This window comes from Necator americanus, chromosome V (genome assembly GCF_031761385.1).
Source record: "Necator americanus strain Aroian chromosome V, whole genome shotgun sequence".
Taxonomy (NCBI): Eukaryota; Metazoa; Nematoda; class Chromadorea; order Rhabditida; family Ancylostomatidae; genus Necator; species Necator americanus.
Window position 1 is genome coordinate 30,731,264 of NC_087375.1, and position 285,310 is coordinate 31,016,573.

Below are 285,310 nucleotides of genomic sequence, written 5' to 3' on the forward strand. Positions count from 1 at the left end.
CTCGAATATTTTGCTCACACTTTCACGTTTCTCCACTGAAAACTAAACTTTGTCTGCAAAAAGTGATCGAATTAGGATAATTATTTGTTTTCATTTCATTCTAATTTTTGACATGGCGTTCCTCTTTGATCTCACCATTTTCATCCCTATATTTCCTGACATTGATCCGGACGAATTAAGGACTCTCGCCCATGCTTATGCCCTTCATTTTTTGCTGTGACTCTTGACTCTTGAGCAACGGTTGGTCACATCCTCTCGCTAAAAACTTTGTTCAGTAAAACTTCCTGAATTTCTGAAGCGCTTCTCCTTTCTCTTGTAAGCCATCTGAGGATTACTCGAGTCTATTTGATGTCCTAAGAAATCAGTAAAAATGTGCCAGAAACCTTAAAATGTCTTATTTTTGTTCTTATAACCCCACAACTTTTATACTTTGTCCCAAAGTTTATTGCTCTCAATTTGAAGAAACACTCATCAAATATTTCTTTTTGATACGCAGTTCGTCCATTTTTTTAAAAAAAATAACGACCTGAACATTTCTTCTGTGACGATAAGATGATGAAGAAAACCATAACGAATCAACCGGTTCTAAGGAAATTCCGTTGCATCGGAGGTTTAGCAAAGCAGATCAGTCGCGATGGTTGCACCTATGAACACCAACGAGTAAGGATTTAATACTTGGAAAGTATATCGGAAGAACTTGCGCGAATGATTTACTTTCGTTCAACACGAACTGTTACCAGTTGAGAATAAATATGTTTTTAGGACAATTTTGAGTTACTTTTTGTTTTTAACACGGTAATTCAGCTCATTTCTAAATGCGGAGATGGATTTTGGTTTGAATATGCTCCGACAATCACCTATCACAGAACAGCTGGTCGTCTCCCCAATTTCTATCTTACTCGCTCTTGCTATGGTACAGGCTGGTGCAAGAGGGAAGACAAAGACAGAAATCAACCAAGTTATTTCAAATGGTACGCGGCCATCTAACGTTATTTTCCATTTCTTCTAAAATTTGCACCTAAAAACGAAGAAGGAACAAATGTGATTACTAAAAAATATCGAGCACACCTACACAGCAAATTATTGAATTGAATGAATAATTTACATCTCCGATAGAACTGTTGCGACCCAATATTGGTGGGTCTCGAACTAACTCTTTTCTTGGGATATTTGTTTTACAGAACTGCGTTATCTTTGTTGAAGGTTGTGGTATCAGGTCCATACGCAAAGGAACAACATTTGTTGAAGATTGATAAGAACCCTTTTACCCTCCTTATCGTTATCACACCCGGTGACTTGATATTTTTGAAAAACTTTAAGTATTAGACTGAGTGTGTGGAGTTTGGTCCCTCCAACTTATTTTTATAAATTTCACTTCAATTTCACAGAGGGTAAGATAAAAGATGATGTCACGGAGGATACTATGAAAGGTGACCTATGATTTCTTTCTCTTCAGCAAGCTGTTCTTTATTGAGAAACAGTTCGCTGATGCCATCACTAGAAATTACGTGCCAGCTGAAGCTTGAGGTTTGCAGGTGGTATTTCCACAACCCTCACGTCATTCTGAAGAGCCGCTTTTCGCGGACAGTTCGGTACCGCTCTGATCATCAGATATGTAGAGTAAGCAGAACGGAGTCTTTTTAGGACCAACCACTACGTTGAATCTGCGAGGTGATTGTTGAGCAACACAGTTCCGAGCTGGGTTCCATTGGATATTGACACTTTTTGGGCTGGATTTACAGATTATGTTTTTTTCCCCTAACTGCACGATTGTACGATAACGGTCAACCATACAAAACTGACAGAACTTTTACATCAACCTATTAGCTATTTTCTTAATCTACCCCATTCATCAAAGTGAGAAATAAATTGCTTTGAAGTTAGAGTTTTCTTTCTTAATTTTACCTTAATTTGCAACTTTATCTTCCCTTATAACTTGAGTAGTGCAGTAAAATTCAGGTTTACAATCAGTTCAGGAGCAACAGATGATATGATCGTCAACTACTACTCAAACCTCTCCAAAAACGTTCTGACTTCCAAGCATGAAGTGCAAACAAGGATCGCAAATGCGTTTTTCCTGAAGCAAGTTGCAGCAGCAATTTCTGATTTCTGAACTTCTGTGAAATCTCACTCAATTTCCCCTTTGACATCCCATCTTGTGGAGTTTGGTTCCTCCAATTTATTCTAATGAATTTCACTTTAACGGCTTTCTTTTCAGCAAGCAGTTCTCTATTGAGAAACATTTCGTTGATACCATCACTAGAAATTACGAAGCAAAAGTAGAAGCCCTAGACTTTGGCAGCGCAGAACTAACGGCCCAGGTAAAGGTGTTGAACTAATGAAGATGCAAATAAAACTTTCATTGACAGAAAATTAACAATTTTGTAAGTGACGTGACGGAGGGTAAGATAAAAGATGTTATCACAGAGGATACTGTAAAAGGTGATCTTTAACTGCTACTTAATTCAATTATCTTTGTTCAACAGTACAATGGAAATTTTCAGACACCTTTTCTCTCATGATTAACGCTATTTATTTCACTGCTAAATGGTGGAACGCGTTCGACAGGAGCTCATCCAGAAATGGCACTTTTCACAGCTCCGCAAACAAGCAAAAGCAAGTCGGTATCCCTTTCTCGTGGCTCTCTGTCGTTACTGCCAAAACATTATGAGTTCAGATAGAATATATGAACGAGAAGGAAGTGAATCGGTACTACGTAGAGGATGAAGATATGCAAGCGCTCTCATTACCTTATCTGGACACATCCTACGCTTTCAATATTCTTCTTCCCAGAAAACGGTAAGTAAATAAAAGTATGTAGGTGAATATATATGAAAGAAATAGATGTCTTGAATTATTGCTTTTCCTTAAGGTTTGCTTTAGACGAACTCAGAATGAAACTAAACGGCGCTGCCATAAGAAGGGTCCTCTCGCAGCTAAAGTCGACGTACATATCAGTGGGCAAATTAAGGTTCTTAGGATTATTCATACCGTTTTTTTTTTGATGCCAGAATTCACCTTCAGATCTCTATCCCAAGAATGAAGATTGAAACTACTTTGAAACTAAAGGAAGCGTTAATGGCAATAGGAGTCACAGAAATGTTTTCTGACAGTGCTGATTTACCAGGAATCACAAGGTCATCGCCATTGAAGGTTTCGAGTGCTGTGCACAAAACTCTCATTGAGGTTAGTCACGTGTAATATAGTCAAACAGAATTTAAATCTAAGGAAAGTGAAAACAACGACGCAAACACCTTGATCATGGAATAAGGAATTGTTACAGGTTGATGAGGAAGGAACTACAGCAGCTACAGCTACATTCTCCGAAATGATCCTTGTTTCAGGTAGACTCGATTGGCCGAAAGAATTCAAAGCAGATCACCCATTTATTTTTATTTTAACTAAGAATAATAGTCCTCTATTCATGGGGCAGTTTGTTTGAAAAGGCTTTGAGAACGTATTACGAATAACTTGACGCTAGCACTTGCGGCCCTGCAATAAAGATTGTGTAAAGGAGAATTCTTTAAAACAGTTAAGGTCTACGTACTTTGGTATAACACTAGCACACCGTAATTCCTCTAGTTTGAGCCATTGTAGCAAGTGAAATAACGGAAGACGAAAATAATAAAATAGGGGCTTTCAAGATATAGATAGATGTTCTCGATCAAAAAGAGAAGTGATTTGGTCCCTAGTAACTGATATTCAGGACACACTCTGTTCAGGCAGTAATTGGATATAGAGCTCGCAGTATTTTCTGTTACACCATCAAGAGGGCATTTTCCAACAGTTTATATTGGCGAGAAGAAAATTCGCTGAGTAATATTCCTTTCTTTTATTTTTCTAGAATTCTTCGAAAACCTGGAACTGAACGACTCCATAATAGGATGGTGTACGGTTCTAAAACTATTACTATGAACGGCATATAAGCGCGTGCCTATCAGTGTAGAGCAACCATGACTACAGTTAACCAAATCCATCTCAAACCGATCATCCACTCTCAGTCATAGAACAACATAGTTCAAAAAACAACAGTCAACAATACTTCAAATGCATTCAAGGGGACTATCACCTTCCAAGTCATTGTTGACGTCGGCTCTTCTGCTTAAGAGGAATAATTTTCTAAGAATAACGTCGCTCTGTTCGCTCAATTGGATTTAACATCAACTATTCGCGGTGATTTGAAAGGAACGACAAGTCCCACTGCCCGTGTATTGTCGACTACACTAGGATACGGGCAGAAAAGCATCGTCAACAGCCCATACAATCCGACCCAGCAAGGATATCACCACTGCAGTCGAGGTCTTGTGTGTCAATCATAAGCGACATCGCCATAGGCTGCGCTGCGAAGAACCATCTCAAAAAGAGCTAAAGTGTCAAATTTAATCATCACTAGAAAATATTTTGCTTTTTTTGTTGGCATTCTCACTGAACACTCCGCTTTGGATACCTACTCCTCTGCCGGATTTGTGGTGAACACCGCTGTGTACGCCACACAGCTTTGCAAGTTGCAGACGCTATTCGCCAAAAACGCCCGAAGTGCAACTACTTTATGATGATGCCCATTCCAATCTCCATGGCCTGGCTCGTATCGAATACAACTTGTTGCTCTGGAGCATCACCTTCGCGAAAACAAATTCAAATTGCGAATACTCAAAAACGAGGTCCCAACTTCACGGCCCGCAACAGCTAGAGTTCTGGGCAGCCGGGATCGAAAAAAAAAGTTCTTGGGTCTTTGGGCACATGCTGTGAACAATGCAGAAGACAACATCATTGGTTGATATCTCATTGTATTCATCTCAGTTATTGAAGGATACGTTCCGCCAATTCTTTTTTTTAACATTTAAAATCCTTTCGCCAGAATTAGCGAGGGCGAGGCAATCACTGCAACTGTCGCATTGACAGAGGCCGTGATAACCAGTGGAGTGACCGGGCATAAAGCTATGTGGCCTATCATCATTTTATATTTGTTCCTTCAAAAAGATAAAAATCCATCATTTTTGGGACAATTCATGCAGAAGCACAAAATTCCACCATTAACGGAACCAAAGGTATACAACAAATTCTTCGTGGTTACCTGTTTTGCTAAATTGGAGCAGTTTTTGAGTTTAACGGAAGCCTGGAGCGTTCAATAACAAAATCGACCGTCAGGAAGTAATGATGCAAGAAATAGACCGTGCTTCTTTGGTCAATTCTTTTTCTAGAATCACCATACTAGTGAAGAAAAAACATTAAAAAGATTTAGAAATTATCTTGGAGAAATTGAGGGTGTCAAATGCATAAGTTACTCGTGAATTCAATTTAAGGCAAATTTCGTTCCCAGCTGACAGTTCAGCGCATTTTAAACGATAAATCAAGCTTAGTTTAATACTACCCAGTAATTTTAAGTGAAGCATCTCTAATTTTAACAGTTGGAGAGAGGAAAAGGTGAAGAAGAGCTTCAAATAAAAAGAAACTTTGAATGTGATTGCTATAGGTGAAGAAAATGGAACTTTTGAGAAAAATAATCTTCACATTTTATGCCATTGAAGCACCTATTTGGAAGAAACGGTTTGCAACTCAAATATTTTTGACGTTTTATTTTCGAATTAATTTGAATTAATTAATTCGACTTAATGCTACGCAGATCGTCTGCCTTTGATACGCCATACCTGTGAACGCTAAAAGGCAGCACAGAAGTGGTCACAAGTGGTTCTACGTGTAGAAAGATCGCCTAACCCAGTCAATAATCGAGAAATCAAATTAAGAGTAGTACTAAGGAGAAAGTAATATATTCTAGCCATTTCCACCCTCACTCTACTTCCATTCCCCCCCCTCCTCTGGTGAAGTAGGTCATGTAGCACTTAGAAAATCTTCGAAAAATAAAATTAGAATGGACGAATAGCAGTTATCCAGCATTTGCGCGCGATTTGGATGTGATTTTAGCAATGAACGCTGACCCCAGTTGCGGGACTCGTGCGGATCTTGGTATCTTGGAATAAACATTAATAATAATTGGACCCAAAAAAAATTTAGAAGCATAGTCAGCTGGGTGTTTCGTAGAGGATGGTTTGCTTCGTGAAACTGCTAAACTACAGTACAACTCTCTAAAAAACTTTTGTGATTCATAGTTCTGGTACGTGGTAGTCTGCTACGTTACGAAATTTCAGCAGATGAGGTAAGCGCTAGCCGATGTGTTGCTTCAAGTGCTGTTTTCCCTTATTCTATGCAACAGTAACAAGCCACTTCAAGACCATATCGTTAGATTGGACGAAAAGCGGATTGTGTACGATAATCGGAAATGCGATAAGATAAGTGGTTAAGCTGTGATGAGGGCCCCAAAGATTTTCCAAAACCGAAATTGCCCAAAAACAGTCATTGTTACTGTTTGGTTTGTTGCTGCCAGTCAGCCAGGCAGCAGCTTTATAAAACTCGATGACACCATTACGTCTGAGACGAATACTCAACAAATTGAAAGGATCCAACGAAATTGCAACACATATAGCCGGCACTGCTCAACAGAAATGATCCAGTCTTCCTTCACGACCACGTGCGAGCAGGCGTCGCACAATCAACGCTCAAAAAATTAGGCAAATTGAGTTGCGAAGTATTGCCTCATCCTCCATATTCATTTGACCTGTCTCTGACTACAGATTCCCGGACTTGGACAGCTTTTTGCGAGGATTACACTTCCACAAATAGCAGAATGCAAAATAATCCTTCCAAAAGTTTATCAATTTCAGAATTACAGTTCCTTACTATACCGGAATAGATAGATTTTTTTTGGCGAAAACGTGTTGATTGCATATTTTGATTGAGCCTGTTTAATGTGATGGTTCAAAGTTGTTGGTCCGAAAAAGCCAAAACATTTGCACGAACCTATTATGCTTTATTTTGAAGCATGCGCTAAAGCGATACAAAGTGCTATCGCCAATGACAACCTTCGGCAGGCTGCGCCGTTGCGTAGCAGTTCGTTCAGAAGACAAAAAACGCACTTTTGATGCGAAAATCGATACCGCCTCATACGCACACTACTGAAACGATGTTGAACTGCTCTTCCACACGAAATACTCAACTTTTCCTTTTCCTTTTCACATTCTCATCTCATTTAGAAACTTAACTCTACTATTCCATGCAAAAGCGAATCAAATATCAGAGAATTTCCGACAGCGGCAGTTCTTTTTTTGGGAAGTACGCATGCATTTCCATTTTCAAGAAAACGATGAGAAGATTACTTTTTTGTAATAAAGAACTGAAAAACGTGAACCTACGCATTAATTAATGGATCAACGTATTATAATTAGTGGAGTATTCAGCCATTCGGAACCAGAAATCTGAAAATGTTTCCATGGTTTCAACGCTATGTTTTCGATTTCACTCTGCCACCGTGGTCCCCCACAGCACTGTGCTATCGCAATAAGTGTTGAATCGCTAAAAAAAGATTAAAAAAAAGTGTGTTATCACCGCGAAAGGACATGTTGACTCACTGTTTGCCGTTGCCATTCGTTCGTTTTCAGTTGAGGCATCAATGCCGTGCATTTTGAAAGAGAAATATTCTTGCTATTCCACCTCGAGTCACTTCCCTAAATATATTTCAAAACTCTATTTGGCTTTCGAAAGAAGGACTGTTTAAAATGCCAGATATGACTGAATAATTGATTCATAGTGAATTAGAATTACTGGACAGTTTTGATTGTTTCCATGTATTGTTTTTCGAATGCAGCGGTCTTCATACTGATGATGAACACCTCAATTGAATCATTATTGTGGAACACGGAGTTTCTAAGGCTGTCTGAGAGATCACCGTATTTCTATACAGTACCAGCATTCACAAAACGAAAGCGTCAACTCACAAAACCCTCAAAAACAAAAGAATTGTAAAACGATGGTTATGCATATTTGTGACCGACCATAGTTGTGTATTTTCAAAAAAAAAAACTCGTGGGTTAACTATTTCAAAGATACGATAGTGGTAATAGTCTAAAGGTTGAAACAAACACATCAAAACTGCAAAAATTTATGGCCACATTATCACAAACACTTCATTGCTAATCTAAATTTCCTCTATATCTTCAAAATTGGGAAATTCCAAATCCATTCCATATCTTGAAGTCAGATCGAGTATTCTATAGGGACAAATAAATATTATCTATGTTCTACTCATCATTCTCTAGAGTGGACATTCACGTTTTAGTTTATTTACAAATTCCATGCAACATTTCTCTCATCTAAACAAAAGTCTGCTCTGTCTGATAATAGAACTTCTTTTCGTTCAATCTTAGAATAAAAAAGGTAGAATTTCCCAACCACAAGTCATATAAGAAGATATAGATATATAAGAAGAGTCATATAAGAAACCAGCTATGCTATGTCAAAGAGGCAAAATAAATATCGACGAGTTTTTTGTCACTGATATTTCCAATCTCAATCTTCCCACGTTGTTTTGAACAAATCGCTGGTTAAACTTGTGTACCATTAGCTAGCTCTGAGGAGAACTCCGATTTTCCTTGCTCTTATGTACTGCTTTCCCATTCTTTGACATAAACTTAGGCAAAATGTAGGTACAGATCTACCTCTATCGTAGGGGACCAGATCTCGCGAGAATCCACGTAATTGTCGCATTCTAGGTTGAAGGCATCATCCTACGAATATAACGTGGTATGAACCTCCGAGAGCCAAAGAAATATGGAAGCGTAGATTGTGTGGGATCTCGCTCATCTCTCCCTGGACCACTGTAAACAGACTGTTTCGGAATGCGGTTCCTTACAATGTCCTCTATTGCAACGCTCCACCCTTGCGTCCCGCCTCCTCCTGCGATTCGTCCAAAATGCATTCGAACGCCCCGATAAGCAATTCATTTCATTTCACGAATCGCTGGCAGGAACAAGGCCCAAGGGTGGCGCGTTGCAATAGAGGACATTGTAAGGAACCGCATTCCGAAGCTGTCTGTTTGCAGTGATGTAGGGAAAGATGAGCGAGATCCCACCCGTTTTTGCTATCTTCGCTCCCCTATAGTCTTTGGCCATCGGAAATCTACAACACGCCAGATTCATGGAGTGATGGTTTCCGTTCACTTAAATAATACTTATCAATCTTTCTCGGAAGCAGTACGCAAGTTTCTGCCCTAATCGATAGACGTACCTGTGTATGTATGACTCATTTACGACTTTCTGCATCATTCCCTCATTTTAGCTGATTTTCTCGGCAATCGTCAGTTCCTCAAAATGTCTGATACAACTGAAAGGTATGTGAGGCTTATTGATTCAATATATTTTCCTTTTTTTCTTACAAAAGGTCTAGAAATAGTTTGAACCCGTTATGTTGTTCGAGGCTTGAAAAACTAACAAATAAGTTAATGGCCGGCAGCATCTGCTTGAGTGTTCACTCTCCTTGAACATTTCACAATTTCAATCCGATGGAGCATTCCTAAATTTCTCAAAATAAGCTTCCCTGTGATGCAAGATCTTTGACAGATCGGTAAACGGCGAACAACCCCCCCAAAAAAAAAAAACCAATTTTATTTTTAAACCCCTTAAAAAAAAAATACCCCCTCCCCCCAATTTATCTTTTTTTTTTCCCCTTTTCCCTTCCCTTTATTTTTTTAAAATTTTTTCCCCCCCCCATTTTTTTTTTTAAAAAAAAAAAAAAAAAAAAAAAAAATTATTTTTTTTTTTTTTTAAAAAAATTAAAATTTTTAAAAAAAAAAAAAAAAAAAAAAAAAAAAAAAAAAAAAAAAATAAAAAAAAAAAAGTTTTTTCAAATTTCATCACTTATACCTGTGTAAAACGTTTTTTTAATTAAGCTTCAACTCGAACTTTTTCCCCCCCTAAATTTATTTTAAAATTAAGTTGATGCAATGTTGATCCTTTGACAGATCGGTAAACGGCTTGCTATTCAGTGATGCAGGAAGATGTTATAGCAGATATTTCTTTGCGGAACTGAGTTTGCTGGTTAATTACGCATACACCGTTAGAAAGTGCTTGTAGTTGTTGTTACATACATAATAGATAGAATTAGTAGAAATAGTATAAGAATTAGTAGAAATAGTGTACAACTATAGAGTAACAGTACGTATATGTACATTTATGGAACACGTTCCATATTTAAACCAAACTGCAAGCTAAGTTGAGCACACTACTTTCCTAACGAATGTACATTTAGGATGCTCCTGACTGCACAGACGGATTTCGGACTCGGCATGCTTCGACACGCCTCAGCCGATGAGCCCGTCGTTGTATCGCCTCTTTCAGTGACTTTCGCACTCGCCATGGTCCAGGCTGGTGCAAAGGGAAATACCAGAGAACAGATCATTGAAATAATATCACGATGTGCATCACAAATAATTTCAGAGAAAAAAATCTGCAGAAATTTATCTGTTCAGCTGCGTCCGATGAACAAACCCTTGACTATTATTCAGAACTATCGGAATCCGTTCTAAAAGCCACTGATGGAGTGCAATGTAGGATAGCAAATGGATTCTACTTAGAGTACGTTGCATTTCTTTTCTCCTAATATTCTAAATTCAGTGCTGAAAAAGCCTGGTGATTTCCGCACCCTCTTCATTTTTAAAGATCAGCAAAAGTCGGAAAGTTACTGTCTTATTCCTGGTCCGTTTTTCAAACCAGTATTTATACAAGAACTGTTTGGCAACTTGAGTGGAAAAGTGAGTCAATTGTCACAATTATCCAACTGTTAAGAACCTGTATTTTTTCATAACGTACAAATAGCCGATATCCTCATCAGTATCATTTGATCCTCAACCAACGGGAATTCCTTTCCAGAATTCCAGAAGGTTTTAATACTAAATAATGTACCATTAGAGGGAAAGGCCAAACATGGCTTAAAAGGTGAGGGAGAAATCAATTCCGAGTATAATTTGTTTAATTCTGCCCATTACTCGACTTTGCCTAGTTCTACGCCGCCTCAAACGACTACCGAATTCATAATTAGATGATGTTATCCTTGGAAAGTTGACCAACCCATAGAAATTTCCCGAATTCATCAAAAGACTCTCGAGTACTGCTCTTGAACGTAACAGATCAATTTTATAGATTCAATGGCTAGTTTCTGAATCTTCACCCTCGACGAAAATTCTTTTTTCACAGCAACAAATTTGAAATCGAGAAGGACTACGAGGATACGGTCGCTAAGAAGTACTCGGCGAAAGTGGAACGTCACGATTTTAGCAAAGCAGATGAGACTGCGAAGGTAATTTTTGGAGATTTTTTCATTCATTCGTATGCCACCTCTGCCTCGCCACCTCTGCCCAGCGAATATCTGATCATTTTTCCTGGTTTTTTAATTCACTTTGCGACGGTGTGAACATACTCTACTCTCGTCGGCGTTCGGCAATCTATCGATTGATGACAATGATTCTTTCTGACTCGATGTGAAAACGAAACGAAATTTACGCTAGACAAGCTATGTACGTAGCATTCTTTTGACTTTAATTAATTAATTCTGTTAATTTCGAGGGAAAGTGAGAAGTGCGGTAATGATTCATGCAAAGATAACGACAGCCTTCGCAAAAGACAGCCAAACCAAGATAGGGATAGAGCCATGTGAACGAGCTCAGAGCTGTTTATTCAAATGAGCTGTTTATACATCACGGAACACATATAGATGAACATGTCACGTGAACGTCTCCTGATGCACCAGCTGATGCTACAAATCTCGTACAATTAATCAAGAGGGTATGTATTTCTCAACGAAGGTTGACAAAATCAAGCATTTTTTGTGTGAACACAGTTGACCACGCTGAAACTCGTCCAAAACCATAAAACTCCGTCGCGCGACTCTATCACGAGCGATACTGCATACAATAGAAGAAATTTCAATGCATTAGTGATAAGTTATAAGTAAAGTCGCTGGCGTATCAATCCACTTGGGATGCGCCAACGCGTTTTACTGGAATTCGTAATCGTTGAGGTTTTGGAACGCGTGCTGGCCTATACAATGACTTGCGGGGGCCAGCCGATGATCAAGTCAGTGTTTTTATCCTCCCAGACAAGTCTGGTGCCAATTTATCGACCCCGCAAGGATGAAAGGCTTGGTGAGCACTAGGGCGGATTCGAACCCTCGACCGTGTGGCTACAATGGACCTCTAACCGACTGCGCCACACCCGAGATTAATTATATATATATATATATATATATATATATATATATATCACCTTGACTCCCGTTGATCTTCAAACTGGTCGAGCAAGCGCCAGTAATTCTTCCATTTGTCCCGATCGCGTGCCAGAGTAGCCCAGTGGTTCCTCCCTTCGCGTGGGTCACGAAGAGCATCATAATTTCCTTTAAAGGACTTCGTGAAGAAATCTTACCATCGGGTCGGTTTAGTACGCTTAATACCCACTTGCTCACGGTTCTGGTGCAATGGTTGTCGTTAAAGCGCATCACGTCTCTGGCCCACCTTATTTTACTTTCCTTGGCAAACGCGGAGGCGTCTCTAATCTTCGCCGACGTAGGAGAGAACTCGAATCCCGTTCCTCACTTGCGTGAAACGGGATACTCCTAACATCACTCTCTCAAATGCGCGTTCAATGACGCTCACCGCGTTTTCTTCCTGCTTGCGAAATGCTTAAGTTTCCGAAGCATAGGTCAAAGCAGGTAGTACGGTGGTGCTGACGAGGTGAGCCGGGTGTTCCTGGTCTTCTTCACTACTTCCTTGATGCTTTTATACGCTCTCCAAGCCGCTCGTCTCCTCCTGCCCAGCTCGGGGTTCAGGTCGTTCATCATGTTTAATTCTCGACTCAGATAAACGTAGCTAGTGCATTCGGATACGTTGATGAACTTCGTCTTTTGTAGATTCAGCTGAAGATCGATGCATCCACATGTTTCGTCGAAATCGGTCAGCATTCGTTCCGCTTGGCTGATGCTCAGTGCTATCAGTACGATGTCATCAGCAAAGCGCAAATGGTGTAGCCGCCAATCACCAACTTTCACTCCCATGTCGTCCCATTCCAACTTTCGCATAGCGTTCTCGAGGGTGGCTGTGAATATCTTGGGTGAGACTGTATCACCCTATCGGACCCCTCTTCACGTCAATGATTATACTCTTGTAGAATGGCGAAATTCCGGTCGTGAAGTTACCGCATAACTCTCGACGTGCCTTTATGTACTCAGTAGGGACGCCTTGCTTGTCCAAGGCTTCCACGACCGCTTCCGTCTCAACTGAGTCGAAGGCCTTCTCCAATTCGATGAAGGTGAGACAGAGCGGCGTCTTGTACTCTCGTCAGTGTGAGTGTGGTCAATCGTGCTGAATCCTTTCCGAAGCCCTGTTTGGTTGCATGGCTGTTCTTCATCCAAGACTTTTTCAATCCTATTAAGGATCACTCTTGTAAAGAGCTTGTACATAACTGACAGTAAGCAGATTGGGCGATAGTTGTCGATGTCATGTGGATCTCCCTTTTTATACAACAAAACGGTCTTGCTGTTTTTCCACTGTTTAGGAACCTTGCATTCCGAAAGGTAACGTGTAAAGAGCCTCCCCAGGGTGTTGATGAGTACTGGCGGAAGGTTCTTCAGGTGTTCTGGTCTTATTCTGTCGGGACCGGGTGCAGTACGATTTCTTACGGACGTGATAACATGTCGTATTTCGGACGGGAGAACCTCTGGAATGACTTGTCCGTCTTCCCTCAGATGGGCAAGTGGACATGGTTGCCGAAGAGATCAGAGTAGAAGTCGTAGATGATTTTCTCCATCCCTCTTCTCGATGCAATAGTTGTTCCCTTCCGGAGAGCAATCATCCTTATCTTGCGAGTGGCGAAGTCTCTACGGGCATAGCGGATACTTTTCTCCGCCTCTTCTCTCTTTAAGGTCTTTCTTTATCGCTTCTCTGCAAAGCCTTGTGAGCTCGGACGTGAGTTCTTGGTTCCCTGCGGCTCGTGCTGCTCCACGCTGGCGTATCAGCTCAAGAGTTTCAAGAGACAGGCGTCTCTTGGTGGTTTTGAAACTCCCAGCCTTCTTCGCGCACTCGCGAAGGTGTTCAACGAGCTGGTCATATTCCTCGTCGATGTTGTCCATTGCGGAATCTTCCCAAAAGCCGGCTAGCGTAGCGAAGAGATCCTAGTCGATGATAGCTCTGGGATTCCTCTCCCTGAACTTGGCGGGTTTCTCTGCTCTTCTTGTGAAAGACAATCTTCCTGGGAGGAGGCGATGGTCCGATAGAACTTTGGTACAACAGCGACGTCCATCAGGCAGAGCCTTTTATTAACGATGATGTGGTTTATTTCATTATGGTGCCCTCCAGCGGGTGACTCCGACGTCCAGCGCGGAGAGGAGGGCTTCTGGAATTGCGAGTTCCCATGGATGTTTAAATTGAGGCAGCTCAGAATGAGCTCGGAAAGAGAAGAAAAGATAGGAGAGGAAAGAGACGTCTCCAAATGCTCAGAGAATATCCATCGATAATGATGATATCGATAATGATAATGTGAAATGTACTGGAAACTGCAAATCCATAAGACAAAATGGCAGAGAAGGCCGGAGTTCAGCGAATAGACGCAAAAAAAAACATTTAACCGCCGCACAACAACTGAATTAGACACATGGATGGTCTTAGTCGTCGTGATGAACTCGGAGAGCCTCTCCCCCTGGTCGTTCCATAGTAGGTCGTGGGTCCCGATGTAAAGTTCCTCCAGTATTCTTCTTGGGCCAACTTTGGCGTTGAAATCGTCAATTATGACCTTGTAGAAGGCATGATCTTCTCGGTAGAACTTCTCCAGGTCCATATTAAAAGCTTCGACTTCTTCTCAATCGTAGCTTGATGTTGGAGCGTAAGCGACGAAGATAGTCAAAGCTGGTGTTGGGCCACATCTTCTCATCCGCAGACGTCCGATTCGGGTCGTAAGTTGTTCGAAAGAGTCGATGTTCTTTGCCATACTCGTGTTGACGAAGACGTCAACTCCACCAACACCTCTACTGTCGCATGTTCCTAAGAACAGTTCTTCTCCAGTTTCATATACGGCGTTGAGAGTGTGACGTCCGTCAGTCCGATGAAGTCGTACTTGATCTTCTTGGCTTGCATCATCAGATCTTCGATGGCCGCTTCCGATCCAAGCGCACGTGCGTTATAAGTACAGATCGCCATCCTAGTCCTTTCCGTTTCGGTAGCCAATATGACTCCTGCAACCCCGTCCTGCCTGCCGCTACCGTACCAGGCTTTCCTTCGGAATCAGGAGACTCTTTTCGATTACTGTGACATACAAAAAAATCTCAAAACTCATGGGCAGATTGCAAGCCTCTAGTCCCATGAGTTTCTGGAAGAACTTCCGTTTTACCGGAGTGGACATATGGAATTAACTTGTTGGAGGCGACTCCAAACCGCCTCCTTTGCACCTCCCAGTCACTTGATTGCAGGGTTTTGGCCGAACCGACGTGCGGGATACAAGGATGTCATGAGTAAGTCCTGGCTCAGCAGAAACAGGGAGTCCATACTCTCGATCCACCCTCGTCTCTAGGGAAGCAGAAGGTCGCTTTTGGTCCTCGATTTGCCCCTATCCGCCACCCGCGGATAGGGGCAAAACGGAGACCAAAACCAACGTAGCCTCACGACTAACCGGCTAGTGAGGGAGGGTGGATATATATATATCATGATATATAATAACGGGCTTATTCTGTCACGTGTGTGTCAGTCACGAAATTCAAAAAGGGGGGTGCGATGGGTCCACCGGCGTCGGGTTGGTGCGCCGGCGCCAGATATCTATAGAAGCGGGTGCGACAGGTCCACCGGTCCCAGGTACCCATAGAAGGGGGTACGACGGGTCTTTCGGGGGAAGGGATTATTATAAGGGGGGGGGGGGGGAGAAAAAAGGGGGTACGACGGGTCCACCGGCGTCGGGTTGGTGCGCCGGCACCAGATATCTATAGAAGCGGGTGCGACAGGTCCACCGGTCCCAGATACCCATAGAAGGGGGTACGACGGGTCCACCGGTATCGTATTGGTGCGCCGGCGCCAGACACCTCTAGAAGGTAGTGCGTCGAAATGGTGCGTGATAACTTTGTGTGCAAGACGCAAAAGATAGATTGCTGCAGCCGTTTCATATCCGTGGCGACTGGGCGCTTTGCTTTTCACCTTTACGACCCCTCCGAGTGTCTATTTGCTTCTTCGTTCGCCTCAAGTTGGTAGCATGCCGTTCTCAGAAAGTTTAAACCTGCATGCAAACGGCTGCTTAAATAGAAGCAAGATGTTTATGTGAACTGACGTAGAACGTTATCTTTGTCAGTAGGATGATGTCTTTCACGTCATTTCATGGCAAAATATCGTTCTTTGATATCTGTTTATAGAAAACAGAGGAAAACCCATATTTCGCGTGATACTTCTAAATTTTGTCTATAATATATTGATAAAGAGTGTTTGAAGCTGAACTTCGAATGTTCTCCAAATGTAGAACTGACGCGTTGAGAAAGAAGACTATGAAATCTTCCGCTTTAGTCATAGAAAAAGAAGAAAGATTGTTGGAGATACACAAGCCCAATTTTACAGAAAATGCCACTACTGTTAATTTTCTTTGATTAGTGAAAGGGAGCGAAGCGAACACCACAGAAGGTCTGAAGTCCGGCTTTAGCCGGACGTTGGGACTGGTATATATATATATATATATATATATATATATATATTATTTATATATATATATATATATATATGATGTGCAGCAGAAGGTTACAGTATGTTTTCTTTTCCAGATTATCGACGAGTTTGTGAGCACAACAACGGAGGGCAAAATCCACGATATTGTGAACGCAGATACTGTTAGAGGTAGTACAAGTTATTTTTTACAGGAGATTTCACTGAGACTTCAAATTCCTTGTGTTGTCAGATGCTTTTTCATTAATCGTCAATGCTATCTACTTCACTGCCGAGTGGGTTCATAAATTTGATGGTAGTGGTAACACAAAACAAATGTTCTTCAGTGCAGAAGACAAGCAGAGGGAGGTCAGGCGCTTAGGCGCACAAGAATTTTGCTTTCTCTTGAAGAAAGAAAGTATTTTAGATGGAATTCATGAACGATTTTGAAGAACACAGATACTACGCTGAGGATGAAGACATTCAACTGTTGTCGTTGCAGTACAAAGACACTGCATATGCGTTCAATATTTTCCTGCCAAAAAAGAGGTAGTTGCGAGGCATGAATTTTCAGTGGGAATACACTTTGGAAAGGCGTGGCGAGATTTACGGCTGTGGAAGAACCACGGAACAAAATTTTTTCTCTATAATAGTTCTAGACTAACTGTTTCTTAGAAAGGTCTAGACAGCTGAAACTGTGTTTCGTAGCTGCGGCTTAAGCTAACATATTTTCACTGACGTTAAAATCTCTTGCTTTGTAGCCAGTGGAGGAGGCTTATTTTAAGTCCGGAAAGGATCAAAATCCTGCAAATGTAAGGTGTTTCCGGCCTTGAAATTCTTATAACTTAGAAGCCCGGAGCGGCGTGGCGAAAATAGTGGTTGGAATTGAGGTGGGATCATCGCGAACTGGAGCAACGAACGTTGGTGGAAAGGTCCCCACTCGATCCTAGCCGCGGCGCTCCGTCGCACCGCTTCGAACGCCACCGCTCACAGAACTTCGCCGTGCCTCATATTTTTACTCTGCTAGATATACCGTGAACAATCAAAATAAGATGTCGGACCTGTTACGCGCATCACAACCTAATCGATGAACACTCTTTCCATGCAACAGGTATCCAACTCTGCGTGGAAAAGCCTGAAAATTGTACATAAGCATTTCCAAATCCCCCAGCGTTCCTTCCAAAATTTAATTTTATCCTAGTGGTTTTTCAGATTTGGACTTGGCGAACTGCTAAAGACTATTGACGGAGCAAAAATTCAGGAGATGTTATCCAAATTGGAGAATACCTATATCTCGGTACACTCGTGGTGGTACAGCAGGAGATATTAGAGGGGAAAGCTATAGATGATTCGTTTAGTTGACCATCCCAAAAATGAAGATAGAAACCGATTTTAAACTGAAAGAAGCGCTAATGCAGATGGGCGTCACCGAGATGTTCAGCGACAAGGCTGACTTGAGCGGTATCACCACGTCAACACCTCTGAAGATCTCCGAGGCAGCACATAAGGCTATGATTGAGGTAAATTTCAACTATGCTATTCAAGGGCTCGTAAAGGTACGGTTCCAGCAGTGTCTAGCTTCTTTGCCCTTTCACTGTAGGCTTTCTCTTTATTTAATTCATACAACTTAACTGTTGCTGAGTGGAACTATATATCCATTTGGCTCTCGTAAATGTAAAGTGCATATAGATTGTTGTTCTGCTCGTAGATACAACTACACAATATACGACTTAATGACTAATCTCAAGACGTTAGCCCAAGCTCAATAAGAATATTTTTTTCTTGACAGAACTGTGGAAATAAAGGTTGGTGGTAGTTTGATTCAACCGGAAATTGTCCTTAATGTACTTAGAATAACGTCATTGGACCTCCTAAAAGGGAATGAGCGACTTCGCAGTCCGAATTAAAAGTTCAGTCTGCGTAGTCCTAATTTAAAGTCCAGGCTTCTCAAGAAGAATGTATGTACCGTCAGTTTGAAGACCTTGAAAAAAAAGTCCCAACTAACAAGATGTAAGGCAAAGCATATGTGAGCGGAACATTTTTTAACACTACGTGCCGATAGATCAGCCCGAGCTGACAACATTAAATAAATGTAGAAAATGTGCGCTCAAACGTGTAAGTAAGAAAGGAGTACTCCAGCCTAACCTCACCGTATCTAGAAGTTTATACTGTGCGAGAGAGACTATTCCAGGTTGACGAAGATGGAACTACTGCAGCTGCGACTACAATCTTTAAGGTCTGCCCTATGTCTTTGACGCTTGAACAACCAAAACAATTCATAGCAGACCATCCATTTATTTTCGTTCTTACCAAAAACAATAATCCGCTATTTATGGGACAGCTTGTTTGAGGAATCTCATGCTCATTCACTCGTTACTTCAGCCATTAAATGAATAAAAGTGTTTTAATATTTATCAATCCTATGTGGAAGTTGTTGATGTTTTACATTCATTACAACATAGCTGTTTTTTATCTGTATAATAAACGATTGGGAAGAGAAGTCGTCTTCTAATTGTTCAATCTCATGCGGTCAAAACGAAGGGAACGACAGAACACATAGCTCAGAAACTTCCAGTCGAAAAATTTTGTAAAAATATTCAATTTGAAAGCAAAAAAGGCAGTATGATATTTGTATATTATTGTCGATTATTAGACTGCGAGTCATCTGACCCATTCATTTTGAAATTAAATTATGGGTTTAGAGCATCCTGATATACAATAATATACAAATATCATACTGTCTTTTTGCGTTGAGAAAGCCTTCGACAGCGTAGAAACGAATGTTACTACCCACAGAGCCCTTAAGAGGTGCCTTCTCAAATTTAACCAGCGCACACAACACCTAGGCGGTCTTCGCAGCTCCGACTTAAGAGGAATGTCCCGTCTTCGCGACCCAGCGGAATATGTATCGAAAGCAAAACATAGATGGGCCGGTCACATCATGAGAAGAATCGACGATAGATGGACTAAAAGAACGCTAGAGTGGATCCCAAGAGTTGCTAAACGATCCCCGAGGAAGACCGCCATGAGATGGCGACGCGTTCACTACACGGATGGACCAGCTGAGAGCTCAGCTGGATACGGCTCAAGGATCTCGTCAACGTAACTCACGAAAGTTGAGAACATCTCGGATGACTATGGCGAAGGAACGAAACGATCGGTTGGAAATGAGATGCTGAGGCTCGCCTCCAGTCTCCGAACCGACGGTGCCATCTAAGTATCTATGCACTAAAATTTGCTAATTCAAAATGAATGGTCAATTTACACTTAGTGGAACAGAGCAAAACGTTGTAGTTTCTGCGATTTTTTCAAAAATGCAAAGTTATTTCGAGAGTTCTGGCACCAATATCTCTAGTGGTCTTCAAGCCAGCTAGGTCGTAAATCTGAGCAATATATGTCATCAGGCTACCAGTCCTTATTTACCACTAAATCTTTGCACGATTTGGAGATCCTGGTCACATGAAGAGAAAAGCGTCTTTGCCAACCAGCAAAAAATGAACAAAATCATGACAAAAATATTGCGGTAAAATTGCAGGGAAACAGCGGGTGTTTCCCAACATCCAATAGCAGCAGCTTAACCACTTTCCACCCTACATCTTCATAGTTTCGCTGAGGCATTGAATCTCGTTTCATATGACTGTGTTCACAGAAACTAAGAGAGCATATTAGATTTTTGGACTCAGACTCAGATCACAGATGACCGCCACAATTTGCAACGTTATTCCAGATGTGAGCCCCTCTTTCTCCTCAACAGTTAGTACAGAATGATTTATTAAATTCAAAGGACGTGAATTTCATCGTCGTAGTGATGAATCTTCTACCCCAGATCATGTAAACCGTTAACTACTATTTGAGCAACTGCTTGCATGCGTGTTTCCAATTTCTGAACGAAGGATGCGACCAACTGATGAGGCAAACGTAGAGGGCAACAGACAAACGGGATAGTACACAGCTTTTAACGTCTGTGAAACGGTTCACAGCGTCACATTTACTTCCTCATTAGCACGATGGTGTGCACACTCGGCGCAGCAATTCGACGCGGTAGGACCCGTCCCAATGTATTTCAGTGACTTATAGCGCCGCCACACTTATCTGACTCTACACACTTATACAAACACAGACATGAGAGAATAATCCTATTATTATACAGCATGGTTGTAAAGCAGTCCTTTGACGCACAAAATTGCACAAAATCAACCGTTGAAACGTAGTAGGAGCGAAGAATCATTATGAACACATCCTGAGGTGACCCTGTGTATATTCTTGATTTCTTCCAGGACAAAGCAAAACGACTGGTGCAGTTCCGGAACCCAAGTTGTGATAGATACAGGAGCAGGATTTCTGCCATGAATTTTCCAAGCTATCTACACCCTTAACTTTGGCTGTCATCGCACAGGTCGATTTGGGTGACGTGAGTGATTGTATTTAGAGCAGTTCTCAAATGTGAGAGCACAGCCCTACGGTAGAGTCGCTTATAATTCTTTGTAATTAGTAGTTGTGAAAGGAGGTGCTCTGCTAATTTACCGTAAACCATCTCAATCACTTCTGTAGGAGTATGACGGTGAAGGTCAAATCTCCAATGGGTTTAGAGTTTTCGGGTACTGACGAAGGGGACAATGCCAAGATTTTAGCTGTTAGTAAAAATCAGCAGTACTCCTGGGCACAGCCGAAGCAATTCAATCGGCTGCAGCGTATTTAGCATGCCAAGATTCAACGACAACCGAAAATCGGAACTAATGAAAGTAAAGTAAAGTAAAGTAAATTATTTCCGAAATCATTTTTCAGTTCTTCAGGTTCCTTTTGACCCTTCCCCTACGTGCACCTCGGAAACCGCTGCTGTTTAGTAGATTATCACCTCGATTAAGCGCTAAAAAAACGGCTGAAGATCCTCCATTCCTTTCATTGGACAACGCATTTTGTTATAAATAAAAGCAAAATCAGCAAAAAAGACACAGTCCACTTTTTTGCAGAGAGAGAAAGTATAAGGTTTTGAAAACACTTCTTATTTGTATGTGCATTTTCAACATTGATAAAAGAACGCTCACAACGTGTTAGCAATGTGGAAGTCATAAAACCACGCACCGTTTCTATTAATGCAACGTTTTTATTCCGTTAGCATGGAAACTTGGTTCTTTCTATGCTAATGCTAATGCTTCTGTCTCTAAACGTGTTACATAGGCATTTGGCTCGGTTAATAGATGGGAGAGCGAACATTTCAACAATGTATTAATAAGGTTGTGATCTCAAGCTGACCATTTATTTGTCTTTTTCCTAACCTTCCTTAACTGCAACATATACAACCCCATTTTGTAGAAGACAATTCCAATAACCAATTGGGAAGTCGCAGCGGTTTTCTGTTTTTCAATCTTTCTTCATACAGATGTTTTCACAAGAAATATATTATTTTGCTGACAACTCACAATTCGACGTTCCTGACCGTTGTTGATCGGCAGCTTTGTTGATCGTTGTTGATCGGATGCATACAGTGCATAGGCGTCTTTTCCGTAAACAACCGCAGCATTTAAGGTTCCTGCTCATCGGAATTGTAGAAATCGAAAATAGGATGAAATAGAAGCAACTGAGAATAAAAAAATAAATAAAAACTAAAAGATCTGTGTTGATTACCAGAACTATACAGATTTTTCATGCAGTGCTCTAATTTTTAACCCTGTAGCTGACCTCCAGTCAGAGTAGCTGCGTTGCTCATCAAAATTTATTATCCTTTGTTATTCTCTCCTCTCTCTTCTCGCCGAAAAATATGGCTAAGTTCCTGAAAGGTGCAGCTGAAAGGTCCTTCCTGAAAGCTGCAGCCAAGCGGATAATTTCTGAGATTTGGAAGCAAGTGCGAAAGTGATCCCTCAACCAAAACAAAACAGCTACGACCATTGTTCCCTAAGTATAAGGATGAGTGCGTGGCATGAGGCTCTGTTTCGTCTGCAATTTTAAATCACGCCATGAAATATGACTAATGTAAGGACATGTGGGGTTCAGGAAGTTTAATTGATTCCCTAGAAATGAAATGCAACGCAAGCAGGTAAGAAAGTGCATCCTCTCTGGTAGATTCGTTATTTGTATTTTTTTTAAAGAAAAAACTGCTCTTTGTGGCTCTGCGCGTGGAAATGTGTGTTATGAACAAAATATTTCACTTCTTATCGAAACATCTTGGAGAAGAAACATCGAGAAACCAAATGAAGCCAAATAGCTTTTGGAATTGCCATCTACAGAATAGGGCAGTATGTGTCGGCAGTTTGAGATTGTTGGGAAGAAAGAAATAGGTGAAAAGCGCTGCCGATCATCGTGAAATGTGCAGCGGAAAATGAGGAGAGCCCAATAGATTATTTTTAGGCTAGGAAGGAGGTCCCTTGGATGCTGCGAAAAAAGAGCAGAGCATCTTCTTTCACAACGTTATAAAATGTGATTTTTGTAGAGATATGTAGGATAAGGCAACCTTTGACTGATCCTCTGAAATGAAAGGTGCAGCGGAATATCCTGAAAGGTGCAGCTGAAAGGTGCAGCCAAGCAGGTAATTTCTGATATATGGAAGCAAGTGTGTTATATCCTGTGAAAGTGATCGCTCAACCAAAACAAAACAGTTACGACCATTGTTCCCTAAGTATAAGGATGAGAGCGTGGCATGAGGCTCTGTTTCCTCTGCAATTTTTAATCACGCCATGAAATATGACTAATGTAAGGACATGTGGAGTTCTGGAAGTTTTACTCGATTCCCTAGAAATGAAATGCAACGCAAGCAGGTAAGGAGGTCCATCCCAGTGCATCTCTGGTAGATTCGTTATTTCTAATTTTTTAGCTTCCTCTATGCGGCTTCTAGCGTGTAAATGCGTATTGTAACAAGAAAACACATTTCTTGTCGAGACATCTCGGAGTAGAATCATTCAAAAGCTGAAAACTGAGGCTTTTTGAACTGTCTTCTACAATATGGGGCAGAGTATGTAGCTGTTGGAGATAGTTAGGAAAAAGAGAAATAGATAAAACTACCATAAACCACTACCATGCTACCATAAGCTAACAACGGTCAGCATTGGTCTCCACTTTATTTATACAGCACTCTGAACGTCCGGCTAAAGCCGGACCTCAGACTTTCTGTGGTGTTCGCTCCGCTCGCCATCACTTACTTACTTAGATACTCAGATGGCCTGTCTTCACTGGACGTGCGAACCCCAGCACCTCTTCCACTCGTTTCGTTCCCTCGCCATTGTCATCCAGGATGTTCTCAAGTTTCGCGAGTGACGTTGACGAGATCCTTGAGCCGTTTCCAGCTGAGCTCTCAGCTGCTCCATCTGTGTAGCAAACACGTCACCCCAACTCGTTGGCAGTCTCCTTCGAGGGCGTTTAGCATCTCTTAGGATCCACACTAGCGTTCTTTTAGTCCATCTATCGTCGATTCTTCTCATGATGTGACCGGCCCTACTATGTTTTGTTTTCGATACATATTCCGCTGGATCGCGAAGACGGGACATTCCTCTAAAGTCGGAGCTACGAAGACCGGCTAGGTGTTGTTTGCGCCGGTTAAACTTCAGGAGACATCTCTCAAGGGCTCTTTGGGTGGTTAGTAGCTTCCTAGACGTGGCCGCGGTGTCTGCCCACGTCTCTGCTGCGTAACAGAGCGCCGGAAGGACTGTCGAGTCGAACAGATGGGCACGAAGATCTTGGTCCGTCAGTTGGTCCGTAGCTTCCCTGACGGCTGCGAATGCTGCCCATGCTGCTCTCATTCTTCTATTTAGTTCTTCCTTCATGTCGTTTTCCATGTTCATAGAACGTCCGAGGTATACGTATGACGGAGTTTCCACGATTTGGGAGCCTTCAAGTTGTACTCCTCCGTCCTCGCAGTAAGCGTTCTTCTTTCTGTTTATTCCTAGTCCTATTCTCTTCCCTGCTTCGTTCAATTCGTTGAGCATCGTTTCTGCTTCATTGGTACTGCTCGAAAAGAGAACGATGTCGTCCGCGAAACGAAGGTTCGAAAGAAATCTTCCATCAACACGTATGCCCCTTTCTTCCCAGGATAGTGATTTCATTATCCATTGCAATGCAGCTGTGAACATCTTCGGCGGTATAGTATCGCCGTGTCGTATCCCCTTTCCAATGGGTATGGTGAGAGGGCGGTGAAAAAGCTGTATCCTAGTCGTGCATCGATCGTAGCAATTGACTAATGTCCTCACATACGACGCGTCCACACCTTGGTCGACCAGCGCTGCCAGTATTGCATTCGTTTCTACGCTGTCAAAGGTTTTCTCATAGTCGACGAAGGTTAGAGCAAGGAGCAGGCGGTATTCCCGGCAAACCTCTCTGACCTTCGACACGGTCTGGATGTGGTATGTTCTTGAAAGGTGCCGCGGAATATCCTGAAAGGTGCAGCTGAAAGGTCCTTCCTGAAAGGTGCAGGTGAGAGGTGGAGCCAAGCAGATAATTTCTGAAATTTGGAAGCAAGTGCGTTATATGCTGCGAAAGTGATCGCTCAACCAAAACAAAACAGTTACGACCATTGTTCCCTAAGAATAATGATGAGCGCGCAGCATGCGGCTCTGTTTCCTCTGCAGTTTTTAATCACGCCATGAAATATGACTAATGTAAGGACATATGGAGTTGTGGAAGTTTTTATCGATTCCCTAGAAATGAAATGCAACGCAAGCAGGTAAGAAAGTCCATCCCAGTGTATCTCTGGTAGATTCGTTATTTCTAATTTTTTAGCTTGCTCTTCTAGCGCGTAAATGCGTATTGTAACAAGAAAACACATTTCTTATCCAAAAGCTGAAAACTGGGGCTTTTTGAACTGTCTCCTACAAGATGGGGCAGACTGTGTAGCTGGTGGAGATAGTTAAGAAAAAGAGAAATAGATAAAACTACCATAAACCACTACCATACTACCATAAACTAACAACGGTCAGCATTGGTCTCCACTTTATTTATACACCTGTCTGAACGTCCGGCTAAAGCCGGACCTCAGACTTTCTGTGGTGTTCGCTCCGCTCGCCATTACTGATTAATGAAAATAAATTAATGAGAGTGATATTTTCAAAAAAAAATTGTGATTAAGGAGTAAAATTAGAATTATGATTTTCTAACAACGTTTTCTCCTTTCTTAAAGGAAATTTAATCTAAAGATTTATAGTTTTCTTTATAAACGCGTCACTTGTACATTTGGAGAAAATACAAACTTCAACTTTAAGCACTCTTTCGATATCAATATAATATAAACACGACCTGGAATCATTACTCAAAGTAAAGGTTTCCCTCTTGTTTCCCCCAACAGTTATCACAGAATAATGCTTCACGTAAAATGAAGTGAATGACATCATCGCACTAATAAAGACAGCGTTGTAAACAGTTGGCTACTATATAAGCAGCAGTTAGCAATCGCGTTTCCACTTTCTGAAGAACGGAGGAGTCATAGAGGTGAGAAGCAACGCGGGAAGTGGATACGACTATGAAATATCCCTTTTACCTCTTGCGACATGCACAGGAAGCCACTGTGCGATACTTCTGCACCACGACACCGAAATTCGACGCTGTGCAACCCGTCGTGCCCCGTTTTATGGATATTTGGCACTGGCGCACCAATCCGACGCCGATGGACCCGTCGCACCCCATATTCCCCATATTGGCCCAAAAAAGGTCATCATTACTGTTTAGTTTGTTGCTGCCAGTCAGTCAGGCAGCAGCTTCATAAAACTCGATGACACCATTACGTCTGAGACGAATACCCAACAAATTGAGAGGATCCAACGAAATTGCAACACATACAGCACCACTGATCAACAGAAATGATCCAGTCTTCCTTCGCGACCACGTGCGAGCAGGCGTCGCACAATCAACGCTTCAAAAATTAGCGAAATTGAGTTGCGAAGTATTGCCTCATCCTCCATATTCATTTGACCTGTCTCTGACTACCGATTCTCGGACTTGGACAGCTTTTCGCATTTATTACACTTCCACAAATACCAGTATGCTAAAAAATCCTTCCAAAAGTTCATCAACTTCAGAATAACAGTTCCTTACTATACCGGAATAGACAGATTTTTTTGGCGAATACTTGTTGATTGCATATTTTGTTTGAGCCTATTTAAAGATGGTTCAAAGTTGTTGGTCCGAAAAAATTAAAACATTTCCACTAATTCATTATGCTCTGTTTTGAACCATGCTCTAAAGCGATACAAAGTGCTATCGCCAACCTTCGGCAGGCTGCGCCGTTGCGCAGCAGTACGTTCAGGAGAGAAAAACACACTTTGATGCGAAAATCATTTCCGCCTCATACGCACACTACTGAAACGATGTTGAACTGCTCTTTTACACGAAATACTCAACTTTTCCTATTCTCATCGCGTTTAGCAACTTATCTCTACTATTCCATGCAAAACGAATCAAATATCAGAGAAGTTCCGACAGCAAGAGTTCTTTTTTTGGAAAGTACACATGCATTTCCGTTTTCAAGAAAAAGATGAGGAACCCACATTTTTATATTATGGGAACCTACGTATTGAAGGATAAAGGATAAAGTTTCTGGCATTAATCAATCCGCTTGGGTTGCGCCCCCACGTTCACTTCAATTCAGAATCGTTTGAGGTTAACGAACGTGTATCTGCCCTATACAATGATTTGCGGAGGCTAGACGATGTGTCAAGTCAGTGTTTTTATCCTCCAACACAAGTCTGGTACCAATTTATCAACCTCGGAGGGATGAAAGGCTTGGTGAGCACTAGGGCGGATTTGAACCTCCGATCGATGGTGCAAGAAGCGGAACCTCTAACCGCTACACTACGCCCCTAACCCACGTATTAGTTAATGAATTTACGTGTCATAATTAGTGGACTATTCAGCCACTTGGAACCAGATCTGAAAATGTTTCCATGGTTTCAACGCTATGTTTTCCATTTCAATCTGTTACCGTAGTCCCTCACGGCACTTTGCTTTCGCAATAACTGTTGAATCGCCAAGAAAAAGATGAATAAGTGTGTTATCACCGTAAAAGGCCATATTGGCTCACTGTTCGCCGTTGCCATTCCGTTCGTTTTCAGCTGAGGCATCAGTGCCGTGCATTTTGAAGGAGAAATACTTTTGCTATTCCTCCTCGATTCATCTCTCTAAATATGTTTCTTTTTTTTGTTTTAATCCATCACTCGCATCCGTTTATCCCTCATTCACCCATTCATCCACCCGCTCATTTTTTTATCCGTTTATTCATCTTCTTGGCCTTCATACTAATGGTGAACACCTCGAGTCCCATAACTGAACTACCATTGTGGAACACGGGGTTTTTTGGGCTCTCTGAGAGATCACCATATTTCAGTGCAGTGCCAGCCCTCACAAAACGTAAACATCAACTCACAAAAGGAATCACGTCGTTTAGGATGCTGGCCAATTTTTAAGAAACCAGCTATGTCAAAAAAAAGCCAAAATAAATATAGACTTTGTCGCTGGTATTTCCAACTTCACGCCCTCAATTCGACTTCAATCTGCCCACGTTGTTTTGAATAAATCAGTTGTTAATTTTGTCTACCATTGGCTAGCTCCGAGGAGAACTCCGATTTTTTTGGTCCATGGTACTCCCTCTCCATACCATTACATAAACTTGAGCGCAATAGGTCTACATCTACCGTAGAGGACCAGTTCTCGCGAGAATCCTGCTTACTGCCGGATTCTAGTTTAGGATGATAGCTCTCAATATCCTAAACACTTACCACTCTCTCCCGGAAACCCTCACTACAGAAGTTCCTTCTCTAGTCGATATATGACTGACTCTTATGACTCTCTTACGACTTTCTGCATCATTCCTTCATTTTAGCTGATTTTCTCGGCACTCGACAATTCCTCAAAATGTCTGATGCAAACAAGAGGTATGTGAGGCTCATTAATGCAATATCCTTTCCTTTTTTTTCTTGCAAAAGGTCTAGAAATAGTTTGAACCCGTTGTTAGTTGTTAGTCAGTTTGAAAAACTACCAAATAAGTTTGCGGCCGGCGGCGTCTGCTTGAGTGTTCAGATCGATGAACGGCGATCTGTAGTCCCTAATCAATATATCTCAGTTGTAGTTTGAATCCCATTCAAACAAACTTACACTTTCTCACAATTTTTCATCTTTTCTCTTCGTATTTTCCGATTCACATAGGTCTTGCAAATTTTAATCACCTCTGGGACTTCTGTTTTGAAAAAAGCAAACAAGGAGTATTTTATCCTTTACTTTCCTTTGTAACATTCTTGAGATTCTTTATTGAAAAAAGTATGGGAAGAAAAGAACGATATATCACATTCATATTCCATATTATATACTGATATGTTTCTTTTTTTCCAAATTCCATCACTGCTTATTTACCTTGCACTAAAAACCACGCTTCTTTTTCTAATTTTTGCATCTTCAACGTACGAACTTTTTTCCGACACAACTATTTATTTACTTAACACTTAGTGGTTTACGCAGTGTTGATGACCTTTTACGAACAGTAAATCCACTTACGTTTTGCTATTCAGTGATGCAAGAAGGTGTCATAGCAGATATTTCTTTGCGCTTTTGGATCCCATCCCCAGTTATTACTCACTATTATTCGAGATTATTGTTTGATTTCTGCTCTGAAAAGAAAACTGTGGCAGTGAATGCAGTGCAAATTATCACGCTATACAATAACGCGCTTAGTGTTCGTGTGTATGTATGTATGTATGTATGTATGTACGTATGTATGTACGTACGTATGTATGTACGTATGTACGTACTTACGTACGTACGTACGTATGTATATATGTGTGTGCGTGTGCGTGTGTGTGTCACGAAAATACTCCATAATGATGCAAAACTCCACACCGGTGAGGTGCCGAACCATCGCCATGCACCTGATAGGCGAGCACTCTACCTTTTCACTATTGTCTAAATATAAGTAGCTATGTATGTTGGCCTTGATAAGGCGCGTTAGTTTCTCTCATATGTTAGTGAGAGTAAATTAACTCTTATGTGAATATATAAATTAAACCAGATAAACCTCCAGATTTGCAAACTGTCATGCTATATAATAATATAATAACGGGCTTATTCAGTAACGTGTGTGCGTCTCTGTATGCGTGTCTCAGTCAAGAAATTCCGGAAAGAGAGGGAGAGGGATACAATGGCGTCGGTTTGGTGCGCAGGACCCTCAAAGCGATAAAATTGGGTGAGACGGGGACAATGGCGACGAATTCGTGCTCCGCAGGCAGATAGCTGTAAAATGGGATGGGACAGGTCCAAAGAGGTTGAAATTACGCGCGGGAGCCCCAACGCAGTAGAATGGGTTTCTGTGGTTCTTCGCATTTCCCAGCATGTCTCCTGATCTGCTAACATTCTTCAAAAAGGGAAAAAGCACGTGCGAACGGCTGCTTAACTACAATACATAGTAGCCAACGTTTACGCGATCTGACGTAGAACGTTATTTTTATCACTACGATAGTGATATTCATAATGAATAAATAATGAAAATAATGAATGATAATGAATAATCACTACGATGGTGATTATTCATTTCATGTTAGCACTTCGTCCTTTGCTGATTGCTGAGAACGGAGGAAACTCATACTTTGAATAATGTTTCCAAAATGTGGAGATTTGAGAGAAACATTGATGTTAAATCAAGCTCTATTGTTCTCAAAATATAGAATCGACGCGTTCAAGGAAAAACTATGAAATCTTTCATCTATGCTTTTCTAATTTCCCAAAAGTATGTCGCTACTGTTATTTCTTACTGATCGGTGAAGGCGAGTGTAGCGAACACCAAAATAAGCCTGAAGTCCGGCATTAGCCGTACGTTTAGGCGAGTGATGAGATAATTTTGACGTTTCTTTTCCAGTCCAGAGAAAATCTCGATTAGAACTTTTACCCTTTTCTTATTCGCGATTTATCTGTCTGCATATGCACTTACCACAAACTTTTACTACCCCGTTTACTTTACTTCACGTTCTTGACCTTTTTTTCTTTCTTTCTTTCTGTTTTTAGCACAGATGTTTGATTCCGGATTCCCAAGTGATAAAATTAAAGAAAATACGAAGGTTTTAACTTGCAAAGTAAAAGTGAAAGGTAACGTCCAGAATTTCAAACTGAGTAGACAAAAAGTTCCCACCATTTCATGTTCGGCTATCGAGGGTGATAAATTTCCTTGGAATGATACGTTAATCAAATCAATTATGTCATAATATGGAACAGTTTTCAACGATACGAATTTTTCCAAAAATGATTGAGAAGATTGGAACATGTGAAGAATGTGGCCTGCTCCTTCAACTGTAAGACTGTTTGAATGAGTTTTCCACGAATGGGACTGTATTAATGGAACTGAATTTGCTGGTTTGTTACACATATACCGTTAGAAGAAAGTGCTTGCAGCTATTGCACACATACATAATAGATAGAATTAGTATAGTTATAGAATAATAGTACGTACATGTGCATTTATGGAACACGTTCCATATTTAAACCAAACTGCAAGCTAAGTTGAGCACACTACTTTCCTAACGAATGTACATTTAGGATGCTCCTGACTGCACAGACGGATTTCGGGCTCGGCATGCTTCGACACGCCTCAGCCGATGAGCCCGTCGTTGTATCGCCTCTTTCAGTGACTTTCGCACTCGCCATGGTCCAGGCTGGTGCAAAGGGAAATACCAGAGAACAGATCAATGATATAATATCACGATGTGCATCACAAATAATTTCAGAGAAAAAAATCTGCAGAAATTTATCTGTTCAGCTGCGTCCGATGAACAAACCCTTGACTATTATTCAGAACTATCGGAATCCGTTCTGAAAGCCACTGATGGAGTGCAATGTAAGATAGCAAATGGGCTCTACTTAGAGTACGTTGCATTTCTTTCCTCCTAGTATTCTAAATTCAGTTCTGAAAAAGCCTGGTGATTTCCGCACACACTTCATTTTTAAAGATCAGCAAAGCATCGGAAAGTTACTGTCTTATTCCTGGTCCGTTTTTCAAACGAGTATTTATAGAAGAACTGTTTGGTAACTTAAGTATAAAAGTGAGCCGATTCTCACAATTGTCCAGGCGAGCTAAAAGCTCGTATTTTCTAATAATGTACAGATAACCGAGGTCCTCATTAATACCATTTCATCCTGATCCAACCAACGGGAATTATTTCCCAGAATTCACCGTTTTCAATACTACCATAACAAGGAACGGCCAAACTACAACTAACAACAAATGGGGATAAGATAGGGGAGAAATCAGTTTGAGTATAATTTGTTTAATTCTGCCCATTACTCGACTTTGCCTAGTTCTACGCCACCTCAAACGACTACCCAATTCATAATTAGATGATGTTTTCCTTAGAAAGTTGACCATCCAACAGAAATTTCCCGAATTCATCAAAAGACTCTCGTGTACTGCTCTGGAACGTGACTAACCAATTTTACAGATTGAGTGGCTAGCTTCTGAATCTTCTCCCTCAACGAACATTCTTTTTTCACAGCAAAAAATTCGAAATCGAGAAGGACTACGAGGATACGGTCACTAAGAAGTACTCGGCGAAAGTGGAACGTCACGATTTTAGCAAAGCAGATGAGACTGCGAAGGTAATTTTGGAGGATTTCTTCATTTTCTCTATTGCCCAGCGATCCCGAAATATCTAATCACTTTTCTTAATTTTCTTAAATTCAATTTCCGACGGTGTGAACAAACTCTACTCCCGTCAGCAACCTATAGATTGATGACATTGATTCTTTCTGACTCGATGCGAAAACGAAATTTGACAGTTGACAGTATGTCGCTGATATATGATGACGTATGCACAGAAGGATTTTTTTCAAACATTAGTCAACATTTATCCGTTGCACTGCACCTCAAGTAAGCGTAATTACGTTAGAAGCGAAATTTGCGCTAGACAAACTATGTACATAGCATTCTTTTGACTTTAATTAATTAAATATTTTGATTAGTTTTGAAAAGGAAGTGAGAAGTACGGTAATAAATCATTCAAAGATAACGACAGTCATTGCAAATGACAGGCGAACCATTATCGGCATGGAGCCATGTGAACGAGCTCAGAGTTCTTTGCAGTTTATACATCACGGCGCACCTGTAGATGAACATGTCACATGAACGTCTCCTGAAGCAGCAGCTGATGCTACAAATCTCGTACAATTAATCACGCGGGCATGTCTTCATGAACGAACGTTGACAAAATCGAGCATTTTTTGTGTGAACACACTTGACCAGCGCATGAAAAACGCTGAAAGTCGTCCAAATCCATAAAAACTCTATCGCGATGGACACTGTTTCCAATGGAAGAAACTTTCAAAGGTCTAGACAACGCGGTAAAGATCTCAAACGAAACTTCACTGGATTAATGAGATATATGTGATGTGAATCGCAAAGTAACGGTCAATTTTTTTTCCAGATTATCGACGAGTTTGTGAGCACAACAACGGCGGGCAAAATCCACGACATTGTGAACGCAGATACTGTTACAGGTGGTTCAAGTTATTTTCTACAGCAGATTTCACTGATACTTCGAATTCCTTGTATTGTCAGGTGCTTTTTCATTAATCGTCAATGCTATCTACTTCACTGCCGAGTGGGTTCATAAATTTCCTGGTAGGGGACCAAAACAAATGTTCTTCAGTGCAGAAGACAAACAGAGGGAGGTCAGGCGCTTAGGCGCACAAGAATTTTGCTTTCTCTCGAAGAAAAAGTATTTTAGATGGAATTCATGTACCATTCCAAGGTATACAGATACTATGCTGAGGATGAAGACATTCAACTGTTGTCGTTGCAGTACAAAGACACTACATATGCGTTCAATATTTTCCTGCCAAAAAAGAGGTATACATACAGTTGCGGAGGCACGGACTTTCGATAGCTGTACACTTTGGAAAGGCGTGGCGAGATTTACGGCTGTGGAAGAACCACGGAACAAAATTTTTTCTCTATAATAGTTCTAGACTAACTGTTTCTTAGAAAGGTCTAGACAGCTGAAACTGTGTTTCGTAGCTGCGGCTTAAGCTAACATATTTTCACTGACGTTAAAATCTCTTGTTTTGTAGCCAGTGGAAGAGGCTTATTTTAAGTCCGGAAAGGATCAAAATCCTGCAAATGTGAGGTGTTTGCGGCCTTGAAATTCTTAACTTGGAAACTTAGAGGCTCGGAGCGGCGCGGCAGAAATAGTGGTTGGAATTGAGGTGGGAAAATCGCGAACTGCAGCAAAGAACGTTGGTGGAGGGTTCCCCTCTCGATCCTAGCCGCTGCGCTCCGTCGCACCGCTTCGAACGCAACCGCTCACAGAGCTTCACTGTGCCTCATATTCTTAGTCTACTATATGTACCGTGAACAATCAAAATAAGATGGCGGCTCTGTTACGCGCCCCACCACTTAATCGATGAACACTCTTTCCATGCAACAGGTATCCAACTCTGCGTGGAAAAGCCTGAAAATTGTACATAAGCATTTCCAAATTCCCTAGTGTTCCCTCCAAAATTTAATTTTATCCTAGTTATTTTTTTCAGATTTGGACTTGACAAACTGCTAAAGACTATTGACGGAGCAAAAATTCAGGAGATGTTATCCAAATTGGAGAATACCTATATCTCGGTACACTCGTGGTGGTACAGCAGGAGATATTAGAGGGGAAAGCTATAGATGATTCGTTTAGTTGACCATCCCAAAAATGAAGATAGAAACCGATTTTAAACTGAAAGAAGCGCTAATGCAGATGGGCGTCACCGAGATGTTCAGCGACAAGGCTGACTTGAGCGGTATCACCACGTCAACACCTCTGAAGATCTCCGAGGCAGCACATAAGGCTATGATTGAGGTAAATTTCAACTATGCTATTCAAGGGCTCGTAAAGGTACGGTTCCAGCAGTGTCTAGCTTCTTTGCCCTTTCACTGTAGGCTTTCTCTTTATTTAATTCATACAACTTAACTGTTGCTGAGTGGAACTATATATCCATTTGGCTCTCGTTATTCATATTTCTTTAAATGTAAAGTGCATATAGATTGTTGTTCTGCTCGTAAATACAACCACACAATATATGACCTAATGACTAGTCTTAAGACGTTAGCCCAAATTCATTAAGAATAATTTTTCTCGACGGAAGTGTGGAGGTAAAGGTTGGTGGTAGTTTGATTCAACCGGAAATTGTCCTTAGTGTACTTAGGCTAACGTCATTAGACCAATTAAAAGGGAATGAGCTACTTCGCAATCCAAATCGAAAGTCCACTCTTCGTAGTCCTAATTAAATGTCCAGGCTTCTAAAGAAGAATGTATGTATCGTCAGTTTGAAGACCTTGAAAAAGAAAGTCCCAACTAACAAGATGTAAGGCAAAGCATATGTGAGCTGAACGTTTTTAACACTATGTGCCGACTAGAGAGGAGAACACAGACGAGAGAGACTATTCCAGGTTGACGAAGGTGGAACTACTGCAGCTGCGACTACAATCTCTGTGAAGGGCCGTATGTGTGGGAATCTTAATGAACCAAAACAATTCGGAGCAGACCATCCATTTATTTTCGTTCTTACCAAAAACAATAATCCGCTATTTATGGGACAGTTTGTTTGAGGAATCACATATTCATTCACTCGTTACTTCAGTCATTAAATAAATAAAATTGTGTTTTAATATTTATCAGTCCTATGTGGAATTTGTCGATGTTTTACCTTCATTACAACATAGCTGTTTTTTATATCTGTATAATAAACGATTGGGAAGGGAAAACGTCTTCTAATTGATCAATCTCATGCGGTCACCACGAAACGAACGACAGAACACGTAGTTCAGAATCTTCCGTCGAAAAATATTGCAAAATATTCAATATGAACTGAAAAAAGGCAGTATAATATTTATATATTATTGTATATCAGAATGCTCTAAACACATAATTTAATTTCAAAATGAATGGTCAATTTACACTTAGTGGAACAGAGAAAAAGTTGTCGTTTCTGCGATTTTTTCAAAAATCCAAAATTATTTCGAGTGTTCTGGCGCCAATACCTGTAGTGGTCTTCAGATCAGCTAATGAGGTCGTAAATCTGAGCAGAAATATGTCATCAGGCTACCATTCCTCATTTTCCACTGAATCTTTGCACGATATGGAGATCCTTATGGTCACTTGAAGAGAAAAACGTCTCTGCTAATCAGCAAAAAATGAACAATCATGACAAAAATATTGCGATAAAACTGCAGGGAAACAGTGGGTAACACCTAACATTCAGTTGCAGCAGATTAACCACTTTCCGGAGGATTTCTATTGACTTCGTTTCTTTCCGGAGGATTTCTATTGACTCTTCATTGACTCTCGTTTCATATGACTGTGTTCACAGAAACTAAGTCAGAGAGCATCTTAGATTTTTTGACTCAGACTCAGATCTCAGATGACCGCCACAATTTGGCAACGTTATTCCAGATGTGAGCCCCTCCTTCTCCTCAACAGTTAGTACAGAATGATGACTTAAAGTCAAAGGGCGTCAACTTCGTCATCGTAGCGGTAAATTTTCTGTCCCAGATTATGTAAACCGTTAACTGCTATTTGAGCAACTGCTTGCATGCGTGTTTCCAATTTCTTAATGAAGGATGCGACCAACTGATGAGGCAACGTAGAGGGCAACAGACAAACGGGGTAGTACACAGCTTTAACGGCTGTGAAACGGTTCACAGCGCCACATTTACTTCCTCATTAGCACGATGGTGTGCACACTCGGCGCAGCAACTCGACTCGGTAGGACCCATCCCAACGTATTTCAGTGCTTTATAGCGTCGCCACACCTATCTGACTCTATTGGATCCGTCTCACTGCATTCTGGGATTTGGTTCTACGCACACTTATACAAACACAGACATGAGAGAATAACCCTATTATTATACAGCATGGTTGTAAAGCAGTGCTTTGAAGTACGAAATTGCATATAATCTTCTTCTTCTTCTTCTTCTTCTTCCTAGCGTTTGTCCCGCGTTGTTGCAGGGTCCGCTTTTCTGCTTCTTGTCTTCCATATGGTTCTATCCATTGCATCAGCCGTACACAAACGTGCATCTATCATATCCAGCTTCACACGGTCTAACCAGCGAATCTTTGGCCTCCCGCGCGGCCTCACTCCTGAAACGTCGAGCTTCAGAGCGGTTTTGGCAACAGAATCTTCCTCCCGCCGCAATACGTGACCAAACCATCTCAGTCGCGCCTCCTTCATCTTCTCAGTTATCGGGACGACACCGAAGATGGAGCGCACAGTGTCGCTGGATACTTTCTCTTTTAGCGTCACACCTATCGTCCACCTCAACATCCGCATCTCCATAGCGTGCAGCACTCTTTCCAAGGCTTTCGTTGTCGGCCAGCACTCGCATCCGTAAAGGGCAACAGGACGCACAACCGTCCTGTAGATCTTCGACTTCAGTCGAACAGGGACTTTCTTCTCGCACAGTACCCCTGTTGCCATTTTCCATTTCATCCATGCAGCATTAACACGTGCTCGACCTTCTTGATCAATGTCGCCTGTGGAAGTCACTTTGGATCCAAGGTACTTGAAGCAGTTCACCTTGTTTAATTCGGTGCCATCAACACGAATTGAACCATCCTCTATCCTTGGTCCGCACTCCATGTACTCAGTTTTTGATGTGTTGAGGCGCAATCCATATTGCTGATCCTTCCAAGACTGCACTTGTTTCTGAAGATCATCTCGAGACTCCGACGCGAGCATGACATCGTCGGCAAAGAGTAGAGTCCACGGATGCTGCTTCTGGATTTCCTTCGTTATCGTGTCCATGCACAGTATGAACAGCAGAGGTGAGAGGGATGAACCCTGATGAACCCCTACTCGTACAGGGAATGGCCTGCTTGTTCTAACAGCACATCGTACAACGCTGGTAGGCTTCGCATAAAGCAGCTTCGTCCACCTCACATATTCTTCTGGTACTCTATGCGACCTCATGGACATCCATAACAGCTCATGTGGGACACGGTCGAAAGCTTTCTCGAGATCGAGAAAAGCAAGATGCACACTGCGGTTCTTCTCTCGATGTTTCTCCAGGAGGATTCGGACAGCATGGATAGCACCTATAGTGCTGCAGTCCTTCACAAAACCGCACTGGTTGAGTGAAACGCTAACAATTTTCCTCAGACGAGCTTCCAGGACACGCTCAAAAATCTTCATCGTATGGCAGAGCAGTCGTATAGGCCTGTACGAGGTGCAGTCAGCAATGTCTCCTTTCCCTTTCCAGACAGGCACGGTCACGGAAGTTTGCCAAACTTCTGGAGTCCGTCCTTCTGCAACGATCTTGTTAAATAGAATTGCGAGCCACATGGACCCTCGATCTCCTAGCAGCTTCCAGATATCAACAGGTATGTCATCAGGACCGGTTGCCTTGTTCGACTTCATTTTTGCGAGGGCAGCACTGACTTCGACGGCAGTAATTGGTAGAACAGGACCCTCGACGCTGGGAACGGTTGGGATGGGAGGATGACAGAACTCTTCGTTACACAAGTGATTGTAGTACTCTCGCCACCTCTCCAGGATCTGACCAGAGCGGCGCAGAACGGCTCCATCAGCTCCCTTAACGATCTTGGTGTGCTCCATATCCAACGTTGAGCGATGACGTGCTCTGACTAGACGATACACTGCCCGCTCGCCTTCTCTGGTATCAAGCATGTCGTACACAGCCTTGTAGCGGTCCGACTTCGCCTTGGAGACTGCCTTCTTAGCCTCCTCTTCGCCGCTAGGTAAGCACCCCGATCTTCAGGCTGACGCGTCCTCCACCAGAGCTTATACTTGGACTTCTTCTCACGAATTGCCGCCTGAACTTCCTCGTTCCAAAACCACGTAGCCTTTTGTACCTTTGGCTTACCTAGAGTCGTCTTTCCCAGAGTGTTTTCCGCGGTCAAGCGTATAACGCTGGAAGTAGACAACCACATTTCCTCCACACTACGAGTAGGGTGGGGAAGTGTAGATGGAGCCACGGACGCGAAAACTACCTCCTTTCGATCCTTCAGATTCCACCATTTGATGCGCTGTGTTTCAGTCCTTGGATGTCTCTTCCTTGGACGGGAGATTTTCAAGTCCATAACGAGCAGATGGTGTTGGGCAGCGACATGATCTGTAGGGATGACTTTTGAATCCTGCAGAAGTCGGCGTAACATCCAGAAATCTATTTGTGTTTCACGACCGCCGCTGGTGTACGTGATCAAATGCGATTTTTTTTTCCGATACTGCGTGTTAGCAACGATCAAGTCACTTGCAACAGCATACTCCAGGATTCGCAACCCGTCGTCGTTACGAGCTCCATAGCCGTATCCACCATGACAACTCTCGAATCCGTCTTTCCGGGAACCGACATGTCCGTTGAAGTCTCCTCCGATTAATAGTACTTCTTCGCTTTCCAGGGATTGGACGTACTGCTCCAGATCTTCCCAAAAGCACGCCTTCTCTTCTTCACTACAGCCCATCTGTGGCGCATAAGCAGAGACGACTCGCAATTCCACTTCTCCTGTATCTACTTTTACAGCCATCAAGCGGTCCGATAGTCGATCCACCGCTGTGACGCTATTTCTAAACGACTCGTTCAATATGATACCAACGCCGTTGCGATTTGATGTGCCGTGGTAGATCAGCTTGTAGCCATCGCCTAATTCCCTTGCCTTGGAGCCTTTCCAGCGAGTCTCCTGTACACAACATATGTCAATACGGCGTTTTCTGAGACTGTCTGCCAGTTCACGACTTCTTCCAGTAAGCGTCCCAACGTTAAGTGTTGCCAAGCGCACTGGATGTTGCTGGCGATGGCGGACTAACTTCTTTGGCCGGCTTCGTCCTCTAGCCGGTAGCCCTCGCATATTTGCCACATTGCCCGGGCGAGGGCGATGCGCGTCGCTTCTGGGGTACGCCCTAGCTTCTGAAGAACACATAGTAGACATTAGCAGTATGACGCGACGGGGGTGTTGTCTTCGGTCGGCTTGTCGCACTAGCAAGCTAGCAGCCTGGCACCGGAATCGTCGTACTACCTCCTCACTTAGCTAGCCTGTAGCCTTGGCCCAAGGACCGGGCTACTAGCCGGACACCTTTGTGGCATGGTTGAACCACGAAATTGCATATAATCATCCATTGAAATGTAGTACCGGAGCGAAGAATCATTATGAACACATCCTGAGGTGACCCTATATATATATATATAGTAGATTCCTTCCAGGACGATGGCAAAACGATTGGTGCAGTTCCGGAACCCAAGTTGTGATAGATACAGGAGCAGGATTTCTGCCATGAATTTTCCAGGCTACCCACACCCTTAACATTGGCTGTCATCGCACAGGACGATTTGGGTGACGCGAGTGGTTGTGTTTAGAGCAGTTCTCAAACATGAGCACAGCGGCCCGGTAGAGTCGCTTATAATTCTTTGTAATCAATAGTTGTGAAAGGAGATGCTCTGCTAATTTACCGTAAACCATCTCAATGACTTCTGTAGGAGTATGACGGTGAAGGTCAAATCTCCAATGGGTTTAGAATTTTCGGGTACTGACGAAGGGGACAATGCCAAAATTTTAGCTGTTAGTGAAAATCAGCAGTACTCCTGGGCACAGCCGAAGCAATTCAATCGGCTGTAGCTTATTTAGCACGCCAAGATTCAACGACAACCGAAAATGGGAACTAATAAAAGCAAAGTAAAGTAAATTATTTCTGGAATCATTTTTCAGTTCTTCAGGTTCCTTTTGATCCTTCCCCTACGTGCACCTCGGAAACCGCTGCTGTTTAGTAGATTATCACCTCGATTAAACGCTGAAAGACGGCTGAAAATCCTTCATTCCTTCCATTGGACAACGCATTTTGTTATAAATAAAAGCAAAATCAGCAAAAAAGACGCAGTCCACTTTTTTGCAGAGAGAGAAAGTATAAGGTTTTGAAAACACTTCTTATTTGTATGTGCATTTTCAACATTGATAAAAGAACGCTCACAACGTGTTAGCAATGTGGAAGTCATAAAACCACGCACCGTTTCTATTAATGCAACGTTTTTATTCCGTTAGCATGGAAACTTGGTTCTTTCTATGCTAATGCTAATGCTTCTGTCTCTAAACGTATTACATAGGCATTTGGCTCGGTTAATAGATGGGAGAGCGAACATTTTAACAATGTATAAGTAAGGTGGTGATCTCAGGCTGACCATCCATTTGTCTTTTTCCTAACCTTCCTCAACTGCAACATATACTACCCCATTTTGTAGAAGACAATTCCAATAGCCAATGGGGAAGTAGCAGCGGTTTTCAGTTTTTGAATGTTTCTTCATACAGATTTTTTTCACAAGAAATGAATTATTTTGCTGACAACACACAATTCCACACTCTTGACCGTTATTGATCGGCAGCGCTTTTCATCTACTTCCTTTTTCCCAACTATCTCAAACTGCTACACAAACTGGTCTATTCTGCAGATGGCAAATCCAAAAGCTATCGGCCTTCATTTGGTTTTTCGATCTTTCTTCTCAAAGATGTTTCGACTAGAAGTGTATTATTTTGTTCATAACACACATTTCCACGCGTAAAGCCTCAAAGAAAAGTTTTTAAAAAAATTACAAAATTAACGAATCTACCAGAGATACAAGATGTTCTTTCTTACCTGCTTCTGTTGCCAGCAATTCTAGGGAATCAATTAAAACTTCCAGAACTCCACATATCCTTACATTAGTCATAATTCATAGCGTGATTTAAAATTGCAGAGGAAACAGAGCCGCACGCCACGCCTTCATCATCATACATAGGCAACAATGCTCGTAGCTGTTTTGTTTTTGTTGAGGGATCACTATCGCAGCATACGACGCTTTTGCTTAGAAATCTCAGAAATTATCTTCTTGGCTGCACCTTTCAGCTCCACATCTCAGGACATTCCGCTGCACCTTTCAGGAACTTAGCCATATTTTTCGGCCAGGAGAGAATAACAAAGGATAATAAATTTTGATGAGAAACGCAGCTACTCTGACTGGAGGTCAGCTACAGGGTTAAAAATGAGACCACTGCATGAAAAATCTGTATAGTTCTGGTAATCAACACAGATCTTTTAGTTTTTATTTATATTTTTATTCTCAGTTGCTTCTATTTCATCCTATTTTCGATTTCTACAACTCCAGTGAGCAGGAACCTTAAATGCTGCGGTTGTCTATGGAAAAGGCGCCTATGTACTGTATTCGTTTCACCCACAATCGTTCGAAGAATTGTTTCTTGCAACGGGTGTAAGACGTTGTTATTTTCCTCATCGTCGAAACGTCCCATCTTATCAAACAATTCGTCACATTTTCATTCCTGCCTTTGAAAACTAATCTTTGTCTGCCAAGTTTATTCGGATTAGGTTCACTACTTCTTTTCATTTCAATGCAATTTTGGTACGAGAGCAGTGGTTTCTTTTTCACCGCATCATCATCATTTCTTCATTTTTTGAGAGCAAATCTTAACATCTTAGCATTCTCGGCTATGCTCTTAGACTAGCAAATCCCTAGAACCCCGTTTGTACATGGCGTAATGCTATTTGAAATTCTATGCTTATCACACATGCTATCACGCTCCTTTTATGTGAAGAGATCACAAAAATAATGCCAACATTAACAGAGAGAAGTAGTTTTCTGAGAACTATAATCTCCTATGGATTTCCATGAGCCTATTACACAGTTTTTTTCGGTATGACGTCCCACAACCTTCATATATTCACATTTCCAAATTAGAGTTTTTTTTTGCTATCAGTTTGGAACATTTTGGAAACGTTGATTAATATTCTTTCGCGGTATGCGTTTGACCATTTTATTTATAACAATTGGAACCCTCATGGTGGGTTAGCAAAGAGGGTAAGAGGTCTGCTGTGGCAGCACGGTTGATGGTTCGAAAGCGCCGTGGCGTCCACCAAGCCTTTCATTCTTCCCCGGGTCGACCACATTGACGCCAAAATTGTCTGGGAGGGTAAAAAAGCGGACTTGGTCATTGGCTGGGCCCTTCAAGTCATTTTATAGGCACATCCCACATGGACTGATATGCTAGAAGCTTTATCCTTTGTCCCTTTAACTGGACCTTTCTTCTGTGATATACCTGTTCATATAATCTGTTGATCACCTTGATCACCTTGACTCCCGTTGATCTTCGAACTGGTCGAGCGGGCGCCAGTAATTCTTCCATTTGTCCCGGTCGCGTGCCAGAGTAGCCCAGCGGTTCCTCCTTTCGCGTGGGACAGAAGAGCATCATACTTTTCTTTAAAGGACTTAGTGAAGAAATCTGACCATCGGGTCGGCGGTCTTCCTGTAGTGCGCTTAATATCGCGGGGAACCCAGTCGCTCACGGCTCTGGTCCAACGGTTTTCGTTAAAGCGCATCACGTGTCCAGCCCACCTTATTTTCCTTCCCTTGGCAAACGCGGCGGCGTCTCTAATCTTCGATCGCTGACGTAGGAGAGAACTTCGAATCCCGTCCCTCACTTTCGTGAAACGGGATACTCCTAGCATCACTCTCTCAATTGCGCGTTCAATGACGCTCACCGCGTTTTCTTCCTGCTTGCAAAATGCCCAGGTTTCCGAAGCATAGGTCAAAGCAGGAAGTACGATGGTGTTGAAGAGGTGAGCACGGAGCCGGGTGTTCCTGGTCTTCTTCACTACATCCTCGATGCTCTTGTACGCTCCCCAAGCCGCTCGTCTCCTCCTGCCCAGCTCGGGGTCAGGTCGTTCATCATGTTCAGTTCCCGACCCAGATAAACGTAGCTGGTGCATTCGGATATGTTCGTTCCGTTGAGCGTGAATGGGGCATCCGAGACCCATCCGTTCCGCATGAACATCGTCTTTTGTAGATTCAGCTGAAGACCGATGTATCCACATGTTTCGTCGAATTCGGTCAGCATTCGTTCCGCTTGGCTGATGCTAGGTGTTATCAGTACGATGTTATCAGCAAAGCGCAAATGGTGTAGCTGCCGACCGTCGCCTTTCACTCCCATGTCGTCCCATTCCAACTTTCGCATTGCGTTCTCGAGGGTGGCTGTGAATATTTTGGGTGAGATTGTGTCACCCTGTCGAACCCCGCTCTTCACGTCAATGATGATGTTCTTGTAGAATGGCGAAATTCCGGTCGTGAAGTTACTGCACAACCCTCGAAGTACTCTTATGTACTGAGTAGGGACGCCTTGGTTGTCCAAGGCTTCCACGACCGCTTCCGTCTCAACTGAGTCGAAGGCCTTCTTTAAGTCGATGAAGGTAAGACAGAGCGGCATCTTGTACTCTCGTGATACCTCGATGAGTTTCGAAACAGTGTGAATGTGGTCAATCGTACTGAATCCTTTACGAAACCCTGCTTGCTCGCACGGCTGTTCTTCATCCAGGACTTTTTCAATCCTATTAAGGATCACTCTTGTAAAGAGCTTGTACATGACTGACAGTAAGGATATATAGATTGGGCGATAGTTGTCGATGTCATGTGGATCTCCCTTTTTATACAACAACACGGTCTTGCTGGTCTTCCACTGTTTAGGAACCTTGCATTCCGACAGATAACGTGTAAAGAGCCTCGCCAGGGTGTTGATGAGTACTGGCGAAAGGCTCTTCAGGTGTTCTGGTCTTATTCTGTCGGGACCGGGTGCCGTACGATTTCTTACCGACATGATAGCATGTCGTATTTCGGACGGGAGAACCTCTGGAATGACTTGTCCGTCTTCCCTCAGATGGGCAAGTGGACATGGTTGCCGAAGAGATCAGAGTAGAAGTCGTAGATGATTTTCTCCATCCCTCTTCTCGATGCAATGGTTGTGCCCTTCGGGCTCCAGAGAGCAGTCATCCTCGTCTTGCTACTGGCGAAGTCTCTACGGGCATAGCGGATACTTTTCTCCGCCTCTTCTCTCTTTAAGGTCTTCCTTTATCGCCTCTCTGCAAAGTCTTGCGAGCACGGACGTGAGTTCTTGGTTCCCTGCGGCTCGTGCTGCTCCACGCTGGCGTATCAGCTCAAGAGTTTCAAGAGACAGGCGTCTCTTGGTGGTTTTAGAACTCTCAGCCTTCGTCGCGCAGTCGTGAAGGTGTTCGGTCCGGTCATATTCCTCGTCGATGTTGTCCATTGCGGAATCTTCCCAAAAGCTGGCTAACTAGCGAAGAGATCCCAGTTAATGATAGTCCTGGGATTTCTCCCTCTGAACTTGGCGTCTTTCTCGGCTCTCCTTTTGAAGGAAAATCTTCCTCGGAGGAGGCGATGGTCCGATCCCGTATAGAACTTTGGTACAACAGCGACGTCCGTCAGGCAGAACCTTTTATTGACGATGATGTGGTCTATTTCATTACGGTACCCTCCACCGGGTGATTCACACGTCCAGCGTAGAGAGGAGGGCTTCTGGAATTGCGAGTTCCCATGGATGGTCTTAGTCGTCATGATAAACTCGGAGAGCTTCTCCCCTGGTCGTTCTATTGTAGGTCGTGGGTCCCGATGTAAAGTTCCTCCAGCATTCTTCTTGGGCCAACTTTAGCGTTGAAATCGCCAATTATGACCTTGTAGAAGGCATGATCTTCTCTATAGAACTTCTCCAGGTTCATATAGAAAGCTTCGACTTCTTCTTCATCGTAGTTTGATGTTGGAGCGTAAGCGACAAAGATAGTCAAAGCTGGCGCTGGACCACATTTTCTCATCCGCAGACGTCCGATTCGGGTCGTAAGTTGTTCGAAAGAGTCGATGTTCTTTGCCATACTCGCGTTGACGAGGACGCCAACTCCACCAACACCTCTATTGTCGCATGCTCCTAAGAACAGTTCTTCTCCAGTTTCATATGCGGCGTTGAGAGGGTGACGTCGTCTCGTCTCGGTCAGTCCAATGACGTCGTACTTGATCTTCTTAGCTTGCATCATCAGATCTTCGATGGCCGCTTCCGATGCAAGCGTACGTATGTTATAAGTAAAGATCGCCATCCTAGTCCTTTTCCATTTCGGTAGCTACAATGACTCCTGCAACCCCGTCCTACCTGGCGCTACTGTACCAGGCTTTCCTCCGGAATCAGGAGACTCTTTTCTATTACTCTGTTTTGCTTAAAATTTTGAAACCCATGGGCAGGTTGCAGGCCTCTAGTCTCATGAGTTTTTGGGAGAACTTCCGTTCTCCCGGAGTGGACATGTGGAGCTTATTTGTTGGAGGCGACCCCAAACCGCCTCCCTTGCACCTCCCAGTCGCTTGATTGCAGGCTTTTGGCCGGACCGACGTGCGGTATGCAAGGACGTCATGAGTCAGTCCTGGCTCAGCAGAAACAGGGAGTCCATCCCCTGAATCCACCTGCGTCTCTGGACAGGCACAAGGTCGCTTTTGATCCGCGATTAGTCCTCTATCCGCCACCCGGGGACGCGCCACGTAGCCTCGCGACTAACCGGCTGTGATCCCTCTAGTAAGGGAGATCCGTGGAATCTGTTGATATAACTAACAATTAATACTTAAGCAATCAACCACATAATTGTGGTAATAATTCACTCATACAAATGCTGGTTGGTATAGAAACTCTATGGAAGGAAATTTTAACATCTTATACGCTCTAAGTCATCTACTGGCTTCGCACCAATTCCGCTGTTTGTTTTAGGAACTGTGCTGTTTGAAATTACAGACCAGTTTTAAGGATATTCCACAGTCATCTAGCAGATATCGTGTAGCAGAGCAGTCAGGATGGTTGCTCCTATAAGCACTAACGAGTAAGGATTTTATGTTTGGACATTTTCACAATCGCGTATGTCTTACCTTCCTTTACGTAACAAACATTACGAGTTGAGAACAAAGATGTTTGTTTTAGGAGAAATTTTGAGTTATTTTTTTTCGGAATTTTGAGTTACTCTTAGCTCTTAACGCGATTATTCAGCGCATTTCTAAATGCGGAAATGGATTTTGGTTTGAATATGCTCCGACAATCGCCTACAACTGAGCAACTGGTCGTCTCACCGATTTCTATCATATTCGCTCTCGCTATGGTACAGGCTGGTGCAAGAGGGAAGACGAAGACGCAAATCAACCAAGTTATTTCAAATGGTGCGCGGCCATGAATCCATCGTTATTTTTCATTTCTTCCAAAGTTTGCACCTAAAAACAAAAAAATGAACAAATGTGATCTCTAAGAAATATCGAGCGCACCTACAGCAAATTGGTAAATCAAACGAATAATTTACTTCTCCCATAAAACTGTTACGACCCGCTGGTGCTCGGTCCCACACTAACTTGCTTTTGGGATCTTTGTTTCATGGAATGATTTTCTTTTCTATTCTGAAACATTGTGGTGATACATGTCAGACTTCTGCTTCCAGAAAAAAGCGACATGAGCAGATATGAAACTATATTGAAAATGTTTTAAATATGTTAATCTCGTTCAGCGAAGTGGTATTCGCTTATTCTCGTCAAATATAGCGGACTCGTCGGTCCGCTCAAGTACAGCTTCGGCTAGAAGGTGATAACAACTGTCTTCCACTGTTGGTGACGGTATCCAATAGCTTGCTTCTCACCGAAAACTTTGCGTACCAATGTTCGTGGTCGTGTGCATCAGAAAATATGAAAATGAATAATCGATAAGTAAATAAATAATATGAATTAGGAAGATATAGATGTACACCCAATTAAGGTGCAACGGATGAAGAGATCATCAACTACTACTCTAGCCTTTCTAAAGACATTCCCATTTCCAACGAAGAAGTGGAGACAAGGATGGCGAACGCGCTTTTTCTCAAGTAAGTCATTCCAGCATCCTTATGCCCAGAGTCCTTATACAATCTCATCTATCCCACACATCCAAGTTCGCAATATTTTATTCCTCCAACTTATTTTAATGATTTGATAAGCGGGTGCGGCGCAGTTGGTAATATCCCCAACTGCAACTCCACGATCAATCGATGGTTCGAAACCGCCTTTGTGTCAACTTAGAATTTCTTACCTCCTTGGCACCATATACGTCTGGAAGGATAAAAACACTAACCTGACACGCTCAAGAACAGCTCCGCAAGTCATTTAATAGGCTAACATGCGTTCAATAAACATCAAAGATTCCTAATTGCAGTCAAGCGCCTTTGTGCATCCCAAACGGATTGATACGCTGCGGGTTTAGACTTGTTTTGACCGCTTTCTTTTCAGCAAGGAGTTCTCTATCGAGAAGCAGTACGCTGATGCCATCAGTGGAAATTACTCAGCAAAAGTAGAAGCCCTAGACTTTCGGAACGCAAAACAAACGGCCCAGGTGAAGGTGTTGGCCTAACGAAATTGCATATAACACTATTATTAACAGAAAATTGACAAATTTGTGAGCGACGCGACGATGGACAGAATAAAAGATATTGTCACGGAGAGTACCGTAGAAGGTGATCTCCAACCTTCACCTAACTCGGCTACCATTATTCAGCAGCACAATTGAAATTTTAAGGCGCCGACTCTCTCATAATTAACGCCATTTATTTTCACGGAAAATGGCAGCACGCGTTCGACAAGCGCTATTCCAGAAATGACACTTTTCACAGCTCCACAGTCAAGCAGAAGGAAGTGAGTATACTTTTCTTTGGGCTCTTTATTGTTACTCCCAAAACACTATGAATTCAGATAGAATATATGAATGGTAACAGAGTGGTTCAGTACTACGCAGAGGATGAAGATATGCAAGTCTTGTCATTACCTTATTTCGACACATCCTATGCTTTCAATATTCTTCTTCCCAAGAAAAGGTGAATAATAACTGAAAGAAAGAGACGCTTCGAGTTATTTTTCATCCTTCAGATTTGGCCTTGAGGAGCTCAGAAAGAAACTGGACGGCAATACCGTAAAAAAGGCGTTCTCACAGCTTAAGTCGACGAATTTACTGCAGGTGAAATTTGTGTGTTCTAGTATTTTCCATTGTTACCTTTTTGAACCGTTATTCATTTTTAGATCTCTATCCCAAAAATGAAGATTGAGACCGATTACAAACTAAAAGAAGCGCTGATGGCGATAGGGGTTACCGAAATGTTTTCTAACGGTGCTGATTTGACAGGAATCACAAGGTCACCTCCATTGAAGGTTTCTAGTGCTGCACACAAAGCTCTAATTGAGGTTTGCCTTACACAAGTAATTTTTTTCAGTCAAGCACAAACGAACGAAATTGTGAAAAGTAAAGAGTAAGAAAAGAACAAGAACGAAAGGGTTTAGGAAATAATGTTAGACAAAGGAACCACCTCAAGGTACACAATCTGTTATGTAATAGTGACTCAACAATGTTGCGAAAATCAAAAATTATTTGTTGTCACTTTGTCGCTAAACTGTTTTGCCATGAGGGAACAAATTATTACAGGTTGACGAGAAAGGAACTACAGCAGCTGCAAGCACATTCGTCAGATTCGTCCGAAAGCGCCAAAGAATATTTCGGAAAAAATTCAAAGCAGATCACCCTTTCATTTTCATGTTAACTAAAAATCATAATCCTCTATTCATCGGACAGTTTGTTTGAGAAGGGCTGGCTTACCTATTACGCATTATTTAATACCTGTATTTTTCGATCACCCAATGAAGGTTCTAGAGCAAAAGATTTCTTCTGAGTCAATTTGAGCCTGTTCGTTTCGGGTTAACACTGACGTAGCGTAATTAATAACAATAAAATACTTAATAAAAGATATTAGAGACAAACTCTAATACGGTATTCAGATATAGAAAACAGTATTTGGATAAGAAATCCCACCGTGGCTAACTACAGTGTCAAAGGGAGTTTCTTCGAAGATTTAGTATGGGTTGGGGAAAAGCTCGTGATAAAAACTCCCTCACTTTTAACATTGTTAAGGAGCTCTGTTTAGCAATACCTCACTAGAATATGATGAAAAGTTTTCAAAGCTTCGAGAAGTATACGAGCGCGCATAATTCAGTTAATCTAAGGCAAGTATAATTTCAAATAACGAAAGAAGTCTGAGAACCATCATCTACTTTTTCTGGTTTTTACAAGGCACTATTAAAGGAGGACGCCTTCCTTTGTTGATACAATTGTTTGTGGTCAATAAAAACCGTATAAAAGAACTTCGGTCTGTATTTATCACCGCTTTGAAGAGGGAAGCGCGTTGAAAACGAGCCGAATACCACTACTGGAATAGTCTACGACACATGAGCGCTACCAGAAAACTATTGTTAATTACTTTCCACCGCAAATTCGTAACTCTGCTAGTGGAACATTGCGACGAACCAAACCAAATGACCCCAGGGGCCACCTATACCAAAACCGAACCGCCTTGTTGGCGAGATGTCAAGGAAATGGAATATTCAAATTTCGTTCTGTCGAATCCGCAGTGGACGATGACGCTGCACAGCTCGAGATGTTCCTCGTGACTAATGGTGAAAAGCGTCCAAATTTTCTAATTTCCGCCATGAAATAGAAACAGTGTTAATCTTTACGCAACGGTGACGTTCTGTATTTTCTGCTGCTTCATACAGCCAGACTAGAAGATTGCTGAACTCGGATCCTCCACAAGGCTCTCTCCAACTACCACATTTTGCCCCAGAGGCATCACGTTCGCGAAAAGAAATTCGACAATCAGTCGGAAAATGAAACTGAGGTCGCCCATTTCTTCAGCTCGGGACCGATTACGTTGAAATCAGATTGAATCAGAATGCACTAAACATGTCATTTAATTGCAAAAGGAATGGTCAATTTTCACTTAGTGAAACAGAGCAAAACGTTGTAGTTTCTGCGATTTTTTCACAAATGCAAAGTTATTTCGAGTATTCTGGCGCCAATACCTCTAGTGCTCTTCAAGCCAGCTAATAAAGTCGTAAATTTTAGCAATATATGTCGTCAGGCTACCACTCCTTATTTACCGCTGGATCTTTGCATGATATGGAGTTCCTGGTCACTTGAAGAGAAAATCGTCTCTGCTAACCAGCAAAAAATGAACAAAATCATGACAAAAATATTGCGGTAAAATTGCAGGGAAACAGCGGGTGTTCTTTATCATCCAACAGATTAACTGCTTTCTGGAAGATTTCTACCCTACATCTTCATAGTTTCGCTGAGGCATTGAATCTCGTTTCATATGACTGTGTTCACAGAAACTAAGTCAGAGAGCATCTTAGATTTTTGGACTCAGACTCAGATCTCAGATGACCGCCACAATTTGGCAACGTTATTCCAGATGTGAGCCCCTCCTTCTCCTCAACTGTTAGTACAGAATGATGACTTAAGCTTAAGGGGGGACGTGAATTTCATCGTCGCAGTGATGAATCTTCTACCACAGGTCATGTAAACCGTTAACTACTATTTGAGCAACTGCTTGCATGCGTGTTTCAAATTTCTTAATGAAGGATGCGACCAACTGATGAGGCAAACGTGGACACACAGTCATACAAACACACACATGAGAGAATAATCCTATTATTATACAACATGATTGTAAAGCAGTGCTTTGAAGAACAAAATTGCATAAAATCATCCATTGAAATGTAGTACCGGAGCGAAGAATCATTATGAGGATATTCTGAGGTGTCCCTTTGTATATTCTTGATTCCCTCCAGGACAAGGCAAAACGATTGGTGCAGTTCCGGAACCCACGTTCTGATAGATACAGGAGCAGGATTTCTGCCATGTAAAATGTAAAAAAATAGTTGTGAAAAGAGGTGCTCTGCTAATTTACCGGTAAAACATCTCAATGACTTCTGTAGGAGTATGACGGTGAAGGTCAAATCTCCAATGGGTTTAGAGTTTTTGGGCACTGACAAAGGGGATGATGCCAAGAATTTAGCTGTTAGTAAAAATAAACAGTAATCCTGGGCACAGCCAAAGCAATTCAATCGGCAGCGTATTTAGCATGCCAAGATTCAAGGACAACCGAAAATGGGAACTAATAAAAGAAAAATAAAGTAAAGTATTTCCGGAGTCATTTTTCGATTCTTCAAGTTTCTTTTGACCCTCTCCCTACGCGCACCTTAGAAACCGCTGCTGTTTAGTAGATTATCACCTCGATTAAACGCTGAAAGACGGCTGAAAATCCTCCATTCCTTCCATTGGACAACGTATTTTTTTATAAATGAAAGCAAAAATCAACAAAAAAAGCCGCAGTCTCACTTTTTTGCAGGGAGAGAGAGTATAAAGTTTTGATAACACTTCTTATTTGTATGTGCATTTTCAACAGTGATAAAAGAACGCTCACAACGTGTTAGCAATGTGGAAGTCATAAAACCACGCACCGTTTCTATTAATGCAACGTTTTTATTCCGTTAGCATAGAAACTTGGTTCTTTCTATGCTAATGCTAATGCTTCTGTCTCTAAACGTGTTACATAGGCATTTGGCTCGGTTAACAGATGGGAGAGCGAACATTTTAACAATGTATAAATAAGGTGGTGATCTCAGGCTGACCATCCATTTGTCTTTTCCCTAACCTTCCTCAACTGCAACATATACTACCCCGTTTTGTAGAAGACAATTCCAATATCCAATTGGGAAGTCGCAGCGGTTTTCTGTTTTTGAATGTTTCTTCATACAGATTTTTTCACATGAAATGAATTATTTTGCTGACAACATACAATTCCACGCTTCTGACCGTTGTTGATCGGCAGCGCTTTCCATCTATTTCTTTTTTCACAACTATCACAAACTGCTACACATGCTGTCCTATTCTGTAGATGACAATTCCAAAAGCTATTTGGCTTCACCTGGTTTCTCGATGTTTCTCCTCAAAGATTTTTCGACAAGAAGTGAAATATTTTGTTCATAACACCCATTTCCACGCGTAAAGCTGCAAATTGCAGTTTTTAAAAAAAAATTACAAATAACGAATCGACCATAGAGGAAGCACTTTCTTACCTTCTTGCGTTGCATTTCATTTCTTGGGAATCGATTAAAACTTCCAGAACTCCACATATCCTTGCATTAGTCATATTTCATGGCGTGATTTAAAATTGCAGAGGAAACAGAGCCGCATGCCACGCACTCATCATCATACATAGGCAACAATGCTCGTAGCTGTTTTGCTTTGGTTGAGCGATCACTATCGCAGCATATAACGTTTTTGCTTAGAAATGTCAGAAATGATCTGCATGACTTTTTCATTTTCCGCTGCATCTTTCAGGAATCCATATTTTTCGGCCAGGAGAGAATAACAATGGATAATAAATTTTGATGAGAAACGCAGCTACTCTGACTAGAGGTCAGCTACAGTGTTAAAAATTAGATCACTGCATGAAAAATCTGTATAGTTCTGGTAATCAACACAGATCTTTTACTTTTTATTTATATTTTTATTCTCAATTGCTTCTATTTCACCCTATTTTCGATTTCTACAACTCCAGTGAGCAGGAACCTTAAATGCTGCGGTTGTCTACGGAAAAGACGCCTATGTACTGTATTCGTTTCACCCACAATCGTTCGAAGAATTGTTTCTTGCAACGGGTGTAAGACGTTGTTATTTTCCTCATCGTCGAAACGTCCCATCTTATCAAACAATTCGTCACATTTTCATTCCTGCCTTTGAAAACTAATCTTTGTCTGCCAAGTTTATTCGGATTAGGTTCACTACTTCTTTTCATTTCAATGCAATTTTGGTACGAGAGCAGTGGTTTCTTTTTCACCGCATCATCATCATTTCTTCATTTTTTGAGAGCAAATCTTAACATCTTAGCATTCTCGGCTATGCTCATAGACTAGCAAATCCCTAGAACCCCGTTTGTACTTGGCGCAATGCTATTTGAAATTCTATGCTTATCACACATGCTATCACGCCCTTTTTATGTGAAGAGATCACAAAAATAATGCCAACATTAACAGAGAGAAGTAGTTTTCTGAGAACTATAATCTCTTGTTGATTTCCATGAGCCTATTACAAAGTTTTTTTTTGGTGTGACGTCCCAACCTTCATACATTCAAATTTTCAAATTAAAGTTTTTTTGCTATCAGTTTGGAACATTTTGGAAACGTTGACTAAATATTCTTTCGCGGTATGCGTTTGACCATTTTATTTATAACAATTGGAACCCTCATGGTGGGTTAGCAAAGAGGGTAAGAGGTCTGCTGTGACCGCACGGTTGATGGTTCGAAACTGCCGTGGCGTCCACCAAGCCTTCCATCCTCCCCGGATCGACCACATTGACGCCAAAATTGTCTGGGAGGGTAAAAAAGCGGACTTGGTCATTGGCTGGGCCCTTCAAGTCATTTTATGGGCACATCCCACATGGACTGATATGCTAGAAGCTTTATCCCTTTAACTGGACCTTTCTTCTGTGATATGCTTGTTCATATAATCTGTTGATATAACTAACAATTAACAATTAAGGAATCAATTGTATAATTGTGGTCATAATTCTCCCATGAAAATGTTGGTTGGTATAGAAACTGTATGGACGGTTATTTTAACATCTGTTACGCTCTAATTCATCTGCTGGCTCCGCACCAATTCCGCTGTTCGTTTTGGGAACTGTGCTGTTTTGAAATAACAGACCAGTTTTAAGGATATTCCACTGTCATCTAGCAGATATCGTGCAGCAGAGCAGTCAGGATGGTTGCTCCTATAAGCACTAACGAGTAAGGATTTCACGTTTGGACATTTTCACAATCGCGTATGTCTTACCTTCCTTTACGTAACAAACATTACGAGTTGAGAACAAAGATGTTTGTTTTAGGAGAAATTTTGAGTTGTTTTTCGGAATTTTGAGTTACTCTTAGCTCTTAACGCGATTATTCAGCGCATTTCTAAATGCGGAAATGGATTTTGGTTTGAATATGCTCCGACAGTCACCCACAACTGAGCAACTGGTCGTTTCACCGATTTCTATCATATTCGCTCTCGCTATGGTACAGGCTGGAGCAAGAGGGAAGACGAAGACGCAAATCAACCAAGTTATTTCAAATGGTGCGTGGCCATGAATCTATCGTTATTTTTCATTTCTTCCAAAGTTTGCACCTAAAAACAAAGAATGAACAAATGTGATCTCTAAGAAATATCGAGCGCACCAACAGCAAATCAAACGAATAATTTACTTCTCCCATAAAACTGTTACGACCCGCTGGTGCTCGGTCCGACACTAACTTGCTTTTGGGATCATTGTTTCATGGAATGATTTTCTTTTCTATTCTGAAACATTGTGGCGATACATGTCAGACTTCTGCTTCCAGAAAAAACAGTTGAAACTATATGGAAATTTTTTAAATATGTTAATCTCGTTCAGCGAAGTGGTATTCGCTTATTCTCGTCAAATATAGCGGACTCGTCGGTCCGCTCAAGTACAGCTTCGTCTAGAAGGTGATAACAACTGTCTTCCACTGTTGGTGACGGTATCCATTAGCTTGCTTCTCACCGAAAACTTTGCGTACCAATGTTCGTGGTCGTGTGTATCAGAAAATATGAAAATGAATAATCGATAAGTAAATAAATAATATGAATTAGGAAGATATAGATGTACACCCAATTAAGGTGCAACGGATGAAGAGATTATCAACTACTACTCTAGCCTTTCCAAAGACATTCCCATTTCCAACGAAGAAGTGGAGACAAGGATGGCGAACGCGTTTTTTCTCAAGTAAGTCATTCCAGCATCCTTATGCCCAGAGTCCTTATACAATCTCATCTATCCCACACATCCAAGTTCGCAATATTTTATTTCTCCAACTTATTTCAATGATTTGATAAGCGGGTGCGGCGCAGTTGGTAATATCCCCAACTGCAACTCCACGATCAATCGATGGTTCGAAACCGCCTTTGTGTCAACTTAGAATTTCTTACCTCCTTGGCACCATATACGTCTGGAAGGATAAAAACACTAACCTGACACGCTCAAGAACAGCTCCGCAAGTCATTTAATAGGCTAACATGCGTTCAATAAACATCAAAGATTCCTAATTGCAGTCAAGCGCCTTTGTGCATCCCAAACGGATTGATACGCTGCGGGTTTAGACTTATTTTGCCCGCTTTCTTTTCAGCAAGGAGTTCTCTATCGAGAAGCAGTACGCTGATGCCATCAGTGGAAATTACTCAGCAAAAGTAGAAGCCCTAGACTTTCGGAACGCAAAACAAACGGCCCAGGTGAAGGTGTTGGCCTAATGAAATTGCATATAACACTATTATTAACAGAAAATTGACAAATTTGTGAGCGACGCGACGATGGACAGAATAAAAGATATTGTCACGGAGAGTACCGTAGAAGGTGATCTCCAACCTTCACCTAACTCGGCTACCATTATTCAGCAGCACAATTGAAATTTTAAGGCGCCGACTCTCTTATAATTAATGCCATTTACTTCCACGGTAAATGGCAACGCGCGTTCGACAAGGAATATTCCAAAAATGGCACTTTTCACAGCTCCACAGTCAAGCAGAAGGAAGTGAGTATACTTTTCTTTGGGCTCTTTATTGTTACTCCCAAAACACTATGAATTCAGATAGAATATATGAATGGTAACAGAGTGGTTCAGTACTACGCAGAGGATGAAGATATGCAAGTCTTGTCATTACCTTATTTCGACACATCCTATGCTTTCAATATTCTTCTTCCCAAGAAAAGGTGAATAATAACTGAAAGAAAGAGACGCTTCAAGTTATTTTTCATCCTTCAGATTTGGTCTTGAGGAGCTAAGAAGGAAACTGAACGGCACTTCCATTAAAAGGGTGTTCTCGCAGCTTAAGTTGACGAAGTTAGAAAAGGTGATATTAATATATTCTAGTATTATCCATTGCTATAATTTTAAAGCCGCTATTCATCTTTAGATCTCTATCCCAAAAATGAAGATTGAGACCGATTACAAACTAAAAGAAGCGTTGATGGCGATAGGGGTTACCGAAATGTTCTCTCACAGTGCTGAGTTGACTGGAATCACAAGGTCAGCGCCACTGAAAGTGTCGAGGGCTGCGCACAAAGCTCTAATTGAGGTTTGCTATTACTTAATTAACATTTTCAGTCAAACACTAACAAATGAACTTATGAAAAGTAAAAAGGACGAAAGACTTTAGCAGCTAATGATAGAACAAACGAACCATCTTAAGATCTTGTATAATTTTTTGTACACTAGTGGTTCAACAGTGTAGCAACAACCAAATATAATTTGCTATCATTTTGTCGCAACTAAACAATTTAGTCATGAAACAACGAATTACTACAGGTTGACGAGGAGGGAACTACCGCAGCTGCAGCCACATCCTTCCGGTTCATCCTTATCTCCAAAACAAAATTTCCGAAGAAATTCGAAGCAGATCACCCATTTATTTTCATTCTAACTAAGAATCATAATCCTCTGTTCTTGGGACAATTTGTTTGAGAAGAGCTTGTGAAACTATTATGCATAACGTAATGCCTGTACTTCTGGTCACGCAATAAAGTTTTTGGAGCAGAAGGCTTCCTCTGGGTCAATTTGACCCTGTTTATTTTGGATTAACACAAATATGCCGTAATTAGTAAGCGAAAAAAACTAAATAATTGATATTAAAGACAAACCTTAGGTCAAGTATGTCAACAAGACGTAACTCTTCTTGTGGCTGTCCTCCGACAAATCACCTCACAGGCGCCCGAAGGTGGTCTACACCAAAAACGATCCGCCTTGTTGGTGATATTTCCAGATAATGGCCCACCTCGAATTCCATTCACTCGATTTCACAGTGGACGATATGGTAAACAGCCCCAGAACTTTGTGGAGGCTACCCGCAAAAAACTCCAAAAACGCCACATTACTTGTCTAATTTACGCCATGAATTAGATTTAATGGCAACAGTCGCCCTACGGAGACGTTGTGTATTTTCTACTGCTTAGCAACAAGACAAAAAGATTGCCGAAATCGAATGGAAAGCGCTACTTATGCTGGTTATTCCCCTCCCATATAGCTCTGTCTGACTAACATATGTCGCCTTGAAGCACCAGTTTCGCGAATACAAATTCAGCGGCAAGTTGAAACTTGACACTGACAACTTTCTTAGCTCGCCACCTATTGTGGTGAAATCAGATCAGAATTATGTACACATTTAACAGTAACGTAATATTTTCACATATTACTTAATATTTGAGGTACAGCAAAAGCCATGACTGACCTCCTCATGAATGGTGGTACGCAGTAAAAAGGGAATAATTGAGCCAAATGGGAACTGGAGCAAAAAAGAATTTGAGCCAAATGGGAACAAATATCGTCACAAATAGAGTAAGCACAATCTCAGATACCTACTTTCAAATTGTAAACGAAAGCAAGATCGGACCTAACTCAAGTTGCGGGCAGGTTCGCTGAGATATTCTCCAGATCATTACACTAACTATAGTTAAAAGAGCCTGGCTCGATATTAAATTATGTCGACGTAGTCTACATTGTAATTTGTTCGGATCCATAACATTCGACATGACTAATTCCATAGTGAATGGTTCCTTCAGAAGATTTATTCTACCATTAGAGCAATTAGATTTACTACATGTATTAGAGCAGGAATCTTACTAGCTGTGAATTTTTGGAGAAAACCTTATCTGTTCCTAATTAGAGCACAATCCTTGCAATATTTGATGACAGGCAAGAGCTGCTGCAAAATCAGAATTGAACATCGCGTCGGTCAGATTTGAGCTTGACTCATTTTCCAATAATTTTCCACACTTTTACTGAATGAGTGGACTTATCAGCTTCGATTTAAGCATTTCTGTACATATTTCCTTATGATTAACTGACACGTCAATCTTCTTGTAAACTTTCAAAAAGTTTTCACTTCGTGCCAGCCAAATCTCAGCTATAAAAGGTGTGCAATACAGCGCAAGCCATGGCTAACTCTCTTAAGAGGTCCTTGAGAACTTCCTCCTATTAAAGAGCAGCTTCATATCCTAGGCAGATTGCACATTGTCCTAAAACTCTTACGTAATTCACAGTAGAACAGACGTGGAACTGAACCCGCGCCATTTCCAAATACCAAAAGAACCTCTCTCCTCCCTTGGTCTCCTATCGCCCTTTCTCGCTTTTGGTCCCTCCCTTTACCAGTGCACTTTAAGGGCTGTAACAAGAAGTTTCATACCTCAAACAAGTTCTAAAATGGCAGTCTATCATTACTCACAAAATCAAAGCAGGTAATTCTAAACACTGGATAAGAGTACAGATGCTGCTAGAATATTTCCTACACAGTTACATTTCAGTATGTTTTGGGATGTGGAGACCGATTTCGGATTGAAAATGCTTCGTCAATCGTCGACCCACGAGTCATGTGTCGTTTCTCCCATCTCTGTGATTTTAGCTCTAGCGACGATTCAAATCGGTGCCAAAGGACTCACAAAAACGCAGATCAGCAAAGCGATATCAAAAGGTAATAATAAGAGAAGCGAAAAGTAGAATTTTTTCCCGAATCCTTCATTCCACGGCAAACATTAAGGAGCATCGGACAAGGACATCTTCCTTTTTTACTCAAATCTGTCCGAGCAGGTCATGTACTCCAGAAGCGAGGCAAAAATGAGAATTGCAAACGGACTCTTCATAGATGGGTAATTTTGAAAACTATATTTACTACTCGTTATCCATTCTGGACTAGATTACACCGAGTCTATTTAGGGTGCATTTTCAGTCCAAACCCCTCTAGATATGTACTTTGTACTACTCTCACGCGAGACCACACGAATTTTCTGAAAACATGTACATTAACCACCATAGCCATCGGCATTGCTCGGAACGAACTTATTGCAGCAAGAAGTTCGTCGTGAGGAAGTCATACGACAGGGTCGCCATCGAGAAGTTCTCTGCAAGAGTAAGAGCGCTGCAGTTCTCAAGACGAGAGGAAACGACAAGGGTTTTTACTTCATCCTTACGCGTAATATGTTCTTCTGACATTGAACTGTTAACCAAACCTGTTGCAGAAAATTGAAACATTTTTAAGCCGCAGAACAGCCGGTAGAATTAAGCATATGCATAGTTCTATAAAAGGTGAGAGCGTTTTCGCACTACACAGAATTTTGTTGGATTTTTCGTAAATTTTGTTTCTCACAGACGCACTATCGGTCGTACTCAGTGCCGCCTACTTTACATCTCAGTGGGAACATTCATTCGTTAAAGCAACAAATTCGTTTGGAACGTTCTACCACGAAGAGTCGGTCAAGAGAAAGGTATGAAGAGAAAGGCAGTAAAAGACGTTTTTCATGGTCCTCTTCGAAAAAATCAAGATCCTAAGGTCGACGAGTTGAGAAGGTTTTGGATTTTGTGTGTTAAGTCCTCTTCAGTTTCTGTTTTTTTTTCCCAGAACAATAGACGTAAAGCTAAATTCGTTATTCACTTTTTGTCCATATATAAAAGAGCACTTGGTTAGGTTAAGAGTACTTTCTTGAAACTAGAAAAATAGAGCTAGACTTTAAGATAAAATATGAGTTGGAACCTAAACTTTGAAACTATACCTGGAGATTTTAGCGCCGAAATACAAAACCACATATCTGCCGTTCCCTTCTCACTGTTTTTCTCAGTTTAAAAGTTCCCGTTCAATCCCTGATTAGAAAAATTTCTACTGCTGTCGCATATTACAACCTTCGTTAGTTCCACAGAGTTCTAGTTCTCGGCTACAAAACGTTCACAAGTTTGTTTATTCTCCGAATCTCTTTCTGTTTATTACTTGGGAATGCGTTAAAGGTTGAATACATGAATGTTTTGAACGAGAAACGCTACTACGCGGAAACCGAAGACATGCAAGTGCTATCACTTCGCTACAAGGACACCAGCTATGCGCTCAATATCTTCCTCTCAAAGGATAGGTAAGCGATCAGTGGGAAGAAGAAGGAGAGCCCTTCTATATTCGTTTATAGATTCGGTTTCGATGCACTACGCACGAAACTGAGCGGATCACTCATCCAGCACTCGCTCTCACAGCTTAAGGCAACATACATGAAGGTAGCAGTTTTTTTTTAAGTGTGGTGCTATTTATGCTGAGTCCATTGATTCAGATATCAATTCCAAAGATAAAAATCGAATCAGAGTTCAAACTGAAATCTGTTCTCAAATCAATGGGTATCAGTGAACTGTTCTCTGATCACTGCGATCTGACCGGAATCACAAAGACGTCACAGTTGAAAATTTCATCCGCGGAGCACAGGGCAGTGCTCGAGGTGCGTTTCCTTAAGTTCCCAGCTTACCATACTGAAACAGACTAGTGTTGTACTGGAATTTGCTGCACTAAGAAATGTATTTTGCTCATTTGCACGTCACATGTAATGTAGTATTTTCCTTTATCTCACCGTTACCTTAAAAGTTACTGAAACGATTCCTTTATAGGTCACTGAGGATGGAACCAGTGAAGAAGGTGTCCAAACCTACTTCAAACCTACGCTCCCGCCAACAATCACGGTCCAGCCTATATCATTCATCGCCGATCATCCGTTCATATTTGTTCTTACCAAGGATCGAAATCCTCTTTTCATAGGACAATATGTGTGAGGACCAACCCCTGTCACTTAGACCTAGAAAGCGAAATAAATGCAGTCGAACTATCATTTTCATGGTCAGCAACTTACTATTCTTCATGGTTGGAGCAATGATATTATGGTCTCTCCATGAAAGAAACAACAAAGTTCACAGAATCTGACACGACGACAAACAATGATGGGGAAATAATAGAAATCCGGAGACTGAAGTTGACCAACTAAAAAATAAATTTGCGGAAACATTGAAAGAAACAAAGCCATCAGCAGGAACAATAACTGAAGAGTTTGGCAACTGTTTTACGACCATGAAAATATTTCTACTAATAGAAAACACCTGTGAAATCACTGATTTTGCACAGAAAGTGAGGAAAACAACGCAAAACGCAAACTTTTGAAATTATTTTTTCTCTAAATTGGTGTGAGTCATACAGGTTATTCTTCACTGGAGATTATTCCTCCTAAAACATGGTTTTTTTTTATTTTCTCAGTTCAGCGATGGAGAACCACATTAACTTTTATTCAGAAAGTCAGGTATTGGATGATTTCACCCGAACAGGCCTACCTACGATTGTGGCCCCTGAGGCTTGACCTACACCTCGTCAATCCATTTTCATCCATAACAGAAATATAGTGTTGTGGTAAAAGGATGTAAAGACGGTTTTTTCCGCGTTTCTTAATTGTATCACTCGGCACAGGACCTGTTATGTTGGCGTCAAAAAGATCTCAAGTTTGTTAGAACTGCATAAGAGGCTCCGTTCCAAGTATCGCGGTGGAGAAAGAGGCTGCGATGGTGGTGGACTCTAACGCATCTCTGCAGTCCGACAGCAAACAGCTAAGGTTAAGCTGTTTGATGGCCACCCAAGAGGTCTGAAAGATGTGCATCCTTTAGTGCTAAGTGACGACTACAAGTACATGCCTGACTACCCCTTTTAGGTCTATTTTATTGCAATGAAAACTTAGATTAGGGAACAATGAAGTGCCGTAGAGGCCGAATGGAACAAGAAATTCTTCATTCCATTGTATTCATGCTTCAGTTTCATGGCTACAATACGGGAACATAAAGATTTAACAAAATTCATCCATTCCATTCATTTTATAATATGTCTAATTAAGTCAAGTTCATCGAAAGCTTAGAAACTATTGTGCGCTTTGAAAGAATTTGAACAATAACTTCACCTCGTTCTTTTTCCAACTTTATGTGCAAGATCAAACACTTCATAATACCAAGAAAAAATTCACCAATGATGTTTTGCAGACATTTTCCATCTAACTTTTAAGATTTTGCGTACACTTCAATCATATACAATGAATCCGTTTTCGAACAAAAATATAAGTTGAGTCCGTCGACATTAGAAAGGTTCGCAGAATGCCACTGACATCCACTGGATATGTTTTTGAAAAAATACCCTATAAAATTCGAAACTGTCTCCATTGCTATGAAAGTCGAAGTGAGTAAATAAGTAATAAATATCACTCAAAGATCGGGTTTTCGTCACCATACATCATGCTGGATGCCGTCAGAAAATTACGACAGATAAGAAAATGAAATAGTCTGTAAAAATCTGCGAAAGTGCAATTCACACCTGTCCAGTTCTGGTAGCAGAATGTAACCATCATGCACGGCAGCAATTGAAATTTCTTGACTTTCAAATCATTCATCGGCTCGCTAACGCTTAAGGCTACTGTAATACTATTGTAACAGCTTTTGCTCAAACAGTTACACAGCTACTTACGTACCACCACACGTTATAGTTACAAGTGAACTGGAAACCTGAAATGGGGACAGCTCCGAAATGGACTTAGGAGAAGATCACATATGAAGAGTGCGTACAATTTACCCTCTCAAAACATAGAAAGGATGAAAACTACAAATCAGAAATTGAACTAAAGACAGGTTGCCTACGAGAAATTACGCATCACGAAGAGACTGATGAAATTTTGAGGCGATTATGGAAACAACAGATAGTTTCACATTGTAAATTAATATTTGGCTCAATGAAGAGATACATAAGCCTCAAAATTGGTGTTGTAATCTAATTGACAACAGCGCAAAAATCAGCGTTTTGTTTAAAAAAAAACGATAATTGAAGGTGGAGAAGGATAGGTGTATGCACATACTTTTCCAGAACAGTGAGATGATGACAACTATAAACCCTTTTTTTTCCCCAAGCGTCATTGTGTTCAACGGGTAGGAATTCGAGAAACATTGTGGCAGAAAAATTTTTGAACAGTGATTATGACAAGTACCTAAACTATTCCAAACATAAGACAGGTATGAAATTGAATCAATTTTCTCCAAGAAATTTTTTGCTGTGATAGATTTTATGCACTTTTGATTTTTTTTTTTTGCATTTCTGCATTACTAATAAATTACACATGAGACTTCTTTTAAGCTAATCCCTTACAGTTCGTTTCACTCCGTGCCAGCTTCGCTTTTCCTTTATAAGGGCCACAATTCACCATTGAAAGCAGGGAAGCCAAACTGAAGTTCCTACACTCGCTTCATCTCATGCATGTTCCAAATGGATTGCCTGACGCGTCTTCTGAGAGCTGCTTGAGAAGAACGCACAGTAGTGATCTTTTCTTTTCAATAAAATATTCACCCCCTAAACTCATTTACATCATCTCTATTAGGTAAGCAGAAGACTCCATTTTGGGTCTTCGTCTAGATTTTCATCTTCTTCTCGTCAATATCTAATATCTTCTCGACGGAGACCGATCATTCCAAAGATCCAACATATTTTTGTAAAACAGTTGCTGCAAAAATATTCCTTCCATGCATTCTCATCACTCTGCGAATTACGACACAAGTTGTGATAAAACTCTTGACTAAACGTTGATGAAAAAATGTATAGTCTCCAGCGACATTGTAGGAATAGGTTTGTAAGTGGCTGAACACCTCAAACAGGCACTCGAAATGACCTCTTTGCAGTACTCAAAGAACCAGAGCAGGTTGGTGGAAATTTACGTCGGATGGCACTGAAGATGGTCTATTCTAGCAGCATAATGCTAATAATTGTTCAGTATGTTTCTACGAGCGGAAACTGACTTCGGTCTGACGATGCTCCGTCAGTCATCGATCAGTGAGTCAGTGGTCATCTCCCCGGTATCCGTGATTCTCGCCTTGGCAACGATTCAAATCGGTGCAAAAGGTGTGACAAAGACTCAAATCAGCAACGCGATTTCTCAAGGTAAGGAACACGAAAAACGCGAAGGACCGAGCGAACGGAGTGTCGTCTGATCTTCGTGAAGCCTTCCTCTCGTCTCGATCTCTGAACGCAGAAAAAAAAATATTCAGGAGCGAGCGATGTAGACATCTTCAAGTATTACTCTCGTCTTTCGGAAAACGTGCAACATTCAAGACATGGAGCGAAAATGAGAATCGCAAACGGACTCTTCGTGGATGGGTAACAAAACCATCTATTGTTCGATAGTTTCAAAGCCTTCTCGGTAATTGTCCGTGGAAGAATTGGATTTATTCTAGCAAGAAGTTCGTTGTAAGAAAGAAGTACGAAAAGGTTATAATCGAGAAATTCGCTTCAAAAGTGAGATCACTGCGCTTCTGGAAGAGGGAGGAAACAAACCAGGTTTCTGCCTCATCGTTGTTACTCTGCCGCTGACTCCGCAGGTAATTTTCCCCTTTCAGAGAATTGACGCTTTTGTGAGCCGTGGAACAGCTGGTCGGATAAAACATATTAACACTTCAAGCTCTATTAAAGGTTAGTTCATATAAACGTCTGCGAAAACACGTGAGCTTCGTGATCTCCATATTGAATTGGAAGTACTATTTAGATGCGCTCTCTCTCATGATTAGTGCTGCCTATTTCACTTCCAAATGGGAACATTCGTTTGCGAAGGGGTCGAATACATTTGGAGAGTTCTATTATGGAGAGAACATCAAGAGAAGGGCAAGTTTATGGATTCAACCACCTCCCGCTTCGTTTAGAAACAGGAAAACGGAGAGTTCTCTACTAGGAGTGTTACAGGTGGAGTACATGCACATTTTCAATGAGAAACGTTACTACACTGAAAACGAAAACATGCAGTTGTTGTCCCTCCGTTACAAGGACACAAGCTACGCGCTCAATATCTTCCTTCCAAAGAAGAGGTGAAAAATAGATAGTGAGTGAGTGAAGGGAACCCATAATTATCTGCATCCAGAAACGGCTTCGATGCACTGAGATCACAGCTGAGCGGATCCCTTATCCAAAGATCGTTCTCCCAGCTCCAATCAACCTATATGACGGTAGGCCACCCAGTTTCATGTGCGGTGCTCTTGTGGAAGTTCGCGCAGTAGCGTTGTCATTCAGATTTCTTTGCCAAAAATAAAGATCGAGACGGAATTCAAGCTGAAATCTGCGCTGAGAGCACTTGGTATCAGTGAGCTGTTCTCCGACAAATGTGATCTTAGTGGAATCACAAAGACATCACAGCTGAAGATTTCCTCCACTGCCCACAAAGCAATTATTGAGGTTAGCTTTATGTTGGCTTGCTAAGTGCTTTGGCAAATAAGGTCTTTACAACCACACTTGCACTACTAATTCTATCATTTTGAGATCTATTCGCTTTACTATATTTGTTTTCTTCAAAAACATGTCATCCTACAGTCTAAAAAGTCCCTCCAGGTTGCCGAAGATGGGACAGGTGAAGGAGAGTCGAATAGCAACTACTTGCCTGCTGTTGCACCGACGGAAGCACATCGGGCTATAGAATTCATCGCCGATCATCCTTTCATCTTCGTCCTAAGCAAAGATTTGAACCCCCTTTTTATAGGACAGTATGTGTAGAAACGTCGCATGATCAAGCAGTTCTTGTTGTCACAACCGTCTGTGGTTAAGTGCTAAAATAAATGTAGTTCAACATCGAACTTTGTTGCCTCGAAATGCTAACTTGAGGGGTACCAGGCAAGTTTGATTAATGGAAGTTCTCTAAAATTAGAGGTTTTTGTATTTGTTGTATTTGTTAGTCTACAGAAAACTTCCAGACACATTATGGGTTTTTTTCAAAACAAGAACACTCCTCTCATATCATTGCTGCTAACGGAAAAAGATTCCTCTTGTTCTCTTTGCAGTAGACGGCAGTATTCTGCTGGTTATGCTTCTATGAAGCCTATAATGGTTACGAAATAAGAGCGATGAAAGTTAGGAGAACGTGGCCCAAATCTAACCAGTGGATCTGGAATTCTTCCCCGAATCTGCTTTGGATCCTATTAGGCGGAATTTCGAATCTGTTTTCTACAAGAGCCTGGATACCATAGCTACCACATTTTTCACTTCTCAGACTTTGCATTTGGTGATTATTAGTGATACTCTAAACTTCCGGCTAATATCGGCCTTCAAACTTTGTGCGGTACTTGCTTCGCTCACCTTCACTGTTCGACGAAAATTGGAAGTTTTGACAATTTCTGGGGAATTCTACCCCAGGATTAAACTTGACTTTTTTCCAAAATCGCTTTTCTCACTCTTTTCTTTCACAAAATGTTAACCTCGGTGAAAGACTTCGTAGATTTCTTGCTAAACGTGTTGATACGATATTCGGAAAATAATCAAACTTATATAATTTTGTACCTTCATCGGTTCGATGCCGCTGCAGTCTGAACATATTATTCGACGTATTAGTTTCTATTTTCTTTAACATTTCCCATTTAATAATGAGTGAACATGAAATAAGATTAGCATTATCGACATACTGATAAAAATAAAGATTTTAGGTCAGATCACGTGAACTGTAAGTAACTACTGAAGCGGCTGTCTGAATGTGTGTATCTGATTTCTGAGGAAACGATGTAGTCAATAACATGAGTGGAAAGGACTTGGAGGGTGAAACACGACCCATGCAACCGTCACGGTGTGCACCAGAAATTGCGCTTCTTCTTATTTTTTGCGCTTGTTCGCATTACAAGAAAACATAAATACAGTTCACAATGCCGAGATTTCAAGAAGAAAGGACTCGGAGATTAGTTGAAAAGTTCGACTTTCAATGAACCTCGGCATAGTTAAATGTAGTATCGAGTTTGATAAGCTGTACACGAGGCTGATAAATAAATTTATTGGCTAACGTTTCGGCTATATCGCCTTCTTCAGAACCTGAAAAGTGTGGGGATTCAATCTACAATTTAAACGACCAACCTCTCCACAACTAAACTGATAAACTCCACGCCTACTTTCAATCACCAATTTAGCGACTACATTGAATGCTCACCTTGAATCGGAGACGCCTAGCATGGACCGCTGACTGGTCGATCACGAGGGCGAATGGTTCGAGTGTCGCATTCGGATCAGAAGAACCATTCGAGATATGGCGCGAGTTCCCTCGTTATCGTCAGACATTCGCCCTTTCGGTTCATTTTAGGATTTTTGGCTTGGATCCAAAGTGCCTCCAGCGATTTTCGAGCCAACGTTTTAGATTCGTGCGTTAAGATTTGGGCCCTACTTTCAAAATCGGCTCCGTCGTGTTTTTGTGTTCTATGGCAAGAGTAGGTTACGAGAATGGGCACCCAAAGGTGTCCATTCTCGTAACCTACTCTTGCCGTTCACGCGCTCTTTGATGCGAACATACAGCGGTCGTGCCGTTTCACCGACATACTCGTCGCCGCAGTTCGTGCACGAAATCAGGTAGATTATCCCAGATCTCAAGCAGTCTCCTGGTCTTCCTGTGGGACAAATAATACAGTACGGTGTTGTACAGATGGCATCGTACAAACGATTCCGAACTAGCTGACGTTTCAAATTGTTCGGTGGTATTTCAACGACCGGAACGGAACTGTCCAAGTCTGCTCTCCTCAGACACCGCCTAATGACAGCGCTCATTTCATCGGAGATGTAAGGAAAGCAGAGAGGTATCTTATCTGTGGTGGGGTTTTCCAATTGCCGTGCTCGTTCACCTCGGTATCGTCTCGTTTTAGACGTTCCGATTTCATAACCATTCGAGACATCAATTTCGTGAGCTAAAGTTAACGATTCCTTTCTCTTTTCAGGTCCACTACAAACGGTTCTTGCCGTGCAGAACATGTTGTTAAGCACAACGTACTCCATATAAAATGAATGAGCAGAAAGAAAATGAACCAAGATGTTTTTATTACTGGGCTTACGATAACATTTCGTTTGGTACGTACCGTTTGAGATGCCAACCTGGATGTTCAAAAAAGGAAGCCAGTTGCCCTGTGGTTTCTCCCTAGCAAGTTTCATGTGTTCGGACTGTCGGTTCAACAAGTCAAAACATTTGTCCATCTCCGCTTGGGTGGCGCAGATGACAAAACAATCGTCAATGTACCGAGAGTAGAACAACGGACGTAGTTCCAGAACAGGTGCTTCAATTTTTGCCACAAATGAAATAGCTAAGGTGGGAGCCAATCTCTACCCCATAGCTAAACCTCTAAGCTGTTCAAAGTAATTTCCGGACCATCTAAAGATATTGCAGTCGAGGCACGCCTTGAGAAGAACCATCAATCGGGAGATTGACAATCTGTGTAAATTGATGGTTCCTATGTTTTCTTTCAGCAGTTCGAACATAGCCTGTATCGCAGAGTCATCAAATAGATTCGTATACAGTGCTTCGACGTCGAATGACCCCATGACACAGTCTCTTGTCACGTGTGCTGCGCGTAGGTGGTCTAGGAACATACGGGTATTTGTCAAATGGGCAGGTATATGGCTCAATACTTGCGCGAATATTGTGTTTAGGAACCACCCTATCCTATCCGTAGGTCCTCCTACACTACTAATTATAGGTCTCACTTTGAATGTAGCAGGGTCAGTGGAAGCCAGATCGCTGCTGGACTGGAGTTTGTGCGTCTTGATAAGGAGATAGAGTACTGGACAGGTCGGCAGGTCAATCTTAAGGCGAGCAATGAAGGAAGGAGGAAATTCAGCTGATTTTGCTACCCTTACCCATTGCTCGTCTAAAAAACGGGATTTTTTCATGAGCTCACTGACGGAGGATAAACGTTATAGTGAGGTATCTTGCAAGTGTCTTTCTGTTATTGCAATATCCAGCTGGTGTGGAATGGCCACAAACTTCCCACCTTTATCCCTTGTGGATAACCTCAATGCTAGACTTAGTTCTGTTCTCACGAAATCGAGCTACCGTTTTATATATATATATATATATATATATATCGTTTGCAAAGAGCCGGAATTTCGCATCTACAGCTGGGTTAGCGTCTTGTTGTTTGAAGAACACACACGGGAAAAGTATCGCGAGACTCCCTCTGAGTGATCTTTGGTCTCTTTCCCTGTTGTTAAAATTTGCTTTCCTGTGGAGCCTATCTCGAACTTCGTGTAGGGCACAAGTGATCTTAAAAACTACAGTTGAAATGGGCTGCGATGGAGAAAAGCTAGAACCCAATTCCAAAACCGACCGCGCATTCTCAGAAAATGCGAATCCTCCTAACACGATCCCTCGAGAAACATTTGATAGCAGACCTTCGTTACATACAGTGTCGCGTTCACTCCTGCCAGGAAGGGTCATAACATTTGGTGGTTGTGCAATGTCGCTTTGTGATCTACTCAAAAGGCAATCGAATTTTCTCTGTAGAGTTATCTTGAGGTTAGATCGAATAGAATTGCAAATCAAAATCGACCCATCCACTACTCTCTTCCAGAGGCGATCTTCCAAGTATGTATGATATATGATTTTCCAAGTATTTTCCAAGTCCAAGTATGATATATGATCTTCCAAGTACACTGCGTAGTAGTTGTTGTTGAATTACTCGTATCGCTGAATTGTTGGGCAGAAACGACTACACAATCTGTGCGGGCTTCCAGAGAACAACCATAAAGTACGAGCTACATTCAAAGTGAGACCTATAATTAGTAGTGTAGGAGGACCTACGGATAGGATAGGGTGGTTCCTAAACACAATATTCGCGCAAGTATTGAGCCATATACCTGCCCATTTGACAAATACCCGTATGTTCCTAGACCACCTACGCGCAGCACACGTGACAAGAGACTGTGTCATGGGGTCATTCGACGTCGAAGCACTGTATACGAATCTATTTAATACTCTGCGATACAGGCTATGTTCGAACTGCTGAAAGAAAACATAGGAACCATCAATTTACACAGATTGTCAATCTCCCGATTGATGGTTCTTCTCAAGGCGTGCCTCGACTGCAATATCTTTAGATGGTCCGGAAATTACTTTGAACAGCTTAGAGGTTTAGCTATGGGGTAGAGATTGGCTCCCACCTTAGCTATTTCATTTGTGGCAAAAATTGAAGCACCTGTTCTAGAACTACGTCCGTTGTTCTACTCTCGGTACATTGACGATTGTTTTGTCATCTGCGCCACCCAAACGGAGATGGACAAATGTTTTGACTTGTTGAACCGACAGTCCGAACACATGAAACTTGCTAGGGAGAAACCACAGGGCAACTGGCTTCCTTTTTTGAACATCCAGGTTGGCATCTCAAACGGTACGTACCAAACGAAATGTTATCGTAAGCCCAGTAATAAAAACATCTTGGTTCATTTTCTTTCTGCTCATTCATTTCATATGAAGAAAGTTGTGCTTAACAACATGTTCCGCACGTCAAGAACCGTTTGTAGTAGACCTGAGAAGAGAGAGGAATCGTTAACTTTAGCTCACGAAATTGATGTTTCGAATGGTTATGAAATCGGAACGTCTAAAACGATACGATACCGAGGTGAACGAGCACGGCAATTGGAAAACCCCACCACAGATAAGATACATCTCTGCTTTCCTTACATCTCCGATGAAATAAGCGCTGCCATTAGGCGGTGTCTGAGGAGAGCAGACTTGGACAGTTCCGTTTCGGCCGTTGAAATACCACCGAATAATTTGAAACGTCAGCTAGTTCGGAATCGTTTGTACGATACCATCTGTACAACACCGAACTGTATTATTTGTCCCACAGGTAGACCAGGAGACTGCTTAAGATCTGGGATAATCTACCTGATTTCGTGCACGAATTGCGGCGACGAGTATGTCGGTGAAACGGCACGACCGCTGTATGTTCGCATCAAAGAGCACGTGAACGGCAAGAGTAGGTTACGAGAATGGACACCTTTAGGTGCCCATAGAACACAAAAACACGATGGAGCCGATTTTGAAAGTAGGGCCCAAATTTTAACGCACGAATCTAAAACGTTGGCTCAAAAATCGCTGGAGGCATTTCGGATCCAAGCCAAAAATCCTAAAATGAACCGAAAGGGCGAATGTCTGACGATAACGAGGGAACTCGCGCCATATCTCGAATGGTTCTTCCGATCCGAATGCGACACTCGAACCATTCGCCCTCATGATCGACCAGTCAGCGGTCCATGCTAGGCGTCTCCGATTTAAGGTGAGCATTCAGTGTAGTCGCTAAATTGGTGATTGAAAGTAGGCATGGAGTTTATCAGTTTAGTTGTGGAGAGGTTGGTCGTTTAAATTGTAGATTGAATCCCCACCCTTTTCAGGCTCTGAAGAAGGCGATATAGCCGAAACGTTAGCCAATAAATTTATTTATCAACCTCGTGTACAGCTTATCAAACTCGATACTATATTTAACTATACCGAGGTTCATTGAAAGTCGAACTTTTCAACTAATCTCCGAGTCCTTTCTTCTTGAAATCTAGGCATTGTGAACTGTATTTATGTTTTCTTGTAATGCGAACAAGCGCAAAAAATAAGAAGAAGCGCAATTTCTGGTGCACACCGTGACAGTTGCATGGGTCGCGTTTCACCCTCCAAGTCCTTTCCACTCATGTTATTGACTACATCGTTTCCTCAGAAATCAGATACACACATTCAGACAGCCGCTTCAGTAGTTACTTACAGTTCACGTGATCTGACCTAAAATCTTTATTTTTATCAGTATGTCGATAATGCTAATCTTATTTCATGTTCACTCATTATTAAATGGGAAATGTTAAAGAAAATAGAAACTAATACGTCGAATAATATCTTCAGACTGCAGCGGCATCGAACCGATGAAGGTACAAAATTATATAAGTTTGATTATTTTCCGAATATCGTATTAACACGTTTAGCAAGAAATCTACGAAGTCTTTCACCGAGGTTAACATTTTGTGAAAGAAAAGAGTGAGAAAAGCGATTTTGGAAAAAAAGTCAAGTTTAATCCTGGGGTAGAATTCCCCAGAAATTGTCAAAACTTCCAATTTTCGTCGAACAGTGAAGGTGAGCGAAGCAAGTACCGCACAAAGCTTGAAGGCCGATATTAGCCGGAAGTTTAGAGTATCACTAATAATCACCAAATGCAAAGTCTGAGAAGTGAAAAATGTGGTAGCTATGGTATCCAGGCTCTTGTAGAAAACAGATTCGAAATTCCGCCTAATAGGATCCAAAGCAGATTCGGGGAAGAATTCCAGATCCACTGGTTAGATTTGGGCCACGTTCTCCTAACTTTCATCGCTCTTATTTCGTAACCATTATAGGCTTCATAGAAGCATAACCAGCAGAATACTGCCGTCTACTGCAAAGAGAACAAGAGGAATCTTTTTCCGTTAGCAGCAATGATATGAGAGGAGTGTTCTTGTTTTGAAAAAAACCCATAATGTGTCTGGAAGTTTTCTGTAGACTAACAAATACAAAAACCTCTAATTTTAGAGAACTTCCATTAATCAAACTTGCCTGGTACCCCTCAAGTTAGCATTTCGAGGCAACAAAGTTCGATGTTGAACTACATTTATGTTAGCACTTAACCACAGACGGTTGTGACAACAAGAACTGCTTGATCATGCGACGTTTCTACACATACTGTCCTATGAAAAGAGGGTTCAAATCTTTGCTTAGGACGAAGATGAAAGGATGATCGGCGATGAATTCTATAGCCCGATGTGCTTCCGTCGGTGCAACAGCAGGCAAGTAGTTGCTATTCGACTCTCCTTCACCTGTCCCATCTTCGGCAACCTGGAGGGACTTTTTAGACTGTAGGATGACATGTTTTTGAAGAAAACAAATATAGTAAAGCGAATAGATCTCAAAATGATAGAATTAGTAGTGCAAGTGTGGTTGTAAAGACCTTATTTGCCAAAGCACTTAGCAAGCCAACATAAAGCTAACCTCAATAATTGCTTTGTGGGCAGTGGAGGAAATCTTCAGCTGTGATGTCTTTGTGATTCCACTAAGATCACATTTGTCGGAGAACAGCTCACTTATACCAAGTGCTCTCAGCGCAGATTTCAGCTTGAATTCCGTCTCGATCTTTATTTTTGGCAAAGAAATCTGAATGACAACGCTACTGCGCGAACTTCCACAAGAGCACCGCACATGAAACTGGGTGGCCTACCGTCATATAGGTTGATTGGAGCTGGGAGAACGATCTTTGGATAAGGGATCCGCTCAGCTGTGATCTCAGTGCATCGAAGCCATTTCTGGATGCAGATAATTATGGGTTCCCTTCACTCACTCACTATCTATTTTTCACCTCTTCTTTGGAAGGAAGATATTGAGCGCGTAGCTTGTGTCCTTGTAACGGAGGGACAACAACTGCATGTTTTCGTTTTCAGTGTAGTAACGTTTCTCATTGAAAATGTGCATGTACTCCACCTGTAACACTCCTAGTAGAGAACTCTCCGTTTTCCTGTTTCTAAACGAAGCGGGAGGTGGTTGAATCCATAAACTTGCCCTTCTCTTGATGTTCTCTCCATAATAGAACTCTCCAAATGTATTCGACCCCTTCGCAAACGAATGTTCCCATTTGGAAGTGAAATAGGCAGCACTAATCATGAGAGAGAGCGCATCTAAATAGTACTTCCAATTCAATATGGAGATCACGAAGCTCACGTGTTTTCGCAGACGTTTATATGAACTAACCTTTAATAGAGCTTGAAGTGTTAATATGTTTTATCCGACCAGCTGTTCCACGGCTCACAAAAGCGTCAATTCTCTGAAAGGGGAAAATTACCTGCGGAGTCAGCGGCAGAGTAACAACGATGAGGCAGAAACCTGGTTTGTTTCCTCCCTCTTCCAGAAGCGCAGTGATCTCACTTTTGAAGCGAATTTCTCGATTATAACCTTTTCGTACTTCTTTCTTACAACGAACTTCTTGCTAGGATAAATTCAACTCTTCCACTTACAATTACCGAGAAGGCTTTGAAACAATCGAACAATAGATGGTTTTGTTACCCATCCACGAAGAGTCCGTTTGCGATTCTCATTTTCGCTCCATGTCTTGAATGTTGCACGTTTTCCGAAAGACTAGAGTAATACTTGAAGATGTCTACATCGCTCGCTCCTGAATACTTTTTTCTGCGTTCAGAGATCGAGACGAGAGGAAGGCTTCACGAAGATCAGATGACACTCCGTTCGCTCGGTCCTTCGCGTTTTTCGTGTTCCTTACCTTGAGAAATCGCGTTGCTGATTTGAGTCTTTGTCACACCTTTTGCACCGATTTGAATCATTGCCAAGGCGAGAATCACGGATACCGGGGAGATGACCACTGACTCACTGATCGATGACTGACGGAGCATCGTCAGACCGAAGTCAGTTTCCGCTCGTAGAAACATGCTGAACAATTATTAGCATTATGCTGGAATATACCATCTTCAGTGCCATCCGACGTAAATTTCCACCAACCTGCTCTGGTTCTTTGAGTACTGCAAAGAGGTCATTTCGAGTGCCTGTTTGAGGTGTTCGGCCACTTACAAACCTATCCCTACAATGTCGCTGAAGACTATACATTTTTTCATCAAAGTTTAGTCAAGATTTTTATCACAACTTGTGTCGTAATTCGCAGAGTGATGAGAATGCATGGAAGGAATATTTTTGCAGCAACTGTTTTACAAAAATATGTTGGATCTTTGGAATGATCGGTCTCCGTCGAGAAGATATTAGATATTGACGAGAAGAAGATGAAAATCTAGACGAAGACCCAAAATGGAGTCTTCTGCTTACCTAATAGAGATGATGTAAATGAGTTTAGGGGGTGAATATTTTATTGAAAAGAAAAGATCACTACTGTGCGTTCTTCTCAAGCAGCTCTCAGAAGACGCGTCAGGCAATCCATTTGGAACATGCATGAGATAAAACGAGTGTAGGAACTTCAGTTTGGCTTCCTTGCTTTCAATGGTGAATTGTGGCCCTTATAAAGGAAAAGCGAAGCTGGCACGGAGTGAAACGAACTGTAAGGGATTAGCTTAAAAGAAGTCTCATGTGTAATTTATTAGTAATGCAGAAATGCAAAAAAAAAAAAATCAAGAGTGCATAAAATCTATCACAGCAAGAATTTCTTAGAGAAAATTGATTCAATTTTATCTTATGTTTGGAATAGTTTAGGTACTTGTCATAATCACTGTTCAAAAATTTTTCTGCCACAATGTTTCACGAACTCCTACCCGTTGAACACAATGACGCTTGGGAAAACAGGGTTTATAGTTGTCATCATCTCACTGTTCTGGAAAAGTATGTGCATACACCTATCCTTCTCCACCTTCAATTATCGTTTTTTTTTAAATAAAACGCTGATTTTTGCGCTGTTGTCAATTAGATTATAACACCAATTTTGAGGCTTATGTATCTCTTCATTGAGCCAAATATTAATTTACAATGTGAAACTATCTGTTGTTTCCATAATCGCCTCAAAATTTCATCAGTCTCTTCGTGATGCGTAATTTCTCGTAGGCAACCTGTCTTTAGTTCAATTTCTGATTTGTAGTTTTCATCCTTTCTATGTTTTGAGAGGGTGAATTGTACGCACTCTTCATATGTGATCTTCTCCTAAGTCCATTTCGGAGCTGTCCCCATTTCAGGTTTTCAGTTCACTTGTAACTATAACGTGTGGTGGTACGTAAGTAGCTGTGTAACTGTTTGAGCAAAAGCTGTTACAATAGTATTACAGTAGCCTTAAGCGTTAGCGAGCCTATGGATAATTTGAAAGTCAAGAAATTTCAATTACTGCCGTGCATGATGGTTACATCCTGCTACCAGAACTGGACAGGTGTGAAATGCACTTTCGCAGATTTTTACAGGCTATTCATTCATTTCATTTCCTTATCTGTCGTAATTTTCTGACGGCATCCATTTTCTGATGGATGTATGGTGACGAAAACCCGGTCTTTGAGTCATATTTATTACTTATTTACTCACTTCGACTTTCATAGCAATGGAGACAGTTTCGAATTTTATAGGGTATTTTTTCAAAAACATATCCAGTGGATGTCAGTGGCATTCTGCGAACCTTTCTAATGTCGACAGGCTCAACTTGTATTTTTTTCGAAAACGGATTCATTGTATATGATTGAAGTGTACGCAAAATCTTAAAAGTTAGATGAGAAATGTTCGCAAAACATCATTGGTGATTTTTTTCTTGGTATTATGAAGTGTTTGATATTGCACATAAAGTTGGAAAAAGAGCGAGGTGAAGTTATTGTTCAAATTCTTTCAAAGCGCACAATAGTGTCTAACCTTTCAATAAACTTGACTAAATTAGACATATTATAAAATGAATGGAATAGATGAATTTCGTTAAATCTTTATGTTCCCTATTATGAATACAATGGAATGAAGAATTTCTTGTTTCACTTGGCCACTACGGCACTTCATTGTTCTATAATCTATGTTTTCGTTGCAATAAAGTAGACTTAAAAGGGGGTAGTCAGGTGTGTACTTGTAGTCGTCACTTAGCACCAGAGGATGCACACCTTTCAGACCTCTTGGGTCGCAATTGAAAGCTTAACCTTAGCTGTTTGCTGTCGGACTGCAGAGATGAGTAAGAGTCCACCACGATCGCAGTCTCCTTCTACACCGCGATACTTAAACTGACGATTACTGAAAGCGGGAAAAGAACCGCCTTTTCATCCTTTTACCACAACGCTATATTTCTGTCATGGATGAGTGGATTGACCAGATGTTTTGTTCCGGTTTTTCAGCTTTATCAGTTCATTCCTCGCACTGTACATTCTTTCGCAACTGTGTATGGTGTAGGTCAGCCTCTGAAATCGTCAAATACTTGACTCTCTGAGTCAAAGTTAATGCGGTTCTCCATCGCTAAACTGAGAATATTTAAAAAAACCATGTTTCAGGAAGAATAACCTTCAATGCTATATATGACTCGCGCCAATTTAGAGGAAAAATAATTTCAAAAATTTGCGCTTCGTTTTGTTCTCCTCACTTTCTGTGCAAATTCAGTGATTTTACAGGTGTTTTCTATTAGTTAAAATATTTTCATGGTCGCAATACAGTTGCCAAATTCTTTAGTTATTGTTCCTGCTGATGGCTTTGTTTCTTTCAATGTTTCCGCGGATTTATTTTTTAGTTGGTCAACTTCAGTCTCCGGATTTCTATTATTTCCCCATCTTTGTTAGTCGTCATGTCAGTTTCTGTGAACTTTGTTGTTTCTTTCATGGAGAGACCATAAGATCATTGCTCCAACCATGAAGAATAGAATGTTGCGGCCATGAAAATGATAGTTCAACTGCATTTATTTCGCTTTCTAGGTCTAAGTGACAGGGATTGGTCCTCACACATATTGTCCTATGAAAAGAGGATTTCGATCCTTGGTAAGAACAAATATGAACGGATGATCGGCGATGAATGACATAGGCTGGACCGTGATTGTTGGCGGGAGCGTAGGTATGAAGTAGGTTTGGACACCTTCTTCACTGGTTCCATCCTCAGTGACCTATAAAGGAATCGTTCCAGGAACTTCTAAGGTAACGGTGAGGTAAAGGAAAATACTACATTACATGTGACGTGCAAATGAGCAAAATACATTTCTTAGTGCAGCAAATTCCAGTACAACACTAGTCTGTTTCAGTATGGTAAGCTGGGAATTTAAGGAAACGCACCTCGAGCACTGCCCTGTGCTCCGCGGATGAAATTTTCAACTGTGACGTCTTTGTGATTCCGGTCAGATCGCAGTGATCAGAGAACAGTTCACTGATACCCATTGATTTGAGAACAGATTTCAGTTTGAACTCTGATTCGATTTTTATCTTTGGAATTGATATCTGAATCAATGGACTCAGCATAAATTGCACCGAACTTAAAAAAACTGCTACCTTCATGTATGTTGTCTTAAGCTGTGAGAGCGAGTGCTGGATGAGTGATCCGCTCAGTTTCGTGCGTAATGCATCGAAACCGAATCTATAAACGAATATAGAAGGGCTCTCCTTCTTCTTCCCACTAATCGCTTACCTATTCTTTGAGAGGAAGATATTGAGCGCATAGCTGGTGTCCTTGTAGCGAAGTGATAGCACTTGCATGTCTTCGGTTTCCGCGTAGTAGCGTTTCTCGTTCAAAACATTCATGTATTCAACCTTTAACGCATTCCCAAGTAATAAACAGAGAAAGATCAAGAGAATAAACAAAGTTGTGAACGTTTTGTAGCCGAGAACTAGAACTCTGTGGAACTAACGTAGGTTATAATATGCGATCACACTAGAAGTTTTTCTAATCAGGGATTGGACGGGAACTTTTAAACTGAGAAAAACAGTGAGAAGGGAACGGCAGATATGTGGTTTTGTATTTCGGCGCTAAAATCTCCAGGTATAGTTTCAAAGTTTAGGTTCCAACTCATATTTTATCTTAAAGTCCAGCTCTATTTTTCTAGTTTCAAGAAAGTGCTCTTAACCTAACCAAGTGCTCTTTTATACATGGACAAAAAGTGAATAACGAATTTAGCTTTACGTCTATTGTTCTGGAAAAAAATCAGAAACTGAAGAGGTCTTAACACACAAAATCCAAAACCTTCTCAACTCATCGACCTTAGGATCTTGATTTTTTTCGAAGAGGACCATGAAAAACGTCTTTTACTGCCTTTCTCTTCATACCTTTCTCTTGACCGACTCTTCGTGGTAGAACGTTCCAAACGAATTTGTTGCTTTAAGGAATGAATGTTCCCACTGAGATGTAAAGTAGGCTGCGCTGAGTACGACCGATAGTGCGTCTGTGAGAAACAAAATTTACGAAAAGTCCAACAAAATTCTGTGTAGTGCGAAAACGCTCTCACCTTTTATAGAACTATGCATATGCTTAATTCTACCGGCTGTTCTGCGGCTTAAAAATGTTTCAATTTTCTGCAACAGGTTTGGTTAACAGTTCAATGTCAGAAGAACATATTACGCGTAAGGATGAAGTAAAAACCCTGGTCGTTTCCTCTCGTCTTGAGAACTGCAGCGCTCTTACTCTTGCAGAGAACTTCTCGATGGCGACCTTGTCGTATGACTTCCTCACGACGAACTTCTTGCTACAATAAGTTCGTTCTGGTTAACACCGATAGCTACGATGGTTAATGTACATATTTTCAAAAAATTCGTGTGGTCTCGCGTGAGAGTAGTACAAAGTACATATCTAGCGGGGTTTGGACTGAAAATGCACCCCGAATAGACTCGGTGTAATCCAGTCCAGAATGGATAACGAGTAGTAAATATAGTTTTCAAATTTACCCATCTATGAAGAGTCCGTTTGCAATTCTCATTTTTGCCTCGCTTCTGGAGTACATGACCTGCTCGGACAGATTTGAGTAAAAAAGGAAGATGTCCTTGTCCGATGCTCCTTAATGTTTGCCGTGGAATGAAGGATTCGGGAAAAAATTCTACTTTTCGCTTCTCTTATTATTACCTTTTGATATCGCTTTGCTGATCTGCGTTTTTGTGAGTCCTTTGGCACCGATTTGAATCGTCGCTAGAGCTAAAATCACAGAGATGGGAGAAACGACACATGACTCGTGGGTCGACGATTGACGAAGCATTTTCAATCCGAAATCGGTCTCCACATCCCAAAACATACTGAAATGTAACTGTGTAGGAAATATTCTAGCAGCATCTGTACTCTTATCCAGTGTTTAGAATTACCTGCTTTGATTTTGTGAGTAATGATAGACTGCCATTTTAGAACTTGTTTGAGGTATGAAACTTCTTGTTACAGCCCTTAAAGTGCACTAGTAAAAGGAGGAACCGAAAGCGAGAGAGGGTGATAGGAGACCAAGGGAGGAGTGAGGTTCTTTTGGTATTTGGAATTGGCGCGGGTTCAGTTCCATGTCTGTTCTACTGTGAATTACGTAAGAGTTTTAGGACAATGTGCAATCTGCCTAGGATATGAAGCTGCTCTTTATTAAGAGGAAGATCTCAAGGACCTCTTAAGAGAGTTAGCCATGGCTTGCGCTGTATTGCACACCTTTTATAGCTGAGATTTGGCTGGCACGAAGTGAAAACTTTTTGAAAGTTTACAAGAAGATTGACGTGTCAGTTAATCATAAGGAAATATGTACAGAAATGCTTAAATCGAAGCTGATAAGTCCACTCATTCAGTAAAAGTGTGGAAAATTATTGGAAAATGAGTCAAGCTCAAATCTGACCGACGCGATGTTCAATTCTGATTTTGCAGCAGCTCTTGCCTGTCATCAAATATTGCAAGGATTGTGCTCTAATTAGGAACAGATAAGGTTTTCTCCAAAAATTCACAGCTAGTAAGATTCCTGCTCTAATACATGTAGTAAATCTAATTGCTCTAATGGTAGAATAAATCTTCTGAAGGAACCATTCACTATGGAATTAGTCATGTCGAATGTTATGGATCCGAACAAATTACAATGTAGACTACGTCGACATAAATTAATGTCGTGCCATGCTCTTTTAAATATAGTTAGTGTAATGATCTGGAGAATATCTCAGCGAACCTGCCCGCAACTTGAGTTGAGTTTGATCTTGTTTTCGTTTACAATTTGAAAGTAGTTATCTGAGATTGTGCTTACTCTATTTGCGACGATATTTGTTCACATTTGGCTCAAATTCTCCTTTGGTCCATTTCCCGTTTGGCTCAATTATTCCCTTTTTATTGCGTACCACCATTTATGAGAAGGTCAGTCATGGCTTTTTACTGTACCTCAAATATTAAGTAATATGTGAAAACTGTTAAACATGTTACATTACTGTTAAATGTATAATTTTGATCTGATTTCACCACAATAGTTGGAGAACGAAGAAAGTTTGCGACCTCAGTTTCAAGTTTCAACTTGCCACTGAATTTGTTTTTGCGAATTTGGTGCTTCAAGGCGACATATGTTAGTCAGACAGAATTATCTGGGAGGGAAATAAGCAGCATAGCGCTTTCCATTCGATTTCGGCAATCTTTTTGTCTTGTTGCTAAGGCAGTAAAAAATACAGGACGTCTTCGTAGGGCGAATGTTGCCATTAAATCTAATTCATGGCGTAAATTAGACAAGTAATGTGGCGTTTTTGGCGTTTTTCGCGGGTAGCCTCCACAAAGTTCTGAGGCTGTTTACCATCGTCCACTGTGAAATCGAGTGAATGGAATTCGAGGTGGGCCATTATCTGGAAATATCACCAACAAGGCGGATCGTTTTTGGTGTAGACCACCTTCGGGCGCCTGTGAGGTGATTTGTCGGAGGACAGCCACAAGAAGAGTTACGTCTTGTTGACATACTTGACCTAAGGTTTGTCTTTAATATCAATTATTTAGTTTTTTTCGTTACTAATTACGGTGTTAATCCAAAATAAACAGGGTCAAATTGACCCAGAGGAAGCCTTCTGCTCCAAAAACTTTATTGCGTGACCAGAAGTACAGGCATTACGTTATGCATAATAGTTTCACAAGCTCTTCTCAAACAAATTGTCCCAAGAACAGAGGATTATGATTCTTAGTTAGAATGAAAATAAATGGGTGATTTGCTTCGATTTTTTTCGGAGATAAGGATGAACCGGAAGGATGTGGCTGCAGCTGCGGTTGTTCCCCCATTGTCAACCTGTAGTAATTTGTTGTTTCATGGCTAAATTGTTTAGTAGCGACAGAGTGACGGCAAATTATTTTTGATTTTTGCTACATTGTTGAATCAATAGTATATAAAAAAATTAAATGCTTTAACATGGTTTCTTTGTCTAACTTTACTTCCTCAACTCCTTCGTCCTTGTTATTACTCATAAAGTCATTTGTTTTTGCTTGACTGACATTGTTAAGTATATAATAACATACTCTCAATGGGACCTTCTAATTGATTTTCTTGAGTTGTAATCAAGATGGCGCTGACCTTGTGATTCCAGTCAACTCAGCACTGTGAGAGAACATTTCGGTAACCCCTATCGCCATCAACGCTTCTTTTAGTTTGTAATCGGTCTCAATCTTCATTTTTGGGATAGAGATCTAAAGATGAATAGCGGCTTTAAAATTATAGCAATGGATAATACTAGAATATATTAATATCACCTTTTCTAACTTCGTCAACTTAAGCTGCGAGAACACCCTTTTAATGGAAGTGCCGTTCAGTTTCCTTCTTAGCTCCTCAAGACCAAATCTGAAGGATGAAAAATAAAACTCGAGAGTCTTCTTTCTTTCAGTTATTATTCACCTTTTCTTGGGAAGAAGAATATTGAAAGCATAGGATGTGTCGAAATAAGGTAATGACAAGACTTGCATATCTTCATCCTCTGCGTAGTACTGAACCACTCTGTTACCATTCATATATTCTATCTGAATTCATAGTGTTTTGGGAGTAACAATAAAGAGCCCAAAGAAAAGTAAACTCACTTGCTTCTGCTTGACTGTGGAGCTGTGAAAAGTGCCATTTTTGGAATATTCCTTGTCGAACGCGCGTTGCCATTTACCGTGGAAGTAAATGGCATTAATTATAAGAGAATCGGCGCCTTAAAATTTCAATTGTGCTGCTGAATAATGGTAGCCGAGTTAGGTGAAGGTTGGAGATCACCTTCTACGGTACTCTCCGTGACAATATCTTTTATTCTGTCCATCGTCGCGTCGCTCACAAATTTGTCAATTTTCTGTTAATAATAGTGTTATATGCAATTTCATTAGGCCAACACCTTCACCTGGGCCGTTTGTTTTGCGTTCCGAAAGTCTAGGGGCTTCTACTTTTGCTGAGTAATTTCCACTGATGGCATCAGCGTACTGCTTCTCGATAGAGAACTCCTTGCTGAAAAGAAAGCGGGCAAAATAAGTCTAAACCCGCAGCGTATCAATCCGTTTGGGATGCACAAAGGCGCTTGACTGCAATTAGGAATCTTTGATGTTTATTGAACGCATGTTAGCCTATTAAATGACTTGCGGAGCTGTTCTTGAGCGTGTCAGGTTAGTGTTTTTATCCTTCCAGACGTATATGGTGCCAAGGAGGTAAGAAATTCTAAGTTGACACAAATGCGGTTTCGAACCATCGATTGATCGTGGAGTTGCAGTTGGGGATATTACCAACTGCGCCGCACCCGCTTATCAAATCATTGAAATAAGTTGGAGAAATAAAATATTGCGAACTTGGATGTGCGGGATAGATGAGATTGTATGAGGACTCTGGGCATAAGGATGCTGGAATGACTTACTTGAGAAAAAACGCGTTCGCCATCCTTGTCTCCACTTCTTCGTTGGAAATGGGAATGTCTTTGGAAAGGCTAGAGTAGTAGTTGATGATCTCTTCATCCGTTGCACCTTAATTGGGTGTACATCTATATCTTCCTAATTCATATTATTTATTTACTTATCGATTATTCATTTTCATATTTTCTGATACACACGACCACGAACATTGGTACGCAAAGTTTTCGGTGAGAAGCAAGCTAATGGATACCGTCACCAACAGTGGAAGACAGTTGTTATCACCTTCTAGACGAAGCTGTACTTGAGCGGACCGACGAGTCCGCTATATTTGACGAGAATAAGCGAATACCACTTCGCTGAACGAGATTAACATATTTAATGTGGGACCGAGCACCAGCGGGTCGTAACAGTTTCATGGGAGAAGTAAATTATTCGTTTGGTTTACCAATTTGCTGTAGGTGCGCTCGATATTTCTCAGAGATCACATTTGTTCATTCTTTGTTTTTAGGTGCAAACTTTGGAAGAAATGGAAAATAACGATAGATTCATGGCCGCGTACCACTGGAAATAACTTGGTTGATTTGCGTCCTTGTCTTCCCTCGTGCACCAGCCTGAACCATAGCAAGAGCGAATATGATAGAAATCGGTGAGATGACCAGCTGCTCAGTGATAGGTGATTGTCGGAGCATATTCAAACCGAAATCCGTTTCCGCATTTAGAAATGCGCTGAATAATCGCGTTGAAAAACAAAGGGCAACTCAAAATTCTCTTAAAAGGAACACTTTTATTCTCAACTCGTAACGTTTGTTACGTGAAGGAAGGTAAGTCTTTCGCGGAAATCTTTCTAGCATAGCTTCCAAACATGAAATCCTTACTCGTTAGTGCTTATAGGAGCAACCATCGTGACTGATCTGCTACACGATATCTGCTCGATGACTGTGGAATCTCTTTGTAACTGGTCAGGTATTTCAGAACAGCACAGACCTCAATACAAACAGCTGAGTTGGTGCGGAGCCAGCAGATGAATTAGAGCGTATAAGATGTTAAAATGTCCTTCCATACAGTTTCTTTACCAATCAACATTTATATGAGTGAAGTATTACCATAATTATGTAATTAATTAACTGTTAATTATTAATTATATCAACAGATTATATGAAAAGGCATATCACAGAAGAAAGGTCCGGTTAAAAGAACAAAGGATAAAGTTTTTAGCATATCAATCCACCTGGGATGTGCCTATAAAATGACTTGAAGGGCCCAGCCAATGACCAAGTCTACTTTTTTACCTTTCCAGACAATATTGGTGCCAAAGTGGTCGATCCGGGAAGGATGAAAGGATTGGTGGACGCTACGGCGGTTTCGAACCGTGCGGCCACAGTGTACCTCTTGCTCTCTTCGCTAACCCACCATCAGGGTTCCAATTATTATGAATGATTTAAATACATGCCGCGAAAGTATATTTGGTCAAGGCTCTTCAAAATTAAGAGCAAGAAAATTTACCATTCGAAAACGTGAAAATATGTAGGTCGTAGGAAGTAATGCCGAAAAAGCTAGGTAGTAAGCTCATGGTAAAAAGATTGTCGTTTTTGCACTATCTCCTCTTTTAATTTCGGAAAACTGCGTCTCTTTCTTGGTGTTCGCATTATTTTTGTGATCTCTTATAAGTAAAGAATTTCATATGGAATAATTCCAAGTGCAAACGGGGATGTAGGGATTTGCTAGTCTATAAACATACCCTTGAATGTTCAGATGGTACGACTCATTCTCAAAAATTAAAGAAATGAGAATGATGCGGTGAATAAGGAACCATTGCTCTCGTACCAAAATTGGATTGAAATGAAAACAAGTACTGAACCTAATCCGAATAAACCTTGTAGACAAAGTTTATTTCAGTGGAAGGAATGAAAATGTGAGCGAAATGTTTGATAAGATTGGACTTTTCGACGACTTTATGAGAAAAATAAAAACATCTTACACCCCTTGCAAGGAAGATGTTAAACAATTCTTCGAACGATTGTGGGTGAAACAAATGCAGAACATAGGGGTCTTTTTTCCGGAAACAACCGCGGCATTTATGGTACTTGCACATCGGGATCGACGAAATCGAAAATAGAATGAAATAGAACAAATTAGGAATAAAAATAGAAATGAAAAGTAGAAGATCTGTGTTGTTTACCAGAACTATACAGATTTGCATATAGTGCACTAATTTTTAACCCCGTAACTGACCTCTAGTTAGAGCAGTTGCGTTTCTCACCAAAATTTATCTTTCGTTATTCTCTCTTGGCCAGAAAATATGGCTAAATTCCTAAATATTAAATGCTAAATACTTTCGACTATTGTTCTCTAAGTATAACGATGAGTGCGCGGCATGCGACTCTGTTTAAATCACGCTATGAAGTGTGACAAATGTAAGGAAATGTAGAGCATCCGCAACTTTTTATCGATTCCCTAAAGTTGATTGCAACACAAGGAGGTAAGAAAGTGCATCTAGTATCTCTAGCAGATTCGTTATTTCTACTTTTTTAAATTGTTCTCTGCGGCTTATTGAGTGGAAATGTGTGTTGTCTGAAAACATGTGTGAGAAGAAACATTCAAAAACTGCTGTAATTTCTCAAATGGCTTTCAGAATTGTCTTCTACAAGATGGGGCAGTGTGTGTAGCAGTAGGAGATAGTTAGGAAAAATAGAAATAGATAAAAACCACCGCGGATCAACAATGGTCAGTATTGGTCTTCACTTTAATTATACACTGTTAAAATGTTCGCTCCCTCATCTATTCACGGAGCCAAATGCCTATGTAGTACTTTTAGAGACAGAAACATACGCAATAGATTGCACTAGCTTTCCTTACCAAAGAATAAAAACGTTCTATTAATAGAAAGGATCCGTGGTTTTATGATTATTACATTGCTAATACGTTATGAGCGTTCTTTTCTCAATGTTGAGAATGCGCATACAAATAAGAAGTATTTTCAAAACCTAATTCTCTTTCTCCGCAAAAAAAGTGAGACCTTTACTTTTTTCGCTGATTTTTGCTTCTATTTGTAGCAAAAATGGGTTGTCCAGCGAAAGGAATGAAGCACCTTCCGCCTCCATCCTTTAGCGTTTATTGGAGGTGATAATGCCACTGAATAGCAGTGGTTTTCGAGGTGCGCGCAGGGAGAGGATCGAAAGAAACTTGAAGAACTGGAAAAATGGCTCCGAGAATTCTTTAAAAACTGAATTTGTTAGGCATTTGTGTTTCACAGAAATTTATCGACAAAGAGTAAACCTTCAAGTTAAAGCCTGGCATTTGCTCTAAAACTGAGAAATCTGACCTCGAAAACGGATCACATCCGACTCGACTAGTTTTTCTGGATTGAAAAAAAACTTATTTGGTCTCTAAACAAGGAAAGTACTGCAAAGCAATCAACAGCAAGCTCCCTATCATTTCTCTTCCCATTCTTCAATTTATTTCCGACGCCTTTTTTATTAGTGTCCATGTTCGGTTGTCATTGAATCTTGGAATGTTAAATACGCAGCATCCATTAACTTGCTTGAGCTGTACCCAGGGTTACTGTTGATCATTATTGATATAAAAACCTCGACAATATCTCCCTCGCCAGTGTCTGCAAAACTCAAAACCATAAGCGATTTAACCTTCAGTTTCATCCTCCAGCGAAATGCATTGATATGCTTCACATACTCAACTACCAACATATCGGCTAGTGCTTATCTCATGTAATAAGAATGGAACAGTAGCAGAGCACCTCCTATCACAACTACTAATCACAATGATTTATAAGGGACCTATTTGCGCACCCCGTAGAAAAAACCATCAGAAGGATAGTTCGTTTGTGATCTTAATGCAGTCATCCTTTCTGTTGACTTTAGGACGTTATGTATTTACCAGTCTGAACGTCCGGCCAAATCTGGACTTCAAGCTTTCTGTGGTGTTTGTTTCGCGAAAAAATTTAACGAAAAATACTAAAATGAAGTAATGAAATGAAATAGAATAGTACTGGCATTTTCTGTGAAATTAGAAATGTGTTGTTCTAAAAACGGCTTCTTTTTCCCATAAAATTAGGCAAGAATTTTCATAGTTTTCTTTCCTAATGTGTCAGTTTTAAATTTAGAGAACATTCAAACTTTAGCTTCATGCACTCTTCCGACAACAATGTAATCATCATAATAAAGATATATATAGATACATAATAAAGATAAGATATATATACATATATATAGATACATAATAAAGTGCTCACTCCATTTGTGTTTGACGTAATTACAAAACGAGGGTGAGACGAGTTGGATTGGTGCGCCGCCCGTCCTAAAACTAGTAGTACTAAGCCCGTTACTATATTAGATCAATCATAATCATGGTCCGAAACGCCACTAGTGTTTTTCGTGCCATCATTTCGGACTCTTGGTATAAGATGCTAACTTCAACTTCTTTCCTAGTCCGAATAACAGTTCAAAATTAATAGCTGTGATATGAAGAGTTCTGCTAAGTGAATGTTTTCGTCACATAAGATAACCAGTGACCGATATGTTTGGCACTTAGCAAGCAAACCAATAATCTCCGAGTCCTTCCTTCTTGAAATCTCGGCATTGTAAACTGTATGTATGTTTTCTTGTAATGCCAACGAGCGCAAGAAATAAGAAGCTCTGGTGCACTCCGTGAGAGCTGCATGCGTCGCGTTTCACCATGCAAGTCTTTTCCACTCATGTGATTGATTACATCGTTTCCTCAGAAATTAGAAACACACATTAAAACAGTCGCTTAAGTAGCTGCCTACAGTTCACGTGGTCTGACCTAACATCTCTATTTTTATCAGCATGTCAATCTCACTTGATGTTCACTCATCATTCTTTGGGAAATGTTTTAAAAAAAATAGAAACTAATACGTCGAATAATATCTTCAGACTGCAGCGGCACCGAACCGATGGAGGTACAAAATCATATATGTTTGATAATTCTCCGAATATCGTACTAATACGTTTAGCAAAAAATCTACGAAGTCTTTCATTGAGGTTAATATTTTTTGGAAGAAAAGAGCGGGAAAAGCGATTTTGGAAAAAAGTCAAGCTTAATTCTGCTGCAGAATTTCCCAGAAAGACTCAGAACTTTAAATTTCGTCGAATAGGGAAGGTGAGCGAAGCAAGCACCACAGAACGTTTGAGGGGCGGGATTAGCCGGACGTTCAGAGTGATACTAAATAACCACCAGATACAAACTCCGGGAAGTTTTATCAAATAGTAAAGTACCGTTCTGTGGGCTATAAACTCAAAATTCGAGAAAGCTCGGCATTGAAAACTGATTCGAATATTCTTGTAACACAAACTGCCAAATAAAATCTTAAGCAGATTATGGGAAGAATTTCAGAGCCGGTGGTCAGAAACGTCCCCCTATCTTTAATTACTCTTGTTTCATGATCTCTATAGGCTACATAGAGGATTTATCAGCAGAATAATTCCCTCTATTGCAAAGTGTACAAGAGCAGTTAACAGAAGAACTAGTTTATCAGTATGTCGACCTTGGGAAATGTTTTAAAACAAAAAATAGAAACTAATACGTCGAATAATATCTTCAGACTGCATCGGACCTCTAATTTTAGAGAACTTCCATTAATCAAACTTGTCTGGTACCCCTCAAGTTAGCATTTCGAGGCAACAAAGTTCGATTTTGAACTACCTTTATTTTAGCACTTAACCACAGACGGTTGTGACAACAAGAACTGCTTGATCATGCGACGTTTCTACACATACTGTCCTATAAAAAGGGGGTTCAAATCTTTGCTTAGGACGAAGATGAAAGGATGATCGGCGATGAATTCTATAGCCCGATGTGGTCCCGTCGGTGCGACAGCAGGCAAGTAGTTGCTATTCGACTCTCCTTCACCTGTTCCATCTTCGGCAACCTGGAGGGACTTTTTAGACTGTAGGAATTTAATGTTTTTGAAGAAAACAAATATAGTAAAGCGAATAGATCTCAAAATGATAGAAATAGTAGTGCAAGTGTGGTTGTAGAGACCTTATTTGCCAAAGCACTTGGCAAGCCAACATAAAGCTAACCTCAATAATTGCTTTGTGGGCAGTGGACGAAATCTTCAGCTGCGATGTCTTTGTGATTCCACTAAGATCACATTTGTCGGAGAACAGCTCACTTATACCAAGTGCTCTCAGCGCAGATTTCAGCTTGAATTCCGTCTCGATCTTTATTTTTGGCAAAGAAATCTGAATGACAACGCTACTGCGCGAACTTCCACAAGAGCACCGCATATGAAACTGGGTGGCCTACCGTCATATAGGTTGATTGGAGCTGGGAGAACGATCTTTGGATAAGGGATCCGCTCAGTTGTGATCTCAGTGCATCGAAGCCGTTTCTGGATGCAGATAATTGTGGGTTCCCTTCACTCACTCACTATCTATTTTTCACCTCTTCTTTGGAAGGAAGATATTGAGCGCGTAGCTTGTGTCCTTGTAACGGAGGGACAACAACTGCATGTTTTCGTTTTCAGTGTAGTAACGTTTCTCATTGAAAATGTGCATGTACTCCACCTGTAACACTCCTAGTAGAGAACTCTCCGTTTTCCTGTTTCTAAACGAAGCGGAGGGTGGTTGAATCCATAAACTTGCCCTTCTCTTGATGTTCTCTCCACAATAGAACTCTCCAAATGTATTTGACCCCTTCGCAAACGAATGTTCCCATTTGGAAGTGAAATAGGCAGCACTAATCATGAGAGAGAGCGCATCTAAATAGTACTCCCAATTCAATATGGAGATCACGAAGCTCACGTGTTTTCGCTAACTTTTCGCGAACTAACCTTTAATAGAGCTTGAAGTGTTAATATGTTTTATCCGACCAGCCGTTCCATGGCTCACAAAAGCGTCAATTCTCTGAAAGGGGAAAATTACCTGCGGAGTCAGCGGCAGAGTAACAACGATGAGGCAGAAACCTGGTTTGTTTCCTCCTTCTTCCAGAAGCGCAGTGACCTCACTTTTGAAGCGAATTTTTCGATTATAACCTTTTCGTACTTCTTTCTTACAACGAACTTCTTGCTAGAATAAATCCAATTCTTCCACGGACAATTACCGAGAAGGCTTTGAAACAATCGAACAATAGATGTTTTTGTTACCCATCCACGAAGAGTCCGTTTGCGATTCTCATTTTCGCTCCATGTCTTGAATGTAGCACGTTTTCCGAAAGACTAGAGTAATACTTGAAGATGTCTACATCGCTCGCTCCTGAATACTTTTTTCTGCGTTCAGAGATCGAGACGAGAGGAAGGCTTCACGAAGATCAGATGACACTCCGTTCGCTCGGTCCTTCGCGTTTTTCGTGTTCCTTACCTTGAGAAATCGCGTTGCTGATTTGAGTCTTTGTCACACCTTTTGCACCGATTTGAATCGTTGCCAAGGCGAGAATCACGGATACCGGGGAGATGACCACTGACTCACTGATCGATGACTGACGGAGCATCGTCAGACCGAAGTCAGTTTCCGCTCGTAGAAACATGCTGAACAATTATTAGCATTATGCTGGAATAGACCATCTTCAGTGCCATCCGACGTAACTTTCCACTAACCTGCTCTGGTTCTTTGAGTACTGCAAAGAGGTCATTTCGAGTGCTTGAAAAACCACAGTTCAGCCACTTACAACCCTATCCCTACAATGTGGCTAAAAGGTACGATTTTATAACAACTTTTGTAGTAATTCGCAGACTGATATGAGTGCGTGGAAGGAATATTTTTGCAGGAACTATTTTTGGAAAATATGTTGGATCTTTGGAATGATAGGACTGATTTGAGAAGATGAAGATCGACAGTCGAGGATGACAGTCTAAAAGAGGTCCAAAAGGGAATCTTCTGCTTACTTAATATAGAAAATAGAGAAATTTTGGAGTGAATATTTTACTGAAAAGAAAAGATCACTACTGTGCGTTCTTCTCAAGCAGCTCTTGGTAGCTGCGTCAGGCAATCCATTTGGAGCATAAATAAGATAATGTGGAAGTGTAGAAATTTCGTTTTGGCTTCCCTGCTTTCAATGGTGAACTGTGGCCCTTATAAAGGAAACGCGAAGCTGGCACGAAGTGAAACGACTATAAAGGATTAGCTTAAAAGAAGTCTCATGTGTAAGTTATTAGTAATACAGAAATGCAAAAAAAAAGTCAAGAGTGGAGGAAATGTATCCCAGGATTTTTTTTGGGGAAAGTTGGTTCAATTTTCTATTTTTTCTATGAATAAGATGATTTTGGTACCTGATATTTTCCACTGGGCAAAATTTCCTCCCCTCAATTTTTGGTTTTCCTAATTCCTATCCTATTCAACAGAGTGACGCTTGGGAAAACACCTTCATTTTTTAGAAAATTGTGAGCATGCACCCATTCTTCTCCACCTCCTATCACCGTTGCTTTTAATCAAAACGCTGATTTTTGCGCTGTTGTCAATTAGATTACAACACCAATTTTGAGGCTTATGTATCTCTTCATTGAGCCAAATATTAATTTACAATGTGAAACTATCTGTTGTCTCCATAATCGCCTCAAAATTTCCTCAGTCTCTTCGTGATGCGTAATTTCTCGTAGGCAACCTATCTTTAGTTCAATTTCTGATTTGTAGTTTTCATCCTTTTTATCTTTTGAGAGGGTAAATTGGACGCACTCTTCATATGTGATCTTCTCATAAGTCCATTTCGAAACTGTCCCCATTTCAGGTTTCCAGTTCACTTGTAAATATAGCGTGTGGTGGTACATAAGTAGCTGTGTAACTGTTTGAGCAAAAGCCGTTGCAATAGTATTACAGTAGTCAGTAGTAGGAAATTCTGAGCATGAAGTATTCTGTAAAATTCTGAGCATTCCCACCCATTTCTAAGTAAGCCAGTCATGAGTTTTCTCTGTACTTCAAACATCGAGTAATATGTGGAAATCTTAGATATTATTGCTGAATGTCTCCTTCTGATGTGGTTTCAACATAATCGGCTGCGAGCCAAAAAAGTTTGCGACCTCAGTTTCAAGACCGACTGGTCGCTGAATTTATTTTCGCGTGGATGATACTTCAGGGCTACATGTGGACCCAGGTTGGGAGAATAAGCAGCAGATGGGACAGCGCTTCACATCCGAGCTTAGCAATCTTCTAACGTGGTGTCGTCGCCTGTACCACATTAAAAAGTGCATTGTTGTGAAGTGGACAGTCATTGTCGCGCACTGAGCGTTCCCGGCGAAACAAAAAGAAAAATTTAAAAAGAGTAGATTCTGTTTAGGGACTTTTTCTCATCACTCCTCGAGAAAGTTCCTTTTGATGCTGCAGCTAAGTAGGGTGAGCTTTTGAATTCACATACTGTATTTATACAGTTGGTCTCTAATGCCAGTTATTAAGTATTTTATTGGTATTAATTACGTTACGTTTGTGTTAAACCAAAATAAACAGGCTCAAATTGAGTCAGAAGACCGAAAATACAGGTATTAAGTAACGGTAATAGGTTCAGAAGCATTTCTCAAACAAACTGTCCCATGAATAGAGGATAATGAATCTTAGTTAGAATGAAAATAAATGGGTGGTTTGCATAGAAATTGTTCGGATATAATCTTAATGACGCAAGGAAGAATCCCAAGGATGTGGTTGCAGCTGCGGTAGTTTCCTCCTAGTCAACCTAGAGTAATTCGTTGTTTCATGGCTAAATTGTTTAGTTGCGACAAAGTGACAACAAGTAATTTTTGATTTTTACTACACTGTTGAATCAATAATATATAAAAAAATTAAACATCGTAAGATGGTTTCTTTGTCTAACATTACCTTCTTTCGTCCCTGTCACTTTTCATAAGTTCATTTGTTTGTGTTTGACTGAGAGTGTTAAGTACGTAATGACAATTCTCAATGAGAGCTTTGTGCGCAGCACTCGAAATCTTTAATGGAGGTGACTTTGTGATTCCTGTCAAGTCAGAGGTGTCAGAAAACATTTCGGGAACACTTATTGCTATCTGGACTTCTTTTAGTTTGTAATCGGTCTCAATCTTCATTTTTGGGATAGAGATCTGAAAATGAATAACGGCTCCAAAAACGTAACAATGGATAATCCTAGAACACACTAAAATTTACCGCTCTTGATTTCGTCGACTGCGAGAACACCCTTTTTATGGTAGTGCCGTTCACTTTCTTTCTGAGTTCCTCTATATCTCTCTTGTATATCTTCATCCTCTCCATAGTGCCGACTCACTTTGTTAACATTCATATATTCTATCCAAATTCATCGTGTTCTAGCAGTAACGATGAGGAGTGCTGAGAAATGATACCCACTTCCTTTTGACTGTGGGGCTGTGAAACGTGCCATTTCTGGAATAGCCCCTGTCGAACGCGTGCTACCATTTACCCGTGGAAATAAATGGCGTTAATTATGAGAGAAGAAGCACCTTAAAATTTCCATTGTGCCGCTGAATAATAGAATTATAGTCATTGTAATAGAAATTTAATGGAATATAATAATAATAGAGTAATAATAGTAATATAATAATAGTAATATAATAATAGAATATTTCTAATCTCATTAAGTCAACGCCTTTACCTGGGCCGTTTGTTTTGCGTTGCCAAAGTCTAAGGTTTCTATTTTTGCTCAGTAATTTCCAGTGATGGCATCAGCGTACTGCTTCTCTATAAAGAACTCCTCGCTGAAAAAAAAGCTGTTAAAATATGTTTAAACCCTGCAGCGTATTAATCGGCATGGAATGCGCCAATGCGCTTGGTTGCAGCTAGGAATCGTTGATGTTTTCTGGACGCAAGTTGACCTTTACAATGGCTTGTGGAGCCGACCTATCAGGTTAGTGTTTTTACACTTTTTTACAAATGTGGTGCCAGTTTATCAACTCCGGAGGGATGAAATTCTTAGTTGACTCTAGGGCGGTTCGAACCATCGATAAAGCAGCTACAGTCGGGCCTACAGTCGTCTGCGCTGCATCCGCTTATAAAACCATTAAAATGAGTAGGAGAAATAGAATATTGCGTACTCGGACGTGCAGGGTAGATGAGATTGCACAAAACTCTGAGTCTTAAAATCCTTGAAAGACTTACTTTAGAAAAAACGCGTTTGTTCTCATTATCTCCACTTCTTCAAAGGAGGTAGGATTGTTTTTGAAAAGGCTTGAGAAGTAATTGACGATCCCGCTATCCGTTGCGCCTTAATTGGTTGTGCACCAATATCTTCCTAAATTCATATTTCCTGATGCATTCGACTCCCAAAAACCTAACAAATTCTCTTTTTAAAGAATTCTCGGAGGCATTTCTCCAGTACTTCAGGTTTCTTTCGACCATCTCCATACCCAAATCAGCTCTGTGGCATTATCATCTCGACTATATCCCGATTGAAAAACAAGGGCCGAAAATGTTCCTTTTCTTTTCTTCGACAGTGCACTTTTATGATTAGTTACAGCGAAATTCAGCAAAAAAAGACTGGCTTTTTGTCTGTGTGCGTATTTTGATCATTGAGAAAAGAACGCTCACAACGTGTTAGCAATGTGGAAGTCATAAAAGCATAGTCATAAATCCTTTCTATTAATAGAACGTTTTTATTCCTTTGGCATGGAAGCTCAGCACTTTCTCTCGCAAATGCTTCTGTCTCTAAACGTATTACATAGGCATTTGGCTCCGTTAATGGATGAGAGAGCGAATATTTCAACAGAGTATAAATAAGGTGTTGATCGGCAGTGCTTTTCATCTATTTATCTTCTTCATAACCTTCTTGCAACATATACTATCCTATTTTGTAAAAGACAATTCCGGTAGCCATTTGGGAAATTACAGCGGTTTTCAGTTTTTGAATGTTTCTTCATGCAGATATTTTCACAAGAAACATATTATTTTGCTGACAACACACATTTCCACACTGGAAGCCTCATAGAGCAGTTCTAAAATATTAGAAATAACGAATCTACGAGAGATACGAGAGGTGCACTTCCTTACCTCCTTGTGCCACACACTCATCATAATACATAGAGAACGTTTTCAAATTTTCTAATTCGTTTTCTTGCTCTTAGTTTAAAAGAACCTTGACCAAATATTCTTTTGCGGTATGTATTTAATCATTTCATTCATAATAATTAGAACCCCGATGGTGGGTGTAGCGAAAAGGGTAAGAGATCCGCCGTGGCCGCACGGTTGATGGTTCGAAATAGTCGTAGCGCCCACCAAGCCTTCCCGGCTCAAAAAATTGGCATCAGAATTGTTTGAGAGGATAGAGGACACGGACGTGGTCATTGGCTGGGCCCCTCTAGTTATTTTATAGGCGCATCCCAAGTGGACACGCAGGAAACTTCATTCTTAACCCTCTTAACTGGACCTTTCTTCTGTGATATGCCTGTTCGTACAACTAACGATTAATAGTTAACGAATCTATATTGTAATTATGATAGTAATTCGTTCATATATATGTTGTTAGGTACAGACATTCAATGGATGGACATGTCAACATCTTGTACGCTCTAACTCATCTACTGGCTCCGCCCCAGTTCCGCTGTTCGTTTTGAGAACTGTGTTGGTTTGAAATAAGTGACCAATTTTAAGGAGATTCCACTGTCATCGAGCAGATATCGTGAAGCAGATCAGGTCACGATGGTTGCACCTATAACCGCCAATGAGTAAGGTTTCCATATTTGGAAAAGGTAGTAGAAGGAGCTGTGCGTATGAGTAACTTTTCTTCACGTACCACAAAGTGGTACGAGTTGAGAATAAAGATGTTTGTTTTACGACAATTTTGAGTTACACTTTGTTTTTTTTTCAGCGCATTTCTAAATGCGGAAATGGATCTTGGTTTGAATATGCTCCGACAATCACCTACAACTGAGCAACTGGTCGTTTCACCAATTTCCATCATTTTCGCTCTTGCTATGGTTCAGGCTGGTGCACGAGGGAAGACAAGGACGCAAATCAACCAAGTTATTTCCAGTGGTACGCGGCCATCATAATTCAACAACAAATTTCATAACGGAAGAAATGGAAAATTATGATAACGTAACCATATCATAATTTTCCATTTCTTCCGAATCGAGTACCTAGAAATGAAAAAGAAACAAATATTGTTACTGAGAAATTTTAGCGTCCATACATAGCAAATAGGTAAATCAAGCGAATAAGTTAGATCTGAAATAGAACTGCTGCGACCAACCATTGGTGGATCTCGCACCAACTCTTCTTTCGGGACCTCTGTTTCATAGAATGATTTTCTTTTCTACTCTAATAGCTTTCCAAAGGTTTCAAATAGTGTTAATTTTGTAGAAGTGGAATTGGGTTATCCTTGTTGAATGTAGCGGACGTTTTCATCCGCTCACGAACAGCTTTCGTTAGAAAAAGATAACTATTTTCATTGTTGGTGACGGGAACCTGTATGTAGTTTGCTACTTATCGAAAACTTTGGGTATCAATGTACATGGTCGAGTGCATTAGGAAATATGAATTCAGGAAGATATAGATGTAAAGCCAATTAAGGCGCAACGGATGACGGAATCATCAACTACTACTCAAGCCTTTCCAAAGACATTTCCATCTCCAACGAAAAAGTGGAGACAAGGATAGCGAACGCGTTTTTCCTAAAGTAAGTCCGTCAAGGATCTTAAGGCCGAAAGTCTTTGTGCAATCCCATCTACCCTACATGTCCAAGTTCGCAATATTTTATTTCTCCTACTTATTTTAATGGTTTGATAAGCGGGCGCAGAGCAGACGGCAGTGGGCCCGACTGTAACTGCACTACCGATCAATGGTTCGAAACTGCTTTAGAGTGAACTAAGAAGTTCATCCCTCTGGCGTTGATAAACTGGCACCACATTTGTCTAGAAGGATAAAAACACTAACCTGATAGATCAGCTGGCCCCCGCAAGTAATTGAATGGCCAACTTGCGTTCACAAAACATCAACGATTCCTAATTGCAGTCAAGCGCATTGGTAAATCACAAGCGGATTGATACACCAGAATATAGACTTCTTTTCACACTTTTCTGTTCAGCAAGGAGTTCTCTATCGAAAAACAGTACGCTGACACCATCACTGGGAATTACTCAGCAAAAGTAGAAGCCTTAGACTTCGACAACGCAAAGCAAACGGCCCAGGTAAAAGTGTTGACCTAATGAGATTACAAGTAACACTATGATTAACAGAAAATTGACGAATTTGTAAATGACGCGACGGTGGGCAGGATAAAAGATATTGTCGAGGAGAGTACAGTAAGAGGTGATCTTTAACCTTTACTTAACTCAGTTACTATCATTCAGCAGCACAACGGAAAGTTTAAGGCGCCAATTCTCTCATAATTAACGCCATTTATTTCCACGGTAAATGGCAGCACGAGTTCGACAAGTTTGATTCCAGAAATTACCCATTTCACAGCTCCGCAGTGAAACAAAGGAAAGTGGGTATCATTTATCAGGACTCCTCATCGGTACTGCCTCGGTAATCTAATGAATCCAGATAAAATTTATGAATGAGGAAGGAAAGAAACGGTACTACGCTGAGGATGAAGACATGCAAGTCCTGTCTTTACCTTATCAAGATGCATCATACGCTTTCAATATTCTTCTTCCAAAGAAAAAGTAAGTAATAGATGAGAGATGTAGATGCTGTGATGTATTTTGTTGATAGTCGAATTTAAGCAACAGCCAAGATTGTTAACAAAATTTATTACGGCTAACGTTTCGGCGTTGTCGCTTCGTCAGAGCCTTAGTAGCCGCGTTGCCGTGATGTTAGCGGATATCCGCGTGGTGCTATCGCTCCGCGAGCCCCGCGGATAACATCATCCGCTAACAACAATCTTGGCTGTTGCTTAAATTCGACTATCAACAAGTTGCAATCTCTATGCCAAGATTCAAGGAAAGTCGAACTTTCGCACTGCTGTGATGTATTGTTTATCCTTCAGATTTGGTTTAGAGGAACTCAGAAAGAAACTGAACGGCACTACCATAAAAAGGGTGCTTTCGCAGCTTGAGTCAACGATGTTAGGGGAGGTAAAATTAATGTTTTTTTTGTCAATGAACACTAATGAGAATCAACTGTGGCAACGTTTTTGGAGCCGCTATTCATTTTCAGATCTCTATCCCAAAAATGAAAATTGAGACCGATTACAAACTAAAAGAAGCCCTGATGGCAATAGGTGTTACCGAAATGTTTTCTGACGCTGCTGATTTGACAGGAATCACGAGGTCACGGCCACTGAAAGTTTCGAGTGCTGCACACAGAGCACTCATTGAGGTGAGGTTGGCTACCACCTAAGTGAAGTAGTCAGACAATTACAAACAAATCAAGTTATGAAAAGTAACAAGAGTAGGAGTTTAGCTAAAACTAAACTTAAAGAGAGACATCTTATTTATTTAATTATATTTTAGTGATCAGCAATGTAGCAAAAATCAAAAACAATTTTCTGTCATTTTGTCGTTAAACAATTTTGTCATAAGGCGACGAATTATTACAGGTTGACGAGGGGGGAACTACCGCTGCTGCAGCCACATCCGTCAGATTTATACTAACGTCCGGCAGCATATATCCGACAAATTTCATTGCAGATCACCCGTTTATTTTCATTCTAACTAAGAATCATAACCCTTTATTCATGGGACAGTTTGTTTGAGGAGAGTTTGTGAATCTATTACACATAACTTAATGCCTGTATTTACAGTTATGCAGTAAAGATTCTGAAGCAGAAGACTTCCAAGTCCATTTGAACATTTTCAATTCGGTTGTTGAATACGAGGCTTCCATTGACTTGCTTCGGTTGCACCCAGGGCTACTGTTGACGCTTATGAGCATCTAAACCTTCGGCCATATACCCTACGTCCGTGCCTGGAAAACTCAAAACCATAAGCGATTTAACCTTCAGTTTCATCCTCCAGCGAAATGCATTGATATGCTTCACATACTCAACTATCAACATATCGGCTAGTGCTTATCCCATGTAATAAGAATGGAACAGTAGCAAAACACCTATCACAACCACTAACCACAAGGATTCATAGCGGACCTATTTGCCCAATCCGTAGATCAAAACCATAAGAAGGAGAGTTCGTTTGTGATCCAAACGCAGTCATTCTTTCTGTTTACTTTTGGACATTATGTATTTACCAGTCTGAATGTCCTGCCAAAGCCTTACTTCAAGCTTTCTGTGGTGTTCGTTTCGCGAAAAAGTTTCATGAAAAATACTAAAATGAAACAATGGAATGAAATAGAATAGTACTGGCATTTTCTGTGAAATTAGAATTGTGTTTTTCTAAAAACGGTTTCTTTTTCCTATAAAATTAGGCAAGAATTTTCATAGTTTTCTCTCCTAATGTGTCAGTTTAAAATTTAGAGAACATTCAAACTTTAGCTTCATGCACTCTTCCGATAACAATGTAATCACCATCATGATACATAATAAAAAATATAGTAGTAGTAATAAAAATAGTAGAATAGTACTTAGATACTATGATGGGCCGTCATCACTGGACGTGTGGGCCCCAGCACCTCTTCCACTCGTTTCGTTCCCTCGCCATTCTCCAGGATGTTCTCAAGTTTCGTGAGTGACGTTGACGAGATCCTTGAGCCGTTTCCAGCTGAGCTCTCAGCTGCTCCATCTGTGTAGCAAACACGTCACCCCATCTCGTTGGCAGTCTCCTTCGAGGGCGTTTAGCATCTCTTAGGATCCACACTAGCGTTCTTTTAGTCCATCTATCGTCGATTCTTCTCATGATGTGACCGGCCTATCTATGTTTTGCTTTCGATACATATTCCGCTGGGTCGCGAAGAGGGGACATTCCTCTTAAATCGGAGCTGCGAAGATCGGCTAGGTATTGTGTGCGCCGGTTAAACTTCAGAAACTTCGGTAAAATCTTTAATCTCTCAAGGGCTCTGTGGGTAGTAAGTAGCTTTCTAGACGTGGCAGAGGTGTCTGCCCACGTCTCCGCTGCGTAACAAAGCGCTGGAAGAACTGTCGAGTCGAACAGATGGGCACGAGGATCTTGGTCCGTCAGTTGGTCCGTAGCTTCCCTGACGGCTGCGAATGCTGCCCTCATTCTTCTATTCAATTCTTCCTTCAAGTCGTTTTCCATATTCATAGAATATCCGAGGTATACGTATGACGAAGTTTCCACGATTTTGAAGCCTTCAAGTTGTACACCTCCGTCCTCGCAGTAGGCGTTCTTCATGAACTGTGTCTTCTTTCTGTTTATTGAATTAAGCATATCGGACTGTAGTTCCGAAGGTCCTCTCGGTCACCGCTCTCATGGATAACAACGGTTTGCGAGGTGTTCCACTGGTCTGGAATCCTTTCTTTCTGAATGTAGGATGTCATGTGCGCTGCTAAGTTTACATGAATTGGATGGCCAACAGCCCGAAGGAGGTCTGCTGATATAAAATCAGGTCCGGGGGCTGTGCCAGGTTTCGTGCTCTTGATAGCGACTCATACTTCCGAAGGGAGAATCCGTGGAAACTTCACCAGTGGGGATAATCAGGCTTGACACAGGAGTTGATGAACGGAAAAGGTTCGAGTAGAACCTCTCCGTAATGATTTCCATCTCACGACGAGAAGCCGTGCGAGTCCTCTGCAAGGCTGCTAACGGAATATTATATTCGCGGGGATCCCTGCGGCACTTCTTTAGACTCGTTCTTCTTTGTTCTGCTTTCAGAATCTTTTTCTGCCTGTATTTCAAGAGATCCTACTGCAACGCTTTTCTGCAGCTAATGTTTGCTACTAACCGCTCAATGTGCGATGCACTCGGATCAAGCCCAACAATTCCTTGGTGGTCTTCGAAATTCGATCCAAGTTTGTTGTGCGCGGCTTCGAGGCACGCTCAGCACAGGCTCGTAGTCCTCTGAGCAGGATCTCGTAGTCCACGTTTGGGTTCTCCTCGATGTGCCAGTCACCTTGGTACAAGGAGTCCTCGTGAACGTAATCGTCGTAGACGACTTCTTTTCTCCTTCGTTGCCGATAGCAGATTTCCTTTTCCATCGTGTGGCTAAATCGTATTTTCGCACGAAGGAGACGGTGATCGGAACCACTACAAAAGGATACTACTGAGACGTCAAGTCAAGACCACCTCCGGTTAGTGAGTATATGGTCGATCAATGCGCGAGTCGCGCCGTTGGGCGATTCCCATGTCCACCGACGATAATCTTTTTCCATGAAAAGAGAGTTCCCATGAAAGAGGCGAGCGGCGGGTAACATCCCGGTGAGACGATTGCCATTTTCATTCCGGTCCCCAAGTCCAAATCTTCCAATCCTGTATTCATTTTCTGTGACCTTTCCTAGTTTTGCGTTGAAGTCTCCGACAACGAATTTGTAGAAGGACATCTCGTTGCGGATTACTTCCTCCAGCTCCTCGTAAAACTCGCCCAATTCGGATTCATCAGTTGCTGACGTTGGTGAGTAGCAGTTGATGATATTGATGGGTTTTTGGCGCAGAGGGGGAGGCGAAGAATGGCCAGACGAGGTGACAGGATCTTGTGAGAATCGATAAGATGGACGACAGGTGGGTGCACAACAAAACCAACACCGCCTACATTTCGCGACGGAACCTTCTCTCCACGAATGATGAGTGTACCGTCATTCATCTGTCGTACGTCGCTGTTTCTGCACTTGGTCTTCTGCAGAGCAATCACGTGAAATTTGATACGCTCTGCAGCTGGGAGAAGGGCATGCAGGTCAGCGTCTGTGGACACTGTTCTCGCTTTGTAGGTACACAATCTGAGACAGTCTCCATGGCGAGTCGTGCGAGTGTCACCTTGGTCCAGAATCAATGACGTCCTGAGCAACCTGAGATCTGATCGCCTTTCACCGGTCGCCATACCGTCCGACGTCTGAGACGGCAGGGCCCAGTGTGCAGGATACTCATGCAGTATGCATGATGGAGTGCAAAAGGACTTTTCCCCAAACTAATCAGCCATGCCACGGCGAGCTTAGCTTTCACCGCAGGTCACCAACCTATATGGATCACCTTGCGACATTTTGCCAAGACGGTGGTGAATCTTAGCAGCGATTTACTCTTATCTAGGCTTCCGATTCCTAGAAGTCGGGATGTCAGATGTGTCGAATTCCTTCTCAGCTTGTGAGACCCTGCCGTAGGACCAACCTACGCTGTGCATCGCAGTTCGACGTCCAGAGTCACCTCCACGCCACTATCAGGCGGTAAACCGTTGTAGAGGAAATAGAATAGTACCGGCAATTTCTGTGGAATTAGAATGGTGAATTAGAATTAGAACTTTCATAGTTTTCTTTCCTAATGTGTCAGTTTTACATTCAGGAATCATTCAAATTTTAGCTCCATGCACTCTTCCGATACCAATTTAATCATCATCATGATATATAATAAAGTGCTTACTCCATTTGTGTTTGACGTAATTACAAGAAGAGAGTGAGTTCTACAGCGTCAAATTGTGCCGCCCGTCCTAAAACTGATACTGCTAAGCCCGTTACTATATAACATGAATCATGATCATGATCCGAAACGCCACTAGTGTTCTTCGTGCTATCGTTTCGGACTCTTAGTATAAGATACTAACTTCAACTTCTTTCCTAGTCCGAATATCGGACTAAAAATAATAGCTTCGGTACGAAGAAATTCCGCAATGGACAACATCGACGAGGAACGAGGGTTCGTTGAACACCTTCACGACTGCGCGAAGAAGAATGAGAGTTTTAAAACCACCAAGAGACGCCTGTCTCTTGAAACTCTTGAGCTGATACGTCAGCGTGGACCAGCACGAGCCGCAGGGAACCAAGCTGCAGAGGCGGGGAAAAGCATCCGCTATGACCGTAGAGATTTCGCCAGTCACATGACGAGGTTGACTGCTCTCCGGAACCCAAAAGGGACAGCCATTGCATGGAGAAGGAGGATGGAGAAAATCATCTACGACTTCTACTCTGATCTCTTCGACAGCCATGTCCACTTGCCTCCTCACCATCTGAGGGAAGACGGACAAGTCATTCCAGAGGTTCTACCGTCCGAAATACGACATGCTATCATAAAAGGATAAAGGATAAGGTTTCTGGCGCTAATCAATCCGCTTGGGATGCGCCCCCGCGTTCACTTCAATTCAGAATCGTTTGAGGTTTACGAACGTGTATCTAGCCTATACAATGACTTGCGGTGGCTAGCCGATGTGTCAAGTCAGAGTTTTTATCCTCCCAGACAAGTCTGGTACCAATTTATCGACCCCGGAGGGATGAAAGGCTTGGTAGGACTCTTTACACGGTATCTGTCGGAATGCAAAGTACCTAAACAGGGGAAGAGCAGCAAGACCGTGTTGTTGTATAAAAAGGAGATCCACATGACATCGGCAACTATCAGCAATCTGCTCACTGTCCATCATCTACAAGCGCGTTACAAGAGTGATCCTTAATAGGATTGAAAAAGATTGTATGAAGGACAGCCATGCGAGCAAGAAGGGTTTCGAAAAGAATTCAGCACGATGGACCACATTCACACTGTTTCGAAACTCATCGAGGTATCACGAGAGTACAACATGCCGCTCTGTCTCACCTTCATCGACTTGAAGAAGGTCTTTTACTCAGTCGAGACGGAAGTGGTCGCGGAAGCCTTGGACAACCAAGGCGTCCCTACTCAGTACATAAAGGTACTTCGAGGGTTGTGCAGTAACTTCACGACCGGAATTTCGCCATTCTACAAGAACATCATCGTTGACGTGAAGAGGGGGTCCGACAGTGTGACACAACTCCACCCAAAATATTCACAGCCACCCTCGAGAACGCAATGCGAAAGTTGGAATGGGACGACATGGGAGTAAACGTTGATGGTCGGCAGCTACACCATTTGTGCTTTGCTGATGACATCGTTCCGATATCACCTAGCATCAGCCAAGAGGAACGAATGCTGACCGAATTCGACGAAACATGTGGATGCATCAGTCTTCAGCTGAATCTACAAAAGATGTTGTTCATGCGGAACGGATGGATCTCGGATGCCCCATTCACGCTCAACGGAACGAACATATCCGAATGCACCAGCTACGTTTATCTGGGTCGGGAACTGAACATGATGAACGACCTGACCCTCGAGCTGGGCAGGAGGAGACGAGCAGCTTGGGGAGCGTACAAGAGCATCGAGGATGTAGTGAAGAAGACCAGGAACACCCGGCTCCGTGCTCACCTCTTCAACACCACCGTACTTCCTGCTTTGACCTATGCTTCGGAAACCTGGGCATTTCGCAAGCAGGAAGAAGAAGTGGTGAGCGTCATTGAACGTGCAATTGAGAGAGTGACGCAAGGAGTATCCCGTTTCACGCAAGTGAGGGACGGGATTCGAAGTTCTCTCCTACGTCAGCGATCGAAGATTAGAGACGCCGCCGCGTTTGCCAAGGAAAGTAAAATAAGGTGGGCTGGACACGTAATGCGCTTTAACGACAACTGTTGGACCAGAGTCGTGAGCGACTGGCTCCCCTGCGATATTAAGCGCACTACAGGAAGACCGCCGACCCGATGGTCAGATTTCTTCACGAAGTCCTTCAAAGAAAAATGTGATGCTCTTTGTGTCCCACGCGAAGGGAGGAAGCACTGGGCTACTCTGGCACGCGATCGGGACAAATGGAAGAATTACTGGCGCCCGCTCGACCAGTTCGAAGATCAACGGGAATCAAGCTGATCAAGGTGACGAAGAGTTCTGCTAAGTAAATGTTTTCGTCACACAAGATAACCAGTGACCGATATGCTTGTCATTGAGCATGCAAACCAATAATCTACGAGTCCTTTCTTCTTGAAATCTCGGCATTGTGAACTGTATTTATGTTTTCCTGTAATGCGAACGAGCGCAAGAAATAAGAAGCGCAATTTCTGGTGCACGCCGTGGCAGTTGCATGCGTCGCGTTTCACCCTCGAAGTCTTTTCCACTCATGGGATTGGTTACATCGTTTCCTTGGAAATTAGAAATACAAATTAAGACAGCCGCTTAAGTATCTGCTTACATTTCACGTAATCTGACCTAACATCTTTACATTTATCAGTATGTCGATGATTTGATGTTCACTCACTCATCATTCCATGGGAAATTTCAGAAAAAAGGAATTAATACGTCGAATAATACCTTCAGACTGCAGCGGCACCGAACCGATGGAGGTACAAAATCATATATGTTTGATAATTCTCCGAATATCGTACTAATACGTTTAGCAAAAAATCTACGAAGTCTTTCATCGAGGTTAATATTTTTTGGAAAAAAGCGAGAAAAGCGATTGTGGAAAAAAAGTCAAGCTTAATTCTGGGGCAGAATTTCCCAGAATATCTCAGTACTGTAAATTTCGTCGGATAGTGAGGGTGAGCGAAGCAAGCACCACAGAAGGTTTGAGGGCCGGGATTAGCCGGACGTTCAGAGTGATACTCAGAGTTCAGATACAAACTCTGGGAAGTATCAAATGTAGTAGCTATGGTATCCATACAGAATCCAGGCTCTTGTAGAGAACAGATTCCAGATTTGCGCACAAAACGTCTAATAGAATCAATAGCAGCTTTGGGGGAGAATTCCAGATCCACTGATTAGCCACGTTCCCCTACCTTTCATCACTCTTATTTCGTAACTTCTATAGGCTACATAGAAGCTTAGCCAGCAGAATACTGCATTCTTCTAAAAGTGAACAAGAGAAAACTTTTCCCTGTAGCAGCAATACTAGGATAGGAGTTTTTTTGTTTGACATCTGCTCAAATCCATAATGTGTCTGGAACTCCCCTATGAACAGTCAAAAAAAAACTCTAGTTTGAGAGACCTTCCATTAATCAAACTTGTCTGGTGTCCCTCAAGTTAACACTTCGAAGGCAACAAAGTTCGATGTCGAACTACATTTATTTTAGCACTTAACCACAGACGGTTGTGACAACAAGATCAGCTCAGCTTGATCATGCGACATTTCTACACATACTGCCCTATAAAAAGGGGGTTCAAATCTTTGCTTAGGACGAAGATGAAAGGATGATCGGCGATGAATTCTATAGCCCGATGTGGTCCCGTCGGTGCGACAGCAGGCAAGTAGTTGCTGTTCGACTCTCCTTCACCTGTTCCATCTTCGGCAACCTGGAGGGACATTTTAGACTGTAGGAATTTAATGTTTTCGAAGAAAACAAATAGAGTAAAGCGAATAAATCTCAAAATGATAGAAATATTAGTGCAAGTGTGGTTGTAAAGACCCTATTTGCACTTAGCAAGCCAACATAAAGCTAACCTCAATAATTGCTTTGTGGGCAGTGGAGGAAATCTTCAGCTGTGATGTCTTTGTGATTCCACTAAGATCACATTTGTCGGAGAACAGCTCACTTATACCAAGTGCTCTCAGCGCAGATTTCAGCTTGAATTCCGTCTCGATCTTTATTTTTGGCAATGAAATCTGAATGACAACGCTACTGCGCGAACTTCCACAAGAGCACCGCATATGAAACTGGGTGGCCTACCGTCATGTAGGTTGATTGAAGCTGGGAGAACGATCTTTGGATAAGGGATCCGCTCAGTTGTGATCTCAGTGCATCGAAGCCGTTTCTGGATGCAGATAATTGTGGGTTCCCTTCACTCACTCACTATCTATTTTTCACCTCTTCTTTGGAAGGAAGATATTGAGCGCGTAGCTTGTGTCCTTGTAACGGAGGGACAACAACTGCATGTTTTCGTTTTCTGTGTAGTAACGTTTCTCATTGAAAATGTGCATGTACTCTACCTGTAACACTCACAGTAGAGACCTCTCCGTTTTCCTTTTTCTAAACGAAGCGGGAGGTGGTTGAATCCATAAACTTGCCCTTCTCTTGATGTTCTCTCCACAATAGAACTCTCCAAATGTATTCGACCCCTTCGCAAACGAATGTTCCCATTTGGAAGTGAAATAGGCAGCACTAATCATGAGAGAGAGCGCATCTAAATAGTACTCCCATTTCAACATGGAGATCACGAAGCTCACGTGTTTTCGCAGACGTTTATATGAACTAACTTTTAATAGAGCTTGAAGTGTTAATATGTTTTATCCGACCAGCCGTTCCATGGCTCACAAAAGCGTCAATTCTCTGAAAGGGGAAAATTACCTGCGGAGTCAGCGGCAGAGTAACAACGATGAGGTTGAAACCTGGTTTGTTTCCTCCTTCTTCCAGAAGTGCAGTGGCCTCACTTTTGAAGCGAATTTTTCGATTATAACCTTTTCGTACTTCTTTCTTACAACGAACTTCTTGCTAGAATAAATCCAATTCTTCCACGGACAATTAACGAGAAGGCTTTGAAACAATCGAACAATAGATGTTTTTGTTACCCATCCACGAAGAGTCCGTTTGCGATTCTCATTTTCGCTCCATGTCTTGAATGTAGCACGTTTTCCGAAAGACTAGAGTAATACTTGAAGATGTCTACATCGCTCGCTCCTGAATACTTTTTTCTGCGTTCAGAGATCGAGACGAGAGGAAGGCTTCACGAAGATCAGATGACACTCCGTTCGCTCGGTCCTTCGCGTTTTTCGTGTTCCTTACCTTGAGAAATCGCGTTGCTGATTTGAGTCTTTGTCACACCTTTTGCACCGATTTGAATCGTTGCCAAGGCGAGAATCACGGATACCGGGGAGATGACCACTGACTCACTGATCGATGACTGACGGAGCATCGTCAGACCGAAGTCAGTTTCCGCTCGTAGAAACATGCTGAACAATTATTAGCATTATGCTGGAATAGACCATCTTCAGTGCCATCCGACGTAAATTTCCACCAACCTGCTCTGGTTCTTTGAGTACTGCAAAGAGGTCATTTCGAGTGCCTGTTTGAGGTGTTCAGCCACTGACCAAACCTACCTCTACAATGTCGCTAAAGACTATACATTTATTCATCAAGGTTTGGTCAAGATTTTTATCACAACTTGTGTCGTAATTCGCAGAGTGATGAGAATGCGTGGAAGGAATATTTTTGCAGCAACTGTTTTACAAAAATATGTTGGATCTTTGGAATGATAGGTCTTCGTTGAGAAGATGAAGATTGACAAGAAGAAGATGAAAATATAGAAGAGGACCAAAAGGGAGTCTTCTGTTTACCTAATATAGAATATATAGATGAATTTGGGAGTGAATATTTTATTGAAAAGGAAAGATCACTACTTTGCGCTCTCTTCAAGTACCTCTTAGGAGACGCGCCAGGCAATCTAAGTGGGGCATAAATAAGATAATGTGGAAGTGTAGGAACTTTGTTTTGGCTTCCCTGCTTTCAATGGTGAACTGTGGCCCTTATAAAGGAAAAGCGAAGCTGGCACGAAGTGAAACGACTATAAGGGATTAGCTTAAAAGAAGTCTCATGTGTGAGTTATTAGTAATACAGAAGTGGAAAAAGCCGAAAGTGCGGGGACTGTGTTCAACAGAGAATTTTTTGGAAAAGAAATCTACCGCTTCGTGCCTCTCTTTTATATTTGTCTAATGGATGGCACGGTTCAGGTGCTAGAGGAAATATCTGGGCCATAGATTAACATATTTTCGATGCTACAGCCGGAAAAGCGTTGATTTTTAGAAATGTGAAGGTAAGCGAAGCTAATCATGCTTTTTTTAGTCTAGTCATGGAAGTTCTAGAATATGCTCCCTTATAGGATGGTGACTCGTTCCAGATGAGGGAAACGCTACAAACATTCCGATCGATTTTCCAGACTGTGAAGAAGGCAGCTGTTTTCGTTCCCGTTGGGCTGCGAGCCGACATTCCAACTATTCTAAAAAAAAACTATTCTAACTACTATAATATTCCAACTATAAAAATGAAGCCATAACAACTCCGCAGCAAAAATAAGATAGGTCAGCATCGTGCGACTTGCATAAGGTAATAATAGAGGGACTACCCAGTTCTGTAGTCCATTGGCTGTAATCTTGTCACGTAGTCATCATAGTCGTAATCACATTAAATGTTACATATATCTGTTAGCCCTGATAGTACCGCTACGCGACCCCTCCGCTAGTCCCTTTGCTGTACTGATCAGCTGTTCAAGGTAAAATTGCAAGGAAATGTCTAAGATCTACCAGGTTTTTCAATTTTTATAGAATTTAGATACGCATAGAGAGAGAAAAAGCAATTCGCAATAAGCGCGCCGCTCTTTCCCTTCCGATCGTAACCCATGTTGAACTCTATCAGCGAAGAATCGAGTCTATGCTACCGTGAAGATAAAACCAGAAAACCTGGTAGCACTCTGGCAGTCCCACTTTCTGGCTCGGTATGTATAGATACAAGAAGGTAGGTCACTGACAAGATTGAAAAAAAAACAAGTAAGAGGTTGATTTTGAGTTGCATCACAATGCACTGTGGCCAAACCGTCTTAGAAAGTTCGATTCACGCCGAGGACGCACAGGTTCAATTTTGGAGCTTTGTACTGGTATGGTGGTATTCATATCATGAATACATAAAACTACAAAGCTCCAAAACTACTGTGGACTATATTGTGCAAAAGTGGTAAACTCCTTTGCTTTTTTCACGTTGAACATCAAAATTCAACCTCCACATATTCACACCATTAGGCCTTCTTTCATAACAACTCAATAACTTAGTTATTGCGAATTTTAAATCTCAAGGTTCTGAAAAAGTGATCGGATATTACCAACGTTATCACGAGACAGTTACCAACCAAAGGGTACACAAAACAACAATCAGATCGTTGTGAATTGCTACTTCAACAGCAGTTCTTCAAGTTACAGTCCCTTAGCGAAATAAGTCGTGCCTCAAAACTAAAGTACGAGTACGTACCTGGTAAATATATAGCCTACAAAATGCTCAAACAGATGAGCCTAGTAGCAACATTTAATTTTATTCATCTCATTTTGTGTCGCAACTTCACTTTAAGAACTAAGCAAATTTATAGGGTCAAGGCGAGTGACAGATACTACTGCAAGGAATTCTAAAGGTGTTTTGTTGGCTTTCACACTTTCTTCTTTGAAGCTGATAGCAATAAATTATAACAATTGTAATGTAAAATTAGAAAGAGTAGAAGATTTGAAAAAAAGGACGAAATTGTCGATGAAAATTCCCAGACAAAAAAATTAAATCAACCAATCAAACTTCTCTTCTGTTGCTCGTTTTTTTTCTTTCCATAGAACAGGTAGATCACATTCATTAGAGCACAGGATGTTTGTGGTGACAAAGATGGGAATAATAATAGATAATGAGATTTCTATAATGATTACGTTCTTATCGAATGCCTTTCTGAAAACTGTGCTACATAAACATTTTGCCAAATTCTTGCTGATCCAAAAGGTCTAAGTTGCTTTGCAAATTACAACAAATTGAACAATTCCGTTTTATTACTTTTTTTCTGGAATAGGCTGTCTTCCGGAAATCTAAGAGCTGCAGAGTCTGCGTCTGTACCTACCCCTATGATCTTTCGTCTGCGAGTGGAAGATGAGTTTATTCAGTTTATTCACTTTATTCACTAAAATTATTTACGTAGGGGCCTAATGCAATATATTTCTGAGCACAAGACTGAAAATAAGTTCAACACACCACATACGACACGACATTTGGCAGAGCAGCCTACGATTACACGAAATTGCGATCGAACTATGAGTATGAGGTTGTTGGAAGACTTCTGTGGACAGTTCTCTTTTCTTGCATTTTTCTCTTGTATTGTTTCCAAGAGTCCAACGCCCTAGTTCCGGAAGTGTTGCCCAACAGCGCGTGACACTTCTTGTGTTTCAATTCTTTAAATAGACTCTAATTTACCGTTGATATCCATTTTTTTGCGTTTTCATTGTTCTCCTAGAAATTTCAACAACTAACCACATCTTTTTTGATAGTTACAGTGCTCACTAGGAAAATTCAACCACAGAAACATGACAGAGTCGAAAGCGATGGTCATTACAGTCTATTATTTTTGGAATAGTTTTGCACAAAATCATTTTCACATCCCCCGTCACCGTATTTGAGAACTTTTATAGGCAAGATTTTACTTTTCATGTTTAGGAATACTGTAATATCGACGGTCTAATATGTCACTACAAACCGTTACTGCAGCAGCAGTCAGAGCCCGCGAAAACTCGTAGGGGTAGCAACCTAAGAACAGTAGTATTATAGTTGTTTCTTTTTTGTGTGGACAGAAATATTACAACCCAGGTAACTGTATCGTAAAACAGAACAAATCAGCAGTGATGGACACATCATGTAAACAAACACACATATTGCGGTAAGTCCATTCTCTGTTACTTGCCCACCACTGCGTGGTTGTCTGTAGTGCAAAGCAGAACTTAGAGCAAACGGATGTGTATACCGAAAAGGTAAGCACAACATTCTGAATGTGTTCAGCCAATTTAGCGCGACACGTCTGCCCCAGTTCAAGTTTCTCACAGGTTGGTACACTTTATTTAATCCCATTACCTCGATCACACCCCTTTGGAGGTTTTTGTCACTGACCTCACGAGTTACGGCGCAAATTATTAATCGAATACCACTGATATCACCATATCACAATGAGTAGGGATCTATCCCCTCGATAACCCCACCAGTGCATGCTTTCCATCACATCTTCTTATGATTTTGCATTCCCATCAGGGTCCTCGTACCTACCGTGAGTATGTACAGGCCATCCAACAGGAGGCGTATTCTAATTTCTACATACACGACGTTACGAATAGAAGTGAGCTCACAACAAAGATGACAGTTTCGGAAGAATTAGGTATTTCTTCTCCTTCTAAATCTGTGTGCTCGGTTCCATCTCGTGATATTCTACTATGTGATGTGAAAACCAGTAGGCTAGTTAAGCTTAACAAACCATATAGATATCAATATTGTACACTGCGTACTGCACGACCATGCCTCAAGGTGGTCCCGAAGATGAACTGGAGATAAGGAGTGCGAGAGGGACATCCTTGATGAATTGTAACCTCTTTGCTATCGTATTTGTTTAGAAGAAGAAGTGACCGCGTCGGTGTTCGTTTCAATCGGTCCAGACGCGGGGAGCCAGAACAAGAATTGGATACGTTCAACAAATCTCCGGGACAAAAGTCATCAACGGCAGCAATGTTGTTGGAGAATTTGTTGCGACAACAAATGCAAGGTAATTGCATTTCATTAATGAATATCAAAGAAAGAAAAAAATACGCATGAATGAAGATGATCACGAAAATCCCATTCATTTTAAGTGACTTACATACAAATAGCCTGAACATCTATCCTAATGGGACTAGATTTAGAGAATTCTCGATGAGCTTTGCTCGTACTAAGCATAATATGTAAAAATATGAGGAATTTTTGAGCACCCTTCGGAATGTTTTTTTTGAGAATCAATACAGTTACTTTTAGTTATCTTTGCTTTAGAAACGTCGCATTGGTGAATATCGAGTTTTTCTTTTGAGACTACAACTGGTAGAAATAAGGGGCTCAAATCAGATAAAACAGTATTCCAGTAGCTCTGGTGCACGTGTCTGCTATTTCAGAAAAAAAAGTTTTCAAAAAAATAGCTGACGCATACAAAAGGAATTGAAATACCCTCTAAGCTTTATTCTTTATGCCTAAATCAAAGCATGAAGTCTTAAAGACGTAAACATCTAAGCCACATTTTTTTCTCTACTCTTCGAAATAGTCTCTTCCTAATTTCCTCCTGCTCAACTATGAAACCAGGCTGTACATGACCTCGCCAATAGATATGAATAGATAGAGTATTCGAATGTATTTTTTTCCATGGAAGTCGGATTTGTCTTAGTCGCCTCAGCGGCGCATAGAAATCGTCTCTTCAATTCTAGGGGAGAAGGATCTGTTCAAGCCAAAACCTGCCATTTTTCTACACACATGACTGTCTATTTTCGCAGAATCAAAACTCATCAGGATATAGCAGGATTTATCATCAAATCAAACATGTTGGAGCTGTCGTAATGAATCATAATTGCGCTGATCCTTCCATCTAATGTCTTTTTGATCCTGCTGGATTTCATCCCGGATTGGTTTCACAGCCATAACCACTAATGTGATATGAAATACGAATAGATAGAGTATTCATATTAATTTGCGTGGAATCCAATTTTTGCCCTATAGCCTGACTTCCAATTGAAGGAAGCATCGCGTTGATAACTCTTCTAAAGGCTGCATACCACGAATCTGAGGTGGTACGGATTTCAGGTGGAATATTCGTATACGGGATCGTAGGTTATTGAGAGAAAGGTGATTCCGTACATTTCTTCCTAACTGCCGTAGAAAACGACCCGGAAGATACGGCTTCGAGCGTTCCGGCGCACTATTTTCCACAAAGAGTTTGATTGGAGCGCGCCAGCCTTGTGCACACGCCGCATCTTTCGGACCGTTGTTTACGGCAATTAGGACGAAATGGACGGAATCACTCCCCTCTCCATAATCTACGATCCCGTATACGAATACTCCACCTGAAATCCGTACCACCTCATATTCGTGGGGTGATGCCTTTGAGGAGGATGTGTCTACGCGTTTACTTTCACTTCAGAATGGCTTGAGGTAAATAAATGCCTACACAATCCCACCCCCTCCCTCCCCACCTCCAAAACGACTTGTGAGAACTAGCCGATGTATCAAGTCAGTATGTTTTTTTATCCTTCCAGACAAGTTTGATGCCAATTTATCTGTACCAGAGGCATAAAAGGCCTCCATGGCACAGGTGCTTGTTTGAACCATCAATCGGACAGTTACACCCGAATTTCCTACCGACTGCGCTACACCCGCCCCAACTTTCAGTTAATTAGGGAAATTTCAACAGGAATTATGTAAAAGTTCTCGGCTTTATGTTGATGAGCGTTGGAGCAGAGTTTTTTCAAGTCTTCAGACATTATTTTTCGAATAAAGAAAGGTGAACTTTCTCAATAGGAGTAAAGGAATCACAAACGTTGAACGTGAAAACTTCTAAGACACCTTCATCCTCCATACGACTTCAAAGAGTCAAACGGATGTCAATGGCTGACGAAAGATCACAGACGAAGTGATGTCTGGCTTTTCCCATCTTTCTTCTCTCTGCAACGGCCTTTGTATCGCGCGTCGGTCATATCGGCTCTGGAAAATGGAAACTTACAAAAGAAAACAATTAAATAACGAGCTGCTACTTTAAAGGATGTAAAAATTCCAGAAAATCGCAACAAAGACTAGAAACAAGCTGATCTTTACGAGTCCTGTGATAAATATCATCGCTTTCAACCACTGCTATTATTATTATTATTATTATTATTATTATTATTATTATTATTATTATTATCATTATTATTATTATTATTATTATTATTATTATTATTATTATTTTATTATTATTATTTTATTATTATTATTATTATTATTATTATTATTATTATTATTATTATTATTATTATTATTATTTTTTTTATTATTATTATTATTTTTTATTTTTTATTATTATTATTATTATTATTATTATTATTATTATTATTATTATTATTATTATTATTATTATTATTATTATTATTATTATTATTATTATTATTATTATTATTATTATTATTATTATTATTATTATTATTATTATTATTATTATTATTATTATTAACAAAGCTGCAAATCCCAAAGCTTAAGCCTACACTGTCTTTGTTCTTAGAAGCAGAGAAACAACCAGAACAACAAAACGGTGCGGTCTTCAAAGAAGGAAGGGCATCTAGCTTCAAGAGCACGAAGGACAAGCAAAAAGTACTTGAAATGGTAGGAGGTTTCAAATGCATGACAATGTCAACGAAATCTCAAGAAATAGGATTAACTTCAGGTTAGCATATGGGTAAATCGTGTGCTAAACACTGGTGCACCAAAGTTAATAGAAGAATTTCGTGAACTTTCAAAATGGAAACCGGAAGGGATGACTACAAAAGCTTTCTCAGAAAATAGACCACTAAACAGGTGACTTTAACAAACAAATGCAGTCAGCAGAAAACTTTCAAAAAGTACCGTACCACAGATATGTCGACGTTCCTTGTCACGACTCCCGGCGCGTGATATTAAAATGGCCAGGCATCGACAACGATTACATTCATGCAAACTATGTCGCTACACCAAGCAGAGATCACCACTTTATATGCACTCAGGTTTGCCCCGTCGACTTCTGCGATCAAAGACGTGAAAAATTGTGAAAACACATAACGACTCAACTCCCCTATAAAATAGTAAAAATGGGCGCAAGGAAAAAAATGATCTTTTGAGACGCTAAGGAAACCTGAAGTAGATAATTGTTAGTTAAAAGTTGTCTAGTATGAACTTCTCTTGACTAACACTATCCAAAAACCTAATCACACCGCAATTAAAAGTAAGAATGCAAGAGAACATGTGGATGTAGATGTAGGTTTCGATCAAAATCTCAGCATTAACTCAGCTGGTATCCAAAGCATCGTAATACAAAACTAGCATTCAGGTTCTCTCGATGTTCAGTCGTATCTCGTAGCAACCGCCTACAAGAGTAAACCTCGTTGTATACATTAACGTCCCTGTACTGATTGACTTGTATTGGGCTTCGGTAGTTGACAGTCTCGTTCTATGTGCCACGCGGGATACAACTTAGCAACTTTATTTGGCACTCCCTCAAACTTGGGTAATCAAACCATGCAATAGTAACAATAATAATGGCAAGTAATACATGAAAGCAAAGAAGAGCGAGCAAAGGATAAACAACATGAAGAGCAAGAAAAATGGCACAACGAACTTTCTGCGACTATTTATACGGTACATTGAGGGCGGAGTAGACTGTTATGATGTCCTGCACATGCTAACACAAAGAAACTCGATTGGCCTGTAAACATCTTTGTCCAAATGAATCATTTTTTGCAGCTGCGAGCCTAAAAACTACAAATTCGGCCGCCAGACCGCGTTAACTCAAGTTAGATCATGAATCATCGATAGACAGAGATTACTATAAGACACGAAAGGCAACAATTGAGCTAATTAGGCATTATCACGTTCGTGATAGTCCCCAGCTCATTTCAGTTAGCTTTTATTTCCCAGCTCCTCCTCTTTAAGCAGAAATCGCTTCCCGATGTGTTCAAATTCGAGAGGGAACCTCGGACGCAACTCATAGTTATCAACTTCAGAAATTTCATATAACAGTCTTCTATGTGGGTTTGAAATTACAAAAAATGTGAGGTAGATGTGAGGGAAAATAATTTTGAAAGACGGCTATGCGACAACCAGAGTGAGAAACACCCATTACGTATAATAGAAAACGACATGGAACATCATCCCAAACTGCAGCGATGGATGGTGCTAGTAGCAGAGGTCCCACCACGATCCTAACCGCTACGTTTCACCGCGCCGCTTACGCAGCAGCGCCGTGCTTCGTGTCGTTTTGACCTAACTATGGTATAATTGAACATAAAAGATTTCCCAGAAGGAATTTTTCCAAAGACTTCTCGTGCACCTGACCCAAAACCAATTGAGAAGGCGAAAACTATAGACTAGAATGAAAAAGGTAGGATTTCAGGGGAAAAGGAAATTCTTGACTCAACAGTACGTCGCAAATGAGGCATGATAGCAGTTATTGGAAAATCTGACAGTGGTAGTGCTCGCGGAAAAACAAGACGAGAGAGGACGCAATGTTCGCATCTTTATATCCCAGTCCCAGTCGCATCTTTATATCCCCAATGTCCTCATCTTTATATCCCAGAAATTTGTTATCTATTCGTTTATATTTAGTTGAGTCAAGGAAATTATGAAGTCTAGTAAAGCGCTAAGTGCCTAAGCTAAGATTGTTCAAAGTGAGGTTGCCTTTAACCGATGCCAAAACGTTCCGACATTAGCAACAGCACATGTTAGCTTGATCGTGGAGATATGACAGTCATCTTTAATTTTTGACCGCATTGTAAATAAAGAGTCCATAAAAGGAACGGAAAAGAAGACAAGCCTAGGAATGAACGCTGCGACTTAATTTTCCACTCAAAAAGTTGCAACCTTCTCGGGACCGTTCCCTAGTATTATTCTATGCAAATTATGGGTCATGTTATTTTAATTATGTATATATATTTCAATGTTTGACAACAAACATGGTTAACAGGGACCACTTGACAACACAATGCAAGCTTTCTGGGCGATGGTGATTCAAGAGAAAAGCGACTATATCTTAATGCTCTGTAACACAGTGGAATGTGTAAGGCTTAGCTCGATATAAATTTGCGTGTTTTTTTTTCTCGGGAAATACTCGCACATGTTATTTAGGACAAGAGAAAATGCGAACAGTACTGGCCTTATGAGGTTGGAGAGGTGATGGTGTTCGGAGAGGATAACGTAGGAAAAATAACTGCAACCTCCATGAAGGTGAGTTTCTCCGACATTGAAGAATCGTATATAAGTGTAGATATAAATAAGATATTATAAGGGTACTAGGATTGTATTATAAGGTGTAATTGATGTAGAAGTGAGCCATCCATTCATTCAGGCTCATCCCATGTCCGAAGAGGACAATTTTATTCGTGTGAGTAAGATCAAGTTGAGTTACAAGGAAAGTGGTAATGATATGTCAAGAACTGTTTATCACTATCACTGGGAAAACTGGCCTGATCGGGGTGTTCCTCCGACAAAACTTACCCCAATTGTGAGTCTTTTTCGACATATAACTTCTATATGTGAACTTAATAAGAATGTTATTCAAAAACACATCAATAGAAATGAGACATACAACCTAATAATCGAAATTTACAAGAAAACCTTCTTGTTTTGAATAGCTCAATTTCCTCTGAGTTTTCTCACAACTTTTTGCTCTTTAAAGGCATCACCGCACGAATTTGGGGTGGTGCGGGTTTCAGGTAGGTTATGCCCATACGGAGTCGTAGATTATGGACAGGAGGGTGATTCCGTTCATTTCTTCCTAGTTGTTGTAAAAAACGGCCCGGAGGATACGGCTCCAAGCGTTTCGACGCGCCATTTTCCACAACAAGTTCGATTGGAGCGCGCCAGCCTTGTGCACCCACCGCATCTTCCGGGCCGTTTTTTACGGCAATTAGCAAGAAATGGACGGAATCACCTTCCTCTCCATAATCTACGACTCCGCATAGGAACTCTCCACTTGAAATCCGTACCACCCCATATTCGTGGGATGATGCCTTTGAGACAGCGTGTCACGAAAGTACGAAAGACGTAGTACGAAAACACCTAAAAGAGTTTGACGTAGTACGAAAACAACTAAAAGAACGTAGAGTGCAAGCTATAGATTAGGGGAACGAGTGTGGCTCCGCTCATCCTCCCTAATCGTCGTAAAAAGAAACGGCGTTCATCTTTAAGAAATCAGCAGCAACGCGCTGCTACCCTTGCGCACACGGCGCATCCAAGTGCGCAGCGGTCAAAAGCCAGTGAGTCCTCCTCGGGTGCCTATTCAAAGGAGACCAATGAATAGATTCGCGAGGGGACCAGAACGTCTACATAGAAGAGCGTCCGAACGTTCCTCGTAGGAACTGAAGAGGTTCTCACGCCGTTTTTATGACGACTAGGGAGAGATGAGCGGAACCACCCCTAATTCCGCAATCCGCGAACTCATCTCTAGCTTCTCCTGCGGAATCCCTCCACGGTTAACACGCTGTTTTTCAGAAGTACCGGTGGGAACTGAGCGGAGCCACGCTCCTTTTCGTGATCTGAAACCCGAACTCTGCGTTTTTTCCTGAGATTTCCTTGCCGTTCCAATTTTATGATGCGCTGCCTTTAATGGAACACTATTTTTTTAATGTGATAAGTTTCAATCCAAATATTATAAGTCACTGGATTTGTGAGCACCTGCAAAAAGAATGTTGCACACTTCATTATTCTAAAACAAGAACAAAAAAGTGTTTCCAAGGAAATTTTCCATTCTTGACTGACATGCCTCAAAGTTTATCCCTGAAAGCCACAAAGTTGTGTGAAAAGATTTTTAGATAGTCTGTCGAATATTTCCACCAATACTTGTTTGTAAATGCAAAGAATAAATAATTGAAAAACGGAAGTTAAGATAGGCCTTTTTAAAAAAGGATAAAAGGCGATAAAGTCACTGGCGTATCAATCCACTTGGGATGCGATGGTGCGCCAACGCGTTTTACTGGAATTCGTAATCGTTGAGGTTTTTGGAACGCGTGTTGGCCTATACAATGACTTGCGGGGGCCAGCCGATGATCAAGCCAGCGTTTTTATCCTCCCAGACAAGTCTGGTACCAGTTTATCGACCCCGGAGGGATGAAAGGCAGAAGGAAAGATGAAACTAGGGCGGTTTCGAACCCTCGACCGTGTGGCTACAACGGACCTCTAACCGACTGCGCCACACCCGCCCTTTTAAAAAAGTACGATTAAAATTCAAAAAACAAGAATAAATAATAATTTTAAAAAATAAAAAAAGCATCGAATACGGAAAAAAACAAAACTTTTTCAAGAACCTACTTGCTGAAGTACGCGGATCTCAAACTCCAATTATCGTTCATTGCTCGGCAGGCATTGGAAGAACAGGGACAATTGTAGCTATCTCATATGTACAGGAAAAAATGCAGAACGGAGTAAATTATTACATATTTCTATCATTAAGGAACTCTTTAGAGAGCTTTCAGGAAGATTGTCTCGCAATGTGTGAATTATTAAAGGAAATACGAACTCAACGAGCGTGCTCAATTCAAAATGCATATGTAAGTTCAGATAGTCAATTCTACTTTGTAGGTACATCAGAGGCACTCCGAGTAGAAAAGAAAAGAAGTAGAAAGTCACGCGAGAAGCTATATAAGTTTGTTACAATTCTATTACACAAAACAACCTCGAGATTCGAGAACGGAGCGACTGATTTAATACACTAGTCTGTCACCGTGCACACAATTCACATGAGGAGTTAACGTATCTTCTCCTCGAGAATGGCTGATGAAAAAATGAGGCCTGAAGGAGGATCGGAGTTTGTAACCAGAACATAAAGACTCATGTACAAAAAGAAAGTAATGGTATTTATAAAGAAAAAAAGAATATTATATTATTTATAAAGAAAAAAGAATATTTATAAAGAAAGTGTTTTTTCCATTCTCTCATGAACAGCACGAGATTGCTATAAGAAACATATCGAAACCATGAAAAAGCCTAAGATGAGGACTCTAACTCGATGCTGTCCGACTGTGTATTCTGGCCAAATCTCAAACGGAAATATTCGCGTGAGGAGCAGTGAAGGAAACTTTGCCGTGATCCTTGCATTTCAATAAACGAGACGAAGATTTGCCTCTGTGAACCTATCACAGCGGCAACTACAACCCTAAACTTCGTATAAAGATAGACCCAATGCCAAAGCAGGAACCAAATATATGGCGAGAACGCTCAACGTTTCAAGTCCGTAGCTCTCGTTTTCGTTAGTTCACTCACAGTAAATCCCGCATCTTTTCTGACTAACCACACTTCCAGCCGAATATTACGCCTTTGCGGAACAGGCATCACTGCTCTCCGATGAAGAAATTTCAGACCAATAAATTCTTAGAAGAAAGGCCATATACGATTGAGTGCCCCTCGGTTACATCGGTCTCTTAGTGCTCGGATATTCCGCCACTCATAGCATCTCACTCTGAAATTGCTCAAAAAATTTCGCGTGGATCACATTCGGCGCTTATTTGAAACAAAAAAACTGGCAAAATTAGAAGAAGAGTGATTTTAATTCATCCATCATTCCCGGAGCTTCTTTCCACGCAATTTTTCCTTCAGAAAATGCAATCGCCCGGTGTTGAAAAAATTCGTTTCTCTCTGAGAGACCAGAAGATTTCAGTTAGTCTTCTGAGGACCAAGAAAATAATTTAAACTGGAGCCAGTTAATAATCTCTATAAAGAAATAGAAGCATATTTTTAGGAACAATATTTCCAGTTGCTTGAAATGCAACGAAAAAAGTCTTTCTGTTTTTTTAAACAAAGTTATCGAGCAAACCTTGTATGTTTTCCAACTAAAAACCCTTACGACACCAATACGCGAACAGATGACATTGACCGTAGAATATCAAGCAGTTCACGTGACCAAGCACATGTTGCGGAGGCGCAAAATTGCAGGCCTGCACTTCTTTGCTGTCTTCGCAAGGTTTCTCCGCTCCTTTTTTCCGTGACCATCGTTTGCGAGGAAAAGAAGTGCAATCAAAGAACAGTAGACGGTCACTCTCATGATTCAGCACGGAAGATCCGTCACTTACCGTAACTCTTTCGTATTGGAACTACTTCTAGCTTATTTCAAATCCGTAAAATTTCCATTCAAGAAAGAAACCGCCAGCAGATCGCTGATTCTCAATAGTTAACAGGATCACGTTGGGTTCGTCGAAAGTTCCATAATTACACTTAAATCTACTTATTTTCAGCAGTACCTCTACGTACATCGCGTACTTCTCGCTTACTTCCTGGAAAAGTACAAAAAACGCTTTCAACATTGCTTGGATAATGGTGGCGAAGAAAAATACCAGCAATGGTGTGCGGATTACAAGAGGATTACCGGCTGCGACTGATTCATAATGTTAAACATTAGGACTAAAAAGTTACCTTCTGTAAACATATTAAAATAAAAACAAACAAATTTAAGTCATGTGATTCTAAATAATCTGCTACAAATTTACACTGCTAAGCCAAAAAAAAACTGAAATGTGGAAATAAGATTTGTGGATGAATGCAGGAAAGGTGGGGAAATAGGTGGTAGTCCATTTAGGTTTGTTCTTTGTTAGAACGAGTTTTCCGAGTCGGTGTTTTTTTCCACATGATCGTATATATTTACGGGCCAACATTCAAACATTTATTTTGTTTAGTCACATTAGCTCCGTTTCTTTCTCCTTACATTCTATTCTATTCTTCTCCATTCTGGCATGGTCATAAGTTTCTTCCTTGTAGAATATCGTTACAGTTAGACTGAACTTCATCGCTGGACAACGCCTGCCAATTATAAACTTCTAAATTATGTACAACTCTTCTGAAGTTCTTTCCTGAACGTCTTAGAAATGAACAGTCAGCAGATAGAGTGAAGATGTAGATTGAATACGCAAAATTGCTGCAATATTACGCAGCCACACGTTGTTCGCTCACCTTTGCACTGGCGCCATTTTTACAGAGCGTTCAAAATTGACCTTCATCGCTTATCACTTTGGATGTTTACCTGGAATTCACGTTCTGTTGGAAAACAAGTAAGATATCAGTTCGGCGGACTTTTCTCAAGTTCTTGTGACCGACTTTTTCTGACTTTTCTTCACCTACATATATATAGGAGCTCCTTTTCCTTGATCTCATCACAAGTTGCTCGGTAGTTCTAAAATCCTCACTACCGCCTAAACAAAACTTCAATTGGCGACAGGAGTCACACCAAATCCACATGATCCGGAAAAAATTAACAACAAGCAAAACAAAAACCTTCAATTAGTTCCTATTTGCAACAAATCCAAGCTTTTACACGTTTTTCAGTGGTTTTTTCCCTCATTTTTCACTGCGATGCCTTGTTTTGGAGAAGAGGAGTTGTAGAATACCTCTCCAGACACTTGCGAGCTTCCTTAGAGCCCGCTGTTATGAAAGCTTGCGTAGAAAAAGTTAGAAGAGCGCTCTTTAGGTAAGAGTTTATAGAAGAGTGTAGTTTTCTGGCTGCATCAAGATCGATCGGAGGTTCTATTTCGCCTAGTGCTCACAAAGCATTTCATCCCTCCGGGGTCAATAAATTGGTACCAGACTTGTCTGAGAGGATAAAAACACTGACTTGATACATTTGGTCTGGCCCCTGCAAGTCATTGCACAGGCCAATTACACGTTCGTAAACCTCAAACGATCCCGAATTGAAGTTAACATGGTGGCGCATCCCAAGCGGATTGATTAACGCCAGACACTTTATCTTTTTATCGTTTATGTTAAGCACATTATGCTGCTGCGTGATCACTTCCTTTGAGTCGTATTCCCCTGCGGTTCTGGACAACTATGATTTACCAAAGACACCATTTTATTGCCGACAATTTATGTACATTTGAAGAATTATGCGCAATAAATATATGTGCGCTTAAAATAAGCTGTATTTCGTGGGAAAAAAACCAAAAATGGAGCAACTAATGAAATCGCAATCAAAGCAGAAGGATTTGTGTGCTGAACCTAAGCATTCACAGATGTACACTCATGAGTACTCGAGTGAAGTCAGCAGACTCCTTTCCATTCATCAATTACGTATTTTATCTGATTTAATGTCGTTTGTTGTAATACGGCAACATCGGTTGTCAGTTCGTACGTCTCACAACCTGTAGATTTTTCTTATAGATAAAGGTTTTGACAAAATGGCTACGCTCTACACTCGCTGCATGTCTGCTATAACACCGATCTTTGATAGATAACGCTTCGATGGCAAATTTCAGCTGTCATCAGCAACGCCCTAAATTCTCGTTTACAAATGAGTGCGTGAAAAAATTGCTATTCATACAATTCACTGCTGTACTACATAATACTGAGCAGCAAGAGAAACTGTTATTTCCAGAAAACTCACTGATTAACCAAATGATACGTTCTTTTCCATTGCATGCATTACTTTCCCGTAAAAAGACACAGAAAAGTCATTTTGAAAGTTCGGTACATCCTTGTCCTCCTCTTTTCCTCGCATTGTCTTTCATTAATTGTCCCACTTTAATGGTCTGTCAGTCATTAAAGTAGCCAGTAATTTCTCACCTATTTCTTTTTTCATCGTTCTCCTGTTTCTCTTTTCTATCTTCTGCAAATTCATTCCAGAACGTAGACGTTCAGGAATGTACATTCGATTAGATATCCTTTGGAAAGTAATATCGCCCCTAGTGATTTTTCACTTATCTAAAATTACATGGTGTGATCAAGGTCGATAAGGTGTGGATGGAACTGAAGAGAGAACGGAAAATGTTTCAAAAACTTCTATAAAAAATATTAATTGGTATTTGACTCACTTCTACTCTTCGACTTTTTCATGATTATCCAAAAAATCGGTTCTTCTGAACATTGGATTCTTTCAGTTCCACTAATCGATTTTTTTTTAAATCCCGTTCTTTTATCGCCACACCCTTGTTTGCTTCGCCCCCACTGAGCGAATTGTGACATTAACATTGCTGAGTTCATAAAATATTAATAACATATACATCGTTCCTCAGAATCACATTCATTTTAAGCAATACAATTCATTTCTGTATTATTAGATTCGACAACACTGGTCTTCTTTTTCTTGATCTTTTAAAAGCTCACACTAGAACATGTATGTTCCTCAACTCAAATTAGTACCGCATTACATGTTCATTTCCAAAAAAAAAATCTGTATTCATGCATTCCGTATTTTAAAAAAATGGTTCATTATGGAATTTGCAAGAGAAAGTCCAGTTTTAGGTGTATACGCACGCATGTCATCCTGCTCTGATGAGGCCGAGCAGCAAAATCTATGCGAGGAATTCGCTGAAGAGAAGCAGGTATCTTTATCCTCTTTTATTCGTGCGTGTGGCAATCGAATCTGCATGTCCGTTTGGGAAAAAAAATTAGGTGTCACAAAATAATCCCACGGTAAATGTCAAATCTTGATCAACCCTATGAGTTGAAAATCGTGGCTAGTTTCAGAAGTGTTTCTATACGCCCGCTAAACAGACACTGCAACTGCTTTCTCTCCTAGTTCTGCTCGAGAATCATCATTCAGGCTGCGAGAACTCGTATTACCAGGTCTTTTCCGATGTGCTTGTGATGTTGAAGGGAATTCGGAGAAAAAAGATTTCCTACAACACCACTCATCATTTACCAGTCACGAGTTCATTTCCTGATCACGTACAAGCTAAGATGGTGCTCAAAGCTATAGTAGCAGTAAAAGGAGTTCTATATGCAAGGCTAGGAGTTGCTAACATTGCTTCTTTATTGTCCTACTAGCCAGTAATTGCGACAGAACCTTCACCCGTCGAGTAAAAAACGCAGCCCTTCTGCCAGAGCCAACAACAAACAAGTGAAAGAAACGTTTCGCTAGTTTATAGTGCAATTTTGAAAGCTTAAAAAAAAGATGAGCTGCAGAGTTTCAACTTGTCAGCTAATGCGACACTTAAAAGCTGTGTATCGCAAAATTGATGTAGTACGGAAACCTCAGGGAAATCGTGAAGTGTAACGCGGCTTCACTCCTTCACTTCTCCTAACCGTCGTTAAGAAACGGCGTGGGAACTGCGTTTCTTCCTAAGAGATACGTCAGAACCAATTCTACATGATCCGCTTTCTTCAGCAGTGTATACTTTGGATTTACTTGAATAGATGCCGATGATAAGGTAACATCGATTTCTTGCATCGATCATCGACGGCTCCGGAACGCGGTGCGTGTTCAAAGACGACGCGTTGCAACTGATTTCGTAGGAAAGACCGCCGACTTCTATGCCCACAGTTAGGGAAAGCTGAACGAAGCCACACTGGTTTCCCTTATCTACCCAAACTCTACGGTTTTCCTGGCTTTCCGTGCTACGTCAACTCCGTGATACGCTGCCTTTAAGTTAGCAAAGGGAAAAATGCTTAATTACCGGTGGGGCACTAGTACTGTGAAAATGGTGCACGCACTTTATTCTTTACACATAAATTCGAAAAGAAAAGTACCTTCTGGATATCTTAACTCACAAGACGAGAAAATCGCGGCGAGTTTCCATAATCCGCTTCCGCCCCTCTTACAAATGGATCTAGCACTTCAGTACAAGAAGCCCTCCTGGTCAATACTGGTTATAATGTATATTTTCAAAGCTAGGTGAAGTGACTTTTGACTGTTAGAGCTAATAAGTTGAATAACATGCAGATAACAAAGTTTTCAAAAATACTGAATACATTTTCCTGCCTATATGCGTAATACATACAACAACTATTTCCAAGGATAAATAAAGCAATTCCCTATATCTCGCCACATTTCTACAAATCAACTGCAGAATTCGCGTTGATAGCACCGTGAGGATCTAAACATTGATGTTTTAGCAGTGATTCCAGGTGAGGAACCTCGATGATTTCATCACGTTGGGATGGTACTGCACTATAGTCCTGTTCGTTGCCGAATTCATGACTCTAACATCGCTCTCTAGCATGGTATATATGGTTTATGCAGGTAACGTTATCGAGAATCAACTACAAATACTTGTCTTGCTGATTATTATCCTATGCAGAACTACATGCTTACACGTAGACACTTATATTACGCCAGGCGATAGCGATGCAGATACTACGACTTCAAAGTGGGGGTGATTCGGACAAAAATGCTGACGAATATATTCAGACCACATGTTTTTATAAGTTTATATAGTGACTTACGCACTGGTATGGTTTCTGAGGAAATATTATATATGTATTTATATTTTCCAATTGTTTAGTTCCCTTGCCATTATTACCCGCATCCGCAAAAAGAAGGTTCGAAAGAAATCTTTTATCATCACGTGTGCCTTTTCCTTCCCAAGCAAGCATCTTCATTATCTATTGTAATGCATCCGTGGACAGCTTTTGCAATATAGTATCATCTTTCCGCACCCCCTTTCCATGTGTATGGTGACGGAGCGGTGGAAAAACGGTGGGCTGTATCGTGGGGATAAATCGATTGTAGCACATGGGTAATGTCCTGTCACATACGACGTCCACACCTTAACCCGCGATAAAAGTATTACATTCGTTTCTATGCTGTAGAAGGCTTTGTCATAGTCGGCGAAGGTCAGAACAGGGGCAGGCAGGATTCCCAGGAAGCCCCTATGACCTTCGATCAGATCTGCATGGGGTCCAATTAGCTGGATCCCTAACGGAATCAAGCTTATTTTTGAGCTTGATCTTCATCTATATTCATCCTAGATCATCTTGATAGACCCTCAGCAAACATATCGAACGATAGTTTCGAGGGTTTTCTCGAACCGTTTTTATGGACAAAAACGGTTCTCGAGGCCTCCAATTTGTCTGGGACCCTTCTTTATGAGAACAGGATGTCATGTGTGCCGCTAGAATTACCTGAAGCGGATGGCTATAATTCCGAGGAAAGTCTGCTGATATAAAATCAGGTCCGGGGGCTGTGCCAGGTTTCATGCTCTTGATAACAACTCGCACTTTCGAAGGTAGAATCCGTGGTGGACGTTCACCAATGGGAATGATCGGGCATGTCACAGGGATTGATGAACGGAAGAGGTTCGAACAGAACCTCTCCGTAATGACTTCCATCTCACGACGAGAAGAGGTGCGAGCCCCGCTTCCGCTCACCAAAGCTGTTAGCGGAATAATATATTTGCGAAGGTCCCTGCGGCACTTTTTGGACATGACCTTCTCTGTGCAGCTTCCAGAATCTTATTCTGCCTCTATTTCTACTCTCCTGCAAGGCCTTTGTGCAGCTTGTGCTTGCTGCTAATCGTTCAATGTGCGATGCATTCAGATCAAGCCTCAAAGTCCTTCTTTCCATCAATTCCTTTATGGTCTTCAAAATCCGATCCAAGAATGTCGTGGGCGGCTTCGCGACACGTTCAGCGCAAGCTCGCAGTCCTCTGAGCAGCATGTTGTAGTCCACGTTTAGTCTTCCTCAATATGCTAGTCACTTTGGGATAAATAGCCCTCGAGTACGCAATCACCGTATATAACTTCTTTCCTCCTTCGGCGTCGATAGCAGATATTCTCTCCATCGTGTAGCAAAGACGTATTTTCAGGATCAGGAAGCCACTCTGATCCATATAGATTCGCCTGAAAAGTCAGAATGTCGGGTGTGTCGAACTCCTTCTCAGCTTGAGAGACCCTACCTGAGGACGTACCTCCGCTCTGCATTGCAGTTCGACGCAGAGCCGAGGTACGTCCTCGGAACGGTTTACGGCCTTATATCGGCGTGGAAGCGACAGAGTCAACTAAGTGAGACGTTATGAACTGTTTTAAAGTCGTCACAACTGCATGTATTGCCTTTCACCCCACGTATTCTTCCGCATTTCTATTTCTTTGCACGTTTCCTTGAGATTGGTAACATCCTTTCTTCAGGAATTGGAAACACGGATACAAAAGGCTGATTAAGTAGTAGTTCACGTGACCTGACCTATTCTTTATCGGTACGACGACGAGTGCCGGTACTTTTAATTTTTATGAAAAGAAGGCGAGCGAAAGGATTACCACAAGCGGTACAAAATCTGACTTTAGCCGGACGTTCAGACTTGTCATGTTGTGAAACGAAATAGTAATTTGTCCACTTTTTTTCTGCTCTCTAACGCAAACTGCCACCTTCACCCAAAGCTACTGCACTTCAAACTATGGTAATTCAACCGGGGCGCTTAGTTCTGTGTTGCAGGGATAGAGTCGGAGCGGGTCCCCCCAGCAACCGCTCGTCGCGCCAAAACAGCTCAAAGTTCAGTAATTAGAGCAAAGCGTTTTGCTCGGGGTGATGGAGTTACTTGAAACATGTATGATGTGCGATGAACTCTGAGCATTCTAATAATTTTCTATTGACAGCCTAAAGCACCCATACTACGCGCGTGTAATCGTAAAAAAGTTACCATGTCTTTTTAAAGGCATCACCCCACGAATCTGAGGTGGTGCAGATTTCAGGTGGAGTATTCGTATACGGGATGGGAGACTACGGAGAGGGAGGTGATTCCGTCCATTTCTTGCTAATTGCCGTAAAAAACGGCCCTGAAGATGCGGCGCCGCACAAGACTGGCGCACTCCAATCGAACCCCTTGTACAAAATGGTGCGCCAAAACGAATGAAGCCGTATCTTCCGGGCCGTTTTTTACGGCAATTAGGAGGAAATGGATGGAATCACCCCCTCTCCGTAGTCTCCCATCCTGTATACGAATACTCCACCTGAAATCTGCACCACCTCAGATTCGTGGGGTGATGCCTTTAAGGTAAGTTTAGGAACACACAAAGTACAAATTTTTCAACTCACACTAATCAATTTTTTTGCATATACCAAGACACTCTCGTACTTTCTGAGATAATCTAACGACATCTAAGATAATCTAAGGGAAGACTTTTCCTGACTTGATGTTTAAGTTCCCTAAAATCCCATCGATAAGTCGTCCTGACAAAGTGACAAGCAATTAAACTTTGATCATAAACTCGAATTTGTCTAACTTAGTTGTTTTTCAAATGTTCTCTTTTCTTGAAATCTAGACATACTTTTGTCTATATTCTCTAATAGTGTGCCTGCGATGTTTTTAGATGGCAGCCTCTAATTGCCTAACATTTCGGATTTCTCGCCGTCTTCAGAGGCCTTAATAGAGGTTGAGTGAAACAATCCTACGTTTATTCTGTCAAGTATCACACCACACTGGTGCAATGTTTTGATAATCGTTCAAAGTATTGAAAACGGAAACCGTATACGTTGAAATAGTCTTACGTAGTGTTCCACCAGATGTGCGGTGGCGGTGCACGCCCTTGTTACTTGTTCAATGTACCAGCGAATGAGTATTGCTGCCTGTGGATCACTAGCGACGATATAGATGATTTGATCTACACACGCAGTATCAGCCAGTTATATGCCACAGAGCGGGGAGCAAGTGGCATAAACTTATTCGTTATCGACAAACATTAATTCTTATTTTTTACTGAAGGGTTTCTTTCAAAGATCCAAAACGCCTCCAACGCCTTCCTTGCCGATATTTCTGTTCTGTGAGCCAGTATAACGCATTTCACATCATAATCGTCTCCATTGTGAGTCTCATGTTTATGCCCTCCAAAGGTGTTGAACTCGAATTCTTACCCCATTTTCCTGTTATATGTTCACTAATTCTCACTCCAAGGTCCCTACCGATCTCCCCAATGTAAGTTGCATTGCACATCAAACACTCAATTCTATATATCCCAATTTGGCGCAGTCGCCCGTTCTTCTGTAAGGGCAGATAACAGATCGTTCACAGATGCAGTATCTATCATACAATTTGTTCCAAACATGCTAACTGCTTGAACACCGCTGCGTTGAACAGCGGCGGTGACACTATCAGAAATGGTGATGTGAAATACGTTATACTGGCTCACGAAACAGAAATATTGGCAAGGATAACGCTGGAGGCGTTATGGATTCTTAAAAGGATTATGGAGATGTAGTTGACTTGATAGGAATTAGTTTCTCAGCTTCCTTCTCTTTTCTTGAGTAGGTCGAATTTTTCGTAGTTAACTTCAATGTTGCCGAATGCGATATCTTGCCCACCTGGACGGAAGTATTGTGCTTCTCTGATAATTTTATAGTCCTTTTCAGGAAGCTACATTTATCTGCACTGTCTTTGTGTAAACGTAGCGGTTTTCGATTGGTATAAAATGCAAACATGCCCATCCTCACTGATTTCATCGGCAACACTTTAAAAGAAACCTACAATGAATAAAAGAAATGAATGTTTGTCGATAAAGGAAGAATTTCTGCCACTTGTACCGCTCCGTGACTTATTACTGCCTGATATTGCGTGTGTAGATCAAATCAGTATATCGTCACAAGTGATTCACAGACAGCAACATTCATTCGTTGGTACACTGAACAAGTAACAAGTGCGTGCAACCAGCCGCCGCACATCCAGTGGAACACTTCGTAATACTATTTCAACGTATATACGGCAAGAAACCCGGAGCATCAAGCAGATAAAGGGTTCCATCTAAAAAATTCGCGGGCACAGTATTAGAAAATTAGTTGTTTTTGTTAGAATTTTTTGTTGGACATTAAAAAAAACTCGTTAGAAAACCAGCGTCAAGAAAAAAGGCGAGGGTATCAAAAAAAAAACCATGCGTGCAACGGAAAAATGAGAAAGGACATATCTATGGCATTTCTAGGGCGTTTCCAAAACACACTTCCTTTCTCATTTTAGCATCCGTGTTTGAAAAAAGTGTCACGTGTTCGAGAGCCCATCGAAGCCGACAGCTCGCGCTGGGGCTAAAATGTTATCAGTGGATGACTTTGTTTCCACTAGCGCTGATCATATTACTGTATATGATAGTGGTATATCACAGTACCAACAATAATCATGACATAACATTTGGAAAGGGCTTTTGAAAACAACACATTCGCGGAACACGGTGAACTTGACAGAATCGACTCCACATAATTTAACAACCGGATTATTCAGATCTATTTATATCCACAAAATGCGAAGTTTGTGGATGATCGATATGTCAACTTCTATTAGTCAAATAATGATTTTTTTCCAAGAAACTACATGGCTAAACGAAGAGCGAAAAAAAAGAGCAAAATTTTAGCCACGATTATTCTTAAAAATTCAATTCACCAATTCTTAAAAACTCAATCAATTCTTAAAAATTTCATTTTCGTCACTTTCACTTAAATATCTCGAAAGCAAAATAGCATGATCTAGCGAGATGTGGTTTTCAGGTGTCACCCCAACAGTTACTGGATGCGGCTCGGTGGTTTTTAATTCTACGGCTGAGGCATGCGAAACCTTGTCTGAACTTCGAAAAGCGTCCGGTTGCATTCCAAGCATCGATTACCAGTTCAAATCGGTTAATGTTGAGGTACGTAGAGGTCTCCTTTGCCTCACTGAATAGTCCACTAACCTTAGACAGTATGATCAATCCAAATGGATCACTGAAATTAATATTTAAATATTTCCTTAAAGTTATTCTTTGAATTTTTAAATAATTCCCTACAAACATCTTCCACTTTGGCACCCCTACAAATCTATACTCGCATCACAGTTTCACTGCAATTAAACGACCAAAATACACAACTTACATAGTGAAAATCAACGAAAAAACCCGATGATATACTCCAGCTAGTTCCAAATAAAACTGCTTATAGTTCGATCTTCTCTGTGAAGACAGCCATCTTGTTAAAAACAGTATATCCATTCAAATGTTCGGAGTACTTATTGGAGCTATGATATCTGGTCAGCTCAGCGATCGATACGGAAGGAAAACGGTGAGATTCGCTGTATCAAAATTCCCTCCACTTTTTTATACTCATTTTAGAAAACCGGCACAAGAAAATGTAGGGCACTACTAACACTAACCTGAAATAATGAACTTTACGAACATCCACTACCACTAAAGGTGTCTACGACGGTGGATGTTCTTGATGTTCATTACTGTAGTTAGTTTATTTCTTTTTTCCTCTAGCTGACTGCTGCAGTAAAGGATAAGGCATAAAAGGCACTGATCAATCCTTATCAAGATATGCCATCGATGAGAGGCTTAGTCAGCACGAAAGCGAATTTGAAAGATCGATCGTGCAGAGACAGGCGACCCTCTTCCCGACTGCGTTGCAGCCGATCCACGGCTACAATAAGACTGCAAAATAGAGCATACCTTCAGACTAAAAACTTCACTTTATGCTAATTCCCAACAAGAAGATTCGTACGGAGTTTCCGCGGTTCCTCTTACTCCTACAACCAGCTAACCTGGATACTAGAATGGCTGATGCTTTAGGGGAGGAGAGTTACCAAATACGGCTGCCTTGGGGTTTACGCGGCCACGCCTATTTTCCGTCCTACGCTCCGTTCCCAAAACAACAACGCGATACCAATATTTCCAGAAGTCAAAAGATTTAGATGAAGGGAAAGTCTTGTACGTCGCATTCAGCCCATATGTTGTCAAGCCTGCCAGGCACTAAAAAAGAACACAGAAAAGTACTAAGTGGTCGGAGAGTATAAAGAAGAGCGCGTATTCAAAATACAAGAATACATTGTTCTGACTATTTTGACTCCCGTTGTTCTTCGAACTGGTCGAGCGGGCGGCTGTAATTTTTATATTCCTCCTGATCGCGTGCCTGAGTAGCTCGCTGGTTCCTCCTTCCGTGCGAGACACGAAGATAATCGAAATTTTCTTTAAAGGACTTAATGAAGAAGTCTGACCGTCGGGTCGGCGGTCTTACGGTAGTGCGCCTAATATCGCTGGAACCAAGTCGCTCACGGCTCTTATCCAACGGTTATCGTTCACGACAATGGTCCACCTTACCTTACTTTCCCAATCAAACGCGGCTTCTCTGATTCTCGACCGCTGACGTAGGACAGGACCTTGGATACCATCCCTCACTCGCGTGAAGTAGGCCACTCCTAGCATCACTCTCTCGATTGCGCATTTCACGACGCTTTTTTTTCTGCTTGCGAAGTAGACAAGTTTCTGAAGCATAGGTCAAAACAGGGAGTACGGTGGTGTTAAAGAGTGAGCACCGAGCCGAGTGTCCCTAGACTTCTTCAATATAGCCTCGATGCTCTTGTACGTTCCCCAAGCCGCTCGCTTCCTTCTGTCTTCGGGGATCAGGTCGTTCTTCATGTTTACTTCCCGACCCAGATGAACGTAGTTGGTGCATTCGGATGTGTTCATTCCATTGAGCTTGAATATGGCATCCGACACCCATCAATTACGCATGAACATCGTATTTTGCAGATTCAAGCTGCAAGCTTCAAGTAGAGCCGAAGACCGATACATCCGCATGTTTCGTCGAATTTAGTCAGCTTCTTGGCTTCATTCTTCTTCATTCGTTCTTCTTGCCTGATGCTAGATGTTATCAGTACGATGTCATCAGCGAAGCGTAAAAGGTGTAGCTCCCGACCGTCAACCATCACTACCATGTCGTCCCATTCAAGCTAACGCATTGCGTTCTCGAGGGTGACCGTGAATATATTTAACTATACGGTCTGGCTGATCTTCCACTCTTTAAAAACCTTCGATTCCGACAGATACGTGCGGTGCCTCACCGATTCTTGCTGACACGATATATCATACGGAAAAACCTCTTAAATGTCCATCTTCCCACAGCTGGTGAGGAGGAAAATGGACGTGGGTGTCGAAGAGATCAGAGTAGAAGTCGAAGATGATTTCCTGTATTCCCTTCTCGATGGAATGGTTGTTCCCTTTGGGTTCCGTAAAGCAATCATCTTCGTCTTGCGATTCTCGACGGGGATAACGAATGTTCTTTCTCATCTCTGCAGTTTAAGCCAACACTTTTTCTCTTCTCTATTCTTTTCGTAAGTTGGTGTTGGAGCGTAAGCAACGAAGATAGTCAAGTGTGGTGTCAAATGAGACATCTTCTCAGCCGCAGACGTCAGATTCGGGTCGTAAATTGTTCAAAAGAGTCGATGTTCTTTGCTGTACTCGTGTTGAAGAGGACGCCAACTCCACTACTGTCGAACGTCGCATACACCTAAGATCACTTCTTCTTCACTTTCATTTACTGCGATGAAAGGATGGCGTCGTCTCGTCTCGGTTACTCCGCTTGCGTCGTACTTAATTTTCTTGGCTTGCATCATCAGGTCCTCGATGGCCGCTTCCGATGCAAGCGTACGGACATTGGGTACAGTTTATGGGTACAGTTCGTCATCCTAGTCCTTCTCCGTTTTGGCAACCTAGATGACTCCTTCAACCCGTCCTTCTTGGCGCCCCCGTACCAGGGTCCTCGATTAGCCCTCTATCCGCCACTGGGGACGCGCCATGTAGCCTCGCGACTAGCTGGTTGTGATCACTCTATCGAGGGAAATCCGCAGGATAACAATACATATCAGTGTATAACCAGTCCCTTCAAATGTTGAAAACATTCTAGGTACTTCTTGTCTCTCTTCTTGGAGTCAGCATCTTTTCTGTGGGCACAGCATTGGCGCTCACCTTTTTCCAGTTCACAGTGCTACGCGCTGTCGTCGGATTATTCACAGGTGGACTAAGCTCGTGAGTTCTACTAATATCTCATTTTTATGAAGACAGAAAAATCAGTTCAAGCCAAGAAGTGGTTCACAAGTAAACTATATTTGGATATCTACTGTAAACTAATATGATCCCATTCATCACTGGTTCTATGATAAGTTAAACCTGGTAACGCCCACTGATTTACCTAGTCTCAGGATTCAAGACTCATTATTTCACTGGCGCAGGCTTCGAGCCTCATCACAAGAAAAATCTGTAACGAGCATAGCCATTGCACACATCCTGTAGAAATTGCGCAAAAACACACATCTATATCCACACATAATTTCGTTGCGGAACCTAGCAGAAAGACTAAAACTGACTGCGAGTTATTGTTTTCGGATAAAAAGGAAAAGAATATTTGAGTTTAACGAATATGAAAATCACAAGAGATAAGATACAGAGATGAAAAATGTGCTGAATATGTCAAGTTCCAGAACTTCTGTATCCTTATCTCTTAATTTTATTGCTGAGATTCTATTGCTATGCCGAGTAATCGTTACTCCGTCAATAATTCCTAGTTTTTTTTCAAATTTTTTCTCCAATATTTTGGGTCCGTAAACGATTTGGGTCGAATATTTGGAGCTCGTTCGTTTTCCACAGCTTCACTCTGATGCAGTCAAAAATTCCTCCTCATTAAAACCCTCACTTTCTATATTTTTGGCCAATACTGTTGCCTTTCAGCGTTCAAGGCGTGTTCCTTATCGAAAACATCCCGAAAAATCATCGAATGTGGATCAATACCATAGTAACGTGGTCGCCAAACTTCATCATCTATCCTATCATCGTTTATTTCTGCTATGACTGGCGTAAATTGGCGTTGTTTAGTGCATTCATAGCGGTGGTTTCTATTGTTTCCCTGTGGTGGGTAAGCACATCCTCTGTCTGATATCATGACCAAAGCGCCGTCTCTATGGTTAGCTTACAGTTGCCTGCACGAAAGTCCACGATGGTTAATACATCATGGCAGAATCGAGCGTGCTCGGTTTGTTATGGCGCACATACGAAAGCTCAATGGAAATAGATGTGAAAAGGAAGCTGAAGAGATCGAGGCGATGCTAAGGCACGAACAGAACGTGAGATATTTCATCTTAGTCTACGGTGAGATTTCTGTATAAGTTATGGGAAAAGTCGATTAAATGTATACTAACCTGAGAGCAAAGGAACTGGCAGAACTATATCAGAATCCGTATTAGGCAAAGCAACAGTCAAATCAAATATTCTTTTTTCTTTTCTATTTGTGCGTATAACCACACAACGTTGCGTGCTGGTGATGTGATGTTTTATCGCTTAGGACAATGGACTTGATTCTAGGAAATTTGTGCATAACTTTATGTCTGACTTACCAGACTTCATTGTTAGCATTAACAGTACTAGTTGAGTACTGCAGTAGACTGAAGGTCTTGAATTTACAATTTACGCTCGGTTGTTTGGAAACGGAAAACAAATAATATTCGTCCATTGAGAAATATTCAATATATACAGTCGGTTCAAAACGACATGAAGCACGCTCGAAGTTGAGCGGTTGAGAGTGGAATCGGGATGGGAACATCGCGAACTGCAGAGATTGGTGGTGCTATCAAGGATTCCACCATAATCCTAAACACTGTGCTTTAAAGCGTGGCTTCGAGTGTAGCCAATTACGTGACTGCGTTCCATGTCGTTTTGGTCCTACTACGCAACAACAAGCACAGCTGCAACAACAACAACGTAGGAACTCACATTGCACAGTTTAATTAAGCCAAGAACTTTTCTCCATCTGCGAACGCCACTTTAGCAACTGCACCGCGATCTAGCCAGCGATCGACCATGGTTGCCAACTCATGCTATAAATCGGCGGGCATATTAATCATTCGGAGACACAAAATAGCGAAAATGGTACATACATAAAATACAAAATGGTACTAGAGTTATAGCGAAAATGGTACATAATCTCGCTGTTCAACATGGTACGGCCGAAATCGGTCCGTCGTGGTTTGAAATAACCTAAAAACGCAGAAGCAGCGTAGTGACTTCGTTAGAGAAGGATACTGTTCAAAATTGTTGGAACTGAAGAAATAAGGAAAACAGAAGCTGTCTCCTATCTAACTATTTGAAAAATGTGTCAAAGTGTCTCCACCAGCTATCTACAGTCAACGGAACGGCGTCAGTCGGCGGAATTCTTTAGGCTACCTGTTAATTTTTCTTTTGATGAATATCGACCAAGAGATACAAGGCAGCAGATCTCAGTCGATATTCATCAAGTGACGCGTCCAGGCTAGGCCTTCCGTGTCTGCCAAGTATGCTGGGAGCCTTACTCGAACAGCAGTGATTTGGGCAGGGTGTGGAGAAATTGAGTGTTTCATACAGAGGTGGGCGTGCTGCGGCAGATGCGTTACGCTCACTAATCCAAACGATTTCCTTTTCCACTGTATGGTCTTTAAGTAGTTCCTCGGAGTACTGTGCGTTAATGTCCTTTGTTCCTACAGATTTTAATTGTTGACACCCACCCTGAATTTGTGTTTTTTGAAACGCTATCAGCGAATGATGTGCGTTCGGCAGTTTTGCGCGAACCTCGTTAAAACATGCGCAAAACGCACATAGTGTCGGGTCAAAACGAAATGAAGCTCGATGCAGTTACGTAAGAAGTTACGCTCTAAGCAGCACAATGAAGCTAGAGGTTAGGATAGAAGTGGAACCATCGCCATCGCGAACTGTAACGATGAGTGGCGCTGGAAGGAGCTTTCATCGATCCTAACCGCTACGATCCACCTCACCCCTTCGAGCGCACGCGCTTACCTCACTGCACCGAGCTTTATGTTGTTTCAACTCGACCATACAGATTGAACTACCATGTTACCCAAATGAATTATGTCAGTCTACGTCTCAAAAACGTTGTTTTTTTACTTCTTCGAAGCAGATTTTTTTGCAGATCTTCGACGCCAAACAGAAGAAACGCAAACATTACCATTTCTACCACTTGGTGTGCACTTGGAAATATCTTGTCTGGACCTTAACCCTGTGTTCCGGAATGTGAGTGTACAACTCTTAACTCTTGTTATTAAAGATCAATTGTACATCCACCTAATCCTTTAAATTGATCTTAACGAAGCACTTTAATTATTCGGATTTTGTTGATTTTGCTTGCATGCAAACAGGAAAAGTGTAAGGCAATATTATGGATTCACCTAGCTAAATCTTGTTTTCACAACAAAAAATGTACTAAAGATATGCCAACACTGTCCACGTTTCTAACGGATCTCATATTGTCCGCATTTTCAGAGTGACTACCTCTCTTGTCAACTATGGTCTCCTCTTCAACATGGATAAACTCTCAGGATCGCTGTACTGGAACAACGCGATCTTAGGTGTCAGTGATTGACGCCAACTCTTTCTTACACATTTTGTAGTAATAGAGGAGGTGATTTCAGGTAATACGTTGGGGAGTTAATATCCTTGTTGGTATAAGCGACTATTTCTGCAAATTTATGGGTCGCAAGCTCTTGAACTTCGTAGGAGTAGTTTCCATTATCGGAGCAGTGGCCGTCGTCTGTGCGTTGTACGTTCAAGGTAGGACAACGTGCTTCATTAATTTACGTCCACTTATTTGGCAAGTATTTTAGATCTACAGACCGAGAAAGCATGGGTGATCCGCTACTGTACCATTGGCGTGACTTCGATGACAAGCCAGGTATAGTAGGGTCAAAACGACAAGAACCACTGTGCAGTTGCGTAAGCGGCTCCGCTCGAAGCAGGGCGATGGACAGAGCGGTTGGCACCGAGGCGGGATCTCCGCGAACTGCAGCAAAGAATGGTGCTAGCAGGGGTCCCCCCACGATCCTAACCGCCGCGCTCCACCGCACCGCTTCGAGTGTAGCTGTGGTTCCGCTCCCTGGATCACTGTAAACAGACGGACTTCGTAATGCGGTTCCTTACGATGTCCTCTGGTGCATGGCGCCACGCTTGCGCCCCACCCCCCGATACATCGAAAATCCATTCGGACGCCCCGACAGGCAATTCATTTCATTCAACGAATCGCAAGCGGGAGCGGGGCGCAAAGTTGGCGTGTTGCAATAGAGGACGCCGTAAGGAGCCGCATTCCGAAGCCGCCTGTTTACAGTGATGCAGGGAGAGATGAGCGGATATGATGAGGGAGAGATATAAGTATACTTCAACGAAAATCCATACCACGCCAGATTCGTGGGGTGATGCCTTTAAGCGAGGGGTGGCCACACAGACGTCTACAGTAGGTCCCTCGGATGCACAAAGGAACGGAGCAGAATAAATCTTGACCAGTCTAAATACTAATGCTATGGTTGTGGTCTCGAGTTTACGGGCAAGTGCCTGCATGATAAATCTAGAGCGTATGCCACCTTATTTTACCACTTTATGGTTTAACAACACGTATTCTGTCCAATGATAATCCCGACCAGTTCGAACAAAATGAATATTTTCTCGCTGATGCTACCCATCGATTGCACGGTCATCTCTGCCCAAATTCATCAAAATTCGCAGCGGCCACTACGTTGTTTAGCAAACTTTCAAACTCCACTTGTGATTTAGAATATCGACTCTTAAATCAAAATCTTTCAGTTATATATGGCCAAGTTCATGATCACCAATGAGCTTTTTCCTACAGCTATCAGAAATATCGCCGCGTCGGCTTTGTCTGTTTCAAGCAGAGTGGGCACAATCTTCGCACCGCAGCTGTTTTACCTGGTTTGTGATCTCGGTTCCTTACGCCAACTCATTCAATAATTACCTCCACAAAATCGCGAAACACGCTAAACCCTATGTCCTAATTTATCCATGACTTTCAGGGCGATGTCCTACCAGTGCTGCCATACGTGGTATTGCTGGTATTATCATCCATCGATTGTATTTGCTTCCAAGTTTTCCTCCCAGAAACCAAAGGAGCGAACTTAGAAAACCACCTCCCGCCGAAGGAACAACGAATGTTTTATAGAAAACCGAGTATCTTAGAAGAATAAACGCTATCGACAACGAAATATCCACAGAAAAAGGAATACATGTTTATTGCATAACTTGAATGGAATCAGTCACACCCAGTAGCTTCTTTATACTGTTCCCTCCATTTCGCATATTTTGCTTCTCCATCACCTGCCAGAATATGGGCGAAACGGTTTCGATATTTTTCCAGAAAATATGCTAACAGCACTCGATGCGCATAGATGTACTGCTGGAATGGAAAAAAGTTCTAAACTAAAAGACTTGCGGATGGAATGCTGTTGAAACGCACATATTCATTCTGGATTGAGAATGGTCGTTGAGAGCGAAGTTCTTTAGTGAGTACGTCCATATCCGCACATTCTTGCTTAACGTATTAGCAGATAGCATAGTTCGTAAAGTCAAAAACTAAGAGCTTGTATATGAAGACATAATTTGCAAGTAACTTCCACTTAAGTTTTTTTAAGAAGTAAACAAGGAGAATGTGGGCTCATTTTCATAAAAGGAGCTTTTTCGAATAAATTCGAAATTAGAATAGAAAGGAATACCAGGGTTGAGACTTGACTTGCACTACTAGAAATGAGCTTGAGAGGAAATTAAGACAGACATCAACAGGAAGTCTGTTTTAATTCACACGGAATATTACTGTGAATGTTAGAACGTAGTTTATGGACATCAGTGGCGACCGAATAATTTTCTTCAGATAGCTCGATTACCAGAAGAGGGTGATGCAAAGGAGGGGCAATCAACAGTGATATACAAAATTAAATGCACCAAGTCACGAAGTTGACGGTGGTGGGATCTCTCCACGAATAGATAGGGGTAAGGGTGTAGTTCACGATTATAAGTATGAGCAAAATCAATCCCGCCTAGTAATTTTAGACTAACGCATGAGAAGCAGCCTTGGTTGCACCGGCACTTCCAACGATGCAACTTGTCACGCGATAGAACGCGAACAATTCTGTGATTCAACTAAGTCAACTAAGTTAGTCAAATAAGCCGCAGAAGCCCACAACCTGCACAATCGAAGATTCGTTGCGTTGCCATAGTTCTGTTACCTGTAATAAGTTGCGTCGTTGGGGGCACCAGTGCAACCAAGACTGTTTCATATGCCTTTTACCTACTACTACAAGGAATTGAGCGCGTTCAGCTCATAGCCCCGAGCTACACTTCTACGGATACTTATTCGTGGTGAAATCCGAAAATGAAACTAAACTACCACAACAAGTATCTGAAAGTAACTGAGAGAAATTAATTGAACGGGGATTCTAGACAGAGGGGACGTAATGAAGCGAAAACGATGTTCTTCTCACAATACCTTGTAATTAAAGTACCATGATTGCATTCGACAAATAAACAAAAACATGAAAACTAACTCCATAGTTCATCCTTTCCTGAACATATGCGATTGCAACAATTGTTCCAGTCCTGCCAATGCCAGCCGAGCAATGAACCACTATCGGTTTTGTCGTTCCTCGTATTTCACTTAGCATGTTCTGTAAATACATAAAACCATCGTTTATTCCATCGCTTTTTTTTAGAAAACAAATTCAAGAAATCAATCAGGTACCGTAGCTGTGAACTTCGTTGGTGGAACGCCTCGATCAGGCCAATTTTCCCATTGGAAATGTCTAATCACTGTGCTTTTTGGTTTGTCGTTCTCAAAATAGTCCAGTTTCAAGATGCAAACTCGCACAAAGTTGTCAACAGCAGACATCGGCCGGACCTAAGTGGAGAAACAAAACCGAAAATCCCGAAACACTTCTCATTTCATAATTCAAGAAAGAATCTGAATTTATCAATTGCGGTTCACAAGTGTAGTTACAGTTGGACTCACATCCAGGTTGGTGACCATAATCAACCCAGGGCCTTCTCCAAAGGTCATAGTTTCTCCCTTTTCACGCGGCCAGTACTGTGAGCATTTGAATTTACCCTGAATACTACTGATACTTATTTGAAGGAGTTGCTTAACTTTCAAAATATGCTAAGCAAATTGCAATCATAGTATCGTAGCAAGCACTATAAAGTATTGTAAGCTACGTTCAGGTGATATTATCTCATCTAAAGTAGTTAACTATAAAACTAACACATTCGATCGTATTGCAAAGCATGATCACAATCTCCGATTTCTCCTGAATAACCATCGCCCAGAATGCTAGCTGCGTGTTGTCCAATGGGCCCTTAATGGGTTGAATGGGAATCAAAACAACCAAATGCAAGGATAAATATCTCTGCCAAATGCGCCGGTTTCCATTGAGAACAGCTACAACATAATTCAAATAGCAGTACAGAAACCTAAAATTGGCATGTAGGCACACAACTGTAATAACATTTACCTGCGAACATACAAAGCGATTATTTGTAGTTGGATGGGCTACGTAGTTTGCGTGGATATAGTCGTTTGGAAGACCAGGCCACTTCACTGTAACACGACCCTGGTCCTGACATGGCACATCAAGGTACCTGAAGAGACTAATTTGAGAACGCAGAAATATCAGTAAGCGAGGGGAACCAAATGTCTAGTTTTTTCTTTCGAGAAAAAAAATACTGCACGACATAGTAGGGTCACAACGACATGAAACACGTACGCAATTGCGTACGCGGCTTCTTTCGAGGCGCTTCGGTGGAGCGTAGTGGCTAGGAGCGTGGTGAAATCCTTGCTGGCACCACCCATCGCTGCAGTTTGCGACAGTCCCAATTTGGTTCCTGCTGCTGCCTTCACCGCGCTATTTCGAGCGCGTACGCAAATGCGCCGCAACTACACTCGTGTTTCATGTCGTATTGACCCGACTATAGTATAGACCAAGACGATTGCTGCACCTGGAACATGTCTCTGAATTTTTGAAGAGAGTGAGAGTTGAAAGGGAAATAGATTTCATTTGCAGACTATTATTTACTTTATTCATTTACTTTGGTATTACTTGTTTTGTTATTTCTTGAGGAGAAAGTGGCACCTAATACGCAAGGTTAGACCACGGACATAACTGGGGCTAAATGGGAGACAAACAACTTTGCCGTGTGCTGATCTATAGTCGGGTCAAAACGACATGAATCACGAGTGTACTTGCGGTGCATTTGTGTACGAGCTCGAAACGGCGCGGTGGACGCAGCAGTCGGAACCGAGATGGGACCTTCGCAAACTGCAGCGATTGGTGGTGCCAAAAAGGGTTCCACCACGCTCCTAGCCGCTACACTCCACCGATGCGCCTCGAGGAAAGCCGCGTACGCAATTGTGTACGTGCTTCATGTCGTTTTGACCCTACTATACACTCGTTCTAGAACAATCCTCCCATGTCTTCTGTAAATTACGACCCCAAGTCATACTCACATTAAAAAGTCGAACATACGGAAATCTTTATACAACTGTGACCATAATTGCTGGTAGATGATAGATACGTATGAAAAAAGCGAAGTCTCATACCGGTTCTTGTCTCGATTGGCTAAAAAGGCATCGACAGTCATGTTCTGTGGATTCCATTTAGCTAAATTGTATCTGAACTCTTGCATAAGTCCTGGCACTCCAATATCCAAAGCTCGATTCACCCAGTGTTGAACCTAAAATTAAGCTTTTTAATGTAGGTCTGGTTAAAGGCATCACCTCACGAATGTGGGGTGGTACGAGTTTCAGCCGGATAATACCTATACGGGGTCGTAAATTGTGGGGAAGATAGAGATTCCGTTCATTTCTCCCTGTATCAGTGTAAACGGACTACTCTGGAACGCTGTTTCTTACGACGGCTACTATTGCAATGTGCAACCATTGCACCCCGCCTGCAATTCGTCCGAATGGGTTTTCGACGAATCGCAAGCGGGAGGGCGCAAGGGTAGAGCGCTGCAATAGAGGACGTCGTAAGAAACAGCGTTCCGGGGTCGGCCGTTTACACTGATGCAGGTAGAGATGAACGGAATCACCCTCTTCCCCACAATTTACGAACCCCGTGTAGGCATTACCCGGCTGGAACCCCTACCACCCCAGATTAGTGGGGTGATGCCTTTAACATATTGCGGAAGGTGTTTGTCAGTACGCCCAGATGCGTGTCATCTGGAACAGCGATGCCTAACTATACACCGGTCAAAACCACTTAGCGCATGGTGCAGTTGCGTAAGCGGCTGCGATCGAAGCGGAGGCCTAGAACCAGTAGATTCGTTCTCCAGAGCTGAGATAGCGGAAGTCAGATCTCAGTGGCAACGGCAACGGCTCCACTTCCCAACAATTGCTGATATTGAAATGAAACCATAGAACACGTAACATTCGAAAAACGCGACAACATCATTACATTACGGAACTGCAATGCATATTTGCTTCTTTTCGTTAGATAAATAGGAAATCTAACTTTTCCTTGCAAACCTTATCACTTCTAAAGTTCAAACAGCAACGAAGCAGTATAGTGTAGCAGTCAAGACGAATTGAAGCGTAAGTAAATAGTAAGCAGCCTCCACGACAATCTCCCCTCAGGGGAAACGACTGGCAACGGCAATCTTTAGTTGCGCTGCGCTACAGTTAATAACTTCAGCAGAGCATTGCGCTGCGTTTGCCTCATGCCAACACATCGTTCATCGGCCCTCATGGTCTAACGAGGTCCGAAACATGCCTCGCAGGAGCACGCTATATCTGGGGTTGCTTCTGTACGGAGTATCGATCGAACACGTATAGACATAAATCAATCGATAGCACGCGGAATCCCAGAAATAGAAAATAATAGTGCTTTATTTGTGTAAAACAAACAAATCGAAATATTTACAAACTATTACAGTATCCTACGTGCATTAGATACTCTGTATAAATACAAATATATATCTATGTCTTCTACATAGTTTTTCAACCACAAATCTACGTTTTCCAGCGACCAGGTTCTCGTTTTGCACTGTTTAACTTTTATTTGGAACGTTTACAGCTTCATTTTTAGCATTTTCATCTTCTACGTCTTTTCCATTATCTACGTTGCTACGTTGTTGTCTTTTCCTTCCTTGAACCTTTCTGGAAGTCAACTCTATTGCAGTTTTTGCAATACAATCACGGTACCGCGTAATGTCGGTCAAAACGACATGAATCTTGACTGTAATTGCGGTGCATTTGCGTACGCGCTCGAAACGGCGCGGTGGAGGCAGCAGTTGGAGCCGAGGTAACGTCGCAAACTCCGCCCATGGATGGTGCCAGCAAGGGTTTCACCACGTTCCTAGCCACTACGCTCCACCGAAGCGCCTCGAGGGAGGCCGCGTACGGAATTGCGTACGTGCTTCACGTCGTTTTGACCCTACTATAACTAGCTGCTTACTCATCTGTGGAGTCGGATAGCAGCGACATAGGGCTCCGCCCTGATTGCAACCGCTAGCTCCAGCTCGCCGTTTACGGAGCTGCACCACACTTCAGATCTTTTTGATCCGACTATATTTATGGGATTCCATTCCAACAAAAACCATTGAGCTTCTTTGAAGCAACATCGAGTCTAAGTTACAGGAACTGGTGAAAGCATGGTGGCGCCACAGGCACAGCAGCAAACAGCGCACAAGTTACGCTACTATGCAGCAGTCTGCATACGATTTCCCCAACATTTTCATTTCAGCTCATCTTTATGAGTGTCACTTCAATATATGTCACCTTCCTAAGATGTTCAGTACTTATATGCACAACTATATTCTCCGGTTGAAGCATTCTGAAGTGTATAATCAGCGGTTATGATGAATGGACAGTGGAACCGTCGCTACCCACACTCGGACATTAGAGACGAATGGAGCTAACAGAGGTTGCACACCGTTCGCAGCTGTTCAGCTGCACCAGAGTTGAGTTCATCTTGACTCGACTAGACGTTTAAAATTAGGCATCAAAGAGGTCTAAGTCAACGGGAAACTTGCCTTCTCCATAGCAGGTTGTGATGATGGGGAAACTTTGAAGCTACCGCTAAACTTCTTGTTGTTCCCACTTACGCTATCCACCTCTTTTCCTCTATCTTCATCTTCTGCAACATTTCGAGATTTGGAAGACGCCTTAATTACGCTTATGTTGTTCATGATCACTGCGATGCCCAGGCGGAAGAGCGTGAGTTAGCGCAGACTCGTCGCGATCGCCCTGGTCAACATGAGAACCGTAAGTGGTTATGTTTGGCCGAACAATCCAGTAGCAGCGAAACAGATCTTTGGTAAAATGTAGTTGGGGATGGGGCACTCTGTGGTGTCCTTATTTCTGGAAGTGAAAGACTAAATAATTCGAGCCGTAAGACATGAGCACTAGTCCTAGAGGATCTATGAGATGTAAGCTAAAGTTACTCAGAGAAAAAAGATAGAGCGTCAAGAAATAAGAGAGCCAGTGAGTGCCCTCACCAACCCCAACTACATTTTCCTCCAGATTTAGTCTCTACTAGAGTCATAGTTACCGTAAAGCAGTCGAACAATGCAAAACCAGTTGTAAACTCTGCAGTTATTCCCTAAATCCGTTTAATACCACTAAAATGCACTCAAGAACTATTTGGAAACACTCCAAATTAGAGGCACTCGCCCTGATCGCACCCATGCACCCAATGAGAGGTGAACTAAGAAGCGCTCAGACGACTCGAAAGAATTTCGTATATGACACCTCACCAACTGTCTCCCACCATGTTTCCTGCGCATATTTTTTGCGAAGGCCAGTGCTGCTAACGCCGGAAACCGATTTATGCATATGACGTATTATGAGTGCTTCTCCAGGTCATCCCTCTGTGGACTGCCGAAAACAATGTGAATATAAGAACAAAACTGGTAAGGTGGGATCTCTGCTGGCCCTACTCGGACCGCAAAGATGAGTGGAGACAGCGAGATCCTCCCTTCGATCCCAACCAAAAGCTTCACTGCATCGCTTACGCAACTGCACCGAGCTTCCATTCGTTTTGACTCACTTAGACTAAGACTTCGGCGCAAGAAGATGCAATGCGCAGTGCTTCGATTGTATCCTGTGCCGATGATGTGTTAAAGGCGGCATACCACGAATTTGAGGTGGTGCGAATTTCAGGTGGAGTATTTGTACACGGGGAAGTAGATTATGGAGAGGGGTGTGATTTCGTCCATTTCTTCCTAATTGCCGTAAAAAACGGTCCGAAAGATGCGCGCGTGCACAAGGCTGGCGCGCTCCAATCGAACTCCTTGTGGAAAATAGTACACCGGAGCGCTCGAAGCCGTATCCTCCGGGCCGTTTTCTACGGCAATTAGGAAGAAATCGACGGAATCACCCTTCTCTCGATAATCTACGACCCCGTATTCGAAAACTCCACCGGAAATCCGTTCCATTCCAGATTCGTGGGGTGATGCCTTTAACTAATACTACCCAAAACTGGCTTTCTCTCGTCGAACGTTCGCGTTCGCTTCACTCTTCACGTTCACAATCCATTCGAAATCTTGTCTAAGTCAGCTCTTATCAAACTAATTCCAGGTTTGGATTTGCTGAAAGGACCCACCTGTAATCACCTTACCGAGCTATGCCACATAATTTTCTCTCGTCGTTCATTTACAATCTCTTCATTTCACCCGCCCCGAAGCTCGTCAGCAAAGGTGAAAAGTAAGCGATTAAAAGGTTGAAGACTATTTCTCATCCATTTACGCTCAATAAGAAGTCTGCAAGTAGCTGAGACGCCTCTGCTGGTAATCGCTTACAGCATTGCAGCACTGGACAGAATTTGAAAAAAAAAACTGTATCTTTGGTAGTTGCATCCCTTTCCCGATAAGAATTAGTGCACAAAACTGCAGTGAATGGACACTCCACTATGAAAAATCTGTGTTTCTGAACGATTTTCACCTCTACTTCCTCCACAGTTCGATATGCTCGTTGATGACTTACTTTTATTTGACGATTTATGATCCTTGTCACTTTTTCCACTCCTAAAACATTACACGGATCTCATGAGTTTTTTTTTTCAAAAAATCTGGAACACTATTTCATCTTCATAGTGCCCGAATAGACATAAGAGAGGATTACCACTGAAAACATGCTGAAAAAGGGTCCGCCTGTATGAGTCTGATTGCGGTGGCCCTGCTTCAGCTAAATGCAGTAAGAAGTTTGACTATACGTTTTGGCATAAGCGAACTAGATAACTCGCACGGTTAAATGGTACGAGTTATCGATATATTGCAAGCAAAGTGCTGTCGCACAGCACACGGCCAATGACCAACCCAAACACAGTGGGGTCAAAATGACATGAAACACGATGCAGTTGCGTAAGCGGTTGCACTCGAAGCGGTGCGGTGGAGCGTAGCGGTTGGGTTCGAGTGAGGACTCCCACGACCATTCATTTCTGTAGTTCGCGATAGTCCCACCTAGATTCCAACCACTATCTCCACCGCGCCGCTTCGACCGCAACCGCTTGCGCAGCTGCACCATACTTCATGTCGTTTCGACCCGACCATAGGTCAAATATCTAGAGGAGGGTGGGATCTTTGGTAACAACTGTCCGTTTCTTTACACTGAACTGTCGATCTGAAGGTATTATGACCAGCCGCTTGGCGTAGATAGGCAGTTCATGCGAGACGCCAAATCTTGCTCTCTATGGAGCAGTGAAGAATTCTGGATGTATTCTGTGCGAGCTCTTGTTGTAGATCGAAAAGGTTCGGTAGAACTGCGTGCAAGCGCGGTACACCTCGGCGAAGATGCGGGCAACCGCTTCAGACGGTAGTACTACCACGTTGACTAAGTAGGTAATGCTGAAGAAAAGATGTAAAAGAAGATTCCCAACTTACTTCTTTGGTATACACATGGTAAGATTGAAGAAAAAAACTTGTTGAAAAGGCGACCAACCGCCTTCCAGCTGCAAGCTAACAAATATCGGCCACACTCACTGCCCCATTCTCTACTGGAAAGTTATCGAGTTGATTTTTGATAAGTAAACAGTAGACGGTGAAAACACTAGAATCATGATATGACAGAGAAAAAACGCTTTGTGAATTCAGCAACGACGAAATATTTGCACTAGTTGTTTCCAGTAAATGTGGTCACATTTGGAAAACACGATAACAGGCTATCGCTTGGAAGGTCAGACATTGCTTTTTCTTTCATTTTTGAAAGTTTTTCGCATATCATTGATTATATCGATTGCTCTAATCACGCTTACTTGGAAAGGACAAAAAGTGGCTCTGCACAGATTTTTTCCTTTCAAAAGTCCAAATCGAGACGATACAAGCACCCCAGAACATAAAGTTCCATTCTAAACATAAAGAAAGAGTTTGATGAGGAAGCACAGACTCAAAACTTCATTCTTCTGATGTTGAACTAGAAATGAGTCCAGCTATAGTAGGGTCAAAACGACAAGGAGCACGGTGCAATTGCGTACGCTGGTCCTATCGAGGCGGTGCAGTGAAGCGTAGCGGTTAGGAGGTTTCTGGAACAATTGCTGGTGTCTTCCATCGTTGCGGTTTGCAATGGTTCCACCTAGCTTCCACCTGCTGCTTCCACCGAGCCGTTTCGAGGGCGTACGCAAATCCACCGTGCTTCATGTCGTTTTGACCCGACTATGTTTAGCTCATTCAGATTGATTCAACGCTTATAAACCATTTACTTCCAAGCGGGCAATGATCGACTCGAATGAACGGCTTTCAGATGTATGCATGCAGAATTTTCCGGGCTCAATTTGGAAGAATTCTGCTTTGACGTAGTTCACTTAGATCTAATCTAGATAGAAAACAACATCGTGAAAAATATATCAGTACTACTAAATACTGAACAGTAATACTTCAGTGAGTAGAAAGAAAGAGCTGAAATATGCGATTAAACATAACGCATCACGTCTAGAAAGACTCGGCAAGAATCTGATATTGCAGATTGTATCAATTCTCAATCTTCTCTGCCACCTATGAATTGGAGGTCAAAATGTTGTTAGATGATCACAACGCTACTGGTAACTCCCTTTTCCTTAACTTTTACGGCAGGATCATAACAGTAATAGCGCCTTAATTACTTGTTCAGAGTAATAACGTTTAAAGATCTCACAACAATTGATGAACGTAAAAATTCTATGTCTGGATTTACGCCATACCGTATTCCGGTCATCAACTTCCGAATAACCGTCGTCCAAGTGTCAATAACAGATCTGTGTCCACAGCTAGAGTTATTAATTTCGAATGATTTCGAATTAATTCCGTGTTCTTAACTATTTTCGACTGTTCTCGAAGCATCGAGTATTTGTTTGTTCTAGGAAATATAGAGAAGTGAAATATAGAATGTCAAAATGAACTGAAGTTCGTTGTAGTTGCATGAACGGCTGCACTCCAAGCATCGCGGTGGGACCCTTACTCGTTCCTGCAGCTTGATTGGAGCCAGTGTGGACCCCACCTCGCCCGCACCCGCATTCCCACTCTGCACTCTTCGTTTCTTTTCGACTCGCCCATCCAATACCATCCCATACCCATGATAAGCGTGTAAGGAAGTTTTTGAGAGTTTCAGCACGATAATCCGTTATCCGTTAGTTGTTTGAATACGGATATGTATTTAAGGACATTTCCTACGTTTCTGTTTCTTAGTTTCTATCTGGATACCGCTAGTAATTGTTGGTAATGACGTTTTAAGAGACACCCGTCGTTATGCTGTTTCTTTTCCTTAGTTCCGTTACTCAACCGAAACAAAAAAAAGCGAAAAGATATGGGTGTAGGGATTGAAGTTCCTAAGTACACTGTAGTATTTTGTATCAAAGTATTATGGTCGGGTCAAAACGACATGAAGCTCGTTATCGTTACGCAAGCGGTCGCGCACGAGACGGCGCGATTGGGCCAGTGGCTGGGATCGATGTGGGATCATCGCGACTTGCAGCAATGGATTGTGCTAACAGGAGTCCTAAGAGTTTTCTGTGTGAATGTATGAACTCAATGCACATGGTGTAAAATTGCCCTGCAACCAGCGATGGTTTTCATCGTTCCGCAATCCATAGATTACTACCAGACTTATCTGGGAGGGTAAAAACACTGACTTGACATATCATCTGGTTACCGCAAGTCACTTCAAAGCTGTACAAGCGCTAATAAACTTCAAACGCCTGTGAATTGAAGTTGAAAGTGTGGGCTCAATCCTTTGGGGATGAACGCTGTGCTCTTTATCAATTACGCTTTATCCATTCTAATGGTCACTAAGTGGACTCTGTTTTGGCCTATTTTTATAGGGACAGTTGGAAATCTGTCAAGTCGTTTTACTTTCTCTTTTCTCACAATACCAGCTACTAAACAATTTGTACTATGTTGTTTCACTTGTTGTTAATATTACCAATCTACCAATCTATAATGTGTTGCCACATACAAACAACCAACCCAACCAAAGTATAGTCGGGTCAAAACGACATGAATCCTTAGTGTGGTTGCGGTGCATTTGCGTACGCGCACGAAACGGCGGGGTGGAGGAAGCTTCTGGAACCGAGTTTGGACCGTCGCAAACTGCAGCGATAGGTGGTGCCAGCAAAGGTTTCACCGCCCTCCTAACCGCTACCATCCACCCGTCTCGAAAGAAGCCGCGTAGGATATTGCGTACATGCTTCATGTCGTTTTGACTCTACTATATGTGAGCTGAACTAAGCACAACTCTGACTAACACATGACTTTGTACCGTATTATTTCACAAATAACATCCAACTATTGTCATAATTGCACATAGAAACAAACAGTATTGCATTTCGCTGAAATGAAAGGTCTAAAACTGGCAAATGTGACCCAACAACGTTTCAACTCGTAATATTCAATAATAATTATAAGATTTCTGAAGATATTTATTATGAAAGGAACATGATTGACATTTGAAGAAAAAGGAGAATGAATATCGAACGTTAAGGAACAAAGTGAACACAGAGCGAAAAAATATCACAAAATAAGGCAGAAATTCGTAAAGCGACGTTTCGTGGGCAGGATAATGAAGTTTTAAGAAGGTTAGCATGAGATGCTCCAGTCTATGGATACCACAATAATTTCATAGGAACAAGAAAACAGAATTTATAAGCACACAAAGTAGACACGTATGTCAATTCAGGATAAACAACATGATAAAGTCCTCTTCTTCGGTTACACTGATGAACACGACTTGCAACAGAAATCTCTGTATCGCTTCTTCGCGCATAAACCATTTCGCACTATCAAGGTGCATGTCTTTCTTGTTCCACCGTCTTTCGTACAGTCAACTTCATCACGTTTAACTGCTATAGTAGCAGGCTTTATATATCAGACTAAATATAGAAACTATGTCATATTGAACACTTACGGATGACAGCAACTGCCACAGCATTACTCAGTACTCCATTTGTTCCTGCTGCGCACTGATAGTCGCCACTGTCTGCTACCACCGCACGGGCAATGTTTACTCTCGCAAACTGATCGTGCTCCTGAGAAATTTGAGGAGGAAAGAGGACATTTTCGATAATGAGACATCGGATAAGAAACTCTGGGGTTAATAACGTACCTGCACTCTTTTTGTAAAATGTAGCAAATGGCCATCTTTTCGCCAAACAATCGGCTGCAAACCTTGAGAGTCACAAGTGAGCTCAATCTGAATGAATCTCATTCAGCTTGAAATGTAATAGAAAATTAAAATTCAATTAGGAAATGTTTGAAAACTACACTATGAGGCGCTAAAAGAAAAAAATAAATGGACATGTTCGCTTTCTGCTCGATGTAATAAGGATTTCATCTTACTTCCTCTACCATTTGCGGTTATATCTATGTAGTCAACATTTTTATGGATCAACCTACTTCTGTTGAACGCCCTCCTAACTCTCAGGTATTCCAAGAGGGAATTGTTCCCCGTTTATTTGATTTTAGAGCGTTAGTGCAACACTTTCAACAACGTTTTCCATCCGTATCTGTGTAACACTTTAATAGATCCAGAAACACTTCCCTAGTTTTCATGCAATGAACAAAAATATTTGATGAATAACGAGTCTTGGCCAGCAAAGTCCAGAACATTTTTCTAAGAATTCTAAAGGGGACCATTCCAAGGAGAGGATTGCAAGAATCTATCTTCACGAACTTCTGACCAAATGAGAAATATAAAAGAGTATTCAGAGACACTGGTGGAGCTGTTTCCCTCATTTCTGTTCTGGAATCAGCAAAAAACTATAGTGAATTCACCGAAATGAGGCGTATAAGTTCAATCTTGACAGTTTTATCCGTTTCATTCATTATGCTGGCCCAATTCAAGCCACCAGAAGAGAGAACAGCAGTGAATGACCTTTTCTCCAACTTTGTAGGGTTTGTCCGAGTTAGCCTTCAGCTGTACAGCAACTTTGTCCGTCCTTCCGTCCCCTTCTACAATCACGTCGAAATCCTCGCCGTCTTGTCTATCGATGCACTTCCTCTCACAACGTTCTTTTGTAGAGAACCTTCAAGAAGTTTTTTTTTTCCTGATGGTATGTGATCTTCTAGCTACACTTAACAAACAACTAGGAAACAGAACGAAGCTTATAATTCAGCTGTCTAGAGCAACTAACCTGTTTTCGTTACCGCGACATCCAGAATATGTGAATTGTTTGCACGTTTCATCAGAGGAATCAAAATACCACATCGATATCGCATCACGGCATGGACCAGACGATCGTGGCATCTTACTTCAATCGTGATTTTAAACAGAAGCACAGCATTTACTGCGACATAATAACAGACCAAACATCTGTATTCTCTTCCCATGCAGACTCTTCGCGACAAAGTGATTCGCAGTCTTCTCTCGAAGAAAATCTGGAATCGAAAGCGTCTTCACTCTGCTGTATAAGTTAAGCTTAACTCGCGCAATCACCTGTTTCCGTTTCCACCGCAACCTGTCCAGTACATTATAGTACAGCTGTCCTTAGCCTTATCGTAGTACCATTTGCTGACAGACGCATCGCAATGACCGATTTCTGGAGGCAGAGAACAGACGGCGGTAGATCTCCATGAACCACAAGCTCTTTCGCAATCCTCCTCAAAAAGCGAGGATTACTAATAACATGTCTCCAATGAGTGCCACAGAATCACGCTTTACTGCTGTTTTTGCTGCTGATTAAGTGATCCAGTATATATAGTTGGGTCAAAACGACATGAAGCACGGACCGTTGCGTAAGCGGCCGCGCTCGAAGGCGGTGCGGTGGAGACAGCGGTTGGAATCGAGGTGGGACCATGGCGAACTGCAGAGGTGGTTGGCGGCAGCGAGGATCCTTACACGATCCCAACCGCTACGCTCCACCGCTCCGCTTCAAGCGCAGCCGCTTGCGCAAATGTCCGTATTTCATTTCGTTCTGACCTATAAGTCAGGTTCAAGCAAGAAACCTCTTGAAGATCCTTCACATGGCGCAAAAAGGAGGTAGTGAAGAAAGTGCGTAACATCGAAGATTATGCGAAAGCTGATCAGATCAAAATCTAACTAAACAAGTGCAGCTAATCTTCACTACTTTTTAAACTGTGGCTGCTGCTACTCTGTTGGGCTTGTTGCAAGTATTGTGATCGTTGTGAAACTGCCCACGATTCTGCGGAAAATTCGGAGTCATTCTTTCAACTGAAAAAACCTGTTCTTCATTTTCAACTCAAGAGTTACGGGTGCAAGAATGCTGAAATTTGTGGAAACGAAAGAGAATGTGTAAAGGAAGGCAAAGTTTTAAAGACCACTCGTTAATTTGACGGATATGAGACGTGTGAATGTGTGACATTAAAGGCAGCGTAGCGCGGAATCGAAGTTTTGGGAATTCTAAGCGAATAGATAAGGTAAGGAGTGTAATTTCCGAGTACGAGAGCTATCTTAATTCCTTCTGATTTTCCGGTAAAACAGTGTGGGAAATGGCCTTGTCGCACCGGATGGTCCTACGAGTCATTTATTAACGTGCCACGTCTACAAGAGCAGGCATAAGCACCGCGTCCGAAGCGAACGGAGGGCTGGAGGACCCGGCGCGACAAAACCGTTTCCGTACTTCTGTAAAGGGGGAGGATGAGCGAAAGCGCTCATACTCGTCAACTACACCCGCAACCTTATCTATTCGTAGAGAGATCCCGAACAGCTTCAATTTCATGGCTTGCTGCCTTTAAAAAAAGCCAGAGCGTAGAGTATAAGATACCTCGCTGGTGAAGTGATTGGCATTCATGTCGCATCCACCATACATGAACGAAGTGCATGATTTCTTCTCAGGATCGAATCTTAAAACAGTTACAATGCAAGTGAACACATCGGATCAGATACTTTTTAAATCCGACTTTTGCAGCACATTAGAGTTCAAGTTCTTGAAAGAGATATCTTTCTTTTTTCATGCTTTTGATAATGCAAACAAAATACACCACAACACTCGGGAAAAATCTGGAAAAAATTTCGCGAAAAATGTAGTTGGGGTGGGGCACTCATTGGCGCTCTTATTTCTCGGCGCTCTAACTCACTTTTTTCTTTTAGTAACATTAGCTTACATGTTTTAGATCCTCTAAGACTAATGCTTAGCCCGTAGAGCCGCGACTGATTTGATTATTTACATTCGAGAAATAAGGGCGCCACCGAGTGCTCCCCCAACTACATTTTCCCCTCGTTTCTTCATACAAATGCATCCATACCTCCACCGAAGAATGTCATCATAACACGACCCATGCTCCTCCGGTAAACCGCATAACTCCGGCAGCGTGAAAGGAGAGAGAGGCCCATGTTGTATCGCCAAAACCTAGTAGCAGAATTATTATAATTATATTTATTCTAATCCAAATGTATTCCTCTCATCGGTTTTATCTTACGCCGCCCGAAGTTTAAAGCGAAAGCATACTTGCGGGACGTAAGCGAACAGCTTACCCATTCTCAACGCAGCGTACTCGTCCTCACTCACTAACTGGGTGTACAACCGGGTAAAAACGACCTATGACATGGAGCAATTGCGCAAGCGGTGGCGCTCGAAATGGCACTGTGATGCCTTAAAGGCATCACTCCACGAATCGGAGGTGGTACGGATTTCAGGTGGAGTATTCGTACACGGGATGGGATACTATGGAGAGGGGGGCGATTCCGTCCATTTCTTCCTAATTGCCGTAAAAAACGGCCCAGAAGATACCGCTTCAGGCGTTCTGGCGCACTATTTTCCAAAAGGAGTTGGACTGGAGCGCGCCAGCCTTGTGCGGCGCCGTATCGTCCGGGCCGTTTTTTACGGCAATTAGGAAGAAATGGACGGAATCACCCCCCTCTCCGTAGTCTCCCATCCCGTATACGAATACTCCACCTGAAATCTGCACCACCTCAGATTCGTGGGGTGATGCCTTTAACTCATTTCTGTAAATCGATCAGAAGCGGCGAAGATCCTATTCCGAGAACAGCCGCATACCCTACTGCTCCAGTATTCTGGCCCTTTTGACTCGACAGTATTCGTTGAACTAAGGGATTTACTTTCTTCTCGTCGTAGTCTATTCCACGCAGAACCTCATCATTTAGATCATCTTCGTGAACATCTGGTTGTTTCTCTTCAGTCACTTCTTGCAATTGTTCGTTCCGATTGGCATTATCGTCGGCTTCAAGGGGTGATTCATCGGCGTAGAAAGAGCGGCTGAGCTCTCGTCTTCCCTAAAATGTAGCTGCGATGCTCGTTTGAATGTATATTCCTTTACGTGAAAATTGTTACATGGGCCTTTCTAGCTGATGAGCTGTGAAAAGTTTTTCGACTAACTTTCGACTAACCTGTTGTCTACGAGCACATCTCGTGGCGCACTCATCAGCGGTTTCGAATCTGTTAGCGTTTCCACCACATCCTCCGTAGACGAACTCTTTGCATATACCTTTGTGGTAGTCGTAATAGTACGATGGTATGTAAGCCCTTAAAGACTTGTCAAGAGAATTATCATCAAGGGAATTCCTAAACAGACGCAGACGTAATCTTTCCTCCCAGGACTGAAATACTACAATTTATATTGGGATACAAGTTACTTTTATTATATCAGTTCCTGATCTAAATTTGTGTCAGCTACTTTTTTTGTTAAGAGCTGTAATTGCGAAAGAAGTTTTAAAGACAGTGTTTCGCGAAATTGAGGTCTTTGTGGGTAAATATATGTAGAGTTCAGGGTGTAGAATACGAGTATGAGCGTAGTCTCGCTCAACTTCTCCTAATTGTCCTGAAAATAGGCGTGTGAAACGACGTTTGTCCCTACGAGATACGTGGAAACACTCCTCCGTTGCGCAAGCGCCGCATCTACAAATGAGTGATGTCAAATCAGTGAACCTATTCAAGTGAAATATTGAAGACTCTTGAGGAAACTGACACGTTTCCACGTATGTAGGAACAAACGCCGTTTTTCAGAACGATTAGGGAGGATTGCTCTCGTTTTCTGTTCGCACCGACGGCGTAAAGCGTGTTGAGTCAGCGCGTTTTCGATGAAAGTGTGCACTGTCTCCGCAGGCGCGTAGCTCCTTGATCTTTTTTCCATTGGGTTTCGTGATTTCTCTTAAATTCTTTTTTTTCTTTCAGGTTAGATTTCTCCTGCATTTTTTTTTTTTGTGAAACTACTACTTGTGTACTTCCTGTAATAATACTTGTGTACTTCACTGGGCAGTCATGTGCACGGCAGCCACGTGATATCAGGCGGGAAATCACTCTTTAAAGAGCTCGCTCACAATCAGGAGTCAGTCACAGTGTCCCCGAGCGTGTTTGCCGGAAATGGGGACGGTTATAGGCGAACCATCAGTAATTGAGAGGTCGTCGACAGATCTAAGACAGGTCTCCCCTTGGATCTTGGATCAGCTGCTTAGGCTTGGAGCCTTCTTTCCTTCCTTCTTTCTTGCCTTCTCAGCTGCTTAGGCTTGGATCTCAGCGGGAGGACCCAAGCCTAAGCAGCTGAGAAGGCATGCGTGGCACCACAGCGACTGCTGCGGGAGCAGCTGCACACAACGCAGAACCGCAGAACCGTTCGGAGTGGTAGCTCTGAATCAGACAAGGCGCCCGAGGGAATAGCCAAGTGAGCGAGGTTGCGCATGATTGCCCACTTATGTTTTTAACCCTCTCATCATATTTGTGTATTAATGTTAAAAGCTAGCCGGCTACCTTGTGTATAGTGAAGAGAATGAAGGGACAAAATGTTCCTCTATCACTAATTACAGGTAGGGATGAAACGCTAACCCTCTACACTGGGTCTCTACCCTACTTCTCGTGCAGTTCTGCATATTAGCGTTTACTAACATGGAAATTGGTATTTCACTAATACGCCTTACAAACATACAAACAACATACAATACAAATAGCTAATTATGTTCAAATATTCGGAGAAATAGAGGAGATATTCAGTCCCTGGAAACTAAACTCTTATAGGCACCGTAACAGCAGAACAAGCGATGAACCTAGTAGAAGAGCGTCTTGCATAGAAGAAATAAGTAAAATAGAAAGAGAAAAAGGGAGTTGGGGATGACACCCAGAAAAGTGGTCGTAATGGCTATCTAAGCAGGTCTGACTAACTAAACAGGATTGGTTGAACTCTTCGAATTCTTTCTTGAGCTTCGATGCTCCGGTAACACAGTAATTAAAGTGAAATTACCAAGAGTCAGTAAGTTAGTAGCAGCGTTTTTACCCTTATGCAAATGAATGAAGGGAACTATTTCGCAATAAACTTCTACTCAATAGGAAGTCAGAACAAACTTTGGACGATTTTTTAGCTCTTAAGTTTCCAGACGGACACTTAGGAAGCCATCACAACGAATTTCGACAAAAAAAAATAATTTTTCTATTGTGGTAATTATGTTAAGTAATTAGTAATAACTACTAAATCAACTCTGTTTAGAGATTCATACCTCAAAAAAAAACTTGCTTACATAGCCACTTCGACTACTTGTTGGGAGCCCCTCTCCAACTCCATCAACTCCTTTTCCCGCAAGAAAAGAATTAAAAACTGCGAGAAACATGAAGAAAAGAGCTCAGAGGAATGTGTGTGTAGAAAAGAGCAAGCGCAGGCCTTTACCAAGAACGTCACTCCGACGCAACGCACGCACGACGATGCAGTCGGCGTTCTTCGCCGGCTATGCGCATTGAGAGCAAAAACAAAGAAAATATTTATTTAATCAGGGTAGACTTTGCAGTTTTTTTTTCGTGCACTAAGACATGGTTCAGGACAGGAGCTTTGGAATGTACTAAACTCCTTTAAAATGTTTTCTGTTGCTTTTTTGATGCTAGCTTTCTTCCATGAACCATTCAATGTACATTTTACCATTGCTAGCATATGTTCCTACTCAAAATCTAATATTGAAAAAACTGTTCTACCAGCCAAGTATCGTAACAGTTCTTCCTACAATTAGACTCACCTACACTCTCCTGCGTCCATTGGGAGAAGGCACAGGTCAACATTAGTTCTTGGAAGCCGATCTTCATCCGGGAATGGATCATCTCGCATTGGCGTTTGTGGGGCATGCGGATTCTTTGCTGTTTCTTCTCTTTTTCCTTAACGCGCTCTATTTTTTTCCAATTCCTTGGTTCATTTCTTTGATATTATTATACTGCGATATAAGAGCAATAGGTGTCCGATCTCCAATATCCTTTAATCAGTTAATCCCAATTATTAGACCAGTATGGATTTGCATGCAGTGTGCGATGTAAGCGGTTGCGCTCGACGCAGTGCGTTGAGAGCAACGATTAGGATCATGGTGGAGCCCTCGCTAGCACAGTCCGTAGCTGCGGTTCACGGCGGTCCCACCTCGATTCCAATCGCTGTTTCCACTGCACCGCATCGAGAGCACCCGCTTATGCAACTGCACCGTGCTTCATGTCGTGTTGACCCGACAACATAAGGGGTTGTCTTTGACTGGACGAATGCGATGTGCTTTCGACTGAGACACAGCAGCAGGTGGAACGAGTGTGTGTAGAACAGAAGAAATGCGTGAGTTTCAGCGAAAGCATAGCAGCCGCCCTATTAAGAATTGGTACCGTCGACCACAGCTGATTACGCCACTTTATTTTCTTCAAACACCTGTCAACCACAAATGCAACAAGCACATATCGATGTTCGCCGCAGGTTAGGACCTCGCCACTGGTAAAAGGTGTTTGGGCACTCAACACTGCTGTACTCAAACTGTACCGTAAAGCACACAAAAATCGTTTCCAACTGTCAAATGCGGATTGCGGAGGAGCTATATCTCACGCCATTTTCAATTCTCTGTTTTCGTTAAAAGTAGTACATAGCATGACTTAGCTATTCACTTCACGTAAGTCTGTTTGAAGAGTTTGGTAAACATAGAGCATTCGTAGCTCCAGCTCTATCTTCTTTTTTCTCTTAGCAGCTTTACCCTATAGCCTGGTTAAAAGGACATGAAGCACTGTGCATTTGCGTATGCGCCCGATACGACGCGGTGGAGGCAGCAGTTAGAAAAAGGGACCATCGGAAACTTCAGCGATGGATGGTGCCAGCAGAGGTTCCAGTACGCTCCACCGCACCGCATCGAGAGAGGCCGCGCACGCAATTGCACCGTGCTTAGTGTCGTTTTGATCCTACTAAACATGCCATAACTCCTCAAAGACTGATGTTAAGGTTTTAAGGCCCCGACTGACTCAACTATTTGCTTCCAGTTATGAGCTATATTGGGAAGCCGTTTAACAGTTGAGGACGGTTTTTTGCTCCACAAGCAATTTTTGCACTTTGAGTGCAGTTCGATTACAGCGATGTTTGCTCCTTGTCGCACTTTGTTATCGCAAGATTTCATTTTTGTTCTCTTCAAATTAGTGAGATTTCAATCACTAGCAAGAATTTGCGAAGAAAGCAACCAATCGATGTCATCATCGTTTTGCCCTGCCTTCATCTCACCCTTTCTTGACTTACTTCACTTAATCGGCGGTTGATTTCATCACCTGACGCAATTACCCGCATCTTCGCCGAGGTGTGCCGACCTTGAACATAACTATGCCCAATCTTCCCGATCTTCTGCGAGAACTTACAGGGAATCAATCCATTCGTCGCTATTCAATATCCTGCGAAACGTTACGTCTCGCTTGAATTGCCTATCCACGCCAAGTGTCCTCAAGTCCTCTTTCAAAACCTCAGTCCAGAACTTCCGCTTTCGGCCAGGTGGCCTCTTCCAGCTTGAACACGACAAACGCCTCAAAACACGATGAACAAAGCGGTCTGCTGGTTTCCTTAATACATGACCAAAGAAGCGAAGACGATTTTCTCTACCCAATTTCGATGGTGGTGCAGGATGTTGATATCCTTCACGTGTCATCCGCAGGTACATCACATCGACTTCCGCGTAAAGCTCTTCACTGTGGCATACTCTGAGCAAAAAGTAGCCAAACAGACGTCTAAGCAGCTTCCTTCCTGTACAATCAAGTCTTTCCATTACCGTATGGGTGCTGCCCAAGTCTCCGATTCGTACATCATGATGGGGCAAATTGCGGTATAGTTAGACTCGCAGCCTGACTTCGTTGGTGATGGGGGTCGACCACAGGCATTTCGTTAAGGAGTTAAATGCAGAAGTGGCCTTAGCGCATCTTTGCTGAACATCTCTCTCGTAGCTGCCATTGTTCTTCAGTGTACAGCCTAGGTAACAGAACTCATCGACGAGTTCTATCGGTTGTCCGTCCACCCTGATTCCCGTTCGTGGTCTCGAAGAGATCCACATCTGCTTGCATTTACTTCTTTCCGCGAACATAACAACATCGTCGGCGTACTCGAGGTCAGTCAAGGGGCACCCAGATGGTGCTAAGACAATGTCGGCAGGACATTGGTCGACTGTTCTTCGCATAATGTCGTCGACTGCGAAATTGAACAGGAAAGGTCCTGCCACTGCCCCTTGTTTTACTCCAGTTACCACTTCAAACAGTGTTGTACATCCGGCTGGTGTTCGAACTGCAGCAGTTGTTCGTTGATTCATGTCATCAAGCAAGCGAACGAACTTTCCTGGTACTCCATCGGCGCTCAGCGCGTTGAGAAGACGGCCTCGGTGAGGAGAGTCGAACGCGGCTTCAAAGTCCAGAAACGCTAGTTGCATTGGCTTCGAATACCGCTGCCAGATTTCGATCACTCTCCTGACGATGAACACCTGGTCAATCGTAGATCGGTCAGGACGAAAGCCAGCTTGCTCGTCGCGCGTTGTTTCTTCGCGATGTTTAATGAGTCGCTCCAGGATAGTGCGCTCCAATACCTTGTACATAACACGCAGCAAAGAGATTCCTCGATAATTCATGGGGTCCGTGACGGATAACTTCTTGTGGAGGGGAATTATGATAGCGTGTCTCCATGAATCAGGTATCCTTTCGTCTATCCATATTGAACGGATGATCTTTGTCATCTCACGAATCCCAGACGAAGGAAGATATTTTAGCATTTCTGCGCTAATCCCGTCGTCTCCGCCAGATTTTCCATTCTTCATTTTTTGAATACAGACCAAGACCTCCGGCTGTGTCTTTGGTTCCTCCTTAACCGCAAATGTCGGCCTATGAAAGTGCCGGAGTTCAGGAGCTGACGGCACTTGCTGGTTCAGCAAGTTCTTGAAGTGATCCTTCCAAATTGGAAAGGCTACTTCACCGGCGGTCTTTCCACTAGCAGTGTCGAGGACAGGAAAACGTCTTTTCATTCTGCCGCTATACTGCTTTAATAGAGCATAGGCTTTTCGCGGGTTCTTGTCCTCCCACGCCTTTTCAATCTCCTTCGCTCTCGATCTCCACTCGTTATCGCGGTCTTGTTGTAGTTGTACGCAACTTCCTTCTAAGACGCTTTTCCTGGTTCAAATCGCCAGTGCTGCGGGCGACACATACAGAATTGTATGTGGATCTTGTCTCCGCAGATGCAAAGCCAAATTTCTTCCACGGCATTTGGACCAGGAGTATTTCTTTTGCAGCGTCCTGGATGCAGTTTGTGAAGGTATCCGCATCGCAAAGCTTCTTCCTGGTTCGTACTCCAACATGAATAGACACACTTTGGCGGAAATTCGTTCTGCATTCTTCGTCTATGAGACCTGCCATGTCGATTTTCGATTGAGGAGGTACTCTTCGGCTCCTCTTGTGGAACCGTATCTTAAGGCTAAGAACTGTACGGTGGTCAGAGTCGAAAGGTCCCAAACAGCTCAGAATTTTCGGGCATCTGACTGAGGAATGTTCCTGGTCAGAACGTAGTGGAGCTGAAGTTTGAAAGTCCTCGTCTTTCGCTTGCGCTGCTCTTTAGACATTAAAAGGATTGAACCCTGTGAGCTGATGGCGTCGATGAGTTCTTTCAAACGCTGAAGCGATGATGAGGCCCGCCTGTTCGCACAAGTCAACAAGACGGTCACCGTTGTCCTCCGTACGCTCTGCAAGATAATACCATTTACCTAGCATATCGGATTGTTGTTCGAGTCCCATCTTCGCATTTGCGTCGATTCCGACAATGACCACCTACCGATGCAGATGGCGAGCCAATCTCTCATGCGTGTTTCATGTAGTCATAGCAGGGCCACCACGAGCAGGTATCAATCAGACTTGTATACGCCCCCGCTTTCTTACTCATCGTAAATTCCAATCGGACTGCATAGCTGGTCCCAACTCGTTCGGGGCAGCTCGCTTCACCGCCCCGCTTTGAGCGCAGCAACTTGCGCAACTACACCGGAGTTCAGCTCGTTTTCACTCCGAAAGTTAATCTCACTACAGTATAAACACTTCCGGTCTTCGATTTTTTCGTCGTTTGCTATGATTGCTTTCGTTCTTTGTTCTATTTACATTGAATTCGTGATAGTTCAGCATAAAGCAGCTCTAAGCTCTAAACATCAAGCGACATCGATGCAACAAGCAGGGAAGACGTGCACAGGTAAATACATGAAGCGTTTCTAATTGCGTATCTTACATCTCGTCCTAACGCGAAATATACTTTATTCTGACTGTTCAACGACTCTATTACGTATATAGGGCAGTACGTGGCCAGAATGAAGAATTGAGGGAAATAAAACGAGCAAACAAAGTGGATAGTAGCAACAAGGAACCGATGCATTATATTATGTATCGGTACACGGAAATCTCTTCGACGATAAGGCGAAGCGCTAGAAAATCGACGTACAGAAGCAAAAACGGTAATACTTAACTGGCAAGAAGTGCTAGATGTCCGGGATAACAAGAATTTGTGACGCAAGAAGTAAATGAAAGAGAACTGTAACATTACATATAACTATGGACTGGTGGGAAGGCAGGGCTGAATTTGTACGAATGCACAAGAACAATAAACAACACAAAGGAAAAAGACATTATTATGACAGACAGAGTGCTCAACAACGTCACTCAGCGAAGTAATAGAGGATAGGAAAGGGCAGCGGTGAGTGAGTTTTTGGGCTTGGCGTGATGTGCTTGCGTGCACGTATGCATGTGTATGGTCTACTTACGTTGACAACGTGATTGGCACTCTTCCTGCGTCGAGAAACGATTGGTGTTCCCCAGACATCCACCATAGACGAATTTCTCACATTGTTGTGAAATAGTGTTGAAATAAAAATATTCGTGTTTACCCGAGCATGGCCCTTGCACTTTCGGCAATGAGCAGGCATCTAGAACCAGAACAATCAGTAGGATCAAGAGATCGAATAGGGGAAAGCATGGTTTTATTCAATTGAACGTTGATAGAAAAGTAAGATCTTCACGTGGTTGCAACCCACCTCTATGGTTTGCGCACGCTGCTTTACAGCTTTGCTCATTGTCGAACCTATTTAAGGTCCCTTCGCAACCTCCGTAATGGAATCGATTGCACGTACCATCAGCCTTAAAATATGTTCGTGTTGCTCATCTCACGGTAAAATTTTGACTCTAATATTTACCTTATTATAATACCACTTAGTTACGAAGTTGGTGCATGGACCGGTGTCCTTAATCTCGTCGCAAATGGAAGTTGTCTCCTGGCCGGAATCTGAAGAAGAATGTTTCGGAGAAGGTGCTTTGAGATACATCCCTTAGGAAATATTCCTTTCATAACTGTGACTTACCTCCGTTGGTAGAAACGTCAGATCGACGAACACACGTCGATTCGCAATCTTCTCTCGAGGCAAATCGATTAGCATTACCCGAACATCCGGAATATTTAAATTCAACACATGATCCGGTGGCCATTTCATAGTACCAACTGTCAAACGATCCTTGGCACTTTCCGACATCAAGCGGTAGGTGACACACCTGTCGTGACTTCACTGAAATAGACATTGTACGATCTCATATATAGATTCTTTCTATGAAGGGAATATATAAACATACTCTGGGGATGCGGTTGGTTTCCGTAAGGTTGTTGCTGCGGAACCACCGGCGGCGGTGGTCGTACCAGTTCTGGTTGGCGCAGTTGTTCCGGATGTTGTGGCTGTTGTTGATGTTGTTGTTGCTGTTGTTGTTGCTGTTGTTGTTGCTGTTGTTGTGGCTGATGTTGTGGTTGATGTTCATGTCCTGAAATTGGAGGACGTGGATTACACGTAGTCTGTGGGTGCAATCTTCTAGCAAAAAAGCTTAGTTGAAAGTCCAACTTCCTTCTATGAAGAGACAATCCTTGTTTCTTGATGTTCTAACAGAAAACAAATAATAGTCACATTTTCACGAACTCAAGGTCAAAACCCACACCATTAAGGCAGAGGCCGTGCCGTGTCGTTAAAGAACAGACACTCTTTCACCAGTTGCGGTGAAAATCTGTACAAACCTTGATGCATAGGATTCATTTGATGTCCACCATGTGAAGCAACAGCAGTTGGATTCAGGAATCCACATCTTTGCATGCATTCCTCTTCCGTCCGGAATCTGTTAAGGTTTCCGCCGCAACCACCGTAGATGAACGTCTGACAGGTTCCTGAGTAAATCGATATGTCTCCTGTGTATTAAACAAAGAAAATGCCTCACTCGTGTTACCTTTATATGCATCATAGTAGTATTGATCTGAATAATCCTGACAGGGTCCCGAGTCCTGCGTGGATCTACATACCTCCTCAATAGTCGCTGAAATAATATTATTTAGCGGTTCGAACCGCTAAAACCAGTTAAGATTTCTGAGACGATGAGGTATGGCTACTATTTGAAATACTTGGTTAATACCGATTATCTAATAGCAATAATAATCCCTGGTTGGTGGGAACAAAGGTTTGAATCTACTCATATGTATGAGTAAATTGGCCCGCTTGCTCTAAACGGACTTTTCCATGTATGTAATGATCGACTAACGCTAACGACCTTTACGGCTCAGAAACGTGTGAACTGCAACTGGAGAAGTAAAGAGAAATTAAAACAAAACTTACGCATTGGCTGTCGTCGTCGTTCTTCAACTCTTGGTGTAGGTACCTCGTCAACGACTGGATGCGCAACAACCTACAGAAATTCTAGTCTCCTATTTCAATTCCTCGGTGGAGCGTTATAAAATCGTACCTCATGGCCGATTTCAGGCACTTCCACTGGTTGTACGAAAGGTTGAGGTGGTGATGGAGGAGGTGATGTGGTTGGAACCTCGAATGGTCCAACATCTTTGCAGAAAGTCTGAAATTTTCTATAGTTTATGTAAACTTATTCATTCCATGTAAAAACTATTCCACTATGTCTGGAACTGGTCCATACACTGAAATGGAACTCACGCTGCACTCCTCCCATGAGCCGAAATTGTTGGCATTGCCGTGACATCCTCTCCACCAGAACGCAGCACACTGCTTGGTGTTATAGTCATACCAGTATTTAGCCTGCGGTACATCACATCTCAACGGTCCTTCGACCTTCGGCAAGTAGCAACGTCCTGAAAGCATACATAGGAATGGTTCATGGATAATCACTTCATCATCCAATGTAGCACTGGTCATATATACTAATCTTCGTGATCTTACCAATGCCTGGGGGTTCAACGCAAATTGTCTCGCATTGTTCCTTAGTGGCAAATCGGTTGTCGTTACCGTCACAACCTCCGTACCAGAATTGTGAGCAACGTCCCTCAGTAGTGTCGTAATACCACACCTACAAGTTCTCATTGGATTGGTCAAAGCTAAAATAGCAGAAAACAACAATAAAACAAACAAGTTTGTATCCGGACGAGCACACTGTTCCCTGATCCTGTGGAAGGGCACATGAGGAGATCTTTGAAGGTGCAACAGTGCCTCCAAGAAGGAATGGCGCAAGCGTGGTGGATGGGCATCCTGCGTAATCTGGACCAATGGCTTTGTTTTCACCATCTGGGCAGCAGCCATACCTATAAATGTATACCTGGCCGCAAATAGAAAAGAACTAAAATAAGCCATTTAATAATATCTTGCTGAGGTTACTGGGTGAAAGGTTTAAACATGAGCGTACTAAGCTAGAACTTTAGGGAGGAGCTCATCAAACAACTAGCCGTTCCAAAAACGATACAAATACTTTTAAACAATGGGAAGACGTAAATTCTGATCAGTGATTTGCATGGTGCACTAAAGACCAGATATTGAAAGGTGACTGTTCGGAGCAAGAACAACTGTGAAATGAACAGGTCTTTCTTCTAGACCCCACTCAAAAACCCAGAAATTAACCTTTGTGTGTTACGGTCATAACACACTACCAAGTACGAGATCTCTTTCTCATATACTAAAAAAAGAAAATCTATTTATTTCATACCTTACTATATCGGTATTTGCAAAGATAAAAAAATCACTAACTTAGCATATCTGCAATCGTCGCAGCCGTCATTTCTGGGTCCAAGAGCCGTAGTTTCTCCATCTGGGCAACATCCATAGCGAGTGTACTGGCAAGGACAGCCTTCTTTGTGAGACCCTCTAGCTGGCGTTTTGCCATCTGGACAGCATCCGAATTGACCTAAAAATAAAGATAGTGACAACCTTCAACTATGTGCAGTCAAACAACGAAAAAATTACTTTGCGCGCAGCTATCTGGACATCCGTAGAAGCCGGCACCTTTAGCAGATGTCTTTCCATCAGGACAGCACCCATACTGTGCATAAACGCAGCCGCATCCTTCATTATGATGACCTTTCGCGATGCCTTTACCGTCTGGGCAGCAACCATATCTAAACAAGTAAATTAAAAGCATCATTGTGCATGAAATCTAATTTGAACTCACTTAGTAGTCAAACAATTCTCTCCACAGCCAGTGCCATTAGGCCCAAGTGCGGCTGTCTCGCCATCGGAGCAGCAACCGAACGAGGACAGCTCACAAGGGAAGGAAGATCTGAAAAACGACACGATGCACATAAATTCTCCATCGGTGGCAGTTCGGAAGAAGACTTCTGGCTTTTTGGAGTTACAATGAACTTGGGTTACTATAGGAATTCGGAACAGTCGTAAATTTCGAGAATTTGCAATATTTGTCCGAAACCTCTTCTGAACCTTTTCGGAGGTTCCGGAGAACCTGTTCGAAATCTTCACGGGGTTGGTTTGGAACGTTCGCGAGCTAGTTTGCTCACTAGTGGAACTGTTTCGGAACCAACTGTTTCGGAACCGATACAAGGTCACGACACAGTTTCGCGAAAGTTGTGATTTGTGTGGGAAGTTTCTTCCAGGAAAATGGAATGAACTCCGTGAAAATACATGGATGCGTCGAAGGACTGACCTCTCGCATCCGGCATAATGTGGTCCAAAAGCGATAGTCTTGCGATCCTTACAACACCCATAAAGAGATCCAGCACAAGTGGGTTCACCACAACCTTCAAGGTTTGGTCCACGTGCCAACGTGACATCATCATGGCAGCAACCGTATTCTGTTTCGTTACAGACTCCTAGAAAGGGAAAGATTTTTGAGGTTCAAATAATAGACCAGTTTTTTGTTTCGAGAAACACACCAAGAACAAATACAGGGCAACCGGCGTTGTTCGGTCCTTCCGCGGGCGTAAACCAGTCCGGACAGCATCCAAATTCAGATTTCGAACAATGCATAGTGACATTAGTGTCGGTTCCATTACCTTAATATTCAAACACTTTTAAAACTTGAAAAATGTGCCTGTTTCATGGCTGTTAATATGAAAGAAAAAGAGAATTCTTAGGAAAGACCGTTCTACAACAGAAACAATTTTTAAGACTATTTTTACGCACTAAAGCAACTGTGGAATTCAAAAACGACCTAATTTATGTGTTAAGGAAATTGTATGCCACCTAAATTTTCAAGAATTACCGAAGAGGTCCTCAACGTCTGTAGCTGTAGAGTTAGCAACGGCACAGTCGACAGTGGCCATCTCACCCTCTTCATTGGTGACTTGGCATTCCGTAGGCTTCTACAAATTACAACCTTTCTTAACATGTTCTTTCTAGATTCCAACAACTGTTCCTCTCATTCAAAACATTTTAGCTCAACTCACAGCGTCATGATCGCCAGATCCTTCCTGCTCCTTGCCTTCATCGAGATTCAACGGTGACTCGACAAACTCTTCGCAACCCATGCTGTTTTTGCCAGTGGCCTCCGTATAGTTGTCAGCGCAGCAACCAAATTCGCTTAAGGTGCAGTTTGAGCATCCCTAAATTGAAGATGAGGATGAAAGTCTTGGAACTGTAAACCAGGAAAGAATACAAACCTGGTTGAACTCTCCTGTCGCAAAAGTTGTGTTGTCCGGGCAGCAACCAAACTCGGAGTCGAAACAAGCTGAATTAAAACTGGGAGTTAAGTGGAATACTTGCAGCACTCAGTCGTACAATCCCAGTTAAGGAGGTTGCTGCTCTTAATCTTCCCAAAGATGTGAAATGTATGCAGAATTAAGAGCGAAAATGATACTTTCTCAATGCTAAAGCCTTTAAGAAAAACTTTCTCTCTTAAGCTGTTTAAAAAGTAGTTTGTAAAGATAAGGTGAGGTAAAAAGTCGAGGAAAATTGCTGAGAAAAACTCGCGCAGTCGGCTGGAACATTTAGCAATTTCGCGATGTTCTAACAGAATCGCAGCTGTAGAGTAGTACCGTAATCTTTCGTTAACAAATAAGAAGGGCATATTTCAGAGTGACGGACCTAAGCTCGTAAAATTCAACTAAACTAGAATTTACCTTCGCTCTAGGTAAAGTATACGTTTAATTGTAAGTTATTAGTCAACAAAAACTAGTTAACAATTGTTGTTCAATTTTGCGTTCGGAATTTACTAATCGGAACGAAATCAAGATAAAATAAGAAATGGCTTATTTAACATTCATCTAATGCTTTTAAAAAACTTCAAAATTCAGCATGAAACCTACTTGGACAAGGATCAAGATTGCATTCCTGAGTGAGAACTGGCATCGTGGCCTCATCACACCATTCCGGCACAGGTTTCTTGTCGTAGTTTAAACAAACGGCTACTCTTTCTTGAGTTCCTCCACCACATCTGAATATGTCTCACGTTACTCATATCTTTCAACCTTTTTCAAACTAAATAGTGGGTTCTTTCGTAGCAAAAACATTTATTGGCCTAAATAGCGCTGCTTTTTAGATAAATTCGACAACCCATTAGTCACTGACAATCAGTTGCGCTGTTCAATGATGAACGACTCTGAGCATAGAGTCGGCGGGTGAATAGTTGTTCAATGAGCGACTTCCACATTTACGGAAAAATAAAAATTGAGATCACTTTAGATGGAAGTAGAAAATCTGCAAATGGAAACGCACTCAGCACTGCAGGGAGACCATGGGCTGTTGTACCACGTTCCAGTACATTTCTCCTCGTTGGTGCAATTTGTCCTGTCTTCCGGCTTCTCACCACTGCACAGAGCTTCGTCAACTATCTTCAATTCCAGAATATATCCTACACATCACCAGAGAAAATTGAAAGACTATGAACTTTCACCGTAATATCGCCTTCTTCATGGATAGCACAAATCACTCGTCTGGTTTTGTGTCCATGTCCGCATTCCGTTGAACATTTAGACCATTGGCTGGCAGTCCATTCGTAGATGCACGGCTGTTGGGTGGCGCAAGCTCTGAATGAGGCAATTTCTGTAGAAATGCACAAGGGGAACGTCTGTACATAGTCAGAAAAAAAATAAGTGTTCACATAATTGCATCAGAAAATGCATGTAATATGCAGATACAAGTACATTAGAGATTTGTCCAAATGGGATTAGAAATTAACGGCTGGAAGTATTATGCTGATCCATGACTGCTTCAAAGGGGCGCATGGAAATTTTTAGAAAAAAAAGTGAATGAACGAAATCCACTGTTTGTAACACTGTCGTTACTGTCATTATTGCTTAACAGCAAACAAAAGAATATAATGAAAAGTATGTTAAACTTAGTCGATACGTTCCTGTCAACCCCGCATCCATGAAACAGTGGGAAGGTGAAGGTGGATTTTGCCCCCAACGCTTCGAACTCAAGCGAGGGACGTTACAACAACCACGCTTTCGTTTCAAGTTGGCAGAATATGATAATTTTGCACATTGTAAAGAGAAAGATGGTACAACAAATATGCGCTGGCTTACGTCTACCCACTATGATATCGCGTAGGACGTATAACATACAAAATACGGAGACGTATTTGAAATCAGCTCACCTCGTGTCGGATGGAATTTCTTTCTCTTCCTCAGTCAAACATTTCTCCAATGGATAAGCTCTACCCATGTTGTCTTTGCATGTAACTTCACGGGTTTCCTCAGTGTCATTACATTTTGAACACTAAAACATCTTATTTCATTACGAATTCTCTCTAGGGAATCTAAAGAAAATCTCTTAGTCTTTTCTAACCAATTTCCAGTCAGTAGTGAAGAATTTGAGACCTTCACACGGTCCAAGATTGCAGCTGCGTTGCGATTCTACTGTTTTTTCGGAATCACATGCCTGAAAGGATGAAAAATGGGCATTTGTTGTGATGGTGAATAATGTCATTACATATTTGGATAAACCGATAGGCTAGTCTCATATTCTACATAACCTACTTCTGCTGGAAGTAGCTTTCCTTCTTCTCCCTCTTTTTCTGATCTGCAAGTCACCGATCGATACTGGAAAGCATCTCCACACTTCTCTGAACAGGCTGACCAAGGGCCGGCTTGCCATTCAGGGCACGAAAATCTGAAAAGGATAATATGGGTGAATACCACCTTTCTTGGACAGTGCGAACCCGAATACAGGTTATTAGATGGATTAGCGACGAATGGATTGATTCGGTGCAAGCTCTTACTGAAGATAGAGAAGGTGGATCAGAGTTATTCTCAAGGACGACACGCCTCGGGGAAGATTCAGGAATTTGCGTAAGGCGATAGTATAGTCCGCCGATTAAGTCAAAAAAGTCAAGTCAAGAAATGAGGTGATGAACTAAATTTTGAAGCGCTGCCGTTACCGTAGAGATATTTACTGGAGCATGACCAAAGGCTCCTGGTTATTGCAGTACGCACAAAGAACGGAACAGCTTACTCTCTACTTCATAGTTGCGTTTAAAGGAATCACCCCACGAATCTGACGTGATACGGATTACCGATGGTCAAAGACTATACGGGATGGTAGACAGCAAAAACGGGTGGGATCCCGTTCATTTCTTCCTGATCTCCGTTAAAAATCGGCTAGGAAGATGCGGCTTCGAGCGTTCCAGAGCGCTATCTTCTACAACGAGTTCTATTGGGGCGCGCCAGCTCTGTGCACCCGCCACATTTTCCGGGCTGTTTTTTTACGGCAGTTAGGAGAAATGGGCGGAATCACCCTCCTCCCCACAATCTACGACCCCGTATAGGCATTACACACCTGAAACTCGTACCACCCCAGATTCGTGAGGTGATGCCGTTAATGAAGAGGAAGCGTCTCAAGCATTGAACATAGAGATCTTTTTTCAATTCCTTTAGGTCTGAGATTCTAGTCGTCTAAAGCTTCAAGTCATCTTTCAATCCAATCGAATATAACCCCAGAAAAAAATACACGGAACTGAATCTCTCAAAATTGCATGAAAAATGCTGAATCTAATCAGCTACGACGTCTTTATCATCGCCAGTCACTGTTGAGTTTCTGCAGCTGACTGTGGGCGAATCCGAGGCAATTACAAACTTTTAAAATTATTTCTCATGCGATCCCTCGCATTCGATCTCAGTGCGCAAATCATCTACCGACAAGTAGGGGGCACTACTAGCATGATTGCGCAGCCAGCTGTCAGTGGAGGAAAGTTAAGAAAGATCTCTCAAATTTATTTTGAAAAAGGAATGAGTATGGCACAAATCTTCCTTGAGCAGTTATCCACGCTTTTATTCCATCATTGCTATCCGTGTGGAGAGTTCTGCTTGTCTTTACACATTCAACGTCTGCGTGTGTTACACAAAAACTCAACCAAAGGTGCGCGGTCAAAGCGCATAGTTCTGTCACTACATGTCAAAATGAAGAAGCATCGCTGAGGAAAAAGAGCAACGCGTCATGAAAAACTGAGGAATGCATCGAGCAAAATAGACCGCTGATGCTCAGAAGTTCAACTTTGGATAGTATCTTCTAGTAAAACCACTACAGAAACGATTTGATACCTTGGAAGGGTCACTTTCCACCAGTATAATTGAGAAACTGCAACCTACCTGTTACATACTTGCCGTACCGATGGTCGCTCGGAGGTGCAATTCCCGTCCTCAACGGTGACACGACGACCATTTGCGAAAATCTACAGTTTGAACATTTGTTTTCATAAAAACAAAACAAACTAGTTCAATGATTATCCATATACTTCTTGTATGACCTCATTAGTACTACATCTCAAATTATGTGCTATTATTATATTTAATTATACAAAATATCTCAAATTTGTCACGCGTCCAATGAAATCATAGAGAGTGAAGTAAGAACCTCCAATATTTGATTGAAACTCGAAAGACAAGCAGACCTGGTGACAGTAAACCACGCGATACTGTTCTCCTTCATCACCGCAAGTTTGTGAGCATGGCTCCCAATCGCCTTCGAACCATTCGGAATCACAGTCGACAGTCTCGCACGGTTTCTCATGCTAAATTGATGTCATTTTCGACGAACTTCTGCTACTCTAATACTTGTCTTTCGTACCTCAGGCTTAGTATAATTGGCGTTATCGCAAAGAGCATCATTTACTCGTCGCTGTGATTTCGTGTCGATACAGTACGGGGTACGAGTCATCACACCTAAATAATAACTGTTGATTATTTGAAAAAAGTGTTGATTGGTTCGGACAAACCTTTTCCACAAGTCACTGAGCACGATGACCACTCTCCAGGTTTGTACATATAGTCGACATCCTCCATGAGAGGTATCGAAAATTCGTACTTGATCGCCGCATCGCGGTTTCCTTTGCGGAATAACACTGATACGGTAACATCCTGAAAGCAGAAACATGGCAACACTATAGTTGTGCTTCTAAATGGGTCTTCAGAATTCAAACTGTTTTGTGGTGCTTCCCGAGTAAGATGAACAGTAATTTAAGGTAGTATGTAGTTTACAGCTACAAATCGCCAATCTTCATCACTCTTTTCACCACATTAGAGGCGTAACTATGTATTTCTAACTTGGCTTTTTAAAAAAGTTACTTTTTTTCTTCGAAGAGTTCTCCTAAAAGTCGAATAAAAGGAATATCCTCGTTCTGTTCTATCTCAGGGGATAAATGATACCGTCACAGACAGTTTCCTTAAATGGTACTGGTTTCACTGAAGAGGTTTCACGGATTTTGTATCTCACATGCATGTTCTAAGTTGAGTACACTTAGTGGAGTTCTGGCTGTCACGGTGCTCTGTGAGTTTTGTGAAAATATCGGTCTCACAACGAGCCATAAGAAGTCAATTTAAAGCCATCACCCCACGAATTTGATGTGGTAGGGATTTCCGATGGACAAACTCTATACGGGTTCGTAGATTGCGGGATCAGGGGTGGTTTCGCTCATCTCTTCCTAATTGTAATTAAAAAAAAACGGCGTAAAAGATTCCGTTTTTCACATTCGATTCTAGTTGCAACGGTTCACTCATGTAGACGAGCAGCATCCAGCTGCGTAGCGATCGAAAGCCAATGAGTTCTCCTGGACTGCCTATTCAAGTGAAACGAATGACTATCTTGCTAAGGGAACTAGGACGTATACATCTATGGAGCGTTCTAACGTTCCTCGGAAGAACTAAAGCGGTTTCCACGCCTTTTTTAGGACGAATAGGAAGAGGTGAGCGGAATTATCCGTGATCACGCATTTTACAACTCCATGCTTAGCTTTTGCCGTGAATTTCCTCACCACATCACTTCGTTCGTTAATTGCTGCCTTTAAACTTTTGTTGAAATAGAATACTGTACCTCCTTCAACGGTCCCTTCGCTGTGATACGTTCAGGCTTTGAATCATCATATTCAAAGTGCACTCCGTTCAACTCCACATCTTTTTCCACCTGGATCATCGAATTTCCATTCAGGAAAAAGTGCTCCGACGAGTTTTTCAACGCTACAAAATATGATGAAATGTTGAAAAAAAATTGATTGTCCTAGATCTAGAAATCTCTCCAGAGCCTACCCAGATTATTGGAACTCGGCCGAGCTTCTTCGATTTTGATTGCTGTGGCACCAGCAGGTAGCCGCATGACGTCATGATATCCAGGTGAAAGGTTTCGCTCGTCAAATGTGCCTTCTATTGTTTTGCATTTCGAGCCGTCACCATCACAAACACCGCATTTGTCGACTTTCAGAGCTAAAAAGCGGAAATGTCGTTAAAACGCATAATGTAGAAAAGAAACATCGAAGTCAAGAAGAAATTTTTAAAGATGCAGATGTAGTGTTACACCGAGGATACTTGCAAGTTCCTATTAACTTAAAAATGATTTGTTTTGTTCACTGATCCTTCACTCCAACCAATAAAGCAGTAACGAATGCGTACATGCTCAATTTAAGGGGTAACGGACTACTATCTATTCAAAAGCATTCAAAAAAAGATTTCCATAAATTTCTAGAAGACGATAGTTAGGTGTAAAAACTCAAATTATTCGTTTAACTAGCTCTATTTCAATTCCTCCAACACAATTGTCTGTGAAATAAAGTAGAAAATCTCTAGCTTTAAAAAATAAATACACAACTTCAAAGCAGCAGCAAATTGATAGTTTCCCTACTGGGCTCTTTTCTTAATTACGTGTCAAAAAAAAACCGTACCAGATCCGAGTTTCCCGTCGCATCCAACTGGAAGACAAACACCATCCACGCAAATATCTTCACCCTTGGCGTCGCACTTGGTGCCATCGACGACTTTCTCGTCCCACTTATAGTAGAAATTGCCGCCTTCGGGTTTGCACAGCAGTTCACATCTGTAAATTCAATGTTTCTACAGTATCCCTGCAGATTACTGTACTCTTAGTCTTCCTAATGTAAGCTATTGACGAAAGCTGACAGTCACGTCCATCGCTATTTGGCCAGATGTGGCACCAGAAGTGTACCAGGGGTGGCTTCGTTACGTCACAGTGAGGTGGTTGTTACATACTTGTAAGAGGATAGTGTAAGTCTCGATTACTGTTGAGTACAAACTCCAAACCCACTTATTCTTTCCTTTGTATGGTTGCCATTTGTGATAGCTGCCATCCAGGGCGTCGTCATTGTGAGCGGCGCACTGCTCGGCTCGAAAATCTGTACCTTCGGCGCATGGATCGAGATTACAGGAGACGTAGCGGACCGACGGACCGGTGCAGTCTCCGCTAAAAATTCAAAAATAAAAAAAAGGAAAAATGGAACCAGAACAGAGCAAATTCCCGTAAAAGTATACATGTCTATGACTCATTTAGCGCTGCTATTGTTATGGCTGGGTTCTTCAATGTCAATCATCAACATGTGTGTGCATCTAAACATGTTGTTGAAGGACTTCAATGCTGACGGGGTTGACTGTAAACAAAGGCAAAAGTCGTTTATGTCGTCGCGTCTGCGAATGCACAAAGGTTAGCACAGATGTTGAGTTGAACTCGTGAACTTTGTCATTGCCAGCACAGTAGTTTGCTCAAAGCACCGAAAGAAAAAGAGTGGCCTTTGTCATGTAAAATACCACCGCTCGCATTTAATTCCAGGTAAATAAGGTTTTCTAGTGATATATGGTGAATAATTATTTAATTTTTTTCAGCTTCCTGAAAATTGAAAAAGAAAATCGAAAAAGCAATTTTTCAGCTTCCTGAAAATTGAAGCACTAAATTATACCGTGTTATTCAAAAAATTTACTTACAAGTAGTTTTTATACTTATATAAACTGTATAAAAGTAAAAGAGTGTAGTATGGTAAAAAGGATAGTATATACAGTTCACAAAATTTATTCACATACTTATAGATATTACAACCAACTTCTTAAAAACCTCTTGATTTGATTTTGATTGAAGAATGAATTCTTAAGAGTCATTCCATTTTTACTACGAAGATTTTGTAGCTTGTCCAGTTAAATTTTTTAAAATTTTAATCCTTAAAATCCAAGGAGAGAAACCGTATCCAATAGTTTTCATATGGAAAAATGGAAATTTAAGTTGAAATACACAGCAAACAGGCAAAGTTTAAAGAAGGACGATGACACCAATGAAAACTGTTGTAAAATCTTCTTTTCGCTGAAAAAATGGTTACAGCTAATTATTCAAATTTCTTCAAACTTCTTTTTCTAGCTTTATTCACTTCTGATGTATTCAGTACATAGTTCGCATATTTTACAAACATGAAAGAAAATGAACGACTAAATACAAATCTTTAATATAAAATCTAATACGTAGGAAATCTTCGGGAACTCCCAGTAATTATGAATGTTTTTAAATATGGTAAATATTTTTACAGTGTGAATACTTGCGCGAAACTTTCAAGCTGTACGTAAAGGAGAATTCTCGGGAATTCAAAGCAATAAGTTCCTCTTCAGCAAATACTTTAAATTTAGATTTCTGCGGACTACCGTTGTGATTCCATTGCTTTCCTGAGTATATGCTGTTCAGCTAAAAACTATTAGCAAGTGAAGATGTCCTAATATCCAAAGATGGGCTAGAAAGATGTCCTTGTACACATTACTCAGGTTTACCTCGACAAAGCTGGTAATAACAATTCAGATAGGTTCATGAAACAGTATCGGTGCATAACCAAACCGGAAAACTACCGTTCTGCCTCTTTTATCGTTGGGAGCTCTCCTGCACGAAAAATCGTATCAAGCAGAATGAACTGACAAAATGGACTCGCAGAGGATATTTAGATCACATCGGAAGGATAGGGTCCAACTCAGAGCAATGTTAATGATGAATACAATCACTTTTTAAGCTTTTCATTTGCTCTACGCTGCGATTTCTCTCTTCTCCTTTCCTTCTTTCTCCGTTCTTTTTCCAACGTCACCTTCCTATACGCAACTGAGGAATCCTCCTCTTTTCTTTTTTTTTCAAATTTTTCACGCCCATGCGAAGTAGGGTGTGTTTTCTGTGGGGAGCTCCAATTTCTGAAATCAATCCCCGAAGCATGAAAGTAATCGTCGTGGTCTGCTGCGGTTCTTTGCGTCCCACCTGCCATGCTTGTAGTCCTAGTTTTAAACGTTCTTTCTTCCAGCAGTACAACAGCAGCGGAAACATCTCCTTCGACGATAAACAACGAGAAGCAGGGATGAGTCAGCACAGTTGGCAACAATCATGAATCAATCAAGAACTTCAAAACAACTAAGCCAGATGCGGTATCTGTCAAACTCCCTGAATCGCATGGAGAAAAAACCACTATCCAGCAGGGGAATCTAATCAATAAATCAGAATGAAATGTTCTTAACACTGTTCATTGTGTGTAGAAGCACACGGTATGCAAGTTTCTTATAGGCAAAAAGAATGAAGTAACTCACGAGCACTGTCGCTTTTCGATTTGCACTCCACCGCCGCATGTTCGCGAACATTCCTCAGGTGTCCACTGTCCCCACGGTCCCGATTCTGTTTGTCCGGTTTTGTCAAGACTCACGGATGACTCGCCATCAACATATACCTTAATACAATTTTGTTCACTTCGTTGTTCTCATAAAATACTTATACTTTCACAAATATGGATATTCTTCTCAGGAAATTTGGAAGAATCACAAGAGGACAATTTTACGAAATATTCGAGCACGGGTGCTCACGATTTTTGCGTAACTTCCAGAAAACTTCCAAAACTAGGAAATTTTTACTCAAAGTATATATAGATTCGTTTACAACTTGTTGTTATTTGAATTTCTTCTAGAATACTTATATACGTAGAGTTAATTGTTCATGGCTGACTCATCTGTTTGCATTTAATGATTAGACCTAAACGTTACAAACAAGTTAAGCGGAAACACTGATAACAAACGATTCGTCAGAACTCTAGTATAGGAGATAATTAGATGAATTTATGACACTTAGTAATATGTGGTGTCAAGCACTTTGATAGTTGAACATGGAAAAAATCGGAATAATTCGAAAATCATTAAGAAGCGTGGAGAAAGATGACTTTTCGATGAAGAGCATTTGAAATTTACGCCAAAGTCGCATGTAATTCCTAATTTTTCAAGCGCTGCTCGACAAACCCAGCTATACTCGAATTTTTGAACACGATTACGTTCTAAATATTTTTTTCCTATAACTGTCATTCTTGGTAGTCAGCCAAGGAGCAATTTACCAAAAGCAGCGCCCTTAATCATCGCTCTATGCCTCTTCTTACTAGATCCTTGCACCGATACCACTATCTCTTTACTCTTGAAGTTCTCTTGAAGTTCCGCTGTTTGTTAAGACCTATTATCTGTTATAAGAAAATAAAAAAATCCAAACGAACTATACAGCAAAACATCGCTTATAAAAACTTTGAAATCAAATATTTGAGTTAGCTTCGTGATATCTGATTAAACAAAATTGTGTAGACTCATTGCAAGTTCTTTCCCTGGAAAAAGTGATTGCCTCTCAAGGCGAAAATTTCTACGATTTTAACACCTCCTAAATTGTTAAAACGTACCTGATAGGCTTGTCGCTTAGCTCTTGCAGAGGCTGGGCTGGTTTCAGGAGGAGACAGAGGATGCAGGTATGGTGTAGAAGGCTGCAAATTCAAAACGTAGAGAACACGTCGTATCAACTCTTAGTCGAATCCTCACCTGACTAGAGAAGAACGACAACGAAAACGCTTCTAAGGCGTGGAAAAGCGCCACTGATACCAGTAGCGCCTTCATAGTGTAGACCCTGCAAATGACACCGATAGGTCAGGGGATAGACGAAACTTGGCCAGATGCCAACGCCTCAGTCGCTCAATTGCGTAAACGAACGCGGATACTATAAACAAAAACGAATACGTACACGCCCGACGGGACTCCCTAGCCAGGACTACATATGGAAAAAAGGGACAGCAGACGATCTGCAAACTGAAACGCAACATGAATTGGCCCTATTGGCCGAAAACAGCAGCAATGATAAGTGTAATTTGAGGCGATTTATCCGATTTCCGCAAACGATTGCAGGCAATCGCGGGCGACTGCTCGTATCAGGACGGAGGCCAAGAAAGTTTGTAGCAGAAAAAATCGACTGAGTGTGAGTGAAAAAATAGGTTGCTGTAAAGTTTTCTTTCTATCGATTGAAGTTGTACTGGAGAAAGGAAAAGTAGGAAGGAAAAGTTCAAGGAGAGAGGAAACTCTACCTTTACGGGAACTGCAGAAACCAGAGAAAACTTTGCTCAACGCTCTCTCTTCGAAAATGAAAAAAGTACACTCGATTTCCTCAATCAAAAGAGTTGAATCTAGAAAGATATAGTAATAAAAGAGCTGTTCCTTTGGTCTGCAACAAATAAGTTTTTGGTATTTAATCAATTCTCCTAATAAAATAACTATATAATGCCTTAATTTTTTAATGGATTTTTTTCTCGTGAATAAAGCAGTTTTGAACATTTCCAAACAAAACTAACCAAACAATTTTTTTCCCAACGTGATCTCCTTGACAGTATGACGAAAACAACGCCCAATTAATTAAGACATTTCTTTGTCGCTAATGTAAACAGATCCTGAGCGTAGGTCATATTACATACACATCTAAGCTAGTCGGAAGAAGGTCCCAAATTCGTCTTCATTTCAAATTTCTCGCATTAAAAGTTGAGAAAATAGTTATTACGAGGAAATAAATAAAACATGTGCCTACCTACTTTCCTAGTCTGTTTTATGCCGAAATTTGCGAGTAGAAGGCATACGCGCGAGGAAAATCAGCAGAAAAATCTATTTCACTTTCAAAATTGTGAAAGATTATCTAATGCCTTAATTTTTTAATGGATTTTTTTTCGTGAATAAAGAGTTTCGGATTCTTTATGCGATTGTTGGGAATACCAGAAATGTTAGAAGTTGAATCACATTATCACAGAGGTGTTGATGAATGAAGCCGACGAGTTTCCTAGTACAAAAATCCTGCCCTTCTTAACAAAGGTTAAAAAAAAAGATTGTTGGTGAAATTAAGAGATTGCCATCGATTCTATGTTTATATGATGTGATATTAAAAGAATGCTCTAGCTCATTTCTCACTTTTTCTCATAGCGCCTGGGAAAGGGGAGAACTACAAGAAGCTTGCTAGACTTAGCGTTTCTCCAACTCTTTCAGTAAAAACAGAGAAGAATTCATTTCAAATTTTACACTTACTGTTTTAAACATTTCACAAACGTAGGATAATAGAGTAATAAACAGTTTTGTCAGGAACAATATTGGGGAATACTAGCTGATGTACTTTGAAGAGAATCAGAGATTCTATGAAGGTCCTTTGATAATCTGCAGGAAATTTGTAATTCGTTAACCGCGCTAAACAGCAGAAAGACCAAAAAATATTCTAATGCTCCCAACATCTTGATTTGAAAAAATAAACAAATAAAAGTGAAAAGTTACTAGTAAGGAATAAAACCGATACCTATTTGATGCATTTCTTTGCATCCACCCCACAAGCCTCTGCAAGGACTCTGAGCAAATTTTTTTTACAGAGGGTCAGAATTTCCTTTCCAGGAAATGGCCAAGATTTTTCTTCGGCATTTGTCGGCAAAGTAGAAAAAAACAATGAGAATATGTGGAGAAAGAAACCAGAAATCGAGTGAAGTAGTGAAATTTCTACAACATACAGCACTGGGATAGTAGTTATGATAAACATGAAGGTACTGGAGCGAGAAAAGATATCCGGAATGACTCAACAGGAAACCTCGATTTAGGCTGGAAAGTGAAACAACGCACGTTGTTGCCTGGAAAATTTCACAAGGACTCACATAAAACCGCGAAGGTCAATACGATAAGGTGACATCTTGATAGCGGTGCTGTCCCAGTACAGCGCCATGTCACGTTCGAACGTTCACTGATAGTCCGCGGTCACTGTACGCTTCAAAAAGCACTCATGAAACGTCACTGCAGACGATAAACGAACACCTTCAGTTGCATTCGAAGGCTTGCTTCTCGCTGATGAGGTGTTATTATCTGTTTCTGTTACAAGGGGTACAACAGAAACAGATAATAACATAGTAAATAAAAAAAAGTATTGAGCAACCGGATCAGTTTTGTTCTTCGAGCACAAGAAGAAATCAAGGAGAGGGCGGCCGCATGTTTCCGTATTCAAGAAACGATTTCGGGCGAGTGGACCGAGTTCATAGATGCGATAGTCGGACCCGGTGCTCCGACTCCCTTCACTTTTGGACGGTGGACGAAAAAACGCCCTTTAGTTTAGGATGGTTGGCGAAGGGACTCCATTTGGTTTTGGACGGTTCTCAAAAGGAACCTTTCACTTTTAGATGGTTGGCGAAGGCATCCTCACCACCACGAGCTGCACGCCACGAGTTGGACCCCTTCACCTGAGGAAGGTTCGGCTCCTCCCTATCGCATCTACGACCGGGTTATTGACAAAAATGGTTCTCACTAGGAAGAAACCCACAAGAAAATGTGGTTCCATCACTAAGCAAGATCGGTCATCACACATCGAAAAGATTAGTAGATGGCGGAACCTCCAGGAAAAAAAAAACGATTCAATAGTCGTATAAGGGCTCTGACAATAAAGTGCAAAAAAATTCAAATTAAACTAATCCTTTTTCTTAAGTAAAGAGAAATGGGCATCGTTAGGATTAAAATTTCTGAAGACGCGTTTTGCGAACAAATATTGTACTTTTTGCACTCAAGGAACATTGCTGGAAAATAAACCAAACTCAGGACTGTTTACCTTATCACAGACTATTGATCAATGCAGGGTTACGAGCTCAAGAATTCGTCACTTTTTGTGGATATCGATAAGAAAAAATAAAAGAGTAAAGAAAAGGTGAATTGAAAGAAATCCAATTTCCCACCTTCTGTGTAGTGCGTGACAGTTGGTCAGGAACAAGTAAGAGATATATCTCAACCACACCCTACGTTAAGGACACTATGCTATGGATGACATAAGTAAAAGAGGAGCAGAGAAGCTATTTTCTGATCCTATGCTGCTGCGGAAACAGAGCTTCAACACCAAATTTAAGAGAAGACAGAAATTTTCTGGAATATTTTTTTACAGGCCACTACGTGCAAATAACTTCAACTTCATGATGGGGAACCTTTTCTAATTTTTACAAACATCCAAATATTTCTAGAGATGCTTGCGAAAAAAAAAAATCCACACCTATGAAAGGCGAGATCGAAAGCGAGTTAGAGTGTGCTAGCTAATATCACTCTGTGAGGAGGTGTAAACTTGTGTGGCGTCGCCACGCCCACTTCCACCAGAGACTCCTCTGGTGGCAGCTTTGCTAGCCCAGCTCGTTTCCAAAGGGTTGACTCAGTGTTTATCTGGACAATGGGAGCGAGAGAGAAAGCCAAAAGGATACTATGTGATTTATGACGAGGGCAGAAGAGGTCAATGGAAACCAGGCCTGCCCAGACCTTCGGCCAGAGATGCAGCCATACGAAGAGAGAGCGACAGGGCAGCGAAGTTGTAAAGCAAAAGCACTCACACTCGCACTCACGCCATCCTGATATCACAAAAAGATGGCCAATGCAAGCGCGGCTGACTTTTGTTGGGATCTGGGATGTACATGCGACAGAGGTGCCGCGGTTCTCTACTTTTCGTTCGTTGCAGCTCCTGCTAGGTACACTTATTTCGAAACGAAGTCTATGAAAACGTTTCCCGGAAGTTTCTTAGTTCTTAGTTCATGAATTCCTCAACCTTTGTCACAGAAAACCTCATCAGCTTTTTAGCATGAGATCCTGCAAAGAAGTACAAGTATTTTGCGCCCAATCGTGGCACGATTTCTACGAACTTCTGGAAGTTTCCAAAGAGAAATAGATAGGCTATGAAAAGCGTATTCAGTCAAACGCCTGAAAACAAACAAAAAATCTGGAATTCGTGGATGTTTCTTTTCCTAGTGTAATCTTGAATTTCATAACAAAGAAAAAAACTAGGTTTGAGCTCAATTTCAATTTTGGGGTAGCTCCACAACAGAACAACAGGAGAAGAACCCGCACCAAAAAAATGTTCTAGTTGGATATTTGGAAAAATTGGAATTTTAAGCCAGCCTAACTTCGTTGTTTCAATCTCCAAGCCCTAAATTCTCCTTTTCCTTATAATCGAGTCGGAGCTACCGCAGCACAACAATGAAACAAAACCAAAACAAATCAACGTCAGTCACCTCATCTCAAAAAAAAAGTAACAAAGTATAATCCTCAACACCGGTGATACCGTCCCATGGATTTTTTTGACAAAAGTCTGATGTCTCTGGACATTCTGATTGTGTGATTATTGATTTATTCGAAATGGACAAGTGATCCGATGAATCACAGGCAGTGCAGCTCATATTACTCTGGAACTAGTCAACGAGCATAACATAAACATCAATGAAAACAGGCAATAAGCATTTTTTGCAGGGTATACTGTAGAAATTATGGTTTTTTTTTTTAAAGTTAGCTATTCGCAAAAATAATCCAAAAACTTTAGGAAGCATCATGCACTCCGTCAAATTTTCCGTCGTAGTAGTACCATGTTAGGAGCACGAACACATTTCGCTTCACGACGTAAGGACAACAACGGTCTGTCGCTCCATTCCAAAAATTCCTCATCGTACACACATACCATTTTGGGTAAAAATTTTTAGGAGTGAAGCAGATTTATAGATTTTAAGATCCTTTCAAATCTTTTGAATCCTCATAATTTCTTGAAACTGCCAAGAAATCTACATACTGCGCCTTTCGTGCGAGTCTTACGAGCGCATGAATAGTTAATAAATTTCAATAACAAAAAAAAGACGATAACTCTACGAGAAGTTTCTGATTAACTCAAAAATGCATTCACTGTTGTTAGTACAAGTCTTGAGCCTCTAATTTTGTTCTTAATGAGAGATTTTACTCAAGGTTTGGACTTCGCCAGACGCACATTAACGTGCTAAACGCAATGACGCTTCATGAGCTATTTTCGAATAACGATCCAACAATAGTGTCAATTTTGAACTGTGGACAGAAGCGATTCTCTCTCATCTTGAAGACAATAACTTTTCCCCGCACTTTCCAATTTCATAGTATTTGTTTTGCTGACCCGCCCTGAAACCGTCTGACCTCTCGCCGTCACATCTGTAAGCTTCGATATGCTCGCATACACGGAACAAATGGCATTGTCAGCATCAAAGAAGCCGGTATCAATGATGACGGCTGGGGTAGTGAGGGAGGATCCTTTGAAAAGTTGCTGGTTTTGATCTCTGATCGGGAAACTCTGCAAACGTCTGGTTGTTTACGAATTCTCCACAGGCGATCTTTGACTTATGAAGCGTTTCCGCTCTAGCTTTACCATCTTTTTTTGCTTAAGACTCATTTGCAGAGCCATAATTTCGTACAAGTGGAATAAAAATAGGTTTCTCAGTTAGAAAGAAGGCAAGACATTGTGTTTCAAGAACTATGAACTATTTTAAAATTTGGTTACGGAGCTAAAGGACCAATACCTACATACTTTACAGTCTTCTTCCATGTTCTGTACATATTTTTATGATCGCCCCTGGTAGCTGATCTATATGTTCTATTTGGAAGCTTATAAGTATGTAAAACCTAATATATGATGATGTGACAGCTTTATTACAAACTCAATTATTTATTTATTCGTTCCTTTGTTAATACACTCACGGTTATTCAAAATAATCGTGTCCGGTGCATTTTAGCACTTTGTCCATATTCATTTTGACTCCACTTTCTTTTTGTGCTCACATTGCCTCAACCCATAACTACTCATCATCTCACTTTCTTATTGTGATGGGTGAAAAAATTACCTCTGAAATTCCTTTCCGTTTTTCATACGCAAATAAAACAACGCATATCATGGTTTGATTGTACAACCTAATCTGGGACCAACATATTTGCCGCATGAACAGTATTTTTTTTTAAATATTCTCGGTAAGCTACTCGGTAGACTAGTAGGAAATGGTATTCGCACAAGAGCAGTATCGACGAAAATTCTCAAGTCTAACAGAATTTAGAGGAACTAAAAGGTTCCAGGATCGTTCACTAAATTGGCCGAGAACTGATAAATATCGCTGTATCTTCCTGTGTTTTTATTCTATTTTTTAAAAGAATTATTTACATATTTTGCAAAACAAACAGAATACGATGGATTCAAAGAGAAATAAAACGGAAACTGTCGACTCACAATTAGGAAAAAGTTATGTGTGAAAAAAATGGGTGGGAATATTTCAAAGCATATATCTGAGATGATAGGATTGGAGAAAATCCCACAGCAAATTTCACCAAGATCAGTGACCTACAATTCGCACGCGACTCCCACGAAATGTCCAGAGAAACGAAAAGTCTCGCTGTAAATTGAGCACTCTCCTTAAATTCTATGTTACAACGAGAACAAAAGGTTTTTCAACTGAAAGTTCAGAGCGAAGGCATGAGACGAGCGTACTTTTTCGTGGTCTTTTCAACAGCTGTCATGCAACTTCTTGAATTCCCATACTTTTCTTCCGAAACTGGCGTTTTACGACTCGTCCTTTGTTATTCCATTGGTGACACTAACGAACTTTTCTTTTCTGTTCGTCTCCGTACCAGATGGCTTTCCAAAGTGACCAGATGTGGTGCGCCGTTGCCACGTCGTGGTCAGGCAATTAACCACCCACTTAAGTCAGGTAAAAACTGAAGAGTGTAAATAGGCTAACTGTAAAACAGCGACTTCGACAGTAAAAAATCGCTACGAGTAGGGATTACGTGCGGATTTCAGTTGGGATGAGTAGAGCTTCTTCGCAACTGACAGCTTTTGCTGGTTATGACCTCTCGCTGCGTTTTATGACCACATCCAGCCAACATATGTTGCTTCTTCAAACACCAACACTCACTAGAAGCAATGCGAGACGCAGTTTGGCGGTCGTAAAAACGGACGACCAGCAAGGGCAGCAGCAGTTGCTGTAGACTTATTCTTAGAATAGAGTAGCAGAGAGAGATTTTTTGCGTTCAATAGGATCATGAGTCATCATTCGAAACCGCTGCGATTAATCCCGAGTTCAGGAAGAGAGAGTGTGTGTGTTGATGAAGGATGTTTTACTTTGATTTAAATTGATTTTAAAAAAAGACAAAAACGAAACCATGAAGGCAATCGCTCCCTTACAAAATCAACGGGTCGAAATAGCAGTAAGAAGAGCACATCGACAAGATTGTTTAAAACGTTATGAACTTATCCCATTCTAGAAACATATTCCATTAAAAAACCCCCCGATACCCCAGGAATTAGTTAGTTTCAAAAGAAAAGTATCACTTCAGGCGCCCGGGATCAGCCTATTGACGATAAAATTACCGACAGGAAGGGTCGTGTGCATCTAAACCTGTAGGACAAAACGAAATTAGTTACCTCATCCTATTCATGCGCTAACATCCAAAAAAAATGCCGAGAACAAGAGAAGAAGAGTTGGTGCAAACATATATCGCTTTTACGACTCAAATTCAAATGAAAATGCGGGAGAAAGCAAGAATTATCTGGTCTCATATATCACGAAAATGAAAGTACGCGATCTTAATTGTTTTAAAGAATGTCGTATTCAGTCGTGACTCTTTCAATCTCGTAAGGATTAAGAGATTCAAGGCCTCCGGATTGAACATTCACCATCTCAAACTATGCATATAAGGATGTAATAATCTTTGATTGGTAGTCAAAAGGACTGACTAGCTGCTGAATCTTTAGAGGCGACCCGTTGGCTAATAGCGAAGTCCTCTTCTCCAGAAACAGATGCAGAATTGAGAAATAAACAGCATAGTAGCAAAACATCACATTGAAGAAAGACCACAGAACGCTTAGGGTGGAAAAGCGAGTGGACACAAGTAAATAGGCATATATCAATTGTTCTCTTTCTTTTTTTTTCGGAAACAACTCTTAGTAGGAATTTCTAGCGTCTCAAAGAGAAAACTCGTAAGGTACCATGAAACAAAAACGCAATGGTGTATTAATAATGTAATAATATAAAACTAACCAACTTAATCCGTTCTAAATCTTTCACATACAAGTAATTGTCCAATTAATTACTTACTTATTTCTTTTGTTCTGTTTTCATAGTCCTCCATTGAGATACATCGCCTTCGTTGCTCATGAATCCCATTTGCGTTGAAACGATCCCTTCAACATAGTCGCAGCGCTACGAACGTCGTGCAGCAACCTGCAGAACGATAACCTTTTAAGAACTGCAACTTATTTTTGGTTCACACCGGCAATCCTCGTTTTGTTAGGCGACACACTCATGTGATAAACGAACATTCCCACCTATTCTCTATTTAACACATTCAATTGTACTTTTGTGAGCATGCGCACTTTTTCACCACAGAACATCACGAAAAATCATCAGTCACTTCTGGTACTCGGTGTTCTTTTTTTGTTCCGTTCATCAAAAGTCGTCTCAGAGAAAAGGAAGATGTTTTCCCCTTTCTTTATTTCAGTTTCTGAAGAGCGCTCACTAGAGCGCAAACTGCTGCTGTACGAATCAAGTACCCCACGAATCTGAGGTGGTACGGATTCCATCCATTTCTTCCTAACTGGCGTGATGAAGATGTGGCGCTAGCACAAGGCTGGCGCGCTCCAACGTAACTCGTTGTAAAGAATAGCGACCCGGAACTCTCAAAGCCCTCATCTTTCGGGCCGTTTTTTAAGGTGATTAGGAAGAAATGAGGATCCCACCCGTTTCTGCTATCTACGATCCCGCATAGTCTCCGACCATCGGAAATCCATACCACCTCAGGTTCGTGGGGTGATGCCTTCAAAAAACCTGCGAAGCTGCCTGCACAGTCCCATCAGCGGACATCTTGCAGTCTTTAATAACATCAACCAGTTCATCGCATTGCTTAGGAAGGTCCTATATTGATTTGACTCTATTCGTAACTTCCTGATCTATCATCCACCTTTACGGTATACATGGACCTCTGCAAACTCGCCCTTTCATAAATGCTACCAAATCCGTGCTCTCGAGTCAATCAATATTCATTAACTGGACGCGAGCGCTTTCTACGCTTTTTGCTCAAGTTCTGCGAGCATTCTGAAGATCAGCGCGTTTGCGTCAGGCTTCATTATTAAAGAACGCGCAAAGATCACTCGCTTTTTAATAACAGATATTGAATGTGAGTGTATTTTAAGAACATTTTAGAGAGAGGTGATTTTTGGGCATTCCAGGTATCTCCTGAGTGCGAGATCTCAGTTTGAGTATAAGCTACAAAGGATTCAGATCTAAAAATGCTAACGGCATCATCCCAAGAATCTGGGGTGGTACGGGTTTCAGGCGAGTTATGCCTATATCGTAGATTGTAGGGAAGAGGGTGATATCGTCCATTTCTTCCTAATTAGCGTAAATGACGATGAAGATGCGGCGTATGGCTGACAAGGCTGGTGCGCTCCATTAGAACTCGCTGTGGAAAATAGCAACCCGGAATTCTCAAAGCCGCATCTTTTTTTTAAGGCGATTGGGAAGAAATGAGAGGGATCCCACCCGTTTCTGCAATCTACGATCCCGTATAATCTTTGACCATCAGAAATCCATACCACGTCATGTTCGTGGGGTGATGCCTTTAAAAAGCGCGGCGGGGGTATCAGCCTTGTTCAACCCACAATCTAACGCCACATGCTAGTAGCAACACTGTCAAGCACACGACAGCGTCAGGGAGACAGTTTCCCTTCAAACGACATAAGCTCACGTTTAGAATGAATGAAAGATGTTAAATATGGAATATCAGTCAGAACATTGCTGGGAACTTCCCTACTGACAGTTTTAAAATCAGCAGCTCCTTTTCAAAGGCTCTAGCTCTGCGCTGATATCTATTACCTTCATTTGAAAAACATTTTTACATTAATTTGCTTGGAGCGCTTCATTTTCTTTCGTTCATATTTTTTGCAAGATGAAGAATGACAGATATCAATAAATTATATACAACCGCATAAATATTTCAAGTAGTTAAAGTAGCACCTGAGTTCAAATGAATGAATCAAGTGAAGAAACAAAAAAAAAATCACGAATTTCTCATGCTCATCAACACTTCGTGCACATTCGAGAAAAGAAAAAAACTTTTCTCTGTTAACATGCTACTATAAAAAATAACCAAATAATGGGTCCCTGCTAAGAAAAAAGACACTGTTGGTGTGACGCCAGTAATTGTCCCGCGTGAACAACTTTCCGGCGAATATTTTGTAAGGAAAGGGCTTACGGTAACAGTGCAAACGTGTGCTACCAAATCATACGCGCAGTAAAACTTCTAGCTTCCAATCATCTTGAGCGATTTGATAATGAGTGATTTAAATAAAGAGGGATTAGAGTCGCCTCTTATTGGTGGATTTCAACAGTGATATTACTCTAAACAAAATGATCGGACCTTTCCAATGCATAGTTGTCTCTGCTTCTGCTTCGTCGGTGCCTTTCTAAACATAGGTGAACATCTGGAAAATAAACGTAAATGTTGCTTAATGCCTAAAAAAACCAATTTATGAAAAGCTTAAACCAAACTATGGTCATGACGAACTGGATCGCCCGTAGAAGAAGTACGAACATAGCATTGTGGAGAGATAGAGAATTGATACAATAATTTCTTTGCAATGAAACAGCAAAGACTGTGAAACAACAAAGTTATCCATGCAAATAGCAAAAGACATAGGCGACAAAGCATGGATCCACCCATAGGTGCCGTAGGGAGAAGACGGACCCTCCTCAGGTGAAAGGGGTTTATCTCATAGGGTAAAGCTCAAGTGAACGGGCTTCTTTCGCCAACCGTCCAAAAGTGAAGATGGTAATTTCGCCAACCATTTAAAAGTGAAGGAGGTCCCTTCCCCAACCGTTCAAAAGTGAGGGGGGTCAGAGCGCCGGCTCCGACTATCGCATCTATGGATCTACCGTCTCAATTACCATGAAACGCTAACAATTTGCGCTAGAAACACTTGAGAGTGAAAGTCTTTTGCCAAAATTGTATTGTATCGTAATCGTACAGGAGCTAGAGATAACAGTTCGAGACCTAGGGTTAAAGTGTCGGTGGGGTGAGAGGGGAGTGGGGCAGTGGCACTCTTATTTCTCGAAGTAAATAATCAGTTCAATCGGAGCTCTAAGGCCTAAGCATTAGTCTTAGAGAATCTGTGGCATGTAAACTATGGTTACTAAGAGAAAAAAGTAACTTAGACCTTCGAGAAATAAGGGCGCCACTAAGTGCCCCACCCCAACTTACTGGAATGTTAGCTAATAAAGATTGTAAGAATACCTCATTCCTATGAAACCAAAGAATATCGTGCAAGCCGTCTTGAAGTAGGTGAAAAAAATGATTTAACGAAACGATTCAATTCAAGAAGAATTTAATCCAACTTCAAGCTGAATAGCTAAGTGGTTTCAAAGTAGGACAGCATTATATGACGGATTTCTCCCTGAAGAAAAAGGAATATATAGCCCGAATGACACACATGTTCAAAAAATACGGTACGCTTTCCTTTCCCAAAAATATGTGGTCCAAGAAAAAAAGGATATCACATCGCGACTCCTTGCCTACCTGCTGTCTCGATGGATAATCAGCTCAAACCAGCTGGCTGTCTTAAATGTACAATGGATCTCACTAGGAAGTAAATAGGTTGGCCCACCCTCTTTACTCACGCCGAAGCCAACAAAAAAAGGAAAAAGTTTGAAATGTGCATTTTAACGTCACAAGATCGTCATAAATGCAGATCTCCGTTCAAGAGCTCTGATATTTCTACTTTTTCCTCGAAAATTGGATAACAATCATGAATCAACTACGAACATAAACTTCCCAACAGAAGAACATGTTTTTGTGGTAGTAGATGGTCACAAATTGCGATCCAACCAATCTCAAGTATGACGTTTTTCCAGATTCCTTGAGGTAAAGCAGAAAAGTGGATCCTGGCGATGCTACGAAATTGTTCAAGTGCAAGCCCAAACCTCGAACAAACGAACTATAGAGATACAAACGACAAGAAATAGCCAGGTCTTCACTTTTCGCTCGCGAAGAGCATCCATTTCAAAAGGTCCCACTGTAGTTACCGTTGGGTTAGCAGGTATGGTGTAACTACGTAGAACGCAATTCATTTCACGACGATTTTGTTAACATTGGCTGGACGGACAAGGGAGGCGGCGCTCATCCAGAAAAGGCCATTGTGATAGCATATCGGTTGTATTCGACCCAGTAGAAGACTCTTAGAAAAGGAGACTATAGAATTATTAGAATATGCCTTGTAATAGGCGAAATACTGGAGGAAAAGGAAGCGAACTGACATACGGTGGGACGACATCGTCGACACGCGGAGCCGCATTTCCCGGGTAACCTCTTCACGCCCACGATCCTTGACCGACCCAACTACATCTTTCATCTTGTCGAAGCCGCCTAAGCTTTCATTCCACGGTGGGCCCACCGTTATCCCGCAATTGGAGTCGTGGGCTATTCCCTGACTGTTTAGGGGATATTGGGGAGAGAAACGGCGGGCTTCGGGAGGTAACGTCGGAGGTTATCCCACGAGATCTTCAACTTGTCGCACTCTTTGAAGTTCCGAAAGTTGCAGGTATGCCAAAGGAAAAATTTAGTGAAGGAATCTTCTTCCGGAACATTCTTGAATGGTTGAAACGTAATCTAATAATGTGAGCGAGGGGTTGCGCTGCCCGTACAAGGAAATAGTGAAGCTTCCAGGGCCCATTGCGAATAACCGTCGATTCCACTGCGAAATTCATGAGTTTGGCAGAAACACCATTGAATTATTGATTTTGGACATTGAGTGAGAAAAAATCCAAGGCTCATAAATCTTCTCCTACAGGTTTTCTCACATTATTTCTACTTGTTGGTTCTGTCAGACTTTCTTTTCTGCAATTACTTCAGTTAAACTAAGGGAATTTTGCGCAAATTTCGTCGGTAAGGGACTCGAATCGTCGTTTACTGGTGAAGGCGAAACGTTCTAGTACTCAGTGATGTAGATCGCATTATTTCTATGTAGCAGCATATGTCCTAATATTATATGAAAACTAGGAAGAATTTGCATTTGGCTCGAATTTAATTCTCTATTTATCAAATTTTTCTTGAAAGAACATTTATATTTGAACATTCAGAACTTCAATTTTATAGTGCATATTTTTTTACATGAAATTCCATTATATATTGTATTTTTCTATGGTGTATTATTCATTTATATTTAATATATGCTATATATTAAACAAATATTATTAAATAAATAAGATTAAATAAATAAATAGTTAAATATTATTATTATTATTATATTTGCTTGTTCTTAGTGTGTTTCAAGAGCGTCTTTCATCTCTTCTCTTACCCGTTCTGAAAAAAATTTTAATTCAGTGATGTAACTTATTCATTTAATATTTTGTAATCGAACTACAAGATGCTGGATCAGAATTGCTGCCCTCTTCTGCTCTGTTGCAGAAATCGCACTCGAAAAGTTGTAACGTTTTTTTTAGAAACTAACTTGTACTTGAAAGCATAACAAAGTCAAATCAAATGCGGAAGTTCCGCAGTACATAGAGATGAGCTTACGAATGTGTAGGTTTTCACTCAGTTGACATTGCTATGCAGACTTCATCATTATCGCTAGGATCACCATCTCCGTATCATAGAATCTTACTTGATCGACACTGATGGTAACAGGTCTCGGATACATCCATATGCACATATTCGATACGTATTGATCAGAAAGTTGATTGCGTTTGCTGTATACCAGGCTAACTAACATTTTTCATTTCATATACGCCATTTCAACAACATATACCAATCAATTCAAATGATAAAATGAGAGTCATGCGATTGTGAGTTCAGTATATACAAAAAAAAAAGACGATAACAGGGATGAAACAGTGAATGAGGAGAAAATGTAGAGGACTTATACATAAAGGCATATGAGCTGTTCTCGAACAACAATGAGAACATAGAATTGGCAGGCCACAAAGGAACGTGAAGTAACAAGGAGTTATAGTATACCTGATTACTGTAGGAGATTTTATTGGGTGTCAAGTACATAGTACGACAACAAGTATAAACGCACACATCTCTAATAGATTATCGTAAGAGCTACCCGACTAATACACACATAAAATATACGTAAAATTGCAGTCTAAAATCCTGATAAACATGGTGGGATATAAGGAAGGAACAAGCGCGCGATTTGCGCACACTTTAAACAGGTGGTGGCCCGTTCACGTATATTAAATGCGGACCAAATGTCGTCCCTAGAATGCCGGTGTAGAATAGGACGGCCATCATGGCTAGTAAGGACAGTAAAGCGCCTAATTTGATGGCAGTGGATTCAGCGACAGCCCTGTAGAGTTTACTTCCGAAACTTTGGTTCATCCTAGATGTTATTGTGGTTTGCGTCGGCGTCGACTGGGTCTTTACACGACGTCGTGGAGTTTGTAGCGGTTCGGTGGGCATTGTAATAGGTGCCGGTGGGGTGGGGATACGATAAATCTCTTGGAATCTGCAGTAAATGGATGTAAATGGACGATCAGAACAACTGATTATAGATAATTAATCAATTAAAGTAGGTTAATGACATTGAAATGAATAATTTCCCATAAAAAGGAATATATTTCAGCAGAAATCGTTCTAGACAAGAAGGCACAGACGTAATAATCACGTCCCATATCTATTTCTCGTGTTATCGCTGTTTTCTTTTTGCAGGACTCTTCATGAAATAATAATGTGTCAACATTCTCGAAAAAGAATGAAGAAAAAGGGAAAATACTAGAAAAATCCGTTATGATTGCCTATTGCCAGGAATTTCACGTCACAACTACTCTATTTTCCTGGAATATGGAAATTTTGTCACGGATTTCACGAATTTAGGTGCTATTAGAAAAGAAGGATTTTTACAGCTTAACACGAATGTTATTTTTCCAAAATCAAGTATACACAGTAAAATACGTACTTTGACTTCAACTGCTCCATAGCATTTCCGTAAAGAGTGATCTCTGATTTGAAATCGGGAATAGCGGCAGTGGATTCGTTGCCTTGTACGGATTGAAGCGAACTGGTCAGATAATTGCACATCGTTTCCAGGCTATAAAAATTATTTTCCAGCAATATGCATCGAAATTTGGAGCGATAAAAAATCACGATCATAGGTGATCTGTCGCTACCTGTTCATTCTTTCCTGACACAATTCCATTTCCTCCGAAATCGTCAGCTGATCGAATTTATCCGCCTTTAATGAACCTTCGATACGGTTCATTTGATCGCTACAAAAAAAACAGATTCAGTCCTGGGACAGTGAGGACGAGACGAACGCTTACCGTATGCCTTTGAGCTGCTCACTCCAATCCGTCCAAACTTGATCCAACTTTTTCAGCGAACTGACAAGACTATTGATCCGATTCACAGCGTCATCGTATTCTGTGGAGATCGAAGCAAATTCGGACGAGAGTTCGGCGAGTTCGGAGACCATTAGGGGTGAGGACAAGAGTTCTCTGGAAGAGGTGTATTTCAATTCGAGCATTTGCAAAATGGTTCCTGAGACTCCTAGCTGAAACCTTCTATAAAGCTAAACGAAAACCTCAGAAGTACGCAATTACACTAAAGACTAATTAGGGACATTGCAAGGGACTAAACGCAAAACAATGACGATGAAATCAGCATCTATTATTAAATCGACTATCACATCAACTAAACAAACAATTTCTCATTCGTAAACAAACAAACAACTCCCAGTTACACTATAGCACGTGGAAAATCGGTTCCATCGCTGGCATTTTTTTCTTCACATTAGCTGATTGGGTATGGAAAACGAACAGTTTCTGTCCTCTGATTTTATCGATCGCATTCGCGTCGAACGACATCGAGGAGGTAGTGGAAGGGGTTCCAAAATTCACCTTCGGGGAACCAAGGGTGTCTCTGGTTACAGTAAGCACCGCTGCAGTAGAAGAAAATACCTAATGCCACAAAAAATTTTGCAGAATTGGTCAAATCTTTCTCGCAACCACACCTTTCAAACTCTCTTAAAAAGTATTCAAAAAATAATTTGGTATGGCTAACTCGAACGAACAAAACTACAGTAGGAACTACCGTATTTACCTCAGTTCATCTCGTTCCTTGCTGAGTTTGGCTTGAATCTGCGACAAAACCTCCAAGGCCAGGCGAACATCTTCCTTCGTCTTGATGTCCGTCATTGCACTCAGTGACGAAGCGGACGACGTTTCATGCAGGTCTCGTAACGAATTTGCAAAACATTCCACCTGTAGATATCGTTGTCTCCTATCATTCTCACACCTGACCTGACCTCATCGAAACACTTTCTTACCTTACTCAAAAGTTGTGGAATAGGCGATGCCGCTTGTTCTGAGAGTAATTTCCACTGTTCGCGTAGGCCGGCGACATCCTCGTTTTGTCCGCCCGACATTCGGAGAACGGTGTCCAGTTGACGCAGATTTGCACGAGCGATCATCTGTACATTCTCCTGGAACAAATCGATATCGAACCGGAAGAAATACCGGTAACGCTGGGTCGATGGCCCCATAAAGAACAAAAAAAATGTGACGAACTCTTGCACAAGTGATGCATTCCCATGAACGTATGTATGTAATTTTCAAAAAATATAATCTTCCAGAATACCTGCATATCAGCATGGATAGGACAATTTTTTTGTTTTTTAAACATTTAAAAGAGTATTTTCTTCTGTCCTATCATATTTCTTAATCTTGGATTTATTTTTTTTATTATTACTCTTACTTTCATTTTTTATTTACTTTCTAAATACATTTTCCTACTTTTTTAAAATTATTTTATGTCACATCAAAAAAAAATATTCGAAAATGGATAAACAATCGCTGTGAGTTGGGGAAAACTACTGAAGTTTTTTAATTGCTCAATATAGGATGCTCTTGAATCCATAGCCCCTTCAACCATCACAGACAATAACCAATTACAGTAATTAGAGCGCACACAACCTGCTCATTAGCTGGCTTAATTACCGTATCAGTGACTAGTTTTTGTAGCAAATACGCAGTCACTGCCGGAGAAACTACAACAATAGTCGAAAAGACCGGCAAACTAACGTCCTACACGGTTACTAGAGTTAAAAATAAAGAAAAAGACTTCACACCTAGGGAACAAAGAGAGAATTTCCCACAGAATAAATTTTCGAGATAAAAAAACACGTAAAAATGGCGGAACATGTGAACGAGCGAAAGCGAAAGTTTTGAGAATACCGGATTTTCCTGTAAATTGAAAGTGTGCTGTCAAACTTTGCACTGGAAGCAAAAAGGTGTCGATGTAAAGCAAAAAGGACACAAAAATGCTACGGAACATTTACAGCAGAAGTACGCAATGCAATCAGTGTTTGTGCAGATAAAGTTCCTTCGCTTTGTTTTCCGGAAAAATAAGCGAACCAATTTTGATAAACTAAAAAAAAAATCTAAAAAAACAGGGCAAGAAGCGCAACAACAATATTCACGATCTATGAATCGAACACTAAAAAAATTAAACAAAAATCAAGTATGGCATCTCATTACCAACTGCGCTGCATCCACTTCACCACTGTTGATGCTTTTCTCAACGACTCTTAGGTGCGCTCTGCTTTCAGCGACGAGACGACGTAGAGAATCCTGCAAATCCAGTAAATAAAAACAGTGGAATGGTGAAAAAAAAGCAAAGAAATAGAAGAAATACCCAAGCATCAAAATGTTCCGAAAAATCCTCATCAATTTCCAGAAGTTCTTCGCGGACCGCTGGGCTCAACGGTGATGGAGGTTCGTTCATCGAGTCGTCCTTGGCTGGGGGCTGCAAAAAAAAGCTAAATAAACTCTAGGTTTATTATGTTTAGTTGTATTACGTTTTAAGCAAAATCCCGTACGCTCAACGGTTCCTTACGGTAACTAAGATAATAAATAAACCGACTTAAAATACGAAGTTAAAGTCCACGAATCGATCGATTGTGAACAGGTGGAAAGGCGGACATTGAAGATATGAATCTATCTTTGGTTTTGTGGCCATTTTTAATACCCATATAAATAGCGCATTAGAAAGTGACGTAAAAAGCAGAATAATTAAGAACAATAAAAAAACTCGTGAAGCAATGGTTTTCGTTTTAAAGGCGTTTTAAAGTTGGAGAAGTTATTAGAAGTCCAGGCGGATTATAGAACACCTTGCATAAAAAGCATTTTACAGTGACAAACGAAAATTACAAAAACAAAAACAACAAATACAAAAAAAAATCGAGAATCAAACCTTCAAAATTTCTTTTCTTTTCAAAATTCTTCAAAATTTAAAAAAAAATCAGATAGAAAAAACCAAAAATCAAATCAAAATCTTGAATCTCAAGAATTTTAGTTAAAAATATCTTTTCACAATGAAAAACGTAATTTTTCCAGCTAATAATGTAGTGTTAAGCAGATATGGGCAGACAATCACATAATTGACAGTGACTACAGAAAAAAAGAAGAAAAAAAAAACAGCTGTCGTAGCTAAAAGTCCACATACTTATCTATAAGAGAATTTAATGACCCATAAAATCACCAACTATCGAAATATCTTACTAAATGTAGCATTTGTACGAATGTTGGCTCAACGGTGAATATAAACATTGCCACGTTTCCGCAGCGCATCCAATGCTATGAAAAGTAGCACATTTGCATTCACGATCGACTTGCACTTGTGTGTACATTTTAAAAAAAATCTAGACTACGGTATTTCAATGTAATCGTCATCGAAGAGGATTGATCGAAAAAAAAACAGCTGGCAGATTTACGTTTTCCCCATGGAACGAGATATTTTGCATGTGAAGTATAAAAAAATGAGTGATATTGTAAAGGTGGATCAATTATGGATTTTCAAATGCCTTCAGAGGATTAAATGACTTGCGCGATAATTTCTCGAAGTAAAATTCAGTAAAGTAAAGCCTAATAACTTTCATTATCCTCCTAAGAGATTAAACTCAATATTTACTCGAATGCTCAATAATCCTTCTAGGAAAAATGAGAGGGATTTTTTTTTCTTTTCAGAAAAAAGACTCACAGAAGGAGAAGTCGAGTGTTTAGTGATCACCAAATTATTTTTCATAAAAAAATAAGAAAATGTTTTTAAGAAAAAATAGACAGAGAAAGAGAAGCAAGCGAAAGAGGGAGAGACAGGGATTCAACGGAAATTTTCTTCTATTGGCATGATATGGCATGTACTGTAGCGTCGCGAAAAAAAAAGTACGTATCACAAGATTCGGAGTGTAGGAAGCAGTAGATGTTACGGTACTTCAGCGCTCAGTCATAGAACGGTATGGTGAAGTATCTAATAGCTGATAGCTGGCATCTCGGATAATCCGCTCGCGGTAAGATCTGGGTTACTGATCGTTGCGCGTGTGCAGAGAGCGTGAAATCAAAGAAAAACGCGGTGCCACTGCTGTGCGTTTCTTTTCGCCGATAAGAACGAACAGTGCGTTTTGATATGACAGAAAGTGAACAGAAGTGCAAGATTTTCACAATAATCTAATTTTGAACTTTTTCTATAAGCATTTACACTCAAACAGCTCTCGCACACTGTCCGGTCTAGAAGACTACAGGAAAAAAAACTCTAGATGAGACATGGAGATCCGAATCAATCACGGCAATCCTAGCCCTCATGGATGGTGTGGGATCAGTTGGTTACCGAAGGTAGCTTGCCAAGAATGCATAGTCTATTGTAGAATATGGAAGCAAATCTGCGAAAGCAAAAAGAAAAAATGCAGAAAAAGCAGTGTCTTTAATAACAACACTGTTTTTTTCCGCATTTTACAACAATTACATTAACAACGATATTAATGAACGTTCCAGAAAACAGTAAAGTAGTGGAATAGATCCAGACAGCAGCCTCTCCATGGAGGCCTGTATCCAATGTATGTTTGCCCTGGAATAATGTAACTGCACTGTTCTATGAGCTCAGCTGACGTTTGCTCCACATCAGCTCATTCGCATCTTTCGCACGTTCCGTTGACATGCAGGAATACATCAAAGATAATGGAGATAAAAGATGGAGAAATAGAGAAGAAAAAGTGAAGCTAAGCAGGTTAAAAAGTGTTTTATTGAATGTAAAAACTAATTGAAATTAATCGTTGATATGTTATCCTCTTATTTCCGCTTTCTGGTTTACTCGCACCCGATATTACTCCTGTTTGGGAGGGAACAATTAACAGAAGGAAAAAATAGAGCTCTCCAATCATCATCGGCGGACAACTGTCTGGCAAGATTCTACGTTCATAGGTACTTTTATGATGTGTTAAAAGAAGCCAGAGCACCAAATAATCAGCAAAAATTGATGTAAAAAGAACAGATTTCGGTTTCGTACGAGCTACGGTACATAGTCTACAAGTTAGCCCCCATGCTTGTAGTCCCTGAATCAAAAGGTACGTAACTTTATACACGTTTCATGCAGAAACCAACTTAATTCTCAAACTTCTGGCAATCGCTCACCATCAGAAATAGTGACAAAATGAATTTAAATATGCGTCTTGGACATGAATAGAGAGCGATCTCGTTTATTTAGCACGGAAAGATTAGTTAAAGTTCAGGGTAATTTTGTTTTTTATTCTTAAAATGTGAATAGGAGGAATGAAATTGCGTAAAAGCACTGGGGAGAGGATTTCTTCTCGTCTCTTAACTAACAGTACGCCAATAGGACAACTGTCACAAGACCAAATGCGAAACGACATCCCGAAATGCGAGAATCTCAAGGGCTGACAACGAGAGGTTGGGTATATTAATCACAAAAAGAACAAATGGTTGCACAAAAAAAAGTTGTTCAAGTTGCACGCTTTAACGACAAAAAATAGGGAGTACTGTAAATGACATGTACTACTGATCTTTAAAATAAATAAATATAAATAAAATATCCTTTACAAGTGTAAGAGCTGCGTGAGTTATTCCTTAGGGAACACGCGGGGTTAGAGGTTGGCGGTTCATTAATCTAATGACAGACTGTGATGATTGTACATGACAGAAGGGTCGTTCCGCAGTTGCCATGACAGCAAATCGACAACCAGTCAACTGTCACAGCGCGGATGTCATTCTGCCGCAAACGCTACATCGAACATAAATATTCTCTTAGATTGACAGATCGATGTTCTATGAAAGTAACCCTATTGTTAGGTGTTCGCGGTAAACAGATGCGTAGCGGAACAGATGGAAACTATTGGTGGTTTCTATGCAGACAGATAATCTGTTCCAGCTGAAAATACAACTTCCGCTTTTCGATGTTTGAACATTATCAACTAAACGTACAGAAAAATGCGAAATATTCATTAACAAATATTTTTGGCTAGGACGTCCAGCAAGTTGCAGCTTGCAAAGAAAACCCTCTACGTACCCCTTTGTCCGCATCCGTAGAAACAGAAACGAATAATTAATGGAGAAAAAAGCTCCAGTACACTATGTAGGCTCAAAATTCGACATATCCTTTAAACGGGCGTGGCTTACAATTAGAAAACTTGCACGTAGTAATAAACAACTAGTATAGCTAGCTTGCACTTTTAGATAATGTGCAAACACCGACGTATCCATAGCATGCTCGTCGTATTCGCGACAAAATGTAAACAAAATACGGTGCAGATACGTTTGAACAGCTCGTTAAACAATACAAACGTTAACGGGTACGTGGTAACTGCTCAGAGGATATGTCATTCATTTTGAATAATCTTCTGGTAGAAGCGTAACGATGGTAAACGAAGATAAAATAACGAGAGCGATTTCGATTTTCATTTTAACAATTTTTCAAGATGAAATTTCCACAGTCCAGAATGAAATTGAAAGAATTAGGATGAAAGACCTCCAAAAAAACTTTGGAAACACTTCAAAAAGTGTATGTTTCTTTGCCGTCCTTGGCAATTATAACCTTACAAAAAATGCTGAAAATTCGGACTTTTTCGAACGAAAATCAAAGGTGAATCGTGGATTCAATCACTAAAAGCAGTTCTACTACTGCATAAGCGATATTTTATTAACAGCGGGCAACGCTGGTGGAAAAACAGCATACTCCAAAGAAAACCTAATAAAATTTTACAGATAAAAAAAAAAGAGGGAGAGGAGGATCTTGCCAGCCCAACACATCTACGAAACACCTACAGGTGGCTGATTCTTTTTTTTTCACATAAATGTTTGGTAGTTTGATCATTTTTTTCCCTTTCCATGTGAAAGAAAATAAAGCTATCAATAAGCCGACAGCAATAATGTTAGTCGAAATCACTGGTGGTGGATTATCCGCGTGAGTGAGGAGCGCTACACAGAAGAAAAGGTTCTCGACGTTTTTCGCCGGTAACCGGGCAACCACAGAGATTATAAACACACGGGGCTATTGTCAATTTGCCTCGAGAGCCCGTAAAGGGAGGGAGAGATTTTTCCAATTTCATTGCTGAACTAAGTAAAAAAGTGGATTTTCCAGTCTCTGGTGATTAAAAAGCGCCTAAATCAGAATACCCTGAACCGGAATGCACCGCCATCCAGTAACCACGGTAGTTCTTTGCCAGAAAAAGAATAAAACGTGAAAAAAACGAACGAAGAATTACCGTGGTTACCGTACTAAAATACAATTCCTTGGAATTTTGAATAATTCTATAGCCTTGCATCTGATATAAATAAACTTACATTATATTCGTCCCATTCATAGACTTGTGTATCTGACTGTTCAGGTGCTGTATCGCTCTCGAGATTCGCCAACAGATCGCGATCCAATTTTTGCAGTAATCGCGTAGATCGCGCCAGCGGTGTCGTTGGCGGTGAGCGACGAATTTGTGGCGTAAAAGCACCTAACAACACTTATATAACGCTACAGGACCGTTATCGTAGTAATCAGAGTGTATAAACATACCGGATCTCACAATCAGCTGCTCTCCATCACTCATACTTCTCGGCAAGCGTCTCACTCTTAATCTCTTCCTGGTTCGACACTGGCCATGAGTTAGCTCGGACTTTGTGGAGCAAAACGAAGCATCCAAAGGTGACGAGTCAAGCTGAGCGAAGTTTTTTTTTCAGAATAGGGACGTTTCTACGAAACAATGTAACTCACCAGGAAGCTGGATGATTTCGGATCGATTCGAGCACCTGGCAATGAACCGCCGCCGCCAAAATCGTTGAACGACCTTTAAAGGACGATTTATGGATTCGACATTTCTAATTATGGCGAGATTTTAAAAGTCATAATACGAATTTTTCTACAGATTCTCAAGCAGATCTTCTAGAGATTTTCACAAAAGCGCTTCAGTGCTCACGATAGAATATTTATAAGAAGTTTTTAAACAAAATTGTAGAAATGACGGTTGCTTCCTAACGATCAATTGCCGATTTCTTATGCGCATAATGCTTCCTACTATCTTTTGCTCGAAAAATCCTGGATTTTTTAAAGATTAAAAAAGTAACTGTACTGAGACAAGTATACATAAGAGACACCTCAAATACTAGAAGGAATAGCTAGTTTATGTTCCAATATGACTTAGATTGATATAAATTAATATTCCAATATAAATTAATTTAATATATTTATAAATAAATGGCCTAACAAAGTTGATTAAACCGAGTAAGATATGCCCCATTTTTAACACGATTATCCCGATAAAATTCTGGGTCAGATTAGATTCAGAGAAGGAATCAACTTGGGAAAAACTTTAAAAAATTTAAAAATAAAAACAAAACGAAAAGCCAAAAGGGCCGTTTCAATCTGCATTTGAATACTATACAAACATATGTATCTGATGTAAAAATTAGACATTTACACATTTCGAATCGAAGATATTTCTACTTATCCCTTGTTCGCCTTAATCGAAACAGTTATGTCTCAAAATCTCCCTAGAAGCCGATCATAACAATGTAGGTTTGGGAGAGCAGAGAGAGAGAAAGAGAGAGAAAGAGGAAATTGTACCACTCTTTAACCTTTTTTTCAGAAAATAACTCTGAGCGCAGACATTTGATCATTTTTTTCATACAACTCACTATTAGTTACGCATATTGAAAGATCCATCAGCGCTCAAAGGAACTCACCTGTTCATAAGTCGATCGTCTCGCGACTCCCAGTCTGATGAGTCTTCGGAAGATGCGTCACATGAATGCTATAAAAAGGAAGGCTATAAAAAAGATACGAGCAAAAGTTGGAGAATAGAAAAAAGAAGAGGAAAAAATGGAAGGCTTCATATTGTGCCCTCTTTGTTCCCTTCAAAAGTGGCTTTACAAAAAGAAAAAGCAACACTTCATCGATTTTACGACGGAAACAGGAAATTCCACTAAGTGGAGAGAAAACTCGGGTCAACTAATGTTTGACCTTCTGGAGTAACCACTTCAGAACGTACGCAAAATATAGAGATTGATCGACTACGGCCGCAACGAGGGACCCAGATGAGGTCAAAATTACGTTGAAGGTCGTAACTCAAAGTTCCATTCAAGGATGTCCTAGTTTAATTTCCAGAAAGGAGTATTAACTTCACGACAACGGTGGAGACCTAACCTTGAATTTTTTCGTGAACCTTGACTTCTTCGAATTTGAAATATGGACTGATTAATTCCAAAAAAACTGCAAAAATTTCCAAAAAAAAAAATCAATTACGTAGATTACTATTTTCGTTCTTACAATTTACTTCTTATTTACATTCAATCGAAGTTTGCCGCAATAATTGCTGGAAACTCCATGGGCTCAAACCAGCTTTACACGAAAATTTCCTCCCCACAAACTTCGTTATTTATTGCTATCGATTAAATTAGTTTGCAAAAACCTTGTTATTGAAGAAACTACCCACCTTAGCCTCCTCATCGTCGTCACGTGTTCGACGTCGACGCGATTTTTCCGGATTTCCGCCGATTTCCCGCCACTTTGTGTTAAAACTGTCCGAGATATGCGCTGGCGCCAAGTTGGCGGCGTCATCGAGCAGCGCCATCACTTCGTCTAAATGATAAACTTTTAGATGAGTCGACTCGCTCATGTACATCAGTTTTAAGTGAACCAAGGACAAGGCTGGTTATGATCTGGAGAGAAAAAATAACAAGTTGATCTAATCAACTTAATGTACAACAGAAATAGCAAATCTTAAAGAAATTCGTGGCGCCATGATGGCATCGACCTTTAAAATGGAAATAGTGCTTTGAGAAAAAAGATAGTTTGCTACCGATTGGATTTTGCACGCCCCAAATCTATATGGGCGGGTGTGGTGTAGCGCTTAGAGGTTCCGCTTTCTGCACGATCGATCGGAGGTTCGAATCCGCCCTAGAACTCACCAAACCTTTCATCCCTCCGGGGTCGATAAATTGGTACCAGAATTGTCTGGGAGGATAAAAACACTGACTTGACACATCGGCTAGCCACCGCAAGTCATTGTATAGGCCAGATACACGTTCGTAAACCTCAAACGATTCTGAATTGAAGTGAACGTGGGGGCGCATCCCAGGCGGATTGATTAACGCCAGAAACTTTAAACTTTAAACTTAAACAAATCTATATTCTAATAAATTATTTCATTTCAGAATAATATGCGTCCTGTAGCTACCCGTACTCCTTAAAAATGAGAATCGCCTCTAAAAGACTCCCGTTCGAAGTTCGGTTATTGATCCGAGAAGAGCCAATTAAGGAAGCGTGACCAAATGTATTCAGGCAAAATCTAGACACGATCCTGCACCTCCCTTTTTTTCTTACTATCAACCTTCCCTCAACATAAATAAAGCTGTCCTCATTCTTTATAGGTCGTATTGGACCAAAGCAAATTATTTTTTGTCTCTATTTTTCACCTTTGTTTTTTTCCTCTGCAAAAAAAAAAGCCGAATGGGAAATAAATCGATTTGATGAGAGAGTTGTAATGGATCCAAGGACAAAAATGCTATACAAGCGTATAGTAAACACTATTCCGAGTATAATTAGATTCAATTGAAAGTTAGATTTTCGATAAACTTCCATTTGATGACGTATTATTGGCCCTGTAGTGATTATGTATTGATCTTTGATAAGCCGTATAAGGGATTCTTGAGTTCTCTATTGATTTTCTTGGCTCACTTCTTCCCACATCGCATTCTCTTTAGCCGTAAATTTAAATTTAAATCGATATAGTCATTTAAAAATAACCTATAGATCTCGTAAAAGACCAAAACAACCTAATACAGTTTTATTTTGGAAAAAATTAGAAGCTTAAAAAATGCTTTTAAAAATCACAAGAATCAAGAAACAGATTCTTACATTACGTTTTTTTTCGTTTCTTTCCAATTTTTCTTTTAAATTTTTCCGTATGCAATAACAAAGCAAGCCATGAAGATGAAGAACGTTTGTAAGATATACAGTTTGGAGTATTCACGGAATGTGACAAACCTCATAAAAAATTCTTTGTTTGAATAAATGTAATTCTGATTCAAATCTCGAATTTCGACAATACTAACCGCTAGAAAATTCACAACCTACTCGAAATATTTTCTCTGACCTTTGTAGACGAAATTCCGATAGAAATTCAAAATAGGTGGACTAAACGACATATGCATGAAGAAATATGGAAACAACCTTCTAACTGCTATAATTTTTGAAGCTCCAAGCAACACCCTTCTCGAATGACCCAATCGATCCAAGATGTTTTGTTGACGATGGCGTGAGAGGTGTATGAGCGGCTTTTAACAGGCAGTTTGCAGAAACGATTAGCACATTGATAACACAGCGCTTCAGAAGAAATCTTGGCACGAATCCACATTAAACTCAAGATAAAAGTGTTCCTCATAGTTCCCAATAAACAAGAAGTGCTTGGAAAACATAGAAGATTCGTCGGAACTACATGACCACCACTGACTTTCTCTCCTTTTGAAAAAATCAAAGTCTCGGAGATGAAAACCTCAATGGAAATTTTCCTAGGAGATAATAACCATCAAACCCTTTCCTAGAAAGTGAATCATAGCAGTAGCCGTCAACCAAGTAGGCGTCAAAAACGTAGGTGCGACGGGGAAGAGCTGGTTCCTCTTCAGGTGAAGTGCGTCTCGCTCATGGGGTGCAACTCAAATGATAAGCATCCCTTCGACAACCGTTCAAAAGTGAAGGGGGTCCCTCCGCGAACAGTCCAGAAGTGAAGGAGGTCCCTTCCCGAACAGTCCAAAAGTGACGAGGATCGGAGCAGTGGCTTCGACTATCGCATATATGGTCAAAAAAATGAGGTTCTGAATCTCCCCCTCAAAATCCGCATTTATTAAATTTCTGTATCTCTGCTTGTGTGCCCAATCCTCTATGCAGATTCCTTTCACAAACTTACTCTCGATCTCCACAAAAAATAAAACAAATCTACTCTAGCTCAAGAAAAGGTCAAGAATGGATCGAGAACAATTTCGGACATAGGGACCACCTGGAAATATCCAGCCAGATCATAGAAAACATCAAATAAAACGTCAAAAATCTCAACTCCTTAATCATTAACGAGAAAAAAAAACTTTAATAGTTTTGAACATGACTTTGAATTTCATAAATAGGTCGAATTTACCAAAAATAGCCAATTTTTATAAATTTCCAAGGCGTAGTTTCAAATTAATAAGAAATTCCATTTCGCACAAATCATAGCCGCCAAATCATACTGAATTAGGTCTAAAGCATCGATATTCTCCAGAAAATTGTGGTAAAAATAAAATTCCAATAAAAAAGTCATTCAAAAATTGTTCGAATGGGCGAAACGTTGACAGAAATCGCCGCACAAAGAATCTTGTTCGTGATGAGGAGGAGGACACAACGATAGTTTATAGTTGATTCATGAAATCGTCGAAGCATAGCATGAGAACAATCATATGACGTTTTGTATAGACCGTGTATGCGATAGCAGATTCGTATGAGACGTATGCACGGGCCTTTTCAGCTTTTATGACATTTCATGGGCGGCGCAATGTTGCGTCGTTGTTGGAATCTTGCACTTTCTTATATACGTACGTACGTACGTACGTACGTTTAGACAAAAATCTGTGCGCAAAAAAAGAGATAGTTTAAGAACTACGAAGCCGTTAAGATTAGCTAACACTTCACTAAGTCCGCAAATGCACGAAACTGGTCCTGATTCTATTTTCTGTTCACTAGTTTACATTCGAGAATATCGTTCATACGACACGAGAGCAATATAAACACTTCCATTAAAAATCAAGAATTCAAAGATCAAGAATTATTTCTTTTATTATTATTTTTATGGGTCTGAAAATTACGACTAATTTCCCTTGCGAAAGCTTGCGAAAATAGGCTCCGCCTCTCCAAACATCCAAACAAATCGCCTACCGTATTCCGGATAGCTCCCGTTCAACGCGTCACAGTTGACGTGCATAGAATCCGTAAGCGGATCTCTATCGGCATCCGTGAAATTTTCGTGACTTGGCTGAAAAGGGAAGAAAAAACATGAATCAAAACAAGTTTCTGCAATCTTTAATAGACGTAATTGCGGATAAAACTTTTACGGAGCGTAACAGCTTCGCAACGGGAATATAGAATGAGCTTTAAAAAATTTCAGGCAAAAAAAAACTGTTAGGGCCAATTTTACTACAACTTTTTTGCTCTATAAAAATTTTATTTCGCAACATTCCTTCCTTAGTTTCTGTTATCTATTCACAATGTTAAGGGGCAGTTTCTTTCTTTTTTCTTTTTTTTTCTGGTGTACCATTACTCCAAGCGAACAAATGAATAAATAGATAAATTTGGGCATAAAATCGAAATTAACCCGACCACATAGCTCTCTATAGAATTTGATAAGCTGAAAACAGCTGAGAAACACACGAACCTCCTCGAAAGCGACCAAATCGTGCAGTTTCGTCGCCGATGCCATCGTTTCGCCGCGTTTTCGCATCCTCGACTCAATATCGGTGATACTGAAACGAACAGTTCGTTGTCCACAAATGAAAGCCTGTGGTGGCGAACAAATTGCTTGTTCTGAATTGCAAACGAGCAATGAATTCGTTCAGTGAACAGCTCAATTTTGTATGAAATCGCGTACGTTCATGCAAAACACGTCATGTACACATACGCTGCAAACATTTTCTTATACATATCGATTTTATTAGTTCTATTCGTTTGTTACCATAAACGACTACGAAAACACAGCTTTTTTGGTGTTTGTAACCGTTCACGAGTTCGCAAAAGCTATTACTAAAATCCTCCTATGAATACGTCCGAGTTAATTATTAGACAATAAAAAATATTTAGAGGACATAAATAAAAGAAGCATTCATTGCATTGTTCTCCACAGAAAAATGGCCAGTCCGCAATTACCAGTACTACAACGGCGTAAATTGTCGGCGCCTGTTCAGATCAAAGAAAGACGGACGAGGTTCATTTGTCAAAAAAAGGTCCCATTGTGAAAAAGTGACAAGTGAACGGAAATCAGAAATAGAGGAATCTGGTCACTAGAGTTTCATAAATCTTTGGAAAATTCATTCAAACAGTAAAAATTGACGATAGACTAAAAGTTCTTATTTCATGAGATAGAGGGATTTTCGGAAATGCTCTTTTTCATTCCTTGTTCAATAAGTAAGAATAATCTTTTCTATCTACAGTACATGAAGCTCAGGTAGAGGAAAATTTGAACAGGGACGAAGAGGTAAATTCGAAACGAACTTATTCCTAGAAGAAATGAGTGGAGTACTCTGAACTTAAAAACGGAAGAAAATAAACACAACAGGAAAAGGGATGGAGTTGAACGAAGAGCCAAAATATGATTTTCTCCTATGAAAAGAAAGAAAGAAAAAAGAAAAGAAAAAACTTTGTAAAGAAAAAACTCGGAACATTTCATTCTTTTTCCGGCCACCTTTACCGAACATGTTTTCTTTCACCGGCTGTAACTCAATATGTTCGCAATAATCAGAATCAAAATCCCATGGAAAAATTCGAGAGAGTCGGGATTTCCAAGTAAATGTAGGTTTAACACTCCGAGAGAAGTTTCTTAGAACAATATGAAATTGAGAGGAAAACACTCTTAGAAAAGAATAAGGAAAATTGCTCAGACACTCATAAGAGCTGTGAATGCTGGCTGCATCGTTAATCCTTCAATCACACAAAAACTTGCAGCTTCGATAAGGTTAGAGTAGAAAGTATTTAACTCGCTAATTTCTCTTTTCAATATTATTCACTTTCTTAAGTGAAAATATGTACGCGTTTTCATTCAATGTGTTTCATTTAGACGTAAATTTACAAGTGGTGCTCAGTAAGGTCCTAATAGTTTTTTTATGGTCTCAGATTCATTTTTTTGCTAATTAATTTTACTCATGAGCTACTTCGCCTCCTAATATTATAGCTTTCACTATTCTCTTTACGCAAGTTAGTGCTATACATTAATAGAAACATGTATTCAACAATCTACAGCGTTTTGATGATGAGCAAGTGTTCCCGCCTCCTCTGTAGTGCTGTAGAATCGCTATGATGCCTAGACGATAGCTTGTGCAGCTAATATGGACTCAAAATATGTAAGGAGCTCTGTCCAGTCAACATAAACTAAAATGAATTCTAATGAAAAAAGGGTGCAGCTCTTCTCAGAACTTTTTTTAAAGATTCATCTGATTTTGACCGATGTAATGCCAGATGATAAACTTTTGCTCATAAGAATTGCTGTGCACAAAAACTACAACCTTCCATTGTTGTTTTCCGAAAATCTGTGCAAAAAATCCTCATTAAATAAATTATTATTAAGTAAAAATTTATTTCAGTTGATATAAGTTCAGAACTATGACTGAGAATCAACACCAGAGCTGAAAACTTTTGTATATACTCTACAAACCCTGAAAAAAAGGCTTGAAGTCAGCTGTTTCCTTTTTCTCAGATCCTAGAATAGTGTGAGGTAAACTTCGAGAAAACCACTAGCTCTTAAAGATTCGTAGTGATTAAAAAACGACGTTAAAGTCGTGCGTGGAACGAACAGATCATTGGCAGCCATATGGCACTGGAAAAGACTGGAGTATGGTAGGGGAAAGAAAATACACTGGTTTTTCAGGGTCCGAAAGCAGCACGTAGTGTGCAGCTGGAAACGGGTGTGCATTGACTTTGCGCCGCCGTTTTCGCCGCCGCCTCCATACAGATTACGCAAATGTACTCGCCATCAATGTACCTAACAGGTGGGTGTTGTTAGTTGCTTCCATTTCCAGGGAAATTTCAGGATTTTTCCCGCCTGGGGGAGGAAATTAATGCAAGCGCATAGAAAACCTAGGGAATTTCCCTAGAAATAATCGCAGTGAAATAAATGGTTCTGAGAAATTATTGCGATGGGGACACATGGAACAATTGTGGAACTACATACCATCGCACTACGTCTTAGCAATGAAAAGAAAGCATGAGCGTTGAACACTTGGAATTCTCTGAGAACTGTACTTGTCCAGAGACAAAGATCTCACTACTGAAGAAATTCTTTTTGTGAAAACACCTTGTAATTGATCTAAATTACTGTCGGATAAGATGAATTTTTAGATATTTATTTGGAACCTTTGAAAAGAGCCAAGAAAATGGGGCACTGAAAGAACAGACTGATGATATCTAATGCAAAAAAAAAGTCAGATTGATTTTTTTCGATGAAGAGAGAAGTAATCCATACTACCTAGTAAAGACTCTGTTTTCAGAATATTCTAGGCGCGTGGCATCGGTAAATTTCAACAAAAATAGATCTTTTTTTGAGATTTTTCAAAAACAAAATATTTAACATCGCTATACATTTGTCGCTATAACAAACTCATAGGGCAAAAATTGCCAAAAACGTGCAATAAAAATATCTCATGTTAAAAAAAAATCTTGAGAAAACTGTTGTTAGACTGGAAAAAAGGTAGAAATAGAACGGAGAAGAGCTACAACCCCAAATCTTTGCCAGAAATTCAACTGTGTAGCTCTATGAATGGTATAGGAGAGTAGGTAAATAAATAAGAATCAAATAAGATACCAAAAAATCGGTTTCGAATCAAATTTGGGGATTACATAAAACTGAGGTTGAGTTGGAAAGTTGAGCTAGCAAAGAAAAATCCAAGACTCAACAAATTCGAGAACAGCTGACCGCGTAGAGAAAACAATCCGTAGTCCTACGTGGAACAATAGTGAAAAAAAAACTATTGTGGTATATTTTAAAAAAAAGATTTCAAAGCGTTACAGATATTTCTTGTTAAATGTAAAAACTGAGAACGTGTTTCAGGGTACACCAATTGAAATCTTATAAATATATTTGCATCTATTATCCTTTCTGTGCTTTAATATTAGAAAAAAGCAGTTCCGGTAACTTTTTTTAAAAACATAATCAAACTTTTAGGTTTGTTTACGCAATTCCCCCAAAAATCTTAGTCCACCACTGTTCAGCTCTGAGAACTTACAGATGATGAAGATCGGAACGAAGGAAGGTAATAGACTAATACAGTAACCCTGATATTAACGAAGAAGATTTTTGAAACATGTCTAAAGTCCAAACAAATGCGTCTAAATTGTTTTTGTGTTTATTTTTTTAAAATTATCTTCGGTCAATAGCGATCACAAGTGGTGATAAACAAGCACTGAAGCTGACACAAAGTCATTCAAGACTCACCTTGTATCTCCGTCGGTGATCACATCCAGAAGCGAGTTTTCACCGCTCGAATAGCCAATATCCAGCACTCCGGAATCCCATTTACGACCGACACCGGGAGACTTCTCCGAGAACACCGACATGTCGGTACCACTGAAAAAACAGCGATTGTAGTGGGACTTGAGCGCAAGAAACTGAGACAAGCCTTTGAAAAGTACTCATCCTCAAACGTTTTTTCCTGGTCTGGTCCTATTCACAGTTTTCAAAATAGCGCGAGAACTGGTCCTCAGCACCAAGAATCAAATAACCAAACTTTCTTAGTGAATTCACGAAAATAGCACTGGTTCTAACTATAGCGCTTCTTTTGTGCACATTTCGCCATTCGGACCTTAACCCAATTTTGAAATTATCTACCCATCCTTTCTCGGAGTTCACTGATTTTAGAGTTCATTTAATTTTACTAACGGAAAATCGTAACGTTCTGTCACGCTTATTTTTCTGTAATAAAGTCGTTACACATTCCGGAAACCTGTTCTAAGCAAGATAGCCATAAAATGGAAGAAAAAGATCGAGCCTCGCACAATCTCACTCCGTTACGACATCATCAGCCATTCAAAAACTTTTTCGTTTCTTTTCACAAAAAAAAAATCCCTAATGTGGAGATAATTTGAAGATAACCGCACTAATTAGTAATAAATTGGTGTGCATTCACAAAATAACAAGTACGGAAGAAAAATTGTCTTAGCATAGTTTTCTACAATACAAAAAAAAACCATTCACAACCAACAATTGAAAATTATGCAAGAAGTCACAGAGATTTCGTGTATTTCTGACACCACACCACAAGACTGGCGCTATTTAATTGCGATGGAATACAGTAATTTTGTAGTGCTAAGGAAAAGCCACAAAAATAAAACGATAAAACAAAATTAAAGGAATATAAAGGGCTGGAATATGTGTCATACTAAATAATTACGATTTTAATTCACCAAGGAAAAAAATCGGGCCTAGATTCCCAACAACGACTTTCTAAGCAAGAAATCCCAAAAACAATAAATTAGCATTCATTCAACACTGAAATGCTGAACAAGTCAGTTTTAAAAAATATCTGAGTAATTTCTTGAGAATATTGAGGTAATGATGATAAAAAATGAGGGAACAACAACCACATACTTGGTACTTGATTTCAAGAGATGCGCTTTTCCAGCCCAAAAAAAATTGATAGTCGATCGGATGAAATTCGAGTAAATTTGATTATTTCTGTAGGTAAATGCTGTATACATTTTTATGTTTGGCTTTGAATCAAAAATGTGAACAACTAAACTTGAATTAAATTTATTTTAAATTAAATTAAAATCAAGAGATGGTAATAATGATTCTCCGCCAAGTTTCATTATGGTTATACATCAAGCTTTTTTTTTTGCTCTTGCTCTCCTGCTATCTCTTTTTCCCCATATAACATTCCATAAAACATATCCGAAAAATTTTCATCTTTGATTTCTTTTTCAAATAGTCAAATTCGAGATCAAAGGAATTTCTTCTACAGCTCGCCAGGTACAGCACCTATGCGCATACACGCCTGAGGCCCAAAATAATTCCCGTCAAACTTTCCAAACCGCTACTTACTGATCTTCTTATGGATAATCTGTGTTCTTAAATGCACCATCAAACATTTCCGCTTTGCTAAACACCGCTCATCATTTAACGAAAACAAAGCACTCGTCTTGAAATCCTGTTTGTTCGTCCTACTCTTTGCACAACTACTTTTTTTCCACAGTCGTAAGCACAGTTGTGAGAATTGCACTCTTAAGTGTGAGAACTGCACAGGAGTGCAAACAATCGTAGTAGATTAGAAGCTTGGATGAATCCATCGTACCACCACCGAGAGGACAACTGTCACGAGAAAAAAAAAACGAGGAACAACGGACTGCTCACCTCCGTTCCATTCTATTCACGATGTCGTTGTTTCCCTTTTTGGACTCTGGCATCGAACGCGTCTCTTCCTCCTCTTCCGATCGCTCCGGCCTAAGATCAGTGGCTGATCTGCGGATACGTTTGGACGGTGGACCTATGAGGTCGGGATCGAGTTCAGAATCGCTGCTTTCCTGAAATATGTCGGTTGTTGACTTGTTGTCGCAGTAACAACAATCAAAATCAAATGACAAAGTGTCGTCACAACAAATTTTATGAGGGACAGGTTTTTCGCAGCCGTTGCATTGTACAGCAGGAAAACACGTTGATCCAATCAAAGTGAAATTTTATGTCAGGAGGTGCAAAGAAACAAAGAAACAAGAAAGTCCATTTGATCTAAGACAACCTTAAACTTAGATCTTCAGAAGATAGTCCAAGAAAACGACGTGCGACGTGCCGAGTGCAATGCGTCGGGACTCAAATTCACGGTGACGAAACCAGATGCAAATTTCAGGTCACGAACTCTCGTGTTGAACAAATACAACTACGACACACTAGGCGGTAAATGTCGGACATCAGCGACGGCGATGTTCGCCTCATTGTTGACATGATTTTCCGCAATTCACGAGTAGTTGAGTGGATAAAAATAGAAAATTGAGGTGCAATGGACGTCGCTGGTGTGTTTGTATCGAACTGACACCGCCCCAATCCGACAGAACACCACAGTTTTCGCTGCCAATAACAAGTTCGTTTCTCTAACGAACACACTGCTCCGATTCACAATAATTTCACAACACATGAACTGGTAATCAGATCAAGAAACGGCGCCGGATCACCAACTCATAGTGAGGAACTAGTTATTATTAAGTAAAGTGATTCACAGGCTTTTATTAGTAAATTTTAAAAAAATAAATTAATTAAATTTAGGAGCAGAAGTTTCGAGGTTTAGGAGTGGCGGGGCGGGGAGGAGGAGGGGAGGGGGGAACGACTAGATAGAATAATTATTACTATTATTATTATCATCCATCTTACGGCAAAATCGCAACGTTCTCCTTCTCTCACTCACTGGATCCATTACCTACTTATCTGAGGTGATACTCGTTGAATATTTGTTGGTGCCAGTTCATCTCCAAATACTAAGAATTGGATTTGTATAAAATACATCATTTCCCTCAAACCAAATCGTTTTTGTTATATTTGGAGGGAAATGGCCATGTACAATTTTGTATCTTAGATTTTCCAGAAGTTTTGCAAAAAAAACTGAGTTCTACTGATGAAAGAATGAGTATAAAACATGGATTTTGCTGGATTTTGTAGCTGTTTTTTTTTTCAGATGATCGTCAATGATATCGAATCTATCGACGATCGCGTTGTCCACAGTTCTAGGTGTCCATTCTCGTACTAGTGCTAGAGACTACAGAACTACATAAGTGAATTGTTGGTACCAGAAGAATTAACTCTAACTAGAGATCATAAGTCCCACACTAACACTATACAGTAAAATTAATCATTTTAATAGGGTGAGCGTTGTCTTAAAGTAATAATTGCCCCATTTTTGGCGCAATGATTACAAAACTCCCTCAAGCCTGATATCACATCTGTTCGTGAATATCTGAGCGACGCTCTCGACCCATAGATTCACTGGATATCATGGCAGTGTGTGCATAGTTTGTTCAGTTGCTCGCTGACGAGGTCACAGAATGCAAACAAATAGAAATTTCGAATAACTGCATGGATAAAGCAATCATTTTAATAGTTATTCTGCGCACAAAAGCAAACCGAACACTCCATTATTTTGAGTGATTTTCAACAAAAAAAAAGAACGATTTCCATTCGAAAGCACTTTGTCGCCGAAAAAAAAAACCTTTTTCGAGTGAAAAGGAATCGAATTTATATTCCTCTTTGTTTATTTTTGTGGACGTGTAGCTAGTCATAGACTAAATTAAAGGTGTTCAATCACACCCTTGACTAGAGAAATTCCAGCTAGCGCTACCATTACCATCAAAAATAATAATAATAAAATATTATACGTATGTATGTGTGTGTGTGTAGAAAACTGTTCGAAAGGGGATACCTTACACACCTCACGTTACAGAATAACAAATCTTTTTTTTGCCACCAAAATTTCTTAAAGCAAAGATTCAACTCGGATGTACGAACCGGAAATGAATGGAATCTCAAGATTTCAATTTTAAAAAAAAAATTCCGCACAGGTGGAGCAAATGAGCTGTGTTAATCATACAGTAACGGACAGTGAAACCATATCAAAAGAGTGGAATCAAATCTCAGCCTGCAAATGGAGGAAGAATCCGTACAGTTTACTGGCTGCATACCAAATACGAACGCCTATAATCCATAAATCCAATCTATATCAATAAAATGCTTTCTGTAGCAGATGAAATTCAAAACGAGACGCCATACCCGAATAAACAACACCACTTCATATCACAGCGAAAACTTCATCAATTATAGGGGTAGCATTCAAAAATGATACTTTTCCTTTTTTTTTCGTTTTCGAATGCTACTCTCCCTATAAGTGATGAAGTTTGGCTGTGATACGAAGTGGTAGTTTTCCTAATACTAATAATAAAATGATTGATTAAACCAGCATTTCTAGGAGAATAAGGAAAAAGAAGAATAAAGAAGAAGGAGAATAAGAAAGATAAGAGTGAGGAAACAGAAGAGATGAGTTAGACGTAGGGGACCAGAAAAACTAGGAATACGCTTTCTCCAAATAAATTTTATATTTTTTAAACAAAAAAAAGCAAATATGATCTAAGTGATGCAAAGAGCCCTAAGTCACAGCCAAATGACGGTGAACTCTTCTCGAAAGGAAAAAATTCGTGCTTTTTTCCCAAGTTTATTTTAGGGGTGTATAGCACTATTTCTCAAAAAGATGAGAACTTAATTTAAAAACAAACAGAAAAAAATATTCAGAGAGAAGAAGCTGTAATCCATGCCCAGTAGATAACACAGAAATTTTTCGAGAAGCACTAGCCCAAATATATAAACGAACTACAACGGGTATCCTGCAGGATATTGAGGAAATACCGGAAACGTTCAAAACCTGAGTATAGAACTAACGTAAAGAGGTTATCATGGTTATGGTAGCTGCGTGGTTCCTAGCGCTTACCATCACCATTCACCTCCTTGTGAGTAGAATTTAGACTTACAGCTGTGTTATTCCACCCGGGATATGGGTCAATAGAAGAAAAAGGTAGCGGCGGCGATAAACTCTGCACAGTTGGTTTATTCGTCCATCCCTTAATAACCTCCGATCTACAATGAAACTCGTCCATAGTGGCTTTTTCAGCTGCGTGCGCAACTTTCACCAAAAAACGACCAGACTGGTGAATCGCCTAATTCGGGCGTGATTTCTTTAATTCGCCCGCGCGGTCACCTAGAAAGACGGATTCTGCAAAATTGAGTGAATCGTTGAAATGAAGCATAAACGCGCAAGCGGTGGTAACTTCAAAGTGCCGCCCACACTTGACAGCCCGCTGTCAACAATTAGATATGCCGTCTGGTTACCGAATCGCACACCCCCGCACCCACAGACACCTTTAATACGCCGGTCATTATGCCTAATCAAAAGGTGATGATGATGATGAGTGGGCGGGGCGGCAGGTGAAGGTAAACACCACCTCTGAATTGTCATTTCAGCCGTTCAAATACGGCGTACCAGCGGACACATACGCGAAATAAATGAAATCGATCAATATCCGGAAAATAAATCGCAAATATAGCATAGCATCGTGGCAAGTACGCAGGACAAGCGCATAGTGTCCGCACATATGAAATGTAATATCCGTGCGTTGTAAAAATTTCAAAAATCCCGCCTACTCGTCATCGGTTCGGATCCGTTGATCGGTGGAGATGAATACACCTGACGCAAACAAATACAACACTGGCGCGTAAACAGCAGCACTAGCGTGATAGTGTATAGTTAGAGATGAAAACGCAGCTGTTTAGCTTACTTATCAATAATCAAGTAAGGAATATTCCGAAAATGTCGCCGAGAAATCCGATGGAACGGATAGTGATGCAAAAAATAGGTATCGATCATCGACATGGAATCAAAATTTGTCTTCATCGCAAGCGCAAAACAATGTAATGAGGAGAAATGACCTCCAATTTACAACAGCCTACAGTAACACTACATTTTCAATATTCTAAACGCTTATACCTCACTCACTTCAGGAAACTACAGTCACCTTAGCGGAACAGCACTCACTGGTTCACTGATTCAATCATCAGTAACGTTAAAAACATGTTTGCAAAGATATCAGGTTACGGAAAGCCGTTTTCTGGTCACAAGGTCTAATGTTCGAGAGCATACTACTAGAAGGCGCCTATGAACTACTTTATTTAGAAGTTTTCCGAATAAATTCGAAGAAAAAAAAACAGAAGCTATGTATACTTTTCTGGTCCTGAATTTCAGGAATGAATAAATAAATAAACGAATGGGGAGCAACCACCAACGAAATGGTGATTCTGCTCCAGTTCAAACTTCATCATCATGAATTTCGGAGAGAATTTCCTCTCATTCTCGACGTTTCACGTAACTCTTTGTAATTTTCGATGCAAAATTTCATTCATCACCATTTCGTTCGCCATTGCTCCTTATTCGGATTCGGAACTTCTTTACTCTTCAACCAAGGTAAAACTTGTGAGTTAAGAAAGATTACATTTTGAAATATTTTTATTTTATATATTAGATATCCCATTTTCAAACTTCATGTCCACAGATTTAAAAAGTTTTCCAACATTTTATGAGTTTTTGAGTTTTCCTTTAAGTTAGTGTTTTCTTGTTCTCATTGCGCAAGTCGGATCAGAAACTAAAACTCTGTAAATAAATTGCACAAAAAAAAAACAACTAAAAAGCATATAAATGAGCGGCTGATTTATTATATTCTGTAGATTTCGCCAAGTTCGATTTAGCTGAATCATTAGAAAAATTAGAAAATAGAATCATCCAAAAGAAAAGGTTCTTTTGAAGAAAGAGAACTGCATATACTAGTAGCTTTATACTATTGGCAGACAATGAGTTCAGTCTCCGTCTTCAGTCTTCATCAGTCCAATTAAAAGTTATCAATGACCGTTTGATCATCAACTTAGTACGATTTTTAATTATGGTTAATGACGTTAATTAAATCATTGGTAAAAATCTTAACTTCGGCAACTAAGAAAGTAACGATCAGTAAGCATTGGCTGTCTTACCAAGCGCAAAACCAAAACTAAATAGTATGAGAACAGTATGAACTTTGAAAAATGAATTATTTCCAAGTAGAGGAGCGAAAAATCATATTCTTCATACCGTACATCTATGTACATGACATCCAAAAACAGTACCATTCGAATAAATGCAACTAGAAGCAAACACATAGATCAGAATGGAGATATAGATGAGATTATATCGGATCAAAGCCACTAGTTACGCTGTCGCGCCTAAAGCACTCCACTTTGATCGAACCTATGTATTTGTGTGCTCACGCAAGAGAGGTATAGAGAGGCGCGCGGATGACACAGCTAGGTAAACACACAGAGTACCTACGTTTGTAACTGATGCGCTGCTCATATCGGGTTCAATCTGCATAACAACTGAACAGAATCGGCGGGAAGGTACGTAGCTGAAGCTCTTCACACCTCAACAACAAATGGGAATCCCCGAACTTCTAGGACGCTAAAGAACAGCCAGCTCAGGAATAGCATGTTGTTCTGGAGCGGTGAAAAGCTCTTGACGACTGTACCAGCCAGGGGGACACTGACGTGCAGTCCTAATGCTATGACCGCCCACGCGACCACAGATGCTGGAACTTCGTCGGACGAAAACTAGCCGAACGAGTTCGTACGACGACCTCATCCCTCAACCACTCCTCCCGCTAAAACGACCATCAGAACGAGAATTCGTTCCGGTGTGAACTAGGACATCACGAAGTGGTGATGACCTAATCATCACTAACACTGCTGCGACATGCTGTGAAATTAGAACACATGTAACCAGATGACAGGTGGTTGCAGTGTGTGATACGGAGACAAGAAACATTCGGACAAATTTTACGAGTGCCACTCAGTACGGACCGGATAGAATAACGGATGTTCCCTCATGTAGAAAACTTCTTTAAAACACTAATTTTCAACTCTCAAACAATCCGTTGTGCAATCGCTCGCAAATTCCTCAGCTGAAAGCAAAAAGAACTATTAAATTCCACTAGGTTTAAGAGTGACAACTAATTATTGCTGTGTTTATTCACACATTGACGCTCGTGAGGTCGCAATGGGATTTAAAATAATATTTTACGGTCAAATTCTCTTCTAGAATTCACTTCTTTGATCTCCTGTTTCTAACTACGAAACACCCTGATTTTATCGAACAACAAAAAAATAGCTGTTGAAAAAAAGCGGTAGTAGGTGACCGCATAGCTCTATTTAAGTCCCAAACAACAACAACAACAACAGTTCACTTGAATCCTGAAAATTAAAAGATTACCAAATCCTAATCATTAGATCAGCGCTAGGGTCCAAAGTTCCGAACGGCAAAAATTATATTTCACACTTATTTAAAAACGTCGTATCATTGATATACCTTTTTTTTCAGAAAAACCGTCAAATTTAAGAAGAAATAAACTTTCCACTTCATTCTATCGGTCAGGGAAGCAAAATCAATATCAAAGCAAAGTCAGTTCGAATAAAAACAAAAATAAATCCTATTTCTGTTCCTAAACTGCTTTTTTTCCGTTTCAAAGAAGGACCACGCATGAAGTTAATTACTCGTAATTATAGGAAATAAACCACGGCATCTAACAATGGTTTCTGAACCTTCCGTTACTCGACGCAACAAGGACAATTCATGGATCACACAATCTGCATTCACTTCAAGAACCACCACTTTACGCATTTACCAAGGAGAAAAGTATACTGAGAAAAGGGTAGAGGATGTCTCTAAATGGGTCCCAAGAAGAAGTAGGAGCGAATTGAAAAGAGGAGAAAATACTGGTATATAGAGAAGACAGACACACACGGACAGGAAATACGAATAAAGCGCAACCAACACGGCGTGCTCACCCACGTAGAAACGTCAATATCGTTGTTATGGTATTAAATACGGGGATAATACAGCACGCTCCAAGAAAAACGTGAAAATCAAATCTCAACGATTGGTTTCACGTTTTAGCATAAAACAGATTTTATGCGCTAAATTCATAATCAACTAAAAAAACTTGGAATCCCGTTCTTTGTCCAGATATGCACACTCCTCAATTCAAAGTGCTGATCACATATAATTTCACAAAATTTAGATTTAATTATTCATTCATTTAGAAGTCAATAAATCATCTGACTTGGCTCCACTCACGAGAACCTTCTGCGGGAAAATTGGAAAATTAATTTCTGAGCAATTTTAAATGAAAAGTTAAGCTAAAAGTCTGCTGATCAAACGTTGTTCCTATACTCGTCACAGAAAAAAGTGAAGACAAAAATTTAAAAAAAGCATATTCCACAAAGCCAAAGAACGTTCACCATGACACCAAACTTACACCATGACAGAAAAGTTGTAAATTTCTCTTACATCCAAAAATTAGTCAACAACTTGAATTTAGAACATAATTTTCTAATTAAAACATTTGTTGACAAGCCTTCACTGGAAAAACCCGAGGAATTCATTTCATTTAAAAAAAAAACTAAATTAATATTACCCTACAGCGTCCATAGGGGTAGCGAAAGACTCTATTCCAATCGAAATGAGTTTAGTGAAGAGAAGTGGAAATAGAAAGGTGGATCTTAATTAAGATTTACAGAAAAATCAATTTTCACCTTCTTAACTCTCTTCTAAAAAACGATTGAAGCTGTGAAAATTGTACAGAAAAATTTTGTGGCGTATATATGTGTTAATTTTTCTCTTGTATACTCCGTTCATGCAAACATTGATAACGATGTAATAATAAATAAATATCAAGAAAAATCAGCTAGTCGAGGTCAAAAAGTTCCCTCATTGATTCCCACGTTTCCTCTTCTTTTTGCCAACATCCGAAAAACGAGTGGAAATGTGAAATTTTTCACTAAGAATGCAAACAAGATTTTTCTAATGGATAAAGAACTACTGATTTATTCTTAAGCTCAAGCGGAACATTGAAGACACGCACTGGAATGGCAATCAGCATTTGAATGGGACGAAATCAGCACAAACAGGAGAACGTTCCACTTGTATATTTTTTATTCAATTCATTTCCGATTCAATTCATTTAAAAAAATATTCCAATCTGCGGTTTCGCTACTCCTTTAATTGAAAATAGCATAAAAACCGAAAGAGACAATCTACCCGCCGTATATTTTTACTAAACAGTACGAAAAACAAATTAATAGATTTATATGTCAGAAAAGCTCCGCTGCTGGCGATCCTACAAAATTAAGACGAGACAAGTCTATCGTTTGCCTTTAAAAAGTAGGATTGACACCGACAAGCACCACAAATCAGGCCAATAAACGAGGAGGCTAATGAGTACACAAAGCTGACCACCGCTACCGTTGATCGCGGCTGCACCTCATTGAGGAAACACATAAATAAGCAGGATGCGATAACGATTCTTACAAAAACAACCTTCTCGACGAACAGCCATTGATCGATATTGATTAGACGGATGGAAAAGGATCTGTAGGTGTGTAGAAAGGGATCGAAAAAAAAACTCCGAGATACAAAGCGATGAGCGTTTCGACCAAACATTCGGACACCAAACATTTGGTGTAATTGCACTAAATAGCATTGCGGCAAAAGAAGAAGGAATTTCATGCTCTTTTCTGCAGTTCTCGAAGCAGATCACAAAAACATCTAATAGCGAGCACTTTCTGAACAAGAATTTCTCAAGCGACGTAGCAAAAGTTCTCTCTCGCCAGCACAACTTAATATGTCAGAAATTTCCACGAAAATTGGGCGTACAACCGGAAACTTTTTTGTAAAAATAATTTCCGGATGAATAGAACCGGCTGACTATATAGGCTTTGCGATTGCGTTTAGCTCAGCAGAGGTTGTAAAGGAACAGAGTGCGATTGTCAGTCCGGATGCCACGGATGCTGTCACCTCAGTACGCATCATCCATCGCATATCCCACCCATTGCAGCAATAATAATACTAAAAGCATTAGCAGAGAGCTGCAGAAGAACACAACACAGGAAACATAAAATTTGTGGATCTGCAGTCTGGATCGCTTCCGACGTAAAACGACTGGTTTTCGAACGAAAAAACAACGTTTAAAGCTAACCAGAAAACTGTAAAACTTCAGCAAACTTCAGCGGAGAATCATAGAGCTGACATTAATTCCGTTCTTGTCATATAATTCCATGAAAGACAACCGCGCACACACACAGACACACTAATGCGAATCGCTACAATGGCGCGAAACTGGTACGCAGTGCGTTTCGAGTAATTATACCGTAATTGTCCTAAAATCAGGCCAGCCGGAATGAAATGTCAGAGGCGACGTCGAGTATCCACCACCTTCTTAACCTAGGACTAGGAATTTTCAAATTCCTAAACAACAGGGAGCTTCACCGAGACAAGCACCTCTTCTACGCATTAATAAGTATGCATATTGATCGCTTGGAAAATTTAAGCTACTATAGGCAAAACATGGATAGGAATTGAAACCAGTTACTATTCCAGAAGATTAAAATTTCACAGCAACCCAATCATTCAGTTAAGCCGTTTCTCAAGTTGTTTTCTGTAATTTTACGACAAACAAGTGGTGTTACTTGAAGAGAACCTAGTGCTGTGCTGAAATAACACGAGAACAATTGTTTTTCATGTATTTCTGCACCATTCGTACCGTATGGAGTACCGTTTGACCTTTAAAGAGGGTAATTCTCAAGGACAAATGATTAACGAGTGTCTAAGAGCATCTAAAAGCTAACAACAACACAATCTGTAAACCAGGCACCAGCTGTCCAGTTGAGATAAGCATGTGAACCAAATAGCAACTGTACTTTATCAATAAACAAGCTGTAAACCATCTTTGGAGCCGATCAATATCTATATAGATGACATGCACGAGACCAGTGATTTTTCTGCGAGCAAATAGGCAAATTTCACTTGGTCTATTTTAATTTTCTCTTATTAAATCGCTTCTGCAGGGTTTTCTGAACTCCTCCTGCTATATCCAAGCAAGTTAGCAAATCAATCGTAGTGCCATGATTCTTTTAACCTTTCATGGTTTCTCATCCCTACAATCGTGTTAATTATGCAATGACAACAAGCCCAGTTACCCTCTCATGGATAATAAATTAGATTTCCCCGAAATATTCTCAATATGGCGATGGAGCAATGTTCATACATATTGTCCAAGGCAGTAAGGCAAAACGAGGTTGGTCCTCGGACGAATCCTTCTCCTGACCAGGTGCGCTTGCACCAACGATGAACTTTGAATTCGGAGATGATGTCCACCTTGAACGCAGCGCAGATTTTGGCGTCGGCAGTTCTCGGGGCGTGACCTTTGCACATAGAACTCAAAGTAAACGATGGGTCGCAGATGCTTTCTGTCAATTGAAGGCTTGGATGCTTTACAGTGATAAGAGTTCACTAACAAATGTACCTCTCGAGGTAATGCCTTGAAAATTTTCCACCGTATCCTACTATGGAGCAGTTTTTTATTGGGTTATTTCATTCTATTATTATTTTATTATTTATTCTAAGAAGCTATTTTCGAAGAAATCTCGCTCAGGGCTTTTCCCTCAACTCAGTACAATTGCCTAGTACAAGGTTATTCGCTATGTTTGTTTCCTCGATCGGAGCCAGAAATGTGGGAAGAAAATTAGAATCAAGTGTCGTACAACATGTACATAGATCTTCATCCTGATTCTCATTTCCTGCATCATCCTCCCAATATTTTACCAGGATATTGATCAGGATTTCCTTGCCTGATGCCTAACAGCTAGCCTAATTTTCTTAATGAAACACATCAGAGCAAATTTTAAGCTCTTGCGCCACCGCATGACAATCACTCCTCCATTTAAACGCAATCAATTCCCGTCCGAACAAAACGATTCAAAATTGCCGCGCGATTTTCGCGCGGCAATATGTTCGGGAGGAAAAAAGGATGTGAACTAGCTACCGGTTTTACTGTTGCCATATGGCACTAGTAAATACAAGCGTGTGACTGTGGATTACGTCATACGGCGCTTCTAGCGATGTGACGAGGATCAAGAGGAGGAGGCGAGGGTTGTAGAAATTAGAGATCAGGTTTTAAACAAACTGTGGAGCAACTTCAAAAAATCTTCTGGCAACTGCATCCGCCTATACCGCAACACGTTCGTCAACATCGAATCGCTTTTCTGCGCCGGCAATAAAACACCGTATGGATACTGTCCATACGTCAACAATTATAGGCCCGGTAAAGGTCATAACAACTAACAAATGCCGTAAAAACATCCGTTGACCTAAACGCTATTGCCACTACAAATTGATGTTACCTGAAATCGATTGATTGCCTCCTCAATTCGACACTGAAGACACAGACTGTTCAGATAGAGATTGTGCCATCGTTTACGTATTGCGTCGAAGCCGAGTCTACGTTTTGCTAACACTTCAGCTGTACGGTCGTCGTGCTCTTCTCTGAAAAAAGCATAGGTTCACGATAAATTATAGTAGAAACTAAAACGAAGGACAAAAATTATAAATATTTCCCTAATTGGAAAGTTGTCGAATGCAAAAAAAAAATAATTTCTGGAAATGGCAACATGTTTTGATCGTGTAAGTGCAACAATTGAAAGAAAATCATTGAGAAAAAAATCAGTTAATTAACAACAAGAAGAATACTGATTCAGTTTACAGGAGGCCCGATTCGTCGTTCGAATCAATGTGAGGTTAGAACCACAAAAAAGCGGCAACTGGTCTTTTCCACTCTTTTTTTCCGCTCGAAGCACCATTAGTACATTGAATAAATCAACATACAAAAACACAAATTTGTACAATGGAATAACAATAAATAAACGCAACCAATCGAAGCCAAAATGCTCCTGGGAGAAATCCGAATAAGTTGTTTCAGGATTTCTCCTGTGCTAAGTGCTATTGTGCTGCTGCACAACTTTCAAAATTTCTTCTATCCAAGGTCAGATCGACGAGAAAAAGTCGTGATTAATGATCAAAATGTCGTTTTTGTACAGAAAATTGAACTATTAGTGAAGCGAACGACAGCGAAAGCAACTGCTGGGAAAATCTAAATCATCTATACAGTCCGAATTCAGGACAGGAGATTACAGTACAATTAATGTATGTCTACGATAAGGCAAAAGTAGCTAAAAAGGCTACAAACAGGGCTCTCAGCGGCAGAGTAACGATCCTAAGAAAGTAAGAAGTAGTAAGATCCTAGTAAGTAAAGTAAAGTATTGATCCTGGAATAAACAGAAGGTAGTAGAATTGCTTTAGCGTTCAATTAAAGTTGACGACAATTCTGAATTGTGAATCCACAGTTCAGTCATTCTAGCTAGTTTATGGCAGGATACAGTAACAAGATACAGTCTGAGCTGACATTTTTTAAAAGAGACATTCGAAAAAAAAACAGTGCGTCTATGACTGGGAAGAGGAATGAAGTCTTTTTTTTTTGAGAAAAAGTGCCCAGCTGAGCCGAAGATTTGATGAATGGCTAGAATACTGCAACTCGTAGAATAGAATAGCATGTGTGGGTTCTCGAGACGATTTTCCCCGCTATAAGATACTGTAACTCGTTTCAATCATTCTGTAGCGGTCAAGAAAAAAAAATCAATTACGAGACCGGTTACGTGCAGCTTGTACTATGGTAATGCCGTTATGGGTTAGTCAGCAAAACGCAGCAGCATCATGGGAAGAGGTTCGAATGGGTATAGAGCTGCCCCGGCCAAAAAAAAGCAATTGAAACCCAGCATGTTAAATGCGACAAACGACCGTAATCGCCGCCTTCTGGCTGCATTTCAATCCATTAATGCACTCGTATAACCACAGGAAATGACTGTCGAACTAGGAGGGAAAAAAGAACCGAGCTGACGAGCGTCTGCTGACCGGCTGCTGCTCGTCTGCCTTCTTCGGCTGTCCATGCACATAACTCGCCCGTCTTCGTGACAGATGTCATTCAGATGCCGACATCACAAAAAAAAGTCACGCTGGCTCCATACGCAGTATACAGTATACCCGCACAATACATGCACAGAAGGGTATCGCCGTTTATCGATTCGTTAATGGATTGAGGAGTACGTGTGGGAGTGACAGGGAAGGTTCTCGAAGATTTTACGAACTTGTTCTTATGTCTACAGGCGGCAACAACGTATAAAAAAGATCTCTAATTGCATATTTCGCAAAAAGTCACTCAGCAGCACTCAACCTCTTCCCAGCAAAGATACACATGTGTTGATGTCAATGGAACCAGAAGTTCCCCTAAGTGTGTAGGACTCGTTAGAGGCAGAGCGCCTTATAACCCCTCTGAAAGGAATGTTCCTCATTTAGGTTCATTCCAAAAAAGTACCCTTTTTTGTATAATTTTGAAATACCTACGGGATCCACGACCAGTGAAGCTGCGCTTTTTAAGAGCTACTTCACGAGTAGTGTTAGTAAACAAACAAATAAACAATTCTCTCCCAAACGATAAGTATATAAAACACACAAGAACTAAACTAAGCGGCGTTGGCGGCGTTCCCATAGTTGTCAAAGATCTAAGCAGTTACCGTGTGTCATTCAGTGGGAGAAGAGGGAGGGAGGAGGGGAGGGGATGGTGGGAGCAGGGGCGCGGGATGAAAAATATCTAACCCTAATAACTAACTTTAACTTTAACTGTATGCAATTTAACTGAACCACCTAAAAATGGCTCAGGCTCAGATCGTCCCATCGACATACAACACCGCCCCTAAGTCCAATCCTGATGAACCCTGGATCATTCACGCTGGAGTGAAACTCAACAATCGAATATATGAGCAATCAGTTTCTGTACTTCTTTCCACAGATTTTTTAATGAGGAAAAGTCGAGTCATAAATAACATTGGTTTATGATACGCAAGAAAAAGTCTACGGAGTTGTGGCGTACATATTCGAATAATAAGAAAATGAATAGTTATTCAACCTTTTCAGAAGCAAATAGACATAGATAAAGCGGCCGAATGAAATTTTTTCAAGAATACCGCACAGGAACATACGTATTTTTAAACGAGGAAGAGATCCACATATAAAATTACTATCTTTCGTGCAAAATAAGAAAGATATAGCAGTAGCATCAACAATAACTGCGAAAACAGACACAGGTGGACGTTGGAGAATCAGCCGATAACGGCGAGACTCACCTGAACTGCTGGTAGAGTCGATTGATCAGAGCTTGACCGTCGCTTTGAATTTCGAGCTGGAGGATCTGGAAACAATAAACGCTTGTAAATCGGTGAATTATCGTCGCCGCCGATCCCATATCGCGATCGGCGGGCGGCACTCGTAAATCTGCCAACAATGCGCTATCAGAAACCGTTTTGAATAACACATCGGTTGAATGTGAACGATTGAACCGCAGTGGCTGACATCAACGAAAATTCACAGCGCTTCTATCCACAAAATCCCATGATTCCACAATTTTGTAGGATTAGAAAAATCCTAGATTTTAGCGATCAACGACCTCTATGGGGAGCAAAAATATTGAGGTTTGAACAGCTTATTCGTAGCTTCGATATTGTAGTTCCACTTTGATTTCATTTATTCACAACCCATGTAAACATGAATCCGAATGTGCCGTTTCGAAAATTATATGCATACGGTGGGGGAAGCAGTTTTTTCAACAGGCGGATTAAATTCATACTTCAAAAAGAAGAAAAACCCCTTTTAAATAGAAAACATAACTAGAAATTCGTTCAGAACACGGTAATTGTTAAGTAAAAAAGTGGAAAAAAATTGATCTCCAACCATAACCATGGACTATTGATTAACTTACGTAATCCTTAGGAAATCTTTCATATTTTTTACCTTAGTATGTAATGAGTTAACAAGAGTCTCAGAATTATTTCAAGATATGGAATTGATCCAAGAAGTGCTTAATGACAAAAATATCTTCGTTTAAACATTTTGAATAAACGCATTTTTTTTAAACGTAAGTATTCTTCAAGGCAATGGAACTAGTTAATAGCTACACATTACGTTCAAGAAAAAAAAGAGGCGCTTCCACTTCTGGGATTCTTTCGACGAGTTTTGAGAAGGGTCGAGTTTACTTGATGATTGAATAGTTTAAAACACAAAATAACAAAAAAGAATCGAAGACAGGAATAAGTAATTGTGATTGAAAAGAATGAAAAACGACAGAAAGGAATGTCTCCGAACAAGCACGGAGCAACGGAAAGAAAAACCATCGCATTGAGTAAATAATGCCAATTACCCATACAGTATAAGACAGACTGGCGTATAGACATCTTTCTTAACCCCTATCTATGATCTCAGGATTAGGAAAGTCTTTAATCCATAACAGTCGGTCTAATTGAAAACAATCGTTAATAATTAAGTGGAGTTAAAATAGAATAAATATTGAAAATATCGAAAACAAGCTTAGAAATGACAAGGTCACGGTATAGAGAAGTTCAATAGAGAGCTACGAAAAATTTGAGTCTCAAAAAAATGGAGGAAAAATTTTAGGGAAACAGTGGAAGGGAAAATAGTGATGAGCAACATATAGGCATTCAAATGTCGGTGTTTTATGCTTTTGCGGCGTAATCGGTAATTTTCCACGCTTTTCTTACGTGTGATACGGGGCAACTTTTGCATCGAATACCTTGTTTCGTAAAAATCCTTAAGACAAGAGCATGTAGAAAGTTTTTTCGTCCATTAATTTTTGCATGCTCAAAAATCCACTCAAAAATTTAATTTATTTAATTCAAATTTTATTGTTATCAGTTAAATTAATTTATTTATCATTTTTATTTAAATTCGTTTAATTAAATGGATCTCGGGGATGAGAATCCTTAGATCGATATAAATCGCTGAATTTATCATAGGTGAGGTCACCAACGTTGATCTATTCACATATTGAGCACTCAGTCTGGATAATGACTGAATACGACACGTGCTCAACGCTAATTTTTAATTTTATCCTTGCTTCTTTGTCTCATTTAGTCTGTACTGGTTAAAATCTATAGAAGAATGGTAAAGTTTATGCTCAGAGAAATCTACGTTCTCGCCTGATGTCTCCGAAATGACTGAGACCTTGAAAATCGCCATCAAAATTAGCCAAATGCCGATGTAGCGGCATTGAAGGCCATGAGGAGTAGCGCGCGAGTTAACGCGCAAGCGGCTCGATCCAGCAAACACCCTCTGCGGAACAAGTTTTTTTAAGTGCTCGCCAAGGTAGTAAACGCAAATGTTCAACGGGTGTTTAGAGAACGAAAGACGCTCTGGAATGCGAATGCATCGACGCTTCTTAAAATTCCCGAACCATCAATCGAGATAAGAACTAAAGTACATGGTACGAGCTTTTAAATTGACTTCAAACCAAGAGTAATTTTTCAAGAGAAAACTTGTCCAAATACGCAAAAAAAATGTCTCTAACCCCTATGGAATAGTAAAAAAATAGCGCATCTCTAGTTTTACGCACTCATAAAAGAGTCACAGATCCCAGAAGAGTAATACACATCCTCTCAATCCCTCTGCTTTCAATTTGTTAAATAGAATAGGGGGAATGGAACACTCTGAAAAGAAAAGTTTCACGGTTGAAGGGGATCATAACGCTTTTGTTTTCTAAAGACAATTAAGCAATTGAGGTAAGACAAGCACATTTATCCGTAAGTGTCGGTGTCTCGTTTAGTGGATTTTACAAAAATACTGATATCCTATGCAACTGAAGAAAAATCCACATTTCAACACGTGACCCGTAACTGGATCACAGGTTCTCAGTGGCCAAAAATCTGTGATCCACTAATATAAATATGGTTAATAATATGTGGAGTGGAGCTCACACAAAGAGACAAACATTCTTTCAAGCCCCAACCCAGAAAATTCCAACATCATGATTGGACTAAAGCAATAATTAAATCATATCGGTCGTATAGGTTGAGGCGAAACGATCCACCTTTTTAATTTAGCTTTTATCTTTTTTAATTGTGACTTTTTAAGAGGGATTTTTAAGTGCAAAACATGATAAAAATGGTGAAAAGTGAATCCCGCACCACAATGGAAGCACATAAAACTGTTTAATGGATCTTCATGATTATTTTTAAACTATGGTCAGCATTTAACATATATCAAATTCACAAATTTTGCTAGATTTTGAGTAGATGTCACGGATAACATCAGATACTGGAGGAGGGGTCGGTGTAGCAGTAAGGTCTGCTCATCGAACATCTCTCGATCAGTATAAGGAAGAAATCCACGGAAACTACTGAGAAAAAGACAATCAGGAACTTTCCGGGGTTTATGACATTGGAATAGGATGGATTCCTCAATGTGGAATAGGACAATTACTCAACAGACGATAAAACGTGCCAAAGTATTATCGAGATGTCGCTAGGCTACAAGAGGTGTCCAAGAACTCGAATCAAAACGATTGCGGAATTTCCCAATACTTCAAAAAAAGTGAACCTTCGTCTTATAAAAGAAAAATGTACGGTGGGTGAGGGTGACCCTGTACCCTCAATCATTTACCAACATCATTTAAAATTACTATTTTTGAAACACAAATATGAAAAACTAAAATTGAATTGAAATGGAAATGCAATCATTCACGATCTGCTTGGGACCCATGGTATTCTCAGAAAAATCGTACTTCTGTACAAACGTTCTACAAAAGCAAATATTTTTGCTCAGAAAAATAGAGTGGTAATAATGAAATAGTACATACACCACGTACTACTAGAAGTTCTAAGGACAAATCGGAGGTCTGGACGGATGACGGGGTGATGGCCTTTTCCCGAGTCGTAAAAGATAGATTACCCATCCAGGGGGACTGGCAACAAGGCCAGTCGAGGCAGGCACTCAACGGGACGGATGACAGGAGAATTACAACCGCAATTAAAACCACATACCTCATGGGAGATATGCGGGCTTGATTTCAGTTCTATGCGATGGAACATGGAAGAAATCGTGCGAAATCTCACAAAAACCGAAAAGATTCCTAGTGTCGTGATTGGAAAATGTCTATGAATCGGCCTAAAAGCGCAGCAGCATCGAAGAGCGGAACCGCCGAAAGTGGAAATGGAGTCCACGGCGGTAGGAGCCGGTTCCATCCACCTTCCACCCGGCCGCTGCTTGTTCACCTCGTTCCTCTTTTTCCTCGTCCTCGCAAAACATTTCACTTCTACATCTGCAACAGTGTGTCCGGTTCGAGTTCGTCCGAAACAACCTAATATTTTCGGCAAACATGGCGTTGAAAGCAAGAGCTACGAGGCGACAAGATTTGCATAGACGGCAGCTATTCGGCAGGTCGAGTGTCTGGCGATGAGAAGATGAAGAGGCGGCTGTGTTTCAAAGGGCTGTGTTGAGGAGCACTAGACGACCTTCGGGAAACGTACACTGTTTACAGTTATATGTAAATTGGACGTAGCATCAGAACTTCTAATGCCTGCCCGTTTTCTAATCCTAATTACGTGTGTTTCTGCGCATGAAAAAATATAGAAACAGAACTAGGAAATAATCCTAATCTAAACACTAAGAACCGTTGTACGTTCATTTGATTTTAGGAGAGGAAGAAATAAACAACGAAGTCAAAGGGTGCTTTTTCACTCAATGTACTTATCCACAATTATGAGCGCGGTCGACTTTTAAACAAAAAGGCTCTGTAAACTCACAAACAAATCCGCTAACGTTCGCGACAAATTAATGAAATGCTCAAAAACACACGTAGACGTAACTTCACTTAATATTATCCCAACAAATTCCGCCATAAAAACAAGACTTAAGGAAGTTCTTCACTCGTCTATAGCCCCTTCAATTGTGGTGTTGTAATTACCTTCATAATAGTGTCAATTTCCTCTTCAAAATATAAGTTTTACTATTTCGAAGGGTGATAGTGAAGATAAGAAGGTAACAAAAAACATCTAAATATAGAAAATCCTACAGAGGACAACTTTATTGTACGAAGAATGTTAGATCCTGGTTCTATACCTAATCCAAATATTTAAAAAAAAACCTTAACAGAAGAACTCCCAAATTTCTTTTAAAAAAACATACTTGGTTTCAAGCAGGTATGAACTTCAATTAATTCTAAATCGTACGTAACTGCTTCTATTGGGAGTATTTTTCATATCCACCTTGCCTATGAGGAAAAAAATGGGGATTGAGGACTTGAATGAGTCAGTCGGACAGAGCGCTGGTCTTAATGCCCATATGCGGTTCCAGTTAGTACTGCTGCATCCAAAAAGAGCCGCAGGGACAGTCAACAACAGGAGGAACGTATATGGTTCTAGTTTAAGTGCTGTGCCGGTTAAGAAATAGGCCAGCCTGCTGGCGCAGTTGGTAAGAGGTTCTGCTGTGACCACAGGGTCGATCGAGGGAAAGCACTGATTTTGAAGGAACTTGGGCACAAACAAATGTTTGCGAAACGAATCGTGCAAAATAACAAGCTAAAAAATTCATTGAAAATTATCCTGACTATTATCTAAAATTATCAAATATCTAAAAGTATCTAATATTTTATTAGGTTCATTAGCCAGAAAATCATGAGCAAAATTCAAATAAAAGTTACATTTTAAGTAAAGAAAGAAGGTTGACGAAAGAGAAGTTCTTCACAAAAAATAATTTGGTCACTAAATAGATCGGTTTTTTTTTTACTTTCAAGAAACTCTTAAAACTAAACTCAACTCATAAAGCGCTAACTCCTAATGTAGAACCTGATAAATCGGTGAAGTTTTCTACTGTGAGGCTTATAATTCCTAGCTATTTCCTACTTTCCAAAAAAGCCGGACAAAACTTAGCGTATAAGTATGGATTTGAGTGTGTTTGAGTATTTCAGCATAACTTCGGCATAAGGACATGGTTTCACTCAAACTCATGTATCAATCACAACTATAAACGCTCAAACCACGATAGGCTTGCCGTAGCCGTACAAAAACGACACGGCGGTGGATTACGGGCAAAGATGCGCTGAGATAAAGATGTATTTGATTGATGTGTGTATACATATATACGTAGCGATGCGTACACACTCACGACAATCCTTTTGAATGGTTTAATGGAATGGACAACGCTCATTTCGACAACAATCACCGCCATCTATTCAACACAACGGTAGGTGGGTGATTCAGCACGTAACTCTCGCTCACAGCATTTGTACTCAGAAATTCGAAAGAAATTATTCGAAAAGGGAAAGTTCTTGTAATTTAAGCCATCATCGTTTTAAAATCTAAAAAATTCCGACCTACCCTGAAAGAATTAAGAAGAAAAATGTCCATATAACCTAGAAAATTTGCAAAAACCAAACATTACCTACTAAAGTTCTCAACTGGTGCTCTAAGCCAACCATTTCAACATAAAAAACTTTTTTTGCGAGAACATTTTTAAGAAAACTAAAAAGCACTTAGAAGTGCTTCCAGTAAGGGATAAATCAAGTGTATTGGTATGGAAAAGGAATCCACTCCTTTTCTCAATCAATAGTCGATACGCGATCAACATTAATTGTTCAAAAAAGAGGAACTTCCACGAATCTTTTGCCACCAAAATGCAGCGAAACAACTATGATCTTTGTAGATTTGGGTTCACTGTAGTGCACGACGTCTAGGAGTAATAAAAATTTTAAAAGAATATTTCTTACTCTTAGTATTTCAGGAAATCGTAATTTGCAAAAAGATTAGTCAAAATTGCAAATTGAAGAAATGTTCCGGACAAATTTCTGGGTGCAAAAAAAGGACGTAACAACCCTCCATAAGGAAAAATGCTATACGCGCTACAGGTTCTTGTCAGTCTAAACGCAGTGACTTCGAATTATAAATTTTCAGCTCCACATCTGGTGGCAAAAGAACAATGAATTTCGAATAAATTAAAAAGAATTGTAGAAGGCAATAGAGGAAATAAGGGAAAATAATCGAAAAGGAAAGGAAAACTAAGAATTGCTTCCCCAACATCCGAACAAAACTCTGAGCTTGTGTCGGTCAACGTTCAAACTCATGTAGTATGCGTCGTGAAAGATCGTTGAACCGAATGAATAGAGTTTTCAGGGTCGTCTGACAAATGTGGTTTAGTAGCCCGTGTTTTTCAGGAACTGATTCATCGACACCCTTGAACGGCCAATGTTGAGTACCTCAACGTCTCAAGGACAGCAACCCCTAACCATCAAGAGTAGTAAATAATGACAGAGAAAGAAACGTGAAGGGAGAGGAGAGGAGAGGAATTAGAAAAAGAAAACTCAAAGGGAAAAAAGTTCCTCATATGACCTCTAGAGATGAGTCTCGCCTAGAAGACTTGCGATCGGCAAAAATATGACACTTGGCATTGAATCGGCCAGTCAGCCGCCGTCTGGGCAGCATCCATCAAGGTGTTAATTAGGGTCGAGACTCAAATATGAGTCTTAACCGTGCACGCACATGCAACCGACGACCTACGACCTCAGGAAATGCAGCCACCTGTCACGGGCGGCAGCAGGTATTAGGTGCGCGTGAATTGGCCTCGTGCCAGGTAGTATTTCTGCGCACTCACTGCAAAGAAATTCTGCTATAAGCGCTAAACGGACTTACGAAGCGAAAACTACTAATATATTTGTTTTCTAGGAATATTTTCCTCATTTACAGCCATCTTATCTCGTCCTCTACGCTATTTCCGTCAGATTTCACCCAAAACTTGAAGATTTTCAGTAAAATTCACAACCTATTCTCGAAATAGAAGTTCCGCCTTAATAGATCAACATTTATCTACAAAACTCCCTGTTCTTCTGGATTCTCATCCCTGCTAACGCAAGAAAATTATTCGTATCAACGTGAAGTTGTCTATAATACGGTGAAAGTAGCCAGAACTTGCACCGGCCTGAGTTTTTTTTTAAGGTTAGCTTAGTAACACCCACTAATTTCAGTATTTTGAGGATTCACAACCGCTTTAATCGATGAACCTCCACAGAAAAGAGCAGAAGTACTAGCGAATAAAATTTCCGCTTTATTCCGATAGAAAGAGAAAAAAGACAGGAGAGCTTCCCTTCGAAACGTTTCTTTCTCTCCCTATCCGTTTTTTTTGGCTACCGTAGGTATTTCCACGCATACAGTAGAATAGAACTACCGTAGCAGTAAAAAAAAACAGAAATGGCACAAAAGGAGAAAAATGTGGCTGGTAGGACGACATCTACATGCAACAGACTTTGCTTTCGGGCAGAAAATGTCTTTTCCATCCGTTTTAAAAGGAAAAAAAAACAGATAGATGTATGAAATTTTCGAGACGCTTTGTCAGCTATTGTATAAAAAAACAGTAAATTCTTTTGCCTTCAACTTCACCATTATAGCGAGCATTAAATGAAAATAAATGATGAAATATTTGGTTCCAAAAAATCAGAAAACTGTAGGGATTATAAAATGGATATCCAGAAGAATAAAGGAAGAATCATCGATCTTACAAGTCCCATGCTATCTTAGTCCTATGCTTTCCCTCTAATTCTTTGGACAGCTTCTTTTTAGAGCGCTGAGATCAAAAGATAAAAAAAAAACTATCTCCCGTGGAGATAATTTCTGACTGTTGTATTTAGAGTCTTTTAAACTGAATGCACTACGCGATTGACGTCGTTGAATTTTTCCGAGTCCAGTATACTTTGCAATAGCTAATGAATAATATTTCAGTGAGGTAAAAGGTAAACCGGACTCAGAAATCAGCTATTGGAAATCAATTTATGGAAAACTGTACAAAAATTTACACATTCTCCATAAATATTTTCGAGAAAGACTGTGAACAGAGGACCGCTTCTCCGAAGGTCAACGAGAATATGAACAGCGAAGGGGAATCGTCATCTTCCCTTGCAGCGTCGTACGGAAAAACGTCGACCTCAATTCACAAAACACACCATAATCACCAGTTTCGCGAAATTGCTGTGTGAACTGAGTAGTTAGATCTACAGATATCATTTCTCGTTTAATCCCCGTAGATTGTGGATTTTTGGAGCAAAAATACGAAGAAAAGCAGGTAAAAGAAGGTGAAGTTTTTTAGAAATAAGAAAAAATAAATGTTTCTATAAAACACCACAAAAAATCGCAGTTTTGACTATCTTTCATATTTTATATGCTGATTTTTTCGTATTTTAGAAATGGTACCCGGAAGTTGTGGAGACAAAGTCCATACAACAAAAAATGTGCTTTTTTTTTCGAAGTATAAAATTATAATAGAGCTGAAGAATCATATTAACTCTTTCACTTACTCTACTCCGCTCAGAGGGAATCCAAAAATTAAAAAAAATCTTTAAAAATAGCAATAAAAAGCAGCATCATAACGGGTAGTAATATGTACTTGTGCCCTAGGTTTAACTAGAAATATTCGCAACAGGACTAGCCTAAAATAACCACGAGTAAAACAGCAGCTTTCATCTTAGATGCAAAGTCATAAGCAGATCCTCACTTATAACTGCTACCAAGCTCGAAAAACTTGTACTACCACTTTCATCCTAGACCAGTTACTAACCTATTCGTCATTTTCCTACGGGAAAAAAACTAGAATAGTCTTGCTTTCACTGAGACAATTGCATGCGATTGGACTATTTGTCCTAGTGATTCTGGATTAAACTCGAATGTTGAGCTCTGGACGAAGAAACAATTTTTAAACGAGCCGTATTATTTCTCAGCAGTTTCTTCTGTGTACTTTTTTCGTCTTTTCGAGAAGCGCTGGCATATAGAGAAATGTACCTGTTGATCTGACAGCAGCTTTGTCAGTCCAACGCCTTCCTTCAGGCGCTGCTCCAGCTCCAGTAGTCGCTTCTCCTGCGAATGGATCCAACCGCGTAGCTCGGATGACGGTTGCGAACGTGAACCTGAACGAATGGATGTAACTTCTCTGATAACCTTGATTTTGCACTCAAACCGCCTTCTTCTGAGCCGATCTGGAATTTGTACGTTGAACCCATAAAAGTACTATCCTTCGACATGAGTAAACATTCTTTACGAGGAGAAAAAAGTGTTTTAGAAATTTTCACTAAAAAAAACTACCGATAGAATTCCGTTCTGCTAACTTATAAGGGAGCGCAAAATGGAATTCCGTTTCTTGACGTCTTTTCAATTAGTCAGAACGCTAATTTCTTTCTCGATGCATGTAAACGGAATTTAGGTCAACGGTAAACCTAATCTTCCCCAGTGCCCAGTCATCCTTTAAAACTTCCTTTTTTTCTTTAACGGTTGAATTTTTTGACCTTATTGATGAGGATATTAGTGACGGAAAGTACTTAAAGGCAGCATACCACGAATCTGACGTGGTGAGGGAATCTGCGGAGGAAGCTAGAGATGGGGTCCTAGATTGCGGGATCAGGGGTGGTTCCGCTCACTCCTCCCTAATCGTCCTTAATAAAACTGCGTGGGAACCGCTTTAGTTCCTACGAGGGACGTTAGAACGCTCCACTATGTACACGTTCTGGGCCGCTGCAACTGGTATCATCGTGAAAAACGGTGTCTTTCACGTCGTTTTTTTCACTACGATTAGGAAGAGATGAGCGGACCCACTCCTGATCCCTCAATCCACAACCCTACCTCTACCTTATCCAGTGGTTTTCCTCAATACGTCAGTTTCGTGGTATGCTGCCTTTAAGTAGTTGAGTATGGAACTAATTGCTCTTCTAAGAATTCCCCTCCTAATGTTTCTGTCTGCGCTTAGGCCCGAACCAGGCTTTGTTTAGAAGGGAATCGGACTCGTGGAATGAAACATGGCAGGATCAAGTCCTATAGGGTCATCGTCGGAATTTTCCATTGAGGACAACATTTAAAAGAATTTTTTTTGCACAGTGCTTCAGGAGCCATTAAAAAAAAAGACACTGTTAAAAAAACAGTCCAAAGTCACGCAGTCACGCCGACTATGTAGGGATTAATTAGTTGAATCAACTAATTAGTTGAACACTAACACTTCAGAAAATAGTTGAATTCTGTAAATATGTAGGTTTCATTGTTAGTTCACATCACGAAGCACTTTGTCCAGCGTTGTTTCACCGTTTGCTAGAGAGTTTTCTATAGAATAAAGGAAAAAACCGCAGAAAAGACCGCTCACTGCAAGTATCCGAATCAGATGTGCATCGCCGCAATCGCAGTTGTTCCATCGCAGAATTGATTGTATTTATGCGAAGTGCGACCTATAACATGAGAATTTTCTTCCATGAAGCAGAAAATTGTTCATCTGTGATACCACAGTCTTACTATGTATATAATTTCATTGGACTTCAAATTCAAAAACATCCGAATAGTTTCAGACACGGATTCATGCAAAAAATTTAATAAATCACAGGAAACTTTAACCACAGATGAATCGCTTCCCCAGTGTTCATTCTCTCACATGTTCCGACTACGCACTCGCTCTTTTATAATAATAGAAGAATACCATTTGCAAAATCATATCTTTATTTTTCTTAACGTTTTAATAATTTTTCCTTCTCAGTTTACCGCAATAAAATAAATATTTCGACATTCTTGGCGAATAATAGCGATTTTGGAAGCGAACCACTCTGTCCTTCGAGAAATTACTTTACGTATTTAAATCAAAAGTCTTTAGTACTGAATTGAAAAGTGATGTCCAGCTTGTATTCTTGTGAAAGAGATTTTTAGTTTAAATTATTGTGAATTTTGGTGACCGTGAACGAGGTCGATTCTTGCAAACGTTCTTAATCCTATCCACTTTCAAACAGATAGTTGTACACATTCACAATATCCTAAGTTTAGGTTTTTGAATCGTCATTCGAGTGGATGGCTGGATAACTTAAGTCGAAAGTTGATGATCTCAACAAAAAAATCTTCCCAACAAAGATACTGATAAAAAAAAGAACTACTATTGCGAAAAAAAAACAGTCAGTTCGCTGGATAGTGGATGGATTTCGTGTAACTAATCTCTTTCATAAGAGTTAATTTCAACACTTTCAGCATTTCGCACCCTACATTCGTCGACCTAAGCCCCAAAACGAGGCTGTCAACAACGTCTCAGGGTGCCTTTAGGGTCCCACTGGGCATTTCTTTTTTCGAAGAGCTTTTATTTTGACTCGCAATCTTCGAATGGGTTTTATTTTACCACAAAATCAGTTCAAAAAGGACAACTTGTACTTCCATAAAAAATCATTATTTACAAAGTTCCTCATGAAGAACGGTAAAGAGGGTCCCAGCGGATTTTCCGCGAATGCCTCCGAGACATTACGTGTCTAGTGGATATCCCTGGGGATTCGTAAATACCTCTACGAGGTCGCGCTCCAGTCCTTCATGGAAACGCAGACAACCGCATAGATACTCTTCTAACCATAGAGACGCAAAGAACTACACAGTTGTAAGAAAATATGTAAAAAAAATGAAAATTTTCATATACGAAATTTGAAGGTCTTAGATGCACATTTCTCGCATGTTTCACGTAAGGATTTCTTTTGCTTCTGGTACGGTTACAAATTTGACACCACCTCACATCACAAAATTCCAGTGGATGTGCCTGATTCTACAAAACAAAAAAAAAATGAAAATAATTTAGTAGCCCGAGGATTATATCCTAGCCGGTAAAGCAACGTATGATTAGCTGTAGGTGAGTAGAGTCAGCTACTTAGGTAGCAAAAAAGGTGAATCTTTTTAGGTTACGCACAATCGCTAATTGCTCCGCCCAAGCATGTTCGGACTATGCTCGAAAACCTGCCGGGACCCTCTTTACACGCACTCGTTAATTATTTAGCAAAGTTGTCCCATGTTGTTTCTTTTCCTTTAATGGTTCATGGTCATCTTATTTTGTGCACGTAACTCGATATTTTTATCCAAACAAATACAGACCTAAACATAGATCCTTTACTTTGTTTCAATATTGCAAATTTCGGGAACAGGTGAATTATGCGGTTCAGTCTACACTAAAAAGTTATGTTAATTAGTAAAAATGGTTGTCAAAATATTTGGAGAATTTTATGTCCTAGTTAGATGGAAATTCAAAAGCTTGTGGATCCTTTTAACTAAAAGTATATCCGTTTTGAACGCCATTAACTGAGCACAAACTCATATGGACAGAAAAGATATCGAATGCTCTGCCTCTAATTGAAAAGCCATAAACAGTCCAGAGCAAAAGATGTTGGAAATGTTCGCATTTGGGGCTGAATCTCAAGAGAAAGAGCTACTTTATTGACTTTGATGGAAGTACAAATTTTATTCCCTTTTATTTACTAACTATGATTTAGAAATAAAAGCTCTTGGAAGGAAATGCCCAGTAGCACACTAAGGGAACCCTGAGACGCTGTTGAAAGCCTCGTACTGGGACCTGAATCAGCGAATTTCACATTTTCAGATACTGAAAATGTCAAAATTAACCCGAATATGGAACGAAATTCCAGGAAACTCAATTTAAGATATTGTGGATGTTATTCCTCTGTTACCATATAAGAGCGCGTGCGTAGTCGAAATTGTCCCGAAGAAGTTTCCAAGTCATAAAACCTTAGACCGTTTATTTTCTCTTCAATCCTAAGATCGGAATTACGTGAAGCGGCGTCAGACAGAGATCGTGAGATCAGCTGTGGTTGCTGACCTCGTCTTTACATAACATCAGTCAATTTTATCCATTCACCATTCACAGGGAACTAACCGTGGTTTCTGTTTCCGGTCGTTTGGCGACAAGTAATCGTCCTGCCGCCGCTACAGAATTCGCCATCTCATCCAGGTGTTGACATGAGAGTGCCTGAAACAATCATCTAACTCCACAGCAGAAAACACAGAAATACTTTGTTGTAGGTCCCAAATGGTGAGATCGCCTTCGAACTCCAACAGTCCAATCAGGAAAAAATAGACCAAATTAAAATTTTTAGGAATTGGAGAACATAACGAGCAACTTAAAAAATCTCTGAGGGTTAACAACTGCGAAGAGAATTGAACTAGAGTAGTCAAAAACTGGGTAGATTTAACGATGTTCTTCTAGTATGACTTATTTACCTCTAAAATCCCTTTACGTGCCTTATTTTCTGAATGAGCAACAACTCATGTGAATAGAGCATGTGCACGAAAGAATAGCGAGGATAACAGGTCATTCTGATTACAAGGTGCCTACAAATGGTTCTCACCGTTACTTTTTACCGACAATTAGATCCAAAAGCAAAGTTAAAAATTCTTTGATTGCCAAAGACGTTCATACGTATAGATCACACTCCACTTCAACTTTTTGGAGTCTGGAGGAAGCGAAATCATCGAAACGTCACCAACGAATAAATATCTTAACAACCTTAGTGTGCGGCTCAAACCAGAAGAATACGTACTAAAAAGTTTAGTTTCTTCCAAAACATAAACCAAGCATTAAGTCATAAGGAGGTCACCGGTAAAGCATTCTAAAGAATTTTTCAGCTTATCCATTAGGTTGCACTGGCATTTAAGTCAATAAATCCTGCACACGTGATTAATTACCTGTACCTCTCACGGAATTATCATTACAGTAAGAATGTAAATACTGATTGAGTGCACGACAAGGACAGTCATTAAAACAGGTGTGGAGAACTTGCGGGAAACGACAGAGCCTTTCCAGGAACGAACAGAATAAAGTGGTTATAGTCAGTCGGCAGCCGACATATGAAATCCGCCGAAGTACGTCGGATTACCATAAAAGCATCAATTTCGAGTTCATAGAAGCGTTTCGCACGCAATCTGGATGATGGGATCATCATCCAGATAGCATCGGCCTGACGAGATTAAGACAATGCGCCGCGCTCCCGCCTCGTTCCGATTCCCGCCAGCTCATCGCTCGGCTTGGCAGCCTGAGCAATGCGCGAGCGTTTAATTAATCCTGGGACGAGATCCTGGCAAACAATCTGATGGGGTCACACGTGATTGGATTACCCAATTAGCATAAGCATTCATCCACGGACTTTCTTAGGGCCACATGTTGAACTACGATATAGAACAGGGAGAAAAATTACAGAAGGATCCAAGATGGAGGAAAAGAAGAAAACTGGTAGATGAGGTATGAGAAAAAAAAGACATTGAAGCAAATTTTCGGTGAAGAGGTCCGTGGGAGAAGCCCGAAATGTAAAGTTTAATCCATCTGAACATACTGATCTGAACATACATTCTCAGAATGTGCAAATGGGTACTGCGATGATTTTTTGCGGATAAACAATTTATATAGCAAAATTTACGGTCTGTATTTGGTATTAGAGTGAAAATCTCAGAAAAGTCCGATCGCACGAAATGAGACTGAGAAAGTAACATTATAGCTACTTGTTTGTGCGGAATACGATCCAAAAATACAGAATACATGACATCAAGCACCTGCGTAGTGGTTTTCCCTTTAGCTCTACAATCCGTATTTGTTCTTCGCCATGGCTAGAATATTCTACCGTAGGAATACAGTCAAGCTTTAAATTTTCTTATATTACTGTTCTCATCGCTTTCGGCACAACACCTTCCAATTCTTTCACGAACCTCTCATCCATAACCGGATTATATGGAACAACCCAGTCGTAACACATATTCAACTACTAGTCTTATCTGTTGTTAAAATAACCGCACTGATAAAAATGTTGGTCAGAGAAGGGTTTTAGTTAAAGGCATCACCCCACGAATCTGAGGTGATACGGATTTCAAGTGGAGTATTCGTATACGGGATCGTAGATTATGGAGAGGTGGGTGATTCCGTCCATTTCTTCTTCATTGCCGTAAAAAACGGCCCGGAAGATGCGGCGCGTGCACAAGGCTGGCGCGCTCCAGTCGAACTCCTTGTAGAAAATAGCGCGCCGGAACGCCCGAAGCCGTATCGCGCGGGCCGTTTTTTACGGCAATTGGAAAGAAATGGACAGGATCACCCCTCTCTTCATAATCTACGATCCCGTACACGAATACTACACCTGAAATCTGTACCACCTCAGATTCGTGGGGTTATGTCTTTAATCAATATATACACTTCGTAGATATAAATGTGTACTTTGCTGTATTTTGTTTTTGTCTTCTGAAATACTGCTTTCCAGAGGGATAATGTTGTCATGCCAAGCGCAGGACATCGGCTATCTTTCGTGACCGTACAGAATTACCTAAAGACGACGCCAGGGCTCAACTTCTGATACGAACGTACTGCTACCGCCAACAATATCTCGAACGGTACTACTCAGGTCATCAATGTTGAGTTGCAGTACCAGTGGCGGGGTTGTGTTCAGTAAAAAACAATGTACTTCTTAATTACGCTCTTTACGAATGTGTTCAGCATTCAATAGTCAGAAAATGACAGATGAAAGGGCTAGTAACAACTAATCACAAGCAAGAGCCGTCGCTGAGTCAAGAACCTCAAATTAAGATGTAATTCATTCTGGAAATGAGCGGTATTCTTAGATATCAGCAAAGACTAAACTCGTAGAAACTGAGGCCTCTTCGTATTGAGTTTTAATTCTTCTCGAACGGTTTCACATATATGAAGACAATCAAGAGAACAAGCCTGGACACTTTAGCAGTCTCGGAAATGAAAAGAAGAACCGAGAGCATAGCATACGGATAAAGTTACCGGATGAGTACTCCATTAGGCTAATTTCGCCTGCTTTAAACGGATGGAAGACATTTCGCCTTAGGGAATATATTTGGGAATTATCATTACACCAAGAATTCGCTCTTGAAATAGTTGTACAATCAAAACACGGACAAAAAAATCGAATTTCATAGCTTCTACTCAAATCAACTACTTTTAGATGTTCTCATAACTCTCAAAGGGTTAAATCTGCAACGGCTAAAGCTCCTATAAAACTAATCTCTCCCGTTTCCGAAAAAAAAACGGGAGAGATATCAGTTTTATAGGAGGTCAAAATTCTACACCAGTGTTGATTGAAAGCTAAAAGGCAAGCTACATTTTCTTTTTTCCCTTTTTTTTTGTATTTCACGACAAACTCTCCATAAATCTTTGCTGCAAATTTGTAACAAAGGAGTAAAAAATAAAGTGACACACAATTGACTGTTCCAATTCAATCATTTGAATGACTTCAATCAATCAAATGATTAAAGGAATGGTGAAAAAAGTGGTGAAGAATTTGTAACGACTGGGATAAGTACCGTACACCACACATATCATAACAATAGAGCACCGTAATTATAATTAATAATTTCAAGCACTTTGATACATGTTCCAATATTTCTCCAATTTAATTTAAGTACTCCAATACATTTTTCAATAAGCCTAACTCCATATTCAAAAAACAGAAGGTTACATTTGTATAAATAAATTCAGGTACGAGTAAGAACAACATGAAAACAAGCGCCAATTTCCCAAAACACTAACGCACATTTCCCGTTCCTTATCTCAGGAAAATGAACGATGAGGCAACAACGATCGTGACTACGTAAGAAAACTTCTACAGCAAAAAAAAAGCGCCCCTCTGGACTCATATCCACAAACATTTCTTTCTTTCTGAAGTGAAAAAAAGAACAAACTATTGGACCCGTCAAAACGGTGGAGAGGTGAGAACTCAGAACTATAATCACCTGGGTAATTACATGCATCTACATCGCTTTCACAATTTCAAAGCAAAAAAAAATTGTAATCCAGAAATTAATAACGACTTTAGGGTTATCATTAGAAAAACAATATTTACTACTGGTAAGCGTTATTCAACGCATCAGCAACAGGAATTTCCAGCCTAGTGTACGTCCTAATTTCAGCTGGCAAAATCACAACGCATCACCAGAATTAATGGATAGATATCTCTCAACGGGCTCATTCACCAGTCCATCCTATATAGACCACCAAGCACCACAAAGCTAGTGGCGTTGTTACAATAGGCAATAAATAAACGGACCTATAGCATCGGAAACACATGCCGTCACCGAGATTATGCACTGGCGGTCGCATCTACGAACAAACAAATTTCCAAAATTTCTACGGACCTTACATAACACCTTGTGACACACAATTCGAGGCAAAATGACAAAACTGTAGCTCTTCTTTTTGTAAAATGAGCATATTCTACAAAAAGAAGAGCTACCTGCCGTAAAAGTTGACTAATGTGATGTTGGGGAGGCATTTTACTCTTTAAAATCGGATCAGGATCGGACCAATTCGAGAGCGACAACGAGCGCAGAAGCGAACTATGTACGCTCGAGGAAACAGTACAATCATCTAACTACTGTACCGCTCCACGCTCCGCTGCTTCAAGTTCATCATCACACAGAACGCTGACTTTCTAGCAACCTTCTGATCAGTCCATGAAAAGGATGACTTCAGAAGGTTATCGTGCTCCAAATTTACATTGGAAAAAGATTCGCAGAAATTTTTGACTCTGCCCTGATTCTATGGATTCATGCAACCGTGTCATCGCAAAAAAAAACCTACCCAACGCTCAACGAACCTAAAAGAACTGCCCATTGCAATACACTAACGACCCAATTGCGCATTGTAATACACATTTGATATGGTCTATTAATCGGATGAGTGAAAAAAAGATATATGTTTACGTTATACTCAAAAAATGCATACATAGCATTCGAAATTTAGAGCAATTGTTGAAAAGAAACACAAATTGATGACGTAGAAAGGGATCATGGTTCGTGTCAGTTTTTTTAGCTCAAATCTACGCCAGACTTTAATTAAATAAAGTTATCATTTCGAAAAAAAAAAAGAAACGAGCAAAATCTGTGCGCCTACTCGGCACAATTTTAATTATGTGGTCTGCATCAAGCATAAAATACTGTCCGATGCGCGTGCCGGAGCTCACATCGTCGTGCCGCTATGATGCGTTTATCATTACACAACTGAAGGTCAACTCAGCTCCTCGAGAATTCTTGATGACTCAGGGAGAAAGGCGATGAGAGAAAGCCGTACCTGACTGTCTAAGAACAAATTGGCTGAGGCGATAATATATGAAACAGGGCTGTGAGCAGATTCTTCACTCAAAAAAAATTGGATAATTGGATAAAAGAGTGGATAAACTACAATTTAAATTTTGCCAGATTTCAGTGCAAAATTTTAGAGCTGTGTCAGAGTTGTGCGGCTGAAGGGAGGAACCGTCGTAGTTCGTAAAAGGTGCATGAAAATAAAGCCGAAATTCTAAGAAGTACCGAAAATTCCCCCCCACAAAAGAAATCAAAAATTTGGAAAAACTTGAGATTTATCTTACTTTATTTACAAATCATAACTGAGTCTGAGTTGGAAAAATTCCTTAAAAAATCTATTTTAACCAGAATTTCAACTCGAAAACAAAGAATTAGGATGCAGAGAGCTCATATTCGTAGAAAGAGAACACAATAACGCACAATATCCTTCCGTTATCCTATATTTGCATAACCTCCCATGTCAATTTACGTTTTTGAGCGCATTTCTTGATAATCTGGATTAGAATTGAATTGGATACCGGACGTTATGGACGTATTTAACCAGGACATCATCTTATAGACCAAAAATTGAAAATTCAGATGTACACCTCAGATCATCACTGCTTCTTTTTTGTCGCGTCTAACACATGTGTAACATAGGAAAAATATGGCAAAAGTAGTCCTTAGAGTGAGAAGAGTTACTGTAGAGAAGACAAGCGGGGGATTCGCATGTCTAAGCGGAGCTGTCGCAAAACATCTGGCAGAAAAAGCCATTATTCTCTCTTAAATCTGCAGTACGTGGAGAAGAACGATGAATCGAGTCGTCTCTAAGAAGTCGTTTCCGTTGCTTAAGTGCTGAGAAACGTGAAAAAAAGAAGAAATGACCTTATCCACCATAAAAACCGAGAAACTATCGTTCATAATTCAAAAGGCCATCGTCGATGCCGTGAACGGCTGGAAAAACTCACAGTTTACAGCCACTAACCTTAGGAGTAAACAACTCAGCCACGAGCTGCTGTTGCACAAAGGACAACGACTCTAAGCTCATTAATCAGACTATCCAATAACGAACGATACACCATCCACGGAAGAGTCTAAGGTCGTTGTCGTGGCAGAGAACAACGAACGACGGCGCATCTGTTCGTGAACGGCAACAAATGGAAGCAATCCGAAGTTTCACAACAACACCGTGTCCAAAAAGTACCGTAAGCAATTTTTCTTCGTTGAAATTTTCCAGATATTCTACATATGTACATGGACGAGGTCCGTTTGGAACCTCTCACTACTAGGTCGAAAATTATATTCATCAAAAATTATGCCCCTTTACGAAAATTATGTCGAGAAATACCAGTCGCAAAGGGATAAAACTGCGCCTTTGCAAAAGCGCTTAGAACAGAGAAGAAAGAAGAGGAAAGAAGCTCATTTCTATACGAATAACTTCTTCGTTGGGATTTTTCTCTCAGTTACAGCCATCTGTAGCTGTTTTTCCCTATTTCATTATTACTAGAAATAACTACGTCAACATCAACAACCACTGGTAGTAAAATCTACGGAAAAAGCGCAAAAATCACAGAACAGCGATTTTAATTGCGATCAAGTCCAATAAATCGTGACGCGTTCGCTTAGATCTCTTAAAATTTTGCGCCTTTTCAAACACTATTTACCTAAACGGGTACAACGACTAAAGAACGCTGAGCCAACTGAGGAGAGAACAGAGATTTGAGCACTTAAAAATATCAGGATCAGACAAATATGTCAAGCTCAGTACTTGACAATATCGAATCAGAATTTTTATTCGATGCCTTTGGAAACTAGGATATCGAGGTATGCGTGCTGAAAATGAAATGAGCTACGATTTTTTTAGAGCCATAGCCGGGCAGAATTTAACGCCTATTTCAATATTAAACGCATCATCTATCATTAAACTCTTCTGGAACCACTTCGATATTAATGCCAATCCCATTTTAGAGGGAAAATGGTTTTTTCCATGCCTAAAACAAATGATCTGCACGAAAAAAAAGCGATGGAAAAGCTTGGCGACGGTAAGTGCCTAGACTTTTCGCACTAGTACATCCAGCTTTTATTTCACGGATGAAGAAAATTTAAGACATTAGCTATGATAAATTTATTCAAAAAAGCCCTGAAAATAAATAAAGGATGGTAGGAAAGATCTCCTCGCTTTCACTTGAACAATCACAAATCTCCCCACTTCATTAGCCTCGACTGACCGGTTGGCTGCAAGTTAAACACCGTCCGCTGGAAGGTGACAGCTTTTTTCAACCTCCGATTAGACGAACTTTTCATCAATATCCCCATTGTCGGATGCAACCAGCCTTTTAATCGTGACGCGATCAACGGCGCTCGCAAAAACCACCATTAACCCCACCAAGAGACTTTTAAGAAAGTGCAAAGCAAAGAAAGTAGAGCAGCAAAGAAACCGTTAAACAAAAGAAACTCCGTGAAAATCAACTCTGATCCACGCACGGCGGATCGTCAGCAATGCCTTGAAAAACAACGATAGCGAGTTTTTGCATCCACAAACTTCAAGCTGTCACAACAAGCGCGGCAGTGCGCAGAAACACTCGCAACAATCGCCGCGATTAACGCGATATGATGCGATTTGAAGCGGCATATCCGAAACCAACAGATGCGGCTGGCCACCGACAGGAAGAAGGTCATCAGGCAGAAAACAGATTCTCTAAACCAACAAAGTTTTAAAAAAAAAACGTTGAAAAGTCCTTCCATCCATAGACCTAGCTTCAGAATCATTGGGAAGACCTTGAGAAGCGACCAAAGACGTAAGGAAAAACCAAGAGTGTTAATTCCTTGTATCTTCATTGAAGAAATGCGAAACTCGCTAGACCAAAGTGAAATAAATCGAAGAAAAAGAAAAAAAGAAGGGGGAATAGTCTTATCCGTTATCAAAAAAAACTAAAACTTTTGGATCATCTCAGGATGGAGTATTTGGATAAGAACAACGAATCTTCATTCTGCGGAAATTCTTTCTCGTGAAACTAATATTCGCCAAAAATTTAAAAATTTAAAAGCGTCGATCCAAAAAATTGACAAGAATTAGTAAAGAGCCTAAAGTCTTCAGTACCTCTGAAAAAAAAAAGAATCCGGTACAATAAATTTCCGGAGGACCACGGAGATTCCTTGTATTACCTCCTAAAGAGAAAAAACATGTAATTTGTAGTTATAATTCTACTTAGAAAGAGCTGAAGATTGAAAAAAAAACGATCAGATTGATGTGTTGCTGAACTTTGATGAGGATGGCATTCAAAAAAGTGAAGCGATAGGTTCCACTAATTCTCAAGTGCTCGAGCAATAATTCAAAAAAAGGACACATTGATGAGCACCCGGAAATTCATCAAACTAGGACAAAAGTTTCAAAAAAATTCCTTCTGGAAATAAATCGGTGCTGACAGCTCGGCAAGGACAAAGGTTTTTTCACTTTCAGTGTCAATTACTCGCTCTGACCACATCAAACACGTTGAACTGTAAATGGACCGGAAACTGTATTTCAAACTGTCTTTTTTGTTACGATGGTTTTTTTAGGAAACAGATTCTTTCTGTCGTTTCTATAACTTAGTTCCAGTCCATTTGCAAAAAGTGGCACCAAAATTTCAAAGAGCTATGAAGAAGAACTAAGAACTTTATCTAAAATAAAAGAGCGAAAAACAATGTGATGTCTAATTACGGAACTACGGAACAACTTAAGAAAAAAAATTTTTTCTAGTACGTTCTTCCAAGCACCATAAACTATAAGAGTAAGAAAAAATCAGATCAGTAGATCACAAGCCATGTCGGCGCAAAGAAAGACGAGAAAAACACACTGTGGAGATAAGCGTTCACGAAAGAATGCACCAGGTCCCTATTTTAGGGTCATAGGCCATCTGTGGCCGCATCTCGTGCCATCGGGCTGGGTCACATAACATATCTGCCGCTTTTTGTTGGCCTATGGAAGATCCAGCATCACTCGATCAATTCAAAAAGTATCTCTAAAGACCCCTTAACGTATTACGAAGTGAAAATTTAGCAAAAATCTGTTACACAATACATTACAGCATGTTCGTCAGTTTGCTCTTCACCTAATTCAGCTCCGAACAGATCTCAATTTATTTCCTTTGATTTAAAGATATTTTACTAGAATGTTTTACTTAAAGATTTATTTTTTTCCACACATCTTGTGGACTTTTCGTGGCCAACCCTTCGATGGTAAGTCTTAACCCCTTCTTGATCTTGATCGAACATCAACGAAGATTAGTAAGTCAAAACGTTATGTGAAATCCAAGTCCAATAACATACGTAATTAGAGGACTTACGGCGAATTTTCCACGAAAAAAAAAACCATAACTTTGGCTTATAGAGCTCTTAATCATTTCCAATCATAATGCATAAAGTTGCATCATATCATAATGCATAAAGTTTCCTTTAGCATTTCTACTTTCTGCCGAATTACCGCAATCCTCTATCTATAAAAAAAAGTTCCCTGATATTGTTAAAGATTACTACATCAATCCCGCTCTCCATAGATTTCTTCACGAAGAAACCCCCAAGTGTTATTGAGATTCGCAGTTATCGGTAAACATCCGCGCAGCCAGCGGCTTCTCGGCTTCGTGCTCAGCCATATACAAAAGCGAAGTGTAGCATTGCTAGCTGGCCGCGTATCGGATTTCCACAATCAGCGATTCGTTACGGAACGTCCGCCACGGATCGCTCCGTTGCTGATAAACTGATGATCAAACAAAAAAATTCAAAAATGATCGACTCCAAGAATTTCAAAATGCACAAAGTCATTTCTGTAGAGCAAAAGGGAGGCAGAAGAAGGGGGAACCTGAGTGGAAATGCCGGAAGCTTCTCGCCTTTCGCCATTTCCCGAGTTGTCCTCTCACTCGTTAAGCATTTCTGTACACAGTATAGGTTTAGGATTTACACAAATCGCTAACACATACGAAAACCACCGCCCATTTGTACGAACACGCTTGTAAGGCTGTATGTTTACGGCAGCAATCACTCATTGTAGCAACGGAGTCAAATAAACAACAAAACTGCACAGTAAAATCAACTAAAGTTGTCAACATCGTAGATTTTTTTCCTAGGCTTATGCAGCATCGATACTTAAATAGAAAAAATGAGTGAATTAGTGAGAAAAACTCCGTGTCGAAAAATATCAGTCCATAGAGAAAATTTTTTGCATTATTATTCGGCCATAAATAACATAGAGCTAGAAAAATTCTTAACATCCCCGCTTCTACTTCAGAGATCAAGTATCTTATAATTCTTCAATTACAAATAAACAAACATGTCGCATATTTGTGTATTTTTAGACCGATATGGGTAAAGTTCAAAGTCAGAACGTGAGTTGAGAAAAAACAATTTCCAGATAGAGAGTCCACGTACAGGAATCAAACCTTCTTGAAATTATGCATTGTTATTATTGTTGTTGACAAATTGTTATGTTGCATCTGTTGTTTGCAAAAAACTTTCTTGTACAATGATTTGTCAAGGTTGAGCTTAACTAGTCCTAAAAATTAGATATGATAAATTTGACTCATTCAAAGTACACCCGAGGACCATACCCGAAGAGAAAGACAACATGACCCAATCGCACATTCACGCTCTGTCTGCAAGTTCCGACTAAGAACAAATGCCAATTGTACCAAGCTTACATTTTGAGGTAATACTTATTTTACACAACCACGTGCAAAAAAGAAACCTACACCTCTGAACCTTTTCTAACCAAAATAAGCGCAAAGGAGAGATCGAACCCTTGGGGCAAAGTTTCAACCGTTCCTCGCTCACTCTTAGGCAGCTCGCTTAGGAGCTTAGGTCTCAGACCTAAGGTATAGTTAAGCAAAATTCAGAACACTTTGTAAAAAAAGGGAAAGGATCTCTGGAGTAGGAACGGATCTATCTGTAATTTCCGAGAAAAACATATCTCACTACTAGAAAGGGAAGTCGAGTGCATGGGAAACTGCTCAAGATTTTCGTGCAATGAAGAAATTATCAACATATAATGCAAGCGAAGAAAACATAAACAGAACTGCTAACCACTGCTACCCCGAAATTGATTCAATATCAGAGTTATCGACAATTAGATCAGTGGTCATTGGTGTGCAAATTTGAACTATCCCTACCGTCTACAAATTATGAAAACTACTATTTTCACGGAAGAGACCAAAGTTGCACGAAGAAACCAAAATTCGAAGCGAGAGCAGAAAAAATAGAATTTCAGTCCAATCACGCGAAATATTATATGTATTGTGGAAATCCAGGAATGCTGTAAAGAAGTGCTGAGAAAGATATACAGAAATCGCATCTGGTTCTAATCGATGATGAGCACATAAATCAAGGAAAAAATCATAAACAACGGCTAATCTCGGACCTCACACGGCACGACACACACAAATTTACCAATCAATCACGACTACATACAACTTCCCGGAAAAATTGACCAGCCGTTTGACTCACCTTTGACGATAGATCATGTAGAGCGTCAAGGATGAGATTGTATAGCGATGAGCAGTTCTCCAGGAACAGATCCACCTCAGTTATCTTATCGCTCTGAAAACAATCGACACATGGTGAATGAAACAATTCGCCGTTAGAAAAAAAAACAACGAAAACAGAAAAAGTGAATAATCTGAAATCCACCATTCAAGCATCGTTTCCGAAAGAAAAGGGGCACATTATTGATTTTACCGAGACGTTTAAGAAGACGAAAAATACCCGTTATTTATCTGTGGATATTGTTTACAAAAAGGTAAAACCTCATTAATTAAGGGAAATATTTAAATAACTAAATATAAGTAGTAGCAGATTAGTATAAATAATAATAGTATAAATAATAGTAGTAATAATAATATAAATAATAGTAAATATTAAGAGGAAGAATAACTGGAAAAAAAGTATGTTACTAATCGATACAGAATCATTTTTACACTGGATTTATTTTTCGTTATTTTTGAGGCCACGATCTCCAAGTTTTAACTTTCTAGAAACTTCGAAAGCTTCAAAAGAGTTATTTACATAAGGTAAAAAAGAAAATACACAAATAAATTTTAGCTAGTTGAGAACTTATGAGGGTTATTTCATTTTTTTCACGAAACAAAACTTCGAACTAATCATGAACTTCTCTGCAACAGTATATAAGTGGTGACGAAATGAACGATACAACAACTTCATACAACAAATATTACATTTGATTTTAAAAAATGAAAAAAAAAATAGTAAATTAGCTGAAGACAATGGAAATAAAACAGACTTTGTGAATGAAAAATGTGCACCATTCATGTATAAGGTTGTATTTTCATCCTGCTACATTGGACAATACTTTTGTTCTCATTTCTCTCATTCGGGAAGAATTTAATTTGCCATTTGTAGAAAAATTCTTTAGTTTGAAGCTATGTCAACTGTTGATGAGAAGTGAATAAATAAGTCCTCGTAAACATTTCTAGATGAATAGAATCTTTGTCGATTTTCCTTGATTTTTTTTTTGTAGCTGAGCAAGAAAAAATATTATATATTTTTATATATTGTAGTATTTGCAAAAATGAAAGGCACCAATCAATTCGCAAAACATATTGTTGGTATTAGTGCATGAGATTGAACGATCGAATAAAACTACTAACGCAAGTTGAAATTTAAAAAAATAAAAAATTCAGAGTTGTACCAAAATAAAAGAGGAAAATAGCACAGAAACCAAAAATAAAGGAACATAAGGCGGACGGACGAAACATTTCAGATCCAGAAAATTATTCCCTAGTGGGAGCTGAAACGAAACGGCAATGTTGATTAATGCAGCCCGCAACGGATGTCATACATTTTCATGAGCGGCCTTCATGAGGTGACTCTAACTAGCAAACATTCTCATTAGAGGTCAAACCTCAATCGGATCCTATCTCTATCTTCATATCCAACCGTCTACAAAAAAAAAATTAAAGATCAACAAAAGAGTGCTCATTCCCGGCATTTCAGAGAAAAAAAAGCGGATTCATCCTCAAAAACAGGATATTGTGCGAATGCACACAGAACTACACAGTTGACATCATCATTCATTGTGAGTGCGTTCGTTTTCATTCATGAATCTCCGCGAAGAAGGAGAACTTCAAACAACAACCGTGAGTGAGTTTGCTTTGGCGAGGCGTTCGTGGTGAGGTGAGCGAGGAACGAACGGGTGCTGGACGCCGCGCACCGGTGGGATAACACAAAGGCGCTTCCTGTGCCGGGGGTCTCGAACAAACAGCAGTACACCAACTGAGCACAATATCTTATTCCCATGCATGAGACACTTCCATGGATGAACGAGGACAGTGGAGAGAAAAACGAGGGAATAATGTAGCAATTTTTTTTTCTCTCGCCATCGCGAATTAGAGAATCCTCTGCTCCGACGCGCCGCATTCCCAATCTCCCCAAGTGGAGGACTGATCTTGGGATTTGCAGATCCAAACACTCCTAAACATGTAGTCATATCTATTTTTATCCGTCACAACTCATATGATTCCAAATATTGCCATTGGACCAAAAGTTCGCGACTAAAATAAAGGTTCCGAAGTGATTTTCATCATTCTCGTATTCAAACGGTCGGATTTTCAAAAGTTTCAACAGTCGAATTTTCTAACTTGGATAATATTCGTAGGGTATATTTTGAATATTTTCCAGAACCTCACATATACAATGTTCAAACAACTACATCGACTAACAAACACAAGACCTAAATCCGTAGTTTCGAAAGTAGTTAAATCCTGAAAGTTCACAAAAAATATTGAAATTAAGAAATAGTTCGTTTAACACGTATTCGGTCAGCTTTGAAGGTTGGCAAAACTGCTCTGGATCCCAGTGATAAAAGAACAATTCGAGTCAATGCTACTAGCTACAAAAAAAAACAAGAAACTTTTCTCTTTTTTTCCGAAAAAGAAAAGTTCCAATTGCGTGTTTAGCCGCCCCTTCCCACTCAAAAAGCTCTCGCTTCTAAAAAAATGTGAACTCGTGGTAGAAGTCAAAATAAGATGTTTTTATTTTAAAAAAAATTACTTATATACGCAGAGAATTTCTTCAATACGGAGCAAAAAAGGTCGTTTCTCATCGCTGCAAAAACCCCGTTCAAAATTAGTGTTTCTCCTTAGTGCAACTGGGCCAACCTCAGAGAGCACCACACACACAAAGATAGTCACAATTAATTCCTCACAGAAGGCCTTGAACACGAACAACACAATTCCATCAATATTTCCAATTCCTTGAACTCCGTCTAAGTTCTTGCGGAATCCGTTCAATGAAAAAACACATTCCGTAAGTACATGCACGTTCTCGTCGAGCACTCTTTCAAGGTTATGTAACACCCTGGGACAAAATGATAAATTATCGAGCAGCCGTCGAACTGTGAAGCGGAGAAAATTTATGGACCATCGCTTCGGCATGTCGGTCGTTCGTCGGCGAAAAGAAATTTCGAATCACCGCCGCGTATCAGAAATGCAACGTACACCGAAGTTGACACACGTTTTCGCCTTCAAGCACACACACGAAGGGCGTGGCTACGGTGGCGCTGTTACCTGGGAGACGGTAAGGAAAAAGTAACAGTGTGCAACGGTGCAAGACGCCGATGAGTCAGAATCACCGTCAAAATGAGGTAAATAACAGAGGTAAGCAGTATAACAGGACGTTTTTGAAGGTGTTGACGGGAACATCAAAGAATTTTTCACCAGGAGTATTATTACTTTGCTAAAGTTGTCCGAACAGTGAACTGATGTACCCTAGCAGATAAGTGCATCCTAACGTAGCAGCCGTAGCGGAGGGTGACGATGCGGTACGAATAACTCTGACCAAACAAGGATTTGATGAAAATATCCGGTTTATTCAACTAAAAACATGCTTGCCACACCTTTGCATACAAAGAAGAGGAGAAAATTCCCCACAACTCTACTATTCTTCATTTCCGTGTCCTTTAGGGATCACGCGATTTTTGTTCACCGTAAATTCGTTGGGAAAGGAAATTTATCATTAAAAAAGTGAATCTAATTATAAGACGTTGACGAAAGAACGGATTTGTGGATATCCTCCAGGAAAGTGAATTCATGTTCTTTTAAATCGTGAAAAGTTGCATTTATATGATGTCAGCGGAGCGAAATAAGAAAATCTTCCAACTTTTACAACCGTTTCTTTGACTACTATCTCTTCTTTTCGACAATATTCACGTCTTGTAACTTAACTTCGTATTCAAATAAAAAATATATGCATCGTCAGCTTTGTTTCATATGAATAAGATCCTAGAAACAAACTGAAAGCCACAAAAGTGCAAAGAAATAGTTCTAGGGATAAAGAGAAGAAAGAATAATTGTGGTGTATATGCATACTGCTCTAAAAAAAGATTTATGAAAGAATTCAGTAAAATATGCAAAAAAAAGCAGACAACTGTTAGTTGCCAGGAACTTCTTCAAGAAGAAATTGAATGCTTTCGAAAAGAGACCACCAAGGTTAACACAGTCCCGTATTTGGACAGTACTAAAGTCTAAGTCTACTTCATTATTATATTATATTTATTTTTATTTATATTTATATTTGTATTACATTTATTATATCTAACATACAATTATATATATATATATTGTATACATAATTTCAGTAAAAATAATAGAGTACGAATCTCCCTTATCCTTCTCTTTTTATTCAAACTCTTCAAACTATGATCTCGCTCAGTTCCAAAGCATTTTCATCCGAACGAACCATAAAAAAATTCTGAGAATTACAAAAGACAAACAATCCGCTCCCAAAGAAATTCCCGAAGAAAAATGTAAAAGTTTTTGCTCGGAAAATACCCTAATTTTAAAACGCGTATGCGAGAAATGTTTCCGAAAAAACTAAATTATTTTTGATCTGCATCCACAAGGCTGCAAGAACTAGACTAAAAATAATACAGAAAGAAGTCAGAGCCGATGAAAGCACGTTGCCAAAACTGCCGCACACCTTTGTGTCATCCACGCATCAGGAAAAACCAGTATCTCAAAAACATGCAAAAATGCAAAAATTCCTGCTCCATTAATACGGCTCATCGGTTCCATGATATTCCCACATCAAGAAAAGTGCTGAAGAACTGTCAGCTGTACGAAAACGAACGCAAACTAAACAAATTTTGTGGACGTCCGCGCCAAGGCGACGAGCGTAGCGCCTCGTTCATGAGCAGGCAAACACATCACGGCGGCTTGATATCAACGATGACATCGATGACAGCCGGATCCTGACCTGGTCCTCCGGTTACGTCGATCTGGCAGCTATTCTGAGACGTTTCATGTGATTTATAGAGAATTAACTTGGAGCAATGGCTATCGCCAGTATGGTAATAAAGCAATACAGCACTAAGAATAGTGATAAATAAAATAGAACTGTGACTTGGGTCTCCGAAAATTCTCTGGTTCGTTAAAGGCATCACTCCACGAATCTGAGGTGGTACGAATTTCAGGTGGAGTATTCGTATACGGGATAGTAGATTATGGAGAGGGGGGTGATTCCGTCCACTTCTTCCTAATTGCCGTAAAAAACGGCCCGGAAGACACGGGTTCGGGCGTTCTGGCGCTCTATTTTCTACAAGGAGTTCGACTGGAGCACGCCAGTCTTGTGCACCGCATCTTCAGGGCCGTTTTTTACGGGAATTAGGAAGAAATGGACGGAATCACCCCCCTCTCTAATATCTAAATATTTAATATCTAATCTACTATCCCGTATACGAATACTCCACCTGAAATCCGTAAGACCTCAGATTCGTGGGGTGATGCCTTTAGATGACCTCGAAGTCGTAGTTGCTCTAACCTGTAATGCTTTGGCGGATATCTTATTCTTTGTTAAATACCACAAATTCCTCTGCACCACACAGTCAGTGAAAAGCAAAGCTAACAAGTAAAACGAATCATAGAATGTTTGACGAGCACTTCATCAGTAATTATTGACCACTGAAGTACTACGACTCTTATCGTACCTCATTAATTCTACGAATCTATCAAAATTGTTTGCAAAATTCAGAGAACAAAGGAAAGTGGTATTCGGGAATCTTCTGAACAGAGCAAATCTCTTTTTCTAGAGCTTCGTAGTATTTTATAACATTCGAGTAGTGTTGAGTAGTCTGTGGATCATATCCATAGTTATGAGGAGCAGCATTCTCCACCTACAATCCACTGGACACGGGAAAATGCGGAAAGAAGGATTAAGGAGCCTCATTGATTGCCGAACTCGTACACTTTACAGTGCCTCTTATGTAAAAAAATATAGGATAAAATGTCTGGGGATAATCAGTCCGCTTGGGACCTGCGCCACCACGTCCACTTCAATTCAGAATAATTTGAGGTTTACGAATGTGAAACTGGCCTATACAATGACTTGCGGTGGCTAGCCGATGTGTCATTGTATAGGCAGTGTTTTTGTCCTCCCAGACAAGTCTAGTGCCAATTTATTGACCCCGGAGGGATGAAAGGCCAGGTGAGCACTAGTGCAGACTCGAACCTGCGATCGATTGTGTGGACAACGGAACCTCTTACCGACTGCGCTACACGCGCCCCGCCTCTTATGTACTGTTTTAAAAAGAACATTAGGTCTCATAAATATGAGAAAAACTCCCATCCGATCAACAAACTCAAAATAAAATTTGACAGATATTGCTGAAAAACCAATTTTTAGCATTATCTGTCAAATTTTATGAACTAATTTTCTAAATGATGGATAAAAAGAACTAAGAGCCAGAATAAAAAAAAATTAAAATTAAAATTAGAAATGAGTCAGGATGTTGCTCGAGTTATAAGAATATATTACACCTTGTGATTGTATATCGCAAATATGTATATTTTAGAATGGCACCGCAACTGAAGAAAAAAAAATGAAAGCTTAACTAGTGGTGCGGAATATTTAACGAAAATCTATGTTTGACCACACAAATTCTCCACGAAAGTGACCCATCCGTGAGAAGTATCGTACAAGAAATTCCCCGAGGCGCTTTTAAATCAACAAGTCTAAATGAGGTGCTTTTTTCCTGGAGAATGCCAACCACAAATTCAAATTTGATGCTACAACAACATTGGAAAAATGTATAACAAGCGCAAACATTTTACACGCTTGATGGGAAGTCCGTAGCCTGATGCTTGATCTTGTGCGCTTCACTGAATCGGCGCCGTCATGTTCAGGAGGAGCCAGATTTTAAAAAAAAAAACTACAGAAAACGGTGTCACAACGACCGCACCACTCACCAAATCGTCCTCCAGATATTTCGAGCTCAGGACGTCGAGCTCCGTCGGTGTTCTCGTGTCGTATGGCACGTCCAGGACTGACGACATGCTTTCGGGAAGTAATCGTGGCTAACGTTAGGAGTCACTGTTGCAGAGCAGCGTTGGGCATGAACTGATGTATCCAGAAGGAGACTTTACTCTTTGTAGTGTAGCGCCAACACTAACAGCTTAGCATCGCCCGTCTCGCAACACACCACTGGACGGAACACGTTGAGCGACTGGAATATAATAGATCAATACTGGAGAAAAGCACAAAATTCGAAAATACAGGTCGCACTATCGATCTAACAAACAAATATTCAAATAATCAATACGAGAAAAAATAGGCGGAGCGAAATATTTGCACAGAAATTCTCAAATCCTCGGTGAGCAAAGTGCATTTCCAGGAAAGAAATGCTCGAAAGGGGGCGGAGTTGAGCATTATGTGCTCTTTGAAGAAAAAAAGACAATCCCACTCATTAGATGGCGTGTACAGTAAACAATTCGGTCACGTCCCTTTAGAAATGGACGTAAGTTGCAAGCCAAAGGTAGCTGGCACTGTGCCAACGTCGCATACATAATTAATAAGTGTAATGTGCAAAAAAAATATCTGGGAAAACAATGGTATTCTGCAGACGCCCGAAAATGTCCCGTTATGAATTGCATACAAGCAGGATGCTTCAACTGCGTTCGATCGCAAGCTTGAGATCAATTGGAAATTAAAAGGGAGAATCCTTGTAAAAATCCTTTAAAGAGAGCGAGTTGAAAAATTCTATGACGCCAAACATCCAAGGTGGGAAAATTCATATTTAACAGCACAGCATAATTTATGCAATTCAATACCACAATATGTCTTTTTCTACGTGCATCAGAATAATAAACGCACATACAGGATCCTCTACAGGAATTACGTAGAAAAAATACCAACAAAAAAAACCAACAAGAGAAAAATAGCACTTGAGAGATAGAGACTCAAAATGGTGAGATCGAAATGTGAAACAGGGGCTTGTAGGGGAAAAGGACACAAAGAGTGAAAGCTCCAGAAGGCTGTTGCCAAAAATTCCATAATCAACATTCATGAACTCCCGAACGGATATTGAACAGAAGCACAGAAAAATGAGAGAAATGAAGCAAACAAAGATAAAAACCATTTTTATAGAAAAAATGGACGGATTGAAGAGAAAATTGGGTAGCCAGAAAGCAAAAAAGGCTAATCAAAGGACATGGAGCATCCTAGGACTATGAGACCAATCAGTAGTTTCAAAACCATCGTGAGGAAAGATGTGAACTCACAAAACAAAAATAAGAGCATGAAAATGTAGCAGAGTGGCAACTTTTCAGCCTTGGAAAAATCTAGAAACGAGAAACTCGACTCTCACATCCAGTTATCCAGTTCACGAAAATGACAAATGGCAAACTAGAAATTTCAAAAAAGTGGCGAAAAGCAAACAAACCACGGCGAAAAACCCCAACCGTAATAATAATGCAGCTGGCAGCACCTGAGCAAACACACAAGTTTCTCGATTAAACTTATGCCATGCCGACGTCAATCATCGTTCAATCACAACGACATGTCGTCATGGACCGCTCCTAGACGAAATTCAAATCCAGGTGTAAAGGATTCGCCGCCGCCGCCGGACAACTGGTCACATGCGCAGGCGGCAGTGGCTCAGGGCCGTCGTAAACGACGCATCGCTGACCAGCATTTTATGGCGAAGTCGGCGCCGTCGCTAACCGTCGACAAGAAGAAGGCGACGCACTCTACACGCATAAATTCAGACAAGACGAGCCGTATAAATAAAATGCGTCACAACAGCAATGTGTGACTATATCCGGGAAATCGAACAGTGAGCAGGGTTTTGATGTAACAGAGAGAGCAAAGTTTAAAAAATAAGCAAAAATTAATTAACTGTCCTCATCTCCTGGCAATATTTGTAAATCACAAAATATGACACTACCACCACTCTTACAACAAAATCTCTCCTTCTTTCAAAATATTCCATTTAAAAGACGTATAAACAGCAATTATTTCATCAAAATCACCTCATGGGAACAGGGACAACGCAAAAACGGGTTTGACATGCGTGCAAAAGGCATTTGGAGGTATGGGGAATTGAACCCCAGACTTCTCGCATGCGAAGCGAGCGCTCTACCCCTGAGCTATACCCCCGCGCTTTCTATTCCGAAAGCGCCTCACAAGAACCACAACAAACAGCCTTTGTTCTTGAATTTCACCTAATACTTGGAAAACAAGAAATATAATAGGAAAAATAATTGTATAGGGGCTACTTAAAATATCTGTTTTTTAGATGAAGATGTCAAGAAAAAAGTTTTCGAAGAATGCTATGTTCCAAAATGTAAAGAGTAGCAAATTTCCACGATAGGCCATAATATGTGTAATTTTGAATGTATTAAAAAGTAGGAACGTCATACATAATAATTAAATCGTCCGAAGAAATTCGGAAGATGTAGGCTTTCTTTTTATGGAAGGATGCACGTTTATCTAAAGTAATCTCTAACATTTCTTGTACTAACCGCAGGACAACACAAATCAAGAACCAAAACGAATTGCGGAAGCTTCTTAGGAGTGAGGATGAGCGTAGTAAGGCGAAATCTATGAAGAAGAGGTAGTCAGGCACACTCACGAGGATGTGAATGTTTAATAGCGTAGCACCACGCCATATTTGGTGCTTAATGCACTTCAAGAAGAGGACTCTTTATGAGGTGGAACTGAATGGAAGCGCTTAAACGAGAATACTGAAAGCACCGATGGACATCAGCGACTTCAACAGCTTCCTTCCATTTTGAAGACGTCTTTGAAAAGAAGAAAATCCTATTTAACCACGGAGCGATGCCCCACTACACCTCCAGGATGAAACAGCACATTTATCGGATACAATCCAAGCATAGGTCCACAAATTTTAGGCGAGATTACTGTGTCCGGAAGACAGCGCGGTTTTCTGTGTCGTCTACTGCAGTGGAATACAGCTGATAGCGATTCTCCAAATTATCAAATAGAAATTTCACAATACTCGTTTTTCGAGCAGAAAAAAAAATCCAACAAAAGCACTATCAACTATCTTTAGCGCCGAACATATGACTGATACGATTCCTGCACCACCAAGCCGCTTCTCGGTTCTTTGAAAGAAAGTTGATAGGGACATTAACAAAGCCGTTAGCAAACATTTTATACACTAAAAAAACTTCTTTCGTGATTAATCGATAAAACGTGGACGATAGGTGCTTCGAAGAAAAAAGCAGCAGACAGCTGAGAACGCTGAACTAGACATAGCCCCAGATTATTCCGCCTCACCGGAACAGTGTGCATGTATGTGTGTGGAAGCTGTCGCATCATAGACATTAGTAAAAAATAGGACCCAGGTGAAAAAAAAAACAATAGAAATCGGAAAGGAAGAGAAATGAAATGAGTAGACGGAAGAAAGCAGAGTTCAGTGCAAAGAACATAGTTATCCATTAAACTAACAAAAAAAAAAGACAGAGAAGGTTATGATAACGATTTCCACGAAAAGGAAAATTTAGAAAAAAAAACATTTCCTAGATTCTGCAAGGTATGAGAAGGCTTTATGAAACGCCAAGAACACTGCAAAATTTCACTACAGGTGGAAGTAAAGTTTCCAGAGTAAGGCGGTAATTTGGTCAAAAACATCCACTTAGAAAGTACTACCGCTTTTTCCTGCGCCATAAGAATAGCATTTCTCTGCATTCACCACTCGCTGGTAAATGGATCTTTGGCGAGCCGCTACGCTATGCCTAACTACTTCCGATCGTTAACTCGTATAAATGCATATGAATTCGCGCACATAGTAGCGGTTCTGAAGCAACAGCATGATACTCACTCACATGAAAATCATTTCGAAAATTATGACCTTCTGAAAGAAGGAGAACCTCGAATTCCATGAAACTGCCCGCTGCCGTTACCGTTGGCGACTCACGCTGGCGATAGCGTCCCCATTTTTGATAGATATTGATCGCAAGCGGTCCGATCACTTTGAACACTGCCAGCTCAACAACCACCAATGCCTATCAAAAGTAGAAACGAGTTCGCCTGCGTTAGTCGCGAACGTCAATCATCGCCGAGTATAACCGCAGCCGAGGAATAAACGCTAATAAAAATAAATTTATGCTTCAATTCTGTTCCCCACAATGGAATCTTGACGAAAAAGCTCTCCACTCGGCATTTTGATTCAAGAAACAAAGAAGCAGCGGCAATGCACGTCAATGTAGATGTAGAAAATACCAGACCAGATCCAAGCAAAATTTCCTCCAGCAAGGATGACCATGGCAAACGAGGACAACGAAAATATTTCACCAAACCAATTGGCAAAATTTAGTTGAGCAAAAGTTCTAGCAGCGCCTTTTTTGATTCTTTGAACAACCACTTAACAGGAATATGAAATTAAAATATATAGAATCAAATAAAATATACATTAAACATAAAAACTTCAATCAATTTTAATGGATAGAAGGAAAACGCGGTGAAGTCACTGCGATTTACCAATAACCTTTGTTTATTCTCTTTATTTATAGGTGACCTAAATGAACACTTTCCAAGATTATAACTTAAACTGTTCTCAAGAACAAATTGTTCGGTTAGAAAATTTCCAAGCAGATTTTTCAAAGCTAGGAATTTAAGCCTATTTATTTCGTGCCTATTTATTCTATTACTTGAACTTTCGTCAATTTCCGAAGATAGTGAGAATTTCGAACACACATATGATGTGGAGTACCAAAATGTTCTAAATAACCTTCTGACTAAAAATATATTAAAGATTTTGTCCAATCTTGAAAGATCAGTGCAAATCCATCCCTTCCTTCCATGGAGATACATCCGCGGGATGTGCCAATGGCCAGGATTGCGTAGGTGTGAACGTAAGCAGTAAAGGTCCGGTAACCTTTGCTTATTTATTGTCCGCTAATTTGTCACAACTAAATTCTTCTAATATATTTGAAACCAACGGCTCGTTTGCTTCTGAATGGTATTTTCAAAATTTTATTTTGCGCACCTAAAGACTTCGGGCAGTTTGCGACGAATTTTGGGACAGAAGTTAGTAGCGGTTTTTTGAGGACAATCACTCTGATTTTACATCTCAAACTCTTTTCTTTTACTATGGGAGAATGGTTTTGCAAGCAAAATATACTTGGCTTCACCCTCGAATCCGAGGTTTTTTTTTTTGAAACTTTTATCAAAAATTCTGTTCCCACATTCGGAAAAGCATCAATGATTAGAAGAAGAACGATTGAGTTACGAGTTTTTGGAAAATCTACGGGAAAAAAAAGAACGGAGAGTGACGTTGTACGCGAGGTTATTAATCACTAAAAACACATCACTATGGTTACGAAAACTGAACAGCGCTGAAGTTTTCACTTGCATAATTAGCTCACTAAAAAAAGAAATGGCATCAAAAAAGTAGTTTCCCTAAGTTGATACGAAAATCCTCAAAAAGTGATGAGTGCTATTTATTACCAGGAGAGTAGCCGTGAAAGAAGAACAGCCAGGTAGCCGTTGTGCTGCTATAAGGACGACGTTTATGTGTGCCCGATAGTTAATAGGCATCTCGATCATCGCTTCGCTATCTGCCACATCTTATGATCGATGAGCCACCACAATGACTTATTTGTATCGCAGATCCAGATGATCGACGAAAAGTCCACTGAACGCCAGACCCATCGATGGGAAAAATCCCGTACACAACCAGAAAACTCGTACTCTACGGGAAAAATCACAGATTGTCCCGCCTCAACGTTTGGGAATAGTGCACGAATGGGCACTTTTGCTGCTATATTTACATACATATTTATGTATGTAAACATATGCAAACACAAAAATACCTGTGCTGGGCACTTAGCCGTATATACGAAGTGGTGCACATGAAGTGTGACGCAAAAAACTATCCGCAACTTCGCACCAATCAAACCAGATGAGAAGTATTTTTTTTAATTCAATAGCCAGAAAATTCTAGGTATGTCTTCATAAATCAAAATCAAAATGACCGCCTTTAGCTTTAATACAAACCAATCCAAACTATTCCGGGAATTTTTTAGGATCCGAGCGATCATTTCGCATGCCCCATGCCTCATCCACGGCTCCGTTCAGCTGATCCAGTGACCTGTACATAAAAGACCAGGCTTTTTGCTCTAGGATCTATCAGAAAGCAAAAATCCAAAGGACCGACACCGGGTGAATTTGACGGCCAAACATTTTCATTGAGAAATCCGAAAGATTGGCCTCACACCACTCCAGTGTCTTCATTGCGCCGTTGGCTGGGGCCCAACTTTGCTGGAAGGTTCAGTCAGTGTCCTTAGCGTTTTCTTTACCCCAAAAAATCACCGCACCCTTGAATTTTTCATAGGCCATCACACTTCATGTGAACCACCCTGTGTACAGTATAATATGGATATGTGCATGATCTACGTCGGTACGCATATATGTTTAGGTGTACGTACATATATGCATGGAAGGGTACAGATGCGTAGGGGTACGTACAGATGACGCAGCGTTTCTTACTCCAAAAAACGCTTTCCAAATGAGAGATATATTACTATTTATGGTCATATCAACGTACAGTATCTAGAATTTACAGTACAACACAAATAAGTTGAGGTAATTAACCAGAAAAATTAAATGTGGCCCCCACTCGCAAGTGATCAACAAAATCCAATCACCATTTACGACGCCATAAAGCATGAAGCTGATTAACATACTAATAAACTTTTCTCGTTCAACATCCACATACTTCCAGTACGATAGATACTTCAAAATCATTTTTAAAGCGTTTTGTCCCCTTCTCATCTGCAGACCACGTCTCAGAAACCATCGATGTCCAAAATTGCATCGAAAACACACGCTATTCAATAGATGAACACGTTCCAAGCCATTATGCTCCGAAAAAAAAAACAGAAACAGGTCACAAATCCACTTTTATGGGCGAGTTTCTCCAGTCATTAAGAACAGGTACATTTTAGGTGTTGGGAAATTGAAAGAACTCGAGTATCGAGTACTAATTTTTCGGCAAAAAAAAGAGAAAGTAAAAAGGAACCACGGCTGAGCATCGAAAAAATTAAGGTAGGAAAAAAGAGAAAGAAAAAGAGAAGGAAAAAAAGAACGAAGAATGGAAGAAAAAAGAAATGTATTTCCAAAAATAAGCGAAAAAATGATTCAAGTCAATTTCCTAGGATATTGTAGACGTCCTAACATATGTATAGACTTTCGTATGGAGGTATTCCATCATTTGGGAGTATGCATGTACATCTATGTAGGATGATCATGTCATTTCATTTCGAAACAGCTTCCTTCCGTTTTTCGAATTCGTCCGAAGAGGTCACATCCCATCAAATCGAGGGGAAAAAATTGGATGGAACAATTTCACCTAATAGAATTATCGAAGAAATACGGATCTGAATGAAAATCTGGATAAAATGTGGATGAATGAAATGATGGGGTAAATCTTAATCATGCAACACAATCCTCTACAATGCTTATAGTTTCGCAAAGGCAGAACAAAATAGCTGCATTTCAGAAGAAAAAGAACTGAAAAATATATATTTGGATTTGAAAGCGTCAGAAATAAAAAGGACTGAAGAGAAATATATATCTGATTTTGAGAACGAGGCGAAATTATGAGAAATGGTAGTCAAATTTGTGTCTTTTCAAAGTAAATAGGTTAATTCACAAGTTTAATAAAAATTTCGAGAAAAAAAACCAGATTTAATGAATTTGGATTGCAAAAATAGCTTTATAAGCTATATACTATGTTAAGCAAATTTCTGACACTTCCATCAAAGAAAAAAACAAACAAACAAAATGTAATTTATAATCCAGACACCAAAATCGCTTGGATTCTTGTAAAAATTCCAATTCTGCCATATTTGACACATGTTTCACGTACATCTGTGCCTGTATAAATGTTAAATGTTGAATGTTGCAACTTTCGGAGGATTCTCATTTGATTACAAAAGAATTCAGTAGCTTCGGAAAGTTCGCTAACCTCATAATCCGAATTTTCGGAGAAAATCCACTAAAGGAATCAAAATTCTACAATATGTTCCAATTTCTTCGGCAGATCATCAGAAATTTCACGATCTCAAACCGTTCACCAAATCTAATGGGTAAGTTCTCAGAATCCAGAAAAATATTAGAAATAAAATAAGATCTTTCTTTTTCTAAGACGTTCGAGCAATTACAAAAAGGTACATATGAAGTGTCTGTGTACGTTTGACTCCATTACATACATCTCTAGTGTGTAAGAGGAAAAAACTTAGATATGACAAACATATGCCTCTGTTCAAACGATGGATAAAGATATATGAGCGTATGGGAGTACGATGACAGTTGAAAGCGCGAGGCCACCAATGAACAGGTGTCTTCGTATCAGCACAAACTGTTCAAAACAGATGGCTGCCAAGTGCAATAATGTGTCAATGAGCTGAAGAAATCATTGAAAAACTGCCGCACAACTTCATCTCACCATAAATGGGTCTTTGTTCGCAGTTACACACAAAGAATAACTTTCTGGAAACTTTAGCACACATTCGAAGCACAACGAGAACTATGGAAAAACGCGGTGAAATTGCCTTTCTACACAACGTTTGACCATAGCAGAATGATCGAAAAAGAAATAAAGAGGGTAAGTGATGATGAGAAGCGGCAAAAAAAGTGGAGGAAGAGGAACCGTACTATACGGAAGTTATTTCAGAAGGCACCAAAATGCTTGGATGAAACAGCGATCGGGAGACGACAAGGCGCAAATGTTTTCCTTTACACACTAGAATTCCGATTCTGAACGCATGAAATAGATATTCTAGGTAGCAATAGTGCTAGTAAACGTTCCACAAAACTAATTGTCAGGAGTAGTAAAAAAACACCTTCACATATGTCTGTCTGAGCGCCCACGATGGGCATTCGTTCGCATTCGGACTAAGAAAAAAAGGACGAACTTATTGTATTACACAGGAAAGTCGCGTGCGCGGCGGCAAATGCGTCGCGGCAACCGGATGGACGCAAGCGTCAACGACTATGAACTAAGTGAATTAGGTCAACCAGTTCTGCTACGATGGAATTAGCTCAAAAGTTGCGACTTTCGTTCCTTACGGGAAACTCTATCATGACTTTAATCACAGTCATTTGTCTTTTCTTCAAATACACAATTTTCACTTCATAATTTCCTTAAAAATCACACTTCCCCCAAACATATGCAAACGAGTGAGGAATGAGGAAATGTTTCGTTGCATGAGCAGCGACCTTTTCGCGAACCACAACACCGTGCAAGGAAGAGTTGCGAAGCAAAATTCCTAAATCTCTTCTCGATCTTTTAAAAGATTGAAATGTGCATAACTCCTCACATCTTTCTGCGACCCACTAAAATTTTGGAAAAAAAAGTGTTAAAGAGGTTCGGAAATACTTGAGCAATAACTTCCTGAAACAATTCCTGAGGTGAAATTGTGAACAGATATACTGGAGAAAAACACGGATTCCGTGAAAAACGTACAACGTTGAAAATAGAAGGAAATTCTTCAAGAAAAGCGGGATACTTGTGGAACATTCTGGAAAATTGTTCATCAGAAGGTAGGAGCACGGTTACATTACGTTCGTTACGCACGTTAGCACAACATCGTAACGTTAGTGAACACTATATTAAAGAAAAATAGCTATTCCTTTGAAATAATCATGAAAAAATTTGAAAACAGATAAATTTGAGTATTTTGCATCGATATTTACTGCAAAAAGAGAGAAGATAAACCCAGATCTATTCGAAAGAAGAACAAGTTCTTGGGAAATTGGACAACGTCCATAAAAATGTTTTCAGAGATCTCTGAGAACAAAACCTTTAAGAACTCTGCTGCTCGTCGCTTTAAGAATCAGTTTGAACGAGGAAAAGAAAATACATTCCCAATACACGTTGTGAACAGAAGATTTTACAAATCAGAAACAAGGTTCAAGAAAGTACATATGTGGCAAAAAAGTCGCGGGAAAGCATTAAAAAATTATTTTTAACATTTTTAATAAATTGACTCGCAGTTCAACGGTATGTTAGCTTCGGTTGATGAAATTTTAGTTTTAATTAAGTGGATTGACTTGGGTGAAGATATCGAAAAATGGATTGTTTGCAAATAAGTTTTTTTTTCCAATTTTAATTCTTTTCAATTATTTTTCTTCGAAATTTTCAGAACTTAATGATTTGACAAGAATGGAAACGCAGTGACAATTAAGTTCATCTCAAGTTAACTAATACATGAATGAAGACGGTCAACAACTCCTTATTTTCACCTGCCGTGATGACCTCGTAGACCTTTCTGACACGCTAAATGAACTACTTACGGTCCATTGGTAGCGTACATCGGGAGGACTACGGTGGACGGGGGTGGTGGCGCGATGGCGAGGTATGCGGTACGTTAGCGTTGTCGTAGGTATTTGTTGGGTGCTGGATGAACAGGAGGCGATGGATGGGTTGGGCAGTGGGCCGGACGGCCGGCTGAGAACAATGTGTAGAGGCCGCAAATCACCTCTTGCCATTCCGTACAACATAACACAATGCTGCTGCGCTAGCGATCGAGCGAAAAAAGGCTACTTTTTCAAGTGACGAGAAAAAAAAGAGTTTGGACGAAATTATTTGAACAAAAAGATGCTTGTAGCAGACATAACTTCAGCAGAAGCAGTAGTTCGAGCGCTGTTACTAGCACTTCCCCCAAAAAGTACTTCCCTAAAAATTACAAAGTTGCGTGCACCAATTTTTATTTTCACAAAAAATCGACGATAGCGCTTCTCGCTCGTTATTTTTGTTGCAAATCGTTCACGCTCACGTTCCCAATGTTTATAGACATAATAAGCACTTATCACAAGTGTTTTTTACGATCACAGTTAGTTTACTATTCGCACAGGTCAAGGGGACTACGATACGTTTGTGTTCACACACTCTTATGCACTCTAGAAAGGCTTGAATAATGCTGAACTAACAACAACCCCAACAAGTTCGGAAATTAGGTCAGGGATTCATTTTTGTCTGAAACTCACAGAAAAATGTCGCCTTTTTGAAAACTGAGAAAAGTGAGTGAAAAAACAAACCAATCAACCAATTGCTTTTAAGAGAAACTTGGAATCGCCAACTTTTTCCAAAATTAGACGCTTCTACCTGTGAAAAGGAAAGGCGTACGCACTTGCGATATAAAATCCGTGTCGCTCCGTGTCTTACTGTGTACGGTTACGCAAAGTCGAGAAACAATTAAAATTGGGCCTAATTTCGTCTAAGCCACAAAACACCCATATTGCCCCATTTCAGAACATCACCAATATCACATGTCTCTTTTCTCGAAAAAAAAATGTCACAGTAAAAACAACACTCGTGACACTGCCGCGAAAAAGAGTCATATTGAGACTACGCCTATCACGCAGAAAATAAAAATAAAAATAAATGTGCACCTCTTATCTTCATCCTGATTAGATAGCGAAATTGGGGTTTTGTGCACTTGAGTAAACAAAATGATTAGACAAAAAAATCCAAAATCAGTGCTAAAATTCTGATTGTCTATCGGGCTTACATTCATGGAAATGGGATTTTGTGCTCAATGTAAGAATGTAAATACAGCAGAAAAATAATCTTTAAATATTAATAAATACAAAAATATACTACTAAGTGAACCTCAAGGATTTATCCACTGGTTACAATTTCATGAAGAGCAAATACTTGAACGTTAGGCAAGAATTAAATAAGGGGAAAAAAGACAGCAATAATATTCCAAATATTCCAAAAACATTAGTCAAGTAACCAAAAGTTATCAAATATGTATCCAGTACCAAAAATCGAACTTCTCAGATACTGTAGTTACTTCCGTAGTTAGTCGCTCTAGTGTCTTTTTCAATGCTATTAACTAAGTCATTTTAGGTTGAAGTCATTCCTATACCACCTCAAAAAATGTTCCCTGGCTGTTCACTCAATTTCTAACTTTCTAAAGAAAGCGCTTTCTAACTAGTAAGAAGTGTAGGTAAAATTTTACACTAAATATTAGCTACGTTAAACTATTCCGGATCAGATATATAATCAGATAAAGGAAAATATACCACTAAATCTCACCTAAACACTAAAATGGGAAATGAGTAGAAAGCCACAAGAGAAGTCATATCTATTTTTCATATGAAGACTCATCCAAAAATGTTGAGAAACCGGAAAATTACGGTGGACACATCATGTCGTTGTACCACACTTTGAGTGGATATTGTTGGTTTGCAGATCGCAGAGGGCTGGTCAGCGGTTTTATGGGCTAAGCGCGTCCCAAATCGCGTCTGCTTATCCAATGAACCATCTTATATAAGGAGAAAGTAAATTCTAAATTATTACGTAAGGTCAGGCGAAGCTAAAGAGCACTCCGCCTTCTCGAGTAGAAAATTCTACATTGAAAAGTTCTAAATTTCCGCCTACATATGGTTTATTTTATAAACCAAGAGAAATTTACATAATCCTTTTAATAATAATGTCTAATAATAAGAAGTCTTAGCACGTCGTTTATAAATCAGGTGTGGTTTTAACGTAATCCTAGATTAATACGGAAACTTTACGTTATACTACCCACACTAAATATCGGAAAAACTCACAAAAAAGCCAACCGACTCCTTCATTGGCCCCTACGGTAACATTCGCCCCAAAAATGAAATAAATTTGGAGGAAAAAGGAGAACTGGATGAAATCCCGCTCAACAAATCCGCGAAAATAGCAGCGATAGAGCCGTTTTTGCGCTACGTTGCTCAATGAATGGCAGTCCGTTGACCTGTGTCATTGAGCGAGGAGGGGGGATTCGAACAAATTGCCTGGCTGCTTTGCCTTGCTGCCAAACAAAAGCTCAGATGTCCTGGACGCGGCGAAAAGCGTCTCTCATTAAACCTATTCGGTTTGTGGCAAGCAGCAGGGGGAACTGTGGAAATATTCTCTCGACGGGTCCTTTTTTTTCTTTTATCTGTCAATATTCTTGTCAAGTTGACATATGTCAATCATGATGTTACAGTTCAACGATTCGCAAAAAAACGTATTAATAGTGAAGATAGCGAGGGTACCAGTCATCCTGAATTGGGGGAAATGCAGCAATTACGAAGTGAAATAGAACGCGTCACAAGAAGGCAAAAAAAAGGATCAAAATAGTTCTAGCAGTTAAATTAACCGCAAAGATATCGGGTCCATGTGTGAGAACACAAAGAAAAACAATTTCAAATTAGCCATTCAACCCGATCCGTAAGAAAGCAAAAACAGTGGAGATTTTTAAAATTTTTGAAAATAGAGAAAGACCCACCAACGAAGAGAAAATATTAGAATACTCAATGAAATAGCAAGAAAACTGAAGGTGAAAGGGTTAAAAATGTGAAAGAAAGACTTCTCGTAATCCCCAATCCTAGCAAAACTATAGCATCAGATACAAAAACAATCTGTAACTGGAATAAGACTTCAGAAAATCTCTTAAAAGGAATCATGAGGAGTTGTTAGTGGTTAGATACCGTCATTCAATATCGAAAAAGGAAAAGTGGCGACACCGTTAGATTTTACGTCCACGACAGTAACAATTATCCGTGTATACTTACCCAAAAACGCTAAAACACTACTGAAATTCCAGCGAAAAGATCCAGACTACCTTAAAACTGTATTGAAAAAGAATAATTCTTTGAAACAAGGCTATATTTCGTATTTCGTATAGTTCTTCCAAAAGTTATTGACTAAGAAAATCAACTTCCTGTATTTTTTTCAAGGAGCAAGCAAAGAAGAAGATCGCTGGATGATGGACTAATGAAAAGTAGCGGAGAACAGGCGGGTTCTAAGCAACCGCTTGCTGTTTACACGCCACAGAAAAACCAGATTGTAGTAAAATTACTCAGGTGTCCAGCAAGCGCTGTGCACACAACAAAACATTCAAATAATCGGTAGAAACTAATTTGCAAAACAGGAGGAACTCTTATGCAGGTAATTCTGAACCAGTTACCTTATGTATTCTCCACTACATCGCTATGCTGGCTGGGAACTGAACCACACACTAAGGAAATCAATGGGATAGTAAACTTCCAACATAACCTCCTCCAGAAATCTCACTTTCAAGAAATCTCACTTCCAAGAAAATGTTCCTAGCCATGCAGCAGAAATTCTAATTCCATTCAGCTTAACGCAACTATTATATGCTCTCGCAAAAAATCTGGTGAGTTGCTGCTTGAAATTTGCGCCAGATCGTAAAGCATCCCCCTAGGACTTTACGTTCAGAATTTTTTAAAATAAAAACCTCAGTAGAGGACTTTTTTACCTTCGTAACATCGGTCTAACAGCACACAATGAGTCCACACTACCCCAATATCCTTGACTGCTGTTCTTACCGTTCATACTACACGTAGTGTAAATAAATAAATAAATAACTCGAACAAGAAATAGAGCTGGTACAATTTCTCATTTCCACAGAAAGAGACAATTTTTCTATCTTCAATTCCTGTTCATCCTTTCTTGATTAAAACATTTTTTCCCTAGAAATATATCGCTTGGAATTAAAGTGAGTGCGCTACCTACTTACGTCTAAATGTGCTTAATCACGACAACATAAAAATGGGAGGCATCACAAACGGAAGAAACAGATAATTGTCGATCTAATAACGGTTTCTTCAGACAATACGTCATAAACTGTACTATAATAACGAGTGCTTATCATTGAAGCGAGATGAAAACCGGCACCTAATCGATAACAGCAATCGCTGTCCTAAGTGGACTGGTGACACGACATGGTGACGAGTAAAAGTTATGCGCTCGGAGGCGTTAAGATCGCCCTGGATGTGCGATGAGAGCTAACCGCACGTGCCGCCTTCGTCTCTGGAATGGATCTCGTAACAAGTCGATCGACCAATGCAGGAGATAGCATAGCCCAACGAAAGAGAGAAGATCTCAAGAAAATCACTCTTTTTTTGCTGAAAATTTCCTTGAAGGCATTTTTTTCCATTTTATTGCTGTCAAAGATAGTGTCGTTCTACCAGTTACCCAGTATAAACAACAGTCTCGCAAGTCGTTTCAAACGTTTATCGCTGGTAACGGCGGCACTGATTACGGCCATAAAGTGCCTCCACGGCTTCAAGGACGTACAGGATAACAGAATAGCGAGTCGCCGATACAGAAGGCGATAAAAACGAAGAGTTCAGATTGACATCGACACGAAAAAATTCAAACATCAAAGTGTACGTTAGAACGCGAAACCAATACCGGTTTTCAGTCGGTCAGAATCCATAACTACATGACTTAAAAAATCCAGAAAAAAATCCTAGGGCGTAAACTACATAGTTGCATAGTTGCTACTAGTGATTTCCAACCGAACAAAAAAAATCATTAAGCCTTCTCTGACCTTTCTGATGAGAGCCCAAGTCGATTTCAAAGCCATTTCTTTAACCTAGTATCTACAGCAAAATCGTATTCACTACAGTAAATTTTAGCTGACCTTACTCGACTTCTGAACCGATTTAAATTCGATTCCCTACTATTTTCTTGAAATGTTACCATGAAACGCCTTGATACTGCTGAAAATTCCGAAAATTCCGCCGAGTCAAAAAAAAAATCTACGGAAAGAATTCCCAACAAATCCTTCTTTTTACAAAAATTGGCTATCCTTGCCTTTTCGACTAATGACCGTAATAAGACATCATCATGTTTGACGAGAAAAATCCCAAAATCCTCTTGGGAAACGTTTTTTGGGTAGAATTCAACTATAGAAGAAAATCCAAAGCTCTAAGTAACAAGTAATTTCATCTAACAGGAAAATAAAAAATGAATTAAGGAAAAAAGAGCAAACGTCTCCTAAAATTCTGCGCTGTCAAAAGTGTGTTCTGAAGAGAAAACGTTTCAAAGTGTGGAATGTCAACCATGGGGATGATAAGCAAGCAAAAAAAAAAGCAGCTAAAAAAGTAGACGCAAAAAAAAGAAGTTTTTATAGTCGAATGCACTTTCCCACGCGATAAAGAGTAAAGAATAGTACGTGATGTCACATAAAACCCGCAAAAATGTTGCAAATCTTTGGGATTTTTGTTTTCACAAGCACATGTAATTTTTCGAATCTGATCTGCGGAATTACTTTCAGCGACATGGAAATTGCATGGACAGCTTGGATTACATCATTTCCTGGAACCGATCATTGTCGATAAGTAAATCCAGTAACTTGGTGGACAACACCAACAAGGTGGACACTTGTGAGTTCAAAGCATTCCTTCAAGGAAAATGTAAGCGAATAGGCTTAAACGGTAATGGAGAAAGGAATGCCAGCAGAGTACAGTAACTGCTAAAGGAACGAGTTCAAATATGTGGGATCCTATAAAGATACTACTCGTAAAAACAAACTGAAACACTGTCACATTACAATTAAATGGTGTTCCAATAAAAACGAGGGAGTGAGTCTAACAATCTAGCAGGTGAATCACCTTCTAGATGCGAAAACGAATACAGACCAGCTCATAAAAGTCGCAAGTGAAAGAGAAGGGCAGGTTTGAGTGAGGAGGAACAAAAAGAGAGGGAGAAACATCGAAAGTGGCCCAATCATGAGCATTCAACAGAGAACTCGACGCAACAATCGGTCATTGAGCACCGAGCGAACACCTGTGCTGCGATTAAGGCAATCACAAAGTGTCGCATGTTCAGTTCGTTTTGAAATACATCTTTTGTTAAAGGCATCACTTCACGAATCTGAGGTGGTGCAGATTTCAGGTGGAGTATTCGCATACGGGATGGGAGACTATGGAGAGGAGGGTGATCCCGTCCATTTCTTCCTAACTGCCGTAAAAAACGGCCCGGAAGATACGGCTTCAGGCGTTCTGGCGCACTATTTTCTACATGGAGTTCGACTGGAGCGCGCCAGCCTTGTGCGGCGCCCCGCCCCTCTCCATAGTCTCCCATTCCGTATGCGAATACTCCACCTGAAATTTGCACCACCTCAGATTCGTGGGGTGATGTCTTTAAGTTCATTTGCCATTTACTTCATGAGAAAACAAAAACGTTTTCGAGCGCTTCGACTATATAAGGAATCTGAGAATTTACAATTTTCTGAGAGATTGATAACCTACGTTTTTACGAAGTGGTACAGTACGGTACGGTAAGTCCCATAAGCTTATGATCGGTTCATAAGTTCTTCGGGTATTTAAAAGTGGGAGAAATTAATTATTTAAAGTGAGAAAAATTGTATCATATTGTTTCACAGTGATTGTGAAAATACTTTAAAAAACGTGAAGAAGAGTAGAAAGACCTAGAAAAAGCAGAGAAAAATTAAATTAATCGTAATGAAACTTGTCCTAATTCTAAAATTTCTTCAATTATACAATTCTTTCTTCCTGATTTTTTAGTCTTATTCATTTCTTTAGATTACTACTTGATCATCTGATTGTTTCTTTTTTTCTTGACCCGACTTTTTAAAGGTTATTAGTTATGCATAGAGAGAAAATCATCACCTTGTCAGGAAAAAAAAACAAACTACTTGAAATGGTGATTACAAGGAGGGCTGAATAAAAACTACTACTATAAGCCAGATGTAGAGATACGAGGCCGACAATCAGATAAAATAGGAGGAAATATTCTCAAGGTGAAATTCCAGTCTTGCACTGAACTTCTACTTTTCCAAAAACATTTCTCTTGAAAATTAACAGAAATGCATTTGCCCCAACAATCTCTTAGGTATCAGTCGCTTATTAATCTGTTAGGCACTTTATGCATGTAAATAAGCAAGAAAAAGAAAACATCATCAAGAATCAAATCAGAAAAAGCATCGAAAAAGGGAATCACATGAAACTGTCGAATAAATTACCTATAACTAAGTCCAACTGAGTGAGGGGAAATTCTAACAAAAACGAACGTGAGCTTGATCTCCGACAGGTGGAATGCACGCAAACGAGAAAAATAGCAAATAAGTAGTAAGTGAAGCAACAAAGCAATGAAACTATTCAGTTTTCCCCACCTACACTTCCAATCCGTCTGTCACATCGATCACCGAACAACTCGCACGGCTTCGGACTGGTACAGCCACGAAAGCGTTTCGGTGGCCGACTGCCAACTCGAATCTCCCGCTCAACGGTTCAAAATGCCAGATGGTCGTTGATTTCGCCCGCCCACAGACCCACGAAGACATCTCCAGCATGCGGTCGGTGGCCGATTTGAAATGCGACCGCATGCACCGAGTTTTCGGTCGATATCTGATCGGGCCGAGGGTGAATGGTGTCTTTAGTCATTATATCATGTTAGCGCGGAACTCGTTTCATCGTAGCGTGTACGGTCGAGTCCGAGAGGACGCGCGCGCGACACAGACGGTCGATACCTTTTTTTCCCGTCGCGAAACTCAGCTAGTGTTGTAATTGCTGGTGCGACATCATTGCAAACAATGATCGGTGTTCCCAAAATAACTATCAGCTGGTTTAGGGTTGAGTCTGGCTCTAGAGCAAAAGAAATGCACAACGGTAAGTCCGGTGTATCAAAGCGAGCTAACTGTCGGCGATGTTAGCTAATTAATTTTATCTACAGTAGCCCGCGGCAAGTTTTCTGTCACTATGCCTGATGCGAGTGTGATGCTGCTTTGCTCTGCGGGTTGTCATGGATCACTTTGTTGAACTTACTTCCTGACTTCACGTCGCTATCAGAGATCACGTCTTTCATCGAAGTGAGGAAAAAAAGTTGTAACAAACACTAACAAAACCAAAAAACTGCAACCTCCCTTATTTCAGTCGGTTTTTTCTGCTCATCGCTACAGGTAACGTCCAACAGTGCGAAAATCAAAGAATTTGCCAATATACCTCTGGAATTTTTAATAATTTGCAGATACTCTGGTGTTATTGGTTTTTATTCCTTCGAAACTTCAAGATCCAAGTTTTGAAAAGTAAGAAACCCATCAAAATGTGACAGGATCAAGATGCACGTAAATTTAAAGATAGCGGCATCACGACTTTGAGACGGCGCGGAAAGCGAGTGAAAGCCTGAAGTTTGAATTGTAGATTGCGGAGACCGGCGTAGCTCCGCTCATTTTCCCCCAATCGTCGTAGAGAACCGCGTGGAAGACACCGTTCTTTCCTACGAAATCAGTTGTGACACGCCCACCTTGCGCATGCGCCGCATCCACGTGCGAGCGGTCGAATACAAATCAGGTCTCCTCGACAGTCTATTTAAGTAAAACCACTGAATAGACAGCTGAGCGAACCTGTACGTGTACAAGGTGGCACGTTTCAAAACATCTCGTAGGAATAAATGCCGTTCCCACGCCGTTTTTTTTTCGCATCGATTAGGAAAAGATGAGCGCAGTAATGCTGGTCTGCGCTATCTACAACCCTAACTGAGTCAAAATGGAATCAAAAGTCATTACGTGAAAAAACGTGATACGCTGCCTTTGAGTGGCGGTCATGGATCGAACCGCAAATGGGGAATCAATAAGAGCCAAAACAACAAAAACGGCTAACCAAAGTGATTTCATACGGTCAGATTAGCTCATCCAGCTTTGTCCAGCGGAGGGAAACAGACGAATACGCGCAGAGAAACAAAACTTAGCGGAAAGTGAACGAAGTGCAAGAACGACTACAAGATGAATCATCTTCTTTACTGAATATTACACCGAGGAACTCAAACATCAAAAGATACATATTCAAACTTCATCAAATTTCTTTCATTGCGATCGAAATGTAAACACTGTAAACCACTTGTTATTCGACCACTTCTGACCTCATTATAGCAAGCTCATCCTATTTATTTATTATTTATTATTTATTTTGCTTTTGCAGTATTACATTACAACACAAAAGAACTACAAGTTCTTACCGCCTCGTTTAGGCGAACGTGTCGAGCTGCGGTACGCCGCATTTCTTGCAGAGTAACATAAATTTCTCGACCAAACGAGACAAGGAAGCAAAAAGTGCACATATGTCTCCGATTTTTCCGTAAAAAAGTGGATACGAAATGCTTCAGTCTAAAAAATGAAGTCCAATACACCGGACGTCGTCAAGTCCGTACTATGTAGAACTCTACGACTTTACCTGCACTGAAAGTGAAATACTTATGCTAACGCTTATTTCATTTTGTTTGTTTTGACAGACTTCATCTAATTTTTTAAATGCTGACGGTCTATCCACTTCTTGTCATCGAAGCAAAAAAAAAGGACCCAGGAATACAGTATGATGAGATATTGATAGAGAACTTATTCACGCTAGCTGCGCTACTGAACTGTTAACTTAAAGACGACCTCTCGACGAATAATTCAGCAAAGGAAGCCAAAATGAGCATAGAAGGCGCATCATAGCCCAGCAGCCTTGAAAAATTCGGATTCACTGCTTATAAAACGGAAGTTTTTAGAACGGAACGACTAAATCGGCTTCTTCAACCGCTCAGGCAATTAATTTTATGCGTACGTAGGGAAAAAGATGTATTCTGCAATTTTTGGTAGCTGCTTTGCCAAAAATAACTCTACCGTAGTTCGTAATAAGAACAAAACTTGTTTTCTTCTTTAACATCCACATTTTGCTACAATTCTCGAGAGAACCTTCCCACAACCAGCCTTTGATCATTTACAAGGAGGTGCATTGCACGGATTGAAATATATCGCTATTTCAATTCTGTCCAGAATTAAAACCCTGTGAAATCGCAACAAAATTGTGACGGGAGGAAATCTCACAGTCTTAATTCATTGACTTCAATTTTTTAGCTGAGAACGAGGAAGAATTGTGTGAAGGGTTCAGACTACAAAGGTGACATGTGTGTGTGAACAAAGTCGAAGGTCTTCTGTTCCGCTGACACTCATTTTACGGATTCAAATGATTCTAAACGCGTAGGGAACAAATCGTCAGAGCTCCGCGGTCAAAAAAAAATGTCATATGCATTACACCCTATATTTGCCTAGTGAAATCCTGAAATCACACATTCTAGGATTTATTAAAAGCGTCAGAGAGTTCTGCATGCATAGGAAAGCACATGCGTTCATCGTTAGAGTTCTGGTGCTTCCGTTATTTTAAACTAAACTAATTCCACTTTAGCTTTAATTTCACAAAACCATCTTCAATTCCATCATTTGATCTCTAAGTGAAATTAAACAATTTTAATAAAATTTTAGTAATATAGCATACACACATGAAGAAGGCGCTCCAGCAGTAACTCTCTCAATACCGCTTTCACGTCGGCGATGAATGAATGACCCAAACGGAAAACTTCTGAAAACTTCGGAAAACTTAGCACGACTGAGTCGATTGCTCACACTATTGCACAATTTTGTTCTATTGATTTTTTTTTCAAAATTTTCCTTCCTTTTTCAATTTTGTTCAGTTTGTTCTTCGGTCCAGAAATTCTAAAAACCATCCCAATCGAATTTCTGATCTATCGGGGAATAATTGGAAAGAAGAGATGGTTTCATTTAAAAAAACATAATTATAATGGCTAATTTTCTTCAAGAATAAAAACGGGAAAAAGAGAAAAAAATCTTACGTTCTCTTCCCACAACATTCATTGCTCAGATAAAATCACGAAACAGGAAGGAAATGTAGAGGAATAGGAAAAACAAAGAAAAACTGATCGAAGATAAAAGAGATTGTGCGATGGGTTCTGGCGAACGCAGAGAAAGGTCTCAGAGTGGAGCGACTCAAATGTCAGGCGCTATAAAAAAAATGTAGTAAAAACTGAGTATGTACACGTAAAGAGTGGGAAGCACTCTTATAATAATGGGTCCTAAACCCCCTACAAGTTGTATTCACTTTCAGGGACAAAAAAACTGGGTAACACACAGACAACGGAGATTGATACAATTTTGTTTTCTTTGCAGCAAAATTACAATTGCTAGTGAAAATGTGGCTACTTTTCCTCAATTACATGTTTTTTTCAACTCGTATGCATACATAACTGTTAAAAAAATAAGTACCGCTCCCGTAGACATGACCTTTTGCCAAATTACCACCTTTCATGCTATTCACGTGAAAATGAATGCGTGGAGACGAATTTTGTAATTTTTTCAGCAAATTCACAGCTGTCCATTCACACTGTTACACACATTTCCGGCACTGATGTCGTAACAAAGGTGCCGAGCGCTTTTTCCGGGTAAAGATTTGTAGCGTCGGCCCTTGCGTTGCACTACCGCGTGTGCAAATGAGTCAGATCCGCAGTCGGGAGCGCGAGAACGTGGTGTTTTTTTCTCTCAGCCGAACGTCTTTCTTTAGCCGACAATTCGAGACGGGAAGCATTGTGTGTAAGAATAATTAGAGGGAGTTAATCGTGGGAAATGTCGATTTGACGATGCTTAGGTCATTCGTTTTTAATGCCTATTCTACGTAAGAAATTGGATCAATCGTTCTGCAGCAATGATTTCTTTTTTTTCAAATCTCCTTCGGACTGCTGACGAAATCCCAAGAGATCTCTGAAATCTGTTCTTGTTTATCTTACTTTTGTTCTTCTGGTCCTTAGCTATAATCCACTAAAGTAGCTTATTCTTTAATCACCATGTTACTATGCTTTTTTCTTCTGCCATATTTCGTCGGTTTTTTCACACTTAATGCGCAAATTACTCATTTTGGGATAAAAATCCGATGTTATAAAAGGTAATATGATCAATCAATCAATCAGTTAGTAATGAATAATATAAGGAATCCGAAGAAATCTCGCCTGATGACAACCTTGAGAAAAAAAGTGCAGAACTTCTAATCACCTTACTTCGGTGGTCATCAAGTAAACAAAGTCTACTGGAAAGAGAGGTGCAGATCAAATTTTTAGAGGAAAAAGACCATAAAACCACTAACAGATGCATGTAGAGAACGATTTTAGAAAAATCAGCAGGATATATAACGTCTCTGAGCCCATCTTCCCTTTCCATCTCCAGAAAAAAATGCAGATCATAGTAGGAACACAGGTTAGGTGAAGGCCTTAGTCACTAATGGAACGACTGTTCGTGAAACGCTAGCTATGTTAAAGGGACCAAGAAAGAGAAAAGAGAGAGGGAGAGCTTTAGCAGACACAGAAAACTCTTGTTTGTTTGGCAACCTTATTAAGTGTGGATGAAGGAGATAAATGGACTGGTGGTTCATGAAGGAAGCGTTATTTTTCCGCGAATATTTTTCCTAAACAAGTCCCCTTTTTAGATAATGAAACCAGACAAATTCCTTTTTTGATGAAATCCAGATATGTGTTAATGGATAAATGAGCAACTCACACGGCGCTATAGGAAACAAAGAACAACGTAGATTATTCCGATTTACTGAAGAAAAAAAATTGTCTGCACACAGAGCACACAAAATTTTTACAAAAAAGAAAAGTTGAAAAACGAATTAAACGGGAAATAATAGATCAACGTTGTGGTGATAAAACGTGCGAAAATGTCGAAGAAAAACATGAACGTGCAGAACTTGTCGATACTATTACAAAATATTTTACAGAAAAGCCAAATATGTAGACAGAAAGTACAAGGAATATAGTCTAGTTTGGATCTTCCGGAATTTTTTTCTTGTTTTACTCTTTTCTAGAGCAGCTTCCAAGTTTTTCCTTTCTCAAAAGGAAAGACAAGGAATAAATCGGGTCGCTGCTCCATGGAAGAAAAGCGAATTTGTCCAGATTTATATGGAATTGGAACAATCGGAATAGAAGATATAATAGCGGAATCTCCAGAGCACATCGCGAAAAAGGAATACAGAAGAAGAATTTTTGTAATGTGATGATCAGCGACTGAAGATCTCTTGCTGGTTTTCAAAGCGAGATGAGAGCGATGAAGTGGAATGCACGAATTGAGACGACCTGCACTCACCAACCGCTTTTCAACAATTCTAAGCGCGATCATAAAAACGCAACCGGAAATCACTTATCATCGTAAAAATTTTACGATACTCGAAAATCGACTGCACACAGATGCGAGAAACGCTCACGCACGCGTCCGGATTTGCGAAAAATCCCTGTGTACTCAGCAGTACATGAGCGCTTCACGAGAGAATACTATTACCGCGAGTTACCCTCAAAAATAAATATGACATCCGAATATGTCTCACTGATCGAGCCCCGATTAAAAAAACTTCACATGAAATGACTGCTATCCAACACGAATCCTCTATTTATTCCTAGAAAGTTTTCAAAAATTCCAAAAGCTGCATAACATGTGCATTTTTGATGTAGATGATAAAAAAAAGTTGCAGAAATGGAGCAAGAAATGTGCTAGAATCACTCATAAACAGTAGCGGAGCAGAAGATAGAAACAGCCCGCGTCTAGAAACTAGTAAAACTCGAAACAGATTCCTCAAACAACATTTCCGAGCGATCGCATTGCCCGCAAAAAGAAATACAAGTGCACTCTATACGAACTCGCAATTTCTAAATATCGAATATTTCCGACAGAGCCGGGGGAAAGTTTTAAAAAAAGTAAAATTCTGAGAAACTACCGAGGTTTATGGTTACGCTCATATTAAAGGCCGAATACCGCCAAATTGGATGTCAGGACACCGGGGAAAAATAGGATTAGGAGTCTATTGATATGAGCGCGATCACGCTCATCTTCGCCAAAAAATTGTAGTGAAAAACAGGGCGGAGAAACGCTCCCTGTCGAATCGAATTTTCCTACGAAGCACCTAGCAACGTGTTATGTATGTGAAGGAGGCATACGCGAGGGAGCCGACGATCAATATGCTCTTGATCCTGTCTCTACTGTCCGCTGGCGTATGTCGCTATGTCGTATGCGCTCGCATGCGTGACACGTTGCTAGGTGCGTCGTAGGGAAATTCTGTCCTCGAGGTCATTTTCTATGCCGTTTCTAGGAAGAATTAGGGAAAGGTGAGCGAAATGATGAAAAATGATCACTTAAACGTGATGAGAATTATTTGTACGCATGAAAAAAAAACGCCAACACGCCCATACAATGACATTGTACGGACCAACACGCCAGAGACTTTCTTTTTTGGCCTTTTATATGCATGAAAACAGGAGAGATTACATTTTTAGGAAAGGTTATACAGAAGATACGGTAGGTGCGGGTTGAATCCGCTTGACTTTCAATTCACATGTGCTATTTTACATCCACAATTGTACGTGAAATAGGGATGTTCGAGTTCAGTTGAGTTGAGCTATGAATGTTTAATTCCCTAGGACTCCAGTCGCTTAACGTGAGAACCTTCGCGAATAAAAGGACCTATAAAGAAGAGTCGTAAGCGCACAGACTTTGGCACAGCCGAATGGGGCAAGAGGTCGATTGGCTTTTTATCATTCGGTTTTGTTTACAGACAGTGTCGATGTCGATGTCGATAATAAATGAGCAAAATTGCATTACATAGATAGATATGCAGAAAAATGAGTATATACTTCATAATTGTTGGTGTTTTTGCCTTTTTCGTGATTTTTGCACAAATAAAATAGCAGAAATATGCCTGACTTGCCAGTTAAAGTTAATCTTAACGATAACGAAGCGAACGCAGCGACAAAAAAACGGGGTGTCCGTGGATTGTAGACTTGC

General features: G+C 40.6%; 33 protein-coding genes across 51 annotated transcripts; 13 read left to right on the top strand and 20 right to left on the bottom strand.

Annotated features, from left to right (window-relative positions):
* Nucleotides 1-634: 634 nt before the first annotated feature.
* On the top strand, nt 635-18,896 carry RB195_015706 (uncharacterized protein; the record flags this gene model as incomplete). Of its 4 annotated transcripts, XM_064206548.1 has the most annotated exons (17): nt 635-660; nt 805-971; nt 2,505-2,620; nt 2,678-2,799; nt 2,873-2,957; nt 3,025-3,186; nt 3,284-3,344; nt 9,169-9,220; nt 10,138-10,304; nt 10,358-10,463; nt 11,082-11,184; nt 16,666-16,738; nt 16,800-16,915; nt 16,974-17,095; nt 17,759-17,843; nt 17,905-18,066; nt 18,738-18,896. In XM_064206548.1, 17 exons carry the CDS (start codon nt 635-637, stop codon nt 18,894-18,896), a joined length of 1,884 nt encoding a protein of 627 aa, XP_064062426.1. The 4 variants fall into 4 exon arrangements, with proteins under 4 accessions (XP_064062426.1, XP_064062427.1, XP_064062428.1 ...); XM_064206545.1 differs by lacking the exons at nt 3,284-3,344; nt 9,169-9,220; nt 10,138-10,304; ... (6 more) ...; nt 17,905-18,066; nt 18,738-18,896 and adding exons at nt 1,977-2,082; nt 2,219-2,321; nt 2,370-2,442 and having other exon boundaries at nt 2,873-2,971; nt 3,025-3,043; XM_064206547.1 differs by lacking the exons at nt 635-660; nt 805-971; nt 2,505-2,620; ... (3 more) ...; nt 3,284-3,344; nt 9,169-9,220 and having other exon boundaries at nt 10,139-10,304.
* A 525-nt stretch (nt 18,897-19,421) lies between these two features.
* RB195_015707 (uncharacterized protein) lies at nt 19,422-19,652 on the top strand (the record flags this gene model as incomplete). The annotated part of the gene is made up of 1 exon (XM_064206549.1): nt 19,422-19,652. The coding sequence occupies one exon, from the start codon at nt 19,422-19,424 to the stop codon at nt 19,650-19,652; it is 231 nt and encodes a 76-aa protein (XP_064062430.1).
* A 4,054-nt stretch (nt 19,653-23,706) lies between these two features.
* Nucleotides 23,707-27,585, bottom strand: RB195_015708 (uncharacterized protein; the record flags this gene model as incomplete). Of its 2 annotated transcripts, XM_064206551.1 has the most annotated exons (2): nt 23,707-24,867; nt 27,523-27,585. In XM_064206551.1, the coding sequence occupies 2 exons, from the start codon at nt 27,583-27,585 to the stop codon at nt 23,707-23,709; spliced, it is 1,224 nt and encodes a 407-aa protein (XP_064062431.1). The 2 variants fall into 2 exon arrangements, with proteins under 2 accessions (XP_064062431.1, XP_064062432.1); XM_064206550.1 differs by lacking the exon at nt 27,523-27,585 and having other exon boundaries at nt 23,707-24,606.
* A 3,455-nt stretch (nt 27,586-31,040) lies between these two features.
* On the top strand, nt 31,041-35,081 carry RB195_015709 (uncharacterized protein; the record flags this gene model as incomplete). Its single annotated transcript, XM_064206552.1, has 9 exons — nt 31,041-31,206; nt 31,260-31,365; nt 31,993-32,095; nt 32,920-32,992; nt 33,054-33,166; nt 33,223-33,344; nt 34,025-34,109; nt 34,171-34,332; nt 34,923-35,081. The coding sequence occupies 9 exons, from the start codon at nt 31,041-31,043 to the stop codon at nt 35,079-35,081; spliced, it is 1,089 nt and encodes a 362-aa protein (XP_064062433.1).
* A 1,373-nt stretch (nt 35,082-36,454) lies between these two features.
* On the bottom strand, nt 36,455-38,086 carry RB195_015710 (uncharacterized protein; the record flags this gene model as incomplete). Its single annotated transcript, XM_064206553.1, has 1 exon — nt 36,455-38,086. The coding sequence occupies one exon, from the start codon at nt 38,084-38,086 to the stop codon at nt 36,455-36,457; it is 1,632 nt and encodes a 543-aa protein (XP_064062435.1).
* On the bottom strand, nt 36,455-39,408 carry RB195_015711 (uncharacterized protein; the record flags this gene model as incomplete). Of its 2 annotated transcripts, XM_064206555.1 has the most annotated exons (2): nt 36,455-38,225; nt 38,279-39,336. In XM_064206555.1, the coding sequence occupies 2 exons, from the start codon at nt 39,334-39,336 to the stop codon at nt 36,455-36,457; spliced, it is 2,829 nt and encodes a 942-aa protein (XP_064062434.1). The 2 variants fall into 2 exon arrangements, with proteins under 2 accessions (XP_064062434.1, XP_064062436.1); XM_064206554.1 differs by having other exon boundaries at nt 38,116-39,408.
* Nucleotides 39,409-42,568: 3,160 nt separating this feature from the next.
* RB195_015712 (uncharacterized protein) lies at nt 42,569-42,973 on the bottom strand (the record flags this gene model as incomplete). Its single annotated transcript, XM_064206556.1, has 1 exon — nt 42,569-42,973. The coding sequence occupies one exon, from the start codon at nt 42,971-42,973 to the stop codon at nt 42,569-42,571; it is 405 nt and encodes a 134-aa protein (XP_064062437.1).
* A 146-nt stretch (nt 42,974-43,119) lies between these two features.
* Nucleotides 43,120-44,115, bottom strand: RB195_015713 (uncharacterized protein; the record flags this gene model as incomplete). Its single annotated transcript, XM_064206557.1, has 1 exon — nt 43,120-44,115. The coding sequence occupies one exon, from the start codon at nt 44,113-44,115 to the stop codon at nt 43,120-43,122; it is 996 nt and encodes a 331-aa protein (XP_064062438.1).
* Nucleotides 44,116-44,313: 198 nt separating this feature from the next.
* Nucleotides 44,314-44,562, bottom strand: RB195_015714 (uncharacterized protein; the record flags this gene model as incomplete). The annotated part of the gene is made up of 1 exon (XM_064206558.1): nt 44,314-44,562. One exon carries the CDS (start codon nt 44,560-44,562, stop codon nt 44,314-44,316), a length of 249 nt encoding a protein of 82 aa, XP_064062439.1.
* Nucleotides 44,563-44,902: 340 nt separating this feature from the next.
* On the bottom strand, nt 44,903-45,400 carry RB195_015715 (uncharacterized protein; the record flags this gene model as incomplete). The annotated part of the gene is made up of 1 exon (XM_064206559.1): nt 44,903-45,400. The coding sequence occupies one exon, from the start codon at nt 45,398-45,400 to the stop codon at nt 44,903-44,905; it is 498 nt and encodes a 165-aa protein (XP_064062440.1).
* Nucleotides 45,401-46,139: 739 nt separating this feature from the next.
* On the top strand, nt 46,140-48,924 carry RB195_015716 (uncharacterized protein; the record flags this gene model as incomplete). The annotated part of the gene is made up of 10 exons (XM_064206560.1): nt 46,140-46,165; nt 46,330-46,496; nt 47,080-47,185; nt 47,586-47,688; nt 47,737-47,809; nt 47,872-47,987; nt 48,045-48,166; nt 48,219-48,306; nt 48,369-48,530; nt 48,769-48,924. 10 exons carry the CDS (start codon nt 46,140-46,142, stop codon nt 48,922-48,924), a joined length of 1,119 nt encoding a protein of 372 aa, XP_064062441.1.
* A 5,022-nt stretch (nt 48,925-53,946) lies between these two features.
* Nucleotides 53,947-65,580, top strand: RB195_015717 (uncharacterized protein; the record flags this gene model as incomplete). 4 transcript variants are annotated; one of them, XM_064206564.1, is made up of 28 exons in its annotated part: nt 53,947-53,972; nt 54,134-54,300; nt 54,862-54,967; nt 55,368-55,470; nt 55,519-55,591; nt 55,654-55,769; nt 55,827-55,948; nt 56,001-56,088; nt 56,152-56,313; nt 56,544-56,587; nt 58,394-58,468; nt 58,535-58,701; nt 58,768-58,876; nt 59,076-59,178; nt 59,246-59,312; nt 59,376-59,491; nt 60,006-60,127; nt 60,179-60,263; nt 60,317-60,478; nt 60,645-60,802; nt 63,818-63,984; nt 64,092-64,200; nt 64,278-64,380; nt 64,440-64,512; nt 64,586-64,901; nt 64,955-65,039; nt 65,104-65,265; nt 65,419-65,580. In XM_064206564.1, the coding sequence occupies 28 exons, from the start codon at nt 53,947-53,949 to the stop codon at nt 65,578-65,580; spliced, it is 3,348 nt and encodes a 1,115-aa protein (XP_064062442.1). The 4 variants fall into 4 exon arrangements, with proteins under 4 accessions (XP_064062442.1, XP_064062443.1, XP_064062444.1 ...); XM_064206561.1 differs by lacking the exons at nt 58,394-58,468; nt 58,535-58,701; nt 58,768-58,876; ... (13 more) ...; nt 65,104-65,265; nt 65,419-65,580 and having other exon boundaries at nt 56,544-56,699; XM_064206562.1 differs by lacking the exons at nt 53,947-53,972; nt 54,134-54,300; nt 54,862-54,967; ... (14 more) ...; nt 65,104-65,265; nt 65,419-65,580 and having other exon boundaries at nt 58,434-58,468; nt 58,957-59,081; nt 60,645-60,806.
* Nucleotides 65,581-67,257: 1,677 nt separating this feature from the next.
* On the bottom strand, nt 67,258-67,827 carry RB195_015718 (uncharacterized protein; the record flags this gene model as incomplete). Its single annotated transcript, XM_064206565.1, has 1 exon — nt 67,258-67,827. One exon carries the CDS (start codon nt 67,825-67,827, stop codon nt 67,258-67,260), a length of 570 nt encoding a protein of 189 aa, XP_064062446.1.
* Nucleotides 67,828-70,291: 2,464 nt separating this feature from the next.
* Nucleotides 70,292-71,086, top strand: RB195_015719 (uncharacterized protein; the record flags this gene model as incomplete). The annotated part of the gene is made up of 1 exon (XM_064206566.1): nt 70,292-71,086. The coding sequence occupies one exon, from the start codon at nt 70,292-70,294 to the stop codon at nt 71,084-71,086; it is 795 nt and encodes a 264-aa protein (XP_064062447.1).
* Nucleotides 71,087-72,508: 1,422 nt separating this feature from the next.
* Nucleotides 72,509-74,373, bottom strand: RB195_015720 (uncharacterized protein; the record flags this gene model as incomplete). Its single annotated transcript, XM_064206567.1, has 9 exons — nt 72,509-72,670; nt 72,824-72,985; nt 73,050-73,134; nt 73,188-73,503; nt 73,577-73,649; nt 73,709-73,811; nt 73,889-73,997; nt 74,103-74,269; nt 74,339-74,373. 9 exons carry the CDS (start codon nt 74,371-74,373, stop codon nt 72,509-72,511), a joined length of 1,212 nt encoding a protein of 403 aa, XP_064062448.1.
* Nucleotides 74,374-77,219: 2,846 nt separating this feature from the next.
* On the bottom strand, nt 77,220-93,228 carry RB195_015721 (uncharacterized protein; the record flags this gene model as incomplete). 3 transcript variants are annotated; one of them, XM_064206568.1, is made up of 27 exons in its annotated part: nt 77,220-77,381; nt 77,548-77,709; nt 77,761-77,845; nt 77,897-78,018; nt 78,532-78,647; nt 78,711-78,757; nt 79,147-79,255; nt 79,322-79,488; nt 79,555-79,629; nt 81,747-81,859; nt 81,923-82,010; nt 82,065-82,186; nt 82,244-82,359; nt 82,422-82,494; nt 82,586-82,646; nt 83,047-83,152; nt 83,601-83,767; nt 88,795-88,946; nt 89,101-89,262; nt 89,327-89,411; nt 89,465-89,780; nt 89,853-89,925; nt 89,985-90,087; nt 90,165-90,273; nt 90,379-90,545; nt 92,821-93,059; nt 93,124-93,228. In XM_064206568.1, 27 exons carry the CDS (start codon nt 93,226-93,228, stop codon nt 77,220-77,222), a joined length of 3,402 nt encoding a protein of 1,133 aa, XP_064062449.1. The 3 variants fall into 3 exon arrangements, with proteins under 3 accessions (XP_064062449.1, XP_064062450.1, XP_064062451.1); XM_064206569.1 differs by lacking the exons at nt 82,586-82,646; nt 83,047-83,152; nt 83,601-83,767; ... (8 more) ...; nt 92,821-93,059; nt 93,124-93,228 and adding an exon at nt 78,845-78,947 and having other exon boundaries at nt 78,711-78,777; nt 82,422-82,464; XM_064206570.1 differs by lacking the exons at nt 77,220-77,381; nt 77,548-77,709; nt 77,761-77,845; ... (10 more) ...; nt 92,821-93,059; nt 93,124-93,228 and adding an exon at nt 90,615-90,649 and having other exon boundaries at nt 82,487-82,494; nt 82,543-82,646; nt 89,465-89,597.
* A 1,897-nt stretch (nt 93,229-95,125) lies between these two features.
* Nucleotides 95,126-98,809, top strand: RB195_015722 (uncharacterized protein; the record flags this gene model as incomplete). 2 transcript variants are annotated; one of them, XM_064206571.1, is made up of 11 exons in its annotated part: nt 95,126-95,146; nt 95,578-95,651; nt 95,795-95,961; nt 96,499-96,604; nt 97,013-97,115; nt 97,164-97,236; nt 97,299-97,414; nt 97,474-97,595; nt 97,919-98,006; nt 98,089-98,250; nt 98,471-98,626. In XM_064206571.1, 11 exons carry the CDS (start codon nt 95,126-95,128, stop codon nt 98,624-98,626), a joined length of 1,188 nt encoding a protein of 395 aa, XP_064062452.1. The 2 variants fall into 2 exon arrangements, with proteins under 2 accessions (XP_064062452.1, XP_064062453.1); XM_064206572.1 differs by lacking the exon at nt 95,126-95,146 and adding an exon at nt 98,683-98,809 and having other exon boundaries at nt 95,626-95,651; nt 98,471-98,616.
* Nucleotides 98,810-99,734: 925 nt separating this feature from the next.
* RB195_015723 (uncharacterized protein) lies at nt 99,735-100,214 on the bottom strand (the record flags this gene model as incomplete). Its single annotated transcript, XM_064206573.1, has 1 exon — nt 99,735-100,214. One exon carries the CDS (start codon nt 100,212-100,214, stop codon nt 99,735-99,737), a length of 480 nt encoding a protein of 159 aa, XP_064062454.1.
* A 509-nt stretch (nt 100,215-100,723) lies between these two features.
* Nucleotides 100,724-100,981, bottom strand: RB195_015724 (uncharacterized protein; the record flags this gene model as incomplete). Its single annotated transcript, XM_064206574.1, has 1 exon — nt 100,724-100,981. One exon carries the CDS (start codon nt 100,979-100,981, stop codon nt 100,724-100,726), a length of 258 nt encoding a protein of 85 aa, XP_064062455.1.
* Nucleotides 100,982-101,334: 353 nt separating this feature from the next.
* Nucleotides 101,335-101,817, bottom strand: RB195_015725 (uncharacterized protein; the record flags this gene model as incomplete). The annotated part of the gene is made up of 1 exon (XM_064206575.1): nt 101,335-101,817. The coding sequence occupies one exon, from the start codon at nt 101,815-101,817 to the stop codon at nt 101,335-101,337; it is 483 nt and encodes a 160-aa protein (XP_064062456.1).
* Nucleotides 101,818-102,597: 780 nt separating this feature from the next.
* RB195_015726 (uncharacterized protein) lies at nt 102,598-103,005 on the top strand (the record flags this gene model as incomplete). Its single annotated transcript, XM_064206576.1, has 1 exon — nt 102,598-103,005. The coding sequence occupies one exon, from the start codon at nt 102,598-102,600 to the stop codon at nt 103,003-103,005; it is 408 nt and encodes a 135-aa protein (XP_064062457.1).
* Nucleotides 103,006-103,403: 398 nt separating this feature from the next.
* Nucleotides 103,404-104,630, top strand: RB195_015727 (uncharacterized protein; the record flags this gene model as incomplete). Its single annotated transcript, XM_064206577.1, has 2 exons — nt 103,404-103,605; nt 103,681-104,630. The coding sequence occupies 2 exons, from the start codon at nt 103,404-103,406 to the stop codon at nt 104,628-104,630; spliced, it is 1,152 nt and encodes a 383-aa protein (XP_064062458.1).
* Nucleotides 103,743-104,630, top strand: RB195_015728 (uncharacterized protein; the record flags this gene model as incomplete). Its single annotated transcript, XM_064206578.1, has 1 exon — nt 103,743-104,630. One exon carries the CDS (start codon nt 103,743-103,745, stop codon nt 104,628-104,630), a length of 888 nt encoding a protein of 295 aa, XP_064062459.1.
* Nucleotides 104,631-105,887: 1,257 nt separating this feature from the next.
* Nucleotides 105,888-107,747, bottom strand: RB195_015729 (uncharacterized protein; the record flags this gene model as incomplete). 2 transcript variants are annotated; one of them, XM_064206579.1, is made up of 9 exons in its annotated part: nt 105,888-106,049; nt 106,198-106,359; nt 106,424-106,508; nt 106,697-106,877; nt 106,951-107,023; nt 107,083-107,185; nt 107,263-107,371; nt 107,477-107,643; nt 107,713-107,747. In XM_064206579.1, the coding sequence occupies 9 exons, from the start codon at nt 107,745-107,747 to the stop codon at nt 105,888-105,890; spliced, it is 1,077 nt and encodes a 358-aa protein (XP_064062461.1). The 2 variants fall into 2 exon arrangements, with proteins under 2 accessions (XP_064062461.1, XP_064062460.1); XM_064206580.1 differs by lacking the exons at nt 106,697-106,877; nt 106,951-107,023 and adding an exon at nt 106,562-106,683.
* Nucleotides 107,748-109,085: 1,338 nt separating this feature from the next.
* RB195_015730 (uncharacterized protein) lies at nt 109,086-121,356 on the top strand (the record flags this gene model as incomplete). 2 transcript variants are annotated; one of them, XM_064206581.1, is made up of 11 exons in its annotated part: nt 109,086-109,201; nt 111,862-112,010; nt 114,519-114,619; nt 114,681-114,811; nt 114,870-114,996; nt 116,952-117,044; nt 117,113-117,211; nt 117,333-117,488; nt 119,287-119,406; nt 119,458-119,532; nt 121,213-121,356. In XM_064206581.1, 11 exons carry the CDS (start codon nt 109,086-109,088, stop codon nt 121,354-121,356), a joined length of 1,311 nt encoding a protein of 436 aa, XP_064062462.1. The 2 variants fall into 2 exon arrangements, with proteins under 2 accessions (XP_064062462.1, XP_064062463.1); XM_064206582.1 differs by lacking the exon at nt 109,086-109,201 and adding an exon at nt 111,215-111,231.
* A 2,865-nt stretch (nt 121,357-124,221) lies between these two features.
* On the top strand, nt 124,222-139,475 carry RB195_015731 (uncharacterized protein; the record flags this gene model as incomplete). 2 transcript variants are annotated; one of them, XM_064206583.1, is made up of 14 exons in its annotated part: nt 124,222-124,287; nt 125,813-125,927; nt 131,145-131,284; nt 131,571-131,690; nt 134,310-134,431; nt 135,131-135,310; nt 135,375-135,522; nt 137,358-137,458; nt 137,708-137,795; nt 137,857-137,995; nt 138,049-138,116; nt 139,019-139,144; nt 139,246-139,399; nt 139,444-139,475. In XM_064206583.1, 14 exons carry the CDS (start codon nt 124,222-124,224, stop codon nt 139,473-139,475), a joined length of 1,599 nt encoding a protein of 532 aa, XP_064062464.1. The 2 variants fall into 2 exon arrangements, with proteins under 2 accessions (XP_064062464.1, XP_064062465.1); XM_064206584.1 differs by lacking the exon at nt 139,444-139,475 and having other exon boundaries at nt 139,246-139,416.
* Nucleotides 139,476-139,481: 6 nt separating this feature from the next.
* Nucleotides 139,482-160,141, bottom strand: RB195_015732 (uncharacterized protein; the record flags this gene model as incomplete). 4 transcript variants are annotated; one of them, XM_064206588.1, is made up of 23 exons in its annotated part: nt 139,482-139,625; nt 139,686-139,760; nt 140,770-140,889; nt 140,964-141,119; nt 141,231-141,326; nt 141,481-141,573; nt 141,730-141,856; nt 142,815-142,948; nt 145,247-145,350; nt 147,198-147,238; nt 148,094-148,161; nt 151,457-151,521; nt 151,584-151,704; nt 151,782-151,868; nt 152,550-152,700; nt 152,809-152,925; nt 152,981-153,052; nt 153,111-153,274; nt 154,399-154,477; nt 154,880-154,983; nt 155,694-155,867; nt 155,982-156,117; nt 158,586-158,674. In XM_064206588.1, 23 exons carry the CDS (start codon nt 158,672-158,674, stop codon nt 139,482-139,484), a joined length of 2,517 nt encoding a protein of 838 aa, XP_064062466.1. The 4 variants fall into 4 exon arrangements, with proteins under 4 accessions (XP_064062466.1, XP_064062467.1, XP_064062468.1 ...); XM_064206587.1 differs by having other exon boundaries at nt 147,156-147,238; XM_064206586.1 differs by lacking the exons at nt 139,482-139,625; nt 139,686-139,760; nt 140,770-140,889; ... (6 more) ...; nt 147,198-147,238; nt 148,094-148,161 and adding an exon at nt 160,123-160,141 and having other exon boundaries at nt 151,388-151,521; nt 158,586-158,721.
* A 64-nt stretch (nt 160,142-160,205) lies between these two features.
* RB195_015733 (uncharacterized protein) lies at nt 160,206-160,610 on the bottom strand (the record flags this gene model as incomplete). Its single annotated transcript, XM_064206589.1, has 1 exon — nt 160,206-160,610. One exon carries the CDS (start codon nt 160,608-160,610, stop codon nt 160,206-160,208), a length of 405 nt encoding a protein of 134 aa, XP_064062470.1.
* A 63-nt stretch (nt 160,611-160,673) lies between these two features.
* Nucleotides 160,674-161,846, bottom strand: RB195_015734 (uncharacterized protein; the record flags this gene model as incomplete). The annotated part of the gene is made up of 1 exon (XM_064206590.1): nt 160,674-161,846. The coding sequence occupies one exon, from the start codon at nt 161,844-161,846 to the stop codon at nt 160,674-160,676; it is 1,173 nt and encodes a 390-aa protein (XP_064062472.1).
* RB195_015735 (uncharacterized protein) lies at nt 160,674-181,334 on the bottom strand (the record flags this gene model as incomplete). Of its 2 annotated transcripts, XM_064206592.1 has the most annotated exons (40): nt 160,674-161,991; nt 162,452-162,557; nt 163,617-163,778; nt 163,887-163,989; nt 164,046-164,134; nt 164,211-164,411; nt 164,476-164,658; nt 164,906-165,052; nt 165,112-165,198; nt 165,495-165,564; nt 165,622-165,729; nt 165,825-165,979; nt 166,068-166,194; nt 166,255-166,426; nt 166,866-167,022; nt 167,082-167,233; nt 167,287-167,394; nt 167,776-167,941; nt 168,005-168,124; nt 168,334-168,433; nt 168,518-168,673; nt 168,731-168,798; nt 169,376-169,503; nt 169,785-169,900; nt 169,963-170,095; nt 170,668-170,789; nt 170,859-170,951; nt 171,050-171,182; nt 172,658-172,740; nt 172,960-173,079; nt 173,136-173,230; nt 173,284-173,425; nt 174,378-174,520; nt 174,590-174,763; nt 175,219-175,370; nt 175,599-175,754; nt 177,887-178,023; nt 179,005-179,085; nt 179,141-179,225; nt 181,267-181,334. In XM_064206592.1, the coding sequence occupies 40 exons, from the start codon at nt 181,332-181,334 to the stop codon at nt 160,674-160,676; spliced, it is 6,216 nt and encodes a 2,071-aa protein (XP_064062471.1). The 2 variants fall into 2 exon arrangements, with proteins under 2 accessions (XP_064062471.1, XP_064062474.1); XM_064206591.1 differs by lacking the exon at nt 160,674-161,991 and having other exon boundaries at nt 162,430-162,557.
* Nucleotides 161,941-162,234, bottom strand: RB195_015736 (uncharacterized protein; the record flags this gene model as incomplete). Its single annotated transcript, XM_064206593.1, has 1 exon — nt 161,941-162,234. One exon carries the CDS (start codon nt 162,232-162,234, stop codon nt 161,941-161,943), a length of 294 nt encoding a protein of 97 aa, XP_064062473.1.
* A 12,278-nt stretch (nt 181,335-193,612) lies between the features above and the next one.
* RB195_015737 (uncharacterized protein) lies at nt 193,613-259,945 on the bottom strand (the record flags this gene model as incomplete). The annotated part of the gene is made up of 24 exons (XM_064206594.1): nt 193,613-193,913; nt 194,364-194,495; nt 194,575-194,673; nt 194,728-194,901; nt 195,506-195,666; nt 195,732-195,887; nt 196,942-197,034; nt 197,099-197,209; nt 202,033-202,193; nt 202,256-202,397; nt 202,454-202,526; nt 203,422-203,489; nt 204,171-204,316; nt 207,641-207,737; nt 208,137-208,224; nt 211,902-212,033; nt 213,816-213,985; nt 225,249-225,390; nt 228,081-228,145; nt 237,564-237,688; nt 238,909-238,990; nt 241,447-241,539; nt 253,107-253,199; nt 259,859-259,945. The coding sequence occupies 24 exons, from the start codon at nt 259,943-259,945 to the stop codon at nt 193,613-193,615; spliced, it is 2,991 nt and encodes a 996-aa protein (XP_064062475.1).
* A 1,463-nt stretch (nt 259,946-261,408) lies between these two features.
* RB195_015738 (uncharacterized protein) lies at nt 261,409-261,702 on the top strand (the record flags this gene model as incomplete). Its single annotated transcript, XM_064206595.1, has 1 exon — nt 261,409-261,702. One exon carries the CDS (start codon nt 261,409-261,411, stop codon nt 261,700-261,702), a length of 294 nt encoding a protein of 97 aa, XP_064062476.1.
* Nucleotides 261,703-285,310: the final 23,608 nt, after the last annotated feature.